Source organism: Amblyomma americanum, unplaced genomic scaffold, assembly GCF_052857255.1.
Source record: "Amblyomma americanum isolate KBUSLIRL-KWMA unplaced genomic scaffold, ASM5285725v1 scaffold_12, whole genome shotgun sequence".
NCBI lineage: Eukaryota > Metazoa > Arthropoda > Arachnida > Ixodida > Ixodidae > Amblyomma > Amblyomma americanum.
In genome coordinates this window covers 1,943,116-2,231,473 of record NW_027526484.1, presented here as the reverse complement: position 1 = coordinate 2,231,473, position 288,358 = coordinate 1,943,116, and the positions used below count along the sequence as shown (strand labels likewise).

Here is a 288,358-nt window from a genome sequence, read left to right as displayed (position 1 = left end):
GGAAGGAGATTTGGATTTATTAGCAGTCACGTATTGAGAACGATTAGCGAGGAAAGACTGAAGCGACGAAATGATGTTATGGTAGAGGTTGATATTATTTAATCTGAAAAATAGTAATTGGTGAGAAACTTTGTCAAAGGCATTGGAGAAATCAGGAATATACAGTCAGCCATAGAACCCCGGTCAAGAATGAAATGAACATCCTGTGTAAAGAATAGAAGCTGCGTCTCGCATGATAATGGTTTACGAAACCCGTGTTGGCGATGGCTGAAAAAAGAATTTGACTCAAGAAAATAGGCAAGGTGAGAGCAGACGACATGTTCATGATCTTACAAGGGATGCTAACACGTGAAATGGGCGGACAATTATTAGGAGAATGTTTGTCCCCAGCCTTGTGCAGGGGAAGCACCTTGCCCACCTTCCAGTCGCTAGGGACAGAGCCAGACTGAAGAGATTGTTGAAACAGTTCAGCAAAAATAATAGCACTATACACTTTGGTACTTTTCAAAAGTTTCGAGTTGATGTCATCCACTCCGCATGATGATGGCATCTTCAGCTGTTCAATTATTTTTTCGATGCCAACAGAATCCATTTTAATAGTGTCCATAATCAAGAAGTCCCGGGTTGGTTAATGAGGAATTGCGGTAATTTATTCGTTAGTAAATAATCAGATCTTCTGAGTGATCTCGAAGCTCAGCATCATAATAATATTGGTTTTTGGTGTGGCTATACCGCTATCAGACAAATGAAGGAAGTCTGACCGTCAAATGTCTGAATGTAACTTAACACCCACTCTAATCAATCATTTCAGCGCAAGAGAGAAGCCTTATTTACAGGAAGACAGTGAGGGTGGCCTAAGGGATAATTATCTGGCCTTCTACTTTGCAATGAGCAAAAGAGGAAGAGCAGAAAGAAGATTGTAAGCGGCAATGATGTAGGCGGAAAACAGATGATAATACATAAGCAAGTCAGGAGCACTATTAATTACCCCTGCCAGCCAAGATACGTGGAGCTATGAGACGCGTGCTTTGGCTCGAGAGCCTTCCAAGTCTCCGGCCCAGTATTTCCCAGTAAAAAGCCCTCCGTGAAGGCCCTGGTCTCGAAACGTGCCACGGAGTTTAGTGCGGTGCCTATAAACAAATATACAAGAAAACTAATTAATTATGTAGATGGTAACGGAGCTAAGGGAAAGCCGATGCTCCAGCATTGGTTGTATTCACTTGAAGAAATAACGTTATTTCACCCTTACCTAAAAACATCATCAGTTCCATACTCAAAATGATGCCATAACGAAAACCTCTCCCAGCAGTGTGAAGCGAGCACTCATCATGTAAATTTAAGCGCCACACCTGCTGCACAGGCACCTTTTCTTTCTGTGCCTGAAACGATGTGCTTCCGGTGTCCCCTGTAACAGTTTACCGAAATTTCCGCCTTTTGCAATGAACGTTTGCAACTTATGTCCATGTAAAACTGTCTCTTCCAGGCGTGCGAGACCGCGGCCTGGTTGTTAGCAATAGCGTGCGGGTTATTGTGCACCTTTATTAAGATTCCTTGGTACCAAGCCAAGGAGCCCACTACAGAATGTGGGAAGTTATTCCTGGCATTTTTCGACCGGATTCTGTGGTCCATTCTTATGTCGAGGGTCACTATCGTCTGTGACACAGGACGAGGAGGTATGTTTCATTGTTACTGCCTTCTTTTGTCCTCTCCCGTATCATATGTTCCACAAAGGATGAGGTCATTTCAGGCAAAGCATTACATACTTCCGGCGACGAACCAACATTGTCTGGAATTAGTTTTTATACATTTAGCGCTGCTGGAGGCTAGCACTGGGCTAGCGGCTGGTTCACACCAATTGTTTTTCTCTTGCAGCAAACGTTGTCGCAATACAATCTGAGATCAAGACTTCCTATGACAGTCTCTGGAAAGCGCACGATCGTAAGGTTGAGCGCGGCTACTTCGAGCCGATTAACGAGGAAAAAATTGCGTTATAAATAAAAAAAGTACTTCAGAAGAATCGAACACGGCCGACAGGGAATTGATAGCAAGCTAACGAGGGAAGCGCTGATCTAATGTCATATGAGGGGTTCCGGGAAACGTCAAAGAAACCTAAATATATTTAGAACTTGGATAGAGCCTTAGAGTTCCACTTAAGAGGCCCAAGTTGTAAACACGGGAGGAGATGAATTCAAGAGAATATACCAAAAATGTCCAAGCCTTCTATCGGGAGTAGGCATTCCTAAAATTATATAAAACATCTTTGCCGAAAGTATAATCAAGCCACGGAGGTTTGTTTCGTAGCCGCATAGTGCAACACTTCTGGCGTCCTTAAGCTGTGCATCTGTTCAAGACAAGCAGAGCTCTTGTTCGCAATCATAACTCTCATTATTTTTAGCACTGATTCTTTTCATGCCTTGTTCCTGCTTATTGATACGTGTTCTTCTTCGCCCCACTTCCTAGGAAGCGTGAACATAAACATAAAGGGAAACATGAAGTGCTTCAGCCGCTTTATACACATTAGCTCTCTGTTCAGACAGCTAATGTGCAGAGTGCAGCTAATGACGGGATTTCGATATTTCAATGAACTGTGGTTGCAAGCCTGAACAGCCCCTACTCAGCCAGGGTATGAAGTGGCCGTCAGATATATAACATCTCGGTTCAAAGTTGATGTGCTTCATTCTTGAAGTACATCAAGTCAGTTACCGTAGCGTTGGCCTAGTGGTTTGGGCATCCGCCTCGCATGCGCGAGGTGCGGGGCTCGATCCCCAGTGCCGCCGGGTAGTCACCGGTGATACAATGGGTAAACGCTATCCCCTGCCTGGGGCTCGGCTTCTTTAGGGTGAAATGCTTGGGAACTGGGTCTTTGACCCCACCTTGTGCAATGAAAAACTACCTTGTGCAATGGCGCTCTTTGGCCAAAGCTGCCTTTGCGCCATAAAAATTTATCATTATCATCACCACATCAAGAGCTATGGTTGCAGGTACGATCAGTGCGAATGAACGGACACAGAACGGACACATCTCAGTTTACATGACCCAGTATAAATGGAGAGGAATCAACGATAAGAGATGCCGCGCAACCCATGCGCTAGACGATGCCGCGTGGTCGCGGCGAGCAAGGGCCGGACTCCTGCTTGGGGGTTGTTACCAGCAGCGGATCAGTAGAAACGACTCCGTGGGCCGTATATGTGGCCCATATGACGCAGTTTGCGGGGCCTGTAGTAATAGCCTGAGTGGCAATTTCTACCTCCGAATGCCGCAAATCCGTGCTTAACATGAGCTGCGTTTAACAAGATACGCTGAAAAACTGCTTCGTAATCCATCCCGCTCCTCCTTCGTTTTCTTTATTCAATAAAAAGGATACAAATTTTGCAGATTTACAGCGCACAGATGAACACTAGTGCAATACATTTGCTTACTTCCCTGCTTACAGGCCTCCTATAGTGGCTGCCTGGGATAACAGTACGCATCAAAATGACAGATAGCTGGGAGAGTTTGTGACCTTTATTACCACTGTAGTGCGCAGAAAGGACGACAGACGGACGGACGGACGGACGGACAAACCGACAGACAGACAGACAGACAGACAGACAGACAGACAGACAGACAGACAGACAGACAGACAGACAGACAGACAGACAGACAGACAGACAGACAGACAGACAGACAGACAGACAGACAGACAGACAGACAGACAGACAGACAGACAGACAGACAGACAGACAGACAGACAGACAGACAGACAGACAGACAGACAGACAGACAGACAGACAGACAGACAGACAGACAGACAGACAGACAGACAGACAGACAGACAGACAGACAGACAGACAGACAGACAGACACAGACAGACAGACAGACAGACAGACAGACAGACAGACAGACAGACAGACAGACAGACAGACAGACAGACAGACAGACAGACAGACAGACAGACAGACAGACAGACAGACAGACAGACAGACAGACAGACAGACAGACAGACAGACAGACAGACAGACAGACAGACAGACAGACAGACAGACAGACAGACAGACAGACGGACGGACGGACGGACGGACGGACGGACGGACGGACGGACGGACGGACGGACGGACGGACGGAATTCGCACTCCAAAATCCAAAACAAGCGGATCCAACGCTGTGTTATGGGGAATCGAAATGCCCTCTTCGCTCCTTCTCTCCTCCTCTCGTGTTTGGCTATCGAGCTTCTATACCAGACTACCCTACTGAGGCGTCATAGTCGGGTAATCATGTCGTCATTTGTTTCTTTCGTTACTTTATTTACCTCTCCAGGCAGCTGCATTCATTCGTGCTGCAAGTGATTGGCTAGGCTGCCGCCGGTGCGTGGCCGCGCTGCTGCCTGCAGTGATAACCTGAGTGGCCATGGTTACCTTCAAAGGCCGCAAATACGTGTTTCACATCAGCTGCACGCGACGAGATACGCCAAGTACCTACTTGCTAATCCACCCCACCCTTTCTTCTTTTTTCTTATTGCTTTAAGCTTACAACCCCGCAACACATAGACGATCACTCCTTGAAAGGTTTTTATTTCCTTGCTTTTTGATATCCTAGAGGGTTGCCTGGAATAAAAATATGCGCTAGAATGAAAGATGCCTGGGAGAGTTGGTGAGATTTAGTACCAGTGTAGTCTACAAAAAGGAAGACAAATTAAATGACGGCGACACTAACAATGAACTAATTTTTGTAGGACTACAGACTCCAAATTTTTGCTTTCGTGTTTTCATCTTTCAAACAACGCGTTAGACATTGGTATACACGGGCCGCCTCGTGGTATTCGCCTACGACCGCTAAATAATTTATATTGAATTTCTTCTTGATGCTTGTACTATTATCAAGTACGTGTGATGTGTTATCAAGCACGCAGGCTGATGCATAGCATGAGCAAATCCTGTTTCACACGAGCCGCGTATCATGTCCAGTCATGCGACCTTTGCGGTCTTTATAAAGCCAGTAACACCCAGCAATAAACGTTTTCTTTCTTTCTGCCGCTACCCACCGGTTACGTTCCGTTCCTTCAATGCTATTTAGCTTTGGGTTTCATAAGCCCAACGATAGCTGTGGCCTGTAGTGGATGTTTAGGTCACGTGAAGCACAAAAAATGCAATGCAACTGCTGATACATAGACTGTTGTAATTCTAGCTATTGAAGCAGGCTAATTTAAGTCTTGTAGTGAGCTAAAACTCTGTGTCACCATTAATATAGGCGTTTATTTCTGCGTCAGGTGACCTAAACATCAACTGCACGTCACAGCCATCATTCGGCTGATGAAACCCAGAGTGAAACAGCATAAAAGAAGAAATTCAATTACATAATATTTAGCGTTCGTAGGCGAAATCCACGTGGTGATCCACGTATTCTAAGGTGAAAAGCATCATTTGGAAGAGGAAAACACGCATTAAAATTAGGTGTGTATAGTCCTTTAAGAAGTGTTCATTCGATTTGGAACGACACTGCTTCATGGTGCTTTTCAGAGAAGCGGCGCTTGGGAAATCGAAATATCTCCTTCGCCGTCTTCGCACCTTTCCCGTACTCTCGTGATTTCTAGCCCGCTCAAGGCTGTGGGTGCCTCACCTAGCAAACAGCCATCGTCAGCGTGATTATGTCGGCGTTTGTTTATTTTGCTAGGTAATTTGTATTGCGCGGCTGCTGCATTGCAAGATCGCGGCGTGAGGCTCATGAAACGTCTGAAGGTGCCGTACGAATTGCTCTTTTGAAAAATATCCATGTAGACACGCTAACGTAAATGGCTCAAGTGTCAAAAGTCGAAAGAATACGAAAGTCACTTTCGAGCATAACTTTGATTTCTGAGCTGCTTATGGAGGCACACTATTAGCCTAAATATTTGTCACAACACGAGGTAACGCGAGGGCGAGTTTATTTACGGTATGCTCATAAAAAGCGCCTAAGAGACCCTTTATTGCCAATTCTTTCAATAATTTCACAAAAAACAAAACAAATTCGTTCAATGCGCATTTACTTTAAATATTGAAACGAAGAATTTCGGTACCATGAAAGCGCTCTGCGAACATAATTGCACTAAAAATATATTTTATTACCAGTTTACAGGCCGCGATTACTTTTAAAAGCTTGCGCAGGTTTCTGCTGATATCACACGGAGCTACCGACACAGACTACGCTTTTTAAATTTGCCGTCTCGAGCATCGTCATCCAGTGCAGTACGCTTATAGAAATTCAGAGCACACCAGAACTGGCGGAGGGGCCTTTCAGCAAGTGCAGAAAGACGCGAAACTAAACAAGGCTGGGAAATGATTTAAAAAAGTAGCGGTATCTGGGGAATAATTCGCTACTCTCCTGCTGCTCGGGTAGCCACATACGCGTGTAAAAAGTTTCTTTAATTTTTGCTGAGAGGTTGGATGGCACCCTGCACAATTGCTATTAGAATTTAAACCGAGAATTCATGAAGTAAGATACGTTTTATATTGCTTTCTGCTTCTCGTGTCGAGAAATGAAACAGTCGTATATTTACTTAGCTCGTTCCCCAAAACCCTCCGTGCAAAGATCTACATGAATGTCAGCTGAAGGCATGGAATGCGCAAGCGTCAAAACGTGTCCAAGTAGTCTGCTCGAAAATAACCACAATGCACTTCCAACTCCGCACGCGATTCATTACTACACAAAGACAGTGTCCTTGCGAGCAAATCCTTTGTTCTTCATGGAGCAGGGCGAGGTACAATATCCCAGCGTAAAGACCTGAAATGATGCCAAGTTGTTTTCTCCTCCGTTTTCTCCTCCACTGCGTGTTGTACGTTACAGTAAGTTCCTTCAAAATATTTCGCCCCCGAGCCAAAATTACCATCCTTCTAATAACAGTGTTTTGTTAAAAGCGCTCAAATGCGCAAAAAAGCACATGCAAGCCTAATCGATGTTGCTCGCGTGTCGCCAAAGAGTGGATCTGAACCCGGACCCCTGGCATTTGGACGTAATTGAAAAAATAAGGGCGCTTTAGGAGTTCACCTACGGTAAACAGACAGCGTCCACATTCCCGATGTGTAACCTTCCTCCCTGCATCCTTCTCAAGCAGTCCCTGGAAAGCGAAAATGTCGTTTGCCTACAGGTTGTGTACTGTCACTCTGGCAGAGAAATGTAGACACGTCTATCGACTGAACCTGGGACTCTACAGAGATGGGATCAGGTGGTGGCCTTGGTTTAGTACGGAATTTTGGCGCATTCCTTGCTTTATTCGTCAATTCCAAGTTATTGGAGTGATTGAGCCATCTATGGTTCAGAATGAAAATGCACGCGAGAACGCGGTGAGACAACAGGATGGACAACTTTTTATCTTTTCTCAAACTGGTACTACCGCAGAGGGCTATATATTGGATACAACTGGATCGACACAAGCGTGCATTGCAATCAAACACGGGTTTACGTCTACTTCCCAGTGGCACCGCTTTACTAAATATCAACGTAAAGCGGACCGATTTGTTCAGAAGTACTGGTATTCATGGCTGTCAAACAGCAGCAAAGCGGTCGCGGGGCCTTTGGAAACTAGTCTGCAGGCTAAATTTGTGCATTGCTCCATGTGAGTTGCCATAGTCCCTGCATCACCCAATATGAATATAAACACCAGATATTTAGGGCTTCATTGTACCACATTCTTTAGAACCGCAGTGAGTACTCCGAAAATCTAGGAGCAACAGTGTGCTCTTTTTTTTTTACTGCATGCTCCAGAGAAGTGCACATTCTGCCATATTCACGTCGGCATAAAACATGATTACCAGTGTTTTCCTACGTATCCTTACGCGAACGCAGGCTTCTTGAACACATTCCTGTCTTTGGTCCTTGAGTGCCTTCACGCCCCTGAGCAGGCGATCCTTCGGTGTGTACATCATCCACATGCCCTTCATACATCTTTGGCTGCACATCTCCCGCTAGAGGATGTTCTTCTCGCACTTCTTCGTGGTAAGTGTCCGGAGTGAAGAATTTTGGTTCTGTGAACAGATATGCATAACTAGAATTTCTCGCATGTTTCGTCAAGACGTGAATTCGTTTTTTGTTTCCTTTGTTGATCAAAAGCCGCACATGACTTTAGGGGACCAAATTTATCTAAAAATGCCAAATATAGATGGCGTTCATAGATATCAAGTTGGTTGAACTATTAGGGAAACATTGACACTGAAGCCCCCAGAGAGATACGCTCCACGTTGCTGCATGCTAAGCCGCGGTGGGGAAATATTCTAGTCGCCCGCTGCAAGTACTGAATTCCTCACTTGTATTGTGAGAGAGGGTGTGTGTTTGTGTCCGTGAGAAGAAGGAGAGAAAAGCGCACTGGCTTGCCACTGGTATCATGACCGCCACTACCGTTTCCGAGTGCAGCTTCACTGTAAGCACGGATGCGCCTATATGGTACTAAAAGAGGGTAAGCTGTCCTCTAAAATTAAAAGAAAGGCCGCTAGAGGACAGCTTACTCTCTTTTTACTCCTTTCTCTTCAGAGTAGGAGGAGCAAAAAATTGGCGGTGGTTTAGCTCTGGTTAAACCTGGAGTGATGCAATAACTACAGATGGCCGAGTGGAACTTGGTCACGTGACCAACCACATGACGAACCACGTGATCAGCCAAAGCGCCGTGCCGCCGGCAGCTGCTTCGCACCACGTAACCAACCACGTGAAAGTGTGGCGGCGCAGAAACAAGGGGGCGGCGCCGCCACGCTGAAGGCTCGGAATGCTACCGTAATGTAGCTATCGCTACAAAAGAGATTAGAGCAAGGCAGGAGAGGAAGAAGAGACGGGCGTCTCCGCTAGGAATGTTGCTTGGAAGCACCTGCCAAACTTGAGACTATACTTTGTATGGAGCAACGCCCGACAGATACACAAGCGTCAAATTTTTAAAATATCCCGAGCCTAACAAATTCGGTATTAATCGCCGCTGCATGTGGACACAGCAGAATATGGGCAGGGCCCGCTCCTAGAGATCACCAGAAGGTGGTAGTTAGTAGATGCCTGAAATTTCTAGTGAATTATGCTGAGCGACGTATCCCTAACTTCATTTGTTCATTAAAACGTGATTTTGGGGAAGATATTTATTTCCATCCAGGGCGAATTGCGTACCACCTAATCCTGCACTGCGTAACTCGCCCAATAGGGTGCGCATGTTTATCCTATTTTAAGTACAAATGCGGTCCTGAAATTTAAATTTTTAAGCGTATTCCGTTCCATAAACCTTTGAGTGACGGTGCACAAGGTGACACAGCGTGTAAGTTGCTGCTTCCTGGATTACCTTTAACACAGCCTCGGATATGCTTATGAAAAGCTTGTCGGGCACCGGTGTCAACGTTTTTTGACCAAATGGTAATTTCGATCTTTTGTTTGTACCACTAGAGCAGTCGATTACTCCGGGACGTGCTGTACTGGAAATAACAGATACAAAATTGAGTCGGCTGCAGTGACCGCTCGCATTTTAAAAGGAGTTTTCTTTATAAATACAACACTAACTTTAGGTGGCCGAACGAAAGCACCATTAGTTCACTGACGGCTGTTGTGGCATTACACCTGAGTCCCATTCCTGCCGGTACCAAGGCTGCGCCGGGCGTGGTCGCATTTCCTTCTTGGCCTCGTGCGCTTGCTGATGAGAGAGACCTCGCGAGAGCGATAGACACGAGGCTCCTCACCCGGTGCAGCCTCAATAGTGGAAAACACGGCCCATAACAGCGCCATCCTTCGTGCAGCGCTCCTTCTACACCGCGGTGTCGGTCGTAGCGGACTCGAGTTGTGACAGAAGCTGGTTTATGGGGATTTAACGTCCCAAAGCGACTCAGTCTATGAGGGACACAGTAATGAAGGGCACCGGAAATTTCGACTACCTGGGGTTCTTCAACGTGCACTGACATCGCACAGTACACGGGCCCCTAGAATTTCGCCTCCATCAAAATTCGACCGCTGTTGCACGGGATCGAACCCCTGTCTTCCGGGTCAGAAACCGAGTGTCATAACCACTGACCCGCCGCGGCAGCAGTGTGACAGAAACTGTACAAACTCAGCGAAGCCGCTGCGGTGGAAGTTATGCGATTTTAGCATCGTTTTCACGCTCCGAAAATTTCCAATCAGTATCGCGTATGTAAGCGCGATAAGAGCCCGACGAGTCAGGCGTGTAGCTGAGCAAAGTCACGCCCTTTGGAAGATCCGGCATTTGTATTGACTCCATGCCATAGATTCTAAACTGATGCAACTGAACCGGCGCCCTGCGCAAAAGTGGGCGCACTGAATGAGTAAACTTGTTTCCCAAGACCGCGAAGCAAAGGAACCGGCCTAAAACGCGCTCTTAAATTCCCTTTCTATTTACTCCCCAATCCGACTGTGTTTCAATATCACCCAGCTCCCCGATCTGACCAAGCGGTTCTGCTTAGTAATGCCGACCCACAACTGGAGCTACCGCATCTCGATGTGCTAGCGTTTACTTAAGCCCCATGCGTGAATTCGTTATCCACCATTCGACCAGCCCATTTTTGTACAATTCTTGAAAACCTTAGCGTATCATCGCTAGTATGGAGCCCTCCTGCTCCTTTTCAGCTGCCAGCGTTAATGCTGCGCCAGTCTGACGCTGCCAGCGCGTACCCGATTTTACTGAAGTATAGGTCTTATAGGAAAGACGTGCATTCGCATCTATCGTCATCGCACTGACGCGTCTGCAAAGGGCAGAGCGCATGCGTAGCAAGAAGGAGGCACAGAAGGGGGAGTTGCAAGTACCGCGTACCCAGCGCAGATAGGCGCCTGCTAGAAAGTGACTCAGCGGCACAGATACGGATCGCCAGAGTAGACATCGACGCAGCTACGTAGATGGAGGGCGCTGCAGCAGAGCGATGGAGCGCCAATGACCAGGCAGACAGTTTCGGATTGTCGATGTGGCAGCTGAGTAGCGCCAATGGATGAAGCAGAGCGACGACGCGTGGAAGCTCGCGCTCGTTCCACGGTGCACAAGACAGGGCCAACTTCTCGGGAACGTCATCAGTACTATGCCCCAAACAAATGCAAATGCAACAGGTGACAGATGTTCACATGTAGCTTTCAAGCTCAGTGTCTGGCTCGCTGATCAGCATGGCTCAGGCGTTTACAAGTCGAATTAAAAATCTCCTTCTTGCAAGCACTGATTCCTTCCATGCCTTGCTCCTCTTTATTGACAGGTGTCCTTCTTCTTCTCCATGGTTCTCTGGAGCTTTTTGCTCAGTTACCTGCTGTTCATCACCTGCGAAGCACCGACGGGAAAGCTAGAGAAACTCATCTTTGAGCCACGACGAACGAAGACGACCAAGGAGGCAGTAAACGAGCAGGCGAATGCTGATGGCAAAGAACCCAAATTACCATGGGTAGCCTCGTCTCCTCAAGGTGACAAGGTTGCCTCGCTACAAAACGGTGAAGGCGGGAAGTCATATAACGGGTAGCATTACGAAAATGGCACCCAGACAACATATCACCTCTGAAAGAATCGTAAGTTGCACAGTTCTTAGTAAGCAAACATTTATGCTTTTCGAGAAAAGTGTTGCAGGCGTGGTCTGTGTCCGTTATGCTGCTCAAAAGGTTTTAGGGAGACTGGTATCCCAGATGCTGCACTATTATGGCATATGGAAGTAAATACGTCTGGAAAATACACTTGGGAAAGCTTTGTATGCAGGCATTCAAAGCATATTTGTTGAAAATCCAGGGCAGCGGCAATCATGATATATATGCGCTAGATTTTTTTATTTAGTCACAAACTTTTAGCCACATCACATACTTGCTTGGAGGCCACGAGAATTCATCTTTGTTGCTTGTATTCTAGGCTGCCCTTGTGTACAAACCTGATGTTCTTTCCAATAAACCTTGATGAAAGTCAGCGCTTTGTCTTCCCTTACTACTTCGCTGTTTTCTCCTTTCTGGACTATTGTTTCGTCGATCTTGAGCTACCAACAGGCCCAGGCATCCTAATGCGTAATAGATTGAAAGTTACAAACTGTTCATTCGAACGTTTTGGGGCCGTTCTACAACTTTCTAGTTGGAAGTTTTCACCATCTTTTTTGCTTGCGAGGCTGGTTCATTAATCTCGAATGATTATGCATTTACGCACACTACAAAAAATATTGTGACTTGCTCCATACAATAGCCACCAGCATGCATTTGGTCGTGTAGTCTTGGAGTGCCGCGGCACATTATTACCCCCTGGCAAGAGTTGGCTGGGACAGCCTGTATATATGAAGTTTCCTACCCCTGACCAAGCCGTCCGATCCACTGCTGTGGAAATGCGATGTCCAGCCAGGTCCGAGAGCCTTGTCGCTGCTGCCTGTGAGGATGCTATCCTGCTGAAACCATACATCAGTGGCCTTGTCGACTGACAGATACAAAAGGAAGTCGTCAATGGGTCCTTTGTGGATGTCACTGACATAGCGCTCTGCTGTCATCGTCTGGTCGAAAAACACAGGCCCGAGCAAGCTACCTTCAGAAATTCCAAACACTGAACGGCCATTGGTAACGGTGCTGCGTCTGTGAAACCCAGTGGGGGTTTGAATATCTCCAGTAGTGAGCATTGTGTATGTTTACCGGTGCATTTCGCGAATAAGTCGGCTCGTCACTCCTCACCTGTTTGGTCAGAAAATGCGGTCGTCTTGCAACTCTATGAGAGCCCAATAGGTGAAGTAACTCCTGCTGTGAAAGTTCCATGGCGCCAGGTTTTGATGCAGCAGCAGATGGAACGGATGCAGGTGGTTCTTCCGCACCATCCGTCACACTGATGACTAGGGAAAGTTCGTTGCTGGGCGAGTTGGTTGGCATTTATGATTTTGAGAAAGGCAGCGCTGACACAACGGTGCTGAACTAATAACTTTATTTTCGAAGACAACTGAACCGCACCTTTTATACTGTGACAGAAAATTCGCAAGCACAAGGAGGCAGAGACACGCATGCACAAGGATATGCAAGGATGAAACGAGGCAAACCATATGAGTCACCACCTATCTAATCGTTCCCAACGCAAAAAGAGACAGGTCCAAAAAAGAAAAAACGATAGCAAAAAGCACGAACAAAGCGAATGAAAGCCAACAACTAACACGGCTGAACTGGTGACAATGAAAAAATATAGAAAGAAAATGATATAAAAGGCAACAAACAACACAACTAAAAAGCGACCGAAAAAAAAACAACGCTAAAAACGATTCACACTGAGAAACAGCGAAAAGTATGTGCAATGAAAGACAAGAAAACAAAAAAGTGTAACTTGCGTGAAAACCAACAGAGAAAGAGGCTTACAATGCTGATGACATTAAATCTTCGAAGGAATGAAGATGGTATATAAACACAATTAACACAGGCGAGGTGATACAAATAAACACACGCGCGAAAGCCCAAGAAGAGCGGAGAATCATATCGAGGCAGAGAGGAATCTATTTCTTTTTCCAACACGGCAACTGGCAGCCTGCTGACGGAACAATCGTTTAGCTTTTTGGTGTTAGCTGCTTCTCTTATTTCACGGGTGTGTTGGTTTCTGTTGTTTGTCAAAATTTGTTTCTTCAAAGTTCGAAGAGCGGCGAAGACAGGGACGGCAGTCCCGGCAGTGAATGGCCAAGTTTCCAGTCTTCTTTTCTTTTGTGTTAGTATGTTCTAGCAGCCTTTTATTTATACACCGACCTGTCTGGCCGATGTATTTCCTGTCACAGGTTAAATGAATGGAGCAAAAAACACGCGCGGAGCATATCATGGTAAGATCCCGGCGCCTAGTTGTGCATTCCGGAAACTCCTCCCTAGGTCCATTGACAAGCCGGAAAAGGTTAGGAAGGTGATCAGAAGCAAACAGTACATCTACTCCAGCCCTTTTGCAAATTTTTTAAAAATTATGCGACACCTGTTGAACGTATGAAATGACGGCCAGTTTTTTTTTCCGAACCCTCTCACTCTTGAAAGTGTGTTTTTTGCTTTGCTTTGTCTTTAACAATTTTTCAGCCACAGAGGACAGGAGTAACGCCGAGCACCGAGGCTTAAGCAGTCTCTGTTCATGGTTTAAATGACTACTCTCAGGGCAGTTCTCAGACGATTTGAGCTGCGCGTTGGTAAAGGATTGCACTATGTTTTCAGGAGGACACAGGGGCGCAACAAAAACACACGGATATAGAAGTAGACAGGGACGAGCGCTTACTATCCCTGTCTACTTCTATGTCCGTGTGTTTTTGTTGCGCCCCTGTGTCCTCCTGAAAAGATATGAACCAACACGCCCAAATACAAGTACTTCTGTGCACTATGTTTCTCTTGACTGATTTCGAAAGCGCTGAATCGTAAAGAAAGACTGGCTTGTTGGCTCTATGCTCAAAGATCCAGCGAATGGGCTGGTGCGAAAAGCGCAACTTCAATTCCAGAAAGCGAATGCAGTCATTTACCGGTATTTCATGTGTTAAAACAGGCGGAGATAAAGACTGTGAAAACGGCTAGCACCTTGTGTACTTCGGCCATAAGAGCATTGTAGCGGCAGTATAGGAGGATTAAACTGTCATCAAGGTATGCGAAGATTTTAAGCAGTGGAAAATTTTCAAGTTCCTTGCCAAATTTTTTGTCATGCATAGCAGTAAGCCCGTTATATTTAATGGTGCGGGCTGGGACCTATATTTCTTCTTTCTGTTTTTTAGTCCTAATATAATCTATCTCATGCATAACCATGTAGAGGACGCTCAGAACAGGAGCGATGTTTGAACCCATAGAGATGCCCTGTTTCTAGATGGAAAAAGAATCATTTCACTTGGCAGCATAGAGGGACTTAAGAGTGGTGGATAACACTTACTAGTTCAGCGCAGTTTCTCCACTTCGTGTCCTTGTCCGTTGTCCGCCAGCGCTACCTTTCTAATGACTCGGTCACTCCAGTATCCCGGCTTACGCCGCGTACGCTTGGTTGAAGATCCAAAGATAATAGCGGCAGAATATTGGCATCGACGCCCTCACTTAAAACAATTGCTCTGTGCCGTGTCCGCTTAAAACTGCCCCTCTGTCGTAGGTATAGGTATGCAGAATTTTCATTGGACTTGGCCGCCTGCCTTGCCACTATTGCTGCACAAGGATTGCAGCGCGCCTTCTGTTCCCATGAGATGCTCCGAAAGCCAGAATCTAGTGTGCTTTCTCTTCATTCCTGAATAGCATGTCTGCTATGCTAAAAAGCTTCCATTTCACTTATGACTGCCATCACAATAGCACATCACAAATTGTGCCTGACCACTGCTCCCAACCACGGCTTCCTCTTTAGGAAGCGACAGCACTGCCATGGACAGACCTCATGCATGACAAACTAACTTCGCCACCTCAGCATCTCGTCACTTTGGGGCTACATCGCCATCTCAAAAGCGCGGGGTGTTCGCTGCAACTTGCACCGTCACGCGCGCCAACTGGCTGACTGCGGGCAAAGAAACCATCGCAAAGACATCGGTCCACCGCTGCAACGGGGCCGCAGAGTGATGGCCGCAACTGATTTCGCTCTTTCGCTCGCTCAAACCACGCTTGACAGCAGTACGATCGTGGCGCGCGAATGAAGAGCCAAATGAGCCGGAGCTGGATAAGAGGGGCCCACGCGCCGAGCGGCCTTGTGAAAACGGTGGATTCTGCGCTCTCGTTTCTCTCATACGTCACGAGGACTGCTCGTGCGCCGCTCGGGCTGCTGGACAGAGAGTTGGTTCCTTGGCGCCGCGTGCTGTCTTGGCTTACCGCGGGAGTTGGCAAACACCGATTTTGACCCATGTCGTACTCCGGCAGCATCACCGCACGCTGGAACCAGGAGACAGACGAAAAGTTTCATCGAAGTTCGATGCCCTCTCTTCGCTTAGGAGACGTGATTTCGCTCCTTTCTGCCGACAAGGTTACTCGCGGCCAGAGGTGGGCAAATGCCCTCATTTTTGGTTTTCCTTCCTCACCCTCACTGTTGAATCCAAGGCCCTCCCTCACCCTCGCCCTCATTTTGAGATGTTATCCGGCCCTCCCTCAGCCTCATCCTCAATTCAAAAAACTTGCTGGCCCTCTCTCGCCCTCACATCGGTGACCCTCCCTCACCCTCACCCTAACTAACAGTCGTTTTAAAATTCGAGTTATTTTTGTAGTAGGCAACTTCCGGCGATATTAGTGAGTAATAAACATTTAAGACAAGCCCTAAAGGCATTGTTGGACGAGAGGCTAGATCCTTTTATTGAGTGTGTCCGTGTACATGTGTGTGTATTGTTAGAGCTAATACGTGAGACAAAACCGAGACAGTTACGAGTTGAGCCCCAAAATAACACTCTGCCTTTACTTCTGGCACGCACTGCGTGCATACATGTTAACTGCACCTACAAAATTTCATTGTTATCTATATGCGCCGCTAAAATAAGTCAGCACGTTGTTGTGTCTGTACAAAAACTAATGTACGCCAAGAATATTCAGAAAAAAATGCAATAGCATTTACCACGAACATTACAATGAGTCTAAGCATAGAAAAAACTTAGAAAAAATTTCTAGGCCGCTTAATTACCATTACCCGATGACTTTACGATAGCACTGGGTCTTCTGAATTTCACTGCCTTTAACCTCTCGCCATATCGTGCGGATTGCTGGACGCTTGTCTGATGACGCTTCCACGCGCACGGATTGAAGCTAATGAAGACCACCCTTTCAAACTGCAGCGTGAGAGACTGGCAATTTAACACGCGTGAACGTGCGTAGTGACCAAGATGACGACAATGCAAGCATAGATTGAGAGCTTGGCAATTTTTACAGGCAGAATGTTAAGATTTCTCCCAACTGACCGTTCATCTGAGGCAAGTGCATGAACCGAACGACATTAAATCGGAGTGGCCCTCCCTCTTGGTGATGTGCTCAGCCTTACCTCGCATCTAGTGCTCTGCTGCTCTGTCCTTTTGCGATACGATTCGAGGCGTTTCCTAAAAAGTTAATGTAAATGAAAATATTTTCAATGCAATTAAAATACAGTGCTTTAAAAATGCTGTTGCGATGGCGTTGAGGTCTGAAGCAGCGACCAGCGGAACTGATTTTTTAGCGCCACCGCGGCTTCGGATCCCGCTCCTCCAGCTATGAAGCTTTTTATTTCTTAAGTGTCTTCCCTCAGTGCGATTCCGGCTTGCCACTGCAGTGAGGCTCTTATGCTGTCTCTTGAATTAAAACATTTTTCAGGCCATTTGAAACTCAAACGCGTGGCTAAAATGCAGCTTTTAGGCTGAATAATGGCAAACATTAACTGTCGGTGTCTCGAGTGAACGGTTCCTGTGGTTGCCATTATAGTGCCCTAGCGTTTCTACTCCGCCGAAAATCGGTGGTCTGTCTATCGGAATCCTGCTTCTAGCACGTGGGCCACCTTGGTCACGTGACGTTGTGACGTCATCACAAGCTGCCCATCAAATTATGAGCAAACGGCCCGCAGTGGCAGTTCAATTAATCATATGGGAGAGATTCCTCAGGAAAAACTTGGGCCTCATAAGCCCCGCCGATGGCAGCATCTGCCATCACAAGGCAGTGGCGCGTAGCCTACAAGCTACATCTCAGCGCCAGGAGCGGAATCAGGATCAAATGGGCCTGTGAATGCAGAGAATTGACCAATTATACCGCAGTATAAGTTTAAAATGATGCAATATCACGCAAACTTACATCATATGAAATATCAACCGAAGTAAGCCAGTTCACGTCAAGCAAAAGTATACAGAGTAAATTTAAATCAGGGCTAGTGGTGCTAGCACACAATAATTCTTGATTAGCCCCAAGCTAAACCGCCCGTGATTGCTTTGCTTGCATGGCTACGCATTACCCAAACGTTGAGAGTCAGTTTCCTACCATGCCTGCGAGAAATGTGGTTCATAAAATCAGGCGCGCGATTATGTGGTCTCATGTCTCACCAGCGACAGAAATAGAACCAAGAGATGTTGCTGTTATTTGGAGAGTTGTACAACTTTTTTCTTTTTTAGCACATCGCACAATGCAAGGGGGAGCGAGCGATGATTCAGACCAAAGTTGTTAAGCTGCTGCTTTATTTCCATGGTAAGATTACAATGATTGACTTTGCCCACCTCATTGTCGGACCGCTTTCCTATACCTCAATTCCAGTGAATATAGAAAGATACGACTGTGCTGAACTACTCACAATATGAATGGAAAAACTCCACACTAACGCCGCCAACCGGCTTTCATTTGAGAGTGGAATTTCGTCGAAGAATTTTTGCGCTGCAGCCAGTTCTTTAAAACCTCACTCAGCTGAAATCGAACTTCGTTCCGACAAAGAAGGCCTACAACTTCGGAATTCAACGGCCTTGCTAGGTATAATTTCTACGTGTTTTACTCTACACTCTGATCATCCGACCGACTCGGAGCTGGTAATGAAAATGTTGACTGCAGTGCTATGGCTCCCGTTTGACAGCCAGCCACCCGCACGGCTCGGCCAGTGGCCCCTTGTTATCACATATACAGGGTTATTCACTGAATACTTTAGACAATTAAAAAAATCTTTTCGAGTTGAAGGAGCTCTTTTTTCGGCGGTGTAGTCCATCATGGCGACGAAGAAGGTGTGCTGCACCCCCGTTTCGTGTTCGCCTCGTGTACCTCCAGACTGCACAAACTACGTCTTCCCCGGGATCTTCACCATAAGAAGTAGCGCTTCAAAATAAGAATTCATAACGGCCGGCACAGACAAAAGCATTAGCCCGGAGTGCGGTTCGAGCCATCAACCTCACCCTCACACCGTGCATCTTGTCTTCCCTCGCCCTCACCTCGTCATGTATTCCACCCCTCGCCCTCACCTCATTATGTCGTTCTTCCCTCACCCTCGTTCTAACGAATTTTCATACGCCCATCTTTCCTTATCCTCACCTCACCGACTGAAATCCTCATGAGGTGAAGGTGAGGACGCCCTCATGAGGGCTCGTCCTCTTCAGGATGCCCATCTCTGCTCGCGGCACGCCGAAAACGTGAGCTAAAAGGATTTAGTGCTTAAAATAAGTGCGCTTTAGCGGTCAGTTCGCGCAAACTGACTGCTTTCACTCTCCTGATGCGTCACCTAGCTCCCTTCTTCCTTCTTAGGTTCGTAAGGCTGGAAATTCGATCGAACCCGAGTGACACAAGCGTGTGTTTCAAACACGCTATTAAATCAAGCCGACCACCCTGAGCCCGTCTTCGTAAGATTTAAGCGTAAAGGAGACATTATTTTCAGCAGCATGAGTGCTCACGCCTGTCATCCTGAACCAATATTTGCCACTATCTTTTAAAGCGTTATTGGAACCTAAATTTGTGCATTGCTCGATAAGAGTTGCCGTAGTCCGTGTATTGCCCTACAAAATTAAAATTATATGTTTCCGGCAGTGAGTGCTCCGAAAAGTCTTCAATACCTTCTCTCTTGCTTCCATGGCTCACAGTAATAATTGCTCATTCTGTTCTTTTTACTCGGTCATAAAACAGGATTATCTATGTACTTCCACCTGTCCTTTCGCGAACGCAGGCTTTTTAACACGTTCCTGTCATGGAGCTTCTTCACGTCCCTAAGCAGGCTATCCTTCGTCGTGTATGAACATCACCCACCTGCCCTCTATACGGCTCTGGCTGCACACATCCCTGGAGAGGAAGTTCTCGCACTTCTCTGTGATAAGTGCCCGGAGTGAATTTTTGTTTTGTAATTAGTTATGAGTTTGTGCTGACTTTTACGCTTAATTTTGCGCTAATTTCATGAGACTTGAATTCTTTTTGTATTTCTTCACCATTACCCAAACGAGACGCCGAGGAACCAAACTTCTCTCAGAATAAACCGGTTTTGCTAAGCCCACTGCGCATGCGCGCGTTTACCTGATGAACTCAAGTGCCATCGTGGTTGTAGTCCTTGGCGGCGTCGTCTGCACGACAACCCACCTTACTCGGCGCCTTGATTGGCATTAAACTCTGTCGTAGCCAATTTCTGCCGTGTCACGTATTCTGGTCAGCTAAAGGCAAAAGAGCTGCCCCTATAGAGCTGGTACTTACGCTTTGAGAGTGTGTAGCACGTCGCTGCATGGAGGGGAGTCGCCGCGCCGGCGACACTGCGCTTTTTATTCGAACCTTCGTGTTTAAATGTTGCAGGCGACAAAGAAGACATGCTTGACCGCCAGTGCAGCTCATTTTGCCAGCAGAACATTTTTGTGCATAGTGATGCTTGCGTTTCAGCGTCCTCAGACAGTGCGTACATTTATTCCCGTTTTTCATGGGTATCCATCTAGGCATACACTAGCCGTGTACCGAGCGTTGTCTTTATTTCTTCGTCATGCTACATATCTAAGAATGACCACGCAGTTCTTTTATTTTCACATATAAACCCATAAATATAATCACGAAGTGCTTGGGGGCTTACCTCCAAGAAAGCTTCAAGCACTGCCCATGCGAAGCCGGCAGACGATTTCCCACTCCACTCGGTAAAAGTTTGTAACGGATCAGTACGGACGATCTATGCCGTTTTCCTTAATAGAATTGTGAATAAATAAATGTCATGTTGCTAAAATGGAATGATCAAATACCGGCTACAAGAAAAATCCAAATTATCTCACATTTCCACTGTCTGATAGTCAAGATTTCTCTTTCCACGAAATACAGAAAGCACTGTCTCTATAATGACACTTGAGGTATCAGCAAGTAATATATGTATCAAACACACACGCATTCTGGACTCCTGAATGTAAAAATAAAGCTTCGCGCAGTTCTTCACCCACAACCTTAGATCGGGGAGAAATTGCTGCTAAGTCCGCTTGAAGAGAGAGCAAAAAAGTGAATCCGAACGCCTCCTTTTGTTGGCAGTTTAAAACTGACAACAAAGGGTGCACGGGGCGGCGAACTGTGTTTGTTCTAACTCTACAACATTACCTTTAACAGAGTCTCGAACTATATTGCTCATGGAAAGTTTTTAGGGGTCGAGTGGAGCGGGGGATGTGGGGAGCAATGGGTCAGCTGTTCTTCATTTAAACTGTAATATCTCTAAATCTTCGTGTTACTTATACCAGAAAAAATCCCCTTCAGGAAATTACTCCGGGATATGAGATGCTGAAAAAAAACTGTCTCTTGTAGTGCGCGCATTTTAAATAGGCTATTTTTTAAAAACATCACCTATCCTGTGGTGGTCGAAACAGAGCACTGTCCAATCACTGGCGGCTGTTATTGCGTTACGCCAAGGTTCCGTACCTGCGGCAGCGCCGTCCTAGGAGGCATGTCTCCCTCACTCTCGTGAACTTGCTGAGGAGGTCTCGCGGGAGCGAGAGGCAACGTCACCTCGCCCGGTGCCTCCTAGATAGCGGCAATTGCAGACGATAATAGCACCATCCTTCGGCAACGCTCTTGCTCTGGCTATGGTTACGGTGCACGGTGTAATAGAAAGGTGTCTCAACGAGCCCTCGGCAGGTGGCACAAAACGCCTCGCAGTTCTCGACGCTCGGCCGGATGGCGCCACATGACTGCGGCCGCATTTGAAGTTAGAAAAAGCAAATTGGGCAGGAATAGACGTTAGCAAGGAAATGTTGGAATATTGTGGAAATACACCTTGAGAGGGAACGAGAGCAACTGGTTTAAACGCAAAGCTTAACCAAAATGAGTAAATAACCAGAAAATGAGACGCATGTTTTCCGATAATTCCCATTGTTTACCAGTAGTTCTCGTGGCCTTCAGGTTATTTAGCGTGTGCGAAACATTGGTAATTCCAACCATTCGCTTGCCACCAGGCTGATAAAAAGTGGATTCCTGTATTCAGCGATTATGCGCAATTCATCAAACCGTCAAAGCGAAAAACATTCAAGGGATTTAAGCCAACACGGCGTGCAGGTTGTCTGAGCAGTGGTGCCGACTGCGGTGAGCGATCTGAGCAGAATGTGATAGGTGCTATTTTCTTTACTACAGACATTAAATAAATGAAACTGTAAATTCCTGGCATAGTATGAAAATATCGCACGCAAGCCAAAAAACACATAAGCCTGAGTGTGATCGAATCAGTCGGCATGCTAATGAAACTGCAAAATAATGCACTCATATTCGGTACATATATCACTAGCTTTATTGTCAAAGAAAACAAGACACTCTAAAATCGGTGTCACTGATGAGCGAAAGAGCACATGTACGACCCACAAGACGAAAAGCGCTGAAATTAGCCAGACCTTGTTTTTCGTGCCTAATTATAGAAACTAAAATCCCGGCCATTCCACGTACACTGCAATCAAGAATGTCCTTCTTTGACAGTTTTACTCAGTGATTGCGTTCTGTTGCCCATTTATTTTTCCTTTGCTTTGGAGTACTGACGAATCCTCATTGACGTAGCTCGCGTGCGTAGTTCGCCCTTTTCAGTGTCGCCATTCGTTCAGCATTTTCTGGAGACTTGAAACAAAATCTACTTGTTCCAGCTGCCTGACCTCTCTTCGCTAACCGCTTTTCGCGGAGTTTCAAGGTGTCCGAGAAACTGAGGCATCTTGGACAAGTGCTTAGACCTGAGGCTGCTGAATAAACTTGCAGTGCTTGTGCCACGCCACACTTATATCAAGAAATCCGCTGTCCCGCTAAACTCGAGGATAAGCCTTTGGATTTAGTCCACCACGACAGACAACAGCGTCACCCACTTGTTTGAGCAAATTGCGACAATATTTTCAGCACTTCGTGTCGTGTCACTTGACAGCTGAAATTTTTCTAGTGAGATTTGCCTTTTCAGTATAGCAATTAGCGTCATAGTCACGTCCTCATTGACAATTACGATCATTGTCGGCAGGACCGGAGGAGACGGGTTTGGCGGTGCTCTCAACTGGTTAACTTTGATGCGCTCAGCTTTCGAAAAGTACACGCTTCTGACTCCAGATCTAGTTCGAGTCGATGGCAGCCCCAAGAGCTAGAAGTTAAAATGTTCGGCAGCACTTCAAACAAGTAACTGAAGCCGCGCGATGTGGTGCCTGAGGAAGATATGGTTCCTGCGGCCCTCCTTCGTAGACGGCTCTTGATTCGCCGCATCCTCGAGCACCGTGGAGCGATTTCCGTTCCTTACTAACTTTCGACAGGTGTGCAGAACAGTCAAAGAACCTAGTTGGCACAGCATCTTTCGCAAGACAAGATCCCCCCGGTGCACGTACGAGTATATGGCCCTTGTACATGGCTTCCCGCGTTTTCGACACGAGATGAGGCTAGAAATGTTTCTCACATAATTAGCCCGAAGGTTGCAGCAAACGGTCATTACGTAAGATAATATTTCTCCACACCTTCAAACGTTCTCCGTCCTTGGCGCCCAAAACAGTGAAAACGTTTCTTTGCACGGCTTGTAGCCTGTCGTACATCGCGGAGCAGTGCACTTTCGCCCATTGTCGAAGCACCGAAGAACCGGCGACAGCACCATACATCACCATAATCAAAATGCAGTCGTGTTTCAGTCAAAGAACAACACTACAGACCGAATTGGAAGTCCATGCCGAGAAAAGCTTACGTTCAACGGCGTGTTCACTGCAAGCAGACGACAAAGACGGGCCCACTAGGGCCCGCATTTCTGCGTCGCCATCTGTCGGCAGGCAGCGAAACTGCGAGACTCTGCGATGAACGTGAGGAGCACAGGAGAAGCGGCGCGGTTGGTACACCTCTCTATTCTTACACCGTGGTTACGGTGGGCTCCTAGCTTTTGATAGACTATACTTGCGCAGCCAAAACTACCGTAGCGGAAGTTATTCGATTTGCGCATTATTTTTCATGCCCCGCAACCCTCCCACGAGTCCGTCAGATAATGAAGTTGAGCTAGTTGGTTTTGCACGAATAAATTAGCGCTAAGGACGGGACAAGAAGTGGGGCGACAAGAGTGCATGAGTCTCGCGTATCTCTGCGGGGCAGTAGGGACCGAGTCAGGCGTCTGGCGGAGGAAAGCCATGCCCATTGGAGGATTGGGCAATTGCACTTACTCGATGCCTGCGAATCGAGCCTGGCGCAAATGAAGCGGCTGCCTGCGTATGTGCGGACAGACTGAAGCAGTAAGCGCGGTTTTCAAGACCGTGCCTGAGGGCACCGGTAAAAAACTCGCTCTTATTGCACTTTCATAACAAGTGAACGACTCGACGGCGTTTCGCTTTAACCCAGCTGCCCGATTTGACCAAGTTGGTCAGTTTATAGTTCACCCGGCCCACTTGCGCTAGCTCTCGACAAGATAGCGTTTACATCAGTCGGTATCGAAATCTATTTTGCACAATTCGAGCCCATGAGACTCATCAAAGGAGGCACAGAAGTGGAGGGTCATGAAATACGTATGCAGCGGAGGTAGATGCCGCAGTGGAGAATTATCAAGCGAAACAGATAGCAGACTCAGGAGCATGCAGTAGCGCCTAGACAGATGGCACCGCAGCAGAAGAGACGGAGCCATGCTGATGTGGCCGACAGCACCGTAGTGACGACATGGTAGCTGAGTAGTGCAATGGATGAAGCAGAGCAGCAGCACATGGAACATCACGCTAGGCACGCAACATGTAAGAGAAAGGTAGAGGCGTGGAAACGTGAAGCCGACGGGAAGGAGGAACCGTCGGTACAATGTCCCAAGCGAATGCGACACTAGCGGAATGCTGAGCATACAAATGCTCGGCGCGCCACGATTCTGAGGTGCGGGCTCGGGAAGCAGCCCAAAAGGAGGAGAATAGACGCCGAAACACTGAAGCGCGGTCTCGGAACGTTGTACGAAATCACGAAACCCGGGAAGGCCCCGAAGTGAGAGTTCGCCACGTGACGTCGGCGAATGAGAGACCACAGCAGTGCGACGCAAGAAATGAATGGCGCTACGCGAACGCAAAAGCAAAATTGGAAGCAGGTCGGAAGGGTGTCGACATGTAGAGAAACCATGCGGGAACAACGATTCCTTGCTCGCAGTAAAGAAGCACAAAGCGGAAATAGCCTAACGATGGCGAATTGTTTTGTGTGGTCTGATTGATGACGCCCGTTGCCTAGTATTGCATCTGAAACATTTCGACTCATATTAAAACACAGCTTTCATGCTCAATATCTTAATGCCTCAGACCTGAATGTCAACCACTGAAAGGTTCAGGTGTTTAGAAGACTGTTCATAGTTCTCATTAGTGGCTGCACTGGTTCCTATTTACGTCTTCTTCCACCTTATTGACAGGTGTCCTACTTCTTCATCATGCTTCTCTGGAGCTTCTTGTTCGACTACCTGCTGTTCATCACCTGCGAGAGACCGGCGGCAAAGCTGTAAAAACTCGTATTCGAGCCGCAACGAACGAAGACGACCAAGCAGGAAGTGAACGAGGTGGCGAATGCTTATGGCGAAGAGCACAAATTACCAAGACGTAGCTCCGCCTCGCCGAGATGACAAGGTGCCCTCGACACGTACCCTTGACTGCAGGAAGGTGATATAACGGGTGGCATTAGGAGAAACGCAACCAAAGAGAATCTCAACTCTGAACGAATCTCCAGTTGCACATCTTGTACTAAATCACACACGCGACAATTTATGCGTTTTTATAGAAGTAATGGCAGGTTGAACCATGTCTGCAATTCCGCAGAAAAACTCCTTTAAAAAGAAGGGTATCAAAAATGCCGCACTGCTGTGACATAAGGGATTAACTGCCTCTTAGGAAATTCTTTAGAGCTAGTTTTTAATGCGACGTTGAAAGCAGTTTTCTCGAAAAACTTGGCAGTCGTTGGGCTAGAGTTGTTTTGAAGCGAAAACTTCTCTACGCTAGGTTTTCAAGAGGGCAGCGTCTGTGCAGTCACAAGACAGGTGTCACGTGGTGTAACATGGCAGGTCAAGTGACCAACTCACGTCATCACAATCTGCCCACCGCGGCAGGTGGCAGCTGCCCCATCGGGCATTTCATCGACGCTTTGCAGACAATTCGTTCGGCAGTGTGTGTGGCGTTTTTGAACTTAGCCATGCAAAGGAAGGTTTCGCTTCTCACCAGGGTTAAACAAAGTTTAAACAAAATTTAAACCACAGCTTTTTCTCCCTTATTTTGAAGTTACATCACGTACTTTCTTACATTCAGCGAGATGGCGGGTCTTCTTTGATTTTTAGCATTCCTGTGTATATAAACCTGACGTACACTATGCGGCACTCTGTCAATAGCTCTTTCAAGATCGAGTTATAGCATTTCGTTGCTCCCCTCTAGTGCGTGACAACTTTTCGGGACATTTTGGTTGTGAGCCTTCCTCCTTAACAGTGCACACTGGCGTTTGACTTACGTTTATGCATCTAATATTGTTGATGACCGGACGGTTTTCTTTCAAAGCGTCTACCAGGTGTGTAACACTGACCGTGTTGTATTGACACAGGCTAACTGTGTTTTCTGAGCGCATGACAGATCTATAGCTCGCGCCTTGCCAGCGACGCCAGCGCGGACTACCGCTGTGATGTCGGCTAGAAGACGTCGGTCCCTGTCTTTGCATCCAAAGTGAAATGAGCTTTGCACACTTTTTTGAGAAAGGGAGAGAGAGAGTGAGCGGTTATTTGCTTTATTTAACTTCTAAATGATACAACAATAATAGATGGGCCTATAGACAAAGCTTGTTTGGGCTCACGCTTGGAAGCACAGTAAAATAAGATACTTGAAACTCAAACAGTGCAAATGCATGCCAGTCATAACACGAAAAAGAAGAAAAAGACAAACAAAATAACAGAGGGTGGTTGGAACTACGACATGTCGCTAAAAACATCTTTAACCCAGTATTCAAAGTTTCTAGATATTTGGATCTGAAAAGGGACGTCATTCTACATTTTATACCGTAAAGCTGCAGTAGTTGCTGACCATAAAAGTTGCGTGTTAAAATATGATTGAAGTTTAGACGGCTTGCAAGGTGCACGACTTTCAAGGCAAAAGTCATGCAGTGTTGTATCAAGCATACGTGTCCCGTGTAGTTACTGTCAAGTGAATCCTGTATCAATGAAAATTGCTTGCTGCCATTTGGAGTTGGGAAGCAAAGCACACGTAGCAAATTCGTTTGGAAATCATTGAAATTTAATGATCAAGTTCTGGCAGACGAACTCTTTGTTAGAGAGACAGCGGACGTCATCGACGTGTTGTGTAATGAGTAGCAGGCATGTAGCGCAGTATAGTAGGAAAAATTGAAGCAAAAGTAAAAATGATAGCGATAGCAAGATCTGGCGTTATACAAGATCAACGAAAATGCTGCCAAAATTTTCCATGTGAGAACGAGCAAAATGACAGCTGAAAAATTTATCAAGGGACGTGTTTTCATCAATGAGATTCGATCTCTAAAGCAACAGTTGGAAGTATTGATGACGAATGCTCCCGCGGAGCTACGCTGCGGTTAGGTGCTGAGCGCTTGATGGCTGATTAGCCGCCTACCGAAAGCATTATCGGCGTAGAGAAAAGTCGTGCTCATTTGAATCAAATATATGACATTGAATGACAGCGGTCTCTGAGGAAGCAATAAGGCGGTATAAAACGTGCGTTTTGCTGAAATTTATAGTGCCCTATTCGCTTCTGGTTCAGTCAGGATCGAACATTTTAAACGTGAAATTTTGTTACTGATAACACGATTATACGATGAAATCAACGCTTGGTTTTAAAGCCCTATATCATCCGAGAAAGTAACAAAAAGACGCGAAGAACTGAACCCAGGCAAGTCTCCTTGTCCCAATGGGCTGAGGACTTCATTTTATAAATCCTTTAAGCCTGCCGTAGCTCCAGTACTGAATAAGCTATACGCGATTGCGTATGACCGTGACTCTTTGCAGCCGTCCTTTCTAACCTCGCACACGGTTTTAATTCCTAAGCAAGTAAGCTACGCTTTATATTTCGCCGGGAAAGCCAATATGTCTCAATAAGCCAATACCACAGATGAGCTTCCCGCATTGACCAAATGTCTTTACATTCTTTTCTACTCTGTTTTGCGGGAGAAAAAAGAATAAATGCATGAGGAGGTTATGTAGACGAGGTGCACCACCTGCCTTCGAATACATATAAATAAGGGTCATAAACTACATAAAACTGCAGAGCTGTAAAAGTGAGAGAAACATTCACTGTCTAATACTGAAGGTCGCTGTCATACGAGTATCGTTAAAATTACAAGATGTACCTAGTTATTCGTTTAAATACTGACGCACTAATTTCATTTAGGTTTAATTAGTCCTGAGCGAAATTTAGCCAGCTCCATCCAAAAGAAAGCAATGGTTTCACGAGATTTTCACTGCATTCCTTCAACTGGGATGCGCATAAGTTCGCGGATATAAATTTGAAAGCGTATGAAAATTTTTCCAGTCGCACAGAAAGAAGTCTTCTTTGCCTGTATTCAAGCAGAGCCCATTTTTCAAGGTGACTGCAACAAAAAATTAAAAAGAATGTTCATCGCCATTTTCAGACACTACTTCCGCTTAAAAGAAATAGCCCAAAATCTGCGCTCGTTTATTGGCGGCACTTTAATCTTGTGTCACTCACAAAAAAGTCACAACATGTTTCATACCCCTCAATGTGAATTCCTTCAAAAGGCAAACGCACGTGGCTGAAAGAAGAAACGCTGGCGCAACAGTCGTGTTAAGCCTATGTTCTTGTCTTCGCTATAACTACTCCTAAGTAATAAATCGAGAACGTTTACCGTCTGTCGTCGTTCATTAGGTTGGCTTTAACTTCTAGGCGGTGCTCGATCGTTGGCACCAAACACGTCGTCACCAGTCGAGCTGATGGCAGCTGATTGGTTTGCATTTATCGTGAAGAAAGTCATTAGAAACGTTCTTCTCTGTTTTTGTATTTTTCGGTTAGGTATCTCGGAGCTTTGCAACTACATGCGCAAGTCCGTCCTCCGTGCCATTCGCATTTGGCGCCGCGTCTCCATCGCTTTTCTCGGTCTGTTTACGTTGAGGTTCGAAGACTAGCTTGTCCAGCCGCCCCGTTGGCGCCTCGCAACAGATGAACAAGAGGTAACTAAGGAGGTAGCTCCACACAATTGTGGTGAAGAAGAGCGAAACCTGCGCAAAGATGGAGGGAAAACACATATTTCACTATTATTACGCGCGGAGATTGCTTACAAGCCTCACATACGTGGAATAAAAGAGATAGAGTAAATGTTTTAAAAGCTAAACTATTAATAGTATTTTCAGTACTGTTCTGCCCTTTTTTATTCTCACAGAAAAAACAACATACAGCTCTTGGGAAAGGATGTGTGTTCAATTCATAGGTGTTTTTACAAGAAAACAGAACATATAGAAGAACCCGCAATACTCCCGATGTATATATATATATATATATATATATATATATATATATATATATTGCCACCTGGTGTTCTCAGGTGGCGCTGAAGTGTCTTCGAAGACGTTGAAGTGTCTCTCGCTGGCTGGCTGGCTGCTTGCTGTATTCTGCTGGTTAGCGACCTGTCTCCCTGTTTTCCGTTACATATTTTGGTGTAGGCGCTGGGTAAAGATCCCTGTATATGTCTCATACTCCTCCGGATACCCTGGGCTCCAGTCCTTCGCTAGTGGACACCCCCGTGCACCGTGCTAGCCGGAGAAATCAAGGCCTACCTCCCGAACACGGGCTTTTGGAGTCTGCCAGAGCACCCACCCATCGACCTGTCATGCCAGCTGCTGCCTACTACACCTTGCAGAATCCGCGACTGCCCAAACCATTCCACGGCAGTCAGCTCGAAGACGTAGAGGACTGGCTTCTCGAGTTTGAACGCGTGGCCTCATTCAACCAGTGGGACGACGCCGCTAAACTTCGAAACGTCTTCTTTAGTCTCGAGGATGGTGCACGTACCTGGTACGAAAACCGAGAAGACGCCCTAACATCATGGCACGAGTTCCGCCGACGCCTGCTGGAGACCTACACCAGCACGGATCGTCGAGAACGGGCTGAACGGGCTTTGCAGTCTCGCATTCAGATGCCGAATGAGACTGTAAGCATGTACGTGGAGGATATGACTCGGCTCTTCCGGCGAGCTGACCCGGCCATGCCCGAAGATAAAAAGGTGCGCCATCTCATGCGCGGCGTTAAAGAGCAACTTTTCGCTGGCCTCGTGCGCAGTCCACCTGGGACTGTTGCTGAGTTTCTCTCGGAGGCGGTCACGATGGAGAAGATGCTCTTGCGGCGGTCTACCACCTACGACCGGCCGGTACTCGCCGCTTCACTTACAGAGCCGCTTCCTGCCTTCGGGGCTAACCCTGGTCTTCTCCGCGACCTGATCCGCTCCGTTGTGCGCGAAGAGCTCCAGGCGCTTTTCGGTGCTCCCCTGCCGACGGCCGGCTCTCTCGCTAGCCTGGTCCGCGAAGAGGTTCAAGCCTTGAGACCTTCGTTCCCGTCCGTTGACCCGCCGCCTTTACCAACGGAGTGCCGTCGTCCAACGTACGCTGAAGCCTTGCAACGTCCTGCGCCCTCTTCGGCGCAGTTTCCTCCGTCCAATCAAGGCTCGCTGTTTTCCGCACACCCCGACACGTACTACATCGACAATCGACGATCACCCCAGCGGAAGACGGACCTGTGGCGTGCTCCGGATCGGCGGCGTCTCTGCTTTCACTGCGGGGAACCCGGTCATCTGTATCGCCAGTGCCCGTATCGACAGCTTGGGCTGCAGGGGTTCCCTATCGACATGCCCCGTCCACCAAGAGGTCAACGACCCCGGGAGATCGAGGACTACGTCGCCCAGCAGCGCATGGCGACAATTCCCCAGCGGCAGTCTCGGTCTCCATCACCACGCCGACCTTCGCCACAGCCCCAAAGCTCCTCCTGGATGGCGCAGAGACGGTCGCCAAGTCCCCGCCGGGAAAACTAAAGAGAGCGACCTCAGGGGGCGAGGCCGCTGGCAATCGATACGAACAAGACCCCCCGACAACGCGAACAGCGACCGACCGCGATTTAAAGGCAACGACTGCAGTACCTGAACTCGGAGATCGATTCTCGTTGGATATACCCGTGCTTCTCGATGGCTATAAGGTTAGTGCTTTGGTGGACACTGGCGCTGATTTCTCGATTTTAAGCGGAAAGCTAGCGGCGCTTCTTAAAAAAGTAATGACACCATGGTCCGGCACGCAGATTCGCACGGCTGGCGGACATGTCGTAACTCCGCTTGGCCTATGCACAGCAAGAGTCCAAATTCGCAGCTCCACATTTGTTGTCAGCTGCCTAGTTCTACCGAACTGCTCCCGTGACTGTATCCTTGGCGTTGATTTTCTCCGAGAGTATGGAGCTATTATTGACCTCCGAAAGCGCACTGTCACATTTTCTACCGAGAAAGCTGATGTTTACTCCGAGGACTGTCCACGCCGCGCCGCCCTTAGAATATCCGCCGAGAGCGTTTGGATTCCGCCACGCGCCAGCGTTTCTGTGAGTGTTCACTGCGACGGACTACGTGAAGGGACAGCGGTCGCAGAGGGCAACCTGTCCCTTTTGCTCACCCACGGCATCTGCTCAGCGCGAGGTCTCATCCATCTCCGCGACGGCTGCTCTGAGCTCCTGGTGACTAACTTCTCTAACGAGCCCCGGCACCTTTTTCGTGCTACTGCCATCGCATTCGCCGACCCCTTAGCGGAGGTTTCTGAATGTTTCCTGTGCGCCCATCCCTTGACATCAGCCCGGACCTTTCGGTGACTCAACAGCGAGAACTACGTGCCCGTCTTCACCTTCAGCGGCAGCAGGGCACGGATGCACGCCGCTACAACCTCCGTCATCGGCACGTCGAATACCATCCGGGAGACCAAGTTTGGGTGTGGACCCCGGTACGCCGCCCAGGCTTGTCTGAAAAACTGATGTGCCGTTACTTTGGACCGTACCGAGTTTTGCGCCGCGTTACCGAAGTGACCTACGAAGTTCTTCCTGACGGGACTGTGCAGCCTCAGCGTCGTCCACCCCGCTCTGAGGTTGTGCACGTTGTCCGCATGAAACCCTACTTCACGCGGTAATGGATAGTACGCTCAGTGTTCTGCTAGTTTTCGCGTGGGACACCTTCGCCCACCTCCCTTGTACATTTTTGTGTGCTTGTGCTGTTTTTTTTTTCTCTTTCCACTGCCCATACTGCAACCCCGCTTTTGTTTTTCTTTTTTTTTGGAGGGGGAGTAATGCCACCTGGTGTTCTCAGGTGGCGCTGAAGTGTCTTGGAAGACGTTGAAGTGTCTCGCGCTGGCTGGCTGGCTGGCTGCTTGCTGTATTCTGCTGGTTAGCGACGTGTCTCCCTGTTTTCCGTTACATATTTTGGTGTCTCCCTGTTTTCCGTTACAATATCATCAAAGATTGATCTTTGTTCCTGTGCGCTGCTTTGTAGTTACGAAGAGAACAAAAATATGAAACAAGAACAAAAACCCACTAAGACAATGTGCCAAACTTAGTGGGCTGTCGTTGTTCCATCTTTTTTGTCTTCATCGTAGCCACAAGCAGCGCGCATAACCAAAAGCGCTAACCCAAATAGCCCCAGTAGCAGCGTTACTGAGGTCATGATTTGTGTTAGCACTGAGTAGAGAAAAAAAGTTCTCACTTGGCAGGCTATAATGCATTATATCGTCAATACAGGAACGACTGATGCATTACCAACATTGATTTCCTCTAATAACAGTGACATGGCAGCTCAGAAAACATAAAAGCTCCCTAAGGAAGTGAACAACTTTCACCAGTTTCATAAAACAAAATTGCTTTCAATGTCTCTCCTTTTTTTTCTAGAAGATCATTATCAGCCGAATTACATTCAATGCAGGACAAAGCTGCTCACAATAATCTCCAAATAATCCTGTCTTTCACCCCCCAGGGCCACCCTATTCCAGGACATTTCCCCTATCTCATCTCCATGTCTACTCTCTGCCACTCCTGGTTACGTTTTCTTTCCTTTCGAATCCATTCTGTTACCCTAAAAGAACAATGTTCAACTGTTAACACTGTCCACTGCATGGTCTGACATCAATAGGAAGACTGGTCTGATCTCCCAGCCTGTATGCAGTGTTGAAGGAAGCCAAAAGCCACTGAAACCAAAAAAAAAGCATAGAGTAGATCACCACACGTGACTGCAGAGGTCATGGGTTCGGATCCCACTGGCAGCATGTGGTTGTCTTCTCTTCTTATTTCTACTAATCAATTATCATTCAGGTAAGCAATGATTACACTGCTAATTTCCGCTTCACCAACACAACAAATAAAAAAATAATTCCCACGTGCTTTCCTTGGTTTTGAGCGGCTGTTGGCTTCCGTCATATGTGACATAATGAGCCCCTCATTTCCGTGTCCTTATCTGTTGTATGTAGTGCTGCAGTGATTGTTGCTCACACTATGCTTGACTAGAACGTGATCCCCAAATGCATAACTGGCTGTGTACAACTGCACCCAATGTAAGGATTCTTCAGGCCAACGACAATGCTGACCGACTATCTTGGTGTGATTCTCTTTCTGCTGCAGGTGCTGTGGGGAGGCTGGTGTGTCATCAGCCCCGAGTACCGGTTTTACTTTGCGGGCGACACAGGCTACTGTGACGTTTTCAAGCAAATTGGGCAGGCGTACGGGCCTTTCGATGTGGCTGCTATTCCCATCGGAGCGTACGAGCCCAGGTGAGATGTACATGCCAAGAATTGCGTAATTATCACCATTGTTTTTTTTTACTTCACCTACTGCCTCCCCTTGGCAAAGCTCTTTCAGTGACATTATCTTTTGTGTGAACTGCTACAATTATACTCCACGACAACTTTTTCTGGCAATGGAGCAGAAGCCATGCTGAAACTCGCACTCTGTTCCTGCGCAACGAAATGCATTCCCGCCCCTGTCCTTGTGACACCCCTGTACATATGTGCTGTTCACAACAAACCACTAGAAGCCAGGTTAAAATGCCAGCTGAATGCGCCATGTCAAAAACTTATGACAGAACGCACCATTTCTTATTTTGGCTATGAAACAGGTGTCTCAACACTTTACAGCACATAGATTAATACATTGCAGTAGCAATCATCATGTAATTTCTCATCGGCAACATACCATAATCTCACTGACTGACTGCAAAAATGCAACTGGTGGCCCCATTCTGGCAAGGTTTTGCAACTTTCAGGTGTACGTCAAAAGTGCTGCAAGCAGTGCAATGCTAAAATGAAACAACTATTAACTTCGATTACGTCTCTCCTCTAAAGTGTGTTCTGGCAATGTACGAAGCCAAAGAAAGTCCTTTTTCTTTCCAGTCCTTTCCAGAACCAACAATGCAATACCAACTAGATCAACAGAAGGCGATTCTCCTCCAGAGAACTGGTGCATTCTAAAATTGGAGTACCGAACATTCAAAAATTAAGAACGCTAAACCCGGCTCGAGCACCACTAATTTATGTTTGTGCAGAAAAACAGCAGCGCTATGCCAGTTCGCTATCGTTAAGAAAAAGTACAGGATGATAAGCAATGAGCTCTATGCATGCTTTTACGAAGGCGCTCTTTGATGGCTTAATAGAAAACTGCTTGCATTGTATGTGGGAGGTACTGGGCTCAAATCCTGTTACAGCCTGTTACATATTCAAACCCTCCCGTTCAGCTCACCCAGGGGAGGCAGCGTCTGAAAAAGATGCCACGTGTTCCCTCAGACCGCACTGTCTTTCAGTGCTTGCAATGGCTGCACGATCCTTAACTCACTGTAACAAGAGGAACATGCAACACAACATAATAAAGCACAGAGAACGCCCATGTTTTCTAGAATTTCATACTTTCATCAGTTTGCGGGAACACGATGGCCGCAGGTGGCACAGGACCAGGTTAATTGGAGAGACATGGGAGAGGCCTTTGCCCTGCAGTGGGCTTAGTCAGGCTGCTGATGATGGGCTCCATAATAAATCATAAGAGCCATTATCATCTCAAGGTTCAGAATCACCAATGTGCAGTGTGAAACAGAACAGTTTGTGGTAAACTGCTATATACCCACTCCACGTCTTTGCAGCCTAACACCCACATATCTCAGCATGGTCCACCCTATGTCACCTTCACATGCGTAGTGCTGATTTCCTCTAGTGTCCGACAAACATATGACTTTGGCTCAAGTTCGAAACATTTGGAACGTTGTGCAGTGGCTGCATTTGCAAAGCAGAGAAAATTATGCTAAAAATTTTCAGAAACGATGAAACAAAATTCAGCAGTGTGCTCGAAAGAAAGCAGCAAACTACAGTCAGTGCAGCAGCTGCTTGTGAGGTCACATGCCCTGTGCCATGTTGCAGGTGGTTCATGAAGTACCAGCACGTGAACCCCGAGGAAGCAGTTCTTATCCACAAGGATGTGCGCAGCCGTGCCACGCTGGCAGTGCATTGGGGAACCTTTACGCTTGCCAATGAGGTAAGACAGTTTTTCAGATTACTGCCTCGTACGATGAGCATGATATCTGGAAAGCTCGTTACAACAGACACTCCGATGGCACATTGTCAGGCAGTGTACTCACTATAAGGTTTAATTCATCACACTTGATTTCAGCACATGCTGCAATGCCACAACTAAACAAAATACATGAGGTTCGGTGTTGTATAAATTGTAGTGGAGCTTTTTTTGTGTGTGTGGTAGTGTTTACGAGCACATCCTTACAACCAAATTCTTCCAAGTGTTTGAAGCATTAGTTAGAGGACCATAGACACCTAATTTCAGTTATGTTTTCTTTTTTCAAATGATCTGTGGACATTAGAATATGTGGTTCAACACATGGTATTCATCAACGACCACAAAATAATCCATAATTGAAATTGTTTTTGATGCTGTTCTGGTTTCAGTTTCATCAACCGAACGATGGCTGTGACGTTTAGGGAGTGTTTAGGTCACATGACACACGAAAAGAACTGCAAAATTATTGCTGATGCATAGTTTTAATTCACTACAACGGTTAGGCCGGCCTGGTTCAAGAGCTGGAGTGACAAAAAAACGACATGTCAGCAGTTATATTGCAGTTTTTTTTCATGCCTCAAGTGTTTCAAGAAGACGATGATGATGATGATTAATTTTTCTGGTGCTGGGGTGGCTTTGGCCAAAGACCTTCATGGCACAAGGTATTTTCTTCTACTCAAGATGGGATCAAAAGACCCGTTTTAAATGCATTTTACCCCAGTTAATCCGAGCACCAGGCCAGGGCAAAGCCTGTACCCATTGTATCACTGGTGGATACCCGGCGGCACTGGGAATCGAACCCCGCACCTCCCACATACGAGGCAAATGCTCGAGCCACTAAAGCACTGCTGCAGTATGTTTTAAGATGAACACAATAAAATTTACTTTCTTGTTAATCTTAAGCGTTATTACACTAGCTTATTGAGATGTTCATCAAAAATCTGTCCTCAAGTAGCAAGACACCGCAAGGGTGGATAGCTGTCACCTACTCCAGTCCATTTTCAGCACAATAAATGTGCATTCAGACTATGTAACCTGTTGCCATATGGCATATTAGGAACTTATTCGCACAATCGTGCGTGAGGAGCTTCACAAATTTTGTAGCCCGTCGCAGCCTGCGCTCGGTTCCATCTCCGCTCTTGTACGAGAGGAGGTGCAACAGGCGTTCCGGGGCCCTGTTCCTGTGGTCGACGTACCACCTCTGCCTGGGGACTACCACCGTCCGACGTACGCCGAAGTTGCAAGGCGTCCGGCTCCCGCTTCGCCGCCACCAATTCACGCCACGCCTCAAGCCCCGCGGCCCTCTGTGCAACCGGTGCAGTACTTCGAGGATCGTCGAGCACCCCTCCGAAAGGCCGACGTTTGGCGTACACCTAACCGACGACCGCTCTGTTTTCACTGCGGAGAGCCAGGTCATCTTTATCGAGATTGTTATTACCGACGCATCGGCATCCAAGGCTTCCGCACCGACTCACCGAGACCCCGTCAAGGTGAACGACCCCCTGAAATTGAAGAATTCCTTGCGGACCAGCGCAATCCATCCCGAGCGCAGCGGCAGTCGCGCTCACCCTCACCGAGGCGCTCTTCCCCGACACCTCCCGGCTTCTCGCGAGCGGCACCGGGCCGATCGCCAAGTCCTCGTCGGGAAAACTGAAACCCGCGACCTTCGGGGGCGAGGTCGCTGGGGGGCGCTGTGCTGAAGACCTCCCGTCGTCGCCGCTACAATCCGACAAAAACCCGCCGACGCCATCACTAGAGTTAAAAAACCGCGTTTCTTTAGAAATACCCGTTCTTATCGATGGTCGCAGAGTAAGCGCATTAGTTGATACCGGGGCCGATTATTCGATCTTAAGTGGACAACTGGCGACCATTCTGAAAAAAGTGATTACCCCTTGGCCTGGCGCGCACCTTCGAACTGCCGGCGGTCATCTGGTTACGCCCAAGGGTATGTGCACTGCTCGCGTTCAGATCAGCAAGTCCACGTTCGTCGTCAGCTGCATCGTCCTGGGCGAGTGTTCTCGGGACCTAATCCTCGGCATCGACTTTCTGCGGGAGTATGGAGCAATTATCGATCTGCGCAACCGAATCGTCATGTTTTCCACAGAGCAAGCCGCCGAACTCGACAACTCCTGCCAACGCAGTGCCGCACTTCGCGTTTTCGCCGACAGCGTCACACTTCCGCCCCGTAGCAGTGTTTTGATTGAAGTCGCCTGTGCTGAGTTGCACGACGCTGAAGCAGTCGCCGAGGCTAATCATTCGCTCCTCCTGACTCAAGGCATCTGCGCCGCTCGAAGCTTACTAACAATTCGCGCTGGCCGGTCTGCGATCCTTGTTACAAATTTTTCTCCAGAGCACCGGCACCTTTTCTCTGGAACTGCGATCGCTACCGCTGAAGCGGTTGTGGATGTTCCGGTCTGCTTTGCGTTCGCGGCAGCGGCCCCTGACGACCAATCATCGCGCGCCACTGACGACCAATCTGTTCCGAATGTCGACATCAACTGCAACCTCCCCGAAGGAAAGCGCCTGGCCTTAGAGCACTTGCTATTGGAGTATAAACAGTGTTTCGCTTCTTCGTCGAAAGTTCGTCAAACGCCCCTAACGCAACACCGGATCATTACGTATGACGACGCTCGCCCTATCCGCCAGCAGCCTTATCGTGTTTCCGCCAAAGAACGGGAAGTAATCCAAAAGCAAGTTCAGGAGATGATTGACGACGGTGTAGTTCAACCTTCCCAAAGCCCGTGGTCTTCGCCTGTTGTCCTTGTTAAAAAGAAGGATGGAACACTTCGATTCTGCGTGGACTACCGTAAATTAAACAATGTGACTAAAAAGGACGTCTACCCGTTGCCCCGCATTGATGACTCCCTGGACAGATTACGGCGTGCTAAGTACTTTTCATCCATTGACCTGAAGAGCGGTTATTGGCAAATTGAAGTGGACGAACGGGACCGCGAAAAAACTGCCTTCGTTACACCAGATGGCCTCTATGAATTCAAAGTGCTGCCTTTTGGCTTGTGCTCTGCGCCAGCGACGTTTCAACGGATGATGGACACTGTCCTCACCGGCCTCAAGTGGCAAAGTTGTCTTGTATACCTGAACGACGTTGTCGTTTTTTCAGAAACTTTTGAACAGCATCTCGTGCGCCTGCGAACTGTCCTCAGAGCCCTCCATTCCGCTGACCTTACGCTGAAGCCCCAGAAGTGCCACTTCGGTTACACAGAGCTCAGGTTCCTCGGTCACGTTGTGAGCGCCGACGGAGTTCGACCCGACCCCGACAAGACAGCCGCCGTCGCCAATTTTCCTACTCCGACTGACAAGAAAGCTGTCCAGCGTTTTCTGGGTCTCTGTGCATATTACCGACGGTTTATTGCGGACTTCGCAAAGATTGCAGAGCCGTTGACGCGCCTCACCAGGAGCAACACCTCCTTCGTTTGGACAATAGACCAAGAGACGGCTTTCTCTTCGCTCCGCCAACGCCTTCAGACATCTCCCGTTCTTGCACACTTCGACGAAGAGGCCGACACCGAGATCCACACCGACGCCAGCAATATCGGTCTTGGAGCTGTCCTTGTCCAACACCAAGAGGGCATTGAGAGAGTTATAGCCTATGCTAGCCGTACTCTCTCCCGCGCCGAACGCAATTACTCTACGTCAGAGAAGGAATGCCTTGCTGTCGTATGGGCCACCATGAAATTTCGCCCTTACCTTTACGGCCGCGCATTCAAAGTCGTAACCGACCACCACTGCCTATGCTGGCTGGCTAATTTGCGAGACCCGTCTGGACGATTGGCCCGCTGGAGTTTACGGCTCCAAGAATTCGACATTACCATCGTATATAAGTCGGGCCGTAAACACGAAGACGCCGACACGCTGTCGCGTGCACCACTCGACTCTTCCGGTCCCGAAATCGACGACGACAGCGGTTTCCTCGGTATACTTAATGCATCGGACATAATAGCCCGGCAGCGGGCTGACACGGACCTCCGACCGCTGATTGACAACGTTGAAGGTCACGCCATGCCTCTACCACGACACTTCGCTCGACGTCTCGGCTCTTTCTGTTTGCGCGAAGGTATCTTATACAAGAAGAACTCGAGAGGCCAAGAAAGAGCTTACCTTCTGGTACTTCCGGCCGATCTTCGCGCCGACATTTTATTGGCATGCCACGACGAGCCCAGTTCAGGCCATCTGGGTTTTTCCCGGACGCTCGCCAGGATACGCAACATGTACTACTGGCCCGGACTCTCGAACGATGTCCAAAGGTACGTAAAAAGCTGCCGTGAATGCCAGCGCCGGAAGACGCCACCGCTTAAGCCGGCGGGTTTTCTCAAGCCCGTTACTACACCCCGCTCTCCGTTCGATCAAATAGGAATGGACCTTCTCGGTCCTTTTCCGTTGTCACTCTCAGGAAACAAGTGGATCATAGTCGCTACTGACTATTTGACTCGCTACGCCGAGACCAAGGCGATACCCTGTGCCACAGCTTCAGAGGTCGCCGACTTTTTCATGCAAAACATCGTCTTGCGGCACGGAGCCCCTTCGTGCGTTATTACCGACAGAGGCACCGCGTTTACAGCGCAGCTAATCGACCATATATTTACGTTGAGCTGCACTAGCCATCGCAAGACCACAGCTTATCATCCGCAGAGCAATGGGCTAACCGAACGCTTAAACAAGACCATTGCGGACATGCTGTCAATGTACGTAGACGTTCAGCACAAAACTTGGGATGAGGTGCTACCGTACGTCACATTTGCGTACAACACGGCCCTCCAGGAGACTACACGCTTTACTCCCTTTCGTCTTGTATATGGACGTGAAGTCCAGAGCATGCTTGACGCGATGCTACCATGCCTCGATGACGACCAACTCGCACCCGATGTTCATGAAATTGCCCAACGCGCTGAAGAAGCCCGTCAGCTTGCCCGCGTACACATCGGCCCACCTAGTGTTGCCAGGTGGCGCAAGCTGTCCGATGGTGGCAAACGATGATGTGACTGCAGCAGCATGCACGGGCCGGTCGTAACTGGCGCAACGCTGTTGCAGGACCTTCTCCATCGTTGTGGCTTCCGAAAGAAATGCAGCAACTGTAGATGGTGGGCTGCGCACGAGGCCTGCGAACAGCTGCTCTTTGACGCCTCTCATTAAGTGCCGAAGTTTCTTCTCTTCAGGCATGGCAGGATCAGCTCTCCTGAAGAGCCGCGTCATGTCCTCGACGTACATTTGTACGCTTTCGTTCGGTAGCTGGACGCGGGACTGGATTGCCCGCTCCGCTCTTTCGCGGCGATCCGCGCTGGTGTAGGCCTCCAGCAGGCGACGGCGAAACTCGCCAGGAAGTTAGAACTTCCTCACGGTTCTCAAACCACGTGCGGGCGCCATCCTCTAGGCTAAAGTAGACGTTTCTTAGTTTCGCGGCGTCGTCCCACTGGTTATAAGCAGCCACACGCTCGAAGTGAAGGAACCAGTCCTCCACGTCTTCGAAAAGGTCCCCGTGGAAGGCCTTGGGAACCCGCGGGGTCTGCAAGGTATAGTGGGCAGGTGTAGCACCGGCAGCTTGCGTGAGAATACCGGTGGCTGGTATCATGACTGTCGCGAGTGGTCCAAGCTCCGGTGAAAGTCCCTGCAGCCTCCGGCTGAAGCGGTGTACCGGGGTGTCAATCGGCGCAGGGCTGGCGGCACGGCTCCCTGGAGGGGTTTCTTGCATGGGATACTCGTACCCAGCACCTCCACCAAATTGTCACGGAGTTCTCACGGAGAGACGCTTCAACAGCTGGAGTCGGCAAGAGGAGACGGTAATGGCGGCCGATCCGCGAAAGCACGATCGCAACCTCATCGTCTTCGCGGACAGCTTGCGCCACCTGGCAGCACTAGGTGGCAATATGAAGTACCACAAGCGATGGCAATAAACAAATTTAAGCACTTTTTCCCCCCCCCTAATAGAGGACACTTGAATTGGGGAGTGGTGTTTAGCATAAAGGTATGTTCAGGTTGAATGTGTTCTTTTTCTGATGTAATACAATCAAAAGATAAGGGGCACTTAGAGCCGCAGGTACTTAATTTTGGATCAATGCAATATAGTGATTCACATCAGCCTGCCAACCAATGAGTGCGCTATCAGGATGTGCTGCAAGGATAGGTAACTCAGAGAACAGTATCCTGTATGGTCATGTGGTTCAAATGGACGTGACCTATGTGCACCTTGATGCGACACACTTGTGGTGGTAGGGGGGTACACTATAGCTATCTACATTGCTCCTTCATTCCAGGAGAGAGCCACAGGTTTGGGAGTTTTTTTTGGGGTGTGCAGACTCTAGAGGAAGAAAACTAATTATTTTTCTTTTTATTTCTCCTTCCTCCCTTTCGTGCTTTTCCAGTACTACCTCGACCCTCCCGTGAAACTGCGCGAAAGTCTCGATCGCCACGGCATATCGCCCCGCGAGTTCTTCACGTTGAAGCACGGCGAGTCGCGGCTGCTGCACGCAACGACTTCGAACCGAACGTCCCGTGTGTTACCCTGACGACCGTGCTAGGGCGTGTCTGATTTCGATGTTTTTGGTTGTTTCCTCAACCTTCTGGCCGTGGCTTGATCCTCGGCTGTGTGTCGCAGCAAGGCTGACATCAACGGTGGCCCGCGACATCAACGCAGAAGGGATGCACTGCTGCTGTCATCAACAGCGCAAGTGGTGACGGCACTTACCTCCAAATGCAAGCAGTCAGCATCGACTACATGAGTGGCCTTGTTTTTCTCTCTTGATTTTCGTCGGGTGCAAGCAACAACTGCACTGAAAGATCAGAGACTGGAAATATCGCAAGCCAGCAGCAGCCATGTTGTTGGCTGCTTGTTTGTTTGTTTTTATTTGTGTGTGTGTGTGTTCCTGTGTGAGTGTGTGCAAACAGTTGTCCTTGAAGCGGATTCGAAGCATTGTCCTCGAGGAACGGTTTGGCTATTGTATGGCATGCATGTGGGTACACAGAGCCTGGTTTCACGAAGGCACTACACTTCAGCAGGGTGATTATTCCGTGCCCCTCGGGACATCCGACACTCGAAACTACGATTGGGCAAGGGGCTCTTTATTGTTGAGAGAAGAGTTGTTGTTGCTGTTGTTATTGTTGTTGTGACTGTTTATTCTTGTTAACTGCAGACGTTGCTGGGCGAAAGGGGTTGTAAGAAATCTTTTTTTGGGTCACAGCGGCCTCTCTGCAGTTTTGAGAATTTTTTTCTTTTTTTGATTCCCTTGCAGCCATGTTTCACGGCTGACAAGCGAAGTATTCCCCCTTAATGCACATAGGAGTGAAACTATTTAATGTGGATTTCCTACGGTCGTGTTTTCCGTGCCTTAACTTAGTGTGGTATTTATAAGTACCTGTTCCAGATCGTCTGTGCAATCATTTATGCACTCCCTTAAATGTCACTGCTTAGAAATTGAAGCTCTCCTTACTTTTATAGTGCAAAGCTAACCATTTGTTACACCAGGTACTTTTGTCCACTTCACCGAAACTAGTCAGCATTGTCCAGCTTTTGACAAATACTTTAAGCATTTTCTTTTGTGCCCAGCTCGATTCCAAAAGTGGCCTGCCCATTAACATAAGCTTGTGTGAAACACTGCTTTTTTTTTTTGAGCAATCACAAATTGTTTGGTACCCGGTGAAGTGAGCCAGCCAGGCAGGCCACTAGCAAATATGCTTCGGAGAAGTGCCGGTGATAGTTAAATGTGTACTTCAAAGGTTATGCTCCCTTCAGGTTGTGTTTTCTAATTAACTTCCTCTTGCTGACTCCTTTCTCTAACTGAAACTTTCCCATGTTTGCAAGAGTTTCCACATCCCTCACTCATCATCTCAGCAGAAAAAAAAGAAAGAAAACGAAGAGACTTCTTTATTTACAAAAACGAAAAAACCAGCACTTCATTTCCAGAGAAGTTTACAACACCTTTAGCTTCAAAAGAACCTTATACTGTCCACTAGCACTATTGCTGCAAAAGTATGTAGCAAATTCCGTCCTAATTTTAAAATGATTTGTGGCCCCCGTTTTCCTTTTGTGCTGCTCGAAATAATAGTACACCACTTGTACATGGAAAAGAAACCAACAACTGCTTTCACACACTCCGTATTAAACCAGGCAGTAAGAAAGGTGCTCAGATTCAGAAGATAAGTGGTTGGAAACACATCTTCTTCAACCATTGTTTTGCTATTGGCAAAGGCCTAAATGCGCCGATCTCCAGGCAGTAGTGACAACACGTAATGTAACAGAAAGTACCAGCTAACATTTGTGTGATTCCAGTCTTCACAAGCTTTCTTCATGCACATTACGACATTAATCATGGCACTTGAAGCAAGCAAAAGTTTTGTGTCAAAGTGTTATAAAATGCTGTTCTAAGCAACATGTACTTCAATGAACTATTTTACTTTACTGAACATTTTTTTTGAACACCTGCAATATTTCAGCACCCGTAATAAACATTAAGCATTTCTTGCAGGGTTCACACGTCCCTCATTTGTCATTTGATAATTCCAGCAATGCCATGTTCAGCAAGTACCAGCGACTCCTCTTATGAATGTGCACTTGCTACATGTTTCTGTGCATGTGTGAATCAGCTAGTGTCAGTAATGCAAAATAAAAGCTGGCAACAGATTTGAAACTGTAAGATTAAAACAAGGCTGACAGTTCCCGCCTGCTAACTTCACATGTCACTGCTCTGGAATCAATCACCTGTGTGTTGTTCCTCTGAAAGAATTAGCCATTTTTGTTCTCTTTTTATAATGCAAGATTGAGTGCAATACCCTGATGGCCAAGGTTTGTCTTTTCTGCATGTATTTTTCCTGGTCATGCAATGCATCCCATGTGTATGCATCCTTCTGCAATGTTTTAAACTGAACGTACTGTGTTCTGCCATAATCGAGGTTCCTTTTTTTTTTGCCGCATCTCATACCTTGTTAACCTTGGAGGATGCTATGGAGGCAATCCAAGCGGAGCTGGTTTGAACCAAAACAGTGGCCCCCTCAGAATTTGTACGCCAATAGGAATGTTCATGTGCTTGTACTCTGCTTCGATGGGCGCTTACAAGATGACGCTTATCACTTGCTCCAATAAGCACTAATCTTTCACGTTTTGCTACACATGCGAGCCTAAAGCACCGATGCAGTGCTGAGATATAGGGAAAAATAAGAAATGCAAAAAAGGTACCAGGTATCGGCTGAATGCATTTTTTTCGGGTTTTTTTCCTAATGAAATCAAACAATGTATACTAAATCCAATGTCAGAGTTCACTTTCTTCGTCTTCAGATTTCGCTATTGTGTGTCGGCCTTTTCTTTTCACGTAAGTTCAAATGTTTACATTGAAAAACAAAACCTGTCATGCGTAAAATGCAAAAGGTCTGCTATTATTTAAGGTTTTGCCTTTTGGTTACTGATTTCTTTTCAGTTTAAGTGAATAGCGCACCACAATGTGTCTGCTTTCGACCCTGTATAGATTTCACTGTGTTTTGTTATAATACAATTATCAAGTGTGAGTGAAGAAGAAGCAATCTTTGTGCCCAACCTCATTCCCTTGTCAGTCTTATATTTTTTTTTTCTAGAAAGGCTTTCAGCAGCATCTGTTGGTGCACAATTACTTTTAGTAAGAACCAGCAGGAGAAGCAGCGACACAAAAGATTAAAGGTCACACAATAATCTTACCAAAATTATCACGCAGCAGCATTTGATGAGTATGACAGTGCAGCATTCTCATGAAAGTAAGATAAAAACTTAACAAAGGGTATTACACAAGCAATGCTTACATGCACAGAATATTCAACTTTCCCATTTAGAAGTTTTAATATCTGACGCTTTGCCTTGAATTCTGCATTCACACCAACAACCCCATTGTGTAGTATATGTAATAAGTCACTCGCACACAAAGTGCAGCACTACTATAGCACCACCTTTCCTAGCTCTCAGGCTCTGTTGTGGTTATTGCCATCACCAAGTGTTTTACTAGTTCCTAACAAGCAACATCAAATAGTTCATTTTTTGCAGCAGTTGTGGGAAAACAATAAAGCTGCCCTACTGTCACCTGGGTTGCTCAAACACTTTCCTCAGTCAGTAAAAACAGGTCCTTTGCATGGAATACAAACCCTTGCAAGCCAACAGGCGGAAAACACTCGTGAAATTTTGATATTGTACTTATCAGTTCGGGTGTGTGAGCTACCCTTGCAAGGCAGTTTTTGTTCACATATTGGCATGTTTAATTATACACCCGCACCAGAGCTGGTTAAATTTCCTGCCAGAATAGTTGTAGCTACCCTTATTATGAAGCAGGAGCATAGATGCTTAGGATGACTTCTTCCCGGTCAGTTCTTGTGATGTGCGCCTGCTGTACATGTTTCTGTCCGTTCTGCAGGCAGGTGTGCGCATCGTGAAGTCACCACCTTCTTGCAGTTTACTTAAGGGCTGCTTTTATGCAATAAACTGTCGCAAAGAGTGTGCATCCTGCAAATTCCTTTGTCATTTAAGCTGGCCTCCTGCTGGTTCTTCATCTTTTACCTCTGGCGGAGGACTGAGAATCCTCGCCAGAATCCAACCACAGAGTTGAGTTTGGAAGGAACACTGAGGTCAACTTCATCCAATTTTTGTCCCCAGTAAAAATTAATTGTATGGCTCCTTTTGGGAACTTTGATGTTTGTTTGGCAGTAAAAAAAAATGCCCTTATTGGCAAGAAAACTGGTCCCCCCCCCCCCGATAAGTTGCACCGAAAGGTTAGTTCTCCCATGAGACTTTGGTCGAAGTATCAGTTTTTTTCTCTCTAATTCAAACTCTTGATGTAAACAATGAAAAGGACTTCGTGATCGCCACTAGGAAGTGATTGGCACTGTAACCTAGCTTCAGAGATCCACATGCAAAAACAGTCTTGACATCATTGTAGTTTGCGTACGAAAATGGTTTTCTATACTTGTATTACATTTCTTTTGTTCACTTTTTTTTTAGCTTGCGAAAGTTCAGTTCTGAGTGAAAATGAATTTTTTGTTACTAGAACATGACAATCTCTCAATGTCTCTTAAACGTTGCCGCTTTTCCTTTGTAATACTAAAACACTTCATTCAGTGCCCGACTACTGGGAAAAGCATTGCGTGGCTATGACACAGCTCACTTGGTTCCTACAGCAACCCACGTGAAGCTCCACGCACACTGTTGAATCAAGCAATAAAAATGTTTAGTCTTGTTACTGTGGTGGATGTTTGCTTCTGTCTGTACACTTTGCTGCACTGACCAGCATTAGTAGGAAAAAAGCTAATTAAAAGCAGCATTGCTGGGTGAGGAAAGAACTCAAGACGCAGCATGAAGAGCTCATCAGAAATAATTTCATTTCAACATGCTTGCAAGGCCCGAAACTTTTAAGTGTAGCAGTGTTGCTTGATGAAGCTCACACAAGCTACTTTAGTAATCACCTTAGTACTCCAACACTGCTCATCAACATTTTTATATAGCTAAATTCAGGTTTGAGTTATACCATTACCCGCTGCAGTGGCTCAGTGTTTACGGCGGTCAGCTACTGAGTCCAAGGTCGCAGGATTGGAAGCATTTACATTTTGATGGGGACGAAATGCAAAAACAGTCATGCTGTGCGATGTAACACACTAGGTGCTCGAAATTAGCCCAAGCTCTCAGATACAGAAATTAGGATGGGCGAGTAAAATGAAAAAAATAAATAATATTGCCCAGCCCACATCACTTAAACCACAACGGGTGACTCATCCTTCTCCTTGATCCCTACAACCATAGCATATTTTGGGTGTCCACCATATGCCATAAAATTATTGTGCCACCGCTTTTATCGTAACCACACCACCCCCAGTCAATAACATTCATACCATAGTGGTTAATACCACACAGCAAAGGTAGTGGTAAACCTTCATGTCATTGAAGTGCACTTCTGTACATGGTTTCCACATTTCACTTATGTACTATGCAGAACTGTCCTGAAAATTTGCAAAGTTACTTAAAGCAGAGCAACATCTGTACAGAGGAAAACCAAAACGACCATGGTAGAAGCTTACACACGCCAGCGTTTGCCATAACAAAAAGATAGTGCAGCTCACCTTCAATATTTAGTTTGTTTTTAGTGCAAAAGCAGTTCTAGCCGCACTACCCCGGTTTCATTCAGCAGTGTGTCTGTGTGAAGCCTCTGAGTAGCAAATGTAACTAGCCCACTGGGTCAGTGGACACCTCAATAGCCCTGTGAGTAGGCAGTGGCATTCACCAACAAATTCAGGCAGTTACTCACCTTTCCTTTTTTCAAAAATAGGGGAAGGTTTAGACTGGACTGATTTTGAGGAAAGGAAAAGTACATAACTGGCTCCCTGGGTCAGTGGACACCTCAATCCTGTTTTAAGGTACCTGTGGAAGTGGTGCCCACCTGCAAATAAATGTGCTTTTGCACAGTATTTCGTGCTTAGCAATGTTAAACTGCCAGCCAATTTCGGTGCAGTGCTTCGCACATTCTAGTATCAAACGCAAGCTATATGCCGACAACTATAGTGATTCCATGAACACAATCAGAGCATACTGAGTTCCTTAGAAGCTCAAACGAAGTGGTCGAAGGCTGCATAAAGATGGCTTTAACTGATCAGAATAGCGCTTTGATGATCTGCTGGCAGTTAGACCAATGCTTTCTCACTTTCCAAAACCACACCACAATGTCGTAAATTCTGTACACGTCTCATGGGTTAGAAAACATTCTGTCTTGTCGCATATAGCTATGGTATGGGCTAAGAGCAATGCTCTATGAAGGGCCCTGACGGGTTTCAAAGATGTGAGGCCTTGCAATACCTGATTGCAGGGGTATTCCTGCACATTTTGAGACAAGTTGATGGCACTGACAGAATTGCTGCTTATAAAAATGACAGGCACATTGATACAGCTTCCATGGTGTTGAATTGGCAGATGAAAAGGATAAGGAAAAGACTACAGAAATAACACACTTAAACCTTGTCTAACTAAAATAGCATGCAAGCAGCAAAAGATCCAACAGTCAACCAGCTATACACACTGACAACCCCCAAACACACAACACAAAGGAACCTGGCTGGACTGATGAGCTCAGGAAGTTTGCTGGAACAAGGCAGTCGTAGCTGGTGCAAGAGAGGAGCCACAAGAGGTCGCAGGATGTGGACTCGTCATGCATCGGATTTGCTGCTGTATTTGCATAGACTTATTTTACACAGCTGATGATATCAGCCGGTGCATCTAAATCTTTCACCTTTAGCACCAGCCGCCCACTGCTCCCAGCATCACTGATTTTCTGGACATTCATACAGTAGAGGGACACACATAACAGTTCCCACCAGCGGATAGTCTGGTTTCTTCACAAGCACGTACCACTATTACCACAGCCCACTATCACTAGTATAGACAAAATGCAAATTATAATGAAAAATGGGAATACTTAGATAGAGAGGACCTAGTAGTAGTGCTACAAATGAAAAGCAGCCATGACTGTTCAACCTATATTAATTAAACACTTCTTGTATCCATTTTATCATCTGCTCTGCTCTATTTTTGGCTCATTCAACAACGCTCACGCGCGAAATACCAATTTAGCCCTCTGTGACCGAGGCCGCGTCACAAGTATTCCCACATCTCTGTATGGCACACCTAATAGCTATCGGCACTGATAAACTGATCCGATTAAAAAGAACGGCGTACCGATCGCACTTTTGCAAGTGCTTGCTACGTTCATTGAAAACAAAACTGTGCCCCACTGCACGCGTTCGTCAGGAAAATACATGCTCAAAACCTTTTTATAAACTCATTTAAAGCATTAAATAGAACACAGCGGAGGTACTGATATTGCAGACCAAACGTTACGAACTTTTACACTTTCTATGCTTACGGCAGACCGCAACTCAAGTAGAGCGAACTAGTTCATTCTAACTCTGCTTTCGACACATTGTGCCACATTCTAATTTCGCTCTAGTTTTAGCTCTACAACCTTGGTCTGCTTTTCCGCCCTCGACAGCATTATGCCAAAAACTAAGCATGCTTCAAGAAGCAAGAGCAGCAAGATCTGAATGCCATCCCAACAAAGCGAGCACAAAATGGGACGCATTTATGCGCTTTGAACGTACACTGCGCCGCCTGCAGCATGCAAAATCAGTGCCACGCGCTTTACGCTTTTGTCATCCCTGTTCGAACCGCCAGCAGTGCAATGCGTACACTGACGCGTATTCGTACATACCTGCGGCGCCTGCAGCTGCCTTGGTCGCACATGCGTAGTCCTAGCTCACTATATGAGAGCAAAATAAAGGCTGCCAGAAGTTGACGAGCAAATACACACCGTGAAGCTGTTCCCGTGTCCCTCCAAAGACCACTCCCCGCGGAAACAAACTTGGCGCCCACCCGCAACTGCCGTCCTTCGACACCTTTCCCCGCCGTATAAATCAAGTTAAAAAAATAAAAACCAAATATAAGTTTTGTAGTTGTGGCGTCATCTCTTGACAATAATTTAAACTTTCTGTGAGTACTTTAGGCAACAATTATGGCGAAGTGTAGGGTACACTTCAGTTGTACCTAATGTAGGTGTAATTGTTGTTTTCACATTTTCTAAGCGGAAAACAGACTTGGAGGCAAAATTTTGCAACTTGCACAGTTTTTTAGATGACGTCATTGCTTAAAGGGCGCCATCATCGCCGAAACAGCTGATTGTTCTCTGAACAAAAGTAATTTTATTTAAAAGACGTAATTATCACTGCACACACTTAATGTAATATCTAGATGCGTAGTAAGATCAGTTCAGTACGATCTCGGAGATGACGCCGCTGATACGAAGTGTTGAGAGGCGTCAGTCGTGATAACTGGTTCGATGCGGATACGTCTACCTCGGCGGACCACCGATCTGCGCCTCGTTCGCGCGCTTAGCTGCTGCAGATGACATCATGGAGCAAGTAAGAGTGAAGAAGAAACCTAAAAAGAAACAACATTCTGGCCAGCCTCAGGCTTCCACGAGCTCCGCATGCGAGTCCAGCAATCTAGCAGTGACAAGTGCAAAATTGGACGCCGAAGGTGCAGTAGCTTCGCAATCGTGCGACGAGAAGAGCGTTGTTTACGCGACTCCCCAGCCGTCGGCCACTGGTGATAACTGCGATGAGGCAAGCGGCGCTGCTCCTGAAGGTGTGGATTCATCAGCGTGTATCGATGGCACCGATGCAGTGCTGCCCAGCTACCCCGCAGAGGCCGTTACGGAACAACAGGACGATGGCGAAAGGTGCCCGGAAGAGCTCAACGCCGATCAGGTAACGGAAACAGTCACGCTAGCTGCCCCCAAAGTACCAACTGCTCCAGCAGAAAGTCTCGATAGTCACTACGCTTTCCCAAGTTCTTCTCATGCCGCCGCAACAGAGCGTTGCCAGGTTGGTGATACCAAAGCGCCCGCCGCAGTCGCGGTTCGCAGTGACGATGCGCTCAGTCGAAACAGAAGCATTGGCAAGTTGTATCCGGAGCTTTCGGAAATACGCGACAATCGAGAGTCTATGCGCCCGTTCACGGAAGACCAGATACTCATGCTGTACGAAAGCGCCTGGCTGAAAGCGAGAAAAAGCATAGTTGCGGAATTCGTGACCCTCAATGAAGAGCGACACTTGAACCACCACGAGCTCTACAGGCTTCTAGAAAATTACCTGAAGTCCAGGGAGCAACTTGCCTCAACACAGTCTGTTGTGCGCAGCTTACAAGAAGATGTCGCACAGCAAGAAGCATGCCTGTGGGATATTGTGCCGGATGTTGTTAGTGGAAAAGGGAGGTGCGCCGACAACAAGCGAGTCACTGGCGAGCATTATTTTCAGCGCGCGCTGTACAACAATGACGCGGCGTCAGCAATGGCGTCGTCTGCGCAGAAGCTGCTCAAGTTGCTTGGAGAAAAGCATGTCTTGCACATGCACAATGCTCATACACAGCGGGTCCAGATCGATTACTATTTCCAGCTGCTCTTGGATGCTGCTCCTTTCCGGGACATGCCAAAGAATACTCCTGTCAGCAGTGGAACGCAGCCGCAACTTGCGGGCAGTGTTGCTGAACTGAGGACATGCATCAGTGTGCTGTATGTGTTTTTGAGGAAGGCCGTGCAAGATGATGTGTTTGTGAGTGACGTGCAATCGTGGTTGCGCATGCTGGGAAGCCTGCTCTTACGAGTGGCTTCCTTGGCTGATCACTTCTTCCTGCTGAACCATGTGGTGCGGTGTCCACCAGGAATCCACAAGTGGGCCATCAGCCTAGTCCAGATACCAAGCCCCATGCCGTGGCCTGAAAACACCGATTGGCGCCAGGCTACGGTAGGCTGCCAACAGCTGGACTATGCGCTGGCGGCATTGGCCACCATTTTGCTGCCAGTTGAAAGCCGCGCAGAGTACCTTCAACCCCTACAGAGCGCCTTAGAGGCAGCCTCCTGCCACGAGCCATGGGTTGTGCTGGACTCTGGTGGTGAGGAAGATGATCCACCTTCAGTGGTCTACTGGAGGGAGAACGACGTTGTGGCTCTGCTGAACCAGGTGCCCTTTGCAGGCATCTTCCAACATCTCCTGTTGGTGGTGTCCGAGGACTACGACGCAGCCAGAACTTCCGAGCAAGGTGTTCTCAAGCTGATTGCAGTGGCTTCGCACTTGGTCTCAATTTTCCATACTGGCCTGAAGACGTTTAACCACTCGCGTTACAAGCAGCTAACCAAGAGAATCAGCCGCTTGATTCGTCACACAGTTCAGTATGTCTCGGACCATTGGAAGAGCTTTCGGCTCACGCAAGGTGCAAATGACACGGCCATTCTGATGCGCCTCCAAATTGAGTATGGTCAGTTCTTCCTGCGTGCAGTCAACTGCATATTCTACTCGCAGAGCACAGGCGCGTGGCAGTTCATGGCCGTCCTTCCTTACTCTTGCGTGTCAACAGTTATGCTATGGCAGTTGCTGTGGCTCCTGCACAATAATTACGAAGAAAAGGTGCAGCAGACCCATCTGTCTCCGAGCGAAATCTGTGAACAGTTGCAAGAAAAAGGGCAGAAGCAGAGCTTTGAAGAGAAACTGTGCTCCATGCCTCAGTCGGAGGTGTACTTCTTGCTGACTTCATTTGCTAACATGGCTACCTCCAGAGAAGGGGATGGCCGTGCTTTCACTCATGTGGTGGCCCTGGAAGTCTTCCAAATCACCTACCTGAACCGCAACCTGAGGCAGCTGTTTGCCAAGGAAGGACGTGATCTGCTGTCGTCCCTAGCGCAGAAGGAGCCGTGTGTTGTGTCAGTGCTACTGGACGCTATCGATGACCACATGATGGCACTGGGTGTGATGGCTTGCTACCTGATGCAGTCCATGCCCCTGCACCTGTGGGTTCCCGACAAGCAAGACTTGGACGTCATTTCTCATTTCCTTCTCTATTACCCACTTGACTCGCCCCAGAGCCAGTTGGCTCGACTACTCATCGAGAACCTCAACTACGGCTTCAATGAACAGGGCCAACTTTCTCTGCAACACTGCCTGCACCAACAACTTGCACTTCTGCTCCTCGAAGCCTACAATAAGCTGTGCGTTCCGTTTGAGGCAGCTGGCTATGTCTACAAGCAGGTTCGTTACTTGTCGTATCTGGCAACGGGCACCACTGGCGAGACTTCAACGCCCATGGGCTTTGCTGCCTGGGTATGGACAACCCTCTTCCAACTCAAGCTGCATGCATTTGACAGCAACCACGAATTGCAGCTGCGCCTTGTCATGGATGAAACTCCTCCGCCAGACATTGCACCAGATCTCGAACAGTGCGAGTGGCTCCACCCTCTCCTTCGGGCTAGCAAGGACCTGCGCCCTCCAGCTCTCTTTCTGTCGGTTTCTATCGGGACTATTGGTCACTACCGAGAACAGGTGCTTGGCACTGGCCTGAAGCTCGTATCAACACTGATACTCAATGAGCAGCATGCAGCAGCCGTGAAATGCATAGGTCATATCTTGCCACTCTTCTATTTGCATCAGGACATGCTTTTAGGCAACCAGCAGTTCCTGGAAGATTTACAGCGCTTAGTTTTGGCAGACAACACGTACCTGGCAGCAGCCAAAAGTCTTGTGGGGTCGGAACAGCAAGGCACTGTGCTGAAGGAGCTTGCTGCTATGATGACCTGCCTTGTTCAGCAAGCCAAGTGCTGGGGTCTTCCATCACTTCCCATCAGGCTTTGGACAGCACTGCTATTCCACCTTCCCGACACCCCCATGCACAGAGCAGCCTACAAGCCCAAGGGCCGGGAAAATGTCATGCACCTTCTTGACGTTGTGGTACAGCTGGCCTACTTTGAGGCAGACTGTCTTGACAGTGTGCTGGCACACTTTACAGAACTGCTCGCCACCTTGCCAGCGCCCACAGCATCACAATCCATGATGAGGTCAGTGTTCTCCTACATGCTTGGAAGCCAAAGTGGCTCTTGGCCAGCGATGGTGCCCTTCCAGTCGGCACCGACGTTCCCATGGTTTTCCCTGGCAGGGATGCTTGCAGAAGCTCAGCTACCAGAAGTGGCCACTGCCTGGAAGTCCTTGCTGTCTGCCATAGCAGATTCACCCCAGGTGTCCATGGAAGTCCTCGTCAAGAAAACCATGCAGGCACCCTTGGATGTCCTACTGCTGTACCGATGGGCTTACCAGGCTCTACAGACTGATGCAGACCATCCCGCCTTGCCCCTTATATGGCAGCAATTTTTTTCCCTCTATCTGCAAAGGTGTCCCAATGGTAATAGTGCAGGCCCTCGTTTCTTTGAGAGCACAAGCTATTTCTCTTTGCTGAAGAAAATGAAACGGCGGCTGAGTGAGTTAGCAGACCATAGCTACCAGCGGTGTGCTAACACGGATGAAGAGGAACCATCAAGAGATCTGCTTGAGAGGTTGTTCAAAATGTACCGCACTTTCAGTCTGTGGCTGGAAGAGCCACGCCTTCAGACTGCCAGCATTGACTTCAGTGCCCTGCCATCTCAGTACTGCCCCGATGCACTGTGTGCCATCATTCAAGGAAACTGCCAGCTCTGGCACGAGCTTGTGTCTCTGGAGGAAGGACAGCGCAAGCTCCAGAGCCTTCAGCAGCTTCCCCAGCGACCGAGTGCCAGCCGCCCCTGCAGAAATCAGCAGCAGCATTGTGAACAAGCCCCCGAAGAACGCATCATCTCTCGGCTCAAGACATATGAAGGCCAGATGCCAGCGCCTTCCATGCCAATGCTTCGACCAATCATTCCCGCCGTGCCTTGCCTTGCACCACAGGTGCGAGAGTTGGTGTCTGCGCAGCTTAGGGTGCTAGTAGGTGAGGCGAGCACAGTCGTTGGCCGGCTGGACAAACTGACCTGCTTGGATCACATTTGCCGGGAGGAACTGTTACCCATTCTCTATGACAACGTTGCTGCGTTTGTGCACCTGTCCGTGCCCTGTGACTACCGTGAGGAGTGCAAAGGCCCGCTACACCTGAGGCTGCAGTACTACGAAGCAAGAGAGGCCCCCGACATTTCGCACAAGATAGAGAAGAACAGGACCGAGTGGATCGCCACTCTGACAGAGCTGCAGCGTGCTCCACCACATGCCAGTTGCTGCGCACAAGTGCAGCTGGAGGCCTGCCTCACTCAGCTGGTTCAGCGGCACCGTCAGGCCACCCCAGGCACGAAGGAGGCACTGCAGAAGCTGGGCAGTGAAGTCTTCTTTGATGTGGTCGGGTTTCTGCACAAGGAGATGGTGCAATACCTTCCTACAAGACAGTTTGTGACCCTCTGCTTGGACATGGTGGGAGAAGAGTTTGTGGCCAACAGGGCTGATCAGTGCCTGCCTGTGCTGCAAGCGATTCTCAACGACCCGAGCATGGTAGGCCATGTGGCTCCTTTCTTCAGTCCAGGAGCAGCAAATGAAGAACAGTATGCCCTCATGTACCAGTCCGTAAGCTCCTGCATCATTCCAAGCCTCTACAATGCTGTGTTTGTGATGCTCTCCAAGTTTGATCTCCCTGGCTGGCTGATCAGCCACGAGCCCAGCAAGGCTGTGCGACAGCAGCTGCTAGTGGCCGTGGAGAAGGCACTTTGCAAGTGTGGCATCAGTCCGCAAGCACCCTTGTTGCCGCTGGTCGAGGTATTCCACCTTCATCTCTACAGCTTGCTGCAGTTCCACTTTCCTGAGCACTACGCGTTCGTCCTTGCCATGCTGCTCAGAGGCACAGAATCCTGCTCCATTGCCGTGACCACCTGGGGCGTGTTTCTGCAAGCACTGGGTTACTGCATGCCTGACAAGGTAGTGAAGACTTACGATGAGGAGTATGCAAAACATCAGTGCCTGTTGACATTGGCTGAAGCTGGGGGAAGTATAGACACTACAGCAGACCACTTCACCGGCCTAAGAAAATCTGACGCCTCCACAGCAAAGAGTGGCTTGTATGGTCGAGTGAGGCCGTTTCTTCCAGTGCTACCCCGTTTCTTCAGTGTCATCGCACACTGCTACATTTGGGAAAAGCTCAAAGCTCCTAGTGCCAACTTGCAAGAGGCTGTAAACATTGTGCTGCGGCTCTATGGACCCTGGCTGGAACTAACCGACGGCAAGAGTATGTGCCTGCCGTGGCTCCCTGGAGACACAAAAGATGCTAGCTGCATGGCAGACTCACTTGTTACTGTACTGGCCTTCTTTCATCGCTGCTGCCAAGATGCCTGGAATGTGAATGTCCTGTCTCTTGCTTGGCAGCACTATTTCATCAAGTATGTGTGGACCAACCCGCCAGAATACATTACCACTGCTGTGCAAACTGCATTTGCCACATTGCCTTGGTCACAGTTTTGTCCCTCCACAGATGACATGAGGCTGGCTTGCAAGCTTTTGGAAGCAAAGTATTCTGGCCACTTGGATTTCCTGGTCAACGTGTTTACGCAAGTGCAGTGGAAGGAACGACTGGACGAAACCCTGCAGCTGGCAGCTGAATGTGTAGTGGAGTACCACTCATGTTTTGCTGAACTGGTTGTCAGCCTTGCATGGCACCAAAACATGTCTGCATTTGTGGCCACCACTGTTGGCCCACTGCACGAGCACGAGTGGGGCATGCTGCCTGTGGAACTGGTCAGCCTTGTCCAAAAGAAGCTTGCCTGCAACTGTGATGTGCGCCAGCTTCTGAAAGCAAGCCCCGGAACAGACAAGACAATGCTGGACTTTGTGGCCACCCTGTCGTGCATGTCACCCGGAACCAAGAGAGACCCAAACAAGCAGCTTTCGTTTGTGACCACGCTCGTTGGACTGTATGGCCCGGCCCTGGAAGCTGCCGAAGTTCAGGACGTGACCATGCTCCTGCCGCAGCTGCTCGACCAGTGTCAAATGGTGCAGGGTTCTGTGCCTGTTCTGGGGCGCGCCCTCTCTCTCCTGGACAGTGGCCGCAAGGGCAGCGCGCAAGAGCAGGCACTGCTCGGAGGCCTGCTACCCTGGCTCGACGAACGTCCGGGACATCCAGTCCTGCTGGCTGTGCTGGCAGCAGCCTGCACCAATATCGCGTCAGTGCAACACCTTGTTTGCGTGACGGAAGCCTGCCTCGCTGCGTTTTTCGAAGAAAACACTGCGGCCGACGGTGGCTGGGCGCAGGCGGCAGCCGCTTTCCGGGTTCCCGAGCTGACAGTGGCCGACTTCCGGGAGCAGTGTGCTATGCAGGGTGCGCATCTGACCCAAATGTGCTATCTGATGCACTGTTTGCCGCAGTGCCGCTCTCCTGAAGACGAACGTGCTCTGCTGGACCAGCTGGCCGACTGGGTTTCCCAGGGCCGAGCTGGTGGCGAGTCCGAACCCAAGCTGCTGCTGCTCTGGGCCAAGTTGCTGACCCTGAGCCTCCGTCAGCTTGACTTTGGTGGCAGCCCACAAGTGGTAGCTCGCCTCCTGGGAAACTTCTGCGCGACGTTGGGTGTCCTGGGTGAAGACCGTGACACAGGTGGCTTGCTCGGAGCTCTGGGCATGGGCCGCCGCTCAACGGTTTCTGTGCAGTTCAGGTTCTGCTGCCGTGTCGTGGCTGCTTTTGTGGCTGCGCGGCTCACTGACAATGCAGCTGTGGCCAACCAGATGCTCTCACGACTTCAGGTCCTACAGACCACCAAAGCATACCAGCCCCTGCTGCAAGAGATCCAAGAAGCCCTGAACATTGTGCAAGACACTAGTCTCACTCTTGGAGACAGCCTGCACATGATTCAAACACTTGTGAATTTTTTCTACTGTGAAAAGGCTTACCTAAGGGTCCTCTTCTTTGGCACTGTGTAATGTTTGCTGGAGCTGACTCGGGGTCGAGTTGTCTGTGGCGATGCGAGGGCGTCTTTTATAATTGTAAAATTCTTAGATTGCAGTGCAGCGGAATGCTCGCAGTAAGAGATTTGTGTGCAATCCTTCGTACCCATTTGTTTAAGTCAGGCCTGGCTTGTTATTTGTTTGAGGTGTGATAAAATTGACAAAACCTGCAGGAATATTGAAGCAGCAGCTATCGTAGCAGAGGAACTCCTCTAAAATTAGCTATCGTCACACACCAGAGGCACCACCATTCTGTTAAGTCAGAATATGTGTGTTGTCAGTGTTGCTGTGCAATGTTTTTATTTTGCCACAGATCACATGCATATAAGCTTAAACCTTTACTTGTGCGACAACTGAATTGAGAAAGAGCCTAACATGTGTGCGAAAATAACCGGCACCTAATAAGTTACTGTGTCGCATAATGAAATTAAGTGCCTCACGTGCAAGCCTTGTTTTTATAATACAGCGCTTTACTTTGTACAACTGAATGTCTTTTACGAAACTATAAAAAGCAACTGGGAGTTGTCTGTTAATGCTGTGTCTAGTGTTTGTATGGAAATTTCACCTCTGTAGCTTTGCTGAGCACAACTGACCAAAAACGCATCCTTGCACTTCTATACACACTCTTCTGGGTGGTTCTCCTCGTACGCATTTTGTTGCCTGCATGTAATTATAGTGGACTAAAGCCTCCAGGTTGGGCATCAACTGGTAGCTTGCTAATCAGCTGTCAAGACTGCGGATCATTTCGTGCTGGCGGCGTGGTTATGTGAAGGTGTCTGCACAGCGGTCTTCCATTCCCTTGGCCTATGTAAGAAGCAGCACAGCGGTGTGTCACTAATAGAATCCACAGAAAGAAATGTGTTATCTGAATCTAGTGTTTACGCAGCACCTTATCAGAACAGAGGCGCATGCCTGGAGGCATGCCAGTGTCTCTCTTCAGCTCGAGAGCCTCTTCTCGTCCCAAACTCATGAGCGCAGAAAAAGCCACCCCTATGCATGTGTGACAAATATGCCCTGCATGGTCACATTCGATGAGTTCCAAGCTGCCAGGTTGGGTGACATGCTGAGAGCTTGGATGATGCTGGTACTTCCACAGACTTTAGTTTCCAATAGCACATGTGGAATTCTATTAAGTGGCTAAGAATTTATTTCGGTTGGCAAGGTGCAGTCTGTTTAGATTCCGGAATGACCTACTCTAGACTTAGAGTGAGGAACTGGAACATCAAACTTGTGGCACAGTGGACATGCTCGTGTTCACGCTTGGTCGTACAGCAAGCGCCTTGGAAGGATTCACCATATAGGAGTGCTGGGTTGCCATGATGTGAAATATGCCATGTTGCCTCGGCTAGGGAAGCATATCTAGGCATAGCATATGGGCACATAGACCTCGTCCAGAGTCGTGAATAGAGTTGTCCATCCAGTGACACTGGGTAGCCTGATGCAAACTGGCATGTGTGCAAATTGGGCACACAAGGAACGACCAGGAGTGAACTGCACACAACACTGCTCTCAATTCTGTGTTGGGAGCAACACACAAAGCCATTGCTGGTCTTCTACACTGAGGCACAAAATGCTCGAAAGGCTCGATGATTACCACAATCGAATTACTGGTCTACCTGCTTAATGCAGCATGGAAACAACCTGTACACATTACCGCCACAGTGCAGCAATATCCAATTTGGACGCCTGGCCTCACTTGTGTTTAAATAAATGACAAGTGATAGCTGACACATTAAAATATTTTAGACAGATACCCTCGAGTTCTTGACAAAACCGGCTCAGCCAACTTTGTTAACTGCATTATACGGCTGGCGTGTATTGACCACTGTGCCACATAAGGCACCCAAGGAAGAAAGCCATCCCTGACACCAACTTGAAATCCACTTAGCATGGATGGTTATACTGGTTTCAACGCAACACAATGCCAACAGTAAGACCTAAGGGGACTCTTAAAAATTAATGTCTCGATGATTGATAGCAAAAAAAAGTTAGCAGAAATAATGAGGGGAGGGAGAGATGGGACAATAAAATAGAAATAATGGGAGGGCCAGTTTTAAATCCCATGCAGCTCTTATTAGGCCTGCAGGCTTGTTCTGAGTGAGTTTTTCATCTGTTGTGCCCCTCGAGCTTGACTTCACATACTTAATACTGTGTCTAATCTTACTTGGACTGTTCTGGCCTCTATTTTAGGACCTCCACAGTTGCACTCAACACAACCAGGAACATGGCAGCGGCAGCCAGCACATGTCTAGTATTTTATGACCTTAACATTCACTACAACAGGCAACACTACACAGAAGTGGATATTGAAAGGAACCCTTGCCTTTAGTTGGCCTCTCTGCTTAATTCACAGTAAGCAAGTACTGCTTTTAAATGATGCACTGAATACACCTTGGTACACTTCAGGTCGTACTGAACCAAGTGGCCCAGCTTAAGGCCAGAACAGGGCCCTGAGGCACTGCAATGGACAGCACATTAAGTGACACAAACGAATGCAGCCAAATCTGCTGAAAAACAGCAAATACGAGACTACAGCAAGCCTGGCCGCCTTCTCAGTACTGTGACACTGAATGGAGCTAATTTTTAGCACCCACAGTAAAAAGTCTATAGCTTGATCTGCTTAAAAATTGTGACCAGGTAGCTTTAAATATTTCTGCACAAGCATATTGCCACATATAAATACATTTACTTTTACATGTTGTAAATGTAAATGTAATGTAAAATCGGTGCATCTTGACTTATCGGGAAGCATTAATTCTTTGCTCAGCCTCAGCTACCGAAGGCATCCGCTAGTCTAAGTTTTGAATTGTGGCAGTCTCTATCGCATTGATACTTAAAAACTTGATTACTTTGCTAGGGTAATGCAGAGAAAAGGGTTGATCACATTTTGCGAATAAGGAACAAATTAAGAACAACTTTAGTGACTGCATTAAATGTTGAGCACTTCAGAGATCTTTATTGCTGTTTAAAATGTGTACACAAAGAAACATGAAAATGTGTACAACAAATAAACAAAAACAGACAACAAGAAACAAATTAAGAAGAATTTGACTCTCTCAAGTGCTAAGAACCTCTGTTATCAATACATGAACTTTAATATGTGTACACAAACTTTAGTGTACAGTGAAATAAATAAACATGTACAACTATAAATGAACAAAAATGCGCAACAAGGAACTAATCAGGAACGATTTTCAGTGACTAGCTTATATGCTGAGCAAAATTTATTGCGTGATTTTCAATGCAGTTTAAAAAGTGCCCACAAACTTTAGTGTACAATGCGATAAATATAAATGAACGAATGTGTATGATAATAGGAACAATCTCAGTGCTCAGCACATTGTGATACAAATTATAAGAACGATCAGTGCTGAGCACATTGTGACCTTTAATGTAGTTAAAATTTGTTAAGATGTGGACACAAACTTTAATATACAATGCAAGAAACAAAAGTGTACAATGCAAGAAACAAGAACACACAAAAATGCACAACAAAGAACAATGTCAATGACTAGCTCATATGCTGCCCACTTAGCTGTGAGTGCAGTTCAAAATACATGTACAAATCTTAGTGTACCACAGAACAAACAAAAATAGCAAAGCTTTATGCATAAAAATAAACAAAAACGCACAGCACAATCAGTTGTCACAGAACTGAGGACAGCTTAAACATGGCTGAATCATACGAGCCCGGGCTCTTCCTGCCTGGACAGCATGGGGCCGACCTGGAGCCTCATGTGGCCCGGTACCAGTGGACCCAGTATGTGTGGGTTGTGGAGACTGCTGCCAATAGACTGTTGCCGAAAGACAGCAGGCACCCCTGCAGGAGGAGCCGAGGCAGGCACTTCAACTACAGCAGAGGACAGATCCTCAGCAGCAGCAACAGCAAGACAGCACTTTCAGCGAAGTCATTAGCTGATCGCTATATTTTCCATATTTCCATATTTTCTTTTGGTAGCTACCGAGATAAACACACACCCGCCTGTAAGATAAAACAATTTAAAACGAAATTTTTTTACAAAGAACTTTGCTTTCCCTTTGCAAGTAGTAGGTATGTCTGCAAAACTTGGCATTAGAGACACGACGATGACTGCCCACTGCCGAGGGCATTACGACATTAACTGAGGGGAACAGGTTTTCTTAAAACTGTATATTTTAAAGCGCTAAAGTCCTCTTAAAATTAAAACTATCAATAAAATGCAACTGGTGATATCTATAGTGCTGATACCATATCATATATCAACCATATCATGCCAGCCACCACATTGCTGATGAAGGTGCCGCTGTCAGCATGAATAAGAATGGAGGCAGCCTGTTTTTTCAGCACACTTTAAAAGAGAATGAAAAAACAGTACTAAACCACACAAAGGAGATGCAAGAAAAAAAATATTAAGGCACCTCAACTTTCTTCTAACAAAAATAGTCCGCTGTGTTCCACTTAGCCTTATCATAAACTGTATACCCGCTCTAGGCGAAGCAGCCCAGCAGCCAGCAGACTGCAAAGTTTAACACACCAAGGTGTCACCATCTGGTCTGGCCTTACTTTCCTTGTTACTGCAAAATAGCATTGTTACCTGTTTGCCACATTATACGCGTCCCACCTAGGTCCATTTCTGCAATGACCGTTAACATTAAACGTGCAACCATTTAACACGTTACATGGACCATGACCAGGGAATATGCCAGGCCATCTGTATCATCTCAAGCTAAGGCGATCAATCATGGTCAGTTCAAACCCAGCAAGCACCATCAAAACAGCAGTGCAAAAGGTGGAGTCAGTGTTCACCTTCACTAGGAAGCCTGTCCCCTGTAGAGATGATGGCAGCACGTCATGACCTGTTCCAATGCAAAAACCAGTAGGAAAGTTCAGCTGGCCAGCGGCTCTTTTGGAATCCGGGAAGCCTTTTGAATGCCTCGATGATTGCACCACGAAGCGGTGAACCTGCATGAGTGACAGTGGGTCAATACATGCTGCAGCGAAGGGCACGTCAATGTAGGGCAATCTAAGTGAAATCTGGCCTGGCATGAAAATTAATGTCGCAGCTGGAGTTCCAGCCAGTCAGTTGTAGGTACATCTCTTGCGAAAGCAAATCTGGTGCGAGACAACCCACTTGTGAGGATCCTAACTGATATCAACTTGTTTATAGAAAATTCCCAGCTGGGATCAGTGGGAACCAATTGGTTCCATATCGTCCCAAATGGGAATTGTTCCATGAACCAGATGGGACCAGTTAGGATATTCACCTGAAAAGATATTAACAGCAAAAAAACTTTCTTGAGACTAGCAAGGCAAGGGAACAAGAGTGCTGCCTCCTGCTGCTGTCATTGCACTGAAACAAGTGAGCCCTGCCACCAAATGTAAGTGGTGCTCAACGATCGAAGTCCACCCTAACTTTGCGGATTGCCACTGACCGACCTCTAACAAAAGCATGTGCCAAACTCACCACAATGAGCCAGGCAGTCGGCCATTTGCTCCAGCAGGGGATCTAACCTCTTCGGAAACTTCTTAGACTCTTCCCAAAGGGGTCCTGCAACATATGAAACAGCAAATTATGGTGCATACAGTGTCATTTGGCCCTTGCCAAATGCCATGCTCCCTTCTAGGATGCTGCACACAACAGGCCTCCGAATAACAGTGCATGAACCTGTGTGTGAGTGGCAGATGGATTCAACATGCAATGTCAAATGTAATGAATAGAAGGCATCACAAGCGCTGGCAGAAAAAAAAAAAAAAACATCCACCCACTCTCACCTTCTAGCAGGCATAGCTACGGCGAGTGGTAAAACCACCATACAAGCGAAAAAAAATTGGAGGACGCTTAAGCTTCACCTTTCAGAGTGGAATGCGACAGCATGTTGCAGCACTGCCAGGGAGTCCATGGAACACCATTGCCCGTTCGGCGCGAAGCCTTGCCAGTTAGGTTACTCTGCTACGTACAGTGAAATGGACGCGCGGAGCGGCAAACCACATAGAAGCACTGCCAGGTGCCTTGCCAAAACGTACGGGACTCAAGTTGCAGTCGTAGTTGGTCGGCACACAGTTCTCGACAAACCTGATGCCACAAGTGCCAGCATAGCTTCTGCGCCGAATGAACGGCCAGCAAGCCACAAGCTTCGTGATGAACACGCTTTGGATGTGCGCTGTGTTGTTCGCCGCTCACCGCATGATTCCTGCGTGCCGCCCCACTGCGCCTGAACGAAACGAGTGGGAGGGGCTGCCGTCGCGAGCTAACTGTTGGGGCAGTGGCCTACATGGTGAGGAGGAGGAGGAGAGAGAGGAGGAAATTTTCGCTCACAGCCAACGCCTCCGACAGCGACGACACCGGCTTTTCTGCGACACGGGGCCCTTAACGGCGTTAAAACTGACAGCACACCTGGCAGTAGTACCAGCACCAAATTCCACGCCTGCGCTGTGCACAGTGCACTGTTTGTAGCACCAGAACTCTGGCAGAATGAAAAGCTTCACAATTCACTGTGCTGATGAGCAGGAGATAGGGCAAGTAAGAAAGAGCAACGAGTCAACTCCCAATATTGCTCCTCAGCTACATCAAAAACCAACAGCACTGGGTATGAGTTACAAAGTTTATATTGTTACGTGGTCCAGGAGGGAACGACGCGAGAACGCCCGGGCACAGCACACAGGTCAAGAGCACAGGGCGGCCCACACAGAGCACCAGGCACAGAGCACAGAATCCCAGAGCACGCGCGCCTCCGAGAGACTTCATTCATCTCTTCTTCTATCCGTTGCATGGCCCCCGGTAGCAAAAAACACCGTCTCGGCGGAAATTAGGGCGGAGCAAGGGATTGCGACACATAGGGCTTGAGGCGAGAGACGTGGACAACGTCACTCTGAGATGCACCGGAGGTGGTCTCCGGAAAGGCCGGGGTAATCTCGTAGGTGACGGCGGTGACCTGGCGGAGCACACGGTATGGGCCAACATAGCGGGACATTAGTTTTTCGCAAAGCCCGACACGGCGTGTGGGCGACCAAAGCAAGACGAGGGCTCCAGGGGAAAAAGTTACCATGCGGTGGCGGCGGTCGTAGTAGTCCTGCTGTGGGGCCTGCGAGGCTTGTAGGCGGGAGCGAGCCAGCTGGCGGGCGTGGTCGGCGCGGGCAATAGCGTCGTGGGCATATTCAGATGGCGGGGAAGGAAATGTCGGAAGCAGCGTGTCCAAAGGTAATTGGGGTTCACGACCGTACAACAGATAGAATGGGGAGTAACCGGCAGTGTCATGACGAGAAGAATTGTAGGCGAAGGTCATGTATGGAAGGGCAATGTCCCAGTCCCGATGGTCCGGGGAAACGTACATTGCGAGCATATCCGTGAGAGCTCGGTTGAGGCGCTCTGTAAGACCGTTGGTTTGGGGATGATAGGCGGTGGTCAGCTTATGTTTTGTTGAGCAGGAACGGAGAATGTCGTCGACAACTTTAGAGAGAAAGCAACGGCCGCGGTCGGTGAGAAGTTGGCGGGGTGCACCATGACGGAGGATAAGGTCGTAGAGGAGAAAATCGGCCACGTCGGTAGCAGTACTGGTGGGGAGGGCCCGCGTGATGGCATAGCGAGTAGCATAATCTGTCGCAACGGCAATCCATTTGTTTCCGGAGGTGGACTTTGGAAACGGGCCCAAAAGATCCAAGCCAACACGATAGAATGGCTCAGGGGGCACATCAACAGGCTGAAGCAAACCTGCGGAGAGCATGGCGGGACGTTTCCGGTGTTGGCACTGGTCGCAGGCACGAACATAGCGGCGGACGGACTGGTAGAGACGGGGCCAAAAGAAGCGACGACGCAGGCGAGACACCCAGATGTCCAGCAGATGTCCAGCACCCCCGTGTCGTCGACGACATGACCCAAGATGGCGAGTTGACGGCACGCGAAACGGCACTTAGACGAGTTGAGCTGCAGGCCAGCATGACAAAAGAGGGAAAGAATCTGAGAAAGGAAAACGAGGGCGAAAAGACAATGACGTCATCGAGATAGCACAGGCAGGTGGACCACTTAAAGCCTTGCAAAAGAGCATCCATCATGCGTTCAAATGTGGCTGGTGCGTTGCATAATCCGAAAGGCATAACTTTAAATTGATAAAGGCCATCAGGAGTCACAAAAGCGGTTTTCTCATGGTCCTGTTCATCTACAGCAATTTGCCAGTAGCCGGAGCGAAGATCTATGGACGAGAAAAATTTGGCACCATGGAGGCAGTCAAGCGCGTCATCGATACGCGGCAGGGGGTACACGTCCTTTTTAGTGATCTTATTCAGGTGGCGATAATCAATGCAAAAACGCCATGAGTCATCCTTTTTCCTGACAAGGACGACGGGTGAGGCCCAGGGACTGTGTGAGGGTTCGATAATGTTTTTTTCTAGCATTTTAGTAACTTCCGCATTGATTACTTGACGCTCGGCGTGAGAGACCCAGTAAGGGCGGCGGCGAATGGGAGGGGCATCGCCTGTTTCAATGCGGTGCCTGACGGCGAGAGTTTGACCCAGCGTGGTGTTGTTCACGTCAAAAATATCCGAAAAAGATTCAAGAAGGGCACGAAGCTTGGCAGTTTGATCGGGATGGAGGTCGGTAGCCATCATGGTTGTGAAGGTGTCGGTCGACAGAAGAGACTGCCGGCGCGGTGCGGCGGTTTCTGGAACTGGGGTAGCGGGCAACGTAGCCACGTGGGAAGGAGCGAGAGGGGATAGCGTAGCGACGCAGATGCCGGACGGTAGCACTTGAGAAGTGAGGCCGAAGTTGAGGAAAGGCAGAAAGAGGGCGTTGGCTTGGATGGTGGCAATGGTATGAGGTAGGGCAACGTTACGGGTCAGGAGGAGGTCAAGATTGGGAGTAACGAGATAGTCGCCATCGGGAACTGGGCGAGATGGGGTCAATGGAACAAAAGAGGCGGTTCGGGATGACAGGTGAGCATATGCGGTACTGAACAGTCGCAGTGATACATCAAGTGGGTCTGAATCCAGCGCTGGAAGGGCGAGGTGTAGAACACCCTCCGAGCAGTCAATGAGGGCGGAATGGTCAGTCAAAAAATCTAAGCCGGGGATAAGGTCATGAACACAGGTGGTCAGCACGGTGAACTGAACTGGTATACTCTGGCCGGCAATAGTAACGCGCGCGGTACACATACCGTCCACAGCAGGCGTGCCACCATCCGCGACACACACACGGGACGTTGCAGGCGTGAGGACTTTGCGGAGGCGACGGCGGAGGGCAGCACTCATCACTGATACATGAGCACCGGTGTCAATCAGGGCGCGCACAGGAACACGGTCGATAGTGACGTTCAGAAGATTAGGTCGAGTGGTCGAGAGAGGATTTGTAGTCCGGGTCGTTGATGCAGCGTCACCTCCGGGAGCTGCATCACTTAGTTTTCCAATTGGGAGCGGCTGCGAGAAGGCGACAGGGGGGAACGAGAGCGGCGGCCCTGCGGGGACGGAGAACGGGAGAATCAGCGTGGAGGGGGTACGGCTGGTGCAGACGGTTCAGACGGGGCGCGGGTCGAGAAGTTGTGGGATGAGGCGGGACTGTAGAAGGAGGGGAAGACGTTGCGGGGCGTTGAAGACCATGGACTGCGGCAATGACGGGCGATGTGGCCAATGCGAGAGCACCGGAAGCAAATGGGACGGTCGTCCGCCGTGCGCCAGTCATTGGGATTGCGGGAACGGGGCAGAGAATAATAGGTGCGACGAAAAGCACAGGGAGGGGGCTGGGGGGTGTCCGGGCTTCTGATGGCGCACACTGCCGGAGCGAGGTTCAGATGAGCGAGTTCCTGCCGTACGACGGCCTGAATCAGCGACACAGCAGGCAGGGTTGTATCAGGGACGGAGGGCGGGGAAATCACAGGTGCGAGGGCCTCCAGTTCACGTCGGAAGATCCGGGTGACTGAATCGGTGACGGCAGGGGCGTCCGAGGGCGTGCGGGATGGTGATCGGTGATCCTCACAGGAAGATGTCGCGGCCGTGTTGGGAAGGCGAGAAAACGACGGCGAAATGCGGCGGCCTTTGACTTGCTCAAATCGACGGCACTCGTTTATGATGGAGTCAATTGAGGTACAGTCTTTGCTAACAAGCAAGTGGAACGCATCGTCGGCAATGCCTTTGAGCACGTGGCCCACTTTATCGGTCTCACTCATTGCGGCGTCGACCTTGTGACAAAGCGCCAAGATGTCCTGAATGTAGGCCACGTAGCTCTCGGCAGAAGATTGTGCTCGAGTAGCCAGCTGTTTCTTGGCGGCGAGCTGGCGGTCATCAGGTCTACCGAATAGCGTCTTCAACTTTTCCTTAAAGGTGTCCCAACTTGTTAGCTCTTCCTCGTGGGTCTCATACCATACGCGCGCCGTGCCATTGAGGTAAAAGATGACGTTCGCGAGCATTAGCGTAGGGTCCCACCTGTTGTAGTTGCTGACACGCTCGTAGATGTTAATCCAGTCTTCGACGTCCGAGCCATCTGTGCCGGAAAACGTGCCGGGGTCGCGAGGAGGAGCCATGATGACGAAAGGAGTGGTAATGGGGGTAGTGGGGCTCCTTGACCGGCCGGGTTGAGCCATGGTGGTAGTCCAGGCCTGACGAGTACTACGAAGCTGCGTGGTGGGCGCAGCGTAAAATCCGCACCTCCACCAAAGATATTACGTGGTCCAGGCGGGAACGACGCGAGAACGCCCGGGCACAGCACACAAGTCAAGAGCACAGGGCGGCCCGCACAGAGCACCAGGCACAGAGCACAGAATCCCAGAGTACGCGCGCCTCCGAGAGACTTCATTCATCTCTTCTTCTATCCGTTGCAATATTAACATCACATGCACAAGCACGTGCTAAATGAACCTGTAATCAAAGTGCACTTGCAGGAGGCTTAACCGGCAGCATGACTATCTGCCGAAGCCACTGCAGGGAGGTCCGTCGAACAAGTCAAGCAGGCCGCAACATGTTTGCTAATGTGATGGGGACATGTTTGATATTAAAAATCCTTCATGGACTGTTATACGTTATACAGTATTGTGCATTTTTATTGTGAATATTTTAAAAACCTTTCTCACCTCAACCGCTAGCTCGTTTGCGGTGAAACTGCACATAGAGCTTGCGTATTATGGTAACTTTTGTATCGTAGCAAGTTTTACAACGGTACTTACTTAGCTGAGCTGTGCATGATGTGAAAACGTAATCGTTTGCGTCGAGATCGGCGAACCGAAACCTGCAAACGGTGTTTTTTCGCTGGGGCGGCAGTGGTGCCATCTGGTTTCTGCTGTCACCCTTTGATTCTTTTGGAGTGTCACGAAAGCAAATGATATGAGCTGAAATGGATAAAGTCACTCGGCAGAAAAGGAGATCAAACAATATTTTTTGGCCCCGCCGCGGTGGCTCAGTGGTTAGGGCGCTCGACTACTGATCCGGAGTTCCCGGGTTCGAACCCGACCGCAGCGGCTGCGTTTTTATGGAGGAAAAACGCTAAGGCGCCCGTGTGCTGTGCGATGTCAGTGCAGGTTAAAGATCCCCAGGTGGTCGAAATTATGCCGGAGCCCTCCACTACGGCACCTATTTCTCTTTCTTCTTTCACTCCCTCCTTCATCCCTTCCCTTACGGCGCGGTTCAGGTGTCCAACGATATATGAGACAGATACTGCGCCATTTCCTTTCCCCAAAAAAAACCAATTATTATTATTAACAATATTTTTTGAAAGGTAAAGCCTCGTTAAATCAGTTGTTCTGATATTTTTTCCGCTCAGTTAGCCGAAAATCTTGAAGCGCTTCAGTTGAAGCAGACGAAATGGCCGGAATGGCATATTCAAAAGACCCGCGCTTCTTGCAACGCTCGCCTCGGCGGCTTGTCGTGACGCTTTCCACTACAGAAAACAGACGATGCCACTGCCGCCCCTCAGTGAAGAACGGCGCTTCCGGGTTAAGGTTCACCGATCTCAACGCAAATGATTAAGTTTTCGCATCATGCATGGCTCAACTAAGTAAGTACCATTGTAAAACTACGATACAAATGTTACCATAAAGCGCAAGCTCTGTGTGCAGTTTCACCGCAAACGAGCTAGTGGTTGAGGTGAGAAAATTTCCGAAAGTATTCACGATAAAAATGCACAAAACTGTATATCATTGCAAAACATCTCATCATGCACCTATTTTCACAACAAACTTACAGCAATGTCCACTCAAAATTATACCTATCTCAGCAGTGCCGCACGCACAATCATGCTGTTGCATCACATGCAATAGTATCAGCACCGACTTAAGGCGCTTTCGAAAAGAGGGTAAGTTACCATGGTAGAGCAAGCAATCTCAATGCAAGTTCACTACTCGTGGAACAAATTGTGACAGGTCATTCAGCGCCCAAGTTCAGTACGAGAAATAAGGTCGGGACATGAAAAGAATAGATTGATATACATAATGTTGCAATCGAACATTACAAAGCAGCACAGCGGAGAATCCGCTAAGGTGCAGTATAATTTAAGCATGCCTTGTTTCAGACCCAAAAACTGGCAAACTTGGCGTAGTCAACAGCAGCACACATTCAAGAAGAGGGAGCAGAAATGTATAGTGAGAGAGCCAACATATAGGTGACATATCCTGCACTAGTCAACTTGTTAATTTTGGCTCTTGCTCTTCAAGACCTGTTGCCATAATTTGTGATGCACTATCTTTAAAGTTAAAAACGGGTCCCTTTCATGTTATGAACCTATGCTTTTTTTTTCATGTATTCTGTTTTCTGACCATATTTGTATGAGTTTAAACAGCTACTGCATAATTTCTCACACAAGTGAACATATTCTGTAATTCTGAGCAGACTCACTGCTTTTCTATTGTACAGCATGGGCCCAAGCCTAGCTGAGAAGGCTAAGGGTAAAAATAATTACAGTTTTTCAATTTATTTTAATGCAAGAGCCTTACTAGCACCATTAGACAAAATTCCAACAGTGACTGTCGTTGTTGAGGCCAAGAGACGGTCCCAGAATGATGGTGTCGCAACAGCTATCGTCTAGCCACCAAAGCGGCGAATGTGACAACAGCATGCACAACAGATACCAGGAGCAGCCACCCCCCCCCCCCCCCGACTCCTCATCGCTTCCTAAGCACCACCTGCTCGTATGGCATAACTGGCGGACCTCCTTGTGGCGCCAGTTTCCCGGCTTGCATATAGAAATTGTAATGCAACTGTTTGTTTTTAAGCATTCTGGGCGATGTCATACGATTTCCCGTTGCACATGGCACACATATGCTAGTCAAGTTTGAGGCTAGCTTGCGAGAGGTATTCCAACATACTTAGCTTGGTGTCAGAGATGGTCTATGGTTCTCAATCCATCAAAGCGCAAAATTATGTCCATCTGCCACCAATCTAACCCTTCTAAAACGTTCGATTACAAGATTAGTGGAGTTTCATTAGAGAACATTTCATCTTATAATTAACTCAGTGTTCACATCACTAACAACTTATCCTGGCGCATGCACATCAAACATGCAAACCGTGCCCTTGGTTACATACGTAGAAACTTCTCTCAGGCTCCATCCCATTTGAAGTTACTTTTATATCAAACACTAATACGGCCAAAGCTAGAATACGCATCATCGATATGGGACCCTGCATAACTCACCTTAATCGATGCTATAGAATCTGTTCAGAATCGGTCAGCTCGCTTCATCCTTTCCAATTATTCTCACACGGCTAGTGTTTCTTTAATGAAATCTAAACTTGGTCTGACTAATCTCGCAGTTCGTAGAAATATTTCACGCCTCAGTTTTTTCCACAGTATTTTCTTTCATAATGAGACACTAAAACAGGAATTCTTTTCTTCTATACCATCAACGTATCATCACGTGTTGATCATCCATATAAATAAAGTTGCCATCCCAACCTGTAAAACGAATGTGCTTTTTAATTCTTTCTTACCGAAGACTAGCACTGAGTGGAATCACCTTCCACCCCATATCGCATGCATTGAAGACGCGTCATCCTTCAAGCCACTTATCACCAAGTGTGTCATCGAACAAGCATCGGCATAATGATTTTTGCTTTTCTTTTGCCTGTACTTTTTTATGTATTTTTTCTTTTTTCACCAACCCCTCTATAACGCCCTGCGGCCCTGAGGCTGTTGTAATAAATAAATAAATAAATACTACTTAAGATCTCATGATGCACCTCCAATTGTGTGCCTTCCTCGACATTTTTATCAAAGTTGCGATTCAGCAGTTCATCATTGAGCTGCCGGTGGTGTCATATGATTTCTCATTGCATATAGCATACATCTCTTAGTCAAGCTGCATGCTAGGTCGCGAGACGAATTCTAACTGACTACATTAGTACTTTAATGGTGTGGTGGTTAACGACTTTCGTTTCACAATTGTGATGCAACTGTTTGCCGTACAGTATTCCGGCTGGTGTCACACAATTTTTCGTTGCACATAGCATACAGCTGCTAGTCAAGTTGGAGGCAAGCTGGTGACAGGGGTTCTAACCAATAACATATAAGCTTTGAATGAGACATTCATGCTTTTGCTTTCACAGCATGTAAGCAATATTAAGTGCCCTCTGTATTATTTTTGGTGCTAGAATATAGGATAAAATTGATTTTATTCAGTTTAATTTGACCTCGCAATCAACATTAGACACACTACTGGCCTCTGACATCACATGGTCTTCAATATATTGTGACAATATAATCAAACTGAAACTTTTAAGTAGAAGAAAAAAAATGCGGCAATTTTAGGGCCCCAATACTGTTTGGCTTATTAAAGTCCGATACAACTTAAATCTGTAGTGAAGCTCGGTCCGATGATTGCCAAACACTGTTCTTCCATGACAAGAAAGTAAAATAGTTTGTCATAAAAGCTCTTTCTTGTTAACCAAAACAAAAAGCTAGCCACAAGACGAAATATAAGCTCAAGAATTTTGACGACTCTAGCTTGTTTGGTATATGTAGTCAAACATTAAAAAGCTGATTTCGTCTGGTATTGTGACTGGTCAGCAGAGTAATACGGATGGACTGCCGCAGACCATGGTCCACTGTTACGAACTACCATTTATTATAAGCTGTATATCCCACTTTATTTGGTACTTCATAATCTGTTGGGTATTGCACTAACTCTTAAGAGCAATCTCATGCAAAGCACGTTTGCAACATTGAAAAATGGGGAACCCGGAGACATAATGGAAGCCTTCATCATGCTGACAAGGAAAGAGGCGGAATACAACAGCAGAGCCCTGTCTATTGCTCTGACCAAGAAAAAATTCTCCTATCTGAACTCAAGATGCCAAGTGAACAAAGAACACATTCTCAACCCTTGAGCCCCCGTCATGTTTGCAGTCTGTTTTTGTGCCTCTTTTAAAGCAATCTTGTTAATGGTCCTGTTCAGCAGCGACCCCAGAGTCACGTGACCTTGCGATGTCACCACAACCTGTCCACTGTGGTAGGCGACAGATTACTGGTTGCGAGAAGTTGCTCAGGAAGAGCAGCGTCGGTCTCGCAAGCACACCACCGGTACAGCCACCTGCTAGGCAATGGGGCATCGCTTGAACTGCTGCACCACAGTGCCAGGAGTGGTATGAGAACTCCCCGCAATCTATGAATGTAAAGCAGAGAATGAATGACTAATTCTGCATATACAGGCATGCAGGCGTCCGGCGCGGCGGCTCAGTGATTATGATGCTTGGCTGCTGACCCGAAAGACGCGGGTTCGATCCCGGCCGTGGCGGTCGAATTTTGATGGAGGCGAAATTTTAGAGGCGCGTGTACTGTGCGATGTCAGTGCATGTCAAAGAACCCGAGGTGGTCGAAATTTCCAGAGCCCTTCACTATGGCATCGCATCCCTCATAGACTGAGTCGCTTTGGGACGTTAAGCCCCCATAAACCAACAGGCATGTAGACAAAACCTCGGTGACAGAAAAGGAGTACTTGAGCGGGAGAGATCTCTGATGCTATCGTAGTGTACTCAAGTGTTATGTGATGGTGCAAGAAAGAACAGTGTCCATGTCAGCAAATTATAAGCAAAGAAGACCTCAGGCTGCTGAAGGGACCCATTAACACTATTTCATCATACCTTGAGCCGGAGCTCAAATGTCCCCTCAAGTTTTCACCGAGTAAGCTGTATAAGCAATAAAATATTTGCTAGCGTACTCTGAGTTAGAAGAGATAAACTCACCCAGCAATCTGATAAGGCAAGTAGCATGCTGCTGAGCAAGTGGCAGCTGCAGCTTGGACAGCAGCGACTGGAGCAGTGGAAGAAGCTGTTTTCTCAGCACCCACGGCAGAATAGAATTGGGCGACCGCCGGCAGATCTCTTCCAAGGCCTTGCGAAGCTCCAGGCAGGTGTCTGGCCCCAAAAAACAACGGTCACATGCTTGGAACCACAATTCCATGACTAACAATCACGGCCATGCAAGTACTGTTGCGTGTGTATGTACTCCCCCACAGATCGAAAACGGCACGTTCACCATTTCCAATGATGCGAGAGCTGAAGATGCTTGGGTCTTACACAGTCTCTTAACCCCATAATGGGTGCTGGGTAAGATGCAGACTCCTTCAGATCACCCAAAGAAAGCACTGGTTGCAGGATCAAACCCCAGCTGCGGCATATGCATTTCAGTGGAAAGGAAAAGGAAACTGCTCGTGTATTGTGCGATGGCAGCACACCTTAAGAGCCCCAATGGCTTAAATAAGTGCAGAGCCCTCCACTACAGTGTATCTTGACACGCACATGCAGCTCCCAAAGGTCACGAACATTACCGCAGAGAACGGTGGTTCATCAATCTCACCAGGCAGTCTTGTATTAATAAATTTTGCCTTAATCAAGATGATACTAGCGTAAAAAACACCTCTAAACTCAGTTTCTTTGTAACCATCACAGGGTCAAAAAATATGGGAGCTAATTATACGATGTGATGTGACAAATCTGCATTAGTAGTATTGGCTTCACATTGTGCTGTAACAATTTCGCTTTTACAATCATCCCCTCTGCAGTGTGCCTTTGAATTTGATTTCACGGGTTCCAGGGCGGAGGCATTGGACACACAGAAAGCAGGGCTCTTGCTGAATGAGAGCTATAACCAAGAACTGCACACTTTCACTGCATCAGTAAACGCATGCCTTCCCGGAACAATTCCTTGAGGAGTTCACAGCCAGAATGTGCCCCTGAACAGATTCAAAGTTGGTACACTGCCCCAGATCATGATCACACCGCCATCATCATCCTCGTTTTACGCCCACTGCACGTCAACGGCCTCCACCGGATGCCTCCAATCAGCTCTGTCCAGTGCAAGCCGCAGCCATCCTGATCTCACCTGGCCACCCGGCTACTGAAAGTGCAACGAAAGAGCCTGGCCGAAATAAAGAGGAAATGGATATGGGCTGGGCATGTGAATGCAGAGGACAACTAACCGACGGTCCCTTAAACGTAACAGAGTGGATTCCAAGAAGCGTAACGAGGGTAGCTCCTAGGTTACACTTACTGTCTTTTGGAATCCACTCTGTTACCCTTAAGGAACCATTGGTTACTCGTCCCCTGCATTCACACATGCCCTGCCCATATCCATTTCCTTTTCCTGATTTCAGCAGCCAGGATACCATCTATTCCACAACCCACGCCCTTTCGTCGAGGCCTCGGCACGAAGTGCTCCAAGAGCCAACTCCCTCACCCATGCACTCGTGGGTAGTCAGCAGGGGATGCAGGAGATCATCCACCAGTGGATACAAGTTCCCGTCGAAGCAGGGCAGAGGTCCGAGCTTATCCAGCACCGTTTTGCAATATGACAGGAGTGTGTCGCTGAGCTCATTGGATGGGCACCGGTGCAGCACGTAGCTGATGACATTCCTCACTGGGCCTGCATTCGACATGTACAGACAGTGGGGCGGTTGTTGGCTGAAGGACCAAGCAAAGCCTCTGCGGGCAAGGTCCCCTTCCTATGTCCCCCACTCTAAGCAGAGAACAGTGAAAGGGCATGTTGCAGGACTTATGCCAAAAAGTTGCATCAACACAGCCTTTCAAATATTAATAAGGATAAATTTGGAAAAGCATGCAGTTCATGACCAATAATCAGCCTCAAATATGACAACAGAAGTTATAAAAGGGTTAACATGGCAAACTGAAGGGAAGCAGCTTCCTCAAGTATTCCGTGTGTCGAAAATAGTTTTCTTTTTTTCTACAATCTGCAAAAAGCTGCGATGCACGAAAACATGAAACAAAAAAACAAAAGACCGTTAACATCATAGGATACACTGCATGCAGTGCGCCCAACAAAGACCATTGCATACACCAGAACAAACATCTCAAGAACCAAACATAAAACTATCACTGCACACAACCTGTTTCTGGTCACCCATAACGAATCGCCTATTCCTGTTTGAGAAAGTGTGAAAAAAAAAAGCAATGCTACAAGGGACTTTAGTGTAGACCTTTAAGCCCTACACTAAAGTTGGACAGACAGAAAAACCGGATTTGCCCAGGACTGCAGTGATACTCTGAATCTCTTCTGACGAAGGATCACTTAGTGTTGAATTTGAGACGCTGGTTAGAGCGTACGAGCTTTGAGTCGACCTCTTCACTTGGGAGTGAAACATGAACCACCACTGCAGACTAAGTGTTCAAAACTGGGTTTGCCCTCGAAAGTGCGCAGCGAGGTTTGCGGAGCCTCCTCCAAGCACACACCCCAGAAGCCGGGCGCCGGGCCATGGTTGGCTTGTACCCATTTTTACCGGTGGGTGTTCGGCAGTGGGTTTCGAACCAACCACGTACCTCCCGGAGCTGAAGCGGACGCCCAGACCACTACACATTAAGGTTGAGGACAACTTGTTTCAGTTATAGCTCTCAATAAAAACTGATTCTCTTTGACTCTTTCCAGCTACCCTGATGTTGATATAGCACCAAAAGACGTTTATCGCCAAAAAAATTGAATTTGAAAAATTTCTCTGCCAGTTGATTCAAATTCGTGATGTCCTTGCCAAAAAAGGTCGGGTTGCCTGTTTTGAAGCGCATGGCGGAGTAGTGTTGCCTCTGGTATCCGCACCCAAAAATCAGTGCTAACGTGCAAGCATTTTACTTGTGAAATCAGCTGGTGGTGGTGACACTGGTATTATGTTTCTTTGGACTTTTCTACAGCATATATAAGCTTCCTTTACAGTGACAGTGGTCTCTTTGTGATTAGAACATGGCACCCTGCTGATATATAGGACAAGTTTTATTTGTTCAGTTCCTTTAATTAGCAAAACAAGCAAACAATGCTTGCCTGCAGCCAGTTATGTGATACCACTGAATGGCCATGCATATTTTCCACAAATCACATTACTGTGAAAATCCGCTTAGTGAACCATGCTCACACGCGAAGATTACCTGTTCGCCTCAAGGAATTGAACAGCGCGCTGCTATGATCATACGTTGCTGACATCACTGCCACAGGGTGACAGTTATCCTAAGAGAACTGATCACTCCCGCTCCCTTTCAACACAAGAGTACCGTATTTACACGAATGTAAGTCGACTCGAATGTAAGTCGACCCCCCCAAATCACATGTCCGAAAAACAAAAGTTGACGCGAATGTAAGTCGACCCCCCCAATCGCATGTCCAAAAAAAATAACACCGGTGGAGCGCTTCAAAAACGAAAATTTATTGCATAGACGGGCTATTCATCCTCACTTGAGTCATCTTCAGTGGTACTGCTGTCGTCGTCGTCGCCGCTGCGATCCCACAGCACATCGTCCTCCATGGAAAGCCCGCACTTCCTAAATGATGATGATGATGATGCTGGCTATCCCTTTGTATCGGGAGATCAACGGTACTAAAAACCGGATCAAGCCAAGAAGGTAATTAAAAATAAAAATTAAAGAATAAAAACACCTAACATACGCTCATGGCACGTTTTGGTCCCCTGAGCCTTCAAGGAGCGTGACCGTGTCGTGTGCGCCACCAATGTTCCAAACATCGCTTGGTTCGCTCAACCAGCTTCCATTGCGGTGGCTCGTCGGGTCGGTGAAAATCGAGTGCTATTGCTAGTGCCCCGAGGCTCTTGGATCCGCTGATCGCGTCAAGCGGCATGGGGCCTACTGAGGAATTGTCCTGTGCATTCGAAACCGACGGGTGTAGGCCTGCACATTCCAACACGATGTGCTCGACGGTTTTATCAGCGCCTCCGCAAGGTTCACACATCGTGCTCATACCCTCCGTGTACTTTGCTCGAAGACATCGGGTGCGAAGCACACCGCTCCTAGCTTCGCACAACAGTCCACTGCCCCTAGTGTTGTCATACAGGGGCTCTTTTTTGACCTTCGATTTCCCTTGTTGGTAAACGGCCAGGGCTGGCTTCTCGCGGGCCGTCTGCTGCCAACGACGCTGCTCCTCGCATCGCACTTGTTCTCGAATCTTTTGCCGTCCGTTGGGTTGGAAACTTGAAGTGGGGGGGGTACCACTCCGTATTTATCCGCCAGACTCCTGGTCGTACGACGGGCCCACTTGGTGTTGACACACCTCAGGTGGACATACTTGAACACTTCCTGCGCCCAGCAGCCATCCTGCATTTTGCTAAGACGACGCTCATAGCTCAGTTTGGCTACGGCTTCCCGTGCCTCAAAAGAGGACCACCCCAGATCACCCTGACCCGCCTCGTTCGGCCCACTGCCGTGAGCTCCCATGGCCATTCGTCCCACCTCTCTCTGCCGCATCTCCAAACCTTGGCGAGTCACGGAGGATAAACAGATGACTGCGTTGCTGAAGGTAAGGCCTGGCACCGCCACTGCCTTCCATAGCGATCAGGTGACTTCAAAACGGTCGAAAGCCCATAAGGCACGTGAGCTCAGGAAAGCCCGTCGTCTGATGGCCTTCGTCTGGAGTTGCTTCTCGAAATCCTCTACATAGATGCAGCCCGCCGAGATTTCTATTCCCAGGTATCTGTAAGACGGCAACCAAAGGACACTGTTGTTCTGAAGATGTGGGGTCTCTTGTCCACTGTCCTCGGACGACTCTGGCAGGAATCTGACTGCTGCAGACTTCATGGCGTTGAAACGGAGCCCGAGGCCATCGCCCTCAGATGAGCATATGTCTAGGAGGCTCTGGAGATCTCCCGTGTTGTCCGCAAGCAGTACGTTCTGAAGATGCAGAGGTGGGGTCTCTTGTCCACTGTCCTCGGACGCCTCTGGCAGGAATCTGACTGCTGCAGACTTCGTGGCGTTGAAACGGAGCCCGAGGCCATCGCCCTCAGATGAGCATATGTCTAGGAGGCTCTGGAGATCTCCCGTGTTGTCCGCAAGCAGTACTATATCGTCTGCATACAGGAGGGCTGGTAGCCTGCGAGTACGAGTGGCGCCATCCCTCATGTAGGTGAGGCTGAACCCAACTCCGCTCTCCACAAGGCGCTGCTCCATCCCCGAGATAAACAACATGAACAGGATTGGCGACATAGGGCAGCCCTGACGCAATCCCCTAGACACGCTGATTGGCCTGGTGGTTGAGGCCCCCCAGTGGATCACAGCCTGGGTTTCAGTGTATAAAGCCTTCACCAAGTGTAGTAGCGGTTCTGGGATAGCCTGTGCCTCCAGGACCTCCCACAGTCGATCGTGCTTCACTGAGTCGTATGCCTGGGCTATATCCAGAAAGCCCAGTACCAGCTCTCACTTCTCTTTGGCGGCGATCTCAATTGAAGATGTCACAACGAAAAGGTTGTCTTCCAGTCGGCGATTGGGTCGAAAGCCATTTTGCAGTTCGCCCAGAATTTGAGCATTTTCCGCTCATCTCTGTATGCGAGCTCGCAGAATGTGGCAAAACAAGCGATACAAAGCAGATGTTATTGCAATGGGTCTATAGCTTTTCAAGAGGGCCTTGTCTCCTCCTCTCTTTAGTACCAGCTGTATCCTTGAGCACCGAGCAGTGTCTGTGGTCATTACATAGTTCAAGGCTTCCCTGAGCTGTTCCCGTGTTCTTTTCTCCATCTTTTTTATTAGTAATGGTGGTATGCCATCCAGCCCTACTGCCGAGCTTCGCGCCACGTGTCGCAGTGCTCGCTTCAGCTCCCCCTCTGTGACTGTGTCACATCCCGATTTGACAGGTGGGCTTGCGGGTGGTAGTGCTGCACTATCCTGGCCTATCAGGGATTGGAACTGGTGGGCCATATGTGTTTCAATGCAGCCCAGGAAGGCTGCTTCCACGTACTCCTCCCCTGTGGTTGGTTCTCGCAGGGTCACCGTGTCAGCTTTAGCCACTGGCTGAAGTGTCTCTCTGGGTAAAAAAGGCAATAACTGCAGTAAAAGCTAGCCGGCCAATCCAGAAGACATAGACCTAAAGCATGGTGGGACAAAGAGGTGTCCAATGCCCTAAAGCAACGTAAAGTCACTTGTAGAGAGCTTCGACATGCCACACTGTGGGGCACACCTGAAATAATAAATAGGCTGTGGGAGGCATACATTGAAGCGAAAAAGCATATGGTCGCTTTGGTACAACAGAAGATGCTGGCAGTTAACAGAAAGCTCCTCCATGAAATAAAATCAGCTGGCAGAGATGGCCCAGCGAAATTCTGGCGATATATCCAGACCACGACCGCACCGCGACATTGCGTGGAATGGCCGCCCAAGCGGAAATCACCCACCCGCACACAGCCGCCAGGGAGGCTCTCTTCACGCTCCCCGTTGGCGTATGTTCCCGCCCTTCTGCCGCCAGCCACTCGTACTCACGCCGGAGCAAGTCCTTGAATGGCTTGTTAATGCCAACGTCTAGCGGCTGCAGCTGCCCCGTCAGACCGCCAGGAATCACCAGCATATCTGTATCTTCTTTTCGGAGCTCTGCCTTCACTTTCACGGTAAGGTGGTCGCGAAATGAGTCCAGCACGAGGAGGTTCGGATTGCGATTTTTGAGGGATGCCCCTGGCCTCAAAAGCCACACCCGACGGTACCAATCAATAACTAAGTCGTCCGTCATAAAGCCTTTTTCGTTCACTCGCACAATCACACCATTCGGGAACATTTCCTTTGGCATAGTTTTTCTTCTGAAGAGGATGTACGGTCGGAGCTTTGTGCCATCTGCCAAGCATGATAGCATAACAGTGAACCGAAGTTTCTCGTTTCCTGTCATGAGAAGCTTAACCTCGCGAGCTCCCCTCACGCTCACTGTTGTGTTGCTCGTCATGTCGAAGTAGACGGGAGTTTGGTCCGCATTGCCGATTTGGCCGAGCAGGTATTGCCGCGAGTCGCGGAGCTTGAGGTAGTGCCTATGGAAGGCGAGAACTTTCTCCTTGCAAGCAGCAGGCAGCTTCTGGCATACACTAGTACGCCGACGAAGAGAGAAGCCAGCCCTCTTCATAAATTTCGAAGCCCAAGCCCTGCTGGGTTTGAAGTCTGTTCGGAGTATTCCAGCTTCCGCAGCAAAGACCCGGCCTTGTTGCGTGAACATTTCGCATGTCACTGGAAGGAACCGATCACGTATTTCGGTGACATACGCTGCAAGCTTGACCTCCAGCTCCAGAAAGTGTCCCGACTTCGGCCCACGGAAACCTCTTCGCTTGGAGTCGCAATAGAAAATTTTGTCTCGCTGCTTCCGCCACTCCCGCACCAACCGTTCAGAAACGTCGAACTTGCGGCCCGCCGCACAGTTGTTGGTTTCTTCGGCGTAAATGATGGCCTCCCTCTTGAACGCTGCAGTAAATGAGCGCCGAATGCTTTTCGAACCTGGAGAGCTCATGGCAAAGCAAGCTGCCTGCAGTCGAGTCAAAAGCATCGGCTCTTCCAGCACACATCGGCATTCCCCAGAAGCGCCGCTAATTTCGACCACCTGGGGATCTTTAACCTGCTGTACTGACATCGCACAGCACACAGGCGCCTTTGCGTTTCGCTTCCATCAAAACGCTGCCGCCGCGGTCAGGTTCTAACCCGGGTATCCTGTTCAGTAGCACTGAACCATCGCGGTGGGTAACGGTGCAGTGCGCAGTAAAAATAAAAAATAAAAAATCCTGGCCAAAAAGCACGCGGAATACCTGAATGCTACGCTTGGAGCCATAGAGCAAACAAAAACTTCTAACATCGCAGTAGCGTCCCTGATAGATTGTTTTTCTTTTTATTGGCAGTGCAAGGTTTCGTTTCGATTGTAAGTCGACGCCCCCACTTCAGAATTTTAAATTTCAAAAAAAGGGTCGACTCACAATCGTGTAAATACAATCGTGTAAATACGGTAACACTGCGCCAGCACTTCTAGCAACATACAAGTTTTTAGGAGTTTATGAACATAATTACAGCAAACATATTTTTATACCTATACTGCAGTGTACTGTTTACAGTAATAAAAATATTCACTGTAAAAGAAAACTGTAGTACTGGTTGTGTGCCGACTAATATTGACATGTGCACTACTTTGACACGCCTCCATGATAACAGTTTATATACCGCAGCGCCGAGTGCAATTGTTTCAGTTCATGCTAGCTTATCGCTGACAGCAGCCAAGCTGTGCTGACACTCATTTGTACTTTGTTAATGGAATAAAAATATTCCTTCAGCGTGTTTCACTGCCACTGCCTTGGTTCCTACCTGCACGGAAGAACACCACAAAACATTTAAGATATGTGGACATGCACTCAGGGCCTGACTCCTCCCAATTGGCTCACTCTAAAAGGCTTGGCAGCCAAAACAATTTTTCTGCAAGTGCGTCCTAACTGTGAGTATGCACACTCTTCCAGTAAAACACAATGTGCCTGCCTATAGTTCCATCCATTTCAGGCAACTACCACTGCCGAGTTTCAAGGCATAAGTGGAAATAGTGCTTCGAGCAGTGCCAGTTCAGCTTACTACTGCAGATGACGAATCCAGTTCCTTACCTGGTGACAGGGCATCAAACAGACCAGGCCAGGCACCCACTGCTGAGGCCACCAGGAACGAAGCCCGGTCAGAGCGCATGAGCTCCCAGATCATGTCACGGGCCACTGCACGCTCACCCAGGCTGCGGCACAGCGCAAACATGAACCGCACGTATGCGGCCTGTGGCAGCAGACTTTTTGGCTGCCAGATGCTACAAAAGCGGGCTATCAGCACGAACAGGAGTGCCGCCTGCCGATCCGGTGCGGCATGCGCCATAGCGATGAGCAGCAGATTTTCCATCTTGGTGAACAAGGGGGCCTTGCACTTCCCCTGGCAGAACTTCACGATGAGGTTTGTCTTGCACCTGCTCAGCAGGGTGAGGACGGCGCACAAGAACGTGTTGTGCTCAGTATTCGACACGAGCACCGCCACAGAGTCGGACTGCTCGGAGAGTGAGGCCAACGTCCTGAGCTGGTCCAGAAAAGCCCTCACTTCCTTGGAAAGAGAGATTTCGGACAACGCCAACTCCCCCAGCTGAGCATGTGCAGGACTTTGCAGGAATTGCATGTATGCAAATGCTTCTTCACGCTTCCCTTCCTGTACCTCTACCGGTCTAGGCAAGCAGCTCTTCTCAATGAGCCGTGGGACCAGGGTGGGCGATGCTTCCTGTACCTCTACCGGTCTAGGCAAGCAGCTGTTGTCATTCAGCTGTGAGGCCGGGGTGGGCGATGCTTCCTGTACCTCTACCGGTCTAGGCAAGCAGCTGTTCTCAGTTAGTTGTGGGGCCAGGGTGGGCGATGCTTCCTGTACCTCTACCGGTCTAGGCAAGCAGCTGTTGTCGGTCAGCTGTGAGGCCGGGGTGGGCGATGCTTCCTGTACCTCCACCGGTCTAGGCAAGCGGCTGTCCTTGCTAAGCCGTGGGGCCGGGATGGGCGATGTTTCCTGAACCTCTACCGGTCTAGGCAAGCGGCTGTGCTTGCTCAGCAGTGGGGCCGGGATGGGCGATGCTTCCCTGCTAAGCCTCTCTGGCACGCTGTGTGGAGGAGTGAGTGGGGACGTTAGAGAGACTATTTCTGGCCTGCTGCGTTTTCTGCAAACTTCTTCCTCTTCTTCCAATCCATTAAAGGGGCCACCCTCACTCATTTGGTGAACCGAGTGCCGTCTCTTTGTCGGCGGCGCCACCTCCAATGGCCGTCCATTGTGCATTTCGTCATGTGAATGCTGGAGAAAACAGAGGTCAAGTTAGTTTCGACACCACCAAATGCTGAAGTAAATGAATAAAGTAAAAATGTTATAAACTAGCGGCAAATAAAATTTTGCTGTTGATGCAAGCAGAATTATTATGATGATGATGATGATGATGGATTTTTCTGGCACAAGGGCATCTCCCACGAAACACAAGAAGTGCTACGCAACATGTAACAAATGTCTACTAAAGTATACGGTAATGTCTAGTACAAATTTATTTTCAGATGTTCTCTAGACAATGAGGCAAAAAGGGGTGCTATATACCTGCTGATGCTCCGCCAGAAAAGATCTAGAAAACTTCTTCGTAAGAACTCGCTCAGAATTTAACATATTTAGGCATTTTTATTTTTTGAAAATGGCTGCTTTCATGAAGCCTGTAGACTCAATATCAGTATGCTACATATTTAGAGCCCTCTAGAATCAACCAGTGGGATCCCAGTAAAAAAAAAAGGGGGGGGGGGGGGGTCCAGTTGAAACCAATGGATCGAAAACCAATTGTGTTTTCGCCACCCATTGGGCTCCACCAATTGAGTCCAAATGGTGCTTCCAGTTAGAAATAATTGGTTCACCCAACCAGGCCGAATGGACCACCAATTGAACGCAATTGCCATACCTATTTGACTCAAATGGTTTGAACTGGTCAGCAAAAAAAAAAAATATAGAATTATATTGGAACCAATTGGCCTTTATTCTATGACTTCTGTGAGACTGCTGCCAACATTTCTACAAGGGACCTGAAATTATAAATACATGCCGTTAGGAAAACCAAGAGAGACTAGCAAGTATGCATTACACACAGAGAGTCAAACGCTGTGTACCAACACAAGTTCTTGACATATATCCACAGAGCACACTTTTTCAGTCACTAATATACACCACCGATGAGACCGTCAAGCTGGAGCCAGTGGCGAGTGAACATTAAGCGAAGTTATCTAATTTAAGAATGCCCACAGTGATGGTGAAAGTGATGAAAATAATTCAAGAGATTAAGCTATTAATATCTCTTTTACAAGAACACAATTAGCCTAGCATTCTGTTTTATAGCCAGCTAAACATATACACAGAATGAAGAACATCAGTCACTTACGCACAGACTTTCCAATTGGATTGTCCAGTTGGAACCAACTGGAGCTTCCAGTTGGGACATCAACTTCCAATTGGTTTTCTTGGTTCCAACTGGAAGCCCCAATTGATTTAAAATGGTTACAGTTGGGCAACCCAACTGGAAGTGCCAAAATCAATTGGAAACTCAAAAACCAGTTGGGTAATCCAGTTGGAAAGCAGAACCAATTGGAATGCCCAGCTGGAACTCGGGAAACCAAATGGACTACCCAGTTGGATTCATGAGTCCAACTGGCTGACCAATTGGATCCAAATGGTTCCAATTGGAACCAAATGGTATGCCCAACTGGACCCATTATTTCTTTCTTTTACGGGGCTATTTCATTAGGTTTAGTGCTCATGCTTTTTTTAGAGCTGCAGATTTTGTTTACTCAGATATTTGCAGTATAGCTTGAACTGTAAAGGGCAGGCAGCTGCCCTTTGCAGCATAAATACACATGCAAATGAGGCAAGAAAACCCGCTTCGTCAGTCTCTGCCATAGTTTATTATATAAGTGTCCAATAAAGAAAGCTGAATTGCTTGGCATTAAAACTGGAAGTAGCAGGATGCTTGCTTTGCAGGGGCCACCTTCCAAATTTCTCTTACACTGAGAAGTTTCATACCTGCATACGTTCTCGAGTAGACTTCTCGTCAGAGAAATTTTTAAAACATTGAGTGGAAAGTGTATATTTAGAAAAGTTTTCAAAACATTGGTGAATAAACCTCTATTATCAGTATGTTTTTAAAATGTCTGTGAATAAACCTCTTTTGTCAGTGTGTTTTTAAAACGTTTGTGGATAAGCCTCCATTATTTTATGAGATGTTTTTTAAACATATCAATCTAGAGTTGGACGCGGCTAATGTTTGGAGTTGTTTGAAGACGTTTTATAGAAGTTATGTGTTTCATCGGCTGTGACCAAAGAGCGCCATGGCACAGGGTACTTTTCTTCGACTCAAGGTAGGGTCAGACACCCATTTCCCAAGCACTGCACCCTAAAGAAGCCGAGCACCAGGCAGGGGAAAGCTTGAACCCACTGCATCACCGGTGGCTACCCGGCGGCACTGGGGATCGAACCCCACACCTCCCGCATGCGAGGCAGATGCTCAGACCACTAGGTCACCGTTGCGGTCTGCAAGCAGAATCGCATGCAACGGTGCCAAATTACATCATGCACGAAAGCCATTAAACAGTGACTAGGTTGGAGATCCATCAAACGTCCACGCTCTGTGCAGGAAAGAAAAAGGTGTTGGGTTCTTGACCAGAAGACCAATAAAGGCTGCAACATTCACAATCCTCCAAGTATGGGAGGGCGGCAGACATCTTAAACAAGCTTAAAGGGACATCAAAGGCAAACTGCATTTCAAGTTCTGGAGCAATTTTTGGAGCAGAAAAATATTCATTTTGGAGAACCTTTGTATCAGAACGGTAATCCTGGAGCAACCCGGGAGCAGCACAAATGGAATAAAAGGAGTCACCCAAAAGATTTTGTTCCTAATGAGATAAAGTTCAGCCATGTGTAGCTAGAAAGAAAAAACAGCTGTTGAAAAAAGTGACAAAAAATTTTATTAATCCTGACACTGTCTTGCACGCGAGTTCAGCCAAGCATGCTTGACTAAATGTCTGAAGAACACGCTCACTAGAAACATTCTTTTTTTTCATTGGCTCAATTTAAACCTGGTTATAAAGAAATTAAAAAAAGTGGGATTTTTCGTTACTTGCAGTTTCTGCGAGAACAGTCGAAAGCACACTGCATAACTGAAACTAAAATAAGAAATAAATGTAGGTGAAATCATATTGAAAATGTTTACAAAAACAGCGTTACTCGAAGTAAGAAACACGGAGAAACGTTTCGCGATCGCGCTAACTGCGGCAGCAGCCGGCACCCCCGCCGCGGCTCACGCAATGCTGCTCCGCGTGGGGTGGGGAGGGCGGGTAGGGGCACCGCGGCCTCGCCGCAGAGGCACATGCTTCTTCCTGCATGTTCCCTCTCTCGGTTATCCTCTCGGTTATCCCCTTGCTGTTGCCCCTGGAAACGAACTCCTCACCTTGCGTTGCCTGTGCTCTCCACCGTCCCCGCTCCCAATGCTTGAGAGCTATCGGCATCGGAATCACACGAGCAGCCACGCGGCAGCGATGGTCGTGCACTGCTTGTGTCTTTTCCTTTTTTTGCTATGACCTATTATTTTTTCGGTGCTTTTGAGCATGAACTGTTGTAATGCCACGTAGCATGACGTTCCAAAAGAGAAAGTGCCAGAGATGCACCGATGGCGCTGGAGCATGGCACGTTGTGTCAACTGCAGCCGCTGGCTGCAATTGGCGTTCGTCTTATGTCGGTGCTTTATCGTCATGAAACTTCTGCGTGGTTCTGCCAAATTTCGAGTGGCTCAGCAGCACTAGCTAACAGAGAGATGGCGTAGCCAGTTCGTTGCACCAAGGTCAACCACCGCAATACCTTCGTTACATGGAGGTCTGAAATACATGCGCTTCAATGCAGGTGCTGGGGAATTCAGAAACTTCATAGTATCGAGAAATTCACTATATGGAGGTTCATTACGTTTAGGTTTAACTGTATCTCAATGCTTCTTGGAATTTTTTTACTAATTCATCAAGCTCGCGAAGTGCATCAGCAAGGCTGAAATTCCTTGTTCCAACAAAGCTTGACCTTGTTGGGCCTGCTTCAAGCTTTTGTTTCTCAACCCAGAAGATACTTGTTCAGCCCTCTTCAGGGCTGACTGACATGATGCAATTTTTTGATGTAACCGACATGATGCGCAAACATGGAAGAAGGAAAACTTGGGAGAGGCCCTCGTTATCCGAGCTGCACGCCAAAGTGCGCTAGAAATCACGGGCTTTTGCAAGGACTACTGGGAGTCTGCCCGACGGCGTAGCCAATAGTAATGCTAGGCGTAGCGTTGTTGTCTGCTGCAATGCCTGCTGCGCATGCGCAAGCATGCTGATACAGCGGCCAAGAAGGGAGCAGGAGGAGCCAGCTACACAAATGATGTAACTGCCTCTCCAGAGTTCTTTCCTTCCTCTATGTGCGCGAATAAACTGGCTGCTAAATTATACCACGAGTATAGTGAACTAGAATACTTTCTAGTGGCACGACCGGTGGCTGCTGGGGCCAGATCGGCTGAAGCGAGTTGACACTGACGGCCGCCAGGGGCGCTGCTGCGCCTTTTCCTAGCCTCCGGCGCGCACGTTGGCAGCACATGGCAATGCGGTGTGTGATTTAGCTCGCTTCGCGCGCGCGCTGTCACGCAGTTAATTTTACTTTAGCGTTCGTATCTTGCTGTTAAGTAGGGATAGCAGTGAGCAGGAACTATGTAGCATCAGTGTCAGGGAATTTAACGAAGTTATGGCAACAAGAAGAACTGATTCTCACTGTTTTGCTCCAGGCTGCCGCACCGGCTACCCGGGCGCGCCTAAAGCATCGTTGTTTGCCGCACCAAGAGACGACGAGTTGCGAGGGAAGTGGGAGCGGAACATGCGAAGGGACGACAAGAGCCTCAGGGAACTATCAGCAGTGTGTGAGCACCATTTTGAAGCCCACCTCATATTGCGCGACTACGTTCACGTAATCGACGGCGTTGAAGTGCATATACCCAGAGGCAAGCCGTCGTTAGCTCCCGGTGCCATTCCGACGCTGCTGCCTGGGTGTCCAGCCTACCTCTCTGTTAAAACCCCTAAACAGAGGACTGAAAGGAAAAGATCTGCTTGTCAAACAATTCCACCACGAAGCAAGAAGCCGTGTCAGGACGTGAACAGCGCTGACAACGAACATCAAGAGCCGGGAGAGCTGGCTGCTACAGAATCCTCGCCTTTCTCGTTTCAGTCGCTCCGTGGACTCGCTCCTTCGACGAGCTGGTGCCGCTTCGAGGACGAACGTTTCGGGTTAATTTTTGCGACGTCTTTGAAAATGCAAGCAAGGCTTGTGATTACGCATGAGCGAGCTGTGGTTTTCAAGCCTGTCGGAGGCAAAGTTTGTGCTGACATTTATTACCAAGGAGTGATGTGCACAGAAAAAACAGTTGCCTCTGTTGGCGACGCTGCAGCTGTACTGCAGGATGCCGAAGCAACTTGTGTTTGCAAGGGAGCAATGACGGATGATGAATATAGGCAGGTGTTACCGAACTTGACGGTGAAACTTCAGGCAGCAACATGCAGCAACGGACTCTGCGTCTTCAGCATAAAGTGCTCCCGTCCGTTGGTAAGTAATTTTAAGAGACTTTCATGTACTAGTCTCGTATGTATGTATTCTTTATTCCAGCATTTAAACAGTTGCGTTTTTTTTTCATCGACAGGACTTATCTGCCCAGAGTGCAAGTCGCATCGAAAGTTATTGCTGACCCGAAAGTCGAGCTTAAAAGCCCGTGTGTCCAAGAAAGGAGCTCTTGCTCAGCGTCTAAAACTTCAAAGGCAGAAGACAAAACGTTTGAAGACCAGTGCCACTGCATTAAAGGGCCAACTGAAAGCAATGGCAGCTAAAAACAAAGACATCAATGAGAAAGAATTTGCCTCTAGAATAGAAAGTCTCCCTCCAAAACAGCGTGAAGCAACACTTCACATGTTTAAATCTGCTTCAAGAAAAAGCACAAAAGGCATGCAGTATTCTAACGAATGGGTCCTGGAGTGCCTCATAATGAAAATGAAGAGTGCCAGGCTTTATGAGCACCTGAGGAAGGAAAAGATATTGTCACTCCCGAGTAAAACAACTCTACGCAAATATTTGAAATCCTACAGAACAGGGTTTGGTTTCTGCCCAAAGATCTTCAAAGTCATCAGTGAAAAGACGGCCACAATGGATGAATATGCACGCCACGGTGGAATTATTGTCGATGAGATGAAGCTCTCTCAGCATCTTTCTGTGACAACGGCTGGCCACATAGATGGTTTCGTGGATCTCGGCAAGTTTACATCGACTGAGGACAAACACACACCATGCGATCACGGAATGGTTCTGGTTTTCGTACCGTTTGTTGGAAAATGGACCCAAATTCTTGCAGCATTTGCAACAAGAGGGAACATTTGCGGCAGTACCTTAACGAAGATCATGATTGAAGCCATAATTTTGGCAGAAAAAGCAGGGCTGAAGGTTGAGTTCGTAACATCAAACGGAGCAAGTTGGAACTGACGGATGTGGACATTAATGGGCATCAAGGCATCTTTGGACCACATTAAATGCAGTGCACCACATCCTGTAGACGAGCACCGTCAACTTTTCTTCATGTCAGACTTCCCTCACCTCATAAAGTGCCTTCGAAACCGGCTGTTGAGCTTGGATTTCCAAACACCAAAGGGCCAAGTAAGTATTTGCCAAAGCGGCATGCTTAACTGTTTTCTGTAATTTTTGTTCCAGTCATTCTAACTGGCAGTAAATAATTACTGATTTGCCTTACCTGCAGGTGACAATGCGAACTATTCGAAAAGCTGTGGAGCTGGACGGAAGCAATGTTACCCTGCAGGCTATGCATGCATCACATCCAGCCATACGAACCCTAACAATTTCGAGAAAATGAGAGTCTCCTTTGCGTTCCAGCTCTTCAGTGAAAAAGTAATTCATGGGCTTCAGCTGCAAAAAGCCATGTTAGAGCCTCTGTGCGGCAGCATAACAGCGACAGTTCACTTTTTTGAGTAAGTATTGCATATCATAGAATGATAACTCCACTACTCCAGGTACAAAGAAAATGCCTTATTTTGTCAACCTAACCTTCAACCACAGCCTAGATCAAACTGGGACTAGCCTGCCTGACAACAAGTCTCACTTAATACAGTGTGCTATAGTGAACTGGTGCACGACCACATGACTAACTGAACGCTTTATTATTTATGTGTCGTAAATAAGTTAAATACCTAAGTGTGATTGAAATTGAACATTAACATTGCTCTTGCAGGATCATTCATGGTGTTATACAAGTCATGACGTCACGCTTTCCAGCTGAAGCACTGCGTCCGAACTCTGCATCGGCCGACAAGTTGAATTCTTTTCTGTCGTTTCTGTCAGAGTGGGAACGCCACACAAATGGGCAGCGGGGCTTTCTAAGCCAGTCCACAGTAACTGGACTGCGTGTAACTCTATGCAGTACCTTGTCGCTGTTGAAGTATTTGACTCAACACATTGGTTTCAAGTATGTAATGACAAGCAGGGTGAGCCAAGACCCCGTGGAACATCTTTTTGGCATCGTCAGACAGTCATCGGGATGCAATACTCATCCTACACCTCAGCAGTTCATTGCTACAGTGAACTGTCTCAGCTTCAGCAATCTTGCACACTCTGTGTCAAGAGGAAACTGCGAGCCTGCTGTTTTAAGTTCACTCTTGAATGCAGATGCTGGTGAGCAGGACACTTGCACTGGGAGGGAGAAACTCATTGACAGATTTCTCGATGCCGGAAACTTGGATGCAGCCGACGCCCTGCTCACAAAAGCTGTGCCTGACCATTCTTCCATTGTTGTGGCATCAAGCGACTGCAGGCTAACCTTTTACATTGCTGGTTACGTCGCGCGAAAATGCGTTCTAAAAACGGGTTGTGAAAGGTGTCTTAACCTTCTTTTGCTCACCAAGGAGGCAGCGGACAATTTAAACATGGCCGAGCTTGTCCGTTTAAAGGACAATGGTGGGTTACTTTACCCTTCAAGCAAGTTGTTTAAATTTGTGGCTGACCTCGAAGAGTCATTCACAACCTGCTTTAGCCTTTCAGAGCTGCACTCTGAAAGTGTGCTTGATGTTTTGGACCTTGCTAAGCAAAAGCAGCAAACTGAGCTTGGATGCCCTGAGCACGCTCATACCATAGCTGCAGAAATAACTGCATTTTACCTAACTACTCGTCTGCATTTTTTCACCAAGAGCATTAATCGAGCCAGCGACAGCAAGCGGCAGGCGTCAAAGCACCTTAAATTGAGTAGGTGCTGAACAAGGCAATGGCAGGGAAGTTGTGGATTTTTGCAAACAAGATTTTTTTCTGATCATTTCTGCACTGAAGTCAGTTGTAAATAAAAGCTTCATATGGTGTTCATGTGTACATAGCTGTGACATCAATTTTATAATTATTACTACATCAAAAACAACACCAAAACTCACATCATAGCAGTAAATCAATCATATTTACAAGACCATTGACTTCTCTGAGCCATATATGAGCTCAAAATGCCGCATAAAATTTAGCTTAAACGGTTTACTTCTGAAAGTGTGTGGACAATAAATGGCTGTGAGTACACACACTAAATGGCATTGCTTTCGGGTCTTGATCTTCAAACCACAGCAATGGTCGCGCAAATAATTTGCTCTGTATGTCATGCTGACCGCTTGTCATTCTGCGATGGTGTTTTGCGCCAAAAAATCACTCTGCAAGTCGGAGTTTAGCAGACGACGCGACAGTAGGAATGTTGTATCCTTGCTTAGGTACGTGGTTTTCAGACGCGTTTCAATAATTAACAAGCCTAGTCACTGTAACTGACAGGCGGAGAACAGCAAGAAGTAATAAATGAGCGATTCTTATTAGTAAATGAGATGAAAAACGCAAGATGACAGACGACCTTTTCAAAACTACGCGAATTCCTGTGCCTATGAAAAGTTGCGGTGGCGCCATCTCATGGCGTCTGTTAGAAAACGGCTCGCCTGCGCCTCGCCACTCGCGCCACTAGAGAGTATTCTAGTACACTATAACCACGAGCCAGCCCACAAGTGCTCTGGGTTGCCAACTGCAGAGACATTTTAGTAGGTTGCCAACTGAAAGCCAGTATGGTTCCAAGAATATTTGTGACAGCGACTTCTTTTTAGCGCAGCTAAGGAGCAATATTGATCAATTTTCCGCTTTTGGAGCAGAATTGCGCAGCAAAATGTAAATGTATAAAGCGCAAATGGCGCAACTGGAGCACCAAACAACAGGGAGGCTACTTTTAACTGAAAACGGCACCCTTATAAGCTACAGAAACCATCCAGAAATGATTTACAGGCATCGCCACCACAGGCCGTTTTCGCAAGCAAAATGCGGCATGGTGTCAAGATATGCTTTTCTTATGCACAGATCCCTGAGGGTTGAGTTACACCACCACCGTACACCTCAGAAATATAAATCTTGGAGTATCTTCCCATGAAACACATAACTTCTATAAAACGTCTTCAAACAACTCCAAACGTTAACAGCGTGCAACTCTAGATTGAAACATTTAAAAAACACCTCATCAAATAATGGAGGCTTGTCCAAAAATGTTTTAAAAACATACTGACAAAAGAGGTTTATTCACAAATGTTTTATAAACTTTTCTAAATATACGTTTTCCACCAAATGTTTTAAAAATTTCTCTGATGAGAAGATTACTCCGGAACGTATGCAGGTATGAAACTGCAGGTACGAAACTTCTCAGTGTAAGAGAAATTTGTAAGGCGGCCTCTGCAAAGCAAGCATCCTGCTACTTCCAATTTTAATGCCACGCAATTTAGTTTTTTTTTGATTGGACACTTATATAATAACCTATGGCAGAGACTGATGAAGCGGGTTTTCTTGCCTCATTTGCATGTGTATCTATGCTGCAAAGGGCAGCTACCTGACCTTTGCGGTTCGAGCAATACTGCACATATGTGAGCAAATAAAATCTGCAGCTCTAAAAAAAGCATGAGCACTAAGCCTGATGAAATCCCACTGGTTGATTTTAGAGGGTTCTAAATATATAGCATTCTGATCTGGTGTCTACAGGCTTCATATAAGCAGCCATTTCCAAAAAATAAAAATATCTAAATATGTTCTTAGAGAGTTCTTACGAAGAAGTTTTCTAGATCTTTGTTGGCGGAGTTTTAGCAGGCATATAACACCTCTTTTTGCCTCATTGTGCAGAGGACATCTTAAAATAGATTTCTTCTAGACATTACCGTATACTTTTGCAGATGTTTGTTACACGTTACGTAGCCCTTCTTGTGTTTTACTCTTGACGGCGCAAGTCCAAATAAAATGGTAAAAAAAGGAATTCCATTTTCAAACCCAATCTGCTCACCAATAACTGCGTTTTTGGCTGACAAACAAAAGAGAACAAAGCCAAAAAGAGGAACCATTAAGTCAATATTTTCCATAAACAAACTTTTAACGGCATTATACTCAGTGTCCCGTTATAACAGCAGGCACAAGCTGAAGATGTCGGCGGTCGTCTTGTTGAGCCGTTCGGTGAGGCCGTTCGTTTGGGGGTGGTAAGCGGTTGTTTTGCGGTGACTGGTGCCGCTTAGGCGCATAACCTCCTGCGTAAGGGCCGAGGTGAACGCTGTTCCCCTGTCAGTTAAAACAATGGTGGGTGCACCATGACGAAGCACAATGTTTTGAATGAAAAAGTTCGCAATTTCGTCAGCAGTACCACGGGGAAGAGCTTTAGCCTCACAGTATCGGCTGAGGTAGTCGGTGGCAACCACAATGTAGCGGTTGCCCAGCGAGGACTCCGGAAATGGGCCGAGTATGTCCATGCCAACTTGGTGGAAGGGAACCTGAGGCGGATCAAAATGCTGGAGTAGGCCGGCTGGCTTAGTCGGCGGCGTCTTGCGACGCTGGCACTCGCGGCAAGTTCTTACGTAACGTTTCACAACTGCAGCAACCCTTGGCCAGTAGTATTTTTGCCGTATTTGTGCCAAAGTTCGACAAAAACCCAGGTGACCAGAAGATGGGTCATCATGGCTCGCCTGCAGGACTTCGTCGCGAAGGGCCGTAGGCACAACGAATAGATAGACAGCTTCTGTTGGACTGTAGTTTTTCTTATACAGGACGCCGTCACATAAACAGAACGGCAACAGCCCGCGCGAAAAGATTCGCGGGGGAGACTGAGCGCTTCCTTCTAGATACTCAATGAGGGGCCGTAGTTTGCTGTCGTCTCTTTGGCGTTGAATGAGGATGGACGTGGAGATAGCACCAAGAAAAACAGAATCGTCGTCGGGGTCAGCTCGGTTGTTCTCGATAGGAGCACGAGACAAACAGTCGGCATCACTGTGCTTCCTACCAGACTTATAGACGATGGTGACATCGAATTTCTGAAGTCGAAGGCTCCAGCGTGCAAGCCGTCCCGAGGAATCTTTGAGGTTCGCCAGCCAACACAGCGAGTGGTGGTCGCTGACGATCCTGACAGGGCGGCCGTATAGGTACGGGCGAAATTTTGTTACTGCCCACACAATGGCCAGGCATTCTTTTTCGGTGGTGGAATAGTTTGCCTCAGATCGTGACAATGTGCGGCTCGCGTATGCGATTACGCGTTCGAGACCATCCTGCCTCTGCACAAGGACCGCACCGAGGCCGATGTTGCTGGCGTCTGTGTGTAGTTCAGTGTCGGCTGACTTGTCGAAGTGTCCAAGGGTGGGCGTACTTTGGAGACGAGTGCGGAGGTCTTCAAAAGCTTGCTGTTGCTCCAGGTCCCAGAAGAATGGTTCGGAATCTTTCGTGAGTCGCGTGAGGGGCTCAGCGATCTGAGAGAAGTTCTGCACAAAACGTCGATAATAGGCGCAGAGACCCAGAAAGCAGCGCACACTGCGCTTATCGGTGGGCACAGGAAAAGCAGCCTCGGCAGCAGTCTTATTGGGGTCTGGGCTAACCCCTTTAGCGCTCACGATGTGGCCCAGAAACTTCAACTCTTCGAAAGCGAAGTGACACTTTTCGGGCTTCAGGGAAAGACCGGCCGACCGAATTGCTTCGAACACAGCGCGCAGGCGTCTCAGGTGCTCTTCGAATGTGTCAGAAAAGATGACAACGTCATCCAAGTACACGAGACAGGACTGCCATTTGAGATCGGCAAGAACGGTGTCCATCATCCTCTGGAAGGTTGCAGGAGCCGAGCACAGGCCGAAAGGGAGCACCCGGAATTCGTTCAGACCGTCCGGTGTAATAAAGGCGGTCTTTTCCCGGTCGCGTTCGTCCACCTCGATTTGCCAATAGCCGCTTTGTAAATCTAGTGATGAGAAGTACTTGGCGTGGCGCAGCCGGTCCAGGGAGTCATCAATACGTGGGAGAGGATAAACATCCTTTTTAGTGACTTTGTTTAAACGTCTGTAATCAACGCAGAACCGTAGGGTTCCATCTTTCTTTGCCACTACAACAACAGGCGATGCCCACGGGCTCGTCGACGGCTGTATCACGTTGTCCTTGAGCATTTCTTGAACTTGGCGGCGAATGACATCGCGCTCCTTCGAAGAGATGCGGTAGGGCAGCTGACATAACGGCCGTTGGTTGGCGTCAACTATAATTCGGTGCTTTGTGAGCGGTGTCTGCCTAACCTTGAATGTCGAGGCAAAGCAGTCGCAGAAAGACTGGATAACGCTTTCCAAGCAGCGTTTCTGGTTAGTTGGGAGGTTTGGGTTCACATCAGTGTTTATGGGAGTGGTCGGTTCCTCCACTGATGCCGGGGCTCCGGACAAAGCGTGCTGTCCCACGAATTCGCTGAGTTCCTCGAAATACGCAATAGCTGTTCTGCCAGGCAAACACTGAGGTTCACAACCAAAATTGGTCACCAAGAGTTCGGTTCGGCCCTTGTCCAGTTCAACAATTCCTCGAGCAACACAGACTTGCCGACCAAGGAGCAGCGACATGTTGGTTTCAGCAATGCCACGAATTTTGGTGCTGTTATCGCACTCTACAGTAACAAACATGCTGGATCTTGATGGGATCAAAACGTGGTCGTCACAGACGCATAACTTAGCCCTGCGTGGCTCGGTATCGTCGTCGACAGGACCTTGGGTGGAAAACGACACGATTAGCTCCAGGAGGTTGATAACGGCACCGTACTCTTGAAGGAAATCCAAACCGAGTATGAGGTCTTTGGAGCACTCGGGTAACACAGCAAAGCAGCCAGGGAAAGTAACACCGCGGATCTGGATTCGCAAGTGCAGACACCGATCGGAGTTACCATGTGGCCACCAGCTGTCCGGATCTGCGGCCCAGACCAAGGGGTCAGAACCTACCTCAAGACCGTGGCTAACCGTCTGCTCATTACCGAAAAATCGGCGCCGGTATCCACGAGTGTGGTAACGTCATGGTTGTCGGCGGATACCGGAATTTCGGGGGAGGCCAGTCGGTCGCAGCACGTCGTCGAGGTCGTCGGGTCAGGTCGTCGTCGGTCGGAGCGTCGCGGCGAATCATCGAGTGGAGGCTCTTGACTTGGTCCAGTAGAGGCAGCCCTACCCCCGGAGGACGCCGTCTTCAGTTTTCCCGACGTGGGGACGTACCTCTGAACTGGCCAGAGGATGACGGGCGGCCGGGCGAAGAGAACCGTCTTGGGGATGGTGATCGGGACTGGCGTCGCTGCGAGGTCGAAGATTGCATGTTTTCATCCAGGTACTGTTCGATATCCCGTGGTCTTTCACCGTAGCGTGGTCGAGGTGCGTCAGGTGGAAACCCCCTTAAACCCATCCTGTGGTAGGGGCAGTGGCGGAGGATGTGGCCAGGCTCTCCGCAGTGGTAACAGAGTGGCCGATTGTTTGGCGTACGCCAAACGTGCGCTTTGTTCATGGGGGGCCTAAACTCCTGCGGCACGGAGGGTGCTGTTGCGATTGGCTCCTGCAGGTATTCCACAGGAGCGATGGGGGAAAAGGCTCGCATTGCTGGCCCAGGACTTCGTAGCGCCTCGCTGTACGTCATAACGGAGAGCACCGGGTGTGGAGCGGGGGGTGGCTGCACAACTCGTTGGATTTCTTCGCGGACCACATCCGTAACGGCAGCGACGCTGACCTGTGGAGCTTCAAAGCGAAGTTTCGCCAGTTCCTCATGCACCAGGCTTCTTACAAGCTCCCAAAGGTCCTCGGCGGGCAGCGACGTAGGCGTGTACTGGGACTGAGAAGCGGCTGCTACAGTAGCCTGTCGTCCGTAGTGGGCGCCCCGTTCCTGTAAAGAGCGTTCGATACTCATTGCCTCCTTGGTGAAGTCGGACACTGTTCGTGGCGGGTCACGGACCAGTCCGGCAAACAGCTGCTCTTTTACGCCACGCATTAAGTGGCGTACCTTCTGGGCTTCGGGCATAGCAGGGTCGGCCCGACTGAACAGACGGGTCATGTCCTCGATGAACATCGCGACGCCCTCGTTCGGCTGCTGTGATCTCGAGCGCAGGGCGACTTCAGCTTTCTCTTTTCTTCGCTGCTGGTAAACGTCGCTAGCAGCTCTCGACGAAAAGCCTCCCAGGTGGTAAAGGAAGCTTCGTGGTTCTCAAACCACGTTTTGGCCGCGTCCTGCAGCGCAAAGTAGACGTTGCGCAGCTTGCGCTCGCCGTCCCACTCATTGAAACCCGCCACTCGGTCAAAGCTGGCCAGTCTTCGACGTCCTAGAAACTGTCCCCGTGGAACGGTGGCGGCGATCGAGGTGCATGAAGGACAAATGGCGGGGCACTCCCGGAGTGCTGACTTGTCTGGCTAGCCACGGTGGATGTCATGGCCCTTACCGGCGCTTTCAGTTGGCCGAACTCGGGTTGTAGGCCTCGCAGGCTGCGGCTCGCCTTGTGGACTGGTGTTGTAGCCACGCGTTGAGAGCTGACGTCAAAGGTGTCCTCGAGGTCAGCGTACATGGGCCATCACCCAGCACCTCCACCAAATATGTCACTGAGAAACGGTTGGCGTAAGCAGGGCTGGTTTACTTGCTTTAATTAGACGCGCAAGACGTTGGAATGCGCAAGGCAGCAGGCAGCATGAGAGATGAAGAAGACGAAGCATCTAGCCCCGAGATGGCTCAAGGCTTGCCAACTGCCAGGAAATGCAGTTTAGCCGCTGTATGGCACCACTAGAGTAGTTAGTAGCGTAGCAATATCTTAGTAGTTGGATCTTGAACTTAGACCTTCAAGCTTTTTAGACAGGAACTTTAGTGTGTATTGATCCCAAATATGCCATTTTTGCAAAATCGAAATTTTTGCACTTTTTGATCATTTCAAGACCCGCGTCTCACCTTAAGGGGTGAAGCTGGTCATAAAAAAAATTTTAATACCTCAGTCACAACTATGAAACTTTCAGGGAACATGTGGTTTAGCCTCCCTATTCCAAATATATGTCATTTAATTTTGTGTAGAGCAAGTAGTTGTGCACTTATGTAATACGTTATGTAAGTTTTTTGCCGAGAGCTTTGAAGGAATTCTGCTGCAGGGAACTTACCAAAATGCATCCCATTGGTTTCTCTTGACATTGAAGAATGCAATAAAAGTAAAATTATCGTCCTATCTATCATAGAACTGGTTACACGATTTTGAAGTCGCCACTGCAAAAACAAATAAAAATTTTTCTTCCAGCCATGAAGTGGCAACTTCAGAACAATATAACTCAACTTCTATGATAGGCGGCAAGTAATTTTACCCTTATTTTATTCCGGTAAACCAATGACATGTCTTTTAGCAAGTTCTGTGCTGAAAAATTCCTAAAAACTCTCGGCGAAAAGCTTACATAAAATATTACGTAAGTGCTCAAGTGCCTGTTTTGCACAAAATGAAAAGACATCACAGAAATCAGCACGAAAAAAAAAACACTTTCCCTGAAGATTTCAGAATTGTGAATTCACTAATTTTTTTTCTAACAGCAACTTCCCGTGAACCGCCCACACACATCAATTGTAGCCAAAGAAAATAAAAACTGACAGTGCAGAACAAGTATACAGCAGCAAATATGGACAGCCAACAGTCAGCAAGTACATGCCAATGGGAGCCTAATGGCCAGCTTCATCGCAACCTGACTTGATTCAATATGAACTGTCAAAACGCAAATGACGAAGGTGTGTTTCTGACTTCACCCACCTGTTCCTGGCCCGGTACTTCCTGCCCCCTGACCAGAAGTGGTGCCACTCCTGATGACTGCTCCTGGCCACATGAGGCACATCTCCTGTCCCTCAGCTCCGTAGGGTGATGCAAGTCTGGCCTAAACCACAGCCCGAGCTCGTTTCTAAACAGCTGCATGTTGTCCGAAATCTGCCCCAATTTTTCTACTATTGCCATCAGCGCCGCCAGCACCGACCCCATTTGCTGTGGCTGCAGTGGGCACTCTTGTCCAGTTGTGGCACTTTGCTCCGCCTCCTCCGACGAACTCTCCTCCCTTGATGGCCTTGCCCTGCTAGGTAAGTGCGCTGCCTCAGCTGGCTGTGTCCCCTCTCGCAGCTGCCCTGTGCCGGAGGCCGTCAACGTTGCAGCCGCGGAAGTCCGCACTGTCATGGGGCAAACCACAGGGAGCTCGGCTCCAAGGTCGCGCTGCTCGGCTGGTGACGCAGCTGCTGCTGGGTGCGCTGCAATCAGGAACAGGAAATGTGTCACCTGGGTTATTTCCAAAATCCCCACCGAGAGCAGAAAACCTTAAATTGACTTTTTTTTTGCAAATAGGCATTCAATAGCTCCTCCCCAAGGTTTCAAACAAAAAGTATTCAAAGAGTGCCCCACTTCAAACGCGCCCTCATAAAGAATGGAAAGCATACACCTAGGAAGACACAACTGATATCTCTGCAAAGTTAAATTTAATCAATCACTAACTAATAACGCAATTTGCAAACTACTACGGATATTTGGATGACATTGATGGGCTAATTATACATGCTGGTAAACATGAGCACGAGACAAAGAGGGTCCAACTCCATATCAGGCTCCATGTATTGAGCAGAGACTTCCTTTTTTTCTTGCAATTTCACGCCCCCATTGAGGTGCAGCTATCCTATTTCATTTCCTCCAATGGCAAAAGGTAGCGGTGGCGGAGAAAACTAGGTAAGGGTTAGCTCAAGAAAAGGAGGTAAAAACAAATTTGGCAAAGGCATAGCATTCTTCAACATTTCCCCTTCATTTGCAGGCTTTAGCACCACGCTTTACTTGTGAGCTTGTTAATTGTTTCACCTGGACAATGCATAAGTGCAATGGCGACGATTCTGACACTGAAACCAACCAAAGTATCAAGTGCATCGATGAGTGTCACGTTGGTTGGCAGTCTTTAAATGCATTTCGCCGCAGACGGACCCAGCAGGAGCAGATCGACAGCAATTTCTTTTCTAAAAACGCACTCAATCAAATGGCCTCTCCACTCTTAGGTAAGAGGTTAGGTATAAGCTACAGAAGCAGCCTGCAGACACCTTGCCTCATACGTTCCTCAGTGATGCAAGGTGAAGCTACCCACCCACACCTTGAATGCCGCCAGCAGCACTGTCGGCAGAAATATCTCCCTACCGATTTCCAAATGCACATGCACACACAGAGGAACAAATCAGTCAGTGGTGCAAGTACACAAAAAACCATAGAGAAGCTAGAAGGACAATTAACAAATCAATACTACTTGCAAACCTATCCTGTAAAAGATTTCACCATTGAGAGATAGAAGTGGCCAAGAAATGAGGCATTTTCATAATTAACACTGACTTTGCTTCGCCTATTCGCTATATCCAAAAAAAAAGAGAGACACCCTGCATTCACCTCCAGTTTTGTTTACACTGTCTGTGCTAATGGCTCACACTTTCCAAGAACACTACTCTTAGCTGAAGTATGTTCCTGTCCTACCCCGGCAAAAGAGAAAAACCTCTTGACAAGCAGGATAAAAAAAAAATTGTCTGTGCTTAGCGTAACGTTATACTGTTTAAAGGCAATAAATAACTGCGGAAAAAATTGACACTCTGCTGGTCCTAAAAGGAGACTTCTTACTGAACAATTCTCGCCTCATGCGCACCTCATGCTCTGTGACATCCTACCTCTGATCTGAAAATGCAAAAGCCTGGTCGTGGTGAGGCACAGGACACACATGCAGAAAAGCTGGCATCGTCATCGGCATTGGCGTCATTATCCGTGAGCGAAAAATACACGAAAAATCCCCAGAGAAGCAACCTAGGAGGCAGGTGGGGCACCTCGGTCACATGGCTTTTGTGATGTCATCAAAACCTGTCTGCCGGATTGTGAGCAAACTGCCCACCATGGCAGGTGGAATTTAAATTTGATTTCGTTTGATGGGGTTTAACATCCCAAAGCGACTCAGGCTATGAGTGATGCCGCAGTGGAGGACTCTGGTAATTTACACCACATGGGGTCCTTTCACGTGCATTGACATCGCACAGCACACGGGGCCTCCAGCATTTCATCTTCACTGAAATGTGACTGCCACGGCCAGAAGATCAACCTGGGTCTCACACGCCCCACTGCTGGCAGCACCTGCCATTGCAGGGCAAGGAGCGGTAGGAGGAGCCCTTATGGTCGACAATGATCAATTCCACATATACGGTGGCACTAAACCATTAACGCTATCACGTCAAACTCTTCAGGTGGAGCTTAAGTTTCCCCTCCAATTTTCCCTTCTCATCTGCACTGCCACTTACGTCAAACAGAATAATTCTTGAGTGGCAGTGGTTGAGTAAGCATGAGTCCACAAAGAATAAAGGTTTGAACATGGTTGAAAATTTGCACGTAATAACTGCATATGCTCAGGACAGAAAACAATGTATATTGCGACACAACATAAAACTACTTGCAGACCTGTGCACTACTACTACGTGGCGTTCAATTGAGTGGAACAGTACGAGCATGAAATCTGAATTTTTATCACGAATCCTTCCTCTTCATGAAGGGTACTTTCCAGCTGATTTTTAATGCCTGCTTCGAGGAGTCTGGCCCTCCATGGGTAGGCTTTTCCATAGCCACCTTTTCTTAAAGAGAAAAATAACTAGAGTTAAAAGGGAAATGACCATTACACCCCGATTTCACTCTGGAGATCAAAAAGCCTGGATACTTTGAAGTTGCTCCTGCGCCAGCAGTGTGTGAATGGCTGAGGTTCTAACACAGAAGCAGACCACAGCAGCAAGACCACAGTTCAAACAGACACTGACAGGCGCAGCCAACTTTTGCAGCAGGCAGTTGTTGCAATTCAAGTAGAGACAATACGAATCCACAATATGGGCAGTGTCAAAGAACTGGAGAATTATGCCCATGCTCTAGACCCTACAGCTGCCACTGCACCTTTCCAGGCTTATGCACAGTCCACAGATGCTTATATTTTATGATTCAGCTAGATGTGGGCATAACTGTTAGTAAACTGTTTTGCAAAGAAAACATGAAGCAGCAGACAATACCTGGATTCTTTTGCCAGGCAACTTTCTCTGTCAGCATCAAAAAAGCCCCTAAGCTAAGCTGGTGATGACAATCAACAGAGTGGGGATCATGGTGGAAACGGCAAAGGCGAAGGTCAATGTGGAGGTCGCCCGCAAACAATATTGTCTCCTGAGGAGACCACCGAGTCTGGGCTAGCAAATACTATAGACCTCAGGCACACCAGTGACTTTTTTCCAGCAAGAATGTAGCGACAAATCCTAGGCACACAGGCATGGATCATATGACTGCAGAAAGTACATGTTCCTTAGCCAACTTAGCTGTATTCTCACAGATCAGTATGAAGATAGCCATTCTGAAGCACTAACATTGTTGCGTCTAAAAGCCACTTAACCTCCCAAACACAGATATTGCTGCAAAAGAAAATAACTGCAAGAGAATCCTTAAGCATAAGCCAGTGACTGCAACAAAGTGGGGACCATGGTGGAACTGACCAAGCTGGAAGTCAACATGGAGGTTATCTGCAAATACAGTCTTTCGAAGTGACTACAAAGCGTCCATCTGCCGTGGTGGCTCAGTGGTTAGGGCACTTGGATACTGAGCTGAAGGATCTGGGCTTAGTATCAGGAACGGCGGCCGCGTTTCGATGGAGGCAAAACACAAAAGGCGCCCATGTGCTGTGCGATAGTGGTTTCAGTTACTTTGGAGCCTTCCGCTACGATGCACATCATGGGCTTCAGGAAGTAAAACCTTCCAATTTGCAATTTTTTGTAAATCACGTCCAACCTCAAGCAAAGCAGTGGCTTCTTTACGTAGTACTGCAGTGATATGAACATTAGTGGTGTGACACTGGTGGACTGCACTAGACACTGAAAATGGGGCATTAATTATGCTCTGAACTTTTTAAGATTACATTATGCTGCACTCGGATGCATTCTCAAATTCATCCTCTCTCTCACACACACACACACACACACGCATGCACACGCACACACACAAATTAAAAAGAGACCAAATCAAATTATTTCTTAATCATGATGGCAGCAGGCTGTTACTGCCGTTTAGCCCAATTACGAAACATATCACCTTCATCCAAGCAACAAGCCTCAGATTGCGATGCTTCGCAGTTACTGCCCATGAATAAAAGTCCATGCTGTCACCTAGTTACTTGTGATGGCATCATAACAATCCTTTGACAGCTTGATATAATGCAGCCATATTGTTCCAACACACATTGAAAGCCTGCACTGTGTCCTTGCCATCCAGTGTTCTCACCCAAATTTTACAGTACGAGCTGCAAAGTGAAGCCATGCATCAGGTCATTCACAATGTACGCATGGTTCTGCAACCTGCACAAGAAATCAAAAATACTTACGCTCTGATTCAAATACAGCCTCTGGATGCGGTGACAGGCCAAACTCGGCCAGTTGAGGCAGCAGCGCCGTTGTGGTTGGCTGCACTGGCTCAGATGAAGCTGCAAGTGTCACGGACTCATGCACAGGGGCCGGAGCAAGCTCGGGGGAAGCCAACAGAGCCGTCACTGGCCCCTCCTGACCAAGATTTTGCTGCTTCAGTTCACAGCGAGCGGCAGATTCTGCCACCTGACTTAGCATAAAAAGGTCTGGTGGCCAAGCTGTCTGTGGTGGTTCTGACCGAGCAGGCACGTCCAGTCCTGTCTCCTGCACAGAGATAGCCCCAAGCGCCATCGGTCCTGCAACGTGCTCCAACATCCCTGCAATATCCTGTGGTAGTTTGGAGGAAGCTGAAGTCATCGTAAGTTCCTCCACAGCTTCCATTACAGGGGCCTGCAACTCCATCTTGGAGACAGCAGCAGACTTCAGCTCTTGTGAGAGAGATGCCTGCGTGCTAGCTACCAATACATGTCTGGATTCAGATGCTTCTGAAAGAGGTGACACCTCCGGCAAAAGGCCTGGCTTCAGTGCAGATATAGCTACAGGCGCCATTGCCTCTTCAGCATGCTCCAGCTGCATTGCTGTTTCCTGGGGCAGCTCAAAGGATCCTGAAGTCACCATCAGTTCTCTCGCAGCTTCCATTGCAAGATTCCGCTGCTCCAGTTTGGAGGAAGTAAAAGGCTCCAGCTGCTCCTCCAGATATTCCTGCACACTATCCCACGACGGCTGTGCGGGTTGGGGTGGTTCTGAAGTAGGAGTCACCTCTGGCACAGGCCTTAGGTCTGGTGCAGCGACAGATGCAAGCGCCATTGTGTCGTTGACGGGCTCCAGCGTCCCTGCAGTCTCGTGTGGCAGTTTGGAAGAAACTGAAAGTGCCACAAGTTCCTTAACATCTCTCATTGCAAGATCCTGCTGCTCATCCAGAGATTCCTGCATGTGAGCCTCTGACAGTCGCATGGGTTGGGGTGGTTCTGAAGTCACTTCCAGCACCAGCCCTGGCTCTGGTGTAGAGATGGGTGCAAATGCCGTTTGCTCTTTGCCATGCTCCTGCCCCTCAGCCGCATCCTGTGGCAGTTCGAAGGAAGCCAAAGGCACCACAGGTTCCTCCAGAGTAGCAGGCTCCAGCTGCTCCTCCCGAGATACCCGCACACAAGCCTCCAACAGTCGTGTGGGTTGGGATGGTTCTGGAGGAGGAGTAGACTCTGGCACTGGCTCTGGTGGAGAGGTCTCTGGCTCTGGTGGAGAGGCCACTGACAGCGGCGACCAGGCCAGCCATGGGGATTTGGAGGGCAGCTTTGGCAAGGTGACCTCAAATTGGTCAACCTTGCTTTCCTCCCCACCATGTGGAGGAGATGGAGGCAAGGGAGTGAGCGACCGGGGATCCCCCATTTCTGCTATCATGTTGACCAGCATGCTTCTCTCATCAGAGGCACCATCACCTGCAAGTAAATTAACAAAGCAAAGTGCGTTCTCCCATACTAAACACAACCAAATGTAGGAGGAAAACGTGAGTGAAAATGAACACAGACGAAAATTAGTGACCAACCAACATATGTATGAAAAAAATTCACCATTCTACCTCGTTCATTTCAGACACAGATAATCGTAGACCAAAACAAAATAAAAACAAAAATCCTATCATACTACTTGGCCTAGGAAGAAGCTTTGTTCTTGTTCGACGACATCAAAATCAATTTCCTGTGGTACAGCCTTTCTTGGCTGAATAGTGTGGTGGGAATTTGCTGGAATTTCTTCCCTTTTTTGGTTCTTGTGAAAATCGAGGCAAAAACCTATGGGGCAGAAGCGTGGAGGCTAGTGAAAAGGGTTTAGCTTAAGTTGAGGACAGCACACCAAACTAAAGAGAAATGAGAGGTGTAACGTTAAGAGAGAAGAAGAGGGCAGAGTGGGTCAGGGATCAAACACGGGTTAATGACATCCTAGTCGAAATCAAGAGGAAGAAATGGGCTTGGACAGGGCATGTAATGTGAAGACAAGACAATCGATAGCCCTTAAGGGTAACAGAATGGATTCCACGGGTAGGGAAATGTAGCAGAAGGTGGCAGAAAGTTAGGTGGGCGGATGTGATTAAGAAGTTTGCGGGGATAGGGTGGTGGCATCTGGCACAGGACAGATTTAATTGGAAAGATATGAGAGTGGCCTTTGTCCTGCAGTGGGTGTAGTCGAGCTGATGAGGATGATGAAAATAAAATACCAACACAAGAATATAGAATGAAACCTTATGTCTATTGCGGAAGGGAATAAAAAAAACGGCACCCCAAGAAGTGAACACATTGTCATTGAGACTAATCCTTCCAGATTCAGACAGCTCCTAATCGACCATCTCAACGACAAATAATTTTTTCCTGCACCCTATGCCAGCTTCCAAGCCCTGCTAACTGACCATCCTGTGCTACTTCCAAAGTTACAATTTGTTTTTGTTTATATTTCTGCTACACTCTGTCATGACGTGATTATTTGAATTTGTTACTTCTGTCTTTTTTCGTCTTGTTCTACTTTCTATATTTTTCTATATATTTTCTATATTTTTCTGTATTTTTATATTCCTTCTATATTTATATTCATTCTATTTATATTCATGTATGACGGCTGAACACCCCTGTACCACCCCCCCCTTATGTAATGTCCCTGACGGGACCCTTAAGGGTTAATAAATGATGATGATGATGATGATACCAGGGCTATAAAGCCTGTAATATTCTCTTAATTTGTCAAAAAAAATGATTACTGTGAGGAATGCTGTACCTAACACTAGCAAGACCGTATAGACGTCCATGCTTTCTGAAGTCAAACTCCACAAAACATCAGTGCCTTTGCAGAAACAAGGCACCATGCATCACCAATACGACCAACTTACATTCTTGCTTGATGGCCAAGTAAAAAAAAAAGATTAGAAATTTCAAATGGAACCAATTCGACTTTCCAATTGGTTCCAAGTGGATTTTGCAATTGTAACTAATTACAATTGGAACCAATTGGTTTCAGTTGTGTTTTTAGCCACCTGGCCAATTGGACTCCACTGGATCAACTGGACCAATGAATTGGACCGATTAGGCCTTGGGCAGTTTTTGCATCCAGAAAATATTCACAACATAAACATCACAATTAAGTTGTGAAAAATATACGATGTGAGAAATATTTCTACAACTTAACATATTAATGTCCAAAAGGAAAACTGAGTTGCTTGGACTGGTGCCAATCAACAAATTTTTACTACGGAATTAAAAACCATAAGAATTTATGGAAATCAAGGCCAAAAGACAAGCGTAAATCACACACAAGAAACACTACACATTCAGACACTAATAGCATATAAATTAGCTCGTTATGTACATGCAAAGAACACACTTGCATTCCAACTTATATACCCCATTAATGAAGCTCTCAGGCTGGGGCCAGTGATGCTTGCCCACTGAGCACAGTTATTTAATTTCGACCACAGTGGTGGTGCAAGTGGTGCATACAGCTTAGGCAGAGGTAGTGCAGATAATGAATACAATTTAGCAGGATAAGCTGTTGATAGCTATTAATATAAAAACCATGTTAGTTATGCCTTGTTTGTCAGATATGCAAATATTCACATGGATACATTGGGTGCAGTTGTATAGACCAATTGGGCTCACCAGTTGGAAACTCAATTGATCCAAATCTAACCATTTGGAAACTGAATTGGTATAATCGGATACTCCATTTGGACTATCCACTTTGCACACCATTCAAATTGGAAACATCTGTAAACTCAATTGGTCCAATTGGAACCAGCTGATAATCCAATTGGTTCCAACTGTTTTCTTTTCTACTGGGAAGTAGCCCTTCCATTCCTACACGAGCAATGGTTGCATCATTCACTAAACACCTCAGGTCTTTCCTTTCTCGTTTTTTGCACCTTGCTTCAAGCAGAAAGAGAGACCTTTCCTTCAAAGAGAAAAAAAAAAGCAAGCAAGGCTGCTTTACAACAGTGTCTTCAGCGACCATTGAGCTAAACAAAGAACAACACTAGACAGGGGTATTCTTTGATCAAATCCTATCGACACCTAGAATAACACTAGGTTGAGATAATGCTTCGACACGGCATTTCTTTTTAAGTATGGAGACCATTAATGTACAGCACCAAAAGATTTAGCACTAACTCACAACCTGCAGACAGTCAAGGACTAGTAGCTAATTAACCCATCTGAAGTACCTAATTGCTGTTTATCTCGATCTAACATTCAGTTCCCTGCTGCCTAGGCAAGGAGCTACTCATAAGCAAAAGACAAGAAGACAAGGAATCGTGGTGCTTTGTCTAAGGAATTCTCATGGGTGGATGTCACCAGAACCCCCAGACAGAAGGCTGCAGAGGAAGCACTATGGCTACATCTTGTACGCTAAGACTAACCTAGATGTTTCTCATGTTTGGCAACAACTTTTTTCCCTATTCATTCCTTTGTCTCCATGGATTGGCCAGCTCTGCCATCCATACTGGAGCCCGTGAATCACATGGTTTGTTAACCTGTCAATGATGCTGTCACAATTAAGTTGCAGCGGTATACCAACTGTAGAAGAAAAAAATAATAAAGTTGAGAAGTGGATTGTTACAAAGTATGGTCCCTGGTCACTGTATGCCATCTAGCTGTCGTGACAGTCAAGGAATCAAGGCTCTACAGAATTCAGTTGAATGCTTATGTAGGCTGTTCTTGATTATCTTAAATTTTTAAATTTTAACACTATGTTCCAATGTCAATAAGCTCCTATGTTTCTCTCTGGCATATGAGTTATTCTTCGAACTTTGTGAAAATAAATGCTTATATCAACAGGGCTATAAGTGGAAACATACAGACACGGAGACTGGGGCCATCTACGCAAATGACAAAGGGACGTGACTTTATTAGGATTAAGTAAAATGACTTGCTTTATCATAAACATGTAATGTTCAAGTGAGGCACTGGGTAGTTTTGCCTGGAAAAAAAAAGGACAGAAAAAAGTTCTGCCTGAAGGCATACGCCGTGACTGTGATTTACGCTTTTTCGGACAGCTCTAAACTTCCCTCCATTCGCATGAAGCCATATTGCGACCTACGCAAACAGGAGCATACAGTAGGCATAAGCAGCTCTGCCCCAATTTTGGCGTGAATATAAGTGCACTCAGGGTTAGCAGCACTCATGAGCAGCACATTTTTGGTAGTAGCACGAGGAAGAACGTGATTCCAGTGGTGAGAAAACATAAGAGGCCAAGCAAGCATCTCACCATGGGCTGTTGGGTGCTTGTGCCCTTGTGTTGCAGTCATGCTGCCTTCTGGCGTCTCAGTTCCAGTAGCCTGGTCCAGCCGCGAAATTGTTGCCGGACTGTGCTCGGAGGGGAGATGTCTAATCCGTCTCTTCAGCCATGGTCTCCCTGTATAAGGCATTGACACGACATTTGAAGCAGTACCCAGTATGGACAGCTGCATTGCTCACCATCAAGTCATTGCAATATGCTCAGCTAAGCTCGGTGTAACGATGTTTTGCCACAACTGCCGTAATTATCCCTGCACTATGGTGTTGCGCTGCATATAAGAAAATCGCTATCATTCGCATGACATTTGAATAGTAGGAGCTAAGTGTCATGCTCTTCCACACACACACGCATGCACAAACACACGCAATTATCCCTGCACTATGGTATTGAGCTGCATATCAAAAAATCGCTATCATTAGCATGACATTGGTCTAGTAAGAGCTAAGTGTCATGCTCTCCCTCTCTCACGCATGCACACACATGCACACACACATTAAAAAGAGGCCAAATCAAATTATTTCTTAATCATGATGGCAGCAGACTTACTGCCGTTTAGCCCAATTACGAAACATATCACCTTAATCCATGTTTCTCGCGTTTTGCAAGAACTCTTTTCTCTATTCATTCCTTTGTCTCCATGGATTGGCCAGCCCTGCCATCCATACTGGAGCCCGTGAATCACATGGTTTGTTAACCTGTCAATGATGCTGTCACAATTAAGTTGCAGCGGTATACTAACTGTAGAAGAAAAAAATAATAAAGTTGAGAAGTGGATTGTTACAGAGTATGGTCCCTGGTCACCGTATGCCATCTAGCTGTCGTGACAGTCAAGGGATCAAGGCTCTACAGAATTCAGTTTAATGCTTATGTAGGCTGTTTTTGATTATCTTAAATTTTAGCACTATGTTCCAATGTCGATCAGCTACTATGTTTCTCCCTCGCATATGAGTTATTCTTCGAACTTTGTGAAAAAAAATGCTTATATCAACAGGGCTATAAATGGAAACATACAGACACGGAGACTGGGGCCACCTACGTAAATGACAAAGGGACGTGACTTTGTTAGGATTAAGCAAAATGACTTGCTTTATCATAAACATGTAATGTTCAAGTGAGGTACTGGCTAGTTTTGCCTGGAAAAAAAAAATGACAGAAAAAAGTGCTGCCTGAAGGCATATGCTGTGACTGTGATTTACGTTTTTTCGGACAGCTCTAAACTTCCATCTTCCATTTCCTTAGACCTCTTGTAGTTGCCAATGGGCTGTGCTACATATACACACATATGAAAGAATGCAAGTCTTTGAAACAAGCTGCAAGATGCCTTGCTTCAAGTGACCACCTCAATACCAAGGCCCTAACTGTATGGCACTCCAGACCGGTTATGGGATATACGCTATGGCAAAAGCATTCCAACCAGCAGCCACATAGATACATGTCTAAGCTTCTCATATACATTGTGTCATGACACGTGTCGTAAATGTATGCAAGGAAGGACTGCCCCTGTCTGCGGTCAACTGCAAGAACGTATTGCAAGAGTAGACCATTCCCGCTCTGAAGGTAGCAGCTGTGGTTATTTACCGCCACTGGTGTCTCGCCTTCACCAGCTGCTCTTAGTTACTGCAGAATCTGGCGGCACTGATCCCCTTCAGTTCGGACTGGTAATAATTGCTGACTGCAGTCACCACTTGTAGTACGACAAAAAAAAAAGGTGCTCCCTCGGATTTGCCATTGTTAAAAAGGTTTTATGATGAAACGGCCACCTCGGCAACACTTCGAGAGGCTTTTCAGCATCCTAGCAGAACAAACAGGAAAACCCATACTGGGTGACAAAACGTCTGTCACCTATGTCCTAAAGTCTGGGCAAAGTTGGAGGCGCCAGGTATGTAGAACCTATAAACAACATCAAACCATATTGCGACCTACGCAAACAGGAGCAGCATATGATAGGCATACGCAGCTTTGCCCCAATTTTGGCGTGAATATAAGTGCACTCAGGGTTAGCAGCAAGCATGAGCAGCACATTGTTGGTAGTAGCACGAGGAAGAACGTGATTTCAGTGGTGAGACAATATAACAGGTCAAGCAAGCAACTCACCATGGGCTGTTGGGTGCTTGTGCCCTTGTGTTGCAGTCATGCTGCCTTCTGGCGTCTCAGTTCCAGTAGTCTGATCCGGCCACGAAATCGTTGCTGGACTGTGCTCGGAGAGGGGACGTCTAATCCGTCTCTTCACCCATGGTCTGCCTGTATAAGGCATTGACACGACATCTGAAGCAGTACCTCTGAAGCAGTACCATCTGAAGCAGCAGCATGAATTAACTATGAATCTATGAATGGATGGTTTGGTTTCCTTGTGTTGTTGGAACTGTATACATGCCTCATTCCAAACAATAAACACCAGTTGAAAGTCAGCGCTCGTGTGTGTCGTGTCTCCCTTCGTGTCCGTGTCTTAGTGAGCGCTGTTCTGGTTATAATGAGTTACCAACTCGCCCAAGGATCTGTTTTAACCCAGTATGGGTAGCTGTCCACCATCTAGTCATTGCAATATGCTGAGCTAAGGTCGGCGTAACGATGTTTTTCCACAACTGCCGCAATTATCCCTGCACTATGGTGTTGAGCTGCATATTGCTATGATTCGCATGACATTGGTCTAGTAGGAGCTAAGTGTCATGCTCTCTCTTTCTCTCGCACGCACGCGCGCACACACACTTAAAAATTAAAGAGACCAAATCAAATTATTTTTAATCATGATGGTAGCAGGCTGTGACTGCCGTTTAGCCCAATTACGAAACATGTCACCTTCATCCAAGCAACAAGCATCAGATTGCGATGCTTCGCAGTTACTGCCCATGAATAAAAGTTCATGCTGTCACCTAGTTACTTGTGATGGCATGATAACAGTCCTTTGACAGCTTGATATAATGCAGCCATATTGTTCCAACACACATTGAAAGCCTGCACTGTGTCCCTGCCATCCAGTGTTCTCACCCAAATTTTACAGTACGAGCTGCAAAGTGAAGCCATGCATCAGGTCATTCACAATGTACGCATGGTTCTGCAACCTGCACAAGAAATCAGAAATACTTACGCTCTGATTCAAATACAGCCTCTGGATGCGGTGACAGGCCAGACTCGGCCAGTTGAGGCAGCAGCGCCGTTGTGGTTGGCTGCACTGGCTCAGATGAAGCTGCAAGTGTCACGGACTCATGCACAGGGGCCGGAGCAAGCTCGGGGGAAGCCAACAGAGCCGTCACTGGCCCCTCCTGACCAAGATTTTGCTGCTTCAGTTCACAGCGAGCGGCAGATTCTGCCACCTGACTTAGCATAAAAAGGTCTGGTGGCCAAGCTGTCTGTGGTGGTTCTGACCGAGCAGGCACGTCCAGTCCTGTCTCCTGCACAGAGATAGCCCCAAGCGCCATCGGTCCTGCAACGTGCTCCAACATCCCTGCAATATCCTGTGGTAGTTTGGAGGAAGCTGAAGTCATCGTAAGTTCCTCCACAGCTTCCATTACAGGGGCCTGCAACTCCATCTTGGAGACAGCAGCAGACTTCAGCTCTTGTGAGAGAGATGCCTGCGTGCTAGCTACCAATACATGTCTGGATTCAGATGCTTCTGAAAGAGGTGACACCTCCGGCAAAAGGCCTGGCTTCAGTGCAGATATAGCTACAGGCGCCATTGCCTCTTCAGCATGCTCCAGCTGCATTGCTGTTTCCTGGGGCAGCTCAAAGGATCCTGAAGTCACCATCAGTTCTCTCGCAGCTTCCATTGCAAGATTCCGCTGCTCCAGTTTGGAGGAAGTAAAAGGCTCCAGCTGCTCCTCCAGATATTCCTGCACACTATCCCACGACGGCTGTGCGGGTTGGGGTGGTTCTGAAGTAGGAGTCACCTCTGGCACAGGCCTTAGGTCTGGTGCAGCGACAGATGCAAGCGCCATTGTGTCGTTGACGGGCTCCAGCGTCCCTGCAGTCTCGTGTGGCAGTTTGGAAGAAACTGAAAGTGCCACAAGTTCCTTAACATCTCTCATTGCAAGATCCTGCTGCTCATCCAGAGATTCCTGCATGTGAGCCTCTGACAGTCGCATGGGTTGGGGTGGTTCTGAAGTCACTTCCAGCACCAGCCCTGGCTCTGGTGTAGAGATGGGTGCAAATGCCGTTTGCTCTTTGCCATGCTCCTGCCCCTCAGCCGCATCCTGTGGCAGTTCGAAGGAAGCCAAAGGCACCACAGGTTCCTCCAGAGTAGCAGGCTCCAGCTGCTCCTCCCGAGATACCCGCACACAAGCCTCCAACAGTCGTGTGGGTTGGGATGGTTCTGGAGGAGGAGTAGACTCTGGCACTGGCTCTGGTGGAGAGGTCTCTGGCTCTGGTGGAGAGGCCACTGACAGCGGCGACCAGGCCAGCCATGGGGATTTGGAGGGCAGCTTTGGCAAGGTGACCTCAAATTGGTCAACCTTGCTTTCCTCCCCACCATGTGGAGGAGATGGAGGCAAGGGAGTGAGCGACCGGGGATCCCCCATTTCTGCTATCATGTTGACCAGCATGCTTCTCTCATCAGAGGCACCATCACCTGCAAGTAAATTAACAAAGCAAAGTGCGTTCTCCCATACTAAACACAACCAAATGTAGGAGGAAAACGTGAGTGAAAATGAACACAGACGAAAATTAGTGACCAACCAACATATGTATGAAAAAAATTCACCATTCTACCTCGTTCATTTCAGACACAGATAATCGTAGACCAAAACAAAATAAAAACAAAAATCCTATCATACTACTTGGCCTAGGAAGAAGCTTTGTTCTTGTTCGACGACATCAAAATCAATTTCCTGTGGTACAGCCTTTCTTGGCTGAATAGTGTGGTGGGAATTTGCTGGAATTTCTTCCCTTTTTTGGTTCTTGTGAAAATCGAGGCAAAAACCTATGGGGCAGAAGCGTGGAGGCTAGTGAAAAGGGTTTAGCTTAAGTTGAGGACAGCACACCAAACTAAAGAGAAATGAGAGGTGTAACGTTAAGAGAGAAGAAGAGGGCAGAGTGGGTCAGGGATCAAACACGGGTTAATGACATCCTAGTCGAAATCAAGAGGAAGAAATGGGCTTGGACAGGGCATGTAATGTGAAGACAAGACAATCGATAGCCCTTAAGGGTAACAGAATGGATTCCACGGGTAGGGAAATGTAGCAGAAGGTGGCAGAAAGTTAGGTGGGCGGATGTGATTAAGAAGTTTGCGGGGATAGGGTGGTGGCATCTGGCACAGGACAGATTTAATTGGAAAGATATGAGAGTGGCCTTTGTCCTGCAGTGGGTGTAGTCGAGCTGATGAGGATGATGAAAATAAAATACCAACACAAGAATATAGAATGAAACCTTATGTCTATTGCGGAAGGGAATAAAAAAAACGGCACCCCAAGAAGTGAACACATTGTCATTGAGACTAATCCTTCCAGATTCAGACAGCTCCTAATCGACCATCTCAACGACAAATAATTTTTTCCTGCACCCTATGCCAGCTTCCAAGCCCTGCTAACTGACCATCCTGTGCTACTTCCAAAGTTACAATTTGTTTTTGTTTATATTTCTGCTACACTCTGTCATGACGTGATTATTTGAATTTGTTACTTCTGTCTTTTTTCGTCTTGTTCTACTTTCTATATTTTTCTATATATTTTCTATATTTTTCTGTATTTTTATATTCCTTCTATATTTATATTCATTCTATTTATATTCATGTATGACGGCTGAACACCCCTGTACCACCCCCCCCTTATGTAATGTCCCTGACGGGACCCTTAAGGGTTAATAAATGATGATGATGATGATGATACCAGGGCTATAAAGCCTGTAATATTCTCTTAATTTGTCAAAAAAAATGATTACTGTGAGGAATGCTGTACCTAACACTAGCAAGACCGTATAGACGTCCATGCTTTCTGAAGTCAAACTCCACAAAACATCAGTGCCTTTGCAGAAACAAGGCACCATGCATCACCAATACGACCAACTTACATTCTTGCTTGATGGCCAAGTAAAAAAAAAAGATTAGAAATTTCAAATGGAACCAATTCGACTTTCCAATTGGTTCCAAGTGGATTTTGCAATTGTAACTAATTACAATTGGAACCAATTGGTTTCAGTTGTGTTTTTAGCCACCTGGCCAATTGGACTCCACTGGATCAACTGGACCAATGAATTGGACCGATTAGGCCTTGGGCAGTTTTTGCATCCAGAAAATATTCACAACATAAACATCACAATTAAGTTGTGAAAAATATACGATGTGAGAAATATTTCTACAACTTAACATATTAATGTCCAAAAGGAAAACTGAGTTGCTTGGACTGGTGCCAATCAACAAATTTTTACTACGGAATTAAAAACCATAAGAATTTATGGAAATCAAGGCCAAAAGACAAGCGTAAATCACACACAAGAAACACTACACATTCAGACACTAATAGCATATAAATTAGCTCGTTATGTACATGCAAAGAACACACTTGCATTCCAACTTATATACCCCATTAATGAAGCTCTCAGGCTGGGGCCAGTGATGCTTGCCCACTGAGCACAGTTATTTAATTTCGACCACAGTGGTGGTGCAAGTGGTGCATACAGCTTAGGCAGAGGTAGTGCAGATAATGAATACAATTTAGCAGGATAAGCTGTTGATAGCTATTAATATAAAAACCATGTTAGTTATGCCTTGTTTGTCAGATATGCAAATATTCACATGGATACATTGGGTGCAGTTGTATAGACCAATTGGGCTCACCAGTTGGAAACTCAATTGATCCAAATCTAACCATTTGGAAACTGAATTGGTATAATCGGATACTCCATTTGGACTATCCACTTTGCACACCATTCAAATTGGAAACATCTGTAAACTCAATTGGTCCAATTGGAACCAGCTGATAATCCAATTGGTTCCAACTGTTTTCTTTTCTACTGGGAAGTAGCCCTTCCATTCCTACACGAGCAATGGTTGCATCATTCACTAAACACCTCAGGTCTTTCCTTTCTCGTTTTTTGCACCTTGCTTCAAGCAGAAAGAGAGACCTTTCCTTCAAAGAGAAAAAAAAAAGCAAGCAAGGCTGCTTTACAACAGTGTCTTCAGCGACCATTGAGCTAAACAAAGAACAACACTAGACAGGGGTATTCTTTGATCAAATCCTATCGACACCTAGAATAACACTAGGTTGAGATAATGCTTCGACACGGCATTTCTTTTTAAGTATGGAGACCATTAATGTACAGCACCAAAAGATTTAGCACTAACTCACAACCTGCAGACAGTCAAGGACTAGTAGCTAATTAACCCATCTGAAGTACCTAATTGCTGTTTATCTCGATCTAACATTCAGTTCCCTGCTGCCTAGGCAAGGAGCTACTCATAAGCAAAAGACAAGAAGACAAGGAATCGTGGTGCTTTGTCTAAGGAATTCTCATGGGTGGATGTCACCAGAACCCCCAGACAGAAGGCTGCAGAGGAAGCACTATGGCTACATCTTGTACGCTAAGACTAACCTAGATGTTTCTCATGTTTGGCAACAACTTTTTTCCCTATTCATTCCTTTGTCTCCATGGATTGGCCAGCTCTGCCATCCATACTGGAGCCCGTGAATCACATGGTTTGTTAACCTGTCAATGATGCTGTCACAATTAAGTTGCAGCGGTATACCAACTGTAGAAGAAAAAAATAATAAAGTTGAGAAGTGGATTGTTACAAAGTATGGTCCCTGGTCACTGTATGCCATCTAGCTGTCGTGACAGTCAAGGAATCAAGGCTCTACAGAATTCAGTTGAATGCTTATGTAGGCTGTTCTTGATTATCTTAAATTTTTAAATTTTAACACTATGTTCCAATGTCAATAAGCTCCTATGTTTCTCTCTGGCATATGAGTTATTCTTCGAACTTTGTGAAAATAAATGCTTATATCAACAGGGCTATAAGTGGAAACATACAGACACGGAGACTGGGGCCATCTACGCAAATGACAAAGGGACGTGACTTTATTAGGATTAAGTAAAATGACTTGCTTTATCATAAACATGTAATGTTCAAGTGAGGCACTGGGTAGTTTTGCCTGGAAAAAAAAAGGACAGAAAAAAGTTCTGCCTGAAGGCATACGCCGTGACTGTGATTTACGCTTTTTCGGACAGCTCTAAACTTCCCTCCATTCGCATGAAGCCATATTGCGACCTACGCAAACAGGAGCATACAGTAGGCATAAGCAGCTCTGCCCCAATTTTGGCGTGAATATAAGTGCACTCAGGGTTAGCAGCACTCATGAGCAGCACATTTTTGGTAGTAGCACGAGGAAGAACGTGATTCCAGTGGTGAGAAAACATAAGAGGCCAAGCAAGCATCTCACCATGGGCTGTTGGGTGCTTGTGCCCTTGTGTTGCAGTCATGCTGCCTTCTGGCGTCTCAGTTCCAGTAGCCTGGTCCAGCCGCGAAATTGTTGCCGGACTGTGCTCGGAGGGGAGATGTCTAATCCGTCTCTTCAGCCATGGTCTCCCTGTATAAGGCATTGACACGACATTTGAAGCAGTACCCAGTATGGACAGCTGCATTGCTCACCATCAAGTCATTGCAATATGCTCAGCTAAGCTCGGTGTAACGATGTTTTGCCACAACTGCCGTAATTATCCCTGCACTATGGTGTTGCGCTGCATATAAGAAAATCGCTATCATTCGCATGACATTTGAATAGTAGGAGCTAAGTGTCATGCTCTTCCACACACACACGCATGCACAAACACACGCAATTATCCCTGCACTATGGTATTGAGCTGCATATCAAAAAATCGCTATCATTAGCATGACATTGGTCTAGTAAGAGCTAAGTGTCATGCTCTCCCTCTCTCACGCATGCACACACATGCACACACACATTAAAAAGAGGCCAAATCAAATTATTTCTTAATCATGATGGCAGCAGACTTACTGCCGTTTAGCCCAATTACGAAACATATCACCTTAATCCATGTTTCTCGCGTTTTGCAAGAACTCTTTTCTCTATTCATTCCTTTGTCTCCATGGATTGGCCAGCCCTGCCATCCATACTGGAGCCCGTGAATCACATGGTTTGTTAACCTGTCAATGATGCTGTCACAATTAAGTTGCAGCGGTATACTAACTGTAGAAGAAAAAAATAATAAAGTTGAGAAGTGGATTGTTACAGAGTATGGTCCCTGGTCACCGTATGCCATCTAGCTGTCGTGACAGTCAAGGGATCAAGGCTCTACAGAATTCAGTTTAATGCTTATGTAGGCTGTTTTTGATTATCTTAAATTTTAGCACTATGTTCCAATGTCGATCAGCTACTATGTTTCTCCCTCGCATATGAGTTATTCTTCGAACTTTGTGAAAAAAAATGCTTATATCAACAGGGCTATAAATGGAAACATACAGACACGGAGACTGGGGCCACCTACGTAAATGACAAAGGGACGTGACTTTGTTAGGATTAAGCAAAATGACTTGCTTTATCATAAACATGTAATGTTCAAGTGAGGTACTGGCTAGTTTTGCCTGGAAAAAAAAAATGACAGAAAAAAGTGCTGCCTGAAGGCATATGCTGTGACTGTGATTTACGTTTTTTCGGACAGCTCTAAACTTCCATCTTCCATTTCCTTAGACCTCTTGTAGTTGCCAATGGGCTGTGCTACATATACACACATATGAAAGAATGCAAGTCTTTGAAACAAGCTGCAAGATGCCTTGCTTCAAGTGACCACCTCAATACCAAGGCCCTAACTGTATGGCACTCCAGACCGGTTATGGGATATACGCTATGGCAAAAGCATTCCAACCAGCAGCCACATAGATACATGTCTAAGCTTCTCATATACATTGTGTCATGACACGTGTCGTAAATGTATGCAAGGAAGGACTGCCCCTGTCTGCGGTCAACTGCAAGAACGTATTGCAAGAGTAGACCATTCCCGCTCTGAAGGTAGCAGCTGTGGTTATTTACCGCCACTGGTGTCTCGCCTTCACCAGCTGCTCTTAGTTACTGCAGAATCTGGCGGCACTGATCCCCTTCAGTTCGGACTGGTAATAATTGCTGACTGCAGTCACCACTTGTAGTACGACAAAAAAAAAAGGTGCTCCCTCGGATTTGCCATTGTTAAAAAGGTTTTATGATGAAACGGCCACCTCGGCAACACTTCGAGAGGCTTTTCAGCATCCTAGCAGAACAAACAGGAAAACCCATACTGGGTGACAAAACGTCTGTCACCTATGTCCTAAAGTCTGGGCAAAGTTGGAGGCGCCAGGTATGTAGAACCTATAAACAACATCAAACCATATTGCGACCTACGCAAACAGGAGCAGCATATGATAGGCATACGCAGCTTTGCCCCAATTTTGGCGTGAATATAAGTGCACTCAGGGTTAGCAGCAAGCATGAGCAGCACATTGTTGGTAGTAGCACGAGGAAGAACGTGATTTCAGTGGTGAGACAATATAACAGGTCAAGCAAGCAACTCACCATGGGCTGTTGGGTGCTTGTGCCCTTGTGTTGCAGTCATGCTGCCTTCTGGCGTCTCAGTTCCAGTAGTCTGATCCGGCCACGAAATCGTTGCTGGACTGTGCTCGGAGAGGGGACGTCTAATCCGTCTCTTCACCCATGGTCTGCCTGTATAAGGCATTGACACGACATCTGAAGCAGTACCTCTGAAGCAGTACCATCTGAAGCAGCAGCATGAATTAACTATGAATCTATGAATGGATGGTTTGGTTTCCTTGTGTTGTTGGAACTGTATACATGCCTCATTCCAAACAATAAACACCAGTTGAAAGTCAGCGCTCGTGTGTGTCGTGTCTCCCTTCGTGTCCGTGTCTTAGTGAGCGCTGTTCTGGTTATAATGAGTTACCAACTCGCCCAAGGATCTGTTTTAACCCAGTATGGGTAGCTGTCCACCATCTAGTCATTGCAATATGCTGAGCTAAGGTCGGCGTAACGATGTTTTTCCACAACTGCCGCAATTATCCCTGCACTATGGTGTTGAGCTGCATATTGCTATGATTCGCATGACATTGGTCTAGTAGGAGCTAAGTGTCATGCTCTCTCTTTCTCTCGCACGCACGCGCGCACACACACTTAAAAATTAAAGAGACCAAATCAAATTATTTTTAATCATGATGGTAGCAGGCTGTGACTGCCGTTTAGCCCAATTACGAAACATGTCACCTTCATCCAAGCAACAAGCATCAGATTGCGATGCTTCGCAGTTACTGCCCATGAATAAAAGTTCATGCTGTCACCTAGTTACTTGTGATGGCATGATAACAGTCCTTTGACAGCTTGATATAATGCAGCCATATTGTTCCAACACACATTGAAAGCCTGCACTGTGTCCCTGCCATCCAGTGTTCTCACCCAAATTTTACAGTACGAGCTGCAAAGTGAAGCCATGCATCAGGTCATTCACAATGTACGCATGGTTCTGCAACCTGCACAAGAAATCAGAAATACTTACGCTCTGATTCAAATACAGCCTCTGGATGCGGTGACAGGCCAGACTCGGCCAGTTGAGGCAGCAGCGCCGTTGTGGTTGGCTGCACTGGCTCAGATGAAGCTGCAAGTGCCACGGACTCGAGGACAGAGGCCGGAGCAAGCTCGGGGGAAGCCGGCAGAGCCGTCACTGGCCCCTCCTGACCAAGATTTTGCTGCTTCAGTTCACAGCGAGCGGCAGATTCTGCCACCTGACTTAGCATAAAAAGGTCTGGTGGCCAAGCTGTCTGTGGTGGTTCTGACCGAGCAGGCACGTCCAGTCCTGTCTCCTGCACAGAGATAGCCCCAAGCGCCATCGGTCCTGCAACGTGCTCCAACATCCCTGCAATATCCTGTGGTAGTTTGGAGGAAGCTGAAGTCATCGTAAGTTCCTCCACAGCTTCCATTACAGGGGCCTGCAACTCCATCTTGGAGACAGCAGCAGACTTCAGCTCTTCTGACAGAGATGCCTGCGTGCTAGCTACCAATACATGTCTGGATTCAGATGCTTCTGAAAGAGGTGACACCTCCGGCAAAAGGCCTGGGTTCAGTGCAGATATAGCTACAGGCGCCATTGCCTCTTCAGCATGCTCCAGCTGCATTGCTGTTTCCTGGGGCAGCTCAAAGGATCCTGAAGTCACCATTAGTTCTCTCGCAGCTTCCATTGCAAGATTCTGCTGCTCCAGTTTGGAGGAAGTAAAAGGCTCCAGCTGCTCCTCCAGATATTCCTGCACACTAGCCCCCGACGGCTGTGTGGGTTGGGGTGGTTCTGAAGTAGGAGTCAGCTCTGGCACAGGCCTTAGGTCTGGTGCAGAGACAGATGCAAGCGCCATTGTGTCGTTGACGTGCTCCAGCATCCCTGCAGTCTCGTGTGGCAGTTTGGAAGAAACTGAAAGTGCCACAAGTTCCTTAACATCTCTCATTGCAAGATCCTGCTGCTCATCCAGAGATTCCTGCATGTGAGCCTCTGACAGTCTTTTGGGTTGGGGTGGTTCTGAAGTTACTTCCAGCACTAGCCCTGGCTCTGGTACAGAGATGGATGCAAATGCCATTTGCTCTTTGCCATGCTCCTGCCCCTCAGCCGCATCCTGTGGCAGTTCGAAGGAAGCCAAAGGCACCACAGGTTCCTCCAGAGTAGCAGGCTCCAGCTGCTCCTCCCGAGATACCTGCACACAAGCCTCCAACAGACGTGTGGGTTGGGATGGTCCTGGAGGAGGAGTAGACTCCGGCACTGGCTCTGGTGAAGAGGTCTCTGGCTCTGGTGGAGAGGCCACTGACTGCAGTGACCAGGGCAGCCATAGGGATATGGAGGGCAGGTCTGGTAAGGTGACCTCAAATTGGTCAACTTTGCTTTCCTCCCCACCATGTGGAGGAGATGGAGGCAAGGAAGTGAGCGACCGGCGATCCCCCATTTCTGCTCTCATGTTGATCAGCATGCTTCTCTCATCAGAGGCACCATCACCTGCAAGTAAATTAACAAAGCAAAGTGCATTCTCCCATACTAAACACAACGAAATGTAGGGGGAAAACGTGAGTGAAAGTGAACACAGACGAAAATTAGTGACCAACCAACATATGTATGAAAAAAATTCACCATTCTACCTCGTTCATTTCAGACACAGATAATCGTAGAACAAAAAATAAAAAAAATCCTCTCATACTACTTGGCCTGGGAAGAAGCTTTGTTCTTGTTCGATGATATCAAAATAAATTTCCCATGGTACAGCCTTTCTTGGCTTGAATAGTGTGGTTGGATTTTGCTGGAATTTTTTCCCTTTTTTGGTTCTCGTGAAAATCGAGGCAAAAACCTATGGGGAGAAGCGTGGAGGCTAGCGAGAACGGTTTAGTTTAAGTTGAGGACAGCACACCAAACTGAAGAAGAACGATAGGTGTAACGTTAAGCTGGAAGTGGGCAGATTGGGTGAGGGAACAAACGCAGGTTAATGACATCCTAGTCAAAATCAAGAGGAAGAAATGGGCTTGGGCAAGGCATGTAATGTGAAGACAAGATACCCCGATGGCCCTTAAGGTGGGTTCAGACAAGCGGACCGAATCGCGTATGGCCCGCGCGCGTCAGCGCGGTTATTGCGACACGTGACCAAGCATCTGTCAGTCGGTCTGGACGTCGAGCATTCACACGAATCCAGCGTACAATCTGCACGTCCTCTCTCCTGCAGCGTGCTTGCGGAACAAACAGGAAAACCCATACTGAGTGACAACACGTCTGTTACCTATGTCCCACAGTCTGAGCAAAGTTGGAGGCGCCAGGTATGTAGAACCTATAAACAACATCAAACTACATTGCGACCCATGCAAAGAGGAGCATATGGTATGCATACGCAGCTTTGCCCCCATTTTGGCGTGAATATAAGTGCACTCAGGGTTAGCAGCACGCATGAGCAGCACATTTTTGGTAGCAGCATGAGGAAGAACATGATTTCAGTGGTGAGACAATATAACAGGCCAAGCAAGCATCTCACCATGGGCTGTTGGGTGCTTGTGCCCTTGTGGTGCAGTCATACTGCCTTCTGACGTCTCAGTTCCAGTAGCCTGATCCAGCCGCAAAATCTTTGCTGGACTGTGCTTGGAGGGGAGACGTGCACACCGTCTCTTCAGCCTTTGTCCACCTGTATAAGGCATTGACACGACATCTGAAGCAGTACCCAGTATGGGCAGCTGCATTGCCCACCATCCAGTCATTGCAATATGCTGAGCTAAGCTTGGTGTAACGATGTTTTGCCACAACTGCTGCAATTATCCCTGCACTATAGTGTTGAGCTGCATATAAGAAAATCGCTATCATTAGCATGACACTGGTCTAGTAGGAGCTAAGTGTCATGCTCTAGGTTACTTGCCACATCAGTTCTGTAGCACCTTTCAGTGTTTTTGTTTACCCATGATACACAAGGGTTTTAACCGTTACATATGGTGCATTGATGGCTGCGAGACAACAGCTAACTAACTTCATTTACTGGAAGGCGCAGCCTCCAGAACAAACGAAAGCAGAAAAATACCTTACTATTATTTATCTTTTATTGTCTCTTGTCAAGTAGAGTAGTTACTAAGCATTCATTTGAGACAAGAGATAATTTACCAATCTAGAAGACATGCCACCAGTGAGAGCCAAACCAACGACCTATATGTTGTTTGTGCGACCCTACAACTTCATTAGCAGGTTCAGCTCTTTTCTTATACTTCGTTACATCTTCTTCTGTCTGAAATGATCACCCAATTACTTTTCCACTGTTCCAGCGACAATAAAGAATAAATCACAACAGTAATGTTTCCCTATGCTTTCCTTGGTTTCAAAGACTGTTAGGATCTTTAGTTTTTTGTATGCGTTCTAATACAACCTTAATCTTACCTATTCTCAGCTATACATGTACACAATAAAGGAGCTTAAGCTGATAACTTCCTGTTTTGTCCCCCACCCCTGAAATACAGCTGCCTCGTTCTTGCTTGCTATGGTGTTGACGTACAAATGCGAACGCACCTTGGTCTCTTGGAGCCTCCGAGGCTGCCTGGTTCCATGTCCGCCCATATATCAACGCTCTGGAGCAGTTCTGCACACATGCAGAAACCACACGATGAACACATGAAGAACACATTCAATACACCTCTTTTAGAACCAATGCATGCAAGCAAATCTGCTGCAAGCTTTCGGATTCCTCCGCAGAGGCAGAAAGAAGGCCAAGAACACTCTGTGCCAGGTTCTCCCCGACCATAACCAAAGCTCTTCAAATTGTTGAACTGGCCTCCTTCATGCAAGACGGCGACGAACACACACAAGAGGGCCCTGGTGTCACCTCCTAAGCACATCGTCTGCCAACAGTTACAGACTGCCTCATATTGCTTCCAAGAAAATTATACAAAATGCTTTACTCATGGCTGCAGTCAGCTAGCTGCGCTAATCCTCATTCGGTCATGGAGCTGAAAAAAATTTCTGATTACATTTCGAGGCATTGTTCAAGACAGGCTGCTCCTCTTTTAGTTATCTAATACACAACAAAATGCAAAAACTGCCCTAAGACTGGAATAATCACAAAGTGAACAAGGGAAAGGAAAGTCTCAGATTGCTTGCCAATGTTTCGACAAGAGGTCTTGTCTTCGCCTGGGCATCCATCACTGGCATCCAAAGTGATGCAAGTATTTAAAGAAAGTGATTGTACAGTATTTTTAACCTTCACTTGCTGTAAGATATGCTCGAACACTTCCTGTACTCTAACCTAGGTAAAGCACTTCTAGGAAAATATCATTTTTCTCCTGGTCAGCACGGTTTTCCCTCCGGTTTATCATGCACAACACAACTAAATGAACTCGGATGGGAACCCGCACTACGCTAAAAGCTATAGCCCTGGGCATAGATGCATCAAGATCAGGTGAGCAATAACAGGGACTAGTTGGTAGTTCATCGTACACAAAATCACACCAGACTGATCACTAAAATGAGAAGCCACATTTGTGCACCCTTGTGTATTAGTCATCACCCCGGTGCGGTTTTTCTGCACAAAGATTTCAGGAGCTCAGAGAACAAATGCTGTGATAACTCGGACTCGTTGCTTCGGTTGAGCAATACGTAGCATATAGTGCCTAGATATGTTTTATTAGAAGCATACCTCCCAAGATAGCAAACTAATTTGCACCAGACATATTTGCAACCAGTTTAAAAACTGATCAACAAGTATATGCACAATCTTCTTTTGCAAAAAAATTGCCACACCTAGTTAGCTTTCATTTTCATAATAATCTCGAGAGGATAAGCAATTGTTTACCCTTGCATAAACAGTACGTTGTTCTGAACAGTGTAACATCAGATCTATAAAGTGCACTTTTATTCCTTGTGTTGTGAGGGCCAGTGTCAGTGCCGCGAGCAGGTGTCAAAGTGGAGCACTGTGGAACAAGCTGATGGGGACGGCAACGCGGTGGCCTGGGGGAAGGGCGCAGGAACTGGACATGCGTGGTGCTTGGTATGAGCGGGGAGGACTGCCGCGGTGGAGACATACACGTGCGTGAACTGCGGAATGCGAAGGACACCGGCATGGGGGAGTGCGCGACGGTATATGACCTTGGTCTAGTAAATAAACTTTGAGGCCTAATAGTGTCAATAAATGACTGAGCAGCAGACCTTCCATCCACCATCATCAGGCCATACGCTAATGACTGTGCTGTATACTGTCCAATCAAATTCCTTGACGATGTGTCTATTTTGCAGTCTAAAGTCAAAAAAGTCTCTCTCTGGTGCAATCTATGGCAGATGACTTTCAGTACTGAAAAATGTTATGTGCAGTTTACAAAAAGAAAGGATGAAAAAAGCCCTCCCTTAGCTCGTGTAAAACAAATAATGTGGTTTGAACTACAGAAACTGTTAAATATATTGAAGTTACATTTACTGAAGTGCTTCACTGGCCTAATCATACTAAATTACAGCAAAAAGCTTATTGTTTTTTACCAAAGTGATTTTTAAGCACACTCAGTCATCCTTGAAAGTAAACATACCTGACTAACATTATGTCTGCCTTAGAATATGAATGTATAACTTGGGATCAACACAAAAGAAACCTCACAGATAAAATGGAACAAGCGCAAAAAAGGAAGCAGTACGCTTTGTCACAGGAAATTATAATTTTGCTGGCAGAGGCTATGCAATGTAAGTAAAGCCCTTCGTTTTTCATGTAAAACACACTTTTACCTGGTTTTTGCACACCGAACTTCTTTCTTAAGAATCAGGTCAAACCCGATTTTTCCCTGAAAGTGGGCCGGCCTTCTAGACCATATTGGTCTTCAGCTCACAAAGCTCAAGACACCACAGGAAAATTTGTGGATATCTAAAGCTTATTGCAGAGGGGTGTCTTTGGTCAATCAAGGACCCTGAACCTCTTTTAATTCTTGTTCTTATGAGGTGGACGAATCTGAGGACAAGTTCGAAAAGGACGATGTAGAAACGAGAGGCCAGAACATGGGTGCCGACAAGACGTTGTATATCAATTTCGCTTAGGAAGCACCATCCACGCTGACAACACCCTGACCCAACACCTTCCGCATTTAAAATCGTCGCTATGATGTTTAATGTTTTCACATAATACAAATAATGGCAGGATGTGGTATTGCTCAGACGCGGGAGTCTCTCATGGGAGACTGATAGAGTATGCGATGGAATATTTGTAACAGGGTATAAAAAAATCTTAACTAGTAAATAACTTTTTACTGGAATCTGCAATTTCCATTTTGTTTATGAAATATTGAGCAAAACAAGAAAATTTCGTGTCTAGCAGAAAAACAAATCATTGCCATTATACTGTCTTGTGTACCAAAAAAGCCCAAACTACGTAAAATTTTTTTTCTGAGTAACCCAATTTTCACCCAAATTTGAGCTAGAAAAATATGGTCGGTTTTCTACACCCCCCACATCGAAAAGAAAAAGAACCCAAAACGAAGGGCCCTGAATATAAGGAGGTCTAGGTTAGAAAATGTTCGCTATGCACAGAAAAAAAACCTGATCAAAATTTCACAACACGTACGTTCTCATCATACTCGAGCAAAAGTTCAGCCTGGCAGGGTTAATCCACATGCATATCTCAAGCCTTGGCGGTGCCTTGAATGTACACACAAAATCTGGCAGACAGTTCTTCCCTAACGAGTTCTCCACGCTTTCTGCTATGGGCCTCCAGGCATACATAAACATGCGACAGTGTTTTATAGATCATATTTAGTTAAATACTTGCATGACAGAATGCACCTTTAAATCAAAATTACAAATAATCTCATGGAAAAGCACGAGACACTTGGGAGCTGTTTGGCCGCAGGAAGCAGAAATCTGGTTTAGACAAATCAACCAACTTGGAAGCCTGCTCAGAGCACCCCCATTGTTTCGCACTTCTTAAAACACCCACTATGTGCGAGCACAGTGGTACTTGGGGTGCGGAGGCGGTGCATTTTTTCAAGAATTCCGTTTAAAACAAATGCGCATCATATGTACGTGGGTTCTGATTAGGGTACACACAAATAAAACTGGCACAGGTAGAACACTGTTCGTTAAGAAGCAGCAACAAATTTCGTCTAGGAGAGACAATACATACCAAGAAAATTAGACCGTACCAGTACCACATATAATAATAGCTTTAAATAATTCTTTTTCCTAACACAGTTAGCAACTGGGAGTAGCTCCCTAACAAAGTGATGGCTGCACTTCAAATCAAAAGCACAACTGAGAGCATTGTTCACAGATGCTCCTTAGTGATGATCAGATTCGCTGATGTGTTCTGCTGCTCATTGAGGCATGCAACAATACCTTTAATTTCTTCCCTTACTCTCCGCTGTCGATGTTCCCCGATTATTTGTTGATATATGAGGCGTCCCTGGGAAGCCGATTGCAATTTTTTAAAAATAGGGTGTTTGAGGTAAAGAGAAGCTTTTTGCAGCATGGTAATACCAGTGTTGGTGAACGTCAAAAAACAAGTAAATCACGTGAACTAGTAAAGTGATTAACTAAATTCTAATAGTTAACTGTAAATATTACTGACAGGCATCTGGTTGCAATCAGAGATTTGTAGCTGGCCATTAGTAACGGCCATATCAGTATGATTTAGAGAACGCGGTTACCCTCAGCGCTGTGGCTCGACAAGATTTGGCTATTTCGACTAGTTACGAGCACTGGAGGGGTTGCTTTGCCTGCATGCTTTTCAAAAGCGCGCATATTTGGGTACGATGTAGCCAATATTAGTTGTGCTGGAGCAGCGAGAGTTATCAGGCTTTTGAAATTCTAAAAATTCACATGGCTATTACTAATGGCTGGCTGCAAATCTCTAATTGCAATCTGGTGCCTATCACTATAGTAGTTCAAAAGTTAACTACAGTAGAACCCCTCTATAGTAAAGTGACTCAGACCAGAAAAAATCTTTACTATATCAGGGTCTTTACTATATCAGTTGTTGGTGATGGTATGGCTCTGAGGATGCTCTCTGGAAATTCACTGGCTACTTACTAAACACAGTGTTAGTTTATGAAAGGAACTCACAAATACGTTCCATATACTACTCTTACTGTCTTTTTATGTGTTAATTACTTATCTTCAGTTATCTCATTTCATGTTATCACGTTTTCGATTTTGTTTATGTTCTGAGGAAGTTTGTCTTGAGCGACCCGCGCCTCCTTCTTTCTGCGTTCATAGCCCGCCTTACTTTTTTTTTTTTTCGTGCGCGCCGCACGCTTCGCCTCACGGCCCCAAGATTAAGTTGGCTTCTCCTCACAGCTGTCGATTTTGGTGGTGAAGCTATCTCAAAGAGCGCCGTTTTATTGTCTTTGGTATGCATTTACCTCCGAATATCGGCCTCGCGCGTACCACGTTGTCATCATTCCGCGGGAGGTACGCCAGGCTCTCTTTTCTATAGCCGTTTTATTTAAAAAAAAAAATCCTTACTATAACCGAAAAAAAAAATGTACAGTTTGTCTATGGGAGGCGAAATGGGACCGCAGTTTCACTTTACTATATCCGGGTTCACTATAGTGGGGTTCTACTGTTTTAGAATTTGGCTAAATATCCCTTTACTAATTAACATGATTCCCGTTTTTTGACGTCTGCCAACACTGGTATTACCATGTTGCAAAAAGCTTAATTCTCTTTACTTAAAAAAAAAACCTATACTTCAAGATTATTGACTGCCTTCCCTGGAACACCTAGAGTAATGCTTAGTGGTTGGTGTGTTGGGTTTTATGGCACATAAAACAGCTGCGGGCTACCATGCACCAAAAACAGGGTCAGAAGGATCTCAGCTGCTGTGCTGCACGGTGGGACGCCAGTTTTTTACAGTGTCACAGTTTGTTAATGAAAGGTCTCCCTTTGTACAATTTCTTACAACTAAGCCCCTCCCCACTACAATAATGCCTTACTACAGTATAGTGTTGTAGGTATAACTAATAAATAAATTAATGAGACAGTGAGTGATGAGAGAGTAAGTTAAGTCAATAAACATTTAAATAAAAAGCTCGATAAAATGGCACCTCCTCAAAGACAACAAACAAAGCAATGCTACCACCAATATAAAACTAAAATTTTCTTTAATTCCCTAACAACTGACGCAAAAAAAAAATAATGCAATCAATAAAGCATTGACAACGTACCTCTGCTTTGTCTTGTTTGAGCCAAAACCGCTTCCGGCTGTTATACGATGCCTGTGCCTTTCGCTCCACCTCCAACACTGCACAAACAATGCACTGTTTGGTTCCATTGCCTCAACCCCTGACAAGTAAAAGTGGCACATCAGTATTTCGGCAGCCGTGGCCAAACCAGCACCGTCTGCTCGCCCTTATTACGATTATATACCTGCACAGACAACAGCATTTCGATAGAAGAAGCCAATTATGTTTCCGATCACCGAATTTATACTCAATGACAAAACTAAGAGAGAAAACGGTGAGGCAGGGATGCTTTAGGCAGGCACATTAGAAGGGCAACTCTAGTAATTTTTCAATTATCAGAGTGAAAACAGCGCAAACTTCATGAAGGACGCAGAAAGGGAAGACGGAATGCAGACGCTGAACTAACAACTGAAGGCTTATTACTCTGACACCTCGAAGTTGTTAGTTCAATGTCTGTCTCGTCTTCCCTTTCTGAGTCCTTCGTGAAGTTTGTGCTGTTTTCGTAGTGATGAACAACCAACTAGCTCATGGTGTGTTCTTCAGGCTCATTTCAATGATCACTTATTAGAATTAAACTTTCATGTAGATTTTTCTCTCTGCCCTAGATCATTTTGGACAAGCTTGGCACTATTCAATTTTAAAGTTTACCATTTTTATCATTCCAGTTTAGGCAATTCTTATACTTAAAAGTGCATCTGTGATGTCGCAAACATTACCTACAACCTGCTTCCTGCTCGCTGAACAAAAATTTCAAAGCTTATATTAGGCCATTTCAACCACCTTATTACTGGAGTTAGTCATCACTCTCTGAGCCATGCTGTGCTGTGTACCGTCCAGACGTAACGAACAAAAGCAGAAATTAAATTGAACATGCTGTTTCACACAGCCATGATGAATGCATTGTGTTACTAGAAATGAGCTGTGCAAGCCTATATACTACAACTTTTCAGCAGTCATTCTTCCTGCGCACAGCATAAGACTGGAATGGAATGGCCACTGAAGTTGCCACCATCGTCGACCCAGTAACATTCAAGCAGCTCATCGATAACAATTCATCGTGATTTTCATTGAATTTCTTTGTAGCAATAGCTACATTACGCTAGCATTTCGAGCCTTCAGTGTGGCGGTGCCGCCACGTTGTTAGTCACGTGGTGCGGAGCAGCTGCCGGTGGCGCGGCGCTCTGGCGAAACTGAGTGGAGGGGGAGTGGAGAGGGGGGAAAGAGTGAATCACGTCCAGGGACGAAGATGAAGAAGGAACGCCCAGCGAAACGGAGCGGCGAAAGGCTGACTTTGCAATTCGACTGAGCGAGTTCCACTCGGCCAGATGTAGCTATCTCGTCACTCCAGGTTTAACCAGAGCTAAACCACAGCCATTTTTTTTGCCTTGCAATACGCCCACTCCCTCGTGCAATTATCTTGACATGGGACCCTTAAGGAATCAAATAAACAAATAAACAAAATGATGCTCAACACAGACTTTCATGAAGCGCAAGCTACACTACTCTTGTGCCACATGCTTTAAGATGAGGGTGCAGCCACTGGCATCAGCATCCCTTGCGCTGTCTCACAGGTGCTCAGTAAAACATTGACTGAACAGGCTACGACTCAACAAAAGCTGAGGCTACAGTTATCCCTGGTAGCATCCCACAAGTATACATGCTTTGCATACAACCACCCATGCACGACAAGTGCCACTTTTTTTTTTTTTTCTGCTCAATATCCTATCACAAGTACAGAGAAAAGAGAGAGAAAGTTGCTGCCAGTCAGCAACCCCCCACAAGGTGTCCACCCACCATCGTCGGGCAGCTGCTGCTCCTCCTCGTAAGACCTGCACAATGAAGAGAGGATTGGCAAACAAACAGAACACGCTTCCTTCACGGTGTTACAGTAATGACAGCCATTTTGCCGCAGCAACCACTGAATCTCCCACTGTACTGATCATTTTATTTTACTTGCTCGTTAGGGCAGTAAATCAATGTTTGCACACTTAAGGATATCAAAAGAAGGGTGCCGCAGAATTGCCCTATTCTTTCTGCCACCAGGAAATACAGGAAAGAATGTCTACACCTACTACAGTTGCATAGTTTTCACATAGCGATACACAAACAAAAAACGACATGGAGTATAATTTTTCACAGAGTATATGCAAAACAAAAATGTGCCTATGAAATGGTTTCCATATACTATATGCAAAACACAAAGAAATAACATAAGAAGTTTCTAGGACACTTTACTTCCAGTAGCACAAGCTGCAAACGGCATAAGTTGGACAAAAAAAATATGAACTTTACATACAGCATCTTATACACAACAAAAAACAAACATGACAACGCCTAAGTGCCACACAGTGACACTTCACAGCACTGAACTAGACTGGGTGAAAAAAAAATGTTCAAAAGAGCAAACAGCACCTGCGCAAAAAAAAAAAAAATCTTAATTATGCACAGTAAAAAGGATTTCCCCACAGCATTTCTTTAGACATGCTGTGTGGAAACACACTGATACTTTGTGCTGTAAGCTTGCTTCAGCTTGTTACATTCTACTTAACACATGGGGGTTTCTGGACATAACTGTGCTAAAAATTATATAATTTTCTCTAAGTAAACAATTTCTCTAACTTGCCATTTAACATATACTGCTGCGAATCGAGGGCTACCAGATACAGGTCCTATATTGATCAAATTTTCTCTTTGCAGAAAAGAGCACTGTGTATAATAACATACTCCAACAGGTATCAGTCCAGTACTTCCTAGTTCAATAGGTTGCAGATTTTGCAGTTTCCTTTGCTGTATGAAATGAAAACCGCGATGGTTGTAAATATTATTATACGAAACAATTGCCTTCCTTCAAACATTTCTGTGCTGCCTAACAGGAATACCAGGCATGCAAGCAATATAAATTTTAACTACCCTATAACCTGAAACACCCACTGACAGCACCTAATCGAGTATAATGGGGCTAAAGTATGGAATACCGTGCCACTAGAAATTAAAATGGCTCGGAACTCTCTCTTCTTTGCGTGCATCCTGTTGCTTAAATAACAGTGTAAACGGCCTCTACTAGCTTCGGCTATTAGCTCAACAAATTTTTGTGATTGCTTTTTGTATTCAGTTTGAAAGATAAATAAAAAAAAGAAATAAAGAACGTCCTTCAATGCAAGTTTGGGAATATTTACTTACATGGCCACTGTGTGCTTGTGTTATTTAATGCATCTTCAAAACAGTGTAAATTCCTTTTAAAGAGGGACATATCCATTCCCAGCTCACACACATATATTTGTCTCATTCTGCTTGTAGCAAGAAAAAAAAATTTCCTCTTGGAGCTTTTCTCTCGAGCACAGCGCAAGTTGTCTCTGTATGCATTCTTCGCGTTGATCAGGGTGGCACTTTGCAAATCAAAGGCACATTAATTTCCACCAAAAACTTTCCGATACATTTTTACACATTACGCACTGACTGTTAAGCGCAGTTGGTTCTAATGTCTTTCAGAAAAGAAAAACCACCACTGCTGTTATGTTTCATTATGGCATGTGAAAATTAGTGCCGAAATGTGGTATCATCCTCCTCTGCAGCGATGCAGAGGTCAACAGCAGATTTTGACAAAATCAAAGCAACAGCCACAAATGCCAGTGCTGCTTTAAGTCTGCCCACTGCACATGAACCTGTGCATTGCATAGCTTTCACTGCCAATGTTATTAGCCAATACAATCTTTGGCTTTCAGGTGCTTCTAGATAGGAGAGAGCTGATGTGTTATATGTCATATGGCATGTGCTTTGTAAATTTGTGAAAATTGGCTGAGGAAATCTTGGCCACCTGCTCCAAGCCATTGGCACGGTTACCATTGGTGCCTTAATTGCTCGAAAGTAAAAAGAAGCTGCACAGATAACCTCAACCTATCTTTATACAGAAGAACTGAACGGAAGATGGTTTAGGATTGGTTTATTGGGGTTTAACATCCCAAGGCGACTCATGCTATGAGGGGGGACACCGTAGTGAAGAGCTCCAGAAACTTCGATCACTTGAGGTTCTGTAATGTGCATTAACATTGCACAGTACACGGGTCTCTAAAACCTCTCCTCCATAGAAATGCAACAGCCGTGGCCGGGATTGAACCCACGTCTTTTGGGTCAGCAACCGAGCACAAACGGGCCCAGGTTTTGAGGAAGCTTCATGTATGTAGCCCACAGCTAACCTCGCTATGAAGTTTGAGGCACTTTCAACGCAAACTTTAGCACAAAGCTTCAATGCGGTGTTGGGCTGCTTTTAATGCTTGCTTTGCTGTGGTCATAGCTGGGCTCAGTGCCACAACAGACATGCCACGTTCCATTTCATAGATATGATGTGTGGCCACGACTACAGGCGCTGTCCACCAACCAGAGAAGCGAGTGGGCAAAGCAAGAGTAACCCAGCCACAGCATGCCAACCCACGCCCATACAGAAACTGTTATATAACCATATGCCACTGGATTCTGCAGAAACAAAAATATTGTCAGCTGTTGATAATTCTGAATTAAAGAGGATGAGCCAAAAAGATTTGGGTGACACTTAAAGGCCAACTACAATAAAAATTTTCACTCCGTAAAAAGGCGTTTTTCTAGTAGTACGCCAACAGAGAGCAGTGAAAATGAGAGTTGACATCCGTAATAGAAGTCAATACCCCGTTTCCAAAAAGTAACTGAGCAACAGGCTTTGTTACGAGCATGATGGCCCTTGCCGAGAGGCGTACAAGCTCGGCGGTCGCCATCAATGGCTACACTCTGAATACACACTGTGTTCCACTGTGCAAACCACACACATGCACTGCCCGTGCCGTGCCCTTTTTATTCTCACATGATCGTGGCGCTGCCTCTTGGTGGCGCCACGTGAACGACTGAATGAAAACGAAACTAGAAATGAGAACAACATTGTAACAGTCCTCCCCCATTAGATTGTTCAAGGAGAGCATTATGGTGAGTAGCGCTGCACTAGCTTGCGGCTCCTAGAGCTTCTTCGCAACCGGGGCATGCGCGTGCTGCACACTGATTTAGGAAAGTATATAGCCGTCTCTTCTGTGCCATTAGTGTCACTCAAGGCTGGCTCAAGCAAGGTTGGTGTCACACACAGTTTCTGGATGCCTGCAAAGCGTCTTGTGTCACAGGAGCCCAGCGGTTGGCTGGGAGGCTTCTTGGGATTGAGGGTGAAGGTGGTCACCGAGCTTGTGTTAGACAGTACCGTCACTGAGAGAGGCTGCAGCTGCTGACTGGCCTGTGGTGCTTGTACCACGTGCAGCTATCCACGGTGGCCCCTGCTGAAAATTCTATGTGAATACGTGGTCACCCACATTTGGCAATGGAGAAGAATGGCATCCTTTATCGGCCTGCAGCTTCTGTCTAAGCTGTCTCAGCAGCACTCAATTATGCAGACTTGGGCGAAGAACATCTAAAGGTGTCTTGAACATCCTTCCCATGAGCATTTAACACGGTGCACTGCCTGTGATTTCATGTGGTATGGTTCTGTAATAAGAACCGTGAAATATGGGTTTGAAATGATCCACTCTTCTTGATCTTGTTCTTGACAGTCTGTACGACATGCTCTGCCATGCCATTCGAAGCTGAATGGTAGGGAGGTACAAGCATGCAAGACGTATTCTATTACGTGTCAAGAATTCCAAATATTGCTCACTTGCAAAGGCAGGTCCATTATCGGACACGATGAGGTCCGGCAGTCCATGCTGTGCAAATGCTGTTCAGAATGAATTGATAACAACATCCGCTGACATTGAACTCACTGGGAAAACTTCAACCCATTCTGAGTAGGCGTCAACAATGACCAGGAAAGTATGACCAATGAATGGGCCCCCAAAGTCTATGTGAAGCCTTGACCAGGTCCTCTAAGGAAATGGCCATATTGTATGCTGAATGCGTTGCGGTGTACGCAGGTAAGATTGGCAGGCTGCACAGCTCTTCACGAGACAAACATCTGGAAGCAAAAGCAATGAGCAGTTCTCGACCATCAGATTCTCGGTGTGCCAAAACTGCGCCATTCCCATACGTAGAGGCATCAGAACTGAGACACAATGGTTTTTTTGGGTCAAAATGCACTAGGACTGGAGCTGATGCTTTTAACTGCTTCACTCCACTGAATGTGTTTTCTTGCTCCTTTTCCCACACCCATTTCTTCTCGTTCATGAAAAGCAAATGCAGAGGATGGAGGCGTCCGGAAAGGTTTGGTAGAAAACGACTGTAAAAGTTCACAAGTCCTAAAAAACTTTGGAGTTCCTTGACGTCACAGGGTGCAGGTGCAAGAAGGATGGCAGATACTTTTGCTCAAACTTGGAGACAGCCCTTGTTTGCTTATGATGTGCCCAAGGTATTCAACTTGTTCGACGAAAAAATGGCACTTGTCGAGCTTCAACTTAAGGCCAACACCACGGAGTTGAGAAAGGACATCCCTGAGGTTGCGAAGGTGCTCTACATCATTCGAGCCAGTGAAATGGATGTCATCGAAATATACTACAACATGTGGCAGCCCCCGGAAAAGGTTCTCCATCTCCCTTTGGAACAACGCTGGTGCCGATGACACACGGAAAGGAAGACGTGTGTACTTCAATAATCCCACGTGCATGGAAATTGTGACATACTTTATGGAGTCTTCGTAAATGAAAACAATTGTAACAGGTTTTTGCTTCTAAACTGTATAAGGGAGCCTTTACAGCAGCCTTAAAAACTAAAAAGTGTCACAAAGTGAGTACAAGCATTCATTTTACATTACACACATTCAGAGCTTGAGGGCTGCCATGAGTGCTTCACTATGCAGCTAAGAAACAAACCGTCGTTGCCCGGTTACTTTTGGCAAATACATTAGAAATATTTCGCAAAAATAATCATTTTTCAAACCAAAATTTGAGAAAAGGAAAGCCCACCATTATCAAGTGCTGAAAATAACATAAAAACGTACCACTCGGTCTAAAGAGGGGCTGCTAGGGCCAGCAGTTCGGGGGCATTTCGGAAGCTAACTGCTTCCCATACAAAGCGCAGGGAGGGGACATGCATTCCAAGCATGTACAATTAGCGATGCAAATGCTGATCGCAAGAATTTCCAGCACTGCGTACGGACACACGCAAGCAGAGACCGCCTTTTGTTTCAGATGTCTGCTCTGCTAGCAGAGCCTTTGCAAAAACTGTCTTTTTTGGCTGAAAATGCAATAGGTGATGTGGGTTTTATATTCATTTTGACCCATCCAGGCAAGAAACTCACCAGAACGCTTTGTGAAATAAAGGGGACCGCCGTATGCCGGACAACGTTAGCTGTTTTCGATACTTTGGAAATGCATGCAGCATGAGCATTGGAAGGCAGCAGGCGTGTTCGTGCCTCGATGTCTACCAGTGTTTTAGCAATGTAACTGCTCCTAAAATTTTGAAACACTCTTGTACAGTACCACAGCAGGGCTGCCAATGAGGCTCAAGCCTTATTTCCAGCCACAAGCCTTTCATGCCGTCCGTAATATATTCATATGATTGGGCACGGCTTGAGGAAGGTTCTCAGTGGTCAATACCTTCATCATGTCCCTGACTGTGCCATTGTGAGGTGCACACCAAATCATCGTGGATTTTCAAATCCGGTGTGTTGACAGTAGTGCGTCGGACAGCGGAGCGTTGCGCGTGCCAGCCCAGCGTTGCGCGTGTGCGTGTGCGAAGGGTGTGCGCGAGGCGACAAAGAGCGTGGCGAGCATGAGGAGTGGAGAGCTGACGTGTCAGAGAACTGAGGTTTACTGTAAAGGAAGGCAGCGCAGTGGAGATCGGGTCATTCAAGTGTGGAAGTGGCGGCTGTCAGACGTTGGGTCCGTGCTGCCGGTGACCTCCCTTGGATCAGCGACACAAGCCTCCTGCGTTCTTTGCAAGTGCGGAGGTGGCAGCCGATGGACTGAGGGTCCGTGTTGCCGAAAGGCACACTTGGATAGCCTGCTTTAAGCCTCTGGCATTTCGTGACACTGTCGATAGGACCTGGCTACGTTTTTCCTGCGGCTGCCAAGCTTTTTGGGCTGTTGACGGGAGACCAGCGGCATCTCCCTGTGTTCCTCTCCGCTCCTACTACCCCTTGGCTCCCTTCTGCCGCTTCCTTTGAGGCATCGCCAGTGACGCGTCGCACTACATCGACCAGTGTTCGCCCTGTCGGCAAGGCATCCCCGCTTCACCTGGGACGCTCAGTACCTGATGAACTCTTTCCTTTTATTCTGTAGTGTTGTACGCATGTTGAGTGTTCGTTTTCTTGTTTTCGTTTCCGTTTCTTATTGGCTCTTTTCCTTCGGCTTCGTTTTTGTTTTGTTTGATCTCTTTGTTCTCTTGTTCGAACTTGCATGTGATAGAGCTCCCCTTCGGAAAGTCGGGGACGCGCTACCAATTCTCGACAATTGGCGTCTGCGACAGGACGAAGCCGTTTAACTTATATTGATGAATTTTTTTTAATAAGGAAACGATGAGCCCGCTAAAGGAATTAATTGAATTAGGCAAAGAGTTGGGGTTGAAAGACGCCGAGCTGTGCTCGTGGGTTGCCGCTGAGCAGGAAAAGGAACACGCTACACGAGCAGCCGAAGGCGAGCATGCCAAGGTGCAAGCAGAGGCTGAGGAGCGCAAAGCACAAGCCGAACGTGAGAATGCAGAGTTGCTAGCAGAAGCTGAAGAGCGTAGATTGCAGCTCCAATTAAGGCTCACAGAAGCAGGAGGGGGTAATCAAGAATCCGCACAGGGGCCCTCAGCAGCGGTTAGTCCACACACATTGATCCCGCCTTTCGACGATCGCAGGGATGATTTGGATGCATACCTCTAACGTTTTGAGCGAATCGCAGAAGGGCACAGCTGGCCCAAGGAAAAATGGGCTACAGCACTCAGTATGTCTTTGACTGGGGAAGCTCTCCGTGTGCTCGGTCGACTGTCCCCAGCAGATTCAATGAATTATGATAAGCCAAAACTAGCCTTGCTCCAACATTTTCAGTTTACAGCAGAAGGTTATCGCAAAAGGTTTCTTGAAAGTAAGCCGCTTGATAAAGAAACAGGCAAGCAATACGCAGCACGTTTGCTCAGTCTTTTCGATCGATGGGTCGAGATGTCGGGAACGGCCATAACGTACGATGATTTACGTGACTTGATGATGGCCGAACAGTTCATGAGGAACTGTCATAGTCGTCTGTCAGTTTTCTTTCGAGAAAGAGAGTGCAAGACACTGGACAAAATGGCTGAGGCAGCAGACAACTTTCCAGAGGGCGAGCGGCAAAGAAATTTGTCTTCGTTCAATGAATTGTTCAAGGTGGGCGTCCCGAGGGAAAAGGATGTTCCATCAAAGAGACAGTCAGGGAGGTGCCTCATTTGTAACCGACAGGGACACAAGGCTGCCGACTGTCTGTCTAAGCCAAGGCAGCTTTATTGAGTTTATTGCCGAAAAACAGGGCATGATGTAATTCCTGCTCAAAAAAAGCATAAAAACCAGAAGAAATCGTCCTGTTGTGTTCAGTCAGAGTGTGTTGCATCCGAAACGGTGTCCACAGCTGCAGATAGGCTTGAACAAGCTGAGGATAAGGTAGTGGTCGGACTTGTCCGGAAAAAGCCTGCAGACGCCAAACACATGCCTGTACTAGAGGGTGAGCTCCGAGGCCTACCCGTACATGTTTTACGGGACACGGGGAGCAATACAGTAGTGGTGCGGAGAGCCCTAGTTTCTGACTCAGCTCTCACTGGCTCGACATCTACGGTATTCCTTGTTGATGGCAGTAGTCTGGAAGTTCCCGAGGCAGAAGTCTATATCGCTTTCCCTTATTTCACTGGCACGGCCGTGGTAAAGTGCATGGAGACACCATTATACGATGTTATAATTGGAAATATACCACAGGACCGTGAGCCGCCAAATCCAGGTATTAATTGGAAGAAATTGGGGTGTGTTGCTAAATTATGTCCTGAAATAGTCAATGACGGGGACGCCAGTAAAAATGGTGAGGGCGAGGGCCGAAAAGTGGTGTTGGCTGGAAAGGAAGTTTCTGGACGAAGGAGAGAAAATACTGCTTTAAGCGTTGGTCCTAGGAGGTTCACCAAGGAAATGTTAGAAGCATAGCAAAGAGACGATGAGTCATTGAAGGCGTGTTCGTTGAAAGTAGGGAACTTGTTCCATGGCAAGCACGGCACTTCGCACTCATGTGCTGTTGAAAAGGTTTGCTGTACCGCCTCTGGCAGAGAGGTTCGACAGGTAGTGCTTCTCCCAAGTCTTGCCGATCACAAGTGTTGAGGCTTGCCCACGATAGCCCGTTGGCAGGGCACCAGGGCATTAAGAAGACTACAGATCGAGTTCTGGAACAATTCTACTGGCTGGGAGTGCAGGAGGAGATTAAGAGGTATGTCAGCTCGTGCGACTCCTGCCAAAGGACGAGCCCGAAAGGCAAAGTAGGGAAAGCTCTATTGGGACTCATGCCTCTTATTGACACTCCATTTGATCGGGCCGCTGCCGATATTGTCACGAAGACGATGACGCTGGCAGTGGCGCGGGACGGAGTGCTCGCGCTAGGGAAGCCGCCATTAAACATCATCTCACTGCCATCATACATCTCGCCTCAATCTTCGGCCGGTCGCCACGTAACATTTGGTGTGAGGTGCGGGGTATCATCCCCTATCCTGGTTTCGGAGCTTCAGTGTCCTGTGTCGACCGTGGTCGTCGGCCATGAATTCCTGATCCGCGTCGGCCGGCCGTGCTCCAGCCTGCCAAGCCCGAACTGACATCGCCGCTCACCCAAGCCCCGTCCCCTGCCTTGATCACAAGATACGACGACATGACGCCGCCGCTGCGACCCGACCCCATGACCCGACCGGCCCGAGACGCTGTCCACACATGAACACACAGCCCCCCTGCCCCTGCCTTTCGGTGCGTCTTAGGGCTTCGGCCGTCGGCTCCTGGCGACCTGCGGCCCGTAAGCTTCATGGACCAGGATTCATTCGCAAATCTCTTTCATCGTGGTGGCCAGCACTTCACCACCATGCCATTTCTATTGTAGCGTCCTGTGAACCTATCACCATCGAGCGCAACTCTTCGTCGATATCTTCTTCGATTCACGATCGGGACGATCGCTCGGCAGCCTCGGGTAGTGTCACGAAGACAATGACGCTGGCAGTGGTGCGGGACGGAGCACTCGCGCTAGGGCAGCCGCCATTAAACACCATCTCACTGCTATCATACATCTCGCCTCACTCTTCAGCGGGTCGCCACGTAACAATATTGCTGGTCCACTGTCGCCCACATCAGTGAAATGGAACAGATATATTCTCACTCATCGATTTTGCCATGCGGTATCCCGAGGCCGTGGCTCTGCCAAAAATAGATTTTAGCAATCGTGGCTGAAGGTTTGGTGAGGATGTTCTAACGTATAGGTTTTCCGAGAGAGATCCTTTGTGACTAGGGCTCCTATTTCACTTCCGAAATGATGAGAGAGCTCAATGATCTCTTGGCGGTGAAACATCTCAGCACGACACCTTACCATCCGATGTGCAATGGGATGGTGGAGAAATTTAATGGCACACTCAAGCAGATGCTGCGGAAGCTAAGTCTAGAGCAGCCCAAAACATGGGATCGTTATATTGCTCCGCTGATGTTCGCATATAGCGAGGTACCACAGGCGAGTCTGGGGCTTTCTCCGCTTAAGTTGATATTTGGAGGACATGTTCGAGGACCGCTCGCAGTTCTCAGAGAGCTCTGGACAAAGGAAGAGCTGGGAGAAGACACGAAGGCAACCTATGAAACGTTCTCGATCTAAGAAAACGTCTCGAGCAAACTGTGAGAGCAGCACATCAAAATCTGTTGAGTGCCCAACATTCTCAGAAAAGATATTAAGATAGGAACAGCAAGAAGCGGCATTTAAGGGTTGGAGATTGTGCCCTCATTCTTTTGCCGAGCAGCCACAATAAACTGGTAATGCAGTGAAGAGGTCCATTCGTGGTTTCTGGCAGTGACGTGGATAATTGGATCAACTTGGGCCACACTAAGAAGCTCTTCCACATCAATATGCTTAAGCGGTACGAAGAGCGTGCGTCCCAAGAGACCGTGCAAGCGTCATCTTTCGTTGTTTAATCGAAGAGGCTGACAGGCTCAGAAAACATAGGCGCTGATTGCATGAGTGGTTTATAATTGCCGGAGAGTGATACCCAATGTATACTATTACTATCCGGTGTTTGCAATTGTTACCTGTGCAAATGTGGCCTGGTAGTGTTTGTGGGTTGTTTTTCTTCTTTCGTTCTCCGGTTATGTGTTGCTCAGTGTGTACATATTCACCTTTATGGTATACACATGTGTAAAGTTTGTGTCTGATATTTTGTACTATTTTTATTTTCCCTTTTGTCACATGCATAAGGTTTGACCCTCTGTGTATAAGGTTTGACATGTTCCCTCTGTGCGCGTTTCCATGTGCCTCCATGTGTCCTGTGTAAAGTCCGGTGACTACGGCGGCGTCTAACTTGACAGTTTATCACGTGAACATTACTGTTCGTGCATCAACTGCTTCCCACGTAAACATTCGTGTTGTGTGCACCGATGGCAGTTTTTTCTGCGACAAAACTTTTTCGAAGGGTGGGCATATGTCAGGTGCACACCAAATCATCGTGGATTTTCGAATGCAGTGCGTCGACAGTGGTCCGTCGGACAGCGGAGTGCTGCGTGTGCCAGCCCAGCGTTGCGCATGTGCGCATGCAAAGGGTGTGCACGAGGCGACGGCAACAAAGAGCGCGGCGAGCACGAGGAGCGGAGAGCTAACATGTCAGAGAGCCAAGGTGTAAAGGAAGGCAACGCAGTAGAGATCAGATCATTCAAGCGTGGAGGTGGCAGCCGTCGGACGTTGGGTCCATGCTGCCGGTGACCTCTCTTGGATCACAGACGCAAGCCTCCTGCATTCTTTGCAAGTGTGGAGGTGGCAGCCGATGGTCTGAGAGTCCGTGTTGCCAAAAGGCAGTCTTGGATAACCTGCTTTAAGCCTCTGGCATTTTGTGACACTGTCGACGGGACCTGGCTATGCTTTTCCTGCAGCTGCCAAGTTCTTCGGGCTGTTGACGGGAGACCAGCGGCGTCTCCCTGTGTTCCTCTCCGCTCCTACTACCACCTGGCCCCCTTCCGCCGCTTCCTTTGTCGCATTGCCAGCAGCGTCGCACTACATTGACCGCGTTCGCCCTGTCTGCAAGGTATCCCCGCTTCACCTGGGACGCTCACTACCTGGTGAACTCTTTCCTTTTATTCTGTAGTGCTGTACGCGTGTTGAGTGTGTGTTTTCTTGTTTTCATTTCCATTTCTTATTGGCCTTTTTCCTTTAAAGAATAAATACGGCTTCGTTTTGTTTCGTTTGATTTCTTTGTTCTCTTGTCCAAACCAACACGCGATAGCGTTGCCGTTCGGAAAGTCGGGGACGCGCTACCAATTCAGCCATACGCTACCAGGTGCACGCATCGCCTGTTATAGAGCTTTTTCAACACCAGTGCTGATTCTCTAAGTGTAGAACATTCTTACAGTTATTTTTATGATGCACCCAACATATTGAGAGGCATTCTAGGCAAAGTAAAATTTAGTTGCAAATGGCCCTTGAGCTCTGCCTTAAGGACATGACACGATAGCGCTAATGGATCCCATCAATGGCCTGAGGTCCTCTTTCTACACCAGTTCGCTAACATGGGCCCTACATATTCTTTTCTTTCTCCAACACAATGCTTTATCACTCACCCCATCTCAGCACTGTCATTCCAAGTCTTCTTCTGCTTCACACCCTTCATAATCAAAACGCATTCCTTAAGTGCCATCTCTTGGAGCTGCGAAGTACTCCGCCGCATGCCGGTGCCACTACAATACATTAAGCGGCTGTCGGCTGTTCATACGCAAAAAGGCTTTGTTAGTTGGCAACATTAACTGGCGATGCTAATTGGTAACCTTAATTAACTGGATGTTTTTGCCTGCTGTGCAGCCTACTCTGCAGTGCAAGGTGCTCACACAAGACCTCCTTTTATCACACTCAAAGCTCCTCCATGGCAGGGTAGCATGCCCGGCTCAAGACAAAAGGGGCATCGCTTTGAGTACCAGCTCAGCCATTTTTCTTTTCAGCATAACTGTTTTTCTTTCCTCACAGGCTACATGCAACGGTGGTGGAATGATGTCGCAATCCTGTAGACCAATGAGGAATTTCATTGTAGCCCCAAGGTCTTCACTGGACATTTGCTCTAACGCTACCACGTTATTGCATCCAATGCATGAGAAGAACACCCTCTGCCTTGAGTGGACAGCAACCAGCAAGCTTCTAGAGACATATTTCATCCAGTGCAACTCTTGTAACATGACACAAGCTCACCGGTGCAGCGTAGCTGTTTGCGCTTGTTCCTCACGAAGCAGCACTATGAACCTCGGACTAGCATTCTGCACAGGAACAAAAAAAGGGGGGTAAGTGTACAAAATCCCTGAACATGCCCCAGCGTTCCTATTTTTTTTTCTTTCAAAATGTTTAGCCTCAGTGTAGTTGGTTTCCACTTCCACACAGATCTGGCAGCGAACACAATGCGAAAGTGCATGAATAGACCATATACATGGAGGCGACGCGATAGCGGAAAGCAGCGCTATCCCATCGGATATGTGCTGCTCGCCTCTCTAAGCTTTGTGACGTATGGCTTCTACTTTCTGCAGCCTCACACGCATTCGCCGCATAAAAAGAAGTAAAAGCTCACCTTGCAGAACTCCACTTCACCCTCGACTTGCTCCCACTGTTGTTTCATTTCCTTCAACTCCATTTTGACCTTGGTGGATTGCTGCAAAGCAGGTGCAAAGAGCACAACCCACATCAGCTCTCTTCAGATAGCAAATACAACATTCTACTCTACACCAAAACTTTCGCTCTGCAACCTAGAGATTGCAGCAAGCTTGGAGAGTAAAATATGATTGGCAGAAGCATAGTGGTAAGCTCACTAGAAACATTCTTTTTTTTCATTGGCTCAATTTAAACCTGGTTATAAAGAAATTAAAAAAAGTGGGATTTTTCGTTACTTGCAGTTTCTGCGAGAACAGTCGAAAGCACACTGCATAACTGAAACTAAAATAAGAAATAAATGTAGGTGAAATCATATTGAAAATGTTTACAAAAACAGCGTTACTCGAAGTAAGAAACACGGAGAAACGTTTCGCGATCGCGCTAACTGCGGCAGCAGCCGGCACCCCCGCCGCGGCTCACGCAATGCTGCTCCGCGTGGGGTGGGGAGGGCGGGTAGGGGCACCGCGGCCTCGCCGCAGAGGCACATGCTTCTTCCTGCATGTTCCCTCTCTCGGTTATCCTCTCGGTTATCCCCTTGCTGTTGCCCCTGGAAACGAACTCCTCACCTTGCGTTGCCTGTGCTCTCCACCGTCCCCGCTCCCAATGCTTGAGAGCTATCGGCATCGGAATCACACGAGCAGCCACGCGGCAGCGATGGTCGTGCACTGCTTGTGTCTTTTCCTTTTTTTGCTATGACCTATTATTTTTTCGGTGCTTTTGAGCATGAACTGTTGTAATGCCACGTAGCATGACGTTCCAAAATAGAAAGTGCCAGAGATGCACCGATGGCGCTGGAGCATGGCACGTTGTGTCAACTGCAGCCGCTGGCTGCAATTGGCGTTCGTCTTATGTCGGTGCTTTATCGTCATGAAACTTCTGCGTGGTTCTGCCAAATTTCGAGTGGCTCAGCAGCACTAGCTAACAGAGAGATGGCGTAGCCAGTTCGTTGCACCAAGGTCAACCACCGCAATACCTTCGTTACATGGAGGTCTGAAATACATGCGCTTCAATGCAGGTGCTGGGGAATTCAGAAACTTCATAGTATCGAGAAATTCACTATATGGAGGTTCATTACGTTTAGGTTTAACTGTATCTCAATGCTTCTTGGAATTTTTTTACTAATTCATCAAGCTCGCGAAGTGCATCAGCAAGGCTGAAATTCCTTGTTCCAACAAAGCTTGACCTTGTTGGGCCTGCTTCAAGCTTTTGTTTCTCAACCCAGAAGATACTTGTTCAGCCCTCTTCAGGGCTGACTGACATGATGCAATTTTTTGATGTAACCGACATGATGCGCAAACATGGAAGAAGGAAAACTTGGGAGAGGCCCTCGTTATCCGAGCTGCACGCCAAAGTGCGCTAGAAATCACGGGCTTTTGCAAGGACTACTGGGAGTCTGCCCGACGGCGTAGCCAATAGTAATGCTAGGCGTAGCGTTGTTGTCTGCTGCAATGCCTGCTGCGCATGCGCAAGCATGCTGATACAGCGGCCAAGAAGGGAGCAGGAGGAGCCAGCTACACAAATGATGTAACTGCCTCTCCAGAGTTCTTTCCTTCCTCTATGTGCGCGAATAAACTGGCTGCTAAATTATACCACGAGTATAGTGAACTAGAATACTTTCTAGTGGCACGACCGGTGGCTGCTGGGGCCAGATCGGCTGAAGCGAGTTGACACTGACGGCCGCCAGGGGCGCTGCTGCGCCTTTTCCTAGCCTCCGGCGCGCACGTTGGCAGCACATGGCAATGCGGTGTGTGATTTAGCTCGCTTCGCGCGCGCGCTGTCACGCAGTTAATTTTACTTTAGCGTTCGTATCTTGCTGTTAAGTAGGGATAGCAGTGAGCAGGAACTATGTAGCATCAGTGTCAGGGAATTTAACGAAGTTATGGCAACAAGAAGAACTGATTCTCACTGTTTTGCGCCAGGCTGCCGCACCGGCTACCCGGGCGCGCCTAAAGCATCGTTGTTTGCCGCACCAAGAGACGACGAGTTGCGAGGGAAGTGGGAGCGGAACATGCGAAGGGACGACAAGAGCCTCAGGGAACTATCAGCAGTGTGTGAGCACCATTTTGAAGCCCACCTCATATTGCGCGACTACGTTCACGTAATCGACGGCGTTGAAGTGCATATACCCAGTGGCAAGCCGTCGTTAGCTCCCGGTGCCATTCCGACGCTGCTGCCTGGGTGTCCAGCCTACCTCTCTGTTAAAACCCCTAAACAGAGGACTGAAAGGAAAAGATCTGCTTGTCAAACAATTCCACCACGAAGCAAGAAGCCGTGTCAGGACGTGAACAGCGCTGACAACGAACATCAAGAGCCGGGAGAGCTGGCTGCTACAGAATCCTCGCCTTTCTCGTTTCAGTCGCTCCGTGGACTCGCTCCTTCGACGAGCTGGTGCCGCTTCGAGGACGAACGTTTCGGGTTAATTTTTGCGACGTCTTTGAAAATGCAAGCAAGGCTTGTGATTACGCATGAGCGAGCTGTGGTTTTCAAGCCTGTCGGAGGCAAAGTTTGTGCTGACATTTATTACCAAGGAGTGATGTGCACAGAAAAAACAGTTGCCTCTGTTGGCGACGCTGCAGCTGTACTGCAGGATGCCGAAGCAACTTGTGTTTGCAAGGGAGCAATGACGGATGATGAATATAGGCAGGTGTTACCGAACTTGACGGTGAAACTTCAGGCAGCAACATGCAGCAACGGACTCTGCGTCTTCAGCATAAAGTGCTCCCGTCCGTTGGTAAGTAATTTTAAGAGACTTTCATGTACTAGTCTCGTATGTATGTATTCTTTATTCCAGCATTTAAACAGTTGCGTTTTTTTTTTTTCATCGACAGGACTTATCTGCCCAGAGTGCAAGTCGCATCGAAAGTTATTGCTGACCCGAAAGTCGAGCTTAAAAGCCCGTGTGTCCAAGAAAGGAGCTCTTGCTCAGCGTCTAAAACTTCAAAGGCAGAAGACAAAACGTTTGAAGACCAGTGCCACTGCATTAAAGGGCCAACTGAAAGCAATGGCAGCTAAAAACAAAGACATCAATGAGAAAGAATTTGCCTCTAGAATAGAAAGTCTCCCTCCAAAACAGCGTGAAGCAACACTTCACATGTTTAAATCTGCTTCAAGAAAAAGCACAAAAGGCATGCAGTATTCTAACGAATGGGTCCTGGAGTGCCTCATAATGAAAATGAAGAGTGCCAGGCTTTATGAGCACCTGAGGAAGGAAAAGATATTGTCACTCCCGAGTAAAACAACTCTACGCAAATATTTGAAATCCTACAGAACAGGGTTTGGTTTCTGCCCAAAGATCTTCAAAGTCATCAGTGAAAAGACGGCCACAATGGATGAATATGCACGCCACGGTGGAATTATTGTCGATGAGATGAAGCTCTCTCAGCATCTTTCTGTGACAACGGCTGGCCACATAGATGGTTTCGTGGATCTCGGCAAGTTTACATCGACTGAGGACAAACACACACCATGCGATCACGGAATGGTTCTGGTTTTCGTACCGTTTGTTGGAAAATGGACCCAAATTCTTGCAGCATTTGCAACAAGAGGGAACATTTGCGGCAGTACCTTAACGAAGATCATGATTGAAGCCATAATTTTGGCAGAAAAAGCAGGGCTGAAGGTTGAGTTCGTAACATCAAACGGAGCAAGTTGGAACTGACGGATGTGGACATTAATGGGCATCAAGGCATCTTTGGACCACATTAAATGCAGTGCACCACATCCTGTAGACGAGCACCGTCAACTTTTCTTCATGTCAGACTTCCCTCACCTCATAAAGTGCCTTCGAAACCGGCTGTTGAGCTTGGATTTCCAAACACCAAAGGGCCAAGTAAGTATTTGCCAAAGCGGCATGCTTAACTGTTTTCTGTAATTTTTGTTCCAGTCATTCTAACTGGCAGTAAATAATTACTGATTTGCCTTACCTGCAGGTGACAATGCGAACTATTCGAAAAGCTGTGGAGCTGGACGGAAGCAATGTTACCCTGCAGGCTATGCATGCATCACATCCAGCCATACGAACCCTAACAATTTCGAGAAAATGAGAGTCTCCTTTGCGTTCCAGCTCTTCAGTGAAAAAGTAATTCATGGGCTTCAGCTGCAAAAAGCCATGTTAGAGCCTCTGTGCGGCAGCATAACAGCGACAGTTCACTTTTTTGAGTAAGTATTGCATATCATAGAATGATAACTCCACTACTCCAGGTACAAAGAAAATGCCTTATTTTGTCAACCTAACCTTCAACCACAGCCTAGATCAAACTGGGACTAGCCTGCCTGACAACAAGTCTCACTTAATACAGTGTGCTATAGTGAACTGGTGCACGACCACATGACTAACTGAACGCTTTATTATTTATGTGTCGTAAATAAGTTAAATACCTAAGTGTGATTGAAATTGAACATTAACATTGCTCTTGCAGGATCATTCATGGTGTTATACAAGTCATGACGTCACGCTTTCCAGCTGAAGCACTGCGTCCGAACTCTGCATCGGCCGACAAGTTGAATTCTTTTCTGTCGTTTCTGTCAGAGTGGGAACGCCACACAAATGGGCAGCGGGGCTTTCTAAGCCAGTCCACAGTAACTGGACTGCGTGTAACTCTATGCAGTACCTTGTCGCTGTTGAAGTATTTGACTCAACACATTGGTTTCAAGTATGTAATGACAAGCAGGGTGAGCCAAGACCCCGTGGAACATCTTTTTGGCATCGTCAGACAGTCATCGGGATGCAATACTCATCCTACACCTCAGCAGTTCATTGCTACAGTGAACTGTCTCAGCTTCAGCAATCTTGCACACTCTGTGTCAAGAGGAAACTGCGAGCCTGCTGTTTTAAGTTCACTCTTGAATGCAGATGCTGGTGAGCAGGACACTTGCACTGGGAGGGAGAAACTCATTGACAGATTTCTCGATGCCGGAAACTTGGATGCAGCCGACGCCCTGCTCACAAAAGCTGTGCCTGACCATTCTTCCATTGTTGTGGCATCAAGCGACTGCAGGCTAACCTTTTACATTGCTGGTTACGTCGCGCGAAAATGCGTTCTAAAAACGGGTTGTGAAAGGTGTCTTAACCTTCTTTTGCTCACCAAGGAGGCAGCGGACAATTTAAACATGGCCGAGCTTGTCCGTTTAAAGGACAATGGTGGGTTACTTTACCCTTCAAGCAAGTTGTTTAAATTTGTGGCTGACCTCGAAGAGTCATTCACAACCTGCTTTAGCCTTTCAGAGCTGCACTCTGAAAGTGTGCTTGATGTTTTGGACCTTGCTAAGCAAAAGCAGCAAACTGAGCTTGGATGCCCTGAGCACGCTCATACCATAGCTGCAGAAATAACTGCATTTTACCTAACTACTCGTCTGCATTTTTTCACCAAGAGCATTAATCGAGCCAGCGACAGCAAGCGGCAGGCGTCAAAGCACCTTAAATTGAGTAGGTGCTGAACAAGGCAATGGCAGGGAAGTTGTGGATTTTTGCAAACAAGATTTTTTTCTGATCATTTCTGCACTGAAGTCAGTTGTAAATAAAAGCTTCATATGGTGTTCATGTGTACATAGCTGTGACATCAATTTTATAATTATTACTACATCAAAAACAACACCAAAACTCACATCATAGCAGTAAATCAATCATATTTACAAGACCATTGACTTCTCTGAGCCATATATGAGCTCAAAATGCCGCATAAAATTTAGCTTAAACGGTTTACTTCTGAAAGTGTGTGGACAATAAATGGCTGTGAGTACACACACTAAATGGCATTGCTTTCGGGTCTTGATCTTCAAACCACAGCAATGGTCGCGCAAATAATTTGCTCTGTATGTCATGCTGACCGCTTGTCATTCTGCGATGGTGTTTTGCGCCAAAAAATCACTCTGCAAGTCGGAGTTTAGCAGACGACGCGACAGTAGGAATGTTGTATCCTTGCTTAGGTACGTGGTTTTCAGACGCGTTTCAATAATTAACAAGCCTAGTCACTGTAACTGACAGGCGGAGAACAGCAAGAAGTAATAAATGAGCGATTCTTATTAGTAAATGAGATGAAAAACGCAAGATGACAGACGACCTTTTCAAAACTACGCGAATTCCTGTGCCTATGAAAAGTTGCGGTGGCGCCATCTCATGGCGTCTGTTAGAAAACGGCTCGCCTGCGCCTCGCCACTCGCGCCACTAGAGAGTATTCTAGTACACTATAACCACGAGCCAGCCCACAAGTGCTCTGGGTTGCCAACTGCAGAGACATTTTAGTAGGTTGCCAACTGAAAGCCAGTATGGTTCCAAGAATATTTGTGACAGCGACTTCTTTTTAGCGCAGCTAAGGAGCAATATTGATCAATTTTCCGCTTTTGGAGCAGAATTGCGCAGCAAAATGTAAATGTATAAAGCGCAAATGGCGCAACTGGAGCACCAAACAACAGGGAGGCTACTTTTAACTGAAAACGGCACCCTTATAAGCTACAGAAACCATCCAGAAATGATTTACAGGCATCGCCACCACAGGCCGTTTTCGCAAGCAAAATGCGGCATGGTGTCAAGATATGCTTTTCTTATGCACAGATCCCTGAGGGTTGAGTTACACCACCACCGTACACCTCAGAAATATAAATCTTGGAGTATCTTCCCATGAAACACATAACTTCTATAAAACGTCTTCAAACAACTCCAAACGTTAACAGCGTGCAACTCTAGATTGAAACATTTAAAAAACACCTCATCAAATAATGGAGGCTTGTCCAAAAATGTTTTAAAAACATACTGACAAAAGAGGTTTATTCACAAATGTTTTATAAACTTTTCTAAATATACGTTTTCCACCAAATGTTTTAAAAATTTCTCTGATGAGAAGATTACTCCGGAACGTATGCAGGTATGAAACTGCAGGTACGAAACTTCTCAGTGTAAGAGAAATTTGTAAGGCGGCCTCTGCAAAGCAAGCATCCTGCTACTTCCAATTTTAATGCCACGCAATTTAGTTTTTTTTTGATTGGACACTTATATAATAACCTATGGCAGAGACTGATGAAGCGGGTTTTCTTGCCTCATTTGCATGTGTATCTATGCTGCAAAGGGCAGCTACCTGACCTTTGCGGTTCGAGCAATACTGCACATATGTGAGCAAATAAAATCTGCAGCTCTAAAAAAAGCATGAGCACTAAGCCTGATGAAATCCCACTGGTTGATTTTAGAGGGTTCTAAATATATAGCATTCTGATCTGGTGTCTACAGGCTTCATATAAGCAGCCATTTCCAAAAAATAAAAATATCTAAATATGTTCTTAGAGAGTTCTTACGAAGAAGTTTTCTAGATCTTTGTTGGCGGAGTTTTAGCAGGCATATAACACCTCTTTTTGCCTCATTGTGCAGAGGACATCTTAAAATAGATTTCTTCTAGACATTACCGTATACTTTTGCAGATGTTTGTTACACGTTACGTAGCCCTTCTTGTGTTTTACTCTTGACGGCGCAAGTCCAAATAAAATGGTAAAAAAAGGAATTCCATTTTCAAACCCAATCTGCTCACCAATAACTGCGTTTTTGGCTGACAAACAAAAGAGAACAAAGCCAAAAAGAGGAACCATTAAGTCAATATTTTCCATAAACAAACTTTTAACGGCATTATACTCAGTGTCCCGTTATAACAGCAGGCACAAGCTGAAGATGTCGGCGGTCGTCTTGTTGAGCCGTTCGGTGAGGCCGTTCGTTTGGGGGTGGTAAGCGGTTGTTTTGCGGTGACTGGTGCCGCTTAGGCGCATAACCTCCTGCATAAGGGCCGAGGTGAACGCTGTTCCCCTGTCAGTTAAAACAATGGTGGGTGCACCATGACGAAGCACAATGTTTTGAATGAAAAAGTTCGCAATTTCGTCAGCAGTACCACGGGGAAGAGCTTTAGCCTCACAGTATCGGCTGAGGTAGTCGGTGGCAACCACAATGTAGCGGTTGCCCAGCGAGGACTCCGGAAATGGGCCGAGTATGTCCATGCCAACTTGGTGGAAGGGAACCTGAGGCGGATCAAAATGCTGGAGTAGGCCGGCTGGCTTAGTCGGCGGCGTCTTGCGACGCTGGCACTCGCGGCAAGTTCTTACGTAACGTTTCACAACTGCAGCAACCCTTGGCCAGTAGTATTTTTGCCGTATTTGTGCCAAAGTTCGACAAAAACCCAGGTGACCAGAAGATGGGTCATCATGGCTCGCCTGCAGGACTTCGTCGCGAAGGGCCGTAGGCACAACGAATAGATAGACAGCTTCTGTTGGACTGTAGTTTTTCTTATACAGGACGCCGTCACATAAACAGAACGGCAACAGCCCGCGCGAAAAGATTCGCGGGGGAGACTGAGCGCTTCCTTCTAGATACTCAATGAGGGGCCGTAGTTTGCTGTCGTCTCTTTGGCGTTGAATGAGGATGGACGTGGAGATAGCACCAAGAAAAACAGAATCGTCGTCGGGGTCAGCTCGGTTGTTCTCGATAGGAGCACGAGACAAACAGTCGGCATCACTGTGCTTCCTACCAGACTTATAGACGATGGTGACATCGAATTTCTGAAGTCGAAGGCTCCAGCGTGCAAGCCGTCCCGAGGAATCTTTGAGGTTCGCCAGCCAACACAGCGAGTGGTGGTCGCTGACGATCCTGACAGGGCGGCCGTATAGGTACGGGCGAAATTTTGTTACTGCCCACACAATGGCCAGGCATTCTTTTTCGGTGGTGGAATAGTTTGCCTCAGATTGTGACAATGTGCGGCTCGCGTATGCGATTACGCGTTCGAGACCATCCTGCCTCTGCACAAGGACCGCACCGAGGCCGATGTTGCTGGCGTCTGTGTGTAGTTCAGTGTCGGCTGACTTGTCGAAGTGTCCAAGGGTGGGCGTACTTTGGAGACGAGTGCGGAGGTCTTCAAAAGCTTGCTGTTGCTCCAGGTCCCAGAAGAATGGTTCGGAATCTTTCGTGAGTCGCGTGAGGGGCTCAGCGATCTGAGAGAAGTTCTGCACAAAACGTCGATAATAGGCGCAGAGACCCAGAAAGCGGCGCACACTGCGCTTATCGGTGGGCACAGGAAAAGCAGCCTCGGCAGCAGTCTTATTGGGGTCTGGGCTAACCCCTTTAGCGCTCACGATGTGGCCCAGAAACTTCAACTCTTCGAAAGCGAAGTGACACTTTTCGGGCTTCAGGGAAAGACCGGCCGACCGAATTGCTTCGAACACAGCGCGCAGGCGTCTCAGGTGCTCTTCGAATGTGTCAGAAAAGATGACAACGTCATCCAAGTACACGAGACAGGACTGCCATTTGAGATCGGCAAGAACGGTGTCCATCATCCTCTGGAAGGTTGCAGGAGCCGAGCACAGGCCGAAAGGGAGCACCCGGAATTCGTTCAGACCGTCCGGTGTAATAAAGGCGGTCTTTTCCCGGTCGCGTTCGTCCACCTCGATTTGCCAATAGCCGCTTTGTAAATCTAGTGATGAGAAGTACTTGGCGTGGCGCAGCCGGTCCAGGGAGTCATCAATACGTGGGAGAGGATAAACATCCTTTTTAGTGACTTTGTTTAAACGTCTGTAATCAACGCAGAACCGTAGGGTTCCATCTTTCTTTGCCACTACAACAACAGGCGATGCCCACGGGCTCGTCGACGGCTGTATCACGTTGTCCTTGAGCATTTCTTGAACTTGGCGGCGAATGACATCGCGCTCCTTCGAAGAGATGCGGTAGGGCAGCTGACATAACGGCCGTTGGTTGGCGTCAACTATAATTCGGTGCTTTGTGAGCGGTGTCTGCCTAACCTTGAATGTCGAGGCAAAGCAGTCGCAGAAAGACTGGATAACGCTTTCCAAGCAGCGTTTCTGGTTAGTTGGGAGGTTTGGGTTCACATCAGTGTTTATGGGAGTGGTCGGTTCCTCCACTGATGCCGGGGCTCCGGACAAAGCGTGCTGTCCCACGAATTCGCTGAGTTCCTCGAAATACGCAATAGCTGTTCTGCCAGGCAAACACTGAGGTTCACAACCAAAATTGGTCACCAAGAGTTCGGTTCGGCCCTTGTCCAGTTCAACAATTCCTCGAGCAACACAGACTTGCCGACCAAGGAGCAGCGACATGTTGGTTTCAGCAATGCCACGAATTTTGGTGCTGTTATCGCACTCTACAGTAACAAACATGCTGGATCTTGATGGGATCAAAACGTGGTCGTCACAGACGCATAACTTAGCCCTGCGTGGCTCGGTATCGTCGTCGACAGGACCTTGGGTGGAAAACGACACGATTAGCTCCAGGAGGTTGATAACGGCACCGTACTCTTGAAGGAAATCCAAACCGAGTATGAGGTCTTTGGAGCACTCGGGTAACACAGCAAAGCAGCCAGGGAAAGTAACACCGCGGATCTGGATTCGCAAGTGCAGACACCGATCGGAGTTACCATGTGGCCACCAGCTGTCCGGATCTGCGGCCCAGACCAAGGGGTCAGAACCTACCTCAAGACCGTGGCTAACCGTCTGCTCATTACCGAAAAATCGGCGCCGGTATCCACGAGTGTGGTAACGTCATGGTTGTCGGCGGATACCGGAATTTCGGGGGAGGCCAGTCGGTCGCAGCACGTCGTCGAGGTCGTCGGGTCAGGTCGTCGTCGGTCGGAGCGTCGCGGCGAATCATCGAGTGGAGGCTCTTGACTTGGTCCAGTAGAGGCAGCCCTACCCCCGGAGGACGCCGTCTTCAGTTTTCCCGACGTGGGGACGTACCTCTGAACTGGCCAGAGGATGACGGGCGGCCGGGCGAAGAGAACCGTCTTGGGGATGGCGATCGGGACTGGCGTCGCTGCGAGGTCGAAGATTGCATGTTTTCATCCAGGTACTGTTCGATATCCCGTGGTCTTTCACCGTAGCGTGGTCGAGGTGCGTCAGGTGGAAACCCCCTTAAACCCATCCTGTGGTAGGGGCAGTGGCGGAGGATGTGGCCAGGCTCTCCGCAGTGGTAACAGAGTGGCCGATTGTTTGGCGTACGCCAAACGTGCGCTTTGTTCATGGGGGGCCTAAACTCCTGCGGCACGGAGGGTGCTGTTGCGATTGGCTCCTGCAGGTATTCCACAGGAGCGATGGGGGAAAAGGCTCGCATTGCTGGCCCAGGACTTCGTAGCGCCTCGCTGTACGTCATAACGGAGAGCACCGGGTGTGGAGCGGGGGGTGGCTGCACAACTCGTTGGATTTCTTCGCGGACCACATCCGTAACGGCAGCGACGCTGACCTGTGGAGCTTCAAAGCGAAGTTTCGCCAGTTCCTCATGCACCAGGCTTCTTACAAGCTCCCAAAGGTCCTCGGCGGGCAGCGACGTAGGCGTGTACTGGGACTGAGAAGCGGCTGCTACAGTAGCCTGTCGTCCGTAGTGGGCGCCCCGTTCCTGTAAAGAGCGTTCGATACTCATTGCCTCCTTGGTGAAGTCGGACACTGTTCGTGGCGGGTCACGGACCAGTCCGGCAAACAGCTGCTCTTTTACGCCACGCATTAAGTGGCGTACCTTCTGGGCTTCGGGCATAGCAGGGTCGGCCCGACTGAACAGACGGGTCATGTCCTCGATGAACATCGCGACGCCCTCGTTCGGCTGCTGTGATCTCGAGCGCAGGGCGACTTCAGCTTTCTCTTTTCTTCGCTGCTGGTAAACGTCGCTAGCAGCTCTCGACGAAAAGCCTCCCAGGTGGTAAAGGAAGCTTCGTGGTTCTCAAACCACGTTTTGGCCGCGTCCTGCAGCGCAAAGTAGACGTTGCGCAGCTTGCGCTCGCCGTCCCACTCATTGAAACCCGCCACTCGGTCAAAGCTGGCCAACCAGTCTTCGACGTCCTAGAAACTGTCCCCGTGGAACGGTGGCGGCGATCGAGGTGCATGAAGGACAAATGGCGGGGCACTCCCGGAGTGCTGACTTGTCTGGCTAGCCACGGTGGATGTCATGGCCCTTACCGGCGCTTTCAGTTGGCCGAACTCGGGTTGTAGGCCTCGCAGGCTGCGGCTCGCCTTGTGGACTGGTGTTGTAGCCACGCGTTGAGAGCTGACGTCAAAGGTGTCCTCGAGGTCAGCGTACATGGGCCATCACCCAGCACCTCCACCAAATATGTCACTGAGAAACGGTTGGCGTAAGCAGGGCTGGTTTACTTGCTTTAATTAGACGCGCAAGACGTTGGAACGCGCAAGGCAGCAGGCAGCATGAGAGATGAAGAAGACGAAGCATCTAGCCCCGAGATGGCTCAAGGCTTGCCAACTGCCAGGAAATGCAGTTTAGCCGCTGTATGGCACCACTAGAGTAGTTAGTAGCGTAGCAATATCTTAGTAGTTGGATCTTGAACTTAGACCTTCAAGCTTTTTAGACAGGAACTTTAGTGTGTATTGATCCCAAATATGCCATTTTTGCAAAATCGAAATTTTTGCACTTTTTGATCATTTCAAGACCCGCGTCTCACCTTAAGGGGTGAAGCTGGTCATAAAAAAAATTTTAATACCTCAGTCACAACTATGAAACTTTCAGGGAACATGTGGTTTAGCCTCCCTATTCCAAATATATGTCATTTAATTTTGTGTAGAGCAAGTAGTTGTGCACTTATGTAATACGTTATGTAAGTTTTTTGCCGAGAGCTTTGAAGAAATTCTGCTGCAGGGAACTTACCAAAATGCATCCCATTGGTTTCTCTTGACATTGAAGAATGCAATAAAAGTAAAATTATCGTCCTATCTATCATAAAACTGGTTACACGATTTTGAAGTCGCCACTGCAAACACAAATAAAAATTTTTCTTCCAGCCATGAAGTGGCAACTTCAGAACAATATAACTCAACTTCTATGATAGGCGGCAAGTAATTTTACCCTTATTTTATTCCGGTAAACCAATGACATGTCTTTTAGCAAGTTCTGTGCTGAAAAATTCCTAAAAACTCTCGGCGAAAAGCTTACATAAAATATTACGTAAGTGCTCAAGTGCCTGTTTTGCACAAAATGAAAAGACATCACAGAAATCAGCACGAAAAAAAAAACACTTTCCCTGAAGATTTCAGAATTGTGAATTCACTAATTTTTTTTCTAACAGCAACTTCCCGTGAACCACCCACACACATCAATTGTAGCCAAAGAAAATAAAAACCGACAGTGCAGAATAAGTATACAGCAGCAAATATGGACAGCCAACAGTCAGCAAGTACATGCCAATGGGAGCCTAATGGCCAGCTTCATCGCAACCTGACTTGATTCAATATGAACTGTCAAAACGCAAATGACGAAGGTGTGTTTCTGACTTCACCCACCTGTTCCTGGCCCGGTACTTCCTGCCCCCTGACCAGAAGTGGTGCCACTCCTGATGACTGCTCCTGGCCACATGAGGCACATCTCCTGTCCCTCAGCTCCGTAGGGTGATGCAAGTCTGGCCTAAACCACAGCCCGAGCTCGTTTCTAAACAGCTGCATGTTGTCCGAAATCTGCCCCAATTTTTCTACTATTGCCATCAGCGCCGCCAGCACCGACCCCATTTGCTGTGGCTGCAGTGGGCACTCTTGTCCAGTTGTGGCACTTTGCTCCGCCTCCTCCGACGAACTCTCCTCCCTTGATGGCCTTGCCCTGCTAGGTAAGTGCGCTGCCTCAGCTGGCTGTGTCCCCTCTCGCAGCTGCCCTGTGCCGGAGGCCGTCAACGTTGCAGCCGCGGAAGTCCGCACTGTCATGGGGCAAACCACAGGGAGCTCGGCTCCAAGGTCGCGCTGCTCGGCTGGTGACGCAGCTGCTGCTGGGTGCGCTGCAATCAGGAACAGGAAATGTGTCACCTGGGTTATTTCCAAAATCCCCACCGAGAGCAGAAAACCTTAAATTGACTTTTTTTTTTGCAAATAGGCATTCAATAGCTCCTCCCCAAGGTTTCAAACAAAAAGTATTCAAAGAGTGCCCCACTTCAAACGCGCCCTCATAAAGAATGGAAAGCATACACCTAGGAAGACACAACTGATATCTCTGCAAAGTTAAATTTAATCAATCACTAACTAATAACGCAATTTGCAAACTACTACGGATATTTGGATGACATTGATGGGCTAATTATACATGCTGGTAAACATGAGCACGAGACAAAGAGGGTCCAACTCCATATCAGGCTCCATGTATTGAGCAGAGACTTCCTTTTTTTCTTGCAATTTCACGCCCCCATTGAGGTGCAGCTATCCTATTTCATTTCCTCCAATGGCAAAAGGTAGCGGTGGCGGAGAAAACTAGGTAAGGGTTAGCTCAAGAAAAGGAGGTAAAAACAAATTTGGCAAAGGCATAGCATTCTTCAACATTTCCCCTTCATTTGCAGGCTTTAGCACCACGCTTTACTTGTGAGCTTGTTAATTGTTTCACCTGGACAATGCATAAGTGCAATGGCGACGATTCTGACACTGAAACCAACCAAAGTATCAAGTGCATCGATGAGTGTCACGTTGGTTGGCAGTCTTTAAATGCATTTCGCCGCAGACGGACCCAGCAGGAGCAGATCGACAGCAATTTCTTTTCTAAAAACGCACTCAATCAAATGGCCTCTCCACTCTTAGGTAAGAGGTTAGGTATAAGCTACAGAAGCAGCCTGCAGACACCTTGCCTCATACGTTCCTCAGTGATGCAAGGTGAAGCTACCCACCCACACCTTGAATGCCGCCAGCAGCACTGTCGGCAGAAATATCTCCCTACCGATTTCCAAATGCACATGCACACACAGAGGAACAAATCAGTCAGTGGTGCAAGTACACAAAAAACCATAGAGAAGCTAGAAGGACAATTAACAAATCAATACTACTTGCAAACCTATCCTGTAAAAGATTTCACCATTGAGAGATAGAAGTGGCCAAGAAATGAGGCATTTTCATAATTAACACTGACTTTGCTTCGCCTATTCGCTATATCCAAAAAAAAAGAGAGACACCCTGCATTCACCTCCAGTTTTGTTTACACTGTCTGTGCTAATGGCTCACACTTTCCAAGAACACTACTCTTAGCTGAAGTATGTTCCTGTCCTACCCCGGCAAAAGAGAAAAACCTCTTGACAAGCAGGATAAAAAAAAAATTGTCTGTGCTTAGCGTAACGTTATACTGTTTAAAGGCAATAAATAACTGCGGAAAAAATTGACACTCTGCTGGTCCTAAAAGGAGACTTCTTACTGAACAATTCTCGCCTCATGCGCACCTCATGCTCTGTGACATCCTACCTCTGATCTGAAAATGCAAAAGCCTGGTCGTGGTGAGGCACAGGACACACATGCAGAAAAGCTGGCATCGTCATCGGCATTGGCGTCATTATCCGTGAGCGAAAAATACACGAAAAATCCCCAGAGAAGCAACCTAGGAGGCAGGTGGGGCACCTCGGTCACATGGCTTTTGTGATGTCATCAAAACCTGTCTGCCGGATTGTGAGCAAACTGCCCACCATGGCAGGTGGAATTTAAATTTGATTTCGTTTGATGGGGTTTAACATCCCAAAGCGACTCAGGCTATGAGTGATGCCGCAGTGGAGGACTCTGGTAATTTTGAAAGAAGTTAGGACGGCGCTAAAACGACAAAGACAAAGAGGCACGAACACAACAGGACGGGCGCCAACTTGCAACTGAAGTTTATTGCACCAAACCCCTACATTTTATGCATCAACTGAGCCGTATCACAACAAACTTATCACACAACAAAACGCAATTTCTTCAATAGTCAGAACATCGGAAGTAGGCGCTGCTTTTACAGACCAGAGACGCCTTCTGCACTATCCACTTGATAACAGCAATATTCTTACTTTATAAGTCCCCAGATTAAATGATTGCGCAACCCACATGAAAGCAATTGATCATCCAAATGATACACACACGCTTGGGCAAGGAAACCAGCGCGCAAACTCAACAATCGTGATTTAACACAAAGAGTGAAAATGAAAGAATGACCAACAACAAACGCGGAAAATTTGGTGGACATGAAAACTTAAACCTTCGGGGGAACCTCCCAGCGTCAATGTACTATAATTATCGTCAAAAATTAAAAACCTTTGAGAAAACCCTCAGCGTCAAAGTGCTACAATATTGGTTTCTACACAAACGTCTTTTCGGTCGATAAAACACATCGATAAAAAACTATGTATGCAGAAAACTTGCAAACGTTGAAACCTAAAGACAGCCTTCGAGAAACGCCACCTCAGCGTCACTAATTGAAATGGACAGCCTACTAACACATGCGCTTCCCGCTTTCTTAATAAAAAATGCCTCCACAACTTCTCGCTCAAATCTGTCTTTACCGCTCTTCAAAAAAGTTGTTTTGCTCAGATCCGGACTACACCCCTTGCACGTCTTGCAGTGATCTGCAAGGAAACTTCCATGATGTTGGCGCACATTCCGCAAGTGTTCACTGGCACGTTCATTAAAACAGCGACCGGTTTGCCCTATGTACACTAAACCGCAGCTTAGAGGAATCTGATATACAACTTGTGATCTGCATTTCGTGAACAGTTTTTGATGTTTAATAGGGCAAACCGGTCGTTTCTTATCCGGTTTTGACATTGTGCAAATCTTTGACAACTTTGATGGGGCCGAGAACACAACCTGCACCTGATGTTTGCTTGCGACTTTTTTTATACCATGGGACACCTTATGCATGTACGGAATCACAGGGACCAATTTTTTTGCTTCCGGAAGTTTCTCATCACAAGGCCGCTTGAATTTCTGGATTAACATTTCAGAAACAGCCAAAATCAAATGGGGCGGGTAACCCGCTTCGTGCAACCTCTGAATTTGGGCGCCGAAGCTCATAGACATCGTGTGATGGCACGACTTTCTTAAGGCATTCTGAAGGGAATTAGCGATTATTGCTCTTTCCCTAATTCCCTTCAGAATGCCTTAAGAAAGTCGTGCCATCACACGATGTCTATGAGCTTCGGCGCCCAAATTCAGAGGTTGCACGAAGCGGGTTACCCGCCCCATTTGATTTTGGCTGTTTCTGAAATGTTAATCCAGAAATTCAAGCGGCCTTGTGATGAGAAACTTCTGGAAGCAAAAAAATTGGTCCCTGTGATTCCGTACATGCATAAGGTGTCCCATGGTATAAAAAAAGTCGCAAGCAAACATCAGGTGCAGGTTGTGTTCTCGGCCCCATCAAAGTTGTCAAAGATTTGCACAATGTCAAAACCGGATAAGAAACGACCGGTTTGCCCTATTAAACATCAAAAACTGTTCACGAAATGCAGATCACAAGTTGTATATCAGATTCCTCTAAGCTGCGGTTTAGTGTACATAGGGCAAACCGGTCGCTGTTTTAATGAACGTGCCAGTGAACACTTGCGGAATGTGCGCCAACATCATGGAAGTTTCCTTGCAGATCACTGCAAGACGTGCAAGGGGTGTAGTCCGGATCTGAGCAAAACAACTTTTTTGAAGAGCGGTAAAGACAGATTTGAGCGAGAAGTTGTGGAGGCATTTTTTATTAAGAAAGCGGGAAGCGCATGTGTTAGTAGGCCGTCCATTTCAATTAGTGACGCTGAGGTGGCGTTTCTCGAAGGCTGTCTTTAGGTTTCAACGTTTGCAAGTTTTCTGCATACATAGTTTTTTATCGATGTGTTTTATCGACCGAAAAGACGTTTGTGTAGAAACCAATATTGTAGCACTTTGACGCTGAGGGTTTTCTCAAAGGTTTTTAATTTTTGACGATAATTATAGTACATTGACGCTGGGAGGTTCCCCCGAAGGTTTAAGTTTTCATGTCCACCAAATTTTCCGCGTTTGTTGTTGGTCATTCTTTCATTTTCACTCTTTGTGTTAAATCACGATTGTTGAGTTTGCATGCTGGTTTCCTTGCCCAAGCGTGTGTGTATCATTTGGATGATCAATTGCTTTCATGTGGGTTGCGCAATCATTTAATCTGGGGACTTATAAAGTAAGAATATTGCTGTTATCAAGTGGATAGTGCAGAAGGCGTCTCTGGTCTGTAAAAGCAGCGCCTACTTCCGATGTTCTGACTATTGAAGAAATTGCGTTTTGTTGTGTGATAAGCTTGTTGTGATACGGCTCAGTTGATGCATAAAATGTAGGGGTTTGGTGCAATAAACTTCAGTTGCAAGTTGGCGCCCGTCCTGTTGTGTTCGTGCCTCTTTGTCTTTGTCGTTTTAGCGCCGTCCTAACTTCTTTCAAGATATGAACCAACTAGCCCAAATCAAAGTACTTCTGGTAATTTACACCACATGGGGTCCTTTCACGTGCATTGACATCGCACAGCACACGGGGCCTCCAGCATTTCATCTTCACTGAAATGTGACTGCCACGGCCAGAAGATCAACCTGGGTCTCACACGCCCCACTGCTGGCAGCACCTGCCATTGCAGGGCAAGGAGCGGTAGGAGGAGCCCTTATGGTCGACAATGATCAATTCCACATATATGGTGGCACTAAACCATTAACGCTATCACGTCAAACTCTTCAGGTGGAGCTTAAGTTTCCCCTCCAATTTTCCCTTCTCATCTGCACTGCCACTTACGTCAAACAGAATAATTCTTGAGTGGCAGTGGTTGAGTAAGCATGAGTCCACAAAGAATAAAGGTTTGAACATGGTTGAAAATTTGCACGTAATAACTGCATATGCTCAGGACAGAAAACAATGTATATTGCGACACAACATAAAACTACTTGCAGACCTGTGCACTACTACTACGTGGCGTTCAATTGAGTGGAACAGTACGAGCATGAAATCTGAATTTTTATCACGAATCCTTCCTCTTCATGAAGGGTACTTTCCAGCTGATTTTTAATGCCTGCTTCGAGGAGTCTGGCCCTCCACGGGTAGGCTTTTCCATAGCCACCTTTTCTTAAAGAGAAAAATAACTAGAGTTAAAAGGGAAATGACCATTACACCCCGATTTCACTCTGGAGATCAAAAAGCCTGGATACTTTGAAGTTGCTCCTGCGCCAGCAGTGTGTGAATGGCTGAGGTTCTAACACAGAAGCAGACCACAGCAGCAAGACCACAGTTCAAACAGACACTGACAGGCGCAGCCAACTTTTGCAGCAGGCAGTTGTTGCAATTCAAGTAGAGACAATACGAATCCACAATATGGGCAGTGTCAAAGAACTGGAGAATTATGCCCATGCTCTAGACCCTACAGCTGCCACTGCACCTTTCCAGGCTTATGCACAGTCCACAGATGCTTATATTTTATGATTCAGCTAGATGTGGGCATAACTGTTAGTAAACTGTTTTGCAAAGAAAACATGAAGCAGCAGACAATACCTGGATTCTTTTGCCAGGCAACTTTCTCTGTCAGCATCAAAAAAGCCCCTAAGCTAAGCTGGTGATGACAATCAACAGAGTGGGGATCATGGTGGAAACGGCAAAGGCGAAGGTCAATGTGGAGGTCGCCCGCAAACAATATTGTCTCCTGAGGAGACCACCGAGTCTGGGCTAGCAAATACTATAGACCTCAGGCACACCAGTGACTTTTTTCCAGCAAGAATGTAGCGACAAATCCTAGGCACACAGGCATGGATCATATGACTGCAGAAAGTACATGTTCCTTAGCCAACTTAGCTGTATTCTCACAGATCAGTATGAAGATAGCCATTCTGAAGCACTAACATTGTTGCGTCTAAAAGCCACTTAACCTCCCAAACACAGATATTGCTGCAAAAGAAAATAACTGCAAGAGAATCCTTAAGCATAAGCCAGTGACTGCAACAAAGTGGGGACCATGGTGGAACTGACCAAGCTGGAAGTCAACATGGAGGTTATCTGCAAATACAGTCTTTCGAAGTGACTACAAAGCGTCCATCTGCCGTGGTGGCTCAGTGGTTAGGGCACTTGGATACTGAGCTGAAGGATCTGGGCTTAGTATCAGGAACGGCGGCCGCGTTTTGATGGAGGCAAAACACAAAAGGCGCCCATGTGCTGTGCGATAGTGGTTTCAGTTACTTTGGAGCCTTCCGCTACGATGCACATCATGGGCTTCAGGAAGTAAAACCTTCCAATTTGCAATTTTTTGTAAATCACGTCCAACCTCAAGCAAAGCAGTGGCTTCTTTACGTAGTACTGCAGTGATATGAACATTAGTGGTGTGACACTGGTGGACTGCACTAGACACTGAAAATGGGGCATTAATTATGCTCTGAACTTTTTAAGATTACATTATGCTGCACTCGGATGCATTCTCAAATTCATCCTCTCTCTCACACACACACACACACACGCATGCACACGCACACACACAAATTAAAAAGAGACCAAATCAAATTATTTCTTAATCATGATGGCAGCAGGCTGTTACTGCCGTTTAGCCCAATTACGAAACATATCACCTTCATCCAAGCAACAAGCCTCAGATTGCGATGCTTCGCAGTTACTGCCCATGAATAAAAGTCCATGCTGTCACCTAGTTACTTGTGATGGCATCATAACAATCCTTTGACAGCTTGATATAATGCAGCCATATTGTTCCAACACACATTGAAAGCCTGCACTGTGTCCCTGCCATCCAGTGTTCTCACCCAAATTTTAGAGTACAAGCTGCAAAGTGAAGCCATGCATCAGGTCATTCACAACGTACGCATGGCTCTGCAACCTGCACAAGAAATCAGAAATACTTACGCTCTGATTCAAATGCAGCCTCTGGATGGGGTGACAGGCCAGACTCGGCCAGTTGAGGCAGCAGCGCCGTTGTGGTTGGCTGCACTGGCTCAGATGAAGCTGCAAGTGCCACGGACTCAAGCACAGGGGCCGGAGCAAGCTCGGGGGAAGCCGGCAGAGCCGTCACTGGCGCCTCCTGACCAAGATTTTCCTGCTTCAGTTCACAGCGAGCGGCAGATTCTGCCACCTGACTTAGCATAAAAAGGTCTGGTGGCCAAGCTGTCTGTGGTGGTTCTGACCGAACAAGCACGTCCAGTCCTGTCTCCTGCACAGAGATAGCCCCAAGCGCCATCGGTTCTGCAACGTGCTCCAACATCCCTGCAATATCCTGTGGTAGTTTGGAGGAAGCTGAAGTCATCGTAAGTTCCTCCACAGCTTCCATTACAGGGGCCTGCAACTCCATCTTGGAGACAGCAGCAGACTTCAGCTCTTCTGACAGAGATGCCTGCGTGCTTGCTACCAATACATGTCTGGGTTCAGATGCTTCTGAAAGAGGTGACACCTCCGGCAATAGGCCTGGCTTCAGTGCAGATATAGATACAGGCGCCATTGCCTCTTCAGCATGCTCCAGCTGCATTGCTGTTTCCTGGGGCAGCTCAAAGGATCCTGAAGTCACCATCAGTTCTCTCGCAGCTTCCATTGCAAGATTCTGCTGCTCCCGTTTGGAGGAAGTAAAAGGCTCCAGCTGCTCCTCCAGATATTCCTGCACACTATCCCACGACGGCTGTGTGGGTTGGGGTGGTTCTGAAGTAGGAGTCAGCTCTGGCACAGGCCTTAGGTCTGGTGCAGAGACAGATGCAAGCGCCATTGTGTCGTTGACGGGCTCCAGCATCCCTGCAGTTTCGTGTGGCAGTTTGGAAGAAACTGAAAGTGCCACAAGTTCTTTAACATCTCTCATTTCAAAATCCTGCTGCTCATCCAGAGATTCCTGCATGTGAGCCTCTGACAGTCGCATGGGTTGGGGTGGTTCTGAAGTCACTTCCAGCACTAGCCCTGGCTCTGGTATAGAGATGGGTGCAAATGCCGTTTGCTCTTTGCCATGCTCCTGCCCCTCAGCTGCATCCTGTGGCAGTTCAAAGGAAGCCAAAGGCACCACAGGTTCCTCCAGAGTAGCAGGCTCCAGCTGCTCCTCCCGAGATACCTGCACACAAGCCTCCAACAGTCGTGTGGGTTGGGATGATTCTGGAGGAGGAGTAGACTCCGGCACTGGCTCTGGTGGAGAGGTCTCTGGCTCTGATGGAGAGGCCACTGACAGCGGTGACCAGGCCAGCCATGGGGATTTGGAGGGCAGCTCTGGCAAGGTGACCTCAAATTGGTCAACCTTGCTTTCCTCTCCACCATGTGGAGGCGATGGAGGCAAGGGAGTGAGCGACCGGGGATCCCCCATTTCTGCTATCATGTTGAGCAGCATGCTTCTCTCATCAGAGGCACCATCACCTGCAAGTAAATAACAAAGCAAAGTGCGTTCTCCCATACTAAACACAACCAAATGTAGGGAGAAAACGTGAGTGAAAATGAACACAGACGTAAATTAGTGACCAACCAACATATGTATGAAAAACATTCACCATTCTACCTCGTTCATTTCAGACGCAGATAATCGTAGAACAAAACAAAATAAAAACAAAAATCCTATCATACTACTTGGCCTGGGAAGAAGCTTTGTTCTTGTTCGACGACATCAAAATCAATTTCCAGTGATACAGCCTTTCTTGGCTGAATAGTGTGGTGGGAATTTGCTGGAATTTTTTCCCTTTTTTGGTTCTTGTGAAAATCGAGGCAAAAACCTATGGGGCAGAAGCATGGAGGCTAGTGAAAAGGGTTTAGCTTAAGTTGAGGACAGCACACCAAACTAAAGAAGAACAATAGGTGTAACGTTAAGCTGGAAGTGGGCAGAGTGGGTGAGGGAACAAACGCAGGTTAATGACATCCTAGTCAAAATCAAGAGGAAGAAATGGGCTTGGACAGGGCATGTAATGTGAAGACAAGACAATCGATAGCCCTTAAGGGTAACAGAATGGATTCCACGGGAAGGGAAGTGTAGCAGAAGGCGGCAGAAAGTTAGGTGGGCGGATGTGATTAAGAAGTTTGCGGGGATAGGGTGGTGGCATCTGGCACAGGACAGATTTAATTGGAGAGATATGAGGGAGGCCTTCGTCCTGGAGTGGGCGTAGTCGAGGTGATGACGATGATGGAAATAAAATACCAACACAAGAATATAGAATGAAACCTTATGTCTATTGCGGAAGGGAATTAAAAAACGGCACCAGGGCTATAAAGCCTGCAATAGTCTCTTAATTTGTCAAAAAAATGATTACTGTGAGGAATGCTGTGCCTAACACTAGCAAGACCGTATAGACGGCCATGCTTTGTGAAGTCAAACTCCACAAAACATCAGTGCCTTTGCAGAAACAAGGCACCATGCATCACCAATACGACCAACTTACATTCTTGCTTGATGGCCAAGTAAAAAAAAAAATCATTGGAAATTTCAAATGGAACCAATTCGACTTTCCAATTGGTTCCAAGTGGATTTTACGATTGTAACCAATTGGTTTCAGTTGTGTTTTTAGCCACTTGGCCAATTGGACTCCACTGGATCAACTGGACCAATGAATTGGACCCATTAGGCCTTGGGCAGCTTTTGCATCCAGAAAATATTCATAACATATACATCACAATTAAGTTGTGAAAAATATACGATGTGAGAAATATTTCTACAAGTCAACATATTAATGTCCAAAAGGAAAACTGAGTTGCTTGGACTGGTGCCAATCAACAAATTTTTACCACGGAATTAAAAACCATAAGAATTTATGGATATCAAGGCCAAAAGACAAGCGTAAATCACACACAAGAAACACTACACATTCAGACACTAATAGCATATAAATTAGCTCGATATGTACATGCAAAGAACACATTTGCGTTCCAACTTATATACCCCATTAATGAGGCTCTCATGCTGGGGCCAGTGATGCTTGCCCACTGAGCACGGTTATTTAATTTCGACCACAGTGGTGGTGCAAGTGGTGGATACAACTTAGGCAGTGGTAGTGCAGATAATGAATACAATTTAGCAGGATAAGCTGTTGATAGCTCTTAATATAAAAGCCATGTTACTTCTGCCTTGTTTGCAAATATGCAAATGTTCACATGGATACATTGGGTGCAGTTGTATAGACCAATTGGGTTCACCAGTTGGAAACTCAATTGATCCAAATCTAACCATTTGGAAACTGAATTGGTATAATCGGATACTCCATTTGGACTATCCACTTTGCACACCATTCAAATTGGAAACATCTGTAAACTCAATTGGTCCAATTGGAACCAGCTGATAATCCAATTGGTTCCAACTGTTTTCTTTTCTACTGGGAAGTAGCCCTTCCATTCCTACACGAGCAATGGTTGCATCATTCACTAAACACCTCAGGTCTTTCCTTTCTCGTTTTTTGCACCTTGCTTCAAGCAGAAAGAGAGACCTTTCCTTCAAAGAGAAAAAAAAAAGCAAGCAAGGCTGCTTTACAACAGTGTCTTCAGCGACCATTGAGCTAAACAAAGAACAACACTAGACAGGGGTATTCTTTGATCAAATCCTATCGACACCTAGAATAACACTAGGTTGAGATAATGCTTCGACACGGCATTTCTTTTTAAGTATGGAGACCATTATTGTACAGCACCAAAAGATTTAGCACTAACTCACAACCTGCAGACAGTCAAGGACTAGTAGCTAATTAACCCATCTGAAGTACCTAATTGCTGTTTATCTCGATCTAACATTCAGTTCCCTGCTGCCTAGGCAAGGAGCTACTCATAAGCAAAAGACAAGAAGACAAGGAATCGTGGTGCTTTGTCTAAGGAATTCTCATGGGTGGATGTCACCAGAACCCCCAGACAGAAGGCTGCAGAGGAAGCACTATGGCTACATCTTGTACGCTAAGACTAACCTAGATGTTTCTCATGTTTGGCAACAACTTTTTTCCCTATTCATTCCTTTGTCTCCATGGATTGGCCAGCTCTGCCATCCATACTGGAGCCCGTGAATCACATGGTTTGTTAACCTGTCAATGATGCTGTCACAATTAAGTTGCAGCGGTATACCAACTGTAGAAGAAAAAAATAATAAAGTTGAGAAGTGGATTGTTACAAAGTATGGTCCCTGGTCACTGTATGCCATCTAGCTGTCGTGACAGTCAAGGAATCAAGGCTCTACAGAATTCAGTTGAATGCTTATGTAGGCTGTTCTTGATTATCTTAAATTTTTAAATTTTAACACTATGTTCCAATGTCAATAAGCTCCTATGTTTCTCTCTGGCATATGAGTTATTCTTCGAACTTTGTGAAAATAAATGCTTATATCAACAGGGCTATAAGTGGAAACATACAGACACGGAGACTGGGGCCATCTACGCAAATGACAAAGGGACGTGACTTTATTAGGATTAAGTAAAATGACTTGCTTTATCATAAACATGTAATGTTCAAGTGAGGCACTGGGTAGTTTTGCCTGGAAAAAAAAAGGACAGAAAAAAGTTCTGCCTGAAGGCATATGCCGTGACTGTTATTTACGCTTTTTCGGACAGCTCTAAACTTCCCTCCATTCGCATGAAACCATATTGCGACCTACGCAAACAGGAGCATACAGTAGGCATAAGCAGCTCTGCCCCAATTTTGGCGTGAATATAAGTGCACTCAGGGTTAGCAGCACTCATGAGCAGCACATTTTTGGTAGTAGCACGAGGAAGAACGTGATTCCAGTGGTGAGAAAACATAAGAGGCCAAGCAAGCATCTCACCATGGGCTGTTGGGTGCTTGTGCCCTTGTGTTACAGTCATGCTGCCTTCTGGCGTCTCAGTTCCAGTAGCCTGGTCCAGCCGCGAAATCGTTGCCGGACTGTGCTCGGAGGGGAGATGTCTAATCCGTCTCTTCCGCCATGGTCTCCCTGTATAAGGCATTGACACGACATTTGAAGCAGTACCCAGTATGGACAGCTGCATTGCTCACCATCAAGTCATTGCAATATGCTCAGCTAAGCTCGGTGTAACGATGTTTTGCCACAACTGCCGTAATTATCCCTGCACTATGGTGTTGCGCTGCATATAAGAAAATCGCTATCATTCGCATGACATTTGAATAGTAGGAGCTAAGTGTCATGCTCTTCCACACACACACGCATGCACAAACACACGCAATTATCCCTGCACTATGGTATTGAGCTGCATATCAAAAAATCGCTATCATTAGCATGACATTGGTCTAGTAAGAGCTAAGTGTCATGCTCTCCCTCTCTCACGCATGCACACACATGCACACACACATTAAAAAGAGGCCAAATCAAATTATTTCTTAATCATGATGGCAGCAGACTTACTGCCGTTTAGCCGAATTACGAAACATATCACCTTAATCCATGTTTCTCGCGTTTTGCAAGAACTCTTTTCTCTATTCATTCCTTTGTCTCCATGGATTGGCCAGCTCTGCCATCCATGCTGGAGCCCGTGAATCACATGGTTTGTTAACCTGTCAATGATGCTGTCACAATTAAGTTGCAGCGGTATACTAACTGTAGAAGAAAAAAATAATAAAGTTGAGAAGTGGATTGTTACAGAGTATGGTCCCTGGTCACCGTATGCCATCTAGCTGTCGTGACAGTCAAGGGATCAAGGCTCTACAGAATTCAGTTTAATGCTTATGTAGGCTGTTTTTGATTATCTTAAATTTTAGCACTATGTTCCAATGTCGATCAGCTACTATGTTTCTCCCTCGCATATGAGTTATTCTTCGAACTTTGTGAAAAAAAATGCTTATATCAACAGGGCTATAAATGGAAACATACAGACACGGAGACTGGGGCCACCTACGTAAATGACAAAGGGACGTGACTTTGTTAGGATTAAGCAAAATGACTTGCTTTATCATAAACATGTAATGTTCAAGTGAGGTACTGGCTAGTTTTGCCTGGAAAAAAAAAAGGACAGAAAAAAGTGCTGCCTGAAGGCATATGCTGTGACTGTGATTTACGTTTTTTCGGACAGCTCTAAACTTCCATCTTCCATTTCCTTAGACCTCTTGTAGTTGCCAATGGGCTGTGCTACATATACACACATATGAAAGAATGCAAGTCTTTGAAACAAGCTGCAAGATGCCTTGCTTCAAGTGACCACCTCAATACCAAGGCCCTAACTGTATGGCACTCCAGACCGGTTATGGGATATACGCTATGGCAAAAGCATTCCAACCAGCAGCCACATAGATACATGTCTAAGCTTCTCATATACATTGTGTCATGACACATGTCGTAAATGTATGCAAGGAAGGACTGCCCCTGTCTGCGGTCAACTGCAAGAACGTATTGCAAGAGTAGACCATTCCCGCTCTGCAGGTAGCAGCTGTGGTTATTTACCGCCACTGGTGTCTCGCCTTCACCAGCTGCTCTTAGTTACTGCAGAATCTGGCGGCACTGATCCCCTTCAGTTCGGACTGGTAATAATTGCTGACTGCAGTCACCACTTGTAGTACGACAAAAAAAAAAGGTGCTCCCTCGGATTTGCCATTGTTAAAAAGGTTTTATGATGAAACGGCCACCTCGGCAACACTTCGAGAGGCTTTTCAGCATCCTAGCAGAACAAACAGGAAAACCCATACTGGGTGACAAAACGTCTGTCACCTATGTCCTAAAGTCTGGGCAAAGTTGGAGGCGCCAGGTATGTAGAACCTATAAACAACATCAAACCATATTGCGACCTACGCAAACAGGAGCAGCATATGATAGGCATACGCAGCTTTGCCCCAATTTTGGCGTGAATATAAGTGCACTCAGGGTTAGCAGCAAGCATGAGCAGCACATTGTTGGTAGTAGCACGAGGAAGAACGTGATTTCAGTGGTGAGACAATATAACAGGTCAAGCAAGCAACTCACCATGGGCTGTTGGGTGCTTGTGCCCTTGTGTTGCAGTCATGCTGCCTTCTGGCGTCTCAGTTCCAGTAGTCTGATCCGGCCACGAAATCGTTGCTGGACTGTGCTCGGAGAGGGGACGTCTAATCCGTCTCTTCACCCATGGTCTGCCTGTATAAGGCATTGACACGACATCTGAAGCAGTACCTCTGAAGCAGTACCATCTGAAGCAGCAGCATGAATTAACTATGAATCTATGAATGGATGGTTTGGTTTCCTTGTGTTGTTGGAACTGTATACATGCCTCGTTCCAAACAATAAACACCAGTTGAAAGTCAGCGCTCGTGTGTGTCGTGTCTCCCTTCGTGTCCGTGTCTTAGTGAGCGCTGTTCTGGTTATAATGAGTTACCAACTCGCCCAAGGATCTGTTTTAACCCAGTATGGGTAGCTGTCCACCATCTAGTCATTGCAATATGCTGAGCTAAGGTCGGCGTAACGATGTTTTTCCACAACTGCCGCAATTATCCCTGCACTATGGTGTTGAGCTGCATATTGCTATGATTAGCATGACATTGGTCTAGTAGGAGCTAAGTGTCATGCTCTCTCTTTCTCTCGCACGCACGCGCGCACACACACTTAAAAATTAAAGAGACCAAATCAAATTATTTTTAATCATGATGGTAGCAGGCTGTCACTGCCGTTTAGCCCAATTACGAAACATGTCACCTTCATCCAAGCAACAAGCATCAGATTGCGATGCTTCGCAGTTACTGCCCATGAATAAAAGTTCATGCTGTCACCTAGTTACTTGTGATGGCATGATAACAGTCCTTTGACAGCTTGATATAATGCAGCCATATTGTTCCAACACACATTGAAAGCCTGCACTGTGTCCCTGCCATCCAGTGTTCTCACCCAAATTTTACAGTACGAGCTGCAAAGTGAAGCCATGCATCAGGTCATTCACAATGTACGCATGGTTCTGCAACCTGCACAAGAAATCAGAAATACTTACGCTCTGATTCAAATACAGCCTCTGGATGCGGTGACAGGCCAGACTCGGCCAGTTGAGGCAGCAGCGCCGTTGTGGTTGGCTGCACTGGCTCAGATGAAGCTGCAAGTGCCACGGACTCGAGGACAGAGGCCGGAGCAAGCTCGGGGGAAGCCGGCAGAGCCGTCACTGGCCCCTCCTGACCAAGATTTTGCTGCTTCAGTTCACAGCGAGCGGCAGATTCTGCCACCTGACTTAGCATAAAAAGGTCTGGTGGCCAAGCTGTCTGTGGTGGTTCTGACCGAGCAGGCACGTCCAGTCCTGTCTCCTGCACAGAGATAGCCCCAAGCGCCATCGGTCCTGCAACGTGCTCCAACATCCCTGCAATATCCTGTGGTAGTTTGGAGGAAGCTGAAGTCATCGTAAGTTCCTCCACAGCTTCCATTACAGGGGCCTGCAACTCCATCTTGGAGACAGCAGCAGACTTCAGCTCTTCTGACAGAGATGCCTGCGTGCTAGCTACCAATACATGTCTGGATTCAGATGCTTCTGAAAGAGGTGACACCTCCGGCAAAAGGCCTGGGTTCAGTGCAGATATAGCTACAGGCGCCATTGCCTCTTCAGCATGCTCCAGCTGCATTGCTGTTTCCTGGGGCAGCTCAAAGGATCCTGAAGTCACCATTAGTTCTCTCGCAGCTTCCATTGCAAGATTCTGCTGCTCCAGTTTGGAGGAAGTAAAAGGCTCCAGCTGCTCCTCCAGATATTCCTGCACACTAGCCCCCGACGGCTGTGTGGGTTGGGGTGGTTCTGAAGTAGGAGTCAGCTCTGGCACAGGCCTTAGGTCTGGTGCAGAGACAGATGCAAGCGCCATTGTGTCGTTGACGTGCTCCAGCATCCCTGCAGTCTCGTGTGGCAGTTTGGAAGAAACTGAAAGTGCCACAAGTTCCTTAACATCTCTCATTGCAAGATCCTGCTGCTCATCCAGAGATTCCTGCATGTGAGCCTCTGACAGTCTTTTGGGTTGGGGTGGTTCTGAAGTTACTTCCAGCACTAGCCCTGGCTCTGGTACAGAGATGGATGCAAATGCCATTTGCTCTTTGCCATGCTCCTGCCCCTCAGCCGCATCCTGTGGCAGTTCGAAGGAAGCCAAAGGCACCACAGGTTCCTCCAGAGTAGCAGGCTCCAGCTGCTCCTCCCGAGATACCTGCACACAAGCCTCCAACAGACGTGTGGGTTGGGATGGTCCTGGAGGAGGAGTAGACTCCGGCACTGGCTCTGGTGAAGAGGTCTCTGGCTCTGGTGGAGAGGCCACTGACTGCAGTGACCAGGGCAGCCATAGGGATATGGAGGGCAGGTCTGGTAAGGTGACCTCAAATTGGTCAACTTTGCTTTCCTCCCCACCATGTGGAGGAGATGGAGGCAAGGGAGTGAGCGACCGGCGATCCCCCATTTCTGCTCTCATGTTGATCAGCATGCTTCTCTCATCAGAGGCACCGTCACCTGCAAGTAAATTAACAAAGCAAAGTGCATTCTCCCATACTAAACACAACGAAATGTAGGGGGAAAACGTGAGTGAAAGTGAACACAGACGAAAATTAGTGACCAACCAACATATGTATGAAAAAAATTCACCATTCTACTTCGTTCATTTCAGACACAGATAATCGTAGAACAAAAAATAAAAAAAATCCTCTCATACTACTTGGCCTGGGAAGAAGCTTTGTTCTTGTTCGATGATATCAAAATAAATTTCCCATGGTACAGCCTTTCTTGGCTTGAATAGTGTGGTTGGATTTTGCTGGAATTTTTTCCCTTTTTTGGTTCTCGTGAAAATCGAGGCAAAAACCTATGGGGAGAAGCGTGGAGGCTAGCGAGAACGGTTTAGTTTAAGTTGAGGACAGCACACCAAACTGAAGAAGAACGATAGGTGTAACGTTAAGCTGGAAGTGGGCAGATTGGGTGAGGGAACAAACGCAGGTTAATGACATCCTAGTCAAAATCAAGAGGAAGAAATGGGCTTGGGCAAGGCATGTAATGTGAAGACAAGATACCCCGATGGCCCTTAAGGTGGGTTCAGACAAGCGGACCGAATCGCGTATGGCCCGCGCGCGTCAGCGCGGTTATTGTGACACGTGACCAAGCATCTGTCAGTCGGTCTGGACGTCGAGCATTCACACGAATCCAGCGTACAATCTGCACGTCCTCTCTCCTGCAGCGTGTTAGCGGAACAAACAGGAAAACCCATACTGAGTGACAACACATCTGTTACCTATGTCCCACAGTCTGAGCAAAGTTGGAGGCGCCAGGTATGTAGAACCTATAAACAACATCAAACCACATTGCGACCCATGCAAAGAGGAGCATATGGTATGCATACGCAGCTTTGCCCCCATTTTGGCGTGAATATAAGTGCACTCAGGGTTAGCAGCACGCATGAGCAGCACATTTTTGGTAGCAGCATGAGGAAGAACATGATTTCAGTGGTGAGACAATATAACAGGCCAAGCAAGCATCTCACCATGGGCTGTTGGGTGCTTGTGCCCTTGTGGTGCAGTCATACTGCCTTCTGACGTCTCAGTTCCAGTAGCCTGATCCAGCCGCAAAATCTTTGCTGGACTGTGCTTGGAGGGGAGACGTGCACACCGTCTCTTCAGCCTTTGTCCACCTGTATAAGGCATTGACACGACATCTGAAGCAGTACCCAGTATGGGCAGCTGCATTGCCCACCATCCAGTCATTGCAATATGCTGAGCTAAGCTTGGTGTAACGATGTTTTGCCACAACTGCTGCAATTATCCCTGCACTATAGTGTTGAGCTGCATATAAGAAAATCGCTATCATTAGCATGACACTGGTCTAGTAGGAGCTAAGTGTCATGCTCTAGGTTACTTGCCACATCAGTTCTGTAGCACCTTTCAGTGTTTTTGTTTACCCATGATACACAAGGGTTTTAACCGTTACATATGGTGCATTGATGGCTGCGAGACAACAGCTAACTAACTTCATTTACTGGAAGGCGCAGCCTCCAGAACAAACGAAAGCAGAAAAATACCTTACTATTATTTATCTTTTATTGTCTCTTGTCAAGTAGAGTAGTTACTAAGCATTCATTTGAGACAAGAGATAATTTACCAATCTAGAAGACATGCCACCAGTGAGAGCCAAACCAACGACCTATATGTTGTTTGTGCGACCCTACAACTTCATTAGCAGGTTCAGCTCTTTTCTTATACTTCGTTACATCTTCTTCTGTCTGAAATGATCACCCAATTACTTTTCCACTGTTCCAGCGACAATAAAGAATAAATCACAACAGTAATGTTTCCCTATGCTTTCCTTGGTTTCAAAGACTGTTAGGATCTTTAGTTTTTTGTATGCGTTCTAATACAACCTTAATCTTACCTATTCTCAGCTATACATGTACACAATAAAGGAGCTTAAGCTGATAACTTCCTGTTTTGTCCCCCACCCCTGAAATACAGCTGCCTCGTTCTTGCTTGCTATGGTGTTGACGTACAAATGCGAACGCACCTTGGTCTCTGGGAGCCTCCGAGGCTGCCTGGTTCCATGTCCGCCCATATATCAACGCTCTGGAGCAGTTCTGCACACATGCAGAAACCACACGATGAACACATGAAGAACACATTCAATACACCTCTTTTAGAACCAATGCATGCAAGCAAATCTGCTGCAAGCTTTCGGATTCCTCCGCAGAGGCAGAAAGAAGGCCAAGAACACTCTGTGCCAGGTTCTCCCCGACCATAACCAAAGCTCTTCAAATTGTTGAACTGGCCTCCTTCATGCAAGACGGCGACGAACACACACAAGAGGGCCCTGGTGTCACCTCCTAAGCACATCGTCTGCCAACAGTTACAGACTGCCTCATATTGCTTCCAAGAAAATTATACAAAATGCTTTACTCATGGCTGCAGTCAGCTAGCTGCGCTAATCCTCATTCGGTCATGGAGCTGAAAAAAATTTCTGATTACATTTCGAGGCATTGTTCAAGACAGGCTGCTCCTCTTTTAGTTATCTAATACACAACAAAATGCAAAAACTGCCCTAAGACTGGAATAATCACAAAGTGAACAAGGGAAAGGAAAGTCTCAGATTGCTTGCCAATGTTTCGACAAGAGGTCTTGTCTTCGCCTGGGCATCCATCACTGGCATCCAAAGTGATGCAAGTATTTAAAGAAAGTGATTGTACAGTATTTTTAACCTTCACTTGCTGTAAGGTATGCTCGAACACTTCCTGTACTCTAACCTAGGTAAAGCACTTCTAGGAAAATATCATTTTTCTCCTGGTCAGCACGGTTTTCCCTCCGGTTTATCATGCACAACACAACTAAATGAACTCGGATGGGAACCCGCACTACGCTAAAAGCTATAGCCCTGGGCATAGATGCATCAAGATCAGGTGAGCAATAACAGGGACTAGTTGGTAGTTCATCGTACACAAAATCACACCAGACTGATCACTAAAATGAGAAGCCACATTTGTGCACCCTTGTGTATTATTCATCACCCCGGTGCGGTTTTCTGCACAAAGATTTCAGGAGCTCAGAGAACAAATGCTGTGATAACTCGGACTCGTTGCTTCGGTTGAGCAATACGTAGCATATAGTGCCTAGATATGTTTTATTAGAAGCATACCTCCCAAGATAGCAAACTAATTTGCACCAGACATATTTGCAACCAGTTTAAAAACTGATCAACAAGTATATGCACAATCTTCTTTTGCAAAAAAATTGCCACACCTAGTTAGCTTTCATTTTCATAATAATCTCGAGAGGATAAGCAATTGTTTACCCTTGCATAAACAGTACGTTGTTCTGAACAGTGTAACATCAGATCTATAAAGTGCACTTTTATTCCTTGTGTTGTGAGGGCCAGTGTCAGTGCCGCGAGCAGGTGTCAAAGTGGAGCACTGTGGAACAAGCTGATGGGGACGGCAACGCGGTGGCCTGGGGGAAGGGCGCAGGAACTGGACATGCGTGGTGCTTGGTATGAGCGGGGAGGACTGCCGCGGTGGAGACATACACGTGCGTGAACTGCGGAATGCGAAGGACACCGGCATGGGGGAGTGCGCGACGGTATATGACCTTGGTCTAGTAAATAAACTTTGAGGCCTAATAGTGTCAATAAATGACTGAGCAGCAGACCTTCCATCCACCATCATCAGGCCATACGCTAATGACTGTGCTGTATACTGTCCAATCAAATTCCTTGACGATGTGTCTATTTTGCAGTCTAAAGTCAAAAAAGTCTCTCTCTGGTGCAATCTATGGCAGATGACTTTCAGTACTGAAAAATGTTATGTGCAGTTTACAAAAAGAAAGGATGAAAAAAGCCCTCCCTTAGCTCGTGTAAAACAAATAATGTGGTTTGAACTACAGAAACTGTTAAATATATTGAAGTTACATTTACTGAAGTGCTTCACTGGCCTAATCATACTAAATTACAGCAAAAAGCTTATTGTTTTTTACCAAAGTGATTTTTAAGCACACTCAGTCATCCTTGAAAGTAAACATACCTGACTAACATTATGTCTGCCTTAGAATATGAATGTATAACTTGGGATCAACACAAAAGAAACCTCACAGATAAAATGGAACAAGCGCAAAAAAGGAAGCAGTACGCTTTGTCACAGGAAATTATAATTTTGCTGGCAGAGGCTATGCAATGTAAGTAAAGCCCTTCGTTTTTCATGTAAAACACACTTTTACCTGGTTTTTGCACACCGAACTTCTTTCTTAAGAATCAGGTCAAACCCGATTTTTCCCTGAAAGTGGGCCGGCCTTCTAGACCATATTGGTCTTCAGCTCACAAAGCTCAAGACACCACAAGAAAATTTGTGGATATCTAAAGCTTATTGCAGAGGGGTGTCTTTGGTCAATCAAGGACCCTGAACCTCTTTTAATTCTTGTTCTTATGAGGTGGACGAATCTGAGGACAAGTTCGAAAAGGACGATGTAGAAACGAGAGGCCAGAACATGGGTGCCGACAAGACGTTGTATATCAATTTCGCTTAGGAAGCACCATCCACGCTGACAACACCCTGACCCAACACCTTCCGCATTTAAAATCGTCGCTATGATGTTTAATGTTTTCACATAATACAAATAATGGCAGGATGTGGTATTGCTCAGACGCGGGAGTCTCTCATGGGAGACTGATAGAGTATGCGATGGAATATTTGTAACAGGGTATAAAAAAATCTTAACTAGTAAATAACTTTTTACTGGAATCTGCAATTTCCATTTTGTTTATGAAATATTGAGCAAAACAAGAAAATTTCGTGTCTAGCAGAAAAACAAATCATTGCCATTATACTGTCTTGTGTACCAAAAAAGCCCAAACTACGTAAAATTTTTTTTCTGAGTAACCCAATTTTCACCCAAATTTGAGCTAGAAAAATATGGTCGGTTTTCTACACCCCCCACATCGAAAAGAAAAAGAACCCAAAACGAAGGGCCCTGAATATAAGGAGGTCTAGGTTAGAAAATGTTCGCTATGCACAGAAAAAAAACCTGATCAAAATTTCACAACACGTACGTTCTCATCATACTCGAGCAAAAGTTCAGCCTGGCAGGGTTAATCCACATGCATATCTCAAGCCTTGGCGGTGCCTTGAATGTACACACAAAATCTGGCAGACAGTTCTTCCCTAACGAGTTCTCCACGCTTTCTGCTATGGGCCTCCAGGCATACATAAACATGCGACAGTGTTTTATAGATCATATTTAGTTAAATACTTGCATGACAGAATGCACCTTTAAATCAAAATTACAAATAATCTCATGGAAAAGCACGAGACACTTGGGAGCTGTTTGGCCGCAGGAAGCAGAAATTTTGTTTAGACAAATCAACCAACTTGGAAGCCTGCTCAGAGCACCCCCATTGTTTCGCACTTCTTAAAACACCCACTATGTGCGAGCACAGTGGTACTTGGGGTGCGGAGGCGGTGCATTTTTTCAAGAATTCCGTTTAAAACAAATGCGCATCATATGTACGTGGGTTCTGATTAGGGTACACACAAATAAAACTGGCACAGGTAGAACACTGTTCGTTAAGAAGCAGCAACAAATTTCGTCTAGGAGAGACAATACATACCAAGAAAATTAGACCGTACCAGTACCACATATAATAATAGCTTTAAATAATTCTTTTTCCTAACACAGTTAGCAACTGGGAGTAGCTCCCTAACAAAGTGATGGCTGCACTTCAAATCAAAAGCACAACTGAGAGCATTGTTCACAGATGCTCCTTAGTGATGATCAGATTCGCTGATGTGTTCTGCTGCTCATTGAGGCATGCAACAATACCTTTAATTTCTTCCCTTACTCTCCGCTGTCGATGTTCCCCGATTATTTGTTGATATATGAGGCGTCCCTGGGAAGCCGATTGCAATTTTTTAAAAATAGGGTGTTTGAGGTAAAGAGAAGCTTTTTGCAGCATGGTAATACCAGTGTTGGTGAACGTCAAAAAACAAGTAAATCACGTGAACTAGTAAAGTGATTAACTAAATTCTAATAGTTAACTGTAAATATTACTGACAGGCATCTGGTTGCAATCAGAGATTTGTAGCTGGCCATTAGTAACGGCCATATCAGTATGATTTAGAGAACGCGGTTACCCTCAGCGCTGTGGCTCGACAAGATTTGGCTATTTCGACTAGTTACGAGCACTGGAGGGGTTGCTTTGCCTGCATGCTTTTCAAAAGCGCGCATATTTGGGTACGATGTAGCCAATATTAGTTGTGCTGGAGCAGCGAGAGTTATCAGGCTTTTGAAATTCTAAAAATTCACATGGCTATTACTAATGGCTGGCTGCAAATCTCTAATTGCAATCTGGTGCCTATCACTATAGTAGTTCAAAAGTTAACTACAGTAGAACCCCTCTATAGTAAAGTGACTCAGACCAGAAAAAATCTTTACTATATCAGGGTCTTTACTATATCAGTTGTTGGTGATGGTATGGCTCTGAGGATGCTCTCTGGAAATTCACTGGCTACTTACTAAACACAGTGTTAGTTTATGAAAGGAACTCACAAATACGTTCCATATACTACTCTTACTGTCTTTTTATGTGTTAATTACTTATCTTCAGTTATCTCATTTCATGTTATCACGTTTTCGATTTTGTTTATGTTCTGAGGAAGTTTGTCTTGAGCGACCCGCGCCTCCTTCTTTCTGCGTTCATAGCCCGCCTTACTTTTTTTTTTTCGTGCGCGCCGCACGCTTCGCCTCACGGCCCCAAGATTAAGTTGGCTTCTCCTCACAGCTGTCAATTTTGGTGGTGAAGCTATCTCAAAGAGCGCCGTTTTATTGTCTTTGGTATGCATTTACCTCCGAATATCGGCCTCGCGCGTACCACGTTGTCATCATTCCGCGGGAGGTACGTCGCCAAGGCCAGGCTCTCTTTTCTATAGCCGTTTTATTTGAAAAAAAAAAATCCTTACTATAACCGAAAAAAAAAATGTACAGTTTGTCTATGGGAGGCGAAATGGGACCGCAGTTTCACTTTACTATATCCGGGTTCACTATAGTGGGGTTCTACTGTTTTAGAATTTGGCTAAATATCCCTTTACTAATTAACATGATTCCCGTTTTTTGACGTCTGCCAACACTGGTATTACCATGTTGCAAAAAGCTTAATTCTCTTTACTTAAAAAAAAAACCTATACTTCAAGATTAGTGACTGCCTTCCCTGGAACACCTAGAGTAATGCTTAGTGGTTGGTGTGTTGGGTTTTATGGCACATAAAACAGCTGCGGGCTACCATGCACCAAAAACAGGGTCAGAAGGATCTCAGCTGCTGTGCTGCACGGTGGGACGCCAGTTTTTTACAGTGTCACAGTTTGTTAATGAAAGGTCTCCCTTTGTACAATTTCTTACAACTAAGCCCCTCCCCACTACAATAATGCCTTACTACAGTATAGTGTTGTAGGTATAACTAATAAATAAATTATTGAGACAGTGAGTGAGTGAGAGAGTAAGTTAAGTCAATAAACATTTAAATAAAAAGCTCGATAAAATGGCACCTCATCAAAGACAACAAACAAAGCAATGCTACCACCAATATAAAACAAAAATTTTCTTTAATTCCCTAACAACTGACGCAAAAAAAAAATAATGCAATCAATAAAGCATTGACAACGTACCTCTGCTTTGTCTTGTTTGAGCCAAAACCGCTTCCGGCTGTTATACGATGCCTGTGCCTTTCGCTCCACCTCCAACACTGCACAAACAATGCACTGTTTGGTTCCATTGCCTCAACCCCTGACAAGTAAAAGTGGCACATCAGTATTTCGGCAGCCGTGGCCAAACCAGCACCGTCTGCTCGCCCTTATTACGATTATATACCTGCACAGACAACAGCATTTCGATAGAAGAAGCCAATTATGTTTCCGATCACCGAATTTATACTCAATGACAAAACTAAGAGAGAAAACGGTGAGGCAGGGATGCTTTAGGCAGGCACATTAGAAGGGCAACTCTAGTGATTTTTCAATTATCAGAGTGAAAACAGCGCAAACTTCATGAAGGACGCAGAAAGGGAAGACGGAATGCAGACGCTGAACTAACAACTGAAGGCTTATTACTCTGACACCTCGAAGTTGTTAGTTCAATGTCTGTCTCGTCTTCCCTTTCTGAGTCCTTCGTGAAGTTTGTGCTGTTTTCGTAGTGATGAACAACCAACTAGCTCATGGTGTGTTCTTCAGGCTCATTTCAATGATCACTTATTAGAATTAAACTTTCATGTAGATTTTTCTCTCTGCCCTAGATCATTTTGGACAAGCTTGGCACTATTCAATTTTAAAGTTTACCATTTTTATCATTCCAGTTTAGGCAATTCTTATACTTAAAAGTGCATCTGTGATGTCGCAAACATTACCTACAACCTGCTTCCTGCTCGCTGAACAAAAATTTCAAAGCTTATATTAGGCCATTTCAACCACCTTATTACTGGAGTTAGTCATCACTCTCTGAGCCATGCTGTGCTGTGTACCGTCCAGACGTAACGAACAAAAGCAGAAATTAAATTGAACATGCTGTTTCACACAGCCATGATGAATGCATTGTGTTACTAGAAATGAGCTGTGCAAGCCTATATACTACAACTTTTCAGCAGTCATTCTTCCTGCGCACAGCATAAGACTGGAATGGAATGGCCACTGAAGTTGCCACCATCGTCGACCCAGTAACATTCAAGCAGCTCATCGATAACAATTCATCGTGATTTTCATTGAATTTCTTTGTAGCAATAGCTACATTACGCTAGCATTTCGAGCCTTCAGTGTGGCGGTGCCGCCACGTTGTTAGTCACGTGGTGCGGAGCAGCTGCCGGTGGCGCGGCGCTCTGGCGAAACTGAGTGGAGGGGGAGTGGAGAGGGGGGAAAGAGTGAATCACGTCCAGGGACGAAGATGAAGAAGGAACGCCCAGCGAAACGGAGCGGCGAAAGGCTGACTTTGCAATTCGACTGAGCGAGTTCCACTCGGCCAGATGTAGCTATCTCGTCACTCCAGGTTTAACCAGAGCTAAACCACAGCCATTTTTTTTGCCTTGCAATACGCCCACTCCCTCGTGCAATTATCTTGACATGGGACCCTTGAGGAATCAAATAAACAAATAAACAAAATGATGCTCAACACAGACTTTCATGAAGCGCAAGCTACACTACTCTTGTGCCACATGCTTTAAGATGAGGGTGCAGCCACTGGCATCAGCATCCCTTGCGCTGTCTCACAGGTGCTCAGTAAAACATTGACTGAACAGGCTACGACTCAACAAAAGCTGAGGCTACAGTTATCCCTGGTAGCATCCCACAAGTATACATGCTTTGCATACAACCACCCATGCACGACAAGTGCCACTTTTTTTTTTTTTCTGCTCAATATCCAATCACAAGTACAGAGAAAAGAGAGAGAAAGTTGCTGCCAGTCAGCAACCCCCCACAAGGTGTCCACCCACCATCGTCGGGCAGCTGCTGCTCCTCCTCGTAAGACCTGCACAATGAAGAGAGGATTGGCAAACAAACAGAACACGCTTCCTTCACGGTGTTACAGTAATGACAGCCATTTTGCCGCAGCAACCACTGAATCTCCCACTGTACTGATCATTTTATTTTACTTGCTCGTTAGGGCAGTAAATCAATGTTTGCACACTTAAGGATATCAAAAGAAGGGTGCCGCAGAATTGCCCTATTCTTTCTGCCACCAGGAAATACAGGAAAGAATGTCTACACCTACTACAGTTGCATAGTTTTCACATAGCGATACACAAACAAAAAACGACATGGAGTATAATTTTTCACAGAGTATATGCAAAACAAAAATGTGCCTATGAAATGGTTTCCATATACTATATGCAAAACACAAAGAAATAACATAAGAAGTTTCTAGGACACTTTACTTCCAGTAGCACAAGCTGCAAACGGCATAAGTTGGACAAAAAAAATATGAACTTTACATACAGCATCTTATACACAACAAAAAACAAACATGACAACGCCTAAGTGCCACACAGTGACACTTCACAGCACTGAACTAGACTGGGTGAAAAAAAAATGTTCAAAAGAGCAAACAGCACCTGCGCAAAAAAAAAAATCTTAATTATGCACAGTAAAAAGGATTTCCCCACAGCATTTCTTTAGACATGCTGTGTGGAAACACACTGATACTTTGTGCTGTAAGCTTGCTTCAGCTTGTTACATTCTACTTAACACATGGGGGTTTCTGGACATAACTGTGCTAAAAATTATATAATTTTCTCTAAGTAAACAATTTCTCTAACTTGCCATTTAACATATACTGCTGCGAATCGAGGACTACCAGATACAGGTCCTATATTGATCAAATTTTCTCTTTGCAGAAAAGAGCACTGTGTATAATAACATACTCCAACAGGTATCAGTCCAGTACTTCCTAGTTCAATAGGTTGCAGATTTTGCAGTTTCCTTTGCTGTATGAAATGAAAACCGCGATGGTTGTAAATATTATTATACGAAACAATTGCCTTCCTTCAAACATTTCTGTGCTGCCTAACAGGAATACCAGGCATGCAAGCAATATAAATTTTAACTACCCTATAACCTGAAACACCCACTGACAGCACCTAATCGAGTATAATGGGGCTAAAGTATGGAATACCGTGCCACTAGAAATTAAAATGGCTCGGAACTCTCTCTTCTTTGCGTGCATCCTGTTGCTTAAATAACAGTGTAAACGGCCTCTACTAGCTTCGGCTATTAGCTCAACAAATTTTTGTGATTGCTTTTTGTATTCAGTTTGAAAGATAAATAAAAAAAAGAAATAAAGAACGTCCTTCAATGCAAGTTTGGGAATATTTACTTACATGGCCACTGTGTGCTTGTGTTATTTCATGCATCTTCAAAACAGTGTAAATTCCTTTTAAAGAGGGACATATCCATTCCCAGCTCACACACATATATTTGTCTCATTCTGCTTGTAGCAAGAAAAAAAAATTTCCTCTTGGAGCTTTTCTCTCGAGCACAGCGCAAGTTGTCTCTGTATGCGTTCTTCGCGTTGATCAGGGTGGCACTTTGCAAATCAAAGGCACATTAATTTCCACCAAAAACTTTCCGATACATTTTTACACATTACGCACTGACTGTTAAGCGCAGTTGGTTCTAATGTCTTTCAGAAAAGAAAAACCACCACTGCTGTTATGTTTCATTATGGCATGTGAAAATTAGTGCCGAAATGTGGTATCATCCTCCTCTGCAGCGATGCAGAGGTCAACAGCAGATTTTGACAAAATCAAAGCAACAGCCACAAATGCCAGTGCTGCTTTAAGTCTGCCCACTGCACATGAACCTGTGCATTGCATAGCTTTCACTGCCAATGTTATTAGCCAATACAATCTTTGGCTTTCAGGTGCTTCTAGATAGGAGAGAGCTGATGTGGTATATGTCATATGGCATGTGCTTTGTAAATTTGTGAAAATTGGCTGAGGAAATCTTGGCCACCTGCTCCAAGCCATTGGCACGGTTACCATTGGTGCCTTAACTGCTCGAAAGTAAAAAGAAGCTGCACAGATAACCTCAACCTATCTTTATACAGAAGAACTGAACGGAAGATGGTTTAGGATTGGTTTATTGGGGTTTAACATCCCAAGGCGACTCATGCTATGAGGGGGGACACCGTAGTGAAGAGCTCCAGAAACTTCGATCACTTGAGGTTCTGTAATGTGCATTAACATTGCACAGTACACGGGTCTCTAAAACCTCTCCTCCATAGAAATGCAACAGCCGTGGCCGGGATTGAACCCACGTCTTTTGGGTCAGCAACCGAGCACAAACGGGCCCAGGTTTTGAGGAAGCTTCATGTATGTAGCCCACAGCTAACCTCGCTATGAAGTTTGAGGCACTTTCAACGCAAACTTTAGCACAAAGCTTCAATGCGGTGTTGGGCTGCTTTTAATGCTTGCTTTGCTGTGGTCATAGCTGGGCTCAGTGCCACAACAGACATGCCACGTTCCATTTCATAGATATGATGTGTGGCCACGACTACAGGCGCTGTCCACCAACCAGAGAAGCGAGTGGGCAAAGCAAGAGTAACCCAGCCACAGCATGCCAACCCACGCCCATACAGAAACTGTTATATAACCATATGCCACTGGATTCTGCAGAAACAAAAATATTGTCAGCTGTTGATAATTCTGAATTAAAGAGGATGAGCCAAAAAGATTTGGGTGACACTTAAAGGCCAACTACAATAAAAATTTTCACTCCGTAAAAAGGCGTTTTTCTAGTAGTACGCCAACAGAGAGCAGTGAAAATGAGAGTTGACATCCGTAATAGAAGTCAATACCCCGTTTCCAAAAAGTAACTGAGCAACAGGCTTTGTTACGAGCATGATGGCCCTTGCCGAGAGGCGTACAAGCTCGGCGGTCGCCATCAATGGCTACACTCTGAATACACACTGTGTTCCACTGTGCAAACCACACACATGCACTGCCCGTGCCGTGCCCTTTTTATTCTCACATGATCGTGGCGCTGCCTCTTGGTGGCGCCACGTGAACGACTGAATGAAAACGAAACTAGAAATGAGAACAACATTGTAACAGTCCTCCCCCATTAGATTGTTCAAGGAGAGCATTATGGTGAGTAGCGCTGCACTAGCTTGCGGCTCCTAGAGCTTCTTCGCAACCGGGGCATGCGCGTGCTGCACACTGATTTAGGAAAGTATATAGCCGTCTCTTCTGTGCCATTAGTGTCACTCAAGGCTGGCTCAAGCAAGGTTGGTGTCACACACAGTTTCTGGATGCCTGCAAAGCGTCTTGTGTCACAGGAGCCCAGCGGTTGGCTGGGAGGCTTCTTGGGATTGAGGGTGAAGGTGGTCACCGAGCTTGTGTTAGACAGTACCGTCACTGAGAGAGGCTGCAGCTGCTGACTGGCCTGTGGTGCTTGTACCACGTGCAGCTATCCACGGTGGCCCCTGCTGAAAATTCTATGTGAATACGTGGTCACCCACATTTGGCAATGGAGAAGAATGGCATCCTTTATCGGCCTGCAGCTTCTGTCTAAGCTGTCTCAGCAGCACTCAATTATGCAGACTTGGGCGAAGAACATCTAAAGGTGTCTTGAACATCCTTCCCATGAGCATTTAACACGGTGCACTGCCTGTGATTTCATGTGGTATGGTTCTGTAATAAGAACCGTGAAATATCGGTTTGAAATGATCCACTCTTCTTGATCTTGTTCTTGACAGTCTGTACGACATGCTCTGCCATGCCATTCGAAGCTGAATGGTAGGGAGGTACAAGCATGCAAGACGTATTCTATTACGTGTCAAGAATTCCAAATATTGCTCACTTGCAAAGGCAGGTCCATTATCGGACACGATGAGGTCCGGCAGTCCATGCTGTGCAAATGCTGTTCAGAATGAATTGATAACAACATCCGCTGACATTGAACTCACTGGGAAAACTTCAACCCATTCTGAGTAGGCGTCAACAATGACCAGGAAAGTATGACCAATGAATGGGCCCCCAAAGTCTATGTGAAGCCTTGACCAGGTCCTCTGAGGAAATGGCCATGGTGTATGCTGAATGCGTTGCGGTGTACGCAGGTAAGATTGGCAGGCTGCACAGCTCTTCACGAGACAAACATCTGGAAGCAAAAGCAATGAGCAGTTCTCGACCATCAGATTCTCGGTGTGCCAAAACTGCGCCATTCCCATACGTAGAGGCATCAGAACTGAGACACAATGGTTTTTTTGGGTCAAAATGCACTAGGACTGGAGCTGATGCTTTTAACTGCTTCACTCCACTGAATGTGTTTTCTTGCTCCTTTTCCCACACCCATTTCTTCTCGTTCATGAAAAGCAAATGCAGAGGATGGAGGCGTCCGGAAAGGTTTGGTAGAAAACGACTGTAGAAGTTCACAAGTCCTAAAAAACTTTGGAGTTCCTTGACGTCACAGGGTGCAGGTGCAAGAAGGATGGCAGATACTTTTGCTCAAACTTGGAGACAGCCCTTGTTTGCTTATGATGTGCCCAAGGTATTCAACTTGTTCGACGAAAAAATGGCACTTGTCGAGCTTCAACTTAAGGCCAACACCACGGAGTTGAGAAAGGACATCCCTGAGGTTGCGAAGGTGCTCTACATCATTCGAGCCAGTGAAATGGATGTCATCGAAATATACTACAACATGTGGCAGCCCCCGGAAAAGGTTCTCCATCTCCCTTTGGAACAACGCTGGTGCCGATGACACACCGAAAGGAAGACGTGTGTACTTCAATAATCCCACGTGCATGGAAATTGTGACATACTTTATGGAGTCTTCGTAAATGAAAACAATTGTAACAGGTTTTTGCTTCTAAACTGTATAAGGGAGCCTTTACAGCAGCCTTAAAAACTAAAAAGTGTCACAAAGTGAGTACAAGCATTCATTTTACATTACACACATTCAGAGCTTGAGGGCTGCCATGAGTGCTTCACTATGCAGCTAAGAAACAAACCGTCGTTGCCCGGTTACTTTTGGCAAATACATTAGAAATATTTCGCAAAAATAATCATTTTTCAAACCAAAATTTGAGAACAGAAAAGGCCACCATTATCAAGTGCTGAAAATAACATAAAAACGTACCACTCGGTCTAAAGAGGGGCTGCTAGGGCCAGCAGTTCGGGGGCATTTCGGAAGCTAACTGCTTCCCATACAAAGCGCAGGGAGGGGACATGCATTCCAAGCATGTACAATTAGCGATGCAAATGCTGATCGCAAGAATTTCCAGCACTGCGTACGGACACACGCAAGCAGAGACCGCCTTTTGTTTCAGATGTCTGCTCTGCTAGCAGAGCCTTTGCAAAAACTGTCTTTTTTGGCTGAAAATGCAATAGGTGATGTGGGTTTTATATTCATTTTGACCCATCCAGGCAAGAAACTCACCAGAACGCTTTGTGAAATAAAGGGGACCGCCGTATGCCGGACAACGTTAGCTGTTTTCGATACTTTGGAAATGCATGCAGCATGAGCATTGGAAGGCAGCAGGCGTGTTCGTGCCTCGATGTCTACCAGTGTTTTAGCAATGTAACTGCTCCTAAAATTTTGAAACACTCTTGTACAGTACCACAGCAGGGCTGCCAATGAGGCTCAAGCCTTATTTCCAGCCACAAGCCTTTTATGCCGTCCGTAATATATTCATGTGATTGGGCACGGCTTGAGGAAGGTTCTCAGTGGTCAATACCTTCATCATGTCCCTGACTGTGCCATTGTGAGGTGCACACCAAATCATCGTGGATTTTCAAATCCGGTGTGTTGACAGTAGTGCGTCGGACAGCGGAGCGTTGCGCGTGCCAGCCCAGCGTTGCGCGTGTGCGTGTGCGAAGGGTGTGCGCGAGGCGACAAAGAGCGTGGCGAGCATGAGGAGTGGAGAGCTGACGTGTCAGAGAACTGAGGTTTACTGTAAAGGAAGGCAGCGCAGTGGAGATCGGGTCATTCAAGTGTGGAAGTGGCGGCTGTCAGACGTTGGGTCCGTGCTGCCGGTGACCTCCCTTGGATCAGCGACACAAGCCTCCTGTGTTCTTTGCAAGTGCGGAGGTGGCAGCCGATGGACTGAGGGTCTGTGTTGCCGAAAGGCACACTTGGATAGCCTGCTTTAAGCCTCTGGCATTTCGTGACACTGTCGATAGGACCTGGCTACGTTTTTCCTGCGGCTGCCAAGCTTTTTGGGCTGTTGACGGGAGACCAGCGGCATCTCCCTGTGTTCCTCTCCGCTCCTACTACCCCTTGGCTCCCTTCTGCCGCTTCCTTTGAGGCATCGCCAGTGACGCGTCGCACTACATCGACCAGTGTTCGCCCTGTCGGCAAGGCATCCCCGCTTCACCTGGGACGCTCAGTACCTGATGAACTCTTTCCTTTTATTCTGTAGTGTTGTACGCATGTTGAGTGTTCGTTTTCTTGTTTTCGTTTCCGTTTCTTATTGGCTCTTTTCCTTCGGCTTCGTTTTTGTTTTGTTTGATCTCTTTGTTCTCTTGTTCGAACTTGCATGTGATAGAGCTCCCCTTCGGAAAGTCGGGGACGCGCTACCAATTCTCGACAATTGGCGTCTGCGACAGGACGAAGCCGTTTAACTTATATTGATGAATTTTTTTTAATAAGGAAACGATGAGCACGCTAAAGGAATTAATTGAATTAGGCAAAGAGTTGGGGTTGAAAGACGCCGAGCTGTGCTCGTGGGTTGCCGCTGAGCAGGAAAAGGAACACGCTACACGAGCAGCCGAAGGCGAGCATGCCAAGGTGCAAGCAGAGGCTGAGGAGCGCAAAGCACAAGCCGAACGTGAGCATGCAGAGTTGCTAGCAGAAGCTGAAGAGCGTAGATTGCAGCTCCAATTAAGGCTCACAGAAGCAGGAGGGGGTAATCAAGAATCCGCACAGGGGCCCTCAGCAGCGGTTAGTCCACACACATTGATCCCGCCTTTCGACGATCGCAGGGATGATTTGGATGCATACCTCTAACGTTTTGAGCGAATCGCAGAAGGGCACAGCTGGCCCAAGGAAAAATGGGCTACAGCACTCAGTATGTCTTTGACTGGGGAAGCTCTCCGTGTGCTCGGTCGACTGTCCCCAGCAGATTCAATGAATTATGATAAGCCAAAACTAGCCTTGCTCCAACATTTTCAGTTTACAGCAGAAGGCTATCGCAAAAGGTTTCTTGAAAGTAAGCCACTTGATAAAGAAACAGGCAAGCAATACGCAGCACGTTTGCTCAGTCTTTTCGATCGATGGGTCGAGATGTCGGGAACGGCCATAACGTACGATGATTTACGTGACTTGATGGTGGCCGAACAGTTCATGAGGAACTGTCATAGTCGTCTGTCAGTTTTCTTTCGAGAAAGAGAGTGCAAGACACTGGACAAAATGGCTGAGGCAGCAGACAACTTTCCAGAGGGCGAGCGGCAAAGAAATTTGTCTTCGTTCAATGAATTGTTCAAGGTGGGCGTCCCGAGGGAAAAGGATGTTCCATCAAAGAGACAGTCAGGGAGGTGCCTCATTTGTAACCGACAGGGACACAAGGCTGCCGACTGTCTGTCTAAGCCAAGGCAGCTTTATTGAGTTTATTGCCGAAAAACAGGGCATGATGTAATTCCTGCTCAAAAAAAGCATAAAAACCAGAAGAAATCGTCCTGTTGTGTTCAGTCAGAGTGTGTTGCATCCGAAACGGTGTCCACAGCTGCAGATAGGCTTGAACAAGCTGAGGATAAGGTGGTGGTCGGACTTGTCCGGAAAAAGCCTGCAGACGCCAAACACATGCCTGTACTAGAGGGTGAGCTCCGAGGCCTACCCGTACATGTTTTACGGGACACGGGGAGCAATACAGTAGTGGTGCGGAGAGCCCTAGTTTCTGACTCAGCTCTCACTGGCTCGACATCTACGGTATTCCTTGTTGATGGCAGTAGTCTGGAAGTTCCCGAGGCAGAAGTCTATATCGCTTTCCCTTATTTCACTGGCACGGCCGTGGTAAAGTGCATGGAGACACCATTATACGATGTTATAATTGGAAATATACCACAGGCCCGTGAGCCGCCAAATCCAGGTATTAATTGGAAGAAATTGGGGTGTGTTGCTAAATTATGTCCTGAAATAGTCAATGACGGGGACGCCAGTAAAAATGGTGAGGGCGAGGGCCGAAAAGTGGTGTTGGCTGGAAAGGAAGTTTCTGGACGAAGGAGAGAAAATACTGCTTTAAGCGTTGGTCCTAGGAGGTTCACCAAGGAAATGTTAGAAGCATAGCAAAGAGACGATGAGTCATTGAAGGCGTGTTCGTTGAAAGTAGGGAACTTGTTCCATGGCAAGCACGGCACTTCGCACTCATGTGCTGTTGAAAAGGTTTGCTGTACCGCCTCTGGCAGAGAGGTTCGACAGGTAGTGCTTCTCCCAAGTCTTGCCGATCACAAGTGTTGAGGCTTGCCCACGATAGCCCGTTGGCAGGGCACCAGGGCATTAAGAAGACTACAGATCGAGTTCTGGAACAATTCTACTGGCTGGGAGTGCAGGAGGAGATTAAGAGGTATGTCAGCTCGTGCGACTCCTGCCAAAGGACGAGCCCGAAAGGCAAAGTAGGGAAAGCTCTATTGGGACTCATGCCTCTTATTGACACTCCATTTGATCGGGCCGCTGCCGATATTGTCACGAAGACGATGACGCTGGCAGTGGCGCGGGACGGAGTGCTCGCGCTAGGGAAGCCGCCATTAAACATCATCTCACTGCCATCATACATCTCGCCTCAATCTTCGGCCGGTCGCCACGTAACATTTGGTGTGAGGTGCGGGGTATCATCCCCTATCCTGGTTTCGGAGCTTCAGTGTCCTGTGTCGACCGTGGTCGTCGGCCATGAATTCCTGATCCGCGTCGGCCGGCCGTGCTCCAGCCTGCCAAGCCCGAACTGACATCGCCGCTCACCCAAGCCCCGTCCCCTGCCTTGATCACAAGATACGACGACATGACGCCGCCGCTGCGACCCGACCCCATGACCCGACCGGCCCGAGACGCTGTCCACACATGAACACACAGCCCCCCTGCCCCTGCCTTTCGGTGCGTCTTAGGGCTTCGGCCGTCGGCTCCTGGCGACCTGCGGCCCGTAAGCTTCATGGACCAGGATTCATTCGCAAATCTCTTTCATCGTGGCGGCCAGCACTTCACCACCATGCCATTTCTATTGTAGCGTCCTGTGAACCTATCACCATCGAGCGCAACTCTTCGTCGATATCTTCTTCGATTCACGATCGGGACGATCGCTCGGCAGCCTCGGGTAGTGTCACGAAGACAATGACGCTGGCAGTGGTGCGGGACGGAGCACTCGCGCTAGGGCAGCCGCCATTAAACACCATCTCACTGCTATCATACATCTCGCCTCACTCTTCAGCGGGTCGCCACGTAACAATATTGCTGGTCCACTGTCGCCCACATCAGTGAAATGGAACAGATATATTCTCACTCATCGATTTTTGCCATGCGGTATCCCGAGGCCGTGGCTCTGCCAAAAATAGATTTTAGCAATCGTGGCTGAAGGTTTGGTGAGGATGTTCTAACGTATAGGTTTTCCGAGAGAGATCCTTTGTGACTAGGGCTCCTATTTCACTTCCGAAATGATGAGAGAGCTCAATTATCTCTTGGCGGTGAAACATCTCAGCACGACACCTTACCATCCGATGTGCAATGGGATGGTGGAGAAATTTAACGGCACACTCAAGCAGATGCTGCGGAAGCTAAGTCTAGAGCAGCCCAAAACATGGGATCGTTATATTGCTCCGCTGATGTTCGCATATAGCGAGGTACCACAGGCGAGTCTGGGGCTTTCTCCGCTTAAGTTGATATTTGGAGGACATGTTCGAGGACCGCTCGCAGTTCTCAGAGAGCTCTGGACAAAGGAAGAGCTGGGAGAAGACACGAAGGCAACCTATGAAACGTTCTCGATCTAAGAAAACGTCTCGAGCAAACTGTGAGAGCAGCACATCAAAATCTGTTGAGTGCCCAACATTCTCAGAAAAGATATTAAGATAGGAACAGCAAGAAGCGGCATTTAAGGGTTGGAGATTGTGCCCTCATTCTTTTGCCGAGCAGCCACAATAAACTGGTAATGCAGTGAAGAGGTCCATTCGTGGTTTCTGGCAGTGACGTGGATAATTGGATCAACTTGGGCCACACTAAGAAGCTCTTTCACATCAATATGCTTAAGCGGTACGAAGAGCGTGCGTCCCAAGAGACCGTGCAAGCGTCATCTTTCGTTGTTTAATCGAAGAGGCTGACAGGCTCAGAAAACATAGGCGCTGATTGCATGAGTGGTTTATAATTGCCGGAGAGTGATACCCAATGTATACTATTACTATCCGGTGTTTGCAATTGTTACCTGTGCAAATGTGGCCTGGTAGTGTTTGTGGGTTGTTTTTCTTCTTTCGTTCTCCGGTTATGTGTTGCTCAGTGTGTACATATTCACCTTTATGGTATACACATGTGTAAAGTTTGTGTCTGATATTTTGTACTATTTTTATTTTCCCTTCTGTCACATGCATAAGGTTTGACCCTCTGTGTATAAGGTTTGACATGTTCCCTCTGTGCGCGTTTCCATGTGCCTCCATGTGTCCTGTGTAAAGTCCGGTGACTACGGCGGCGTCTAACTTGACAGTTTATCACGTGAACATTACTGTTCGTGCATCAACTGCTTCCCACGTAAACATTCGTGTTGTGTGCACCGATGGCAGTTTTTTCTGCGACAAAACTTTTTCGAAGGGTGGGCATATGTCAGGTGCACACCAAATCATCGTGGATTTTCGAATGCAGTGCGTCGACAGTGGTCCGTCGGACAGCGGAGTGCTGCGTGTGCCAGCCCAGCGTTGCGCATGTGCGCATGCAAAGGGTGTGCACGAGGCGACGGCAACAAAGAGCGCGGCGAGCACGAGGAGCGGAGAGCTAACATGTCAGAGAGCCAAGGTGTAAAGGAAGGCAACGCAGTAGAGATCAGATCATTCAAGCGTGGAGGTGGCAGCCGTCGGACGTTGGGTCCATGCTGCCGGTGACCTCTCTTGGATCACAGACGCAAGCCTCCTGCATTCTTTGCAAGTGTGGAGGTGGCAGCCGATGGTCTGAGAGTCCGTGTTGCCAAAAGGCAGTCTTGGATAACCTGCTTTAAGCCTCTGGCATTTTGTGACACTGTCGACGGGACCTGGCTATGCTTTTCCTGCAGCTGCCAAGTTCTTCGGGCTGTTGACGGGAGACCAGCGGCGTCTCCCTGTGTTCCTCTCCGCTCCTACTACCACCTGGCCCCCTTCCGCCGCTTCCTTTGTCGCATTGCCAGCAGCGTCGCACTACATTGACCGCGTTCGCCCTGTCTGCAAGGTATCCCCGCTTCACCTGGGACGCTCACTACCTGGTGAACTCTTTCCTTTTATTCTGTAGTGCTGTACGCGTGTTGAGTGTGTGTTTTCTTGTTTTCATTTCCATTTCTTATTGGCCTTTTTCCTTTAAAGAATAAATACGGCTTCGTTTTGTTTCGTTTGATTTCTTTGTTCTCTTGTCCAAACCAACACGCGATAGCGTTGCCGTTCGGAAAGTCGGGGACGCGCTACCAATTCAGCCATACGCTACCAGGTGCACGCATCGCCTGTTATAGAGCTTTTTCAACACCAGTGCTGATTCTCTAAGTGTAGAACATTCTTACAGTTACTTTTATGATGCACCCAACATATTGAGAGGCATTCTAGGCAAAGTAAAATTTAGTTGCAAATGGCCCTTGAGCTCTGCCTTAAGGACATGACACGATAGCGCTAATGGATCCCATCAATGGCCTGAGGTCCTCTTTCTACACCAGTTCGCTAACATGGGCCCTACATATTCTTTTCTTTCTCCAACACAATGCTTTATCACTCACCCCATCTCAGCACTGTCATTCCAAGTCTTCTTCTGCTTCACACCCTTCATAATCAAAACGCATTCCTTAAGTGCCATCTCTTGGAGCTGCGAAGTACTCCGCCGCATGCCGGTGCCACTACAATACATTAAGCGGCTGTCGGCTGTTCATACGCAAAAAGGCTTTGTTAGTTGGCAACATTAACTGGCGATGCTAATTGGTAACCTTAATTAACTGGATGTTTTTGCCTGCTGTGCAGCCTACTCTGCAGTGCAAGGTGCTCACACAAGACCTCCTTTTATCACACTCAAAGCTCCTCCATGGCAGGGTAGCATGCCCGGCTCAAGACGAAAGGGGCATCGCTTTGAGTACCAGCTCAGCCATTTTTCTTTTCAGCATAACTGTTTTTCTTTCCTCACAGGCTACATGCAACGGTGGTGGAATGATGTCGCAATCCTGTAGACCAATGAGGAATTTCATTGTAGCCCCAAGGTCTTCACTGGACATTTGCTCTAACGCTACCACGTTATTGCATCCAATGCATGAGAAGAACGCCCTCTGCCTTGAGTGGACAGCAACCAGCAAGCTTCTAGAGACATATTTCATCCAGTGCAACTCTTGTAACATGACACAAGCTCACCGGTGCAGCGTAGCTGTTTGCGCTTGTTCCTCACGAAGCAGCTCTATGAACCTCGGAATAGCATTCTGCACAGGAACAAAAAAAGGGGGGTAAGTGTACAAAATCCCTGAACATGCCCCAGCGTTCCTATTTTTTTTTCTTTCAAAATGTTTAGCCTCAGTGTAGTTGGTTTCCACTTCCACACAGATCTGGCAGCGAACACAATGCGAAAGTGCATGAATAGACCATATACATGGAGGCGACGCGATAGCGGAAAGCAGCGCTATCCCATCGGATATGTGCTGCTCGCCTCTCTAAGCTTTGTGACGTATGGCTTCTACTTTCTGCAGCCTCACACGCATTCGCCGCATAAAAAGAAGTAAAAGCTCACCTTGCAGAACTCCACTTCACCCTCGACTTGCTCCCACTGTTGTTTCATTTCCTTCAACTCCATTTTGACCTTGGTGGATTGCTGCAAAGCAGGTGCAAAGAGCACAACCCACATCAGCTCTCTTCAGATAGCAAATACAACATTCTACTCTACACCAAAACTTTCGCTCTGCAACCTAGAGATTGCAGCAAGCTTGGAGAGTAAAATATGATTGGCAGAAGCATAGTGGTAAGCATGCTACCACCAATCACGCGCTACTTAGCTAAAAATGGCTAAATAAGACTACAACAGTCCATTAGCACCAGGCTCGCTACCTCCATTTTTGCCATCTCCCTTTATGAGCCACAGCTGCGCCCACAGTGTAGCTGCATGGTATGCCGGAGATGGCTTGTAAAAGCTTGCCTGCCAAGTGTGTGCCTGCTGAGCCCGTACATGCCAACACTGTAACATGTGGTAGTTCTTTGAGAACATGATTTACCATGCTTTGCTGCAGGTGCGAGTGCCTCTGCTCATTCACTCTGAATTCCAACACTCACTCATACCTACTTTTGCCCTAAACCGTCAACAGTTCCTGTGATGGTATCAGCCGTTGCTCATATGATCCCTGGAGCTGGGATGCTGGCAACCTGCTTGCCTCATATGAACCTCACCCTTTTGTCCATGCCTGCCAGGGTACTTTGATTTGAAACAAGGCTACAATGCCAGGCTAGAGTATCAAACAGTTTCATGCTTCAAAGATACGAAAATGCTGCTTTCCGCACAGATATTTTGGTGCTGCCAAGTTGAGCCCCTGATGGTGGCTCAGCGGTTAGGGCACAGTCGGTTGCAGAGATGGCTTGGGGACAAACACACAGGGATATCTGATTTTCCAACCAGCTTAAGAGACCTTTTTGTTGGGCTAGTTGGCAATTGACCATTGTAATTTAAAGGCACCAAAACCACACACACACACACACGAGAGAAGAGAATGGGACAGGTGCTCTATCCCGTTCTCTTCTCTCGTGTGTGTGTGTGGTTTTGGTGCCTTTAAATTACAATTTCCAGCCAGTTATCGTCATCACTCCAATGCACGTGGGTGTGGTGCATCCCACGAAACACATAACTTCTATAGAACGTCTTCAAACAACTCCAAACATCTAGCAACGTCTAACTCGTGATTGAAACGTTTAAAAAACATCTCAGCATTGGAGGTTTATCCACAAACGTTTTAAAAACATACTGACAAAAGAGGTTTATTCACACACGTTTTAAAAACTTCTCTAAATATATGTTTTCCATGCAATGTTTTAAAAATTTCTGTGACGAGAAGTTTACTCGGGAATGTTTTAGTGAAGTTGTTTAACAGCAATTTGTTCCAAACATATCTTTGCATATATGTCCAAGTACTTGGCATACACAGTCGGTAGATGTGAACTAACGCCACGCAGAACCTAAGTCCAATCATATGCATTTTTATGCGTCTTTTATTTTGGTGATTAGTGATGACTGAGCTAGTCATGTACATGACTCAGCGCCAATTAACATAGGATAATTCCGCACAGCCGTTAAGGCAGCAGGAATGTCCACGCAACGAACGTTGCAAATAGCATTCTTCTTCGAAGTCAGTATATAATAAGAGTAATAAGAGCAATATAGAATGTGCGTTGGACATACCGTACATAGTAGAGCGCGAGACAATTTCTCGACTATGCTGGTTTCAAGCTCCACGCACACCGCTGGCAGAAACTAATGAACTGATGAAACTATGGCAGAGACTGATGAAGTAGGTTTTCTTGCCTCATTCGCATGTGTATTTATGCTGCAAAGGGCAGCTGCCCACCCTTTGCAGTTCGAGCTATACTGCAGATATCTGAGCAAACAAAATCAGCAGCTCTAAATAAAGCATGAGTACTAAACCTAATGAAATTCCACTAGTTGATTTTAGAGGGTTCTAAATATATAGCATACTGATCTGGTGTCTACAGGCTTCATATAAGCAGCCATTTGCAAAAAATAAAAATGTCTAAATATGTTCTTAACGAGTTCTTGCGAAGAAGTTTTCTAGATCTTTTTTAGCGGAGCACTAGCAGGCATATAAAACCTCTTTTTTCCTCATTGTCTACAGACCATCTGAAAATAGATTTCTTCTAAACATTTCCATATACCTTTGTAGACGTTTGTTATATGTTGCGTAGCCCTCCTTGTGTTTTGTGGGATGTCTGTTCTATCATTTTTTTTTTCACCTCCTGATTCTTTCAACCTGCTATCAACATGAGGCAGTGATAGTGGCCCTTATATATTGCTGTCTAAAGGCTCATGCACTTTCATTTCTTTTGCTTTTTCCAACCTCGGTGGTCGTTCTAATGCAGGCGAAATGCAAAATACCACATGCCCCATTCCGAAGCCCTCAAACATAGCCCCCCCCCCTTCTTTCTTTCTTGTTCAACTCTTTTTTTCGTCCCTTCGAGAGATGACACAGCTGCTGCACCCGTAAGCTTTCACCCGCTCTGGTTGATCACACAGAGTTGCATGTTATGATAAGTGCCCAATATGTTTTAAACAAGAGTCAATACCTTCATTCTTAGAAGAGTTAATCGATGTAGGCATCTGCCTCATACTCTGAGTTCGCAGAAAGTGGCAGGCTTTGGTATTCGGTGTGTGGAATGGGGATGCACGATCATAAGACGCCACCAATGTGGTTCAAAATGCCTTTGAAATGCTCAGTGCACATCTGTGCATCCGTTATGGTTTATGGGGGTTTAACGTCCCGAAGCAGCTCAGGCTATGGGGGCACCATAGTGAAGGGCTCTGGAAATGTCAACCACTGCCATTACAAGTGCACAGGACTCTAGAATTTCGTCTCCATCGAAATTTGACTGCCGCGGCCCGGATCAAACCAATGTCTTTCGGGTCAACAGACGAGCACCATAACCACTGAGCCACTGCGGCGGGTGTGTGTACCCGTTATAAGTAGTTACTAGCTAAGATGTGATAGCAGTATGTCTGATAACGAGTGGTCTCGTGGACTGCACCTTTGAGGGAAGAGATTAAAGGAGCAAGATGGAGTAAAAATAACCTTTGCGTTTTCTCTCACCAAGATTCACAAATAATGCGGCATAAGGTAAGCCTGCTCAATTATTTTTTTTTCGCATGCAATATTGTGCAAGATACCTTCACAAGAAATTTCTGCATCAGTAGACATAAGCGAAGCAAAGAACTGCCAATTTCTTTTTATTTCGTTAGCATTTGAACACCCATGTTGAAAAAGTCTGTCCAAAACCCGGGCTGGCAAGTGGAAAAGCAGAGAGGGCAGTCCTTTCCACTTCAAAGAGAGGGAAAGTGAGAGAAGGAAGACTATAAGAGAGGGTGGGTGGCAAGAGTTGCAGGTGGCAAAGTGAAAGGGGGAATCTCCCTCTTGGGGAGAGGAGGGAGAGGGAAGACAGGGTGAGAAGGGACAGGTAGGGAAGAGTGACAAAATGGGGAACAGTGAGGGAGAGAGGTGTGTCCCACAGCGACTGTTGGATTGGATTGGGGGCAGTGGAGTGTGTGTGCGGAACGTCACATGGTGATTGACGGACTGAATCACGTCACCCATTCACACAGCATGAACCCACCAGCGGCAGCTACGTCCAGGGCAGGGAACACTAATGCTAACATGTACTTCACTGCATCAATCGCACTGATCATCTATAACTGTTTTTTTTTTGCTAGCCCTTGTTTTGTTTTCCAGCTATGAACGTTTGTGCCTTCCAGTAAAAATTTAATTGTGAGACAAGCACTTGCGCAGTCATTTTCCTTTCATGCTCGTCTTTGTAATGTGAAAGCATTATGTCCAGAGTTTCCTGTTAGCAAAATTTTCTCTGCACGATTACATCGCTCTCTGAAGATAAATGTGCAAAAGTTTGGTTATGTTAGTGTGTGATGAGATCCTGCTGTGGGAAAAATTTTGTCAATGTGGTGCAATTAATTAATTAAATGCGAGAATTACACTTTGACGTCACAACAGCCACGGACGTCAACATAGCTTCTCTGCACGATTGTGCCGTTCTATAAAGATATATGTGCAAAAGTTTGGTTGCGTTAGTGCATGATGAGATCTTGCTGTGGAAAAAATTTGGTTGATGAATTGTAATTAGTTAATTAATTAAATGCACAAATTACACTTTGAAATCATGATAGCCATTTTTATATCCAGTGTTTCGTGTCAGCAAAACTTTCTCCGCATTATTACATCGTTCTGTGAAGATAAATGTGCAAAAGTTTGATTGTGTTAGTGCGTGATGAGATCTTGCTGTGGGAAACATTTGGTTGATGAATTGTAATTGCTTAATTATTTAAACAAAAAAAATTACATTTTTAAATCACGATAGCCTGTGTTTATGTCCCGTGTTTTGCGTCATCAAAACTTTCTCTGCATTATTATATCATTCTGTGAAGATAAATGTGCAAAAGTTTGATTGTGTTAGTGCGTGATTAGATCTTGCTGTGGGAAACATTTGGTTATTTTTTGATGAATTGTAATTGCTTAATTGTAATTACACTTCGACAACACAATAGCAACGGACGTTGACATAGCACCTGGATGTCAAAACAGCCATAGACGTCAACATAGCACCTGGACGTGAACCGTAAAATAAATGAAGTAAAAAACATAATAAAGAATAGAAAATTTTAAACATAATTGAATTTAAAACGAAAATATAATAAAAATAATATAAATAAAAATAAATCACGTACTGATGTCGCAGAAAAAACCCACGTTCTAGAAAGTTCCATGCTTTCGCATTCTTCCATGTAAGCAGACTTAAGTGCCCCGGTAATTACTTGTGTTTATTCCAAAGATGTCCATAGTTCCTCGCTACGCAGGTGCAGTATGAGAACTGATACGCAGAATATGTCGGTGAAAAAGCATTATGCAATGTTGTGCAACACACACTTGTTTGAGCAGAGTGTTGTGTGGCAATACATCACTCACCAGATATGTACAAGCACCATCAACCAGGCAAAACAGGTAGCAGCAGGCTTTATACTGAAATGACTCAAACACCTCGACGGTCCTACGCGGACCTACCTACCTGTACAGCGAGCCGCTGTTTGTCCGAGGTAGCTTTCACCTGCTGCTCTTGCTGGACCCCATCCATGCGCAGCCGCTTAGCTGTGCCTTCATATTTGATGATCGCCTTCTCCAGAGGCGCACACTCTGCAAGTCCGAACAAGAGTACACCCGCATCCCTTGTGCATTTGTGCAAAGAAAAGACTCCGTTTCCCAGCTGCACAAAAGCAACAATTGCCTGCCAGTGCTCCTACCAGTCATGACATCCACAAGCAGCTTTACACAAATGAAGCTGCAGAACCACAAAAAATGCCCGTGGTATTTGAGATTGAAATTGTGCTTCTAAGATCAATGTGAATGTTTTATAGTTACCTGTACAATAAATTAACTCAGCCGGTGAATAATGGTGGCAGACAAAAAGAAAACAGGATTCGAGAAAGACATGCATACATAATATATATATATACACACACACACATTTATAGACCATACTTTTTTTTACTTTTCAGACATACTCGCATTTAAGCAGCAATTTTCTCCCAGTCATTTTCTCCCAGTCAATTTTCTCCCAGTCAGGGAACGAGCCGAAGGGAGCGGTTGTGTGTCGCTGAGTTTTAGACTACTGGCAAGCCAGGCAGGCACGGGCCCAGGTGCGCACGTCCTTGTTGATGCCAGGCCAGGCGTAACGTTTTGTGAGAAGGTGCTGCATGGCGCGAATTCCGGGATGGGACAGGCCACGGAGGGCGTCGAAGACAAGACAACGAAAGGCAGAGGGCACCAAAGGGCACAGAGTGCTGGCCTAAGTGTCGCAGATGATGGGGACAGGGCACGAAGAGAGGAGAATTTCACGGAAAACCGGCGAACGTGGGTTCCTGCGAAGGTCCATAACTTCCGTGTCATGTTGCTGCACTTTTGCAAGGGCGGCAAAGTCGAGGTTCAGTGGTGGAGCAGCGGAGGCGAGGGAAGCAGTAACACGTGACAGAGCATCCGCCGGGGCATTGTGAAGACCTTGCACATGTCTGATGTCGGTCGTGAGTTCTGCCACGTACCAAAGGTGACTAATTTCACGGGGCGAGAATTTACCGCTCCCCAATTTGATGGCAAAAATAAGTGGTTTGTGGTCGGTGGTGATGTGGAATTGCCGACCTTCAAGGAAGTGCTTGAAATGCCGCACGGACATATACATGGCAAAAAGTTCACGGCGGAAAGTACTGTAGCAGCTTTCGGCAGCGGAAAACTTGCGGGAGAAAAAAGATAGAGGCCTCCAAGAACCATCCACGAGTTGGTGGAGCACGGCTCCAACACCGGAGTCGGAGGCGTAGGGGTGCATCAGGGCGCGGATGAGCAAGGAGAGCGAAATCGGATAGTTTCGTAATCAAGGGTTCGACAGAATCCTGTCTGGCGAGGGGGAAGCATACTGGAAGCACAAGAAACATACACTCGCCAAAGAAAAATATTTAACACATGACGTTTCGAGACCCATACGGGTCCCTTGTTCACAAAGAGGATGGGCGGAATGGGCCGCTACTTATAAGCGGACTTGACTGCACAGTGAGTGGGCGTAGATATCGGGGAGATTCCCTCTCGTCCTGTTGATAGCATTCTTGGTCGTCTGTATGTAAAATGATTCGAGAAGTAATCGTGAAGATAAAGGTTTCTTCGTGTCCAAGATTGTGGCGTTCTCCCAGTCAATGGTGTGCTGCATCATTTGGGCATGCTCTGCAAGTGCGTTGGAGGAAGTGCGACCTTTCTTGGCGTCATTCTTGTGTTCCCTTATTCTTCTTTTAAAATCACCTGACTCGCTAATGTATGATGCATCGCAATCCTTGCAGGGGATCTTGTATACAACGCCGGGGTAACATGTGCGCTCTAGGCGGTCCTTCACGTGACACAGCTGCTGTTTCAGCTTGCTGGACAGTACGTGCGCAATTCGAACGCCGTATTTGGCAAATATTCGCGCCAGAGCCTCACTTGTACCCCGGGAATACGGGACAGTCGCGCGTTTCTGTTGCCCAACAAACTGGGGCTGAGCAGGTTCCTTACAGCGGCGTTCTTGTCTAGCATCTGACGGGGGTAGCCATTATTTTAAGGTCGACGCGAACTTTCTGCTGCTCGGAAGAGAGAAGGCCAGGACTAGAACATAGACGACCAGCTCGCTTGAACAGAGCGGACATGACGGAGCATTTGTGGCCTATGGGATGGGCAGATATAAAATCGAGGTACTTGCCGGTATGTGTGGGCTTTCGGTATACGGTAGTGGCGAGCCCATCGGGAGTGCGGAGAACGAGAACATCGAGAAAAGCAATACTTCCGGCGGCTTCTTTGCTTTGGCGGTCTGGAAAAAATCCAGAGCAGCTGAAGACCATGTCAGCTGTGTGGAGTTTGTTTTCTTGTCTTGAAGCATGTCCATCAGTGGTTTGAGGAGTGCAGCACAGTGAGGGATGAAATGGCGGTAAAAATTGATAAGGCCAAGAAATTCACGGAGCTTGCGGATTGAGGCAGGCTGAGGAAAGTCTTGAATGGCCTGGACTTTTGATGGGAGAGGCCGGATGCCGGAGCTGTTGACACGGTGGCCAAGGAAGTCGAGCTCCGACTTGCCGAATTCACATTTTGCTCTGTTGATGATCAGGCCGTAATTAGAGAGACGTTGAAGAAGAAGCTGCTGGAGGTGTAGCAAGTGCTGCTCCGTATCGTGCTGAATATGAGAAGGTCATCGATGTAGGCCATGCAGAAAGCTAGACACCTTGTAACTCTGTCCACGAAGCGTTTAAATGTCTGGCCAGAGTTACAGAGGCCAAATGGCATGCGGAGGTATTCGAAGAGGCCGAATGGTGCGATGATTGCAGTTTTGGGTACATCGGATGGTTGGTTCTACAGGGATTTGGTGGTAGGCCTTGGTGAGATCGATTTCAGAAGAAATTGTAGCGTCATGCAGAGCGGTGGTAAAATCCGCGATGCGAGGTAAGGGATAACGGTCTGGAATGGTAGTGTTGTTGAGGGCGCGTAATCACCACAGGGACGCCAGTCTCCTGGGGATTTGTTCGGTACCATGTGTATGTGTAGAGAGGACACCCAAGGGCTAGATGAAGGTCGGATAATGCCGAGCTCAAGCATGTGTTCAAACTCGTTGCGGGTGATCTGTTAACGGTCTGGAGCAAGGCGACAGGCGAGCATGCGTGGTCGGACCAGTGGTCACAATGTGATGCGTGACCTGGTGTTTGACGAGCAGTAAGAAGTTGGAAGGACGGAGCAGAGGAGGGTATTACGCAGCAGCAGCGTAAGAAGGGTGCAGTCTCTGTGCTGTCCCTTCGCCTTCCCTAGTTCTCGCCGGCCAATCCTCAACTCTGGCTCACTCAAGTCAAAAGCTAGTTTGCTATTGGCCGCATCACCACCCAAGCGCAGAAGTTTCATCACGCCGCTGCATCGCTACCACCTGAGATTGCCGCTGAAGTCTGCGACCTCCTTATAGTTCCGCCCGCCTCAGCCCCATTTGACACGCTGGCTGCTGAGCTCAAGTGAACAGCCGTCTCGGAACATCGCCGCCTGCAGCAGCTCATCTCCTCCGAAGAACTGGGGGACTGCAAACCAACACAGTTGCTGCGGCGACTCCAGCAGCTCCTGGGCGACAAGGCTGCCACCTTCAACCAAGCCTTCCTGCGTGAGTTTTTCTTTCAGCGCTTGCCGTTATCGGTATGCTTTGGAGAAGCACGCTGAGCTGGCGGCATCCAACATGGACGTTTCCTACTCCAACATTTCTCTCGGCGCAGTGTCCCAGCCTCCCACCCCACCATCATCTCTTCCCTCCCGCGTGGACCTTCAGAGCCTTCATGACGGCTTCCATGCCCAGATCACACGTCTCTCCGATCAAATCACCGCACTGTCGACCTCCTGCTCTCTTTCGCCTTCCCGCCACCAGGCCTCACCTTGCCGACGTAGTGCTGCCCCACCTCTTCAAACCAGTAAGTGCTGGTATCATCGCACCTTTGGTGCAGCAGCGCGTCAGTGTACCGCTCCCTGTCGCTTCCAGGGAAACTTCCCACGACACAACTAGAAGCGGCAAGTGGTGTCACCCCGGACAACAGCCGCTTATCATCTTCGATGGCTGGTGCTGCTCCTGCTGCATAAAGCCGCTGCTGCTGCTACATATTTTCTAACTAGTGCCAGCTGATTTTGAAAGGAAGGCAAGCTAAAAATAGGATAATTTTCAATCTGCCTTCAACTGTAGCAGCAATGGTACTCGTCTATGAACAGTGCCGCATAGACTGCGCTGAGGCAGAGCTTCGTGGGCCAGGTAAATACAGCCCACACCTACAAACGCCAGAATCTTCCTATCAGCGACATCAGAACACATTAGTATTTTCAACCCCAGATTGTAGGGATAACAAAAATGGCCTGGCTTGTGTGTTCCTCAATGAATCACTCTATTAATCAATTGGTAAATCAATCAATCAATAGTTACATGGACAAGAGAAAACACATTTGTTGCAACTATAGTCGCTTTGTACATTTGTTACAAATGTGGTAGACTGTCCTGCGATAAACAGGAAAAAAAAGAAAGACACATACCTTGCCTCGATGAAGCCTCCAACTGCTCAATCATATTGCTGCAAGAAAAGTGTACAGTGTTAAGAACCGAGGTCTTTTTAAGTGCCATGAGCAGACTTACTGTCTTTTAATGACCTTCCTCTTGAAGTCCTCATACTCCTGCAGCAGGAAAAAAAACAAAAGATTATTGGGTGTGTGATTATCATTATACGATGATAATATAATAGCATTAATTCTTCTTGCTTGAAGAGCTAAGGTTGTTGGCTTAGTGCATTAATCAGCGAAAGCTGTTTGGAATAGGCTGACTGGCCCACCGCCTTCCATGGTAACTACCAACCGGTTGTTCCCGTGGCAACCACCCTCAGGTTGCGCATTCCTCCATCCACATCAGAACCTTCTTCGTCCGTGGTAGCTGCCCTCTGGGTTCTTCTTGTGGCAGCCGCCTTCCAGCCTTTCCCTCCTCTCTATAAGTGAAGATATTATTTCCCTCTCCACTTTAGCACCTGTCATTTGTGGCAGGTGGTCCCTCCTCTACAAGTGGAGAGGAGATTTTCGTCTCTGCTTTAGCACCTGCCAAATGTGGCAGATTGTCCCTCCTCTACATGTAGAGAGATTATTTTCCTTTCCACTTAAGCCCCTGCCAACTGTGGCAGGTGGTCCCTCATCTACAAGTGGAGGGGATTTTCTTGTCTCTGCTTTAGCACCTGCCAAATGTGGCAGGTTGTCCCTCCTCTACAAGTAGAGAGATTATTTTCCTCTCCACTTTAGTCCCTGCCAACCAAGGCAGGTGGTCCCTCCTCTATAAGTGGAGAGGGCGATTTTCCTGTCTTCACTTTAGCAGCTGCCAACTATGACAGGTGGTGTTCACAACAATACAATGCTGGACCTGCCTATGATGTGTAATTAGACTTCTAATCACATGAGACACATATGACAAAAAAAAATGTGACTTAAGTGCTACCTGACTGTCACATAAGACACATATGAGAAAAAGAAATGTGACACAAGTGTTTCTTGACTGCCTTAAATCTGTAGAGCTCTTGCACCAGCCAGCGCCAAGAGCTGATAGGAGAACAGATGAACAAGTAAATATAATACGGCAGTTTCTGCATGCTTCAAGTGGCCTCATTACAACCACCACTTGTGTTGAAAGTGACACAGAAACAAAATTCAATTACAAGTTATTTATCAGGTGTAAGCGAATTCAACAAGGCAATTTAAGTTTACTAACTTCTTGTGCATCATTACAAAAAATGAATGTGCAACTAGAATTTGGTGCAAGCCTTTAATTAATGGGTCACAAGCTCCATGTGACCCATCGGTCATTTGACTGAAGGCAACGGCCACGTGACCTTGCTATGTGAAGATGTCATGTCATGCTGACAACAAACATGATATCTCAAACAAGTCTGACAAAAACAGCTGACATTGCAAGCCTTGTGCACATACTATTTTTCTCTAGACACTATAATGTAAGTAATCTAGTTTTCAGAGCTAACCAAATGTTGGCTAGTGTGGCACCATTCCTCTTAAACTGCCAAAGACAGAGGTCACGCACATGATATTATCATGTCCTCAATCAGAATATCATAGACAAACATAGAAAGCTGAAGGCCTGGTACGCTATAAATGGCCATTTAAAAGTGATATTTTACTTTCGTTTCTTGCCAACTCAACATAATCCCCTCTGGCACAAGACGCCACGGTGGCTCAGTGGTTATGGTGCTTGGCTGCTGACCCAAAAGACACAGGTACGATCCCGGTCGTAGTGGTCGCATTTCGATGGAGGCGAAATGCTAGAGGCCCGTGTACTTAGCGATGTCTGTGCACGTCAAAGAATCCCAGGTGGTCAAAATTACCTGCAGCCCTCCGCAACGGCGTCCCTCATAACCCAAGCTGCTTTGGGACGCTAAACCCCATGAAACACATAACGCCATAAACAGTCAGCTTCTCAAGGAGCTGTGATATTATCATCGAAATCATATATTTGAATGTTGGAATATCCTTAACCAACATTTGCATGAAAAAAATGTGTCCTAGCAGGAAGTAAAATACCCTGTTAAGCCAATCACATGATGCAATACCATTAAATCTAATGAACTGGCACCAAATGTTCATTGTTGGAATTGTCTTAACCAACATTAGCATGAAAAGAAATGGATTTTAAAAATGCGGTTTAACAGGAAGTAAAACACCCTGTTAAGCTAATCACATGATGCAATATGGTTAAATCTAACGAACTCGCACCAAATGCTCACTGCAAATTCCTTGCCACCAAAACAAGTTTGATGCAGTGTTCACCTCAATAGTGTAACATGCCAGCAGAAGGAAAACATAAACAGATGAGAATTTTAAAAAACGAAGCAAGATGGCATGCCCAGGCCTGCCTGCATTGTAGTGCTATAACGCCTCTTCATATGCATACGCAACTGAATGCCAGTACACGTGCGCTCAATCAACCATGTGCAGGCTATTTCACACTTAGAGGGAAACTGGGAGTGCGTGCCGCCATGGTTCCAGTAGTGCTGCCGGCGAGAGGCAGCGAGAATTGGCGCCTCAGGGCACATGTGCAGAAATAACAGCAGGCAGTGCTTGTTTTGCGCATGCATCTTTGTCGCCGTTTCTCCTCCTCTATCGGGGCAAGCACTTCGCATAACGCGGCTGCCATGCACTCCCAGTTTCCCTCTAAGTGTGAAACAGCCTGTACGTCCATTAGACTGCAACCTCTGCATCATAAATGCCTTGATGTTTCACAGGCAATGAAACTGAGCATTAAAAGCGCATATACATTAGGATATGTCTCGTAGGTATGTGAATCTCGATGATACCGTTATGGCTGATATTTATTTTAATTACTTATTTATTTATACAAAATACCCCTAGGGGCCCTCAGTTCGAGGGTATTACATTGGAGGGGTACAGGCATGTAATCAAAAGTTAACAAATAAACCACAATTTCAAGAGAGTAAAGCTGACAGCTGAAGTGCATTGCGTACAAAGTGCAAAATTTTGGGCGCTCTGAACACTCTCCCGCGCCGCTGTATGGATGACACAAACGCGGAGCCGCGACCATACACGTAGGTACCAAGTGCTGCCCTGGCACTACAAATGACACGACCGCCTGTTGCGTAGTACATACCGTGAGCACAGAGCAGTAGTGCGCGACTCACACATTAGGGGACGCCGCGATGCCCTCAGCTCCATGCAGTGAACGCGCAGCGCGCCTACGCACCCTCGCGGAAGTGGTCTGCACATGCGCGCACCTACGTGCCCTCGCGTAGGCAGTCTGTGCATGCGCGTGCCTACGTGACCTCACGAGGGCGGTATGCGCACGCGCTCGCCAAGAGGTGCGAGCGCATGCCGACTGCGGCCAAAATCTGTATCTGACTAAAAGCCGTTATTTCTATGTGCCTTCTCCGAAGATGCTGATCTACTCCACGCGGATAAACAACCCTCGCCATCCCCGCAAGAAGGTTCAACATTGCACTTGACAGTTAACGCGAATGGCCTGAGAACTCAGAACGAGACACTTGAAAGACTCAAAGACTGGAGCGGAAAATCGCTCACTTCTCACGCCAAAAGCGGATGAACCTTAAAGCAAAAACAGCATTTCGTGCTTTCCTTGTCGCCACTGCAACTAGTGCATTCCGTGTATATGCTTAGCGAACCTGGCAGTAAACGCATGATAAAACGCCTGGGAACCTATAGTTTCAGATTCTGATTAGGGCCAAGTACTCGAAACAAGAGTGTAACTCGACCGCAAGGGCATTATTTTGCACCGTTGGAGGTAAGCTAAAATAATTCTTTGAGGATTCCTTGCCCTGCCTGCGAATGAATATATTATACTGAAAGCCCAGCTAACATTTTATGATTGATATATTGTGTTCACCAGAGTGTGTTCGCCAGCGAAGATGGAGACCTACGGTCGGTAACGAAAATTAACCGGATGCGTGCTTCAGGAACAATCAAATTTGTTTTTACGTTGCCTCGTGACCCAGTCGCCTGTGTCCCCAACTTGCAGCGATTTCAGGAGACTGGCCTGCCTAATGGCGCCACAATATTTTTTTTTGTTTCGCGCACCCACTTCTCATAAACTTTTTCTGTCGGCCTTTGATCCCTCTATGTCGATGCCACAGGTGCAGACTCACATGCGCGCTACACGGGCCTCCGAAGCTGTATATTATACTGCCAGAACCGATGAAACTTGGCGCTTAGTTTTCTGAAAAGGACGTTTCGGGCACGAGGCGTATTCGACACTTGTAGGTGCTTGGCCCTTCGCGCAGCATTGACATCTCACGCTGTCATTTCGTTGCTCGCACTTTGGAACCTTCATCATCTCCTCACTTCATGTCCTCTCACCGCGATGTCTTATCGGCTGTCTCATGGCCTCCGCTCGTTGTTCACGATACGAAGAGTTTTTCCACCCAGCTTAGAGTCCATGCAACCTTCAGACATATTTAGAGTATTTTAGCAGAGCAGAGGCCTACTAGCGTAGACATATAGCACTTTACCAGATGTGCACGGGCAGTGGCAGGGGGGCTGCCAGGTGGGGCCACTGCGTGTGTGCAGCCGGCACCTATTGTTGTGCAGGTCTAGTTCAGGAAAAGTTCAGGAAAACTATGCACCTCATCAGTGGTCGGTGCCAAAATCTTGCAGCTGCAGCAGCCATGGAAGCAGGCGATAGCTTGCGAGACGATGGCTTGTGCGTTGCGATAAATGCGGCGAAGGAACTAAGGTTTATCTGCTCGTCGACGAGAATGGTACCCCAGTAGAGTCCTACTCCTGCGGTGCGTCACTGGGGGCCTGATGATCAGGTCTGTAAATACTTGCGGCGATTTCTGTGCAGTGTGTGAGCAGAGAACCACGCGTGCTGTGTGTGTGTGTCAATACTTCTGTGCTGGTGCGCCCGCGTGCGGCGAACCATTACTCGTGGACAGATGCGTGCGAACACAGTGCAAAAGTGCCCTCTGTCACAATCACAGCGGACGCGCCGCTATTTACTGTTTACTCGCTATTTACTCGGCACGCACACAACTCTGCTGTGTTAAGTAAAAGAACACACGTGCATTTTGCACGAGCTGCTGCGAGGCGCACATGCGTCGATCGAGGCTGGCTCATGGCGCCACTTCGCTGCGATGTTGTGTTCGAAAATTTTAAGAGCCTTAGCTCTTATACGTCATGCTTCTCGACTTCTTGGGGTCTGCTACCACCTCCCTTCGGTGCGAAATTTTCTAAGCCTGGGGAATGCAAGATGGTGGCCCCCATATAATAGCTACAGCAACCCAATTGGTGATTGATTGGCGACATCATTAGTATATCAAATTGGTGATTGTTGGCAGCGTCAATCATTCTGTGACGTCATAATTGACTAATCATGTGACTGTTTATTCGCTTAGAACTCAGTAGTTAATGAGGTCATTATAAATGGATTAAACATTTGGAATCCTCTACATGAGTAGAACACGTTAGACACCAAAATTAACTAATGAAGTTAATATTTAGTTATAGTTAGGCTTATATTTAATTGCTTATAATTAACCGATAGCATCATGATCTAACTAATGGCATATTCGTGAGTAGGTAATGGTCAGGCTTAACATGGCGGCCGTGACGTCAGCACTCCGCGGCTCACAATATCGTACCTCATGGTGACCGGGCACCTACCGCATTGAGATAAGGAAAAAATGGCCCTCCAAAGAGTCGAAAAAGCTTTTCGGCCCAGAGTGGTAAAAATATCCGACCTCAAGGCAGTAGGCGCCCGCTCGCCGTGAAGTATGGAAAGGTAGCCTAATCACGTGGTAATACATTGCATGGATGATAGATGGCGCCACCAAACACCTAACGCTCGTTACTTAAACGAGGCGGCATATTTTTTTCACACGGTTCGGGCACTGGCTGCAATTTTCTCGCGACGCCAAGGCTAGCAGACAGCCAGACCTGCACTCGACCATTCATTTTGAAAGCAGTCAGTGCCAAGCTGCACTTGAATTGGTGGAACTGGCCCTGCACACTAGAGTCACCGTTTCAGAACTTTACAGCACTGGTGCATCGAGTGCAGGCGAATCGAACGGACCTGTAGTTCAAAGAGTGCAGGCCTTTCGCATTCGTTTTGCAAGTGCAGCATGCGTCCGCTGCACCTCCATATTCGTTTTGCAATGGAAGGTGCAGCTGTAGTGCAGCAACATGGCGGTGCCCATGCGTAGGTTGCAGAAGATGATGAAATTGCGGCAGTTGTCTCTTCAAAGGAAGGTGCGTTGCTGGTCGAGGCTTCAGGATTTTCCTCAGAGGCCAAGTCAACCAGTGGCAGCATTCCAACATATATTCGCACATCATGTGTGCATTTTTTTTTTCTAGAAAACGACCATTTTTTGGGGTTTGTAATCGCAACTTGGATGACGTTGATGCGGGTGCACACAACTAGCTGAAATTTGGTGGCGACGCCAAAGCTAGCAGACGACTAGGCCTGCACTCGACCATATCTGCTTTAGAAGCAGCCAGTGCCAAGCAGCACTGGACTGCCTGAACTCGTGGAACTTGGCTGAACTGGTGCAACAAGTGCAGCTAAATTGAACAGCCTGTTTAGAGTCACTGAATTATCTAACGCATTCAATTCAGTGCTGGTTTACAGCACCAATCCTGAAAAAAAGCTGCTGGTGCCAGTGCCGTGCAGAACCAGTTCTGCGGTGCAGGTGCAGTTAAAGCCCCTCAATAGAATAAAAGTAACGACATCTCCTCCCCCTCCTCCTATGCCAGCGCCCCTTCTCTCAGCCCCTCCCGTGCGCCGACGGTGGTGGCTCCTAGGCCGGGGGATGCTAGCAGACGCTCCCGACGCTTGCCTTTTGATGCGCAGGAGACCGCGCGCCCGAATGAATTTTGTGTAGCGTTTTTATGCGAAGCATATTAACGTAGGTTTCGGGCCTTCGTGCGACGCCCGGCGGTGGCCACCATTGACCCTGAAGTGGGGTCACGTGACATGACGTCACGTGATGACGTCACACCGGCTGCAGATGGGGCCTTATATCGCGCCGTCGGTCGCCTCCCGGCGGTGGCCACCATTGACCCTGAAGTGAGATCACATGATGTGACGTCACGTGATGACGTCACACCGGCTGCAGATGGGGCCTCATATAGCGCCGTCGGTCGCCTCCCGGCGGTGGCCACCACGCTTCGGTTCGCGCCGTCGCGCGCGACGCGGCGGCGGCGCCACCATCGCTGCATCACGTGATATGTGACGTCACGCCAGGGATGAAGCGGCGCGCGCCCGCCGTCGCGTCAGTCTCTGTGCCCCGCAACCGCGCCAGCGTCTTTGCGCCGGGCGTGTATGCGGTCAAGATGCCTCCAAACAATAATAGGAATGCAAAACGAAGGCTGCAGCGTGCTACGGAAACCGATGAAGAACGCGAAGAACGCCTAGCCAAGCGGCGCGCTCAATATGCGGCTCGACGACAACGCTCCGAGGGTGTATGCTTCGCATCCACTGGGCTTAACCTTGATAAGCCTCCAATTTTTTACCTTTGCTTCGGTCGAAATGACATGATGACATGGAAGATCGAAAAATCAGTTACTAAAATAAATAACTGCCCCAACCAACGCAGCGCTGCTTTATCGAAACTTTTTGCCGTGCGATCGCTTTGACTGCGGAGCATACGTTGGAAGTGGCGTGCGCGAGCGAGTTCGCGGCACTATAGTGAATATACTCAGTGCGTTGTGTTCCCAACGCTCGCGCTTTGGCGCGTAGTGGAACGCGCGACCGAATCAATTTTTTGTTGCATTTTTGCCTCTGATTCGGCCGCATGGCATGGGAGGTACAAAAATTACTTGCCCAAATAACTGCCCCGACCCACGTCGCACTGCTTTATCAGAACTTTTCGTACTGCGATCGCTTTGATCGCGGTGCACACAGCGGAGGTGGAGTGAGCAAGCGAGCTCGTGGCACTATAGTGAATGTCTCGGAGTTGTGTTTTTCAACCGGCGTCTTTTGCCCATTCTTATTAAACATTCAACTCTGCAAAGAAGAACTGGGCCGACATGCGACTAGATGTGCGGCCTAGACTTTATCTGAACGGATGGCGGTTTAACGCTCCTATAATATATTCTCTCAAAGGCGCGTTGGCTCGTGCAATGGGCTGTGCTATTCAGTGTGTAGGCGATTACTCGTCTCAATTTTAATTATTTTAGTGCAGGAAAGCTTGGAGATTATTTTGGAGTTAATATACCTCGGACACCTCGCAGGCTACCATTAAAAATATCCGACTCACGTCAGCCACATAATGTTTGTAAATAGGCGAACACGATGCCCTATAGTTGCACACTGTAACACGGTTGTGATCAGAATTTTGATGTAGGGTTAATAGTTTGGGTTGATTAACAGCAACCAAGAAAGGCATCTAACGCTGTTTCGTGAGCAACTACAGTGCCGCATGAGTCATTCGAATGCTGCTTGTTTAGGTGATTATCCTCTTGGGTCAGCATATGCAAAAATGTCCTGTAAGAGAACATTGCCTTCCCTTTTGTACTGCATCTGGCCTTATTTTCTTTATACCGTAATTCCGAAGGACATGGCTCTCAAACTGGTCTTCGGTGAAGTGATCCTAAGACGAATAAAGTAAGATCTTGTAAGACACAACCTTACGAGGAACAATACAAAACACGAAAAATATACAGAGAGCGTGAGCTTTCACAACTTGAAAAACATGCACAAGTGTTAACACGTCAGCAGACCCCACAAAAGGCCATAAGAGCTTTGCCAAAGTCGGACGTTGGAAATAGTATCAGTGCGCACACCCCTGCGTTGGTGATTCATTTGACACCACCTATCCCCGTTACAAAGTTCCACGCAGCGCGATTTTTGCATGGATTCTCGGCAGAGATGACTGCCTTGAACCCAAAATGTCTACAACTATGTTTAAAGAAGGTCCTACCTTGCATTCTCAATTATTATCCATGCAGATATCGAGTATTCAAGCGATAGCTGCATTACTGTGCCTAAGCACAGTAACGCCCGATTTTGGTATGGACCCTGCCTGACATATACGTCCAGCAATGCACACAACATGAAAGCTAGACCTGAATCGCGAGCAGCATGAACAGCGGGGGCTTCAACAGCGATAACCACCCCTTTGGCATCGAGTTCGTGAGCGATGGAGTCCAACTGCAACAAAACAAATACGTCCAGCGATGCGCCCAACAAGAAAGATAGACCTGCACCGCGAGCAGTATGATCAGCGGAGGCTCAAACAGCAAGAACCGCCCTTTTGCTATCGAATTCGTGAGTGAAGGAGTGCATCTGTAATGACACAAGTACGACAAGCAATGCACGCAATATAAAAGCTAGACCTATATTGTACAGCGGGTATCAAACAGCGAGAACTGCCTATTTAGTATGGGGTTCGTAAGCGAAGGAGTTCAACTGCGAAAAAAATTCCTGCAGCAGCGCGCAAGCTGAAAGCTCGACCTCCAACGCAAGCAACATAGAGATGGGGGATTAAACAACATGAAGTGTAACTTTCGAGTCGAGCCTGCGAACGAGTCTGACTGCAATCACGTGGACGCCACGAAATGCGATCAAAGCTGCACCTGCAGAATCTAGCAGAGCTGGCACGGTGGGCATAAGACAACAAAAAGCACAGCTTTCGTAGCCTACGAGCGAACCAGTCCATCTACAACTATGCCAAACAGGATTTACTGCGAAGACTGCAGTCGCTCGCGCTTCGCACCAAAATCACCCCCCCCCCCCCCAAAAAAAAAAAACACTACTGACAACTGAAGAACGGCCACACACCTCACAAAGCTGCGGATCCAGCACATTATCGAAGTTTGCCCGGCTGATCCTGTGCAGCCAAAACTTTCGGCGAGCCGCGTTGCTTTTTCCGGACGGAATTACAAAAAATCTTTTCCCACTGCCTCCTCGGTTGTTGCATCCATACGCGCAACAGAAGCTTAGCATCACCGCAACGCGTAGACGCCGTCAAAGATGGAAAAACACTTCCCGCCAAAACTGTTGCACAGAAAGAAAACGAAGCGCGATTCCTACAACCGACAATGGCACCGGCGTCTGCTCCGGAGCCAAAAAAGCGCGCGCTAACACGTGACCACGGCACCTCGGCCAATGGGAGGCTCGATTATCCGGCGGAGCGCTAGGGGAGGAAGGAAGCCGGAAAGTTCAAAGCTTTGCGTTACTTTTGCTTCATTGAGGGACTTTAGGCATAGAGTTTCTTACTGATAACTAGAAGGAAAGCTGGCGGCGCTGCACCTGAACTTCCATGGACGCGCAAAGCATCATGGGGCGATGAGCTACTTGGTGCGGGACAGTAGGTTTTTTTCAGGAACACAAGAGTGGCGTTACGAAGATGTCCCATTCCGTATCCACGGCGCGCTCCGCACAGACGACTTCGGCGTAAAAGTAGTGTGCAAAAGCCATAGTAGCGAAAACGCAACAGCACACGACGCCAATAAAAGGCTTTTGTTTTTCGAAATACCTTGAAAAAATCTTCTAAAATGTTGAAGCGACATTTTTTTCAAAAACATTTTTCTTTTTAAGAGTGCGCCTGTTAAGCACGAAGTATCGGCTTTTGTGGCCTGCAATGCTTGGCCAATAGGAGATCAAGCCATCGCTTATTTTGAGTAAACTTTGCATTTGCATGCTTTTCTCCTTGTTTGTTACGATTTATATATAGACAGAATATTAAATTATAGGACATTCTTGATCTCGAGCAACGTTTGTTTTTTCATTATTTTTTGGCCAAAAGTTGTAATTCTGCCGTCGGTAGCTCTCCGCCCTATGATGCTTAGAGCGCCCATGGTGGTACAGGTGGTGTCGAGGAAGCTCCATGCAAACCTCATAGGTGCGACAATTTTCAATCGAGCGCGTGCAAACAGGTTTTGTCGTCTGCTCACCGTGGAGGGGTTAAGCTCTCGCGTGTCGGCCATGGTCGACGACGACGACATCGCATAGTTCCTTGCTATGAAGTAGTTCTACGCTTCCCACAGTGAATACGAGGAAACCGACTCCGTGCTGTCTTTTGCTGCACCTTACTTAAGATTCGACTGCCGGCAGTCGAATTCCGAAGTGCTATAAAAGCGCTGTTGCGAGCTATTTCAATTACGGATTCAGGCTCTTCAGACACTGAGAAAGACGTTCGAAGAACTTTCAGCGCGCTTCAAGGCCTCTGCATATTTTCCGATGCCTAGCAGAGGGCGCCCGGAAATCACCCCCGAGAACCCGCCTTGCTCATTTAGCTCTTCATAAGCAGCGATAAAAGAAAAAAAAAATGTCCTTCGGAACGAGATGGGCCGCGCTGCTAGCCCTGGCGTCCCAGTCGCCGCAGCAGAATGGCAGCGGCGAATCAGCAGTACCTGCCTGCTCAGAAGGCACAGCACAAATAACATGGCAGCTACAGCACAAAACACAGAAAATTGAGAGCGATTTAGAGAGCGGTACAGAATACGGCCCCTGCTGTCGCGTAGGTTTCATCGCCATTTTCTCGCAGAATGACACCGAACCCGTCGACCACAGAGAAGGCGTCTCTCAATTCACGTTCAATATTTACGAGCTAACATGCGTCGTCTGCTGAAAGCAGTCTGCGTGCGCACAACTTTTTTTACCAAGGAGGTGCAAAAAAGTTGTGCACGTGCAGACGGCTCTCAGCAGACGACGCGGCGCTCTGCGGAGCGCCAGTGCATCCGTTGCGGCCGCATATCGAAGCGAAGCGGCGCAGACGACGCATGTGTACCTGTAGGCGGGGCTTCACGTCGTCTGCTACAGCGCCCCAGCGCGCCGACATCGCGCTGCGGGAAAGCGCACTTCACTCGCTGGACCGCATTGTCGTTTGTGTTGCGTAAACTGAACGGCCAATCTTTTCAGTGCCACTAAACGAGTTAAATGCATTTATTGTTGTAAACTTCTCGACAATTGGGAGCACTCTGTCTGTGACGAGGGTAACGGAGTAGAGGTAATGCTGTGGTAATGCTGGTAATGCTGTGTGTCCGGAGATGGCGTCCCACTCGCTTTGCTTGGTCCGAGTGGTCACATATGATCAGTTTAGAGCGCAGGAGCCCATAGATCACTCGATACTACTACGATACTAGCTGCATGTTATTTCTTGGCCGTTTCTAGCTCATAATAGCTCCGTTGTCATTGAAAGCAACTTCTCTGCCGTTGGAATGCGGCATCCTGTCGACAAAGGTCAAATTCGTGCTGTCTGTCCTCAGCGTCGCTTTAATTTACTTATATGGAAACTTTATAATGTGTTTGGCGCCAATCTGCCCATTTCTGAGTGCGTCATTAAAAAGACGCCGTGCGGGAGATAAACGCGAGGACGCAGCCAAATCCCGGCAACGGCGGCCGCCTATCAAATGGAGGGGAAATGCAGCAAAAGACGCCCGCGTGCTGTGCAACGCCAGCGCATGTTTAAGAGCCACAGGACGACGAAATTAATCCGGAGCCCTCCACTACGCCCCTTCGTTCTCCCTTCCCCTTCTCACACCCTCTCTCCTTCATCACTTCCCTCACGGCGAGATTGAGCTGTCCACCGAGAGTGGGACAGTTACTGCGCCTTTCCTCATAACCAATTATTACTTCACAAGTACAAGTTCGCGGCGAGGGCTGTTTATGGGACAACCCCCTCCGCCAATCACGCGTCGCTCTTCCTCGCACCGCGGGTGAGAGAAAGCACGGGGCGAGATCAGCATACGTCGGGACCAGTACGCCCCCCCCCCACCCCCCCCCCCCCCCCCCACCCCCCATCATAGCAACCACCACGACCACTAGGATCATGAGAGGTGACAACTTTTTTGTCAATGCTGCAGAGGCTAGGGAGGAAAGGGAAGGAGACAGGCTTTTGACACCGTGCCCTGGGGGAGTTGTTCATTGTTCGGCTAGGGGTGTGGAGGGGTGAAAGGGGGGAAACTATGGAGCCGAACAATGGACAACAAGGCAAGGGGACAAAGTCCCTCTCTCCTTTCCTGCCTAGCCTCTATACCGCATTGCCAAAAAAAAAAATTGCTGGTGCTTAGCTCTGGTTAACCCTGGCCGAAAGCGAAAAGCTGCATCTCCCTGGCTACAGTGCTCTAGAATATGGGTAGTGGGTTCAGGAGCCGGCGCGCTCCATGCGATGCAGTGAGGCGGCGAGTGTCGACAGGTCCCGGATGTAAGCGGTGGCGCTGTTGTAGCGTGGGCTGTAGGCTCGGCGCGCCCGCGCTGCCCGCGCGCGCGGCTAGCAGTCCCGCCAAGCCGCCAAGCTGCCTGCAGCTGTTTGTTGCTTTTTGTGCGGTGCATTTTTCCTCTTTGTGAGTTCGCGGCGTTAAGACTACGGTCATGCCGAATCGTCGGCGTCAACGGCATTGTTTTGCTCCCGGGTGCAAAACGGGATACCAGTGGACGAAAGGCGATCAGCCGTCGCTCTTCGCTGTGCCAAAGGATGAGAACCGACGGAAGCAGTGGGAACGCAACCTTCATCGAAAAGATAAGGTTTTGGACGAAAACTGCTGTGTGTGTGAGCTAATTTCGAGCCATCATGCATTGTGAGGGACTTTATACACATCATTGACGGCAAAGAAGTCCGCATCCCGCGTGGAAAGCCGGAACTTTTACCCGATGCGGTGCCAACTTTGCTGCCCAGCTATCTGTCAAAGAAAACACCGCTACAGAGACCACCTAGAAAGAGGAAAAGCACAAGTACATATCCTAATGAAGCGAAAAGACCACAAAGTAATGCTTCCGACGTTAACAAGGAATCGAGGTGTCCGGGCATTGACACTGAGAGTAGCGTGTTGGCGAACGACCAAGACCCTTGTGAAGTTGACGAAGCATCGGTGCCGGACGATTTTTCTAAACTGGATGTTCCTTCAGAATACTGGAGCTGCCATCGCATACCTGATTACAGTGGTACTGTGTACTGCAAGCTAAGAATGGGCGAAAATCAATGCGTGGAGCCAGAGAGTTTGCAGTGAGTTTACTGCAATTTGTGACAAAGGAGGGTTGCTCTACCCGTCTCGTGTGCTTTTTTTGATGGTGAGAAGGCTGGAAAACCTTTTCATAACTTTTTTTAGTCAGGAAAAGCTGTGCAGTAACTGCATAGTAGATGTTATGGTGCTGGGAAAATCTCAGATTTCATGTGGTGTAGGGTGCAGCCAGCACTCAGAAGCGCTCACAGTCAGCATTCTCAAGTTTTATGTTTTGACAAGGCTGCATTTTTATGTTAAATCAATCAATGAGTCGCGAGAAGCTCGCAGGAAAAAGAAGCTTCATGCTAAGATGGGCAAATAAGTGCTCATAGTCGCGCGGCTAAATGTACTGTGCAAACAAGAAAACACGGCATTCCTTTGAGAAATTCAAGAATATGTCTCACACTGTGCATAGTTGGAGCGCTGCAATAAAGGAGTGCTTTGTTTTATAAAAGTTATTTTATCTTGTCTTGCATTCATCAGCGTTTATACATCGGGGGCAATTGACCCTTCGTTTTGATGAAAAAAATGCATGCATCAAAACAACAATTAAAACAGGGGCATGAAATCTAAAGTTCGACGAAAACTCGTCCGGTCAGGTAGAAGATTCGTGTAAAAAGGAAAGGAACGCCGACCAAAGGTTGTTAGAAAAAAAGACTTTTCGGCTTCCCTACGGAAGCCTTGATCAGAGTTATCAAGGCCTCCATAGGGAAGCCAGAACGTCTTTTTTAACAACCTTTGGTCGGCGTTCCTTTCCTTTTTACAAAACAGAGGCATGCATACCACACTTAAAATTATCGCATTCACATATAGTACGCTGTACACACAACGGTCTCTAAGTGAAGCGTTTTTTTTTTATTCCAATTTCTTGTTGCCCCGCCCCTCTACTAAAACACTTCCGATGGCTCAAGCTGGAGTACACTCGGCCACGTTTGCCGACAGCTTCGAGTTGGCCGCTGGATAACCCCGATGATCGATAGAATGTTTGCTCCTCTCCCTGTACTCAGCCTTTCCTATGGGCGGCGATAATACTAGTATGCACTAACGTTGAAATATGGGAGCCGTACCTGCAAAAGAGCACGATCAGCGTTGCGAAGCATTAACGGGGCCGCTCGTCCGCACCACCGCGCTATCGGCTGTTGGCTACTACTACATCTAATTTTCTTTATTCGCTGACAATATCTGTGTACAGCTTCACCTATTTGTAGGACCTGTTTTAAAAGACAGAGCCTTGCTTATTTCAAGACGATTCTATGCACAGCGCGCATCCAAGGCGCGGCGCGCCGCATTTTATACAGCCCATGCTCTGGTGGCGCCATCTGGTATCGTCGACACAAGTCGCCTCACCGCTGGCCGCTCCCTGAACCCACTACCCATATTCTAGAGCACTGTACCCTGGCTACGTTTGTGGTCGAGCGACTGGCGGTTTCCATAGTATAACCATACTGAGATATGTGAGACAGGCGTAATTTCCTTTCCTTAGAACCAACTTTCATAATCCACTTTCCTTCCCTTACGGCGCAGATGGGGTGTCCACCGAGTATGTGAAACAGGCGTCATTTCGTTTCCTTAAAACCAACTTTATTTCATTTTCCTTCCCTTACGGACGCGTTTCGGGTGTCCACCAAGATATGTGAGACAGGCGTAATTTGCTTTCCTTAAAACAAATCTTCATTTCATTTTCCTTCCCTTATACGGGCGCGGTCCGGGTGTCGTCTCCACGGCAGGCGTCGCATCGATCACACCTAGTGCCATTTTCACATCAGAATGCACCGGCGTTTAATGCAGAACCCACTTTCATGACCCGTGCATGCGATGCCGACAGACACTTGACCGGAGGTAAAGTCAAAGTCGAGATAGTTGGTGTAACAGTCGCTGTAGTTGACGTCATGTGTCGAACCTGGCTACCACCATTTGACCTCTATCTACATTAAAGCTGAAACTTGTGGCCACCGTGACCTCCAGCTACATTCAAGGTCAAACTTGCGGCCCCGCTGACGGCTCGAAAAGCTGGCGTAGTGAAGCTTTTCGCTTCAAAAAAGTTGCCTTCAGGTGACGCGCACGTTCACCACGCAACCCCGGATGATGTGTATAAGGTGAAGCTGCAACGATGTGCTGCAGCTAAGAAGCGGCGGCGTGCGGAAGAAACGCATGAAGACCGGGAACAACGTTTAGCTAAACGGCGTGCATATTGTAGTTGTCATGGAGAGCGCGAAAGAGACGCAACAACGACAGAACGAAGCGAGCAAGAGACAACGCGCTCAAGAGACGCCAGAAGAACGCGCCGCAAGACTGGAGAAGCGTCGTAACGCAGATGCGGCTAGAAGTGACACCTCCCTTAGTGCCTCTTCAACTGTGAAAGAGACCGCTTTGAATTCTCGAGAGCGTCGGAATGAGACGCTGCGTAGACAACGTGCCGAGGAAACGAAGCTTTCGCAATTCGACTTGGATTAACCAGAGCTAAACCACAGACAATTTTTTGAAAGAAGTCGAGGAAACACATGGTTCGAATGGGACCGCTTCCCCCATTCCATGAGTTATGCATAGAGAGAGGACGACGAACTGAAAGGCAGGAAGGAAGGTTAACCCATTAATATGCCCCTGCCTCAATAATGGCACAACAACGCTCAACAATGACACAACAGCCGAACGCAGTATACCCACTGAGCCGCAGGGCGGGATCTAACGGCGAAGAAAATCTTCGCTGAGATAGGGCCAGGAATCCAACGCCGATACCGGAAAACTATCATGTTTTCGTCCATGGCTACGACATCGAAACACGCGAGCAGACACGTCTGCAATTTATTGTCCCCTAGTCGCAGCGGATGATGCAAGTGCAGCAGCAGGGGGGCGAACGCCGTCTCAAGTGACAACAGAGAAAGACTCCCTTTTAACTGCGACCATTAGGGGATCAACGAGCACTGTACTAAAGTGTACTAGAACTTAAGTAGCGTCTGGGGCGCGTCGCATCGACTCCATGCGCTAGTTGTACAGAAGATTTCGCATGTACGGGTGTTTCGGTCCTGCGTTTCAAAAAAAATGTTCACGGTCGACCCTCCAAGCCGATGGCTCCACAGATCGACGACAAATTACGCGAGCAGAAAAAAAAAGATGCAACGTTACGGTATCATCATCGAATTATTGAAGGGTACGTTACGAGTCCCTCGCATCAGGCTTCTTGTTTCCACTCTATTTTACAAAATTACAAACTTCATTGCAAAAGCGCAATGGACGCGCGACCGCGCGTCGCGTTCAACGCACATTGCGATACCGGCACATTTCAAGCTTCTGGAATAGAAGCGTGCTGGTTGATAAAATTACGGGTTTTATTAATCAAGAATAAGCGATATATGACCAGTAAGTGTCTTTACTTTTGAAGTTGATTAGTTTGGCGGACACCTGTTGCCGGTGCCCCAAGAAATTAATGCGCGTTGAGGCTCGGTAGCGCACAAGTTCTTTAGAAAAGTACCACTTACCTCTTTCCACTCGCAGTGCTCCTTCAAGGGATCTTCGTCCTCCATCGCGCTGCACAAACAAAACCCCTTTACAACACGTTGTTTCTCGCGGTCACACCGCAGTACCAACCTTGAATCCTAAACCGCCGTTCCACTTCAGCGAAGATTCCCTCCGCGTTTGGCCGCGAAAGCAACAGCCAAAATCCAGCTCGCGTGGATATCTTCGTAGTAGCAGCTCTATGCGTTCCACGACGTTACAGCAGTTACAGTGTAACGACGTTCCGAAGTCGAAATGGCGGACTTTATACTTAGGTCATTAGGTGGCGCCCTCTCATAACAGAATACTTTTTATTTTAGTTAGCTGCATGTTTAAAACATGATCTTACTTTATAGTTGGCAATTTCACATAATTGTTTTTTTTGCGCATATACTATGTAATGTTTTTTTTTTGTACGGAACTACCAATAAACAATGGCTCATGTCCACTACCTCGTGTTTCCGGATCGCCGCTTGAATGTGCACAGCTTTCGGTTGTGTTAGTGGTGTGGAGAGCTTGGTAAAGTCGCGTGGACGGCGCAGGTATGCGGTTGGAGAAAGACGCCCTGATCGCCGAAAGTCACGATGGACTCCGGAGGAACACCTTGGAGCTGTTCCTCAGCTGCAGGACAGGCGACCTTGCCCGGGTGAAGTACGCGAAAAATCGAGCACCCAAGTCGACCCTTTGTCGTGTGTCGAATCCGGCACGGCATGATGACAGCTGTCAGCCTCCCGTCATTCACTTCTCCCTTATTTTTCTGAAGGTACCTCGTCGAAGAACAGGAAAGCGAGCTCAACGTGAGGGACAGATGGGACGGCACACCTCTGTGAGCGGCTCGATATCGCGACCTGACAAATTACTCAGGTTGCTGGTCGAAATCGAGCAGTCATTTCCTTCTCACAATTTTTCATTTCTTTTTTAGATACTACGCCTGTCTCTGCGGCCACAAGGACGTCGTCGAATATTTACTCTCCCAAGGTGGGCATTGTCGCGGGTTTCGCGCGCACACAATTCATAGCATGCATGCACGTTTTTCGTATTAATACTTTCATTCACATGGGCAACTGGCGTGGTTATCGTTTCTTTAACATTGATATGCCTATTGTGCACCGTAAGGAGCTGGATCTACTGATGTCACATAAAATGATATTCACCAGTGTCCCCATTCATTTCCCCTCTCCAAGTTTCACTTTATACCGGCTGATCGTGTGTATGTGTGTTCAGGTAGCATATTGAGGTTCGGTTAAGTTCCACCGAATGCACTGCCGATCAACATCACTGAAAAAAAAAAACGCACATATTTGTTCCACATACCTCATATTGCAATGGGGCTAACAGTGCACTTAAAAGGAATGAGTTGCTTTTAATCGGTATGCTTTTAAATGCTGTACATGAGCTCATGCGTGTTTTTGCTAGCTTATCTCTAAACCTATTGCTATACATAGTGTGCTAATTTTATGCGTGCAGATTTGTTCCAGCAGCTTTCCTTTCGTGAGAGCACGCATGCTAGTTTACCTTTCCTTTTTACCGCACTCATTCGCAGGCGCAAGCTGTGTGGCCAACACCTTCGATGGCGAGCGCTGTCTGTATGCATCGCTGAGCCTGGAGATTCGAGATCTCCTGCGAGACCGAAAAGTGATCACGTCGAACACGATGCGCCGGGACACCTATGATGAATTCTTGCGCAGGTACGAACTTCTTTAAATTTTGCCACGATGTTGGACAGTTCCCGTTGTGGTATATGCAAACGATTAGGGCTGACTAGCCTAACAGCCCCGTGACCTCAATGACCAGTTCTGCATATATGGGCATTAACCCGTTAACCTTTTCTATTTCACTATATGCCTTATGTCTGCTCGTGACCGGCCCCTGTTTTACTCGCTTTCCGTTCTGAGCATGCTAACGAGCAAGCTGGCTGGACAAGGCACTGTATGCTGGTCCTTACAATGAGTTTCATGTCAGCTAGTTATCGAGGTGCACTGCAGGAGAGTCCCCATCAGTATGATTTCAATGACGTTGCGATGAGGACAGAAAATTCAATATTGTGGCTATTGCTGTCACTGCCATATCAGTGAATGTCACACATTATGTACTAGCTTACTGGTATGCCTAATGTACTGGGTCTTCTGTTGGTTTCGGAAAGAGGTATACCACACACTTTTCCTACCTACACCACGAGCTTGCTCTTACTCAATTTTAGAACGCAGCTCCTAGGCACCCGTTCCTACATTCCGTGTCGGCGTTGGTGTTGTCGGCGTAACCGGTTGTCCATGGATGGATGGATACGGCTGTTGTTTGATTTCTAACCTTGCTTGAACATCTGGTCCAACATCCAAGTAGCAGAGCGAAGCGCCACCTGGAAGGTGACTGCCACGGGAAGATGCCGGAGAGTGGTTAAAAGCATAACATGCCACCTGTCAGCGATGGCAGGTGTCGCGCGAACAGCTGCGCTCAAATTTCGCATTACCGGCTATCATCAGTTTTTTGTGCAGTCTGTCAGTTTTTTGTGCAGTTTTTTCTGCTTTCAGTTACGTATACCAAAGTGCATGACTTTGCAGAACATCAACTTGCAGGAGTTCAGATGAAACCTAAGATCTGTTTTCTTACTTATTTTGATATACTTTCACATCCACATACTGACTTACATGGTACATTGTACAGTCACTGATGGTGCCCTGCTTCTGCTGCTGTGGTCTCTTTGGTGTGACAAACACAGTACATCTGAATGAATGTTCCAGCTGCCAACATTAGCTTTAAACGTACCGCTGGAATGCTTTTGTGGGTCAGTTGAAAGTTGTAACAGCAATGCAAGCATCATTTAAAAGACTCTGAACACAAATCCGTCAAGGTCTTGTTCTACTGACAGCCAATAGTTTCAGTTCTCATGGCTCTGTTGGTGTTTGTTTGAAAGCAAAAGATGCTCTCATTGCTGCAAAATTTGGAGCTAAAGCCACAACATTTTTGTTTCACTGCTGCAATTAAAGCTTGGCAGTGGTGGCATTAAGGTTGATGGTCTTGCATTGCTTAGTATTTGATTTCGTGCTAAAGCTGCATGAGTAATAGTTCTAGTAAAAAAAAAAAATCTCATTTATGTGCAAGTAGCTATTTGACTTTTTTTACCCCTTCTGCCCCGCTTCTGCTACAGAGGTGACGTTTGCTCGCTTCATACTAACTTGCGCCGGACTTCGGGAGGCATGCAAGCAATACCTCGGTATTCAGGGTTACCACCACAGCCGGCCACCAGACACTCGGATCTGGACTAATGGACCCCAATACCGGGCCTTGTTGGCATTTATAGCCGACACCGCCTTGCACAAGTACATATAACTCTCCTATGCACATATAACTCTCCTATGCCGAAGGGCATATTTGCGCAATAATAATAAAAAAAAAGTGGTGACCGATTAACCTAGGCCAACTTTAATTGTCCTCTCTAACCCTCTTTATTTGTTACTGGTGGCACAGTGTGCAGCATGGTTCGAGTGAGCAACTGTAAGGTGGAGAAAGGTGGCAGGGTTTGAGTGGAAATCTGCTGGAGGACATTTTTTTTTCTTCTAGATTCCCTGTCACCATACCTGACAGCTGCATATGGTACTGAAATACTAGACGTCAACAGGCTCTGCGGCCACTGCCAATTTTCTGTTTACAGCCTTGCAAGTTCACGAAGTTAGCATGCATTGAAAGTGAAACTGCCAAAACAGTTCTTTGAAAATGAAAACACCAAGTATTGTGGGTGCACTGCGTTGTCTTGGGAAGGCATGGTGACGAGAGAGAGTAGACCAACTGACGTGTAGAGTTGGTCTCAAAAAGGGTAGCATGGCCCTTTGTTCTCCTGGAAGTTCTTTACAATAAAAAAAATCCAGTCTACAATGAAAATTTCATGCTTGCAGGTGCTTGGAGGACAGTCAGCACTGTGATGTATCATTCAGTGTACAAGGGGAAATAATTCCTGCTCACCGCTGTGTGTTGGCGGCACGCTGTGACTTTTTCCGCCGTTCACTGCTTGACAAGTGGGCAGGACGGCAGCTGATTCCAGTTACTCACCATGCAGTAAGTGTGCCGTAATGCTGCCTGCAACAACTTGCCATTCTTTCGTAACGTCGTTTATACTAAGTATTTGTCCTCTGCAGCTATGTGGTTAGTATGTGCCAATTTTTGGGGCCCCAGTCACTGCGGCACACCCCTGGTTTCAATCACAGGTCACCATTTCGTCTACATTTGCCACAAACTACTTCCCGTGCATGTTAAAGGGGCCATGCAACAATATTTAATATGGAAGAGCAGTCGGTATTTTATCATTCATCATCGCAACAGAAAAATTTTTAAGCTACTGTTGTATCGTAGTAATGATAATTAGCAATGAAACAGTACACGTAGCATACGGTCGAGCCGATCTGTATTCTCCTACTTCGTCGTCTTCTCTCCCCCCATGCGCGCGAGTGCGTGCAGCGCACTTGCCACACTTCATCTTTATCACATTTCCGCCGCACTTAAAAAAAACAAAATGTCTAGCGGATGTCATAGTCTTTGAACCATGCGGGCCGCTTCTTTTTGCGAGTACTTCGGCGAGGCGGCGCAGGAGGTGAAGCCGCAGTTGCCGCTGCGGATTTACTACACAAGGGTTGAGGAGCGGCTGCCGATTCCGGAGCAGGCGGAACGGCTGGCATCATATGGATTGAAGGCGCGTCCGAAGAAGGACCCTGGACCACGGTTCCGGACTGTGGACTGGGCGGCGGCATTCGGTTGCCGTCGATAGGCGGCGAAATATCAGCGAAAAAGGCCGCTGGAGCTGAGGAGGACAGTTGCTGCTGAACTACTTCTGGGCGAACCGCAGAAAACTTGGACGAGTGCCACACTCGCCCATCATCCAGCAGATAAGATGCAGGTCCACGCTGCTCCACAACCTTCCGAGGCTCCGAAAACCGAGCTGACAGTTTGCCTCGCTCATTTGGTTTGCGGACACGCACGTACTGGCCAATCTGAAAGTCACGACACTGGGCGCCACTCCGCTGGTCCGCATAAAGCTTGTATTGCGCTTGTTTCTCGTCAAGCCTCTGCCGCAAAAGCTTAAGCGCTTTTGTCGGATCCATTGAGAAGGACTGATCCGGCAGTCCTACGACGTTAAGTCTTGTGCGGGGCAACCGGCCATGAAGTAGGACAGCTGGTGCAATTCCTGTCGTGGCATGGGGCGTACAGCGGTAGACACCGAGGTAGTCCACAATCGCTGTACGTAGGTCGCGTCGCTCGCACAGAGCTAGCTGAATGTAGGACTTAAGCACTCGATTGAATCGTTCAACGAGTCCATTAGCTTGGGGATGGTACACTGAAGAGTAGCAATGGCGTATCCCCCGTTCGCGGAGGAAAGTTTGCATGGCCATCGATGAAAATTGAGGTCCGTGGTCAGAGACAATCTCTTGAGGGTAACCCTCACGAGCGAAGAGGCCAAGCAGGAATTCTTGAACGGTTTGAGTTGTGATGGCATCAGCGAAGACAACTTCTGGCCACTTACTGTAATAATCCATGAGAGTAATCGCGAAGCGGCAGCCACTGGGAGCTTGGTCGAAAGGCCCCACGATATCAATGGCAACCTTATCCCAAGGTTTCTCTGGGAAGGCGACAGGTTGCAGAGGAGCTGCCACCGGACGAGCCGATTTGTCACAGGACTGGCACACGACGCATGTCCGTACCATTTCTTCGACGTGCTCGTCCATTCGCGGCCACCAGTAGAGCTCTCGCAGTCGACTTTTCGTGCGGCTGATCCCGGGGTGTGACTCGTGCGCGATGTCCATGAGGCGTCGTCGCAAACTTTCGGGAACGACGAGCCTGTCACCTCGGTACAAGACGCCTTGCACGACGGACAGCTCCGAGCGCAGGAGATAGTATGGCCTAAGGTTCTCCGATAGGGATTTCTTGTCCGGCCATGTCGCCGATGTAAACTGAATGGCTTGAGCAACTGCCGCGTCGCTGATGGTTGCCTCTTGAAGCTCTTGTAGAGTCACGGCTGGCGATAGCAGGCAGACGAAGTCGTCGTCACTGGCGTCGAACTCACTGGGCTCACTGCACGATGTGGTCGGTAAGGGAAGGCGAGACAGAGCATCCACAACAGAGTTGTCATTGCCTTTGCGGTACTCTACAGTGTAGTTGTAGCACAACAGGCGAGCCGACCAACGTGAAATTCGCAACGGCCGATGGCCTGTTCCTTTCGTCGACAGCAAAATGACAAGTGCACTGTGGTCGGTGCGTAGAACAAAAGGCCGGCCCCACAAATACACGTGCCACCGTTCGCACGCCCAAACGCAAGCTAGGGCCTCACGTTCACCAACAGAGTACTTTCTTTCTTGGGGTGTCAAGGTACGGGAGGCAAACGCAACAGTTTGCAGGGAATGGCCGTTGTCTTGCTGAAGCACTGCCCCAAGGCCATATCCGGAAGCGTCAGTCGTTAAGACCACGGGAAGGGCAGGATCAAAAAAATGCAACACGTCACATGACGTCAACATGGACTTCAGTAGTTTGAAGCTTGAATCCGCAGCAGCAGTCCAAGTGAAGGCGGAGTCGCTGCCTCGAATTAGGGCGCGCATAGGCTCAACGACGTCGGAGTAATGCGGGATAAACTTGGAGTAGAAACCCGCAAGTCCAAGGAGGGAGCGAAGCTCGCTGATGTTAGATGGAGTCGGAGCCTTCGTAATCGCCTCGATGGCAGAAGAAAGCGGAAACAGTCCTTCACCGCTGACAACATGCCCCAAGAAAGTGAGCTTCGGGACATCGAAGACACATTTGTGGTTGAGCTTGAGTCCAGCTTGGGACAGGCGCTCGAGAACAGCACGAAGGTTGGTCAGGTGCTCCTGTCGGGAGGTGCCATGGACTATGATGTCGTCGATGTAGAAGAGGACACCTTTGCACCCTTTTAAAATTAAGTGCATCATCTTCTGAAAAGCCGAAGGCGCCGAAGCAAGGCCGAAACACACTCGTTTGAAGCGGAAGAGGCCATCATGGGTAATGAATGTGGTCAATTCCCGACTCTCAGGGCTAAGTGGTACTTGATGGTAAGCCGAGGCAAGGTCCAACTTCGAAAAACGCTGTGACCCGGCCAAGCTATGTAGAAGTTCTTCCGTTTGAGGCAAAGGAAAACTGTCGACCACAATAGTCTTGTTCGGCTCACGCAAATCGACGCACATTCGGATGGAGCCATCTTTTTTCCGAGCCACGACTATGGGTGAAACCCCGTTCAATGAAAACCCGTTCAATGATGTCTTGAGCTTCAAGCTTCTGGAGTTCCTCGGACACCTGCTGACGAATGGCAAACGGCAGCCGTCGGAGCTTGCAAGCAACAGGAGAAACGGAATCCTGCACTCTGACTTTGTGCACGTAGCCACGAGCAACTCCGAGTTCCTTGGAGAAGAGATGTTCGAAGTGTGGACGTAGCTCAGGAGGTAACAGAGGCGTATCCGGTGTCATGGAAAGACATTCCAACGATGCACCTTTGATCTTCATTTGTAGAGCGGCAATGGAATCCAGGCCCAGCAGCGTTGTGCCTCCCGAGACAACGTACAACAGGATGCAGGCGGTACGGTCGTGGAACTTTGCTGTGGCAACAAAACACCCTTGGACTATAATCCGAGACTTAGAATAGTCCAATAGTTGAACTGCAGTTGATTTAAGCGGGAAACATTTAGCGAAGAATCGGTGGTATAGATCTTCAGAAATAATTGACACAGATGAGCCGGTGTCAATCAGGAAGCGGATGAACTTGCCTTCAATCAGGACTGATGCGAAAATTCCGTTTTTTTGACTTTCAACATTGAGAATAGATGCACTGCTGGAGCCATCCGGCATCGACGATGTGTCAGCAGTATCTGCAACTTGCTGAACTTGAACAGGACGGTCGGACAACTAGTAGAGAGAGTCGAAATGGCCCACCTTGCCGCACCGACGACACTTGCGGTTGCGGGCTCGGCATGCAGGGTTGTTCGCTAGGTGAGTTGTAGAACCGCAGCGGTAGCACATGCGCTCTGGTATTGCAGCAGCAGGTTGTGATGGTTGACTTTGGCACTTGCAGCAATGGGCCTGAGGTGGTGTTTGTCTCGATCCACGCTCGCATCTCACACGATGTACTGGAGCGTCCTCCTCAGCCAATTCCCTGGCTTCCCGAGAAGCTTGCTCACACTGTCGAGCAAGGAGCATGGCGCGCGACAGAGTCAAGGAGGAGCCTTCCATGAGTAGGCGCTCACGCAGATGGCAACTCGAGGTCTTCTCCACCAGCTGGTCCCTGATCATATCGTCCGCCATGGTCCCAAACCCGCAGTCGGCGACAAGACTGCGAAGGACAGCGACGTATTCATCGGTTGTCTCTCCTGGAGCCTGAACTCGACGGCGAAAGCGATGACGTGCGGCGATTACATTCACGGACGATTTGTAATGCTCCGACAGGATGGATATCGCCGCATCAAATTCGTCAAGGCGGGGCGTCTCGTCACCGGAGTGCGAAGCCGCAGCTGTAGGCGCTGGAGGGGACGACGGCGGCGCCAATGTATAAAAAATGCGCTGACCTTCCAGTCCGAGGCAATTCAGCAGGATGGCCTTCCGCCTGTCCGCGCCCAGAGTAGAGGCACCAGAGGCCAGCATGTAATTCCGGAACGCCAGCTCCCATTGCTCCCATGGAAGGGCAGGACGACCAGGAGTCGGCAGGAAGGGTGGTGGTGGCTGAAGCCCAGAAAAGCTCATGACGGATGGTGAGCAGGCCACGTGAAGGTCCCGAATCAAAACAGCATCCTCGTCGCCAAAATATGTTGTATCGTTGTAATGATAATTAGCAATGAAACAGTACACGTAGCATACGGTCGAGCCGATCTGTATTCTCCTACTTCGTCGTCTTCTCTCCCCCCATGCGCGCGAGTGCGTGCAGCGCACTTGCCACACTTCATCTTTATCACAGCTACCTTCGTTAAAACCAAAGATACCTGCGATTAAAAATGACGCTCCTCCTCTCCCGCTTCAACCCGTACGTGCCGAGGCTCCACACACACGAAAATGAATAAATAAACAAAACAGGTCGGGAGTGTGTCTCGTTCTGCCCACGCCACTTGGGCACACCCAATGAGAAGGCTCGCTCAGATTCCCTGCTCTGTGTCGGCGGGAGAACTGTGGCTAAGAACACATGGTGGGATGTCGCCCTAATCGGCTGCGAGCTGAGACTTTAAAAAAATTAATTGTAAATTGTAGGTATATGCAGAGCTTTTAAATTTGACTCGAATACTCACAAAAAAAAATGCTACAGATTTGTTGCGCTAGAATATGATCATCAAGATCATTTCAGGGTCCTTTTAGCACTACGTTATATTGCTGACAATTTATTTACCTGAACAGTAGCACTGAAACATGTTCTTTGCATTTTGTGAGGAGAAAACATTTTGAAGCCCGATGATAATCATTCTTTCGGTTTGATGTATTGCTTAATCTAAAGTACTTTGGGCATGTTGGCTGAATTCTGTGATGTGTGCACTTCTCAAGCATGTGTTGCTTGTAATCTTTTTATTGAATGTTCTTTTTGTTTGTTCTGTTAGTGTGCAGGAAAGCAGCTTTTCCTCATAGTACAGAATCGGGAAGTTTATGCTTTAAAATGAACCATTTGTTCTGATAGTGTCATGCACTAGTAACATCTGGTGGCAAGGAATGCAAGCCATGCTTTTTATTTTTGTTGCCCTAAACATAGGTCACAGAGCAGGGCGAAGAGTTCTAAACTCTTGCTGAAGATGGATTACAGGCTTTTATCAGTGTGCTTCACTGTGGAAAACGATAGAAAAATGAGTAGCTCAGTGTGCTTTAAATTGTGTGTGTTTGCTAAAAATGTAATAAAAAATGCTATAAAAGATGCAGCTCATGGGTAGACACAGTTACCTTCCTAGCTACTAGATGCCACTGGCATGCAACTGGTACCTAGGGCACTCTTTTGTTCTCTTCAGGTTGATGGTGCTGTGTTCAGGATCATCACTCAGTATCTGTACACAGGTGGGTATATTAAGTGATAGTTTTCAATAAGCATGAAGCAGTTATCCGCAAGCTGTTAGAATGCTTCCTTTTAAAATGATTTTGTTGAATACTTGCAAGTTTGCCCACTAATTAGTAAATTGTAGTCTATGAGGGACTGTGCTGGCTTAGTGTGCGACTCTTTCTTGTTTGTTTTTATTATTATAATTTACTTTTGTTGATATTTTATCTAGTCTGAAAAGGAAAATTTTGCCTTCTTGCCTTTCCTCTTGTTATGAAGTCAGGGTAAATGCCTAAATTAACTGCTATGCAGTTTTTCTCAGCATGCAAGGAGTAGCGGTCGCATTTCACTAAGGCAAGGCGCTATGCTATTTTCTGCACGGGAGCCAGGCTCACAAAAGGATTTTCTTGTGTGTATGCATTTGAAACATCATTATCTCAGTCATTATTAGGGCAGTAGAGCCAGGCCAGTAGTTGTGAGCTGATGGGGAATGTGGGCAAGTCCGTGGTTATAGCAAGAAGCCATTGCTGTTGGGACCACTGCAGCTTTCTGCACACGGCTACTGCTTGAACAATGCAGCTGGATGCAGAATAGAAATTAATGAGCTGATGCGCTTCTCTTGAACATCAGCATTGTACAATACTTGAGTGCACTGTCAAGCCACTAAGGGGAGCAAAGCAGTTTCATACAACATAGCTTCGTAAGCTGTCACTGTGGCTGCGGTAGCGTGTTCAGAGAGAAGTGTTTGTTGCTCCAAGCTATGATCACCTCCCTTCCATGTCATCCTCCCGAGTGAAATGGTCTGGTTGCAATACAGAAAGACTAGTGCACCTATGAAAGTGCTCAAAAGCAGCTTTTGTTGCGCAATCATGTACAAGCGCAAAAAACAAGGACAAAGAAGGACTGGACAACTGGTCCTTGTTTTTTGCGCTTGTACATGATTGCAATGCACCAACTCGCCCAAAGGTCTGTGCTTTTGGTGCACAAATTAAGTTTAACATGGCCTGGTGGGCTTAATGTTCAGTGGGAGGCAGCTTCAGAAATGTGGCTACTTCAATGGAGTTCCCTTCTTATCGAAAACCATCATGTAATGCGAGAGCAGAGGTGTTGCCAAAGGGTGTGCACTTGAGCGCACAGCCCCTGCTATTCAGTTGCTTGTCACTATAGCACATTTCTTGCTGACAGATTCAAAGCTGTTTCCAGAGCTCGTATCTAAGTAAGCACTGATACGTTGTTGCATTACTTGCAGGCCGACTTGAGATGCAAGCCAAGCATTTTGAGAGTTTTCTCGAGCTTGCATCACGATGCCAGCTCATTTCTCTCATTGCGGATGTCAAGGAAGCTTTAGCAGAAGTGCTGAATCAGGGTGAGTGAGTGCGCATGCGCTCAAGCACGGCTGTGATTTGGAATGTTTGGACATGTCGTTGCCTCTGAAGCCAGATAGGTTAGCTGAACACATAAATGACAGCAAAATGGGCGCATGGATGCTTCACACTATGAGATTGTCGATGCTGCTCGACGCATACTCTGTCGCATTAATCGCTTTGATCGTCTATTAATTTTTCATTGATCTTCACATTTAATAGTTGTGCTGTATTTTAGCTACCACTGAGGGAACCATACATCCATGGGGCAGCCTTTTGTGAAGGCCTGCAGGATGAAGTAGGACTTAACTATGGCTGATGACTCCAGCTGTGACTTTCACATGTCTTGTGCCCCCGACAAGCACGTTGGCACCTTCCTTCAGTGTGTTCAGCGAGTATAGCTTGTGCTAACCACTACTTTGTTTAGAAATGACCATTTGAGGACTCTGTTGTGCCTTTCATGTGTGAAGTACAATGGTATTTTCACATGGAGTTGCTCTGTGTCATCACAAGCATTCCTCTAGATTGTGCTGGGACTGTACAGCATGCATGCCTTCCTGTGCATGACATTATTTGGCTTTGGGGGTGCGCTTCAGAACACAGACCTAATCTAACCTATGTGAACACCTTTGACTGTGCATTGATTGTGTGCATGCAAGTGTGCATGCAAGCATGCATGTGTATGGCACTTCTTTCATTGCTGTCATCTAGAGTGGCATGTCAGGTGCATAGACAAGGTAAAGCCTTCACCATGGTAAAGAGTGCCTCTCAGTGTCTCTCTTTTCTGTAAAAATTGGGCTTTATAAGTCAGCATGGTCCTGATAGGGCCCATCAGCTGACGCTTCATGGTGAAGCCTTGTTGTTTCATTTAGGTGAACTACTGGTGTCCCTCAGATTTTTTTTTGTATAAAAGAGAGTTTGATTGAAACTAAAGTTGAACATATAAAAGAGGGCTTGACATTTGCAGAAATCTTAGGCTCAGTGACCTGGCCCAGTTATACGATAGCATTATTTTTCAGTAAAGATGCAGACTGAAGTCTGCAATAAAGACAGAGTCGTACGGTATGGGCCAAGTACTCACAGTGGTGGTGCATTGAGTGCATTTCACCAATCACACTGTTGTGGTGCAAAAGCATTGAGGTTTTTAGATTATGTTTCTTGATAACTGTACGATAACAGGTGAGGATTTAAGCTTTCCTAACCTCACCTAGATTGCTGGGAGTAGTAGGGATATCGAAAATTTTATGGTTTGATTGGTACATACAGCATTGAACAGTATGTTCATGAAGCATTGCTCGGAACATCATAGATTTCACATTACTGTGTGATGGCTTGTGCATTGGCGCGATGTACGTATAAGTCCATGAACTAGTGACTGCGGAATCACAGCACTGTGCTCACCCTTTCACAGTTAGCACCATGCAGTCATGGCACAAGGAAGACGTGTTTCTGCATTAGGGCTTGGTGTTGGAGCTTAGAGTTGCTCACTTTCCTTGCGCAACAACTCTCAGTGTACTTACCCAAGCAGCAGAGGTAATCGGCCCAATATTGGAACCATATTGGCCAAGTCCGGCCCTACAAAGTAGCAGAGTGAAACCATCCATTTCCAATATTGGACTGATTACCTGTGCTGTTTGGGTAGTAAGTAAGTTCTTTTTTCCATGCAGGAAGCCAGAGAAGTGGTGTCAGCGCAGAGAGTGAGACCATCCTTCTTGAGCCCACACATTACCGGGAGCAGCTTCAGAGGGACTTCTCCACATTGCCCGTTGAGCTTGCATCAGGGGTAAGCTGCTGGGCTGATTTGTTATTTTTCTGTTTCTTTTTTTATTAATTTTTGTAAGGTCACTTGTGCTCTCTACTTGTTCATTCATCCATGTGCCCATTCACTCACTTGGCTTTTATGGTGCATATACAGGCTATGCAAAACTGGGTAGTGAAAAAGCAGCAGTGAAACACAACCACTGGAAACAGCTAGCTCAGCGGGGCGTGATAAGTCTGAGCTGGCTTGAGCTGATGACAGTTTCTCTTTGCCAATGGTTTGCTGGTTTTTTTTTAATTATGAGGCCTTTTGGTGAAATTTTCACAAATCTTACTTGTTGATTTGAATATGTTCTAGTATACGTTCATGAGTAATGAGTGCAGCAGGAAGTGATTTTTGTGTGTGTTGTGTTGTGGTTTATGGCACATAGGCAACTGAGGCCATCATGCGCCAAGAACAAGCTGTAGGAAAAGTCTTTTGTTGAATATTATAGAAGTGCAAGAATCACCCTTGCTCTAGCGGCCCTCAAACATTAATATTACCCAGTGAATATAGGTGATTTTTGCTTTGAATTTTTATTTTCTCTGTTATTAATTAATGGTCAATACATTACTGTTGCTGCACTTTACCAAGGGTGGTGGAGGCCTTTGTTGGGCCTTCTAAGTACCATTAGTCCAGGCCTTCCCTTGCAGGTTAAGGAGCGAAATAAAGTGAAAGTCAAAAAGACAGAGTAAAAATTATTGCAGGGTTTAGTTGTATCCCTGCAGGAATTTTAATACTGTTACTTCATTCAGTTCCCTCGGGTACATATACAAGTATTATTGCTGTTGCTAATGGCGAAGGCCTTTAAAAGTTCACACACGTCTTGTCCTCGCTCTTTGCTCAGTAGCATTAGCAAGTCTTTGGCACCACTGCATTACAAAGAAAAGTAATTGTGACATCAAACCAGCCGTAGAAAGAAATTTGACAAGGCCAAATGCGAGAGATAAAATGACTTGGACTTCTCAAAATTTTTTAGGTCTTATCATGTATGTGTAATAAGTTCCAGGCTTTCATCATCAATTGTTACTTCACCATTTTTATCTTTTTTTTTGGTCGGTGTCATTATGGGTTTGTTGTGCATTTTCAGCAGGTAATTTTTTTCTGCCAATGAGCTTAGAAGCAAACCTGTCATTGTATTTATGTCAAAATGTTATTCAGGTAAGATGGTGAAAATATATGCAATGTAGTTAAACCAGGAGCTGTGGTAAGGCTTTTCAGACCATTGACAACAAGATGTATAGCATTTGCTCATTTTTTGCATGATGACAGTGTAGTTAGTTTTGTGTTAATGAAAACCTTTATTTTTATTCTAAGTTTAATAATTTGTCAATGGTGACCATTGCCTGACTGAGGGACCTGTTAAAAAAATGTGGCTGTTAGTTGCACAGCAGATTCAGTCAAAAATTATCCTACTTTTATATATTTAAATTAACCTGTTTGTAGTAATCTGCTTGTGCCAGTCTGAATTACTTGTTGCGTAGAGGTACGAGCAATGATGTTTACATGCCTCAGGTCACTGCTGGCGGTGCTGCATTCCCTGCTGAGGAACATAACCATGCAGACATCTGCATTAACGTGGATGGTACACACTTTCTTTGCCACAAGGTAAGACATACCTGCTGCATACCTTTGAAGTACATCTCCGCGTCATGATAGAAACGCACCTTAAGCTTGGGGGCACTGGTTGTAGAGCCACTGGCTAGGTAATGCCCCGCTTATGGTACTTTGAGTCATTGAGTCAGATATAGGGTTGTTCTGTAATCTGTTTGGTTTTTGTGGGAGCAGTGAGCATGGAGAGCTGAGAAGGAAGAGAGTTAAGTATTTAGTTTGGAGATATCAGTGTATGCGCTTGCTAGATGTGTCTCTTAATTTCTGCAAGCAGTTAGTTAAAATTCCCTAATTAGTTGAAGCAGTTAAGTTATGTTGTCCTGTGCATCATGCAAACACAATCATATCCCCTTTGGGCGCTGCGTCCACATATGTGGACGCGACCTAACGCAAGGCTAATTTCCTTCTTTGAATAACGCGCTCTTACGATTTTTACCCTCCCTGTCAAGTTTGTGGTGCCATCTCTTGTAGCTACAGCGAAATATGTTTGTAAAAAAAGAAAATATGTGTCTCACATCATTTGTCGGAAGGACGAGTAAATACCTTGTACTTTTTGCATTCTATCATAACAAATGATCGCGAATGATGCAATTTAGGGCTCAGAATGTGTCGATAGGTTAATGTAGAAACGGCACACCAATTTTCATCCTCATAGACGATGAAAAAATGCTGCGGTAGATGTTCGAAGTGGCGTGTCCACAAATGTGGACATGGCGCCTTAATGCAGAAAATATCAGTGGCGTTTTCTCCCCACAACGCGCTGTTTTTTTGTGCACGTATGGCACGAAATAGGCTTACTGTTTACGGCCATTGAAAACCATGCTTTTACAAAGAGAACGTTGTATGACTCCAGCGCAGAAGCGTTTTTCATGAAAATAGCCTATGGAGAAGCGCCTCCAAAGTGCTGCCGACCGAGCAATGAACATCCGCAGGTCGTCGCAAATAACCGCCAGTTAACTGAGCCACTGCCAACAAACACAGCGCGCTATGACCAATGCTTATAGTCACGGAGGTCTAGGAGGGTCTTAGGCCCCTTGCTAGTATTCAAAAAGGGGTCCGAGGCCACCTGTGCTTGATAGTAGAACACATGAATCTGAAGGAAGCAACAATTTTCAGTGACGGCCAGAACATTTTTTCAGTATCGCTTTGAAATTTTCACTGCAGTCTTTAGCAAGAATCGTTTCATTTTGTATGAAACTTGACACGGCGAAAAATACAAAGTGGCAGCACTACACAAGAAGGGATGAAAAAGGAGAACCCGTGCCCTCACACCATGATTAGTTCAGAGCTGGCCGCTCAGCTCCAAGGCTACAAAACAACAATCAGCACATTGGTAGAGCGAGGGGACAGTTTGTTTCAGGTCTCTGACATAAATTGAGCAAACAATGACCTTTAAAAATGATTTTTCATTTTTGCAAAAACCATGTGGAAAACAGGCCGCAAGATGCTATCTCTTTCTCCCTTTCCACCTGTGCTCGGATCACTCGAGACCCCTTTGATGCATGTGGACTTGAAGCATTACTTATGATGGAAGCAACCATTGGCCCCACCTTCTGAACACGTTAATTACACAGCGGTGCCGACATGAAGGCTGCACATCTAAAGCCACGTTCGGTGCATGAAGTGCCGAATTTTCCTCTGCCTGTCGTCACAGAATGGCTGTTTTTATCTGTTCTATAATTCACGACCAACAGAATAATACCCTGAAGCGCATATTCTCACATCTAAACATTTATTCGTGTCTAACGACCAGTTAAAGAAGGCAAGTAAATGTAGCAGTTTTTACGATCATGTATCAGGTTTAAGGCAGCGTGTCCACAAATGTGGACACGTATAAAATATGCTTAAATATGAATTTTTGCATTTTTTGCACATCACTTCTGCTTAGTATACTGATCATTATTTATGCAAAAGAAGAATTTTCCTTTCAGCAGATTAAATTGGTTCCTGAAGGGGATATGATTGGCTTAATATTGAGAGTAACTGTATCTTATAGCAAGCGCACTCCTGTAGCATGGCTTCTAGCACAGTAGTGATATTGATGTGAGATAGAAAACGTTGCGGACACAGAATTGAAAACATGACATAAGATGGTTGAATACTTGAGGTACATCCAACGTAGTGCTAAAGGGTGCTGGGCTCCCCCCGCTTGCGGCCCTTCAGTAAGGCAGGCCTAGTGCACTGAATGTGCAGCTCCATTCTTCGACATTTGTGTCAGGAATGCGATGCGTAAAACAAGGGCATGCCATACCTTCACTTGTCACACTTTTTGCAGGGAGTCTCAGAGCATCTTGCTGTGTCTTGCCTCACTGTCTGAAAAATTGTAATTCAATTTCTTTGTACTGATTCGGGACGTGCAACAAATTTTTTTAATGGTCAGTCAATTCTGAAAGCATTTGGAAATTCCGAGATTCACTATCATACCTTGCAATCAGCTGGACAGGTGATGGCATGTTTTTACATCCTGTGTGCCAATCTTGCTGGTAGATGCTGAGAAATAAATGCAAACATAGCTCATTGAGCCTGCTCTGCTAACTGGCAACAAGCTCAGCAAAGCTAGACTTTTTGCACTTAGCCAAGTGCCGCCGCTATAACGTTACAAACCTGGAAAGCCTGGCATTTCTCTGAGCCTAACTCTCACAACTACGAGAAATATAGATTGCTTTTGGGGTTTCTGCCGGAAAAAGTTCAGTTTTTCTGCACCAAAAATGGCACACCTGCTACTGTATCGCACAAAGACAGAAGTGCCGTCCCATTAGAGTACAACCCTGGTGTAATTTCAGGTGTTTTTGTGCAACCGGAGTGAGTACTTCCGTGCCCTCATTGAGGACCACTTCACAGAGGCCAGTCGGCTAGGCAGTGACCAGCAGCAGCTGCCAGTCATCGAATTGCAGCAAGTCACGCCTAACATCTTTGGCTGCGTGCTGCGACATGTTTACAGTAACTCAGATGACAGGGTAAGCGCTTTGTGTGCAGCCGGGATATTTTATATTTTGGGTTTGAATTGGCTTCAGTCCACAATTGACTTGTCTTTTCGGTGAGCTTTTTTTTATTATTATTGGATTCCCTCACAATTTGTGGCACCCCCTCAGCTCAGCCCCACAAGCCCAAATATTTTGAAGGTGCGACAAAGAAAAGATAATTTCACAATAAGCATTGTCATTAGCCAGTGTTTGGTTTACACATTTTTGAGACCACTACAGTTGTGGTGTGCCTTCATCTATGCGAGCTGCTCTTTTTTTGGAGAGGGCGTGCAAAAATTGTGAAATCTGGCTTTTTGGAAACTCATCTTTTAGATTTTTCTCAAAGTTTGTGGCAATATTTTGATTGGGACCTTGGCTACTAAATCAATAAAGTAAAGTTGGCTGACTTGTTTTATTAATTACATAATTAAGCACAGATAAACCCCGATGGTTAGCATTAGCTGCATCTCTTGACACACTGTCAAAGACATTAGCACAAAGCCTTGTGTTTGCGTATATCCCTGGAAACAATTGGGACACCTTGCTTATGGAGAAGGAACATTGCATGAATTCGGGGACAAAGGTATTTGCTTTGCAAGCACTGCAAAAAACAAAAATGATCAAATTTTTGCACTGCCTCAAACTCATTGGCACTCTGTACTGTTTACACATACTAGTTAAGGTTCTGCATAGTATTAGTTTTGAGCTGTGTACCTTGGGATCAATGATATTCACTTCTCACCGTGCCTGTGCTTCTGAATTTTGTCCCTGGGTGTGTGTACAGTTGTGTCCAGGTTGCACCTGCATGTTGTCTTGTGGAAATGGTGCAGACCTCGTCAAGACAGTTACTAATGGTTTTCCCAAATCTTTCACCAAGTGCATGTTATTGTAATTTTATCTTGGCAGGTGAATGCAACCAATGTCTGGGACGTCCTGTGTGCTGCTGATGTGTACCTGCTGCCAGACTTGAAGCGGCAGTGCGGGGCGCAGATAGCACGCTTGCTTGATGTTGAGAGCATCTGCGGAACATTGCGGGCATCGCGGCTGTTCCGCCTGCCACGGTTGGAGAACCAGTGCATAGAGTTCATGGCAAAGCACTTGGCCGAGGTGAATAAGGAAACATAAATGCTCCTTCCAACTGGTGCTGCTTGTTTCTTTATGGCTTCAACACTGCAAACTCTTTTGTTACTGGAAACACTTAAAAGGCAGTAGTCCGCAGGCTTCAAGCAGTAAATTTAAAATTCAAAGACACTTTGTCTCTGAAGCAGCACTAGACAGTAGTTAATAGACATGGTGGAACCAGCGGCCCATGTTGTAAAAGTGAAAACTGGAGATGTTAAAAGCTGTATCATAAAGAAGTACACATGTACTTACTACATGTAGTAGTACGCTGTAACACAGGATGTAGTTGCAAGACATCCCTTCGCATGTTACGAATAAATAACTACTGTATTCCCTCAGAAAAGCTTCTTTATGTAATGTCAAATGGCTTAAAGCACGAACCTGTCCAGAGAAGTGCATTTGATTATATTTTGCACTTGCCTTCGGCATTGAGACAGACCAATATTTTTTTCCATTTCAGGTCATTGAACTTCCAGAATTCCATGAGGCGATCCGAGAGGATGCGAAAGAGGTGAAACTCAGGCAAGAGACCGATTCCATCACCGTAATAGACGACATCCGCTACTATATCAGTGCCAATGCACGAAGCACAGCAGAGATTCTAGATGCCAATGTGAAGTTGAAGCTCATCGATGACCTCCTAACTACACTCGGATTAGATGCCTAAAGTAGTGCAATAGTGGAATGGTATCTGTGCCGTCCACAGCACCCGAGAATGAGTGCTGCTGCACATTATAGCTTACTGCAGCAGAGAATGTGTCCACAGCTGTGAAATTTCTATGCATTGCACAGACAGGCATTTAGTTTGTTTAAACTTTGATAGAATGAATCTGGCTTTGTTATTGGCTACGCACTTCATAATATAAAAATTTTGCGCCTTACATGGAAAGCTGATGCAAAAATTTTGCATGCATGAACTCACAAGACGGTTACGACTGTGTAACATGAAATTCAGCAATAGTGGTCATGTGATGCACCCCTGCACTGGCAGGCAGCGGTTCCAAACAGAGCCACCCGTAGGCTTATGCGACCCAGGTTGACCGCACAACCAACGCTGATGATGGCAACGCGAAACCCAGGGACGGGCGCCATAATGCATTCGAAAATTTTTCAAGCCCTTAAAATTCACCAGTGTCTTAAAGTGATCAGTTACCCTTTAGGGACAACAGGAAACTGCGGAACTGGCTGCCAAACATTGAGGAACTGTACAGTCTTGCAGCTGTGTTGTGCAACATATCTTTGCTGTATGCAGTGAGCGGTTCATGAACAGTGGTGTGTGTGCACCAAGGATACATATTTATTGCCTTGCAAAGGCTTAGCATGAGCAAAGGATGTGATACGCTGTGTCTTACAAGCAGAGGGCAGCCTGTGGATCTTGGCCATGACAATCCCCCTGGGTCCGCATTCTAAAAGGATTGCTTTTTGGTGAATCACTTTTTGTTGGGTGGAATGTCCTTTACAATGCCATGATGCAACAACACGGTGATGTCGATGGAAGTAGTTGCTGATGTTGCATTTTATGCGGTGATGTTTTGTCTGGTAAAATGACATGCAGTGTGTTGGATTGAAAGCTCAAAGTTCTGATTTTGGTGTGAAAGGTGACACAAACATATCTGTAGGCATACTGAATGGATAGCAGTATTTCAGAAATGCTCGTGCAGAATGGCTAGCCACATAAATTGATCAGGGAATCAAAAATACAGATCCCAAGTGGTCCTCAATGGTATCTGCCAGTAACCATGTTGCTTGACTGCATTGGCAGAACAAAAGTGACGTGGTAAACTGCAGCATCTCTGGCCAAATATGGGACAAAAGAGTTTGAAAAGAGTTCTTAATAATATACAAATAAATGAGTGCACGCCACTGCATAATTCAAGCATAGTCAACGAGCAATGGCTGAAGCAAATGCTTCTATGTCACTGCTCTGTGTCCCGAAATTTTAAAGGGACACTGAGGACGACTCCATTAATTGTTCTGAGTAAAAATTGATTCTCTGGCTATGCAGTTGATTCTCCAGCAACCAAAAAAAAAAAAATACTTATTTCTGAGGAAGTTGCGTTTAAAAATTTTGCCACCATTCGATTAAAACTCGTGAAGTCCACAAGATGCATTCTACTTGCGTCAGCGCCTACGCGTATACCCGTTTTTCTTTGTTTTGCAGCGCATACGGGTACAACGAGCTTAGCCGAAGATAAATCTACGCACTGTCACACTCGATAGGAGGCCAGAAAGGAAACTATTTTAAGCGCGGTGGGCGTATGGCGCCGACCTCTGGTTTAACTCGGGTCGTGTTCGGCAACGCAGCCGTGGGTTACTAAAGATATGTGGACGGATTTTCGGGTATGGATTCCTATTCAGGTCGCTCTCCTTTTTGCCACCGACTCATGGAAAGCTAGTTTTTTGAGCGTATAACATTATGGTTCTTCGCTTAGACGGGGCATGCCGTGAAAGAAAACACGCACACTAACCACCCAAATGCAAGCTTTTATGCATCTTCGCATATGACATCGCTTCGGACTTCTTGACAACGTGGCTGTTAACTTGGGGGCACTGAGAGATTATCGAAGGTAGCCTCCTATCGGCAGATTACGGCATTACAGCGATAAAGAGACCACTCTCACCGCAAACAGACCTCAGAAAAAAAACAAGAAGAAATACACGTGTGGCCACCACCGGCGGATTTCTGAAGTAAACTGCATACGTCAACACCGTTTTCATTACGCGGAGCTCAGGGGCTATGCTACACCGCCATTCACTTCAAAGCAACAGCAAGCAGTCCGCGGTCTGCATGCCACGAGTTCATTTTAAAATTAAATATTCTCCGCCATTAATGTTTTTTGTTGTCCTACTAACGTTAACATACCCAGAAAGAGGCAGAGAAGTATTTTTGGTTAAGAGCAATAAATCACTAGCGTTTTCCTGTGTCCTCTAAGAGAAGGTCATCCACGCAGGCACAAAGAATAACGGTCTATTAAAACTAGATTCAACACTTTTGCGAAAAATTTTTCTTTATACATCTGCTATTTCTTACCATGGAATAAAATGCTTACGTTTCTCGCTGAAAAAAAAACATAACAAAGGCTGATTACCACCAACGTGAATAAGCCCACAAAAATTGCCATGCCCATTTTCTATCATGGAGAGCTCGATGTCTGGCATATTCGTGGAGTGCTTCCAATGCAGGGATGAGTTGATTTCGGCGAATATATTAGTCAAGCAGTATGCGTTACATGGAAACTTTAGCCTTGCTGGCGCCCCAGTATTGCGGGTGCCATCAAGTCGATTTACACTATATTTTTCCCCGCTCTTTGTTGTTGGAAAAAACACCGCCGCTCGCCCTTTTCTCCAAGATCTGCCTGTCGGCGCTGCAAATGGTGGCGATTTAGTAGAACAGATTGAAAATAAATCTATGTGTTACCGGTTCAGTTTATTAGCTGCAAACATTATCCTCCGTTGAGTGTCTTTCTGTAATGAGCTATTTAGTTCGTAATCATCCTTTAGCGCAACCATGTTATACGAAGAAACGAACAGGAAGTATACAACTGTTCTTGTGTTCAATATGTACGTACATACCTAGGCGACGATTGCGCATTTGTCACTCAATATTTCTTTTCAACCAGAGTAGATATCATGCAGTCAACAGGGTTTCTTTTTTGTGAATGTTGCAGTGTTGTTGCGAAAATGATGCAAAGGTCTTTGTGCAAGATGAGTAATCAATAGAGCGGACTTTCTAAAGTGTGCAGCTGCGCTCGTTGGTGCAGATGTCGGATGCTTTAATATTCTTCTTTCTTGCAGATCTTTTCTGAAGACTCATTTCTACTACTACTTCTATCCATTCTACCACGCTGTGTGCTACTTCACGGGGTGTATAACATTCTTCGCCGTTGCCAGTTTCAAGAGGAGCAAGATGCCTAAGGTGAAATAATGAGAAAGCTTAGCTGGAGCAGTGGGCTGCGATCCGTGATCATTTCCCGGATGAGGTCTCTGTCTTCAGACTTTACTCATAAAATAGTGGGGATATAACAAGATTCAGGCTACATTAACTGAGTGCATGTACTATGCAAAAAAAAAAAACGTGCGACGCACACGCTGTCACCTTATGTGTATGGCACCGGCAGTTCAGGACGTCACCTTGCCCCGGCCGTTATAGTTGAAAGGAGAGATAAGTGAACAATATTTTGATATAGAGTCGTGTATTTTGTTTGTTTGTTAGTACTTCAAAGCACCCGCTCAGGCCATTACATGAGGAGCGGACTAATACGTAATTTCATTATTTCTATGATGAATAACTTGAAGCGCTCACGGGCAGCATGGCTAACGGCTTCCGCGGACACGCTGTTCCATTTTCTTGCAGTAAGGATGAATAATGATTTCAGTTGTGCAGAAGTGGATGCTCGAGGTGGATGAACGACTCTCGGATTGCCCATGCGAAGTGAAAGGCAGTGTGCAGGGATAACAGATTGACTCAGTGAGGAATAATAGAACTTGGAGAAAAGGCAAATTCTGGTTATTTTCTCAGGGGATTCCAGACTTGAGGCGGAAGTGGGGGGGGGGGGTATGTTCAATGCAGTAACGCTTGTATGATATGAATATTAAGAATATAGTAATTCAACCACACGGATTTTTACGGACTCAAGCGGTTTGGCAAGGGTTGTTTGTCGGGGGTCCTTAATAGAGCATGGATATTCCAGTTTAGGAAGGACTAGAGTTAAATAGGCGGACAGTTTAACAGAAGGTGGTGCAAGTCGGAGGTTTTTTTTACATAATCAAAGACGCAGTTAGTTGTTTTGGTTACGTTCTTGTCGGTGGTGCGACAAGAGAGATGGTGTGTTAGGCTGATTCTTAGATATTTTAGTAGATGGTGTGATACTGCGGCGCCACATATACTGTAGTTTGGTGTAGGACGTGACTGACGATGAGGAAATAAGATTAGAGTTGTTTTATTAACGTTTAAGTGCATTAGCCAGTTAGCGCGCCAATTTTCTCTAAGTTTTAAGTCATATTCCAGATGGTGGGAGTCCCTGTTTTAAGTCAATGGTACATGGCGCCGTTGTCAGCGAACACACGAAGAGTAGAAAATAGATTACTTGCGTAATCGTTAATGTCGACTAACAATAATAGCACATGACCTGTTCAAGGGTCTTCAGCCGGACGGCACTTAAAATCTTAGAAAGAAACGGAAAGTAAGTGGCTTTACACGTTTTGCTGATGTCGACAGAACTGCTTAGTACACTCTCGGCCACAGTGTAGGTGAGGCCGCTGAAATAAAGACGATTTCTGAGTGATGGCGCGTAAACGTTATTCGTGTTGTTTACAGTTGTAAGTATGAAAAATTCACGCGATTGTCAGTTGAAGCTGACGTCGTAGTAAACCCACTATATCCCAGCAGTACCCACAAATCTCTCAGTGCATATTCCACCACTGAAATTGGTCAGGGAGTGAGGTAGATTTGCCAGTTTGTGATGTCCCGCCGAATAGGCCCATGCGATTTCACCTCCGCTTCCGTTGGGGCGCTACATGTGTGCATCTATAGATGTGTCTTGTGTTGCAGCCCAATGCACGCTAACCGAAAGATGGTCTCCTATTTGTCAATATTATTCAATCTCTGTGACAACCACATGAACACTTTGAGTCGATCGTGAAGCCCGTACAGGGCGTCTGTAACATCACGGCTGGACCGCCCGCCTGCACGGTCACGGTGAACACAACTTCGTAACTACAGTGGTCCTGTCATTGCTGTTCATAGAGCTGCATTTATTCTTTCTGATAAAAAAAAATATTTGCAGTTTGAGGCATGTTTTGTGCACTAGCACAAGATGCATTGCTCGCAAAAAAGCCATCCTGTCTGAGAGTGAAGCCACGGAGTAACCCGGGTAAGCTCGTGTAAGCTTTATATAGCTTCGCGCAAGCTGCAGCCAATGGGAGGAGGACGTAGCGCTTGCTGCAACCGAGTGGAGAAAGGGTGCGAAGATGAAGAGCGAGAAGCGCGGTTTTGTGCACATGCGGATGCCAGAAAGAAGAGGCAGGTGAAAGATCAAGTCGCCAGAGGAATGTGTAGCGTAGCAAACTGTACGTCATGGACAAAGCCTGTCATTCGACAGATTACAAAACCGAACGACGTCCACGGTGAGCTGAACAGCAGCGCAAAAGAAGAGAGCGCAACCTGATTCAACCGATCCAATGGATATAGAGCTCTAGGAGAGATGCCAAAGCAGAGCGGCGAAGGCAGTATAACCTAGATAAACTAGATACGGAAACAGCTGAAGAGCGAGGAACGAGAAGACGATTGGGTGAGAAGGGGCGATTGATGAAGTCGCCAGAGGAACTTGCAGTCGAGAGGCATGTACAAGTAGCTTCAGAGACCACCGAACAGAGAGAACGTGAAGACTGGAACGTTAAAAAACGAGGAAAAGTAGTTATAATTATTGAATGAAAAACGAGTGGGGTGTCTTTTTGACCATAAATAGTGGAAAAGTATATATAGGGGTCCCGAAGAAGTATCTGCGGATATATTGATTGTTAAGGTGCAGTCTTAAGATATGAGGAAAAACTCCGCTCATAAGCAACTTCTCTTTGAAAAAATGCGTTTGTCCAGAATTTCTGGATGGGAAAATGTCCCCATGCATGGCGTTTTTCTTTTAGTGTTCAAAACATCTGAAATTCAACGCTTTACAAAATCAGTTTACTTTACCTGCCCTACAGCTTTCTCCTATTTAACGTGCAAGGGTGTCTGAATTGAGACGGTAAAAAAAATTCCATCGCTAGAGTAAAATGACTTGCCAGTGTGCATGGGCCCGTTCATACGTTGTGTACTCTTGATAAAGCGTGAATCCATGGCATCTCGTTGCCGCACACCCAGTAGCAGCGGTTGCTGTGAAATGTTTATTAACGGGATAGCCTTGAAGTCACTGCACTCCAGAAAACCCAGTGTCGGCGTGGTCGGCGTCGGTGTTGTGAGGGAAAAATCACGGGCATGGCTCTGGCAGGTGCTCCCCAGAGAGCAACCTAGGAGGCAGGTAGGCCACCTAGGTCACGTGACGTTGCAATGTCATCAAAACCTGCTCACCGGATAGTAAGCAAACTACCCACAGTGGCAAGGGGCAGTTTAATTAATGATTGGTCGCTCGGGAAGGTCGACCTGATCCGCACAAGGCCCACCGCTGGTAGCACCTGCCATTGTAGGGCTGTGGCGCATCCCTTAAATGCTGCACCACTGCGTCAGGAGGGGTATGAGGACTCCCAGGGATCTATGAATGTAAAGAAGAGGATGACCTTCTGCGTATATGGGAATTAACCCATTACGCTATCGCGTCATACCCTCTAGGCGGGGCTTAAGTGTCCCCTCCAGTTTTGCTTGTAGCTTATTGAGGAAGGCGTTGATGCAGCCGACGCATCACTAGCAAGCTGTGACATTGAATGCAACAACAATCTACCTGAAATAAAAGAAGTTTGGCAGCCAGAAACAACCGGATTGAGCCTGCACTCGCGCTAACCATTTGCACCAATTCAGCCTCCTGCATCTAAGAGTTGCGGCTTTCCCTCATAATTTGTAAGCTTTCTGCGGCAACTCGGTAGACCTACGCGCACCTCTAGGTACTTATACAGTAGCTCTAGCCCAAACAGCATAGGAGCGCTGCCTAGACGGGCCTTGAGGAAATGTAGTGCGGGACGCGCGTATGCGTGCTCTCACATGTCGGCATTCATCCAGGCTTCCTTGATTGCGGCAATCACGGCCGCCTGGATTGGGCAACTCCTTCGCTCCTCCGGTCTACGTGGCGGTGCCATGACGCACGTGATGCGCGGCCTTCTGGCCGAGGAATTCTGCCCGCATCACGTAGCCTCTGCGTCCGTATAGCGCGTGGGCCGCCGCTAACTGCCTGTGCGGTTCGCTGTGATGCCTGCCCCTCTAGGTGTAAGCGTCGTTTCGGTTCATGTGCCTCGGCAGTCACGCAAATACGTGTTGCCGCACTACAGAGCGATCGACAGCGACGTCGTTAAGAAACTTACACTTAGCGACCGATGATGCGATTCTCTGAACCAGCCGTCGCTGACCTGTCGACCTTGAGACGCAGTAGCCCCGTAGCGACAGTGACGTCACGTTAATCGATGACGCTAAAATGACCCTAAACGCTCTGAGGTGCAGCACGCTGCAGTTTTTCTAGACTCCCTCCCCCGGTTCATGTGTGCCAAAGAAGACAATGAAAAGCTGAACGCTTTTGAACCGACCGAGCGACCAATCGTCCATGTCGCGTTTGGTTAATGACTGCGTCTGGACCCGAAGGCAACGGCTGCTCTCCGGCACGTGAGGACGCAACGAGTGACTGAGTGGCTGACGCTTGTACCTGAAGTGTACCCGACTGCGAGTCATTCGACTTTCTTCCCTTCCTCCATGTCAGCATTAAGAGCAATGGCGCGAGAAAAGTTATTCGGCGACACAGATTGTAAAGTTCGCGTCGACTCATTTCAAGCCGAATTCGGCTACGCCCTTCCGCACACTCGTTAGCAGCCGCAACTCACCAGCGTAGGAGCGCTAGTACACCGTGAGGCATTCCAGTTGAGGGGCAAGGCAACAATAACACAACTGAGGTAAAGTGATTGAAAGCAATAAAGCAAGCAATAAAAAATACAACCATTGCTAAAACCAACAGCTTAGGTACAAAGGCAAAACTCATTAAAAGATGTTACGCACTGTTTAACCACGGTTACACCCAAAGGTCGAGAGATCGCATTTTTGCAATGTCCGAGGCCAAATTTGGAGGTTGCCATCGTGTCGGGCGCGCCTAATTATGATTGGAAATCGACTATGATCCAAATAGGGCAATGTAAAATTTCGGGGGTGGGTCTAATGTTGGTTGGGGAATCAGTGAGAAAGCACGGATTTTGTGCTAGGTGGAAGACGATGATGAGCTGGCAGTGTCGCCGGACGGAGCAGATGGGAGTTGACGAAGGCGGCGTACTGCAGTGCGTGCGCAGCGGTAGAGTGTGGTGCAGTTCAACACGGAGGTGTGCTCGCCTGGTGGTCTCGCACAGCATTCTTTGAAGCTGATCTGTTCCCACCGTGGCGGGTTCGTCTCCCAGTGGTGGATTTATTTCTTTTTCGATCTAGGCACATTTCGACCTTGTTTAGACTGAAGGTCCATTTCAGACAGCGGACCGGCCACGCGGTGTTGAGCATTGAGAAGGTGCATCGAGAAAAGCTATTGTCTAAAAATAAAATAAGAATGGCTGGCGGTTAAGCATTGCGAAGCACAAAATACTATGCCAGACCACAGTGGTTTGAGGGTGGACACCACCGCCATGTATATGAAAGTGCGATTCAGGTGTTACGGCCAGTTATGCGCCTTATCTCTTTTTTTCACCGTCAGTGCCAACTTGCGCAATATGCGCTGGCGGGCTGTGCTCCAGCTCCGCGTTTGTGTTGCATTGTTGTCAACGGGAACTCGCATTCCTCTAGAGCCCTGTTTTTGCCACAACGTTGTCTGCGCCAGCGCACGCAGCGCACCTCTCTGTGTCACTATACCGCCGCATAGCTGAAAGCGCGAATATCAGTTTGATACTTGAATTAGTTGATGTAGACCATGGGCACACACACGGTTTCGCTCTATCTGTAGCAGGGGCTTCAAAAGAGAAATATCGTTTACCTTCACATAATTTCATTCAACGTGCTGTAGAGGCTTACAAGTCTGAGTCGTCAAGGGGTCGCTACGCCTATTAGCTCAAGACTTGTCCGCTTACGATATCCAGTAGGACGGCGCGTCTCACAGGTAATGGTTCTCGGCTGCTGCAAATTTTCCAGGAAGTGTTGGTATGAAGCTGATAATTCGTGCGCTGAGTGTCGCGCCCATATACGACGTTACGTAAATGTTGGTTTATGCTGTCACGCAGAAAAATACAAAACAAGCCTCCCATTTCTGGATTAACAGCATGTTCTGAAAGCTGGTCATTTGAAGAAAAAGGTTGCGTACAATGCCAAATTTTTGTAATGATTACCGCCGCACTGAATATGCATTTCGACAGGCAGCACGTTTGAATTTTTGAACATAGGCCCTGAATATTTTTTACTGCAATTGGATTCAAAGGTTACCCTGCAAAGGTAGTCGAAAAAGTATTTAGAAAATTCCGCGCTCGGACTTCAGATTTTGTGAACAGCGCATGTAAATCCCCATTTGCGGGGCCTATTGAGAAAATAAATCAAATAAAGCAGGTGCATGTCACTTTCGTGAGCAGAAGCATCGAGCAGGCTGACCACTTTGCGTTCATGTCAGGAAACGGCCGTGAATATTCTTTATGCGTGTGGAGTTTTTACGTAACATGTATGCCACCTGCCATAAGTATAAATGCGACTGCTGAATAGACATGATTAAGAAAATGAAAAGAAGAAACCCGAAAGGGGAAACAAGGCTAATTTAAGATATCGGTATCAGATGTATTCACGAGGACGCGATTTTTAGGAATGAAGTAATGGTATTCCAAGTTTTGCAGGAGCGACTGAAACGACATTATTCACCGTGAAAGACGTTATTGTGAAGTATTCACGTTGCCTGGTTATGCAACACGAGTCTGTAATGCTCAAAAGAATAGAGCAGTTGCCGTATTATATCCAGAGGGAGAAGATTACTGATTTATGGAATGCATTTTGTACACAACCAATATCTCTTCAGGTGCTGCAGGCCACAGCATGGTGCATTGCTGTCGCCTGTGGGATGTGCTGTATCTTCATGAAGACGGTGTGGTACCGCACCAGAGACCCCACCACGGAGTTTGGAAAACTATCGGCAGCGTTCTTCGACCGGATCTTGTGGTCCATTTTCTTGGCCTGGATCACCCTCTCCTGTGCCACGGGACGAGGAGGTATTTACGACAGTTTAGCATCCCTCGAATTAAGGGGTGAAAACATATTTTATGGACACTGCAGATAGGAAATGCCACAATACTTCAGTGAGAATAAAAAAGTTGCGGTGCAGGCGAGGGAGCTCGTGAAAATATAGAGAGAAGGGGAAGAGCACGACATTGTCCATGTTTCGCCAGAAGTCTTCCTTTCGTAAAAATATCTCAGCGTGAAATGTAACAAAGTGGCCATTCAGCGTCAGTGTCAGTGTTATGTGAACTTTCATACGGGCCAAACTCTTTTACAGCGATGCTAAGTCACATACATAGAAAGAGTCACGCACTCATACATAGTCACTGAGGCGAGCGAGGCTAATTTAGGCAGAGGCTTGCAACGTTCTACGCTGCGACATATGTCAGTGCGTGTGTGGTGAGTGTGCCCATAGCAACAATTAGGCGAATGTTTTTCTTTGGCGGTTTTCACACTCAAGCGAAGCTCCGCGTGCAGAGCGGCTTCATAATTTCCTTAAAGTCCGGCATTTTCACTGTCTGGTGAAGCAAATTTCTACGCCCTGGACTGCAGGAAACTGATACTTTTGTCTTTGGATAGCCCCAAACTTAGGATATGTCGAAAAAAGCAGAAAAAAAGTCGAGTCTAGTACTGCCTAATTTATAACGTGGTCAGATACGAGGGCGGTAAACACCATATTGCTATTGTGCGCACACGTATTTATATTCATGACTGTGACGTGAACGATTGAAGAAATGCACAAAAAATGCAGCGAAATTTGTGCATTCATTCTTTCAAGGCGTAGAGCAACTCTACCGTTAGGCGATCAGGGTGCATGCCAAGTCGGGTTTTCCTGGCGTCTATGTTGACCTCGACGCTCTTTAGCCGTGTCCCAAACTCCATTATTCACAACGAAATCTCCTCCGATTGGCAGTGTTTTATACCAGCAAAATGGCTTCCCTCAGGACGGATACGTCGACGCGGCCATTTAAATGTAATGCGTAATACGAGCTCGTTCTTAGTGCCTCGCTGTGGGTCTTGCCCAGCAATGCTCACCAGCCAGCACTACGCAGCTTCTGCCGTGGCCCACGAGACTCTGTCCTTTAGTCGTGGCTGCCGTAACTATCCCAATTGAGCCACCTCGTTATCACTGGGGCTATGGTACACCTTACCCCTTCTAGATATTCGCAGTGAAAGCACCTTGGGTGATGCTACGCCTCAACAAGCTTGGCGGGGTCTTCATCACGCATATCACTGTGGAGCAAAGATTGCTGCTTTTGTTTACTCTGCCATCATGTCAACTATAAGAGCTTGACCACCAAATTGAAATTACGAGAAAATCCCAACTATTGATGGAATAGTAAGACATGTGCTACGTTGCGAAAGAGTTTCCCAACTAAGCCTCGAATTAGCGCTCTGTGTAGAACGCTTAAGGCGCAGTTGTATTCATGAAACCCTCATTTGAACGTGCCGCGCAAAATGCCTGAGAATGTCCGGCACTATTACGACTATAGTCAAGACCCACCGCCGTCACTAGGAGGATGAGGCGCCCTGCTAGTCAGTACGTTGTCGCGGAGTCTCATCCCAGCCGCAGAAGCACCATCGTAATGAGGGTGAAATTCGAAAAACGCCCATGTGCTGACCACTGAGGGCTCCTCCAAAAACCCTAGGTGGTGCAAATTGCACCATATCCCTCCACTACGGCGTCCCCAGTAGCCCTGTTGGAGCTTAGGGACACTAAACCACCCATACAACACTCTGGCTTTTGCTAGAGCATCAGGTTTGCCTTGCTTCTTTTCTCCTTCTTTCTGCTTACCAAGTTTCCCAATGAAACATGCTCTTACTTTAGCCTTTAGAATGCCAGAGCTTCGGGCCATTTTGTGAGACATGTCTAAAGGAGGGAAACGAGACCTTGATAAGGACGTAAGGAAAGCTGCATGCAGATGAGACGAGCGCTACTATCAATTGCGCATGTTGCTAATAACACTCGTCATGTCTGCACCGCTCCTTGCGTCCTGTCTAAATCTTCTGTAACCTCCCTTCGACACATTAGAGCCTGAACGAAACATGGAATCGTTCAAACGACTCTAACGGTTCTCGTTCCTTATGACCACAGAATGTCGTTGGGCAATGCTAAACTTTCACTGCTGCTAATAAGGTGCTCCATGGTTCTCTTCTTTTCACCAGTCATGTTGTCTGTTCCCCTAGGCTTTCTCAACAAGTTCCTCTCATGGAGCGCCTTCACGCCTCTTAGCAGACTGGCCTTCGGCGTGTACATCATCCATCTACCCTTCATACACCTGTGCCTGCACATCTCCCGGGAGAGGATATTTTTTTCGCACTTCTCTGTGGTGAGTGTCTGGACCAAAAACGTTAAGCTTTGGAAGGTGCAGCGGTTAAATACACTGGCCAAGGACATCGTTACTTAGGCCACCGCATATCTATACCTAAAAGCAATCCCCTCTAGGCATTTCAGAGCATTTGCGAAGGGCGTGCTAGTACTTCCGGCTCACCGTTTCCGTATTGCTGTGCCACCATGCAGATAATAATGCGCATCGCGCATGCACAATCACCTATTGGCAGGCAACGTAGTTGCAACACGGCTACGAATCCTAAGAAATGTAATGCGGGCGCGGAGCGTGTCTAGCATGCTGCATAAAGGAATAAGTCCTTTACCGCTTCAAGAAAATGGGTATTACTCTCAGTGAATTTAAAAAAAAAAATGTTTTATAGCAGAGAACAGAAAGGTAGAAATTTGTCTATAATTAAGCAACGAGCATCGACTTCAGTTGCATCGCGCATACATTAGTTGCTGCCATAGAGGAATGTCTGGCGGTAGATTTAGTAGTGTACCATAGCGGCTATTTTCAATCGTTGAGTGCTTTCTGCTCCTTGGCGCGTTCTTCGTTCGTACATAGGCGGATGAGTTAGCGAGCTTATATGAATTTGCGCATTCTCGAGAATGTCTGTTTCGGTGGCCTTTCTTCTTATCCGTCATGTCCTTTCTAACTTTGTAAACCGCACATACCCGAGTTTTATTTGAATCACTTGAATAAAAGGAGCTAAATGAAGCCAACTGAACCACAAGAAACTCAAGGAGAGCCCAATAAATCCTGTAGAGCCCAGAAGAATTTCAACGAGTTTTTTTTCTCAATATCAAGTTTTGTGCTTCGAATCTCTTAACAGCACAAATTAAACTTCGGTCATAACCGGGTAAATATCTTCATTGCTACCGCAATATAATGACATCTTCTGAGGGCACCAAGCGCTCTAGCAAAGAGAGTTCTTGCGAAAACCCTGGAAAGAAAAATAATTAATCTGAAGCTTTCGGCTTGACTCAATTTAGGACTTACATTAATTGAATAGCAGACACTCAAGAGTCAGAGTGATTGTGATGCGAGTGCAGAAAAAGACACCAAGCATTCGATCTCCTGTGCCTACCCTGCGACCCCAATGCGCAAGGAGGACGGCATATGTTCCAGGTACAACACGACGTTGCCAGGTTGCATTCTTTGCAGAGTCGCGCCGATCGCGGAAGCCATCAGGCTGAAAGTGCTTGCTTAGCATCGTACGTATCGTTTAGCATGAATGGCGGTATACCTGTCGGGCATCATCAGCGTTCCACCAAAATATTCCTGACTGTACCTTTCGCGTGGCCAGGTGTCTCCTGGAAAAAAGCTTTCAATTCCTTAATTGTAGAGTAGATAACAAGATATACCTCTATGTATTTATTTCTTTAAAAACACGCTGACAGAGGCCGCCGCTACACATTCAAAGCCTTAAGCGTCACTAGAGGCGCCAAGTTCAGCGATCTTATTCACTGCCTGCTCTTTGAGGAAACATGGTGGTTGCAAAAGTAGAAGAATTCTCTTCTGAAAAAATCCACCCTGGTGGCTCAGTACCTTTGGCGTTCACCTGCTGATCCCAAGGTCGTGGGATATAATCCCGTCCGCGGCGGCCGCATTTAAATGGAAGCCAAGAGCAAAAATGCCCGTGTGCTGTGAATACGTTAAATAACTGAATTAAGGTCTGAATTAAACCGGAACTATCCTCTACGGCATCCCTCATAGTCCATGTGTCGCATCATGGCGTTGTACTCCTACTACCAACACTGATCTTCTGGAAAGAGAGCGTCTGCTCAATTACAACAGCATCCCTAGCTAGTCAGGCTTTTCACTCGTTTCATCACGTGCTAATTGGCACCGTACGTTTACACGCAAAGTTTAAAATGAAATTTCTTCACAGATCACGCACTTTTACAATAGGCATTTGCTTGTAAAAGCCTGCCACAGCCTTACCCTTTGACATTGCTTTATTTACTGCTTGTCCACACAGCATTTATTTTTACATTATCTTCAAGGCACCATTTGTCCGGTATAGTATATATGTATCCTAATCAGCATTTGTTCTCTTCAGTAAACCTAAAACAACACCGAGACAATACTAAGTGCAAAACTTTTGGTAAGGAATCCGAACTTCCCAGAACGAAAAAGTATGGTCGTGTTCTCGGGTCATTGTAAAGTTTGAAAAATACAGGCAGCCTTTGAAATAAACACATGTTGTGTGTCTCGACATCTTTTGTGTACGCTGAAAAAAAAAACGTTTCACCAGTTCTGCAGATTCAAAGCAAGTCGAGAAGTTTATCTCTGAAGAAAATATTAGATAAGTTGTTTTTTTTATTTTATTTTCTTTTTTAAGAACGCCTCCAGCCTTACATATACTATGATGTCATAAGAGCTGCCTATTTTTTGCAGCCGAAAATTAACTGCCAAGGACTGTGTGTCAGATATCACTGCCTCTGAAACGCTACCTAGTAGTTCTAACGTGTGGAATTGGTTAAATTTGGTTTAGGGGCAGAAGAGAAATCGCAGCGACTGAATGAAGCTAAATGTGCGTCTTATTTCGTGTTTTGTGCAGGTTTCGTTTTTCTTCAGCATGCTTGTGTGGAGCTACCTACTGAGTTACCTTCTGTTCATCTTTTGTGAGGTGCCGACAGGACGCCTGGACAAGCTGATTTTCGACCCTCAACGCCGCAAGACTGAGGGGAGAGAGAAAGACGAAGCGCCGAATGACAACTCTGTGCAAGACAAACTTCCGGACGCCGTTGTGACGTTCAGAGATAGAAAATTGGACATTTGGCAAACCAGCTCCGAGAAGAACACGTCGAATGGGATTCTTCCTGGGAATTGCAGCCGAACAAGCTGCCACCTTTGACTTTACTGGTGATGCCATAATTCATGCAAGCGGTGGAGAAGCGCTCAGAAAAGAGTCTTCACCGGGGATGAACGCGATGGGTGATAACGCTCTAGTTGCGCTTTCAGCGCATTTGCAGAGCACAGGAAAAGTAGAGCAAACTGGAATGACGTTTCAAGAAGTGTTTCTTGCTTCAGCGTCCACATCTAACGAAAAATCTGACGTCGGTGGTGACAGAACATTTCATCCCTTCTCTGGAGGTGCCAAAAATAAATGACATGTGTAAAACAGCGGAGCTCTATATCATTCGGCTGTTCCGCTACCCAGTCGTTTTGCTTATAGCCACATCGAGCAAAAAATGCACTTCTGCAACAAACGCTTTTATCCTCATGCTGCCTGCTTGTATGGCGAAACAGCGTTTAAATATGCTCCCGATTTTACTTCTATGTATATATTACCCCCGAGAAAAGGGGTCCTTTAAGGTAATAAATTGAACTAAGCTGAACTGCTGTAACCACCTTCAAAGATGAGTCGTGTACGAAACGACGTTTCATGCATATATCCTCTCGTCTTTACGCGGATATAAACCTCGTCATTCACTGTAAAATTTTCGTTAATAGCGTTATAAGCTCCTCAGGTTAACCGAGCGAAAGTTTTGTGAAAGCTTTTGCATCGAAAGCTGTATAGTTTGAGTTTGGCCATACAGCCCTGCATTTTGCCTTGGACTCTAGAAGAGTCAGCCGCAAGACCTTAATTACTTAGTGATTTGATTTAAAATATCTTCCTTATTTTCATTTGATTGAATCAAGTTATGTTCCGTCCAATGCCACCACCTACCATGATTGGCAGGTGGATAAGTAGAGAGAGGGAAATGCCCTCTCCACGTTTAGGGGAGGCGACAGGTGGCCAGATCAAATTTCCTAGCTTCGCATGCGCACGGCTAGGCCTTCTCGTACGCTTGACAGTGTAGATTCGATGGCGAAATTCAGCGCTAAGTGGCTTAACCAAAAAAAAAAAACTATTACAACTTTAGCTGATTCATGGGCTAAGCAAGTAAGCTTTGCTCTACAAATTCCATCTGCCCCCTCCCCCCCCAAAAAAAAAAAAATTCGATGCGAACAGGTAGGAGCAAAATAACAAAAAGGCGTCAGGTTCTCCATCTGCCACCTATGTAGTATGTAGAGAGATATAAATCACGCACCCTTTGTAATGTTCATGGTCCTCGCATAACAGCGACTTTCCGATTAACTCCCTGAATTGTTGCTTCTTATTAGTATCTCATCCTCGCCCTTCCGCTGCCCTTGTGTCGGAAGACGGCGCGTAGCCATGACGGCAGCGTTGCAACATGATGCTGCATCTCGTTGGCCGCAGTTCTTAGGCGAGTCTTCTGTTTCCGTATCGCGATGAAGCAACATTTACCAGAAATAAAATGAGAACGACCGGAACGCATCGCAGGTTTAGCTTTTCTTGGCACCTTCACTTCCCCTTATTCCTGTCGTAGGTAGCTGATGTAGCCGCTCGGCATCCTTACATGAACCCAGTGACGCGGTGTGAGCGTTTCGTGATATGACAGTAGAGGGTTACAAATTCTCACATCCCCCCGGAAGATTCCTGGAGAAAAAATAACCTACTTGAACGAAGTCCTCTTACGCTTTATTAGATGACAACAAGGTCAATCTTTTTCCATACACCGTTATATCCACCGTAACTCTGCTGAATTTACAAAACAGGGAACAGGCAAGAAAACTTAGACTAAACATCAGTTGCAAATGTCATCATCAGCAGCAGCACCACAAGCTCCTTCCTATCGGTGCATAACGAAGGCCGGCAATGACCTCCAGTTAACCCTGCCCTGCGTCATCCCGGGTCCGAACCATCCCCGAGCACTTCCTTACGTCATCTGCCATCCCGACTTTATCGCACCCTGCTGCATTGGACTTTCCCTGGAATACACTCTGTTACCCTAAGCGGCGATCGAGAGTACATTTTCCTCCTTACTTTAATTGACCATGCCCATTTCATCATTTTGATCATAACTGGGGTATAAATAACCCGTGTTTCGTCCGGTAATAAACTCTGCTCTCTTCCTGTCTCTTAACTTTACCCTTATCACTGTCCTTTCCATAGCTCGCTGCACTGTCCTTAATTTATATTCAAATCTTTTCGTCAGCCTCCAAGGTTCTCTCCAATAGGTGAGTACTGGCAATATACAACTATTTTATGCTTCCCTTTTGAGAGATACTGATGAGCAACTATTCATGAACTCACAGTACCAGTGAAATGCACTCCGCCCTTCTATTATTCCCCTAGATCTTTTCCTCTCATGATCAAGATCTGCTGTCACTACTTGCCCTGGATAAATGCATTCCCTTGCGTCTACAAATACCTCGCTGCCAATCGCAAACTGTTGGTCTCTTCCTAGATTGCTCAAAACTTTATTTCATTCACTATAATTCCTATCCCCACCATTCTGATTTCAATATTAGTAATCAGTCATGCACTGAAGTTCTGCTCCTGTAATTACATTAGCAGTTTTTAAAAAATACAGCACAGAAAAGAGCACCATTTGTTGCCTTACACCACTACACAGCTACATATGACAGTTCACGTCCCCTTCCATGATACATGGGACAATTTCGTTCCCCCTCAGTGCTTTGTTCGAAAGGCCTGCAAGCCCATTCCTGGATGAGCCAATATAAGACACCGTTGCATCTCTCCTCTCTGTGTAGAGCTGTACATTATTACTTTTCAAGAGAAAAAAATATGCGCACTCCACCAACAGTTCCGGCTGAGACTGAAAACAGCCAGCACCTTGGAAAATGCCTAGATGGGCTACACTGCCTACCTACCGTGCTTTACCAGTGTAGTGTGGCGCGCAGTCCGAATAGCATGCAATGAGAAGGAAGACCTTAGTGTGGGCTACACCCTCTGGCTAAATAATGGTAGTTCACTGAAGGCACCTAACAGCTCGGTGACCGTACGCAAGTATATGTATATACCGAGACTTCAAAGGGGCGAACAGTACATGAAAAAGATAGTGCAAATAAAAGTTTCTGGCTCAAACAAACAAAGTAGTATGAATGGTACAATACTTACTAATAAGTGTTTCTGTGCCTTTAGACTATTGCGGTTTTCACATTTCACATTTGGACATCTCATTTTATTTCTGCATAAGATGAGTCGTTTCGTTATGCCCATGGCACTTATTCAAGCGAAATCTTTTCCTTTGGAAAGCAGCTAAAATCTCTTTCATCTATCAGTGCTTTGGGCTCTTGGGCATTCCGCACATGTATTCAGCAACTTGTTAATAAGTGTCTTCAGAAAATCTATTGATGTGAGAATATGAATTTAGAAAGTTTTTAGGCACGTATGTTGCCGAAGGAAAGTGCTCTTTGTAACAAAAACAGTATTAAAGAATATTTGAAATATAATAACCGCATAACAACGAGCTTGTAAAGCTGAGTACGCGATGATTTAACAAAAGCTGATTCGCAAGCCACTGAAGGCACTCCCGAATGCCGACGAGGCATTTTAGCGAATATGTTCTAATGGGAACTGCAGCGTTAGCAACCTGCCCTTATTAGCAATAAAAGATATGGAAAGGCAGGTATGAATACGTATCCAACACGTTTTTCTCTTCACTCTTTGCAAGGTAGCAAAAGAAATATAGGGCACCAAATGCAAATCTGCCTCCCTCTCCCATCCCTGTTATTCTAGCAGTGTTCAATACTACTGCGTTGTTAGTTGTTACTGCGTTTTTGATTTGCCTAGCACCAGCTAGGAAAATCATTTTCTGCACGCACTGCGGTTCTGGATAGGTATCATAAGAAAAAAAAATTACAGTCATAAGGAATGCGCAGACTTTTTCAGCGTTTGTGTATGGTTGGTAATGCAATCCTTTATGCAAACTAGCCTTTTACCGGCGATACATCCCCTTATCATTTGCCCTGACTCTCTCTTGCTGCAGCAGGTTCTTGCCGCGATGTTTTCTTCTCTCGAGCTGTTCCCAAACGCACTATTCCGTTACCTAATATTCAACAATCTCATCGCCGTTGTTTTACGCGTCGGTAATTTTTACCATCTACGATGTAAAGGAACCTTGAACGGGCCTAAAATTCAGTTTTTTTTTTATTTCACACTGTGGAGTTGACTTCTGTTAACCACTCCAAATCGCTAGGTTCCGACAACGTTAGACAGAGAGCAGGAAAGACTGCAATTTTGACAGCACAATATGGACAACCGGAGGGAGGGAAGCCTGAAAAAGCTCCTCCTGTCGAAATGCTGGTCAGGAATTTCAATCTTTCCTGCCTCCCGCTTTTTTTGTTTCGTGCAATGCTCAATGGTTCATTCCCCGTTACCTTTTGAATTACTTTTCACGTTATGTCTTCTCTAGTTAATATATAAAAGTGGTGCGTATGCAGCACTTAGAGTACCTTTTGTTGGTGATGTGGCCTGTAGTAGATGCCGTATTTGACCATTAAATGGTTCTCTTTTCTTTTCGTAAACAATACAGGAGACTTACATGCACCGTAGAATTGATTCGATTCACCTTAATCCAGCCGACAAAATGACGCAGATAGGTTGTCGCGCAGTCTTCACCGCATGTCATTGTGGGAATGTTGTCGCACGTAAAACCCGCGTACACAACATGCCAACCTTGTTCAAAGCAATCAAGGAGCGCTCTATGGAGCGAAGAAAGCGAAATGTGGCCTTATTTGTAGACCCATTTCATAATATTTTACTACACTTACAGAAGCATTTGCTCAAAGCCGTCGATAGGTTTTACAAAGACATGCATGTAGTGTAGAGAATATACAGTTAAAAAATATTTTGGAACATTCTTCAAAGCGCCGCGTTGAGGCAAAGCTTAGTCCGGTGCGTGGGCTAGCCAGATCGTGCTAAGTAGTGAGCAGGAAAGAGGAACATGACGGGTAAGACGCCGAATCTACGTTTTTCACCTGTTTGCACCCTAATATATTACTGTTTTCTGCAGCCAAGCGAAGCACTCAGAATAAATAACCTGAAGAAATTGTTGACAGGTAAAAACTAAGATATCTGTTGACGCCAGCGCAGCTGAGAAATAATACATGGCGGTTCTTGAGAGCGCGAACGGGGTATTGTATATTGCTGGGGAAAAAAAACGTGCTGTCGAAATGTCCTTTCTGTAGTACGCTCGAAAACGTGATTTCTGCCATCAATGTCGTTCGATTCTTTATATCTAGTTTCCTCCGCTTTCGGGCATATAGACCGAGTGTTCGCGATAGCAAACCATTTTGAAACCAACGCTAGGTTTGTGCGCGTGCATAATTCACTATCTGTAGTGTTTTTCGCGGTCAGTTTTACACATTTCTTGCTACTAACTGGCACTTAAAGATAGCATCAATAATTGGTGTTTTTGTTCCCGCTCTAAGTCCTCTCATCGCCTGCAATTTTGCGTAATGGCAGGCTGGTAAGTACAGCGGCCGTCTACTTCGGTGCGGACCACGCTTCTGGCTTCGCGCCAAACGCCCAAAGCAACTTCGAGATAGGAAACACACTCGTCCTCCCACCCCCTGCACACACATTTTTGTCTTACGGAGCGCTGTGCAAAAGCGGCGCCTCTGGCAGAGGTGGCAAATAAAAGCGCCGCGCATCTAGACTAACAAAGAGGAGGACGACGGCTCTGCGGCAAAAATATAGCGGCTTTCGGACGAGGTTTTCCTTCCGGCGGCCAAGACCCTTTAAGGCCACCCCTCCCCCCCCCCTCCCCCCCGGCACGCGCGTCCGCTCGGGCGAGCTAAAAGGAAAACGAAAACTGGCGCTGTGAGTGCCACCACCGAGAGTATTAAAGCCTGGGCGGCGAATCGATACTGCTTAGTTTGTTTTATTTGGAACGGACTTTCAACGTAGGTTTTCCCCTTCCGTTTGCTTCTTTTATGAGCCACGTGTGGTAATACTTTCCGGGTGATGTTTTTGTCGCGTGCTATGTTTCAGGGTCAGCGCGCCAGAATAAATCAGCTGATCTATGTTAATGATTTACTAGGCATGATTAGGATATTGGCTTTGATTTCTTTTTCCCGCGCAGCATGGTTCAAGCTCTACGCCGTACTCCCAAGGTCACTGTGCCGAGACTGAGGAGCCGCACTGGCCGGAGTTAACGCGACCTATTTCAGTCGGTTAGTTTTGCTGCCGGAGCGAAACACTCAGCGAAAAAGAAGGAAGAAATTCTAGAAAATTTGCTTTTTCTTGTACGCCTATAATTGTAGTTGCAGTCCTGCAGATTAAAAGTAATGATTTTGCCAAGAGGAACAAGGCAACGGGCTTTCGTCTTATCCGCACAATGCAGCCCTCAAAGGCACTCCTCAACACCAAGAGGTCTCGAATGTCGAGGAAAACGGTTCTCCTTACCTTACAGAGATTTAGAGATCAAAGGCTGCTATAACGACTGCTTCTCAAATATACTGACGCAGGCTTAAGAAAACATAAGGTTTTACTGATGTTTCAACTGGGGACCAGTCTTCTTCAGAGAGGGACTCACGTCAAAAACACTCTGAAGAAGACTGAGACTATGAGGGACGCCGTAGTGAATGCCTCCAGGAATTTCGACCACTGGGATTCCTTAACGTGCACTGATATCACACTGTACACTGGCCTCTAGAATTTCGCCTCCACCGAAATTCGACCGCCGCGGCCGGGATCGAACCTGCGTATTTCGGGCGAGCAGCCGAGCGCCATAACCACTCAGCCACCGCGGCGCCGCTGTTATGCTTTATATATATATATATATATATATATATATATATATATATATATATATATATATATATATATATATACATATATATATATATATATATATATATATATATATATATATAACTTGAAAACTTCCGCGACTGCTGATAACATAAGTGAAGAGTTGAAGAAACTTTGAAGAAACTTTTACTTACTAACGGTCTCGAACAGTGGACCGTGTCTTACCCTGATGAAAAACGGTCCACAGTTGGAACCCGTTGGTAAATAAAAGTTTCCTCAAGTGTACTTCAACTCTTTATATATATATATATATATATATATATATATATATATATATATATATATATATATATATATATATATATGTAGCCGCCGCGGTGGCTGAGTGGTTACGGCGCTCGGCTGCCGGCCCGAAAAACGCGGGTTCGATCCCGGCCGCAGCGGTCGAATTTCGATGGAGGCGAAATTCTAGAGGCCCGTGTACTGTGCGATGTTAGTGCACGTTAAAGAACCCTAGGTGGCCGAAATCTCCGGAGCCTTCACTACGGCGTCCCTCATAGCCTGAGTCGCTTTGGGACGTTAAACCCCCATAAAACCAAACCTATATATATATATATAAGCTGGGGGAGAAGATCGAATGGATCCGGATGGAGAGTTCACACATGGTGGAAGATGTAACGCTCTTTACTATTAACGATAACGATCGTTACTTTATCCGCCGTTTGTCAACTCTATATCTCTATTCCATTTATATATATATATTATAAAATCACCAAAAATTGAAGAAACATAACAGGATTTAATTCACGATGTTTCGGCTGGAGGACAAGGCTGGAGGAAAGGGCTGGTCCTCGAGCCGAGACGTCGTGATTTAAATCCTGTTATATTGCTTCAATTTTTGGTTATTTTATGTTATAATGACCAAATCAGCTGCCAGAAATCACTTTATATATATATATATATATATATAGCCTCGAAGTGGTGGCTGCAGGCCGGAGAGCAGAAAGGCTCATAAATGGCGTCCAAACAAAACTCTATTTGGGCTGACTTGCGCCCACAATGGACTAAATCACTCAGCGGAGGCGTAGCCACAAGCGTGCTCGGCGGTCGTCGAATTAAATACCCGCCGCTGTCGGCCGTGTTCAATTTAAAGCTGATAGTTAAATTTCTAGATAAAGCGTGCAAAGTAACTAGAACATTCTGGAACAACGTAGGGTCACTTCTGCCTGGATGCGATCAATCGGGATAAATCTGGCCACGTCTTGCATCGCGAACAAAGCGATAAAGTGGCGGGCCGGCCGCTTTGAAGAATGAACAAACACTGTAAAGGTTCGCGGCATTACTTTTCTCTCATCAAAGAAGCATCGACCCCATGCATAAAAACAAATAAGGCGGCTAGCAACGAACAAAACGGATCGTGCGAAAATAAACACAGAGTGTGGAAATGCAACGTCCTTTAGCGCGCATAATAGGGCATCAGACGGACGACGTGGACAACTTCTGGTGGTATGCGGCGTCGCTGGGATGCAGTCATTGCGTCAGGGATGACTTCATATTCCAGTTCACCTAGCCGACGAAGAACCTTGTACGGGCCGAAATAACGGCGCAAAAGCTTTTCACTCTATCCACGGCGGCGAATGGGAGTCCAAATCCAGACTTGGTTTCCTGGATTGTATTCCTCGCTGCTACTTCGTAGGTTGTAGCCTCTGGCGCCGGTCCACTGCTGGTGTTTGATCCGTAATCGGGCAAGTCTTTGGGCTTCTGCGCGTTGAAGGTAGTTGGTGACGTCGACGTTCGCTTCTTCGGTAACGTTGGGCAGCATGGCGTCTAGCGTGGTCGTGGCTTCCCTGCCATGGATGAGCCTAAAAGGCGTCATCTTGGTGGTCTCCTGCACAGCGGTGTTGTAGGCGAAGACGACGTAAGGCAGGATGGCGCCAGGTCTTCAGTTCGACAGCTACCTACATGGCGAGTGTATCGGCGATGATTTTGTTCAGGTGCTCGGTCAGTCCTTTCTTCTGCGGATGGTATCCAGTTGTCCTCCGGTGGCTGCTTCGGCTGTAACGCAGGATGGCTTGCGTTAGTTCCGCCGTGAATGCTCTTCCCCTGTCCCTGATGAGCACATCGGGGGCGCCGTGCCGCATAAGAATGCACTCCACGAAAAATTTGGCGGCTTCTGCTGCTGTTCCGTTCGGTAGGACTTTTGCCTCGGCATAGCGGATCAGGTAGTGGGTCGCTATGATGATCCACTTATTTCCAAACGTTGACTTTCTGAAAGGGCCAAGCAAGTCCATGCCGATCTGCTGGAAGGTCTTTCGTCGCTGACAATCTTGGCAGGTTTTCACATAATGTGCGACATCGGCGGACAGTCGGGGCCAGTAATACTTGTCTTGAACGCGGCGGAGGGTGCGTGTAAACCCGTGATGTCCAGTTGTCGGCTCGTCGTGTGAAGCCTGTAGAACTTCTTTGCGGAGACAAGCAGGTACAACAAGGAGGAAGGCTGTTTTATTCGCTGCGGTGTTCTTCACAAGGACATCATTCTGTAAAGGCAGTCCTCGCTTGAATGAGGCGGAGAGTCAAGAAAGCTTGCCTTCCAAGAACTCGATGAGGCGTTTTAGGTCGGGTTGCGAACGTTGCTGCTGTAGAAAAGATCTGGGGCTGATGGATCCCAGGACGGCGTCCTCATCATCGTCCCGCGGCCGTGTATGTACAGGGGCTCTTGAGAGGCAATCGGCGTCGGAGTGCTTGCGTCCGAACTTGTAAACGACGGTGTCGTGAAGCTCCTGGAGGCGGAGACTCCATCGAGCGAGGAGGCCAGAGGGGTCCTTTAATTTGGCAAGTCAGCAGAGCGAGTGGTGAGCGCTGACCACCTTGAACGGTCGTCCGTACAGGTAGGGGCGGAATTTCGACGTAGCCCAGGTGATGGCAAGGCACTCCTTTTGAGTTATCGAACAGTTAGTTTCGGCCTTAGAAAGGGAGCGGCTAGCGTATGCGATGACTTTCTCCAGCCCGTTGGTTTTTTGAACGAGGACGGCGCCTAGATCTACATTGCTTGCGCTGGTATGAACTTCAGTATGGGCGTTTTGGTCAAAATGCGCGAGGATCTGTGGAGACTGTAAACGACGCTGAAGCTCTTTGAAGGATTCTGCTTGCGGCGCTTCACATTTAAATGGCACATCTGCCTTCGTGAGTTGCGTGAGGGGATCGGCGATGCGTGAAAAGTCTTTCACAAATTGTCGACAATATACGCACAGTCCGAGGAAATCTGCGCACTGCTTTCTTATCGGTCGGTGGTGGAAATTGTTCAACAGCAGCTGTTTTCTGCGGGTCTGGGCGTGCTCCCTCCTTGCTAACGATGTGGCCTAGAAACAGCAGCTCTTCATAGGCAACGTGGCACTTCTGCTTTCAAGGTTAGGCCAGACTTGAAGGTTAGACTTGATGGCGTCTAGTACTGTTCGAAGTCTTTTGAGGTGCTCTTCAAAGTTCGAAGCGATGACAACGACGTCATCTAATATACCAGACAAATTTGCCACTTCAGGCTTTCCAGCACTCTATCCATTACTCGCTGACACGTCGCTGGTGGGAAACAGAGACCCAATGGCATCACCTTGAACTCAAAGAGCCCATCCGGATTGATGAAGGCGGTCTTCTCGCTATATTTTTCATCGACCTCAATTTGCCAGTAGCCGCTCTTGAGGTCCATCGATGAGAAATACTTGGCGTTGCAGAGCCGGTCCAGTGTGTCGTCAATGCGGGGAAAGGGGTAGACGTCTTTCTTTGTTATGTTGTTCAAGCGGCGGTAATCAACGCGGAATCGAAGTGCGCCATCTTTCTTTTTAACTAGAACAAACGGTGCCGCCCATGGGCCATTTGAAAGCTGGATGACGACGTCGCGAAGGATTTCTTCCACTTGGTCCCGGATGGCTTGTCGTTCTCGCGGCGACGCACAGTAGGGGCTTTGACGGAGATGTCTGGCGTGCTCGTCGGTTATAATGCGATACTTGGCAATTGGCGTTGGTCGGACCATTGGTGATAACGAAAAACACTCGCTGTAGCTTTGAAGCAGATTGCGGATCTGGTCTTGTCTGTTCCGGGGCAGGACTGGGTTGACGTCGGAAGTGGGCGAGTGCTCTCGGTCAGGCGAATCTTCTGCGGATGGGTCGGAGAGGGTGAAGGAGTCTCGTACGTCGGATATTTCGTCGAAGAAAGGAATCATCGTTCCTATGTTAATGTGCCGGCATTCTTCGCTCAAGTTAGCAGTACTTCGGCCTGGCCGTTGCGGAAGTGTGCGATTCTTCTTGCGATGCTGATTCCACAGTATAGAAGCAACTGCATGTTGCCCTCGATGATGATTTCAGCGTTAATGGCTATCGTGGCACCTACGGTCACGATAACGCTTGAACGGTGGCGTGGGGGGGGGCGGGAGGGGGCGCTCACATCTTCCTCCAGGACACTCATGGCAACGTGATTTTCCAGAGTTCTCATTGAGAAGATGACCTCGTCCGTCGAAACCGTGATCAGCTGCGATCGCAGGTCGATGATCGCCTGATGCTCACTATGGAAATCCATTCCCAAGATCACTTCGCGGGAACATTGCCGTAGCCCAACGAATGTCCCAGGATAGGTATGTCCTTTGACAATCACTCGCGTTGTGCATCGTCTTGATGGCGTAATGAGGTGGCCCCCTGCGGTGGGAATTTGTGGGCCATCCCAAGCGGTCATGACTTCCCTCAGCTGAGCAGCGAATTTTCCATTCATCACCGTGTAATCGGCTCCTGTGTCGAATAGAGCGGTAACTTTCCGGCCGTCGATAACTACTTCTAACTCAGACGTCCTGGCTCTTGCGTTGCACGTCGTCCTGAGCGTCGGGTCACGGCTTCATCGGGTGTAGGAATCGTGGGTAGAACGTGTCGTCGAAGCTTTTCTCGATAGTGGCGTCGTTTTGAAGGCGGTTCGCTTCGTGGTCGAGGTTGTAATTGCATGCGGTGTCGGCGTGTCGGGGGCGGCGTCTTCGTGAGGCATGGTCGTTGGAGGATCTTCGACGCCTTGCTCAAGAGCAACCTCACCTCCAGAGGTTGCTGTATTTAGCTTCGCCTGCGGGCGCTGGGAGACCTTCCTCGTACCGCGGCTGCGCTGCTGCGGCGTGGCGACGCAAAGCGCGAGGTTGACGGCGATGGTGAGCGCGAAAGGCGGTTCGGCGTGTACTCCTCTCGACGCAGATACTCGTCGATTTCCTGCGGACGTTGGCCGAAGCGTGGTCGTGGGGCGTCAACGGCAACTCCTCGAAGATCGATACGTCGGTACAGGCAGTGACGAAGATTATGGCCGGCCTCACTGCAATGGAAGCGCAACGGCCGGTTATCAGAAGTCCTCCAGGAGTCGCATTTCCTGGTGTTTGAGCGCCGCTCATAGGCTGGGCGGGCGGGAGCTGGGAGGCGGCGTTGCGGAACAAGTGGCTCATCTCAAGGAGGACGTGGGGGTTGTCGTTGGGGCATAGCAGTCCTTACTGCAGCGGCGTAGGTCTTGACCTGGGGTTCTGTGGCCGTCGGGGTGCCAAGTGCCTGCTTCACTTCTTCCCGTACCACGTCCATCAGAGTCGCTGCTTGTGGCTGTGGGGAGGATGGCAGTAATCGGCGTAGCTCTCTCGGACAATTTCGCGGATAACTTCCAGCAAGTTGCCGCTGGTGGTGGTCGTCGTGTCCAGACGGATTGTACAGACAGAAGGGTGGTTGTACTGCCGAGCCCGGACTTCGAGGGTCTTCTCATTGGTGCAGGCTTCTTGCATGAATTCATTGACCGTTTTTGGCGGCTGGCGGACGAAGCTGGCAAATAATTGTTCTTTTACGCCACGCATTAAAAACTGAACTTTTTTTCCGCGGTCATCTCGGAGTAGGCGCGGCGAAAGAGGCGCCTCATCTCTTCTATGTAACCGCGGACGGGCTCGTTTGCAAGCTGGATTCTGGACTCGAGAAGTCGTTCGGCTCTTTCTTTCCTCCCGACACTGGTGACGACATGTCACGTGGTATTTTTTTTTGTATTTCGCTCTTTCTTTCCTCCCGACACTGGTGAATACCTTCAAAAGTTCCTTCCTGAATAGCTCCCATGTCAGCAGGGACACTCGTGGTTTTCGTACCACGCACGTGCTGAGACCTCCAGTGAGAAAAATACGTGTCCAATTTTTGCCGCATCATCCCACTTGTTGAATGATGCCACACGCTCAAATTGGTCGAACAATTTTTCGGTGTCTTCGCCTAGAGATCCACTGAAAGGTGGCGGCACCAGCGGCTGTTGCAGTGTGATCGGGGTCGACATCTTTGACGAGGTTGTGGTGCCAGCAGCAGTGCCCTGTCTTTGCCGCATGCGGTCCGGCAGGGTCCTGAAGTCAGGCTTGTCTCCATGAAGACGTCTGCTTTCTCCGTTAACTGTTGGCTTGTCCTCCGGTGTGATGCGCAGTGGGCTGATGTCACGACTTGAACAGGGTGTCCGGTACATGGAAGGCCACCCCGCACCTACACCGGATGTCAAGAAGTGGTAACTGCAGTCGGAGAGCAGAAAGGCTGCGAAATGGTGTCTAAACAAATCTCATTATATGGGCTGACTTGCGCCCACAATGGACTGAATCACTCGGCGGCGGTGTAGCCACAAGCGTGCTCGGCAGTCGCCGAACAGAATGTCCGCCGCTGTCGGCCGCGCTCAATTTAAAGCTGATAGCAAACTTTCGAGGTTAAGTGTTCAAAGTTACTAGAACATTCTGGAACAACGTAGATTCACCTCTCCCTGGATGCGATCAGTCGGGATAAATCTGGTCGCGTCTTGTATCGCAAACAAAGCGATAAAGTGGCGTGCTAGCAGCTTTGAAGAACGACAAACACTGCAAATATTAGCGGCAATATATATATATATATATATATATATATATATATATATATATATATATATATATATATATATATATATATATAGCAGACAAGGCAAATGAAATGAGGGGCTCGTTTGACAAACATATTAAGGAAGCCAACAATCACCGAAACGAAGGTGCATAGGGGAATGTTTTTCTGTTTTTTTAGTTTGTATTTAATTTCTAATGCCAATGAATTGGTTTAAAAAAATTACTTATAAACCAGCAGAAAAACAACCACGCCGCCGGTGGGATCCGAACCCACGACCTCCGAATATCGCGTCCGGTGCTCTTACCAACTGAGCTACGGCGACGGCTGTCCAATCTGTAGCTTTCGTGGGTATTTATGTTTTGCGTGTAAGCGAAGCATGAGAGTGTTCCCCAGCGCCACCCTCGTCTATAGCGGTGGACGTAGCACGTCCTGTAATACCGCAAGTGTGACGTAGAACGTCATCTAACGGCGAGGGCGGATACTGTGTGAGAGCCCTCTTATGCTACCTATGACATCAAGACTGCCAGAACCGAGACCCCGAGTTAATTTTGATGATGGGTGAGTGATCGATCAATGCTGGTGATCGACAGATCGATGGTGTTGATCCTGAAGTCTTCTGATGGTTCGGTGATCCGGCGACACGTTGCGGAACAGACTGGACAACTTCTTCGGAACACCAGCTCTTTATTGTACGGGCACTCAAAGGCGACCTGCCCTCCGATCTCCAATCTCCCCGTTCGCGCCAAAAACTCGCCCTTAAATCCCTTCACCCAGCATTCTGGGGACCCTTTTTATAACCAATAGGAAATGTGCTTCTCAGAGCCAATCAGAATTTCGTTCAAACTGAAGGAGCCAATAGCACGCCGGTGCTCACGTTGTTGTTGTCGCGCGGGCACCGCGCGCATTCCACGAAGACGTTCCGCATTTCCGCTTGGTTACAGCACAGAGACACAAAATCACTAAAAGCGCCAGCGGAAGCTCAGGGAAACCGAACACCCAGTCCGAACCACGCACACTTCCCTGGTTGCGCTCCCCACTTCCGCTGCCTGCTCCGAGGCTTCCGTCCCGTCCCGCGGCCGGTCCGCCGTTGAAAGCAATAAATTTATACGCGACCCCCTCTCGAAACCCCAGGGGTCCGCGCGTCGGCCGCGTCTTGCGGCCGAGTGCGACTTTACAAGGACGGGCCTCCTCACTGCCGGTTAACCGTCGTTGCCGTCATCTGCCACGTTTGTCTCAAAACAAATCCATTTCCGCGGCACCTGGATGGCGGCTTCTCGAGGAGCCCCAAAAACAGCTAACACACATCAACCAAGAGGGCCAAGCCACCGGCTTCGGGGTGCGCGCGCGATCAGTCCCTGAGCAACAGCTCGACAACTCCTCCTTACCGAGAATATTGTGCGTACACTCGCTGTACGCACAACACAAAGCGCGTTACAACAATGAAAAAGTGCGAAGGGACGTACGAACCAAAATATACGGAAAAAGCACATCGATAATATACACAACTACCACATCTAACAAAAGCAACTTAAGTCTTCACAATGGTCCCGATAGTTTTCGTAGAAACATATACACGCAAATTGCAAGACGCACTTTCGAGGCATTCGTACAGTGCGATGAAGAAATATGTCAGCGCATTGAATCGCGGTCCCAACTTAACACCGTATAACTTGAAGCATACCAATGCAGCGAATTTCACCGACATGCCACACTAAACGACGAATAATGAATCAGAGTCAATCACGCGCAAACACACATCAAGGCAGGGCCCTGTCCTGCACGAACTCAGTCCGCCATGTCGGTCGCTACCACACCTGAGTTAGCTCTTGCACTTGAGTACCATACTACAACAACGGTACTCCCTTCTCCTTTTTTCAGCTTCAAACGTCGCTATCCAGCCTCGAAAGAGCATCAGCACATTTGTTGAGGGAGCCCTTTATATGAGAGAACTGCAGATCGTACTTTTGGAGAGCCAGAATCCATCGCGTGAGGCGGGCGCTTGATGACGTCGACCTTGTCAGGTACGTCAAAGGATTACGATCAGTGACTACATTGATGCTCGCACCGAACAGCCAAGTATCTAGACGCCCCAAAGGCTACACAATCGGAAAGGCCTCTCGCTCAATCGCCGGCCACTTATACCCCTGTCACACGGGCACTTTCGATCCTCATTGAGTCAATGCTCATCGAACTCAATGAAGATCGACGGTTGTCACACGGCCATTTTCAAGCGCAATCGAGCTCGATCCTGCTTGACTCGATGCCGATTCCTCAAGAGTGCTTGAGGTTCCATGCACAATCGAGAACACTCTCGCTCTCATGAAGCTATAAAAATAAACACAAGTTAACAAAACCAAACCACAATTGTTGTTGTTGTGATTGATTAAAATGTAATACAGAACATTTTTCAGGTACTATGCCTGCTTATATGCAAACATTTGAAAATAATCTCTACACCATGCTCCAAGCTTCGCCGTCAGTGTAAACAAAGATGGCGTCCTCCTGCTCGTCGGCGCGGAAACTGTGGAGCGAGCGCGAGACAGCCGCTCTCATCGACTGCTGGCAGGACCGCCTAAATAATTTGCGGCTCCAGAAGAGAAACGCCGCAGTCTATGCAGAAATCGCGGAGGCGTTGCGGGCCCTTGGGTTGCATCGCACAGAAGCAGAGGTGCGCCACAAAAACCAAAAACCTGGCGCAGATACGCATTGTACCGATTTGGCTACGGATTTGGCTGCCGCTGCCCCCGACTGCACAGTGTTGCCGGACATCGCCATGTTATGGCTCTCGGCGGAACATTTGTCGCCACCTAACACACATGAGGGAAACTTCTCAATGAGCATTGAAAATGTCCGTGTAGCACCGGATGTTTCGAGCGTGCTCGAAAATCTCGATGCAGATAGAGCTCAATGAGGATCGAAAGTGCCCGTGTGACAGGGGTATTATCCTGCTGCGGAGTGAGCTTTTTGCTCAAGAATGCGATTGGCCTTTCTTTTCCTTCGTACTTCTGCGCCAAGCATGCTCCGACTGCCCTCTCTGACGCATCGGTTGTCAAGATAAAGCCTTTGTTCAAGTCTGGCGCAGTTAATGTGGGCAGCGTGGCCAACTCAGCTTTGACAGCGTTAAAAGCGCACTCTGCACCCTCGCTCCAGGGGATCGCGTTTGGCACTCTCCGGCTAGTCAGGTCAATTAGGAGGCGCACCAACTCAGAGTAGGATGGGACGTAGTCCCTGTAATAGTTGAAAAGCCCCAGCGCGCTGCGCAGGTCCTTTTTCGTCGTTGGCGGTTTTAACCGCAGAATGGCGTGCATGTGCTCTGGGTCGGGCGAGTGTGCTCCGGACCCTTCCACATGCCCCAAATATCTGACACTCGGCTCTGCGAACTTGCACTTTGCCAGGTTACCTGTAAGGCCGACCTCTGCAATCGTCCCCAACACCCTATCCAAATGCAATAGGCGCGGCTCCCACGTATGCGAATAGACAGCCAAGTCGTCTATGTAAGCGCAGGCATATCTGTCGTGCCCTTGGAGCACTTTGTTTATAACCCGCTGAGATGTGGCTGCTGAGTTGCGCAGCCCATATGGCATTACCCGCCATGCAAACAGTCCTTTCGGTGTTGCGAACGCCGTGTATTTTTATTTGCCAGTAGCCTCGCGTCATGTCCAGGATAGTGACATATCTAGCCCCGGCTACCTCGTAGAGCATTTCTGTTACATTACCCATGGGAGGTATTTCCCAGGTATTACCCAGGAGGTATTTCGAAGCCTGAATTGGGAACAGTTGGGAATAAGAATAAATGGAGAATACCTAAATAATCTGCGATTTGCTGATGACATTGCCTTGCTGAGTCACTCAGGAGGTGAACTGAAAATCATGATCAACGAGTTAGACAGGCAGAGCAGATCGATGGGTCTAAAAATTAACATGCAGAAAACCAAGGTAATGTTCAACAGCCTAGCAAGGGAACAACAGTTCACAATTGGCAGCGAGAGCCTAGAAATTGTGCCGGAATACGTCTACTTAGGGCAGGTAGTGACAGCTGATCCAGATCATGAGAGGGAGATAACTAGAAGGATAAGAATGGGCTGGAGCGCATATGGCAAATTCTCGCAGATCATGAGTGGCAGTTTACCAATTTCCCTCAAGAGGAAAGTGTACAACAGCATAATCTTACCGGTACTCACCTACGGGGCAGAAACGTGGAGGCTAACGAAAAGAGTTCAGCTTAGGTTAAGGACAACGCAGCGAGCCATGGAAAGATAAATGATAGGTGTAACGTTAAGAGATCGGAAGCGGGCAGAGTGGGTGAGGGAACAAACACGGGTTAATGACATCCTAGTCGAAATCAAGAGAAAGAAATGGGCTTGGGCAGGGCATGTAATGCGAAGGCAAGATAACCGCTGGTCCTTAAGGGTAACGGAGTGGGTTCCAAGAGAAAGTAAGCGTAGCAGGGGGCGGCAGAAGGTTAGGTGGGCGGATGAGATTAAGAAGTTTGCAGGCAAAGGGTGGATGCAGCTGGCAAAGGATAGGGTTAATTGGAGAGACATGGGAGAGGCCTTTGCCCTGCAGTGGTTGTAGTAAGGCTGATGAGGATGATGACCCATGGGAAAGCTGTCTGCCTCCTATTCAGCATTCAGCTGGTGATAGCCAATGCACAGTGAACTGTTCCGTCCTTTTTCGCCACACAGACGATCGGATGCGCAAAGCTACTCTCCACGGGGTACACAAGGCCCCATTCTATCAATTCTGCGATCTGCCGTTCGACCTCGGATCGGAGTGCGACGGGTACTCTGTACGGGTAAGCCTTTGCTGGCTTCGCACCTGGCAGGAGGTTGATCTTGTGCTCGCCAAGCTTGCAGCGGCCCGGCCTATCCGAGTAGACTCTCCTATGTCGCGTTATTACCTGCCGGAGTTGCGTCACCGGCTCGTCTGTGAGGCGTTCACCGTCCTGTGACACGTCAGGAGCGCCGTTCTCGCGGCCGCGGGCGTCTGGGAAGGTTTCTACGTTTCCGAACTCTCCGTCCGACTCAACTATCACCCCGATATGGTTCGCACGCGCATAGTATTTCCTGATGCGATTTGCGTACACCCATCGCTCAGAGCCGTCCGTGAACTGGAGGATATAACTCTCCGGGCGCCTTCTCTCTTTAACCTTATCTGGGCCTATCAGTTTGGGTTGCATCTTACTGTGCTGTCCTGTCTCCAGGACCAGAACTTCTTCTCCATCGCTGAACTCTTTAGTTCGGGTCCGAATGTTGTACTTCTCCGCGTACGCCTGCTGCACTCGCCTGATCCGCTCGTCTACGTTTTCTGCTGCTTCAGTTATCCGCCGCCGGAGCTCAACCAGGTATGCCGAGGCTGCCTTATTAAGACCCGTAGGGGGTGTCCATTTGCCGGTCCAAGTTCTCTGCAGTATATTGAGAGGGCCTTGCGGGACTCGTCCGTACATCATCTCGAATGGGGACATCCCTGTTATCTCGTGTGGCACCTCTCGATAGGCCCAGAGCATAAAGAGGATTAATCGGTCCCATTCACGTGCATGCTCATGTATCACATGCCTGAGCATCGCCTTAAACGTCCCATTCCAGCGTTCCACTATCCCATTTCTCTGCGGGTGGTCAGGTGTGGAGAACCTCATTTGTATCCCGAGGTGTTCGGTTAGCTCTTTAGTTAAACTCGAAGTAAAGTTAGTTCCTTGGTCGCAAAAAATCAACTGTGGCATTCCCAAACGTGAGAATGTGTCCACCAGCGCCTGGCAGGTCGCTCTAGCGGTCAGTGATCTAAGTGGTATTACCTCCGGCCATCGAGTGCACAGGTCTATCACACACAGGGCATACCTATGTCCGCGTGCCGAAGCCGGTTCAATTGGCCCTATGCAGTCCATATACACAACATCCAATGGTTCCTTTGGTCGCGTCACCGGCGTTATTGGCACCCTGTCTATGGAACGCCTGTTTGAGAACATTTGACAGGTGTGACAAGTCTGACAGTGCCTTCTAACATCAGCGGCGTGCGTCGGCCAGAAAAATGCGCTCCGTATGCGCTGCTTAGTTTTTCTTTTCCGAAACGTGGCCCTCACATGGCATGTCGTGCGCCAACGTAAGTAATTCCTGGCGGGGGTTCTCCGGAAGGACTAGCTGCGTGCAAGGTCTGTCATCCACTGTGTCTCGATGTAAGAGCAGCCCTGCGTCTACCAGCATGTCATGTGTGCCCGCTCGTGCTTGCTCCCAGGCTTCTACTAGGGATGGATCTGTTCTTTGTTCGTCAGCAACTACGCGGTCAACTGTGCCGGTTCCTCCTCGGGCGGAATTACCTCGATTTGCATCGCTCGAATGCCTCCTGGGCTTTCGTCAGCTGCTACCCCATGTTCGAACTCTAGTACGGACGCGGCACTCTCACTGTCCTCGTGAAGCGCGGCTTCGCTCTCTGCCTTTGTTATTCTATCAGCCCACTCCGCTGCGTCCTCCTGCACTCTGCTAAGCCCCTCGAAAACATCGGGGGTCAATAAGGCGTCCACTCCCTCAGCGAGCTCGTCAGTGACGGCGCAAAGTACGAATGATTGCGGATTGGAGCTGCCGTCTCTCGTGACCAAACTCAGGGCAACATACATGAGATCAGCCGAGACCGTGTGGCCGAACGCACCGCGCAGTCGCACCCTTCCCGAGCCTTGCACTTTCACGTTATTAGAGACAACCTCCTTCCTCAGTACCGTTATATCTGCCCCTGAGTCAAGGCAAGCCTTGAACGGGCGCACACCAGAGATCAGCTCCACCCAAGTCAGTCTGGAGCCATGCTCAGCCGGCTCTCTTGCCCCGATCTCTGTCTACGCCTCCAGCTCACATGCGGCCCTCGCTGTCAATCTCGACAACAGCTGGGGCTCCCCGCCTGATTCCTGACCAGCCACTCCCTTTGATCTAGTCTGCGGACAGTTCCGCTGCATATGACCGAAGTGCCCGCAGCCAAAGCATTTCTCTGCAGGTCGGCGTTCGTTTCTTTGCTCGCCGCCCCATGTCCGGCTGCTTGCCTCTCGTGGCGGGCCATAAACTTCGTTCGGCGCGTCCATCGTTCTCGGGCAGTGCACGACTGTGCTCTCCTCAAACTTTTCCGCAAGCTGAGCAATCTTCGTGGGCTTAAACCACTCTCCTGTTTCGTGTTGCAGAACATATGCGCGCAGCTCGTCTGACATTATCTGTTTGGCGCGGTCCACACCAACAACTGGCTCAAATCCTCTAGCGTCGCGACATTCCGGCTACGCAGGTAATAATCCAACAAAATTTCCAGCTTAGTCACGAACTGACCCCAGCTTTCCTTGCCCTTGCGATGGGCATAGAGCCTGCGCTTGGACTCCTCGGGGGTGAGTTTCAGCTCGGTGAGCACCAGCTCTCTGATCTCTGTATAAGGGAGCACCCGATCATCCGACTTGTTGGCGACCAGAGTGCGGCTCTTCTCATTTAGAAAAGGAAGTATGACCTGGCCAGAAATGCTATCATGGATTGAACAGCTCCGGAGCATACATTCCGCTGTCTTAAACCATGTAGGCACAAGTTCATCAGATTGATTCGGGCGTCGGTGCGAGGACTTCCCTCAGATCGTCCGCGTACTGCCCTAATTTTGTCCTACCACCTCGACCTACACCCTCGATGGTTCTAGCTTCCATTTTCGAGTCGCTTCAACTCGACCTCTATTCTCAGCTTCTCTATCTCCAGCTCTCGTTCCCCCGACTAGCATGGCAGCGTCACTGCTGCCTGTAGCTGCTCTGCCCTGCCCCTCCTACGGATTGTGCTGCTCTTCCAAGTTAGATACGTTCTGTGGGCTTCCAGCCCCTGATTCCAATCCCCCAGATTCATCTGTGCGTTGAGATTCCGCCCGTGTGGTGACCGACATGATTGACCCGTAGCAAGCAGCAAGAGGGCCCACCTGGATTCCTCCGTCGCTGTCGTCCCGCGTTGACCCTGAAGGATGGTGCCCCGCTTGGACCGCACAGGGCGCCGGTACGAACCGGCTCAAGAGTCACCTTGCGCTGTCACCTGGAAGTGTTCTTATAGACGCGTCTCTTACTGTCTCGGACGCCTGCACCGAAGGGGTGTTGTCTCGCCGCAGCCGCCAACGCCGCCTCGTCCTTTCTAACGGCTGCAGCACTCTCTTGCTCGGAGACCTCTCGTTGCCTCCTCGTTGCTTCGCAGATTTGCACCAGTCTTCGTCCAAGACTCTCCTCAACTGCCGTCCCCTCTTCGACTCCAACAGCTCCAGAGGCTTCGTACCAGGATGTCGCCTCTCTTCGCTCCCACCAGCCTCCGAAGCCCGTCACCAGGAGTTCGCTTGCTTCCTCCGAAACAGCGCCCACTACTCGCGATGATCAGCCGCAGCGGCGGGGCCTCTCACCAGGGTGTCACCCTCCGCTGGCGTTCCATAATGCCGGTGTCCGGGTCCGCTCCGCAGAAACCCGCCGGAATCATCCTGTCGACTACGCCAGTTAATTTTAATGATTGGTGACTTATCGATCTATGTTAGTGATCGACAGATCGATGGTGTTGATCTTGAAGTCTTCTGATGGTTCGGTGATCCGGCGACACGTTGCGGAGCAGACTGGACAACTTCTTCGGGACACCAGCTCTTTATTGTACGGGCCCTCACAGGCGACCTGCCCTCCGATCTCCAACCTCCCCGTTCGCGCCCAAAACTCGCCTTTAAATCCCTTTGCCCAGCATTCTGGGGACCCTTTTTGTAACTAATAGCAAATGCGCTTCTCAGAGCCAATCAGGAGAATTTCGTTCAAACTGAAGGAGCCAATAGCACGCCGGTGCTGAAGTTGTTGCTTTCGCGCGGGCACAGTGCGAATTCCACGAAGACGTTGCGCATTTCCGCTTGGTTACAGCACAGAGACACAAAATCCCTAAAAACGCCAGCGGAAGCTCAGGGAAACCGAACACCCAGTCCGAACCACGCACACTGCCCTGGTCGCGCTCCCCCCTTCTGCTGCCTGCTCCGAGGCGTCCGGCCCGTCCCGCGGCCGGCCCGCCGTTGAAAGCAATAAATTTACACGCGACCCCCTCTCGAAACCCCAGGGGTCCGCGCGTCGGCCGCGTCTTGCGGCCGAGTGCGACTTTACAAGGACGGGCCTCCTCACTGCCGGTAAACCGTCGTTACCGTCATCTGCCGCGTTTGTCTCAAAACAAACCCATTTCGGCGGCGCCTGGATGGCGTCTTCTCGAGGAGCCCCCAAAACAGCTAACACACATCAACCAAGGGGGCCAAGCCACCGGCTTCGGGGTGCGCGCGCGATCGGTCCCTGAGCAACAGCTCGACAACTTAACTCCCCCGTTAAGCTAATAGCAGACAAGGCAAATGAAATGAGGGGCTCGTTTGACAGACATATTAAGTAAGCCAACAATCACCGAAACCAAGGTGCATAGGGGAATGTTTTTATATATTTTTTATTTAATTTCTAATGCCAATCAGTTGGTTTAAATAAAATTACTTATAAACCAGCAGAAAAGCAACCATGCCGCCGGTGGGATCCGAACCCACGACCACTGAATATCGCGTCCGGTGCTCTTACCAACTGAGCTACGGCGACGGCTGTCCAATCTGCTACTCTCGTGGGTATTTATGTTCATTGGGTGTAAGCGAACCTTGAGAGTGTTCACCAGCGCCACCCTCCACCATAGCGGCGGACGTAGCACGTCCTGTAATACCGCGAGTGTGACGTGGAACATCATCTAACGGCGAGGGCGGAAATTGTGCGAGAGCCCTCTTAAACTACCTATGGCATCAAGTACTATAATATCCCACTGATAAGCACAACACATAAAAAAACATTCCCCTATGCACTTTGGTTTCGGTGGCTGTTAGCTCCCTTCATAAGTTTGTCAAACGGGCCCCTCATTTCATTTAACTTATCACCTAATAGCTTAACGAGGGTCTCGGTTCTGGCAGTCTTGATGCCATAGGTAGCTAAGAGGGCTCTCGCACAGTTTCCGCCCTTGCCGTTAGATGACGTTTCACGTCACACTCGCGGTATTACAGGACGTGCTACGTCCGCCGCTATGGTGGAGGGTGGCGCTGGTGAACACTCTCAAGGTTCGCTTACACCCAATGAACATAAATACCCACGAGAGCAGCAAATTGGACAGCCGTCGCCGTAGCTAAGTTGGTAATAGCACCGGACGCGATATTCGGAGGTCGTTGGTTCGGATCCCACCGGCGGCATGGCTGTTTTTTCTGCTGTTTTATAAGTAATTTTCTTTAAGCGATTTATTAACCTAAGTACTATAATATCCCACTGATAAGCTCAACACATAAAAAAACATTCCCCTATCCACCTTGGTTTGGGTGGCTGTTAGCTCCCTTCATTAGTTTGTCAAACGGGCCCCTCATTTCATTTATCTTATCTGCTAATAGCTTAACGAGGGTCTCGGTTCTGGCAGTCTTGATGCCATTGGTAGCTTAAGAAGGCTCTCGCACAGTTTCCGCCCTCGCCGTTAGATGACGTTCCACGTCACACTCGCGGTATTACAGGACGTGCTACGTCAGCCGCAATGGTGGAGGGTGGCGCTGGTGAACACTCTCAACGTCCGCTTACACCCAATGAACATAAATACCCACGAGAGCAGCAGATTGGACAGCCGTCGCCGTAGCTCAGTTGGTAAGAGCACCGGATCCCACCGGCGGCATGGTTGTTTTTTCTACTGTTTTATAAGTAATTTTCTTTAAGCGATTTATTAACTAAGTACTCTACTATCCCACTGATAAGCACAACACATAAAAAAAACATTCCCCTATGCACCTTTGTTTCGGTGGCTGTTAGCTCCCTTCATATATATATATATATATATATATATATATATATATATATATATATATATATATATATATATATCGACCACCTGGGATTCTTCAACGTGCACCGACATCACACAGTACACAGGCCTCTACAATTTCGCCTGCATCAAAAGTCGAAATCCGCAATATATATCTATCTACCTACCTATCTCTCTCTCTCTCTCTCTCTCTCTCTATATATATATATATATATATATATATATATAATTATTATTTATTTATTTATTTGAAGCAAATGTTGGGCAAACTCTGCGCATTGTTGTAACTACTTGTGCGCACTACCTGCACCGTTTTTTATAAATGCAGCTTTCACAGTAATATTGCTCGAGTTATTGATCGAGTTAAGTTTCTGGCAAATTCATAAACGATGAAAGTTTTGTACCTGAACTGGAGGCGCCGTGCTAGTGCTGCCGCTGGAAGAATCAACCTGCATCACACACTGTACCACCGCGGTATTAGCGGGGCCTTATCACTCTTTTAGGAGGTCAGGTGATCTAACTCTTGGATAGTGCGTCAGAAATGGTACAGAAAAACCGAGTTTGTCTTTATTGATTTGGTGCTTCGCGAAACGAGGCGGCTGGCCTCGCAGGGTATTAGGTAAAATAAAAAAAGAAAAGTGGTCTGTAATCGAATCCTGATGATCGAGTGGTGGCAGGCGGTGCAAGCAGCAAGCAGCTGTCCTTCGTAATGCGACTGGTAGACCTTGGGCTTGGGATAGAAGGGGGGAGGTGAAAAAAAAGGACTGTAGTGAAAATGTAAGATAGCAAGAAAGGAAGTTCGAATCAGCACAGCCCAAAAACTGTAAAAAAATGCATGACAAGAATTGTTAGCCCGTCAGCTCGAGTGTGAGGACATCGTCCCCTGCCCATGCCATTATGGAAGGGGCGCATACTTGTCCAACCGTGGCGTGGTGAAGCTTTTCCCTCCTAGGTGCCACGTACTGTAATGATTTATGATTTAGTGTGCCACGTTTTATATTCTTCCGTATCCACTTTTTCTAAGGGCATAGTTTTATCTATGCCGCACATGCGTGTACCACATACATCTTAAATTATTTTCAAGTTTATACCTTTGATGCATTTGTATTTAATTTTGTTTGGTTATAAATTGAGCTATCCGCCTCTTATTCAGCGATTGTGTACATTGGGAAAGTAGAAACAATTCAGGAATTTTTTTTATTCACCTCGTTTCCTCCATCAACCTCTTTCCTCACCCTAACGCAAATAAATATAGTTATTGTTACTGTTATTATTTATAGGTAAAGACACAGAAAGATGTGACGTCAAAAACAAATCTGGATTGTCCATTTTCCCACCAGTATTAGTGCACGAGTAGCATCATCCACCCCCGAAAAATGAGGGAGACTGCTGACACGTCAATGGCATGGTACATTGATTGTAAAACTAGTAGGTAGTATTAAGACACATAATGGGCATAAAAAGGAACTGGCGCGAGAAGACGACGACAACGCAAACAAGACAGGACTCGCGCCAACTTCCAATGACGTTTATTTCGCGGCAAATCTCTGCTTCCCTGGTTTACTTCTTTGGCAGGTGTATCGTATCATCGAGTCACCCCTCAGTGCATTTGCTTGTGTGTTTGCTTCATGTGGTTAAAACGTGGCGACTTCGCAAAATAAAAGTTGGCGCTAGTCCGGTCTTGTATGTGCTGTCTTCGTTTTCTTGCGCCAGTTCACTTTTGTGTGCAATATGTCTCTGTGCATCAATGACACGTTCGTGCGATGCAAAGTGCTTGTTGCGCAGATTTTTCTTTCCTTGGACAGAGACATAACTGACGTTATTGAGAGCGTAGCACTTAAGAGGATGCACTCAAACAAGTGAGGTTTCTTTTAATTCTGTTCCAAGTGTGCCGGTGTAGAACACAAGTGCAGCGCAGTTCGCACGAAATGGTTACCGAAGGAAAAAGGACAAAAAAGGAAGTTGCTACACTGCTTCTGCTCAAGAACAGAGTGGCAAAGACTCGTGGCTCTAACGCCGAAGAAAGGTAAGTGTGTCGGTGAGCTCTCCTTGTACCCAAGAGACAAATATGTGAGTAATTTCCTCAATTTGCTCCGTGAAGAAAGACCAAACGATATGTGGCGATCAATGCGTATGCCGGCGTCCGGGAACCCCAGCAATAAAGCTCGCGGATTGTTTGCAACTACTAGGAAGACAATAGCAAGCTCCCTCATGTGACGTTCAATCATAATGTGAAACCTTAGCAACGCCTGAAGCAACCAAAACTGGCGTGCGAGATATGACGCACGGAGTTTACTGCAACAAAAATGATGTGATATTTGACGTTATTGACTCATCGTAGAATTGTCAAGGATTAATTGCTAATTTTCGCGCCTGCCTATTGGATGTTTGTGTGAACTTACCCTGTAAGCAACGAAACTGTATCGTAATCGGCCTAGCAACAGTAGTCTGCATTACTTGCACACACCAAACAGAGCACACTTGTTTGCTTTGCCTCACGCTAGTTGCCTCGGCTTCTCTCCCTGGTTTCGCGTGGTAAGCTTCCTCAGTTTGAGAGTTTTTTTCGTTGGGGACGAGTACTAGCGAGGACATATACAAGCCGCCGTGGTGGCTTATTGGTTATGGCACTCGGCTGCTGATCCGAAAGACGTGGGTTCAATCCCGCCTGCGGCGGTAGCATTTCGATAAAGGCGAAATGCTGGAGGCCCGTGTGCTGTAAGATGTCAGTGCACGTTAAAAGAGTCGAGGTGGCCGAAATACGTGGAGCCCTCCACTACGGCGTCTTTCATAGCCCGAGTCGCTTTGGGACGTTCAACCCGAAAAACCGTCGATATATACCGGATTACCAGCCGCCTCTTGCGCACGCGCATTGGCAGGGGCGGCGCCAGGTGGACCCACTGTGATGCGCGACTGGCGTACAGTAATCCGGCATGAGTCTAAGCTAGCATGTCTCCAGAATGCTCAAACTTTGTAGAGCCGTTGTCGATCTGTCCGCATGCATCACGCCTTGTGCCACACGCTACCTTCTCCGTCTGTTAGAGGAGCATCTTCGCGTGATGAATCTTACGACGGAAGGTTCACGATCACTTGACCGTTAATTAAGGTGATTAAAGTTAATTACGCTTCCGTAAACGTCCGACAAAGGGGCAATGAGCCTTACGAAATGTTTCAAGAAGACCAGCAGCTTCAGAGCTTATCGCGCCTCGATGATTACTACCGATCTGGAAGGCCATACAGTAGCGGTACCCCAGGAAACGCGGAGCGTGTCAGGGAACTTGGGCTGGAGGTTCGTAGGAGTAGAGATAATTATGGCTTGGTATATTGGTCAGTACACACACTCCTAAAGACGGAATTAAACACGCGGCGTGTCGCTCTATAGTTTGAGCTCCGACTGCTGACTCCTTAGGAGAAGGAATTAACAACGTGTCGCATTGTGCGCTCTTTCACTGAGCACCCCTCGTTTGTGACTTGTCAACGACAGCGCGATATGGCTTCCGTACCCGTCTTACTCTCCAGATTTAGCGTCTGATGACTTCGTTTTTTTTAAGCGAATGAGGATGCAGCTGAGTGGCCGCCGTTTTAGTACCACTTAAGAGATCCAGCGTGAATCGCAAAGACATTATGGACGGGATTACGCAAAATGACTTCCAGTCCGCTTTGCGGTTTTGGTAACAACACTGGGATGAGTGCATTGCTGCGCAAGGCGACTATTTCGAAAGATATGCTAATCGAACTTAGGCGCGTAATGTTTTTGTCAACGGAGCCATTGCGTAAACGTTTCCAAACACTCCCGTAAAAGTGCCTGTGGCGACGTTGCAGATCTCCCGCATAATGTTCGGAACGGTGCACGTGTTCGGGAGGCCAATGCCGCAAACGTGCGATGTTCTGAACAGAGGACCAACGCTCTCAGAAGGTGGCTCACAAAAGCGCTACGCAGAAAAGCCCTCCTGTCTATGCCCATGCACATCTGACATCATTATGCACTCTAAACAATCCTCAGATACTTATGCCTGGCGTCGTCATTGCGATAATAATTTCGCGAACCAGAGAGAGCTTATAACTCGCCGCACTCTTCGGCTAAGCGGCAGTAATTTTCAAATTTAAGATTCCAGATGCTCATTATCTCACTGCAAACTGGCGCCAAGCGATAACCAGCGAAAAGCAAAGCAGGAAGCTACCAGGGAAAGAAGGCCGCGTGCGCCACCTGAAACAGCTCGGGTCGACTCGTCGAGCTGCGCGTTCCGCCAAGTGGACTTACCCACGCTTCTTTACGCTTTTATTACGACTCGCATCAACGCGCATTCATATGCAGTCAACAGCAGCCACATTCATCTTCCTCGAGGTAGACGGAGGCACCCAACCAGTCGTGAAGTTACGGCCCTTAATGGTGGTGTAGCAAGACATTTATACGCAGGCCCAAAATATGGGGCTATACAAACCGGTGATGGTCACAAGGATCTTTTTCCACTCGAGCGCTTCTCATGAGTTTTTGAAGGTACGAAGAGCGCATGTGCATAATAATGTGAAAAGGCAGTTATAAATATCTGAGCCTCGCCCTATTTATTCAGTTTTTTGCTTAGTTACGCTTCCACTGCTATGAAGAAGAAATTATGAGAGAAAGTTCGTATAAAGTGCGTCCTGTTTTGCTTTCGCATCATTACACCGTTAACAAACCTTTTTCAAGGGATCATTAAATGGATGTTTTCTTTGGAGTGAAGAATTGGTAGCCTTAAGTGGCCCTTAAGAGCTCAATTTATTTCCTTCTTTCGTTGATATTTAGTTTTTCTGTGGGGAGGGGGTGAGCAACACGTGCATAGCTTCCCACAACTGAATAAAGCCTAGAGTTCACGCAAGCTCTCCGCATAACATCTCCTGGACTTGAGCACTTTTTGGGCCTTTGGAAATCAGAAGCAATCTATAGCACAACAACTGCCCGAAAGGGTATTGTTTTGAGCACAAGGCCA

The 288,358-nt window shown here is 47.2% G+C and overlaps 4 protein-coding genes and 1 long non-coding RNA gene across 10 annotated transcripts; 3 read left to right on the top strand and 2 right to left on the bottom strand.

Annotated features, from left to right (window-relative positions):
- Positions 1–33,509: 33,509 nt before the first annotated feature.
- LOC144111859 (uncharacterized) lies at positions 33,510–45,705 on the top strand. The gene is made up of 2 exons (XR_013310150.1): positions 33,510–35,208; positions 41,619–45,705. It is a non-coding gene; the product is annotated as an uncharacterized LOC144111859 (long non-coding RNA).
- Positions 45,706–49,877: 4,172 nt separating this feature from the next.
- LOC144111892 (ectopic P granules protein 5 homolog) lies at positions 49,878–57,982 on the top strand. Its single transcript, XM_077644920.1, has one exon. The coding sequence runs from the start codon at positions 50,152–50,154 to the stop codon at positions 57,481–57,483; it is 7,332 nt and encodes a 2,443-aa protein (XP_077501046.1). The 5' UTR covers positions 49,878–50,151; the 3' UTR covers positions 57,484–57,982.
- A 2,459-nt stretch (positions 57,983–60,441) lies between these two features.
- On the bottom strand, positions 60,442–122,200 carry LOC144111864 (uncharacterized). Of its 2 annotated transcripts, none has more exons than XM_077644890.1 (14): positions 120,764–122,200; positions 119,773–119,919; positions 117,649–117,795; positions 112,368–113,843; positions 111,377–111,523; positions 109,253–109,399; positions 103,972–105,447; positions 99,333–99,814; positions 82,279–83,479; positions 75,132–75,317; positions 73,640–73,810; positions 62,952–63,035; positions 62,294–62,449; positions 60,442–61,357 (listed from the first exon to the last, which is right to left on the bottom strand). In XM_077644890.1, exons 1-13 carry the CDS (start codon positions 122,187–122,189, stop codon positions 62,337–62,339), a joined length of 7,203 nt encoding a protein of 2,400 aa, XP_077501016.1. In that variant the 5' UTR covers positions 122,190–122,200; the 3' UTR covers positions 60,442–61,357; positions 62,294–62,336. The 2 variants fall into 2 exon arrangements, with proteins under 2 accessions (XP_077501016.1, XP_077501015.1); XM_077644889.1 differs by having other exon boundaries at positions 60,442–61,327.
- Positions 122,201–122,910: 710 nt separating this feature from the next.
- On the bottom strand, positions 122,911–224,298 carry LOC144111882 (uncharacterized). The gene is made up of 23 exons (XM_077644910.1): positions 224,176–224,298; positions 224,067–224,115; positions 206,768–206,805; positions 206,668–206,705; positions 202,124–202,248; positions 197,070–197,150; positions 196,700–196,764; positions 184,163–184,197; positions 182,352–182,428; positions 176,720–176,789; positions 175,707–175,853; positions 173,213–174,688; positions 172,222–172,368; positions 170,098–170,244; positions 165,258–166,733; positions 157,947–158,428; positions 144,616–144,696; positions 144,246–144,310; positions 131,707–131,741; positions 129,895–129,971; positions 124,271–124,340; positions 123,258–123,404; positions 122,911–122,948 (listed from the first exon to the last, which is right to left on the bottom strand). The coding sequence occupies exons 2-23, from the start codon at positions 224,109–224,111 to the stop codon at positions 122,911–122,913; spliced, it is 4,962 nt and encodes a 1,653-aa protein (XP_077501036.1). The 5' UTR covers positions 224,112–224,115; positions 224,176–224,298.
- Positions 224,299–224,511: 213 nt separating this feature from the next.
- LOC144111897 (ankyrin repeat and BTB/POZ domain-containing protein 1-like) lies at positions 224,512–259,245 on the top strand. Of its 5 annotated transcripts, none has more exons than XM_077644926.1 (16): positions 224,512–224,733; positions 224,846–224,908; positions 225,005–225,060; positions 225,626–225,770; positions 227,973–228,132; positions 234,042–234,087; positions 235,317–235,433; positions 237,099–237,214; positions 238,745–238,837; positions 241,624–241,797; positions 242,710–242,910; positions 243,386–243,447; positions 246,721–246,841; positions 253,587–253,776; positions 255,971–256,113; positions 258,749–259,245. In XM_077644926.1, the coding sequence occupies exons 1-16, from the start codon at positions 224,627–224,629 to the stop codon at positions 258,974–258,976; spliced, it is 2,022 nt and encodes a 673-aa protein (XP_077501052.1). In that variant the 5' UTR covers positions 224,512–224,626; the 3' UTR covers positions 258,977–259,245. The 5 variants fall into 5 exon arrangements, with proteins under 5 accessions (XP_077501052.1, XP_077501051.1, XP_077501053.1 ...); XM_077644925.1 differs by having other exon boundaries at positions 258,680–259,245; XM_077644927.1 differs by lacking the exon at positions 241,624–241,797 and having other exon boundaries at positions 258,680–259,245.
- The last annotated feature ends 29,113 nt before the right edge of the window (positions 259,246–288,358 follow it).

Excerpts from the sequence above, each read along its gene's own strand:
- LOC144111892 (XM_077644920.1), top strand. The coding sequence starts at position 50,152 with ATGGAGCAAGTAAGAGTGAAGAAGAAACCTAAAAAGAAACAACATTCT.
- LOC144111864 (XM_077644890.1), bottom strand. The coding sequence starts at position 122,189 with ATGGGGGATCGCCGGTCGCTCACTTCCTTGCCTCCATCTCCTCCACAT. Across the intron at positions 119,920-120,763 it reads GGCTGTATTTGAATCAGAGC|GCAGACCATGGGTGAAGAGA; the intron begins GTAAGTATTTCT and ends TGCCTTATACAG. Across the intron at positions 113,844-117,648 it reads CAAGCACCCAACAGCCCATG|GTGATGGTGCCTCTGATGAG; the intron begins GTGAGATGCTTG and ends ATTTACTTGCAG.
- LOC144111882 (XM_077644910.1), bottom strand. The coding sequence starts at position 224,111 with ATGGAGGACGAAGATCCCTTGAAGGAGCACTGCGAGTGGAAAGAG. Across the intron at positions 197,151-202,123 it reads AACAGCGGCTCGCTGTACAG|CAATCCACCAAGGTCAAAAT; the intron begins GTAGGTAGGTCC and ends CCTGCTTTGCAG. Across the intron at positions 144,311-144,615 it reads GTGAAGTGGAGTTCTGCAAG|AATGCTAGTCCGAGGTTCAT; the intron begins GTGAGCTTTTAC and ends GTTCCTGTGCAG.
- LOC144111897 (XM_077644925.1), top strand. The coding sequence starts at position 224,627 with ATGCGGTTGGAGAAAGACGCCCTGATCGCCGAAAGTCACGATGGACTC. Across the intron at positions 235,434-237,098 it reads AGCAGAAGTGCTGAATCAGG|GAAGCCAGAGAAGTGGTGTC; the intron begins GTGAGTGAGTGC and ends TTTTCCATGCAG. Across the intron at positions 256,114-258,679 it reads TTTTTTCGCACTTCTCTGTG|GTTTCGTTTTTCTTCAGCAT; the intron begins GTGAGTGTCTGG and ends TGTTTTGTGCAG.